Genomic DNA, 243,793 nt, shown 5'->3' on the forward strand with positions numbered 1-243,793 from the left:
AAGAGATTTTGGAGATCGAAGTCCAGGCACAGGGCGAGATGCTATCGCTGCCTCTGCTGAACGGCAATCTGCACGGTGAGCTCTGCATCTGAAAAACCCAAAGAGCCAATGCCGAAGGGGAACATGGGGAGAAGTCCCAGCTGCAGGAAAAGCATCAGCTGACACTCATGCTTGCATTAGACATCAAAGAACCCAGCCAGATAAAAATCCATCAAAAACCAGGCTTCAAGAGCTCTGTTTTTCCCAGTAAAACTTTCATTTCTGACTTCCAAAGATTTGAAGTTTTGTGGGAACTGCAGCCTGCTTTATTTTGAAGGTTGGTTTCCAGCAGACTGAATGCATGAACCCTACAGACTCAAAAGCAAGAAAGCAAATTAAAAGCACCAGTTTTGATGTGTTTTTATTAAAAATGATAACATTTTGAAGCCAAATGGGGAGTTTAGGGGATTGACTCATGACTTTTGAAAACTTCAGAAAGGTAACACAAACCATCCAGTAAGGGACCAGAATATTACTGCATTGAGCTGAATAAGTAATGAGTCGCACTGAAGTTGCAAAGGTCTTGCATACCAAGAGCTGCTGCCGAGAAAAATTATGAACAATTTTGAATAACAGATCAATTTGAGAATCTGACAATTTGTAGACAACTGTTCAACAAAAAAAGTTCCAAAAACCAAGTCCAAAGTCTCAGGATCAGCAAGGAATATGTACGAAATTCTCTTTCATGTTATTATTGGACTGGGCCAGACGTCCAGACACATCGAGTTAGTCAAGCTCGCTGTCAGCGACACCATAAATTCACAAGGAATTTCAGTGCTATCTCAGAGGGGCAATATTGGCTGAAGGTGTTTCCATTTCAGAACCTCGTCCCATGGCAGATTGGTATTTCTTTGCCCAGTTTTGCCTAGCGTTGAGCTTCCTGAATGGCTTTAGCCTCACAAATCTTTATTGGCTGCATATTCCCCTCCCAGCCACTCCAGCTCTGCATTATTGCAGCCCAGTTCCTGCCGGTCAGACTTAACACCAGCCTGCTGTCAGTGGATGCTACCGGGCTATTTATAAACCCTCTGCTACATACAGGTATTTATGGCACTGACTAGGGTCAGGAAGAACAAAAATAAAATTAAAAAAAAAGAGGAGGAAAAAAAAGTTTGCTCCCTTTTTATTAGTCAAGTTCACAGCCAACCATATGGCCACAAACTGGAAGCCGCCAGCTCAGACAACTGGAACAACATCGCTCTCTGAATCCTGCAAAAGCCATTATATTATGTTATATTATGTTATGTTATATTATAGTATATTATATATTTGTACATATATATATACGTATATATATACATTTTAAGGAAGGGGTGCCAGATATTTAATAAGTGATGTTTCCTCCCTGAGACCCCTGTGTCACTCCTGTACCTGGCCCCATAATAACAGCAGCCCCTTCGCCTTACTGACGCTCGTGGCTCCCAAGGAGGGGCAGCAGCCCAGCAGCTACTTCACTCCCGTTGGGCTCCTACCCAGAAAGATAGGTTTCTTTGCCGAAATAAATCACCTTAATGAAGAAACAGACACAGTCTTGAGTGAAACAGGAAGAACTTACAGCTGTGCGTGCAAGTGCTAATGAAGGCGATGGAGTCCCCAAAGTCCCCCACGGACCACACAATGTGTTTTGGAGATGACTTCATGCAGTCTTTTGCTCCATTTGTTGTTGTCGTTTGCTTGTTTGTTTGTTTTTCCTGCTGTGCACAGTCCTTGCAGGCAATTTGGGGGAAAAAATAGAATGTTTTCTCTTGAATTTGCAATGACAACAGCTTTAGGCACCCTCACAAAAGGTATTGTGCAAAATCAACAGGAGCTCAGATGTTTCAAGCAGAATATCCTGCATCACATATCAAGCTGCCAGTCTCCTGAGGATATCTCCAAAGCTTTTACATCCTCCAATGGAGCATAACACAGCAATGCCCAGCAAGCACTGATGAAGCATGTTTAGCTTTGCAGACATCCTAGCTCAAGTCCCAAAGGGCTGAGTTGGTGTCATTCTAGCCAGCCAGTTCCTCTTAGCATGTCTCACTAGCTCAGCTGTACCAGGATGCTGATACACACATACAGGTACCAGGACTGCACTTGTCAGCCTTGCTCCTGGGTCTCTGTCTAACCAAGATGTCCCTGGGCAGTCCTGTACTCGAGGGCTGCCACTGACTTTGCCTCTCGTGGTGGCTTTCACAAGGTCACTCCCATTCCTTTTGTATCAGTTTCCCTATCTGTAAGATAAGGGCTCCTACCACCTACCTACCTCAGCGGCTGGTGTGGAGGTTTAATTAATAATCCGCAGCCTCTGTGGGAGTAACAAAGAGGCGGAAGGACGGGGGGAGGGAGAAGCAGGGTAACAGTGGTAGGAAACACATGGTCACCGAGCAGAGCCGCGCGCAGAAATTCCCATAAGGGAACAATGCTGCACCAGCTGGGAGGCTGTGTAGGTGACCTCAGGGCTTCGCCTCTCCAATTTCTGTGAGTCCATTGTTCTATTGTATCCTTTGCAGAGAGTTCAAGGGGATAAACAGCGTTTTCCAACCAAGCTTAGTCTCCAGGATGGCTTTCTTCCTCTCTAGCTTTATTTGAGCAAAGAAACCAATGTACTCCACACCTGTCAAGGAATAGATAAGGCTGAGAGAGCATGTGGTTTTGTGGAGGTTTGCAGAATCTGTCCTGAGGTCCTGGGTATCATTCAAGGCTGAAGGCACCTCTGGAGCTGCTCAGCTGGTGGGAAGGATCCAAGGAGCCGCTGTGGTCCTTCCCCATTCAATCCTTACCCATTCAATCCTTCCCCATGCAGCCCTTCCCCACAGGGTACAGCCCAAGGAAGTGATGATGCTCAGGGCACTGCCCGGTGCTACACCAGAGGCTGGTGCTGCACCATGCAGGCTGCTATAACCGCATGTTCTAAAGCAGGCATAGAAATTAATATTAAATTAGAGACATGCATTATGAGCTTCAACTCCTTAGGTTCCCTAAACTGTGCAGCAAAGTAGGCACTTCAAGAGGTGACTTAGAGTATGTAAATTAAAAGCCTGGCATGAGCAGGTGCAACTGCCATAAGAAACCTCTGCACAGCTCAGCTGACACTTGCAGTGACACTTTCCTTGCTACCCAGGCTTCCACAACACATAAAATGACCTTTCTTCTCATTTCTGATCGTGCATAATTAGCACACCTTTCTGTAAATGTGTCCCAGGTCAGCTGTGCTGCAGGGACGGTTTTTCTGCTGGGATGCCCGAGGTCTCATCCCAGTCTGCAGCTGTGTGAAGTCCCTTTGCCTTCCCCACAGCCAGGGCTTGCAGAAACCCTCCCGTGAATATCTCCACGTTGCTGAAAAGAGGTGGCAGATTGGCAGATCTGAAATTTTGAGGTGAAAAAATAATAATAATAATAATAATTCCAGCTGTTACCATACAATCAGGCTGCCTTGGCACGAGGAGATGTGCTGCGCTCCCCTGGGCCTGTTTGATTTCAGCGTGAAAGTATGCCCCGCTTAAATTAGAAGACACACCTATTGTTATTCAAAGTTCCTTAAATATGCTTAAGCCTTTAATCACCTTGCAGTCTGTTAGTTTAGTACCTCAATTTCTGCTGCCTTTTTGGAACTGTAGAGACTTAAAGCACCACAGGAACGTGATGCAGAGGAGTTCTTCGCAGCCAGGGCGGGAGCAGCCCAGCACCTCTCCCCTGGAAGCCTCCTGTGGTGGGAGGTCTGAGCACAAAGCAGAAGAAAGGAAAGATGTGCTGGCAGAAAAGAGGTCACGAGAGCCACTGGAAGCAGAGATGGCAAGGGCTTGAACCCAGAGCCATCCCACAGGGCTCAGTGGGCTTGTATTAAATGTGGTCCTTATCCAGATGGGAGAATAAGCAGTTTGGCATCTGAGAAAGTTAACGTGGGGTGGGGTGAGAAAATACAGGTGTGGAAAGGACGGTGTCTCCAAAAAGAGAGGCAGCAGAGGAGACAAGAGCACAAAGGGAGTGCATTTGGCAAGGCAGGAGGGCAGAAGGGGGGCCTGGGGCGAGGATGCGAGTGGAAGGGGAAAATGGGAGCTCAGCGGCACGGCTTTGCTCAAGCCTTACTAAGAAAGGGTTCTGCCAGCCAAAACAGCGGCAAGTCTGAAATTGGTTAGGGATTGTTTATTTATTCATACCACGGGACGTAAACTAATATAGTTAAATTCTCCTGGGAAAATAAAGCTGACATTTTTCTTTTTTCTTTTTTTTTTGGGGGGGGAGGGGGATAATTTGAAGAATATATGCATCCTTCTTTCTTCTGTTTCATGAATTTTAAAAGGTTTCATAGCACTCAGAAAGATTTCCTGCTGAATCCTCTGCAGGCATGAGCAGCAGGCGGCTTGTGGAAGAGCGAGGGGTCAGCGTGGTCAGCATCCAGACACCTCCCTACGACACCTCCCAGTTTGCCTTCAGTAGCTATTCTTTGAGGCCAAACTGTGGTGTTTAAAGATTTGCTGGGCCATAGATGTGACTGATATTCATATGAATTTAATCCCCCTGTGCAGGAGGCTCTACACTCCCGGGTGAGTCGCGATGTGTTTTCAGTAGGAGTTAATTGGGGAAGGAGTATTTACTTTTAGCTCGGGTTTTGCTTCTTTGGCTTCAGTTTGGAAGCATTGAAGGTTTCACCTTCCCAATGTAAAAATAAAATGAAAACAACAAGATCCTAAATTGCTCGCTTAGAATAATGTGAATAGAGCTTTATATAATATACAAGTATTCTAGGAGAAAAAACAGAACCTGCAGCTGGAAAACAAGGTCTGCAGGGCTGCGGAGGATAACCGCCCCGCGGGGCCGGGCATTCCTCCGGTGCTGCATTCCCAAGGAAAAGAAAAAGTAAAAAAGAGTCTTAATTGACCGAAGGCCTGATTGTCTTTTCAGACACCCTTCTTGATGTGGTTGGAGATCGGAACCCTTTTGGAAAGCGACCTGACATTTCATAGCTTAGATATTTCCTCCATTGCTTTCGACTTTCAGGCCTCAATTATTTCCACCAGGAGAGCGTTTGCCAAGCTGATGAAATTGGAAACAGAGTGGATGTTATAAAATACAGGTAGCTCGGGCGGCTGTGCGTGAGGCTGCCTCGTGTGTTTTCTTCATCTGCCTTCTCCCGACGCCCCGCGAGGGCAGCAGCACGAGAGCCGGGCGTGCGCGCGGGCGGGCATCCGCCTGCACACGTGGGGCCAGGTATTGATTTCAGCTTGGTTTGTAATCTGGAAAATTTCTTATAGTTTTTGCAGGGATTAATTATTCTTCCCGGTTGTGGAAGGAAAGAAGGGAAACCATTCCTGTCCCTCAACAGGTTTTGATGGAAATTGTATCCCTGTGCCAAATGATCACTGAAAACATTTTTAAAGAACATTTATGGGGAAAATGTTGCAATTCTCTGGCTTTTTGTGCCCTGCTTAACTGTTTTGTGGGGATGGAAACCTGTAAACTTTCAATTTACTGCAGCCATCCTGTTTTACAGCTTAGAAAAACACCTCCAGAAGTGCTCTCTTTCAGGGGCTTTGCTATAATACCTGGGCAAGACAACTGCACTAACACAACCAGAGCTGCTGGTGCTCAGCACACCCAAAAATGTGGCCTGAAAGGTGATGCTTGAATACAGTGGCCTCTAAATTGATAGTCTCAGGGGCTCCTTCTGGGCTGGCTGAGGAATTAATCGTCTGGACACAAGGAAAACCATCCAAATCCTCCGTGCTAGTCCTCCAAACAGGAGGCAACGTAGGACTCACTTGGCAGGGCAGCAGCACATCCCTGTTGTCCCCATCCCATGGCCCCATGTCAGTGCCTTGCCAAACTGGTCCTACAAAGTGGTCTTAATCAAATTAAAGGCTTGACTCTAAACACATTGGAGCTGATTTTCAAAAAGTCAACTGCATTGCACAGGTCCCACCAGAAGCCCATGGGCTGGAGGTGTCCAGGGGCTGAGGCTCCTGCTCCTGCACAAGGCTGCACACCCCATCCCAATGCAATTTAGCATCACAGATGACAGATTTTTTCAGACCTGGAGGAGCCAGTTACTGGTCTGAAGGTGTTACAGAGGAGCAATTTCTGTCCTGTCTTCTGGCAGGCACCAAAAGAGTGAGGAGCAGTGTCTCTGCCAGCACTTGAAGCTTGAGGATGTTTCTGTAGGAAGTACCAGTGGTAAAACATCCTTTGTGGCATGTAAATAATTTTTCCCTATTCAGTATGGTCCAACATAAAAAAGGGAGATGTGTAAACATCTCAGACGTGCCCTTGCTTGTCTCTTACTCCCAAGCCGTGGAGCAGAAAGCTGCATTTGGGAGCCAGCACGTACTGTAACTTCCTTCTGATCTGTGATCCAGCACAAATACAAAACCAAATCATATTTCCACATAATCAATCCATGTTCTTAGAGAGGAAAAGAGTCCTTAACAGCTGACTGGGAGACCTTGGAGGATAACAGCGATCTTGAAATGCACAGGTGTGCCAAAATACTTCACCAACAACGTGTGAGAAAGTATTCATATTGTTCCCAAACCATGGGAAAAACATATCCTGTTCCCATCTCTGAAATGTGCCATTTATAAGTCTATATTCTGCTCAGTGCAGGAACGTGCGTTGTCTCCTTGTGGCCATCCCTGCTTCAGGGGCTGGTGATAAACTTTCGCTAGCTTCCGTGCATTGTGCTTTGCTAAAACAAGCCGGAGCAGCCGTGCTCGTGGCCTTGCCCGCACCTGCTCAGGCAGGGAATTAACCCAGCCAAACCATGCCGACTTCAGCACTATGCTCCTGCCTTTCAGCTCCCTTCTATCAGGAAAAATATTAGAGGAAGAGGATTTTGGGATGCTGTTGAATTCTTCTCGCTCTCTGCTTCCCACTTGCGTGCTTTGCTGCATGGTGTTTCCTCCGGCGGCTCTGAGCGGCCAAAGAGTTATAAAATAAATGAAGATCACTCAATGATGAGAGAGGGAAATGAGAAAGACCAGAATAAACTCTGATGATAGGAAACTTGGATGTTGTGGTCGCATTTAAATGAGCAACATAATAAGGGAAACAGAGAAGTGACTGCAGAGAAGAATGACAGATGCTTATTGCTTAATCGTAGTGAAATGCTTTTAGATTTTTGGCTAACATGAGAGTGTATCTACAATTTCCACTTGAAGAACTTGGGAGATATAAGAAGCTTTCCTTTTAATCAAGAAAAGTTCCATGCAATTTTTTCATTAAAAGTACCTTTAAATATAACAACAACTGAGAAGCAAAACATGTTTTTGCTTTCAGATTTTCTGTTAAAAATCTCTTAATTCTGACATTTCAACCACACCATGGGTTCGGCAGCTGATGGCCATCTCTCCTTCCTCTGTGTCAGAGACAGAAGAACTGCAGTTCTACTTCTGAGTCATTCCTAAGTGCCCAGAACTTTTCTGATAGTCCAAGATGTGCCATTTTGAATAAGAATAACCTGCTTAGAGCAAAGAAATTTAACTTGGCATTTGAATAAGAATGTACAGGTTACCCCCAACATGTCCTCTTCCTCATTTAAAGGAGTTTTATGACTTCAGCTCAAATCATTGACAGCTTCCAGCTCCCAAACTTTCCATAAAGGAAGAGAGGATACACTAGAAAGGAAAAAATAAAAATAAAAAATAATTTTCAGGATCTAGCTCACGAATTGCTGATGTGGCATCCGTGCATCAGCAGCCCACCCAGCAGTGGTGCAGACAGACCCAGCCCAGAATCGGAGCCAGCGCAGGAGGACGTTGCAGGCACTGCGCAGTGTCATGGCCTCAGCAGGGTTTTGATCTACTGCTGCGAGTTTTCACAGCAGATTTATTGTAACTCGAGCCCCAGGTGAAGCCCTCAGAAAGTGGCTCTCACTTCCTGGATGAGGAAAGGCATCTCTGAACACTTAGCAGCCCAAATTTAATCATTCAGATATTGCAGCCGCAATGAGTTCCAGCCCATGCAGGGTTCATCGGAGGTTCAGGGCGCTCAAGTCATGAATTAATCCCCGCCAACACCCAAACTTCCTTAATTTTACAGAGATTGGAAAAATATTGTAGTAAATAAAACCTGCGTATGAATAAGAGTCTATTTTGTGGTACCAGTGGGCGTGTTCAGCTGCCGGCGCGGTTAGTGGCACTGCCTGCAGCCGATGGAAGCTGTGTTTTTATATTTCAGCAGTGTTTTCCAGACACTGGGTTTTCCATTCCAAAACAGCAATTATTTTACTATTGATCATTCATTTCCAGTGATCTAATTGGAAACATATAATGATACAGCAGCCTATGTTTTCAAACAGAAATCACCAGTTTTGGTTGCCTGCTTTCGGATGATGGTAAAAGCCTGCAGAGGAGCCCCCCATTTCCAGGGGCCCACCTGTCTGCCCCTGAGGACGAGGTGATTCTGGCAGTCACCATCCCAAGGACAGTTTTACAATCTGGCCTGATGTGGTGGTATTTAGATATTTAGATATGTGGTACCTTTAGATATTATCTGGGGCATGTGGCAGGAATGGCTAATTGGGGTCAGGGAGGTTGCACCAACCTCTCCTTAGTTTTCCAGCACCTTAGCCCCATTATTCTCAAGCTTAGTTTAGCAAATGCTTTTTTTCTTGGAAGATAAACTGGTGTAAAAGCTAGGGACAGACCCTGCAGAGCACAGTTCTCGTTCATCCATCCCGCACTGCCTGGAGCCCTCAGCTGGCGTTCACCGCCTGTGGGCTACAGTGGGGGTGGCACATGGTGTTTTTTAAAAATAATTTAAAAAATACTTTTTTTTCTTTTTTCAACACAAGGAGAGGGTAAGTGAAAGCAGTGACTTTTGTGTTTTGTTTTGTTTTAAACCAATGAAAGTTAATGTTTATAGCAGTCTAGGAGCTGGAAACCTAACTTAAGAAACACTTAATGTTTAGATCTACTTAGTGGTTGGAAAAAACAACTTTTTTAATGCTCCGTCAAGTGGAAACAGCCACCCCTTGTAAACAAACCTTTAGCATTAAGATATTTCTTAACAGCGGAAAACCTTAACTGCATGGAGACATATTTCTGAGACATTTTGGAGTGATCATAGGCTGCCGGCATAACCACGCTCTGTCAGCAGATACGTCAATGATCAATGAAGATGAAAGAAGAAAGAGTTTCCATACAGGATACTTGCTGAATGTTTGTTTCACAATAATTTACTGTATTACACACATAATTCATATCCATATCTGGATCCGATTCAACACTGCGTTACTCTACTTCTGCGTTTTAGGGTCAGTGAAGTTAAACCAACACAAACAGCAAAGAGCTGGGCTCCAGAATAAAAAATATTGGTTGTTTTCTGCAAGAACAGTAAAATTTCCCAGCCGGGGGATAAGCCTGCCAGAAATTTTAGTGGTGACCTTGAAAAAATAATATATCAACCTGCTCAGTCGGTGTTTTGCCTCCAAAACCTCATCCCAACCCTGGCCACGTGCTATGCAGCGGCTTGCCCTGACCGTGGGGTGAAGCGTCCCGGAGGCGAGCCGCGGATGGGAACTTTGTTCCCAAAGAAACAGTGGAAGTCCCATCACTTGAGACAATGAAATGCATCCGACTGGCTGTTGGCAGGGAAGTGACAGGGATGAACTAATAGGTCTTTTCCATCCTTTGTGCTTCAAATCCAGTGCCTGTAGCGGTCCTTACACATACCCTCTGCTGCCAGTTGCTGAGTCGTGTTGCATTTCCCTTCCCTTAAATCTTAAATACATTGCTTTATCCGTGCAGTTTCACTCACTGGGGACACTGGAGGTGGTTGATTAATCTGGAACCCCCCCAGTGACCTGCTGGGATGTTTGACCATAGCTAGTGCTGCCCTTCTACTGTCCCTCTGTGCCACCACACCAAAGCTGTGCGTCCCCTCTTCCCTCTACAGAGAGAAAGGAAAGCATCCCAGGGAGCATCCCAGGGAAAGCATCCCATTCTGCTCACAAAGGGGATGAGCAGTGGGGCCACCAGTGCAGAACACCCATGTGCCCCTCGCCCGAATCCATCCCCCCTTGGTGCCATGGGGAGCGGCCACCTCGTGCTCGCGGAGGCTGGGAGCGAGCGGCAGCGCCTGCCACGCTCCTCCTGCTGTGTCATTTCCTTCGAAACAATTGGGAGCTTTGATCCCGTTATGTGAGCGAAAATCTGCCGCTGTTCTCACTGGGTGCCTTCGGTGGGGCTAAAAAAAAACCCAGCACTGCAACCAACAATGCACACGGCAGAGCCGCGCTGCCTCTGACTAAGCCTCTGTCCTGAGGTTAGGTAATTTCCTCGCATAAATCTCTTTTCAAGAAGGATTTTAAACAGACTTTAACTAGTACCAGACTTCTCTCCTCTGGATTTGATCCTGAGGAAATACCTGATAATAAACAAATACCTTGCTGGGATCCTCAGCCTTGCCAGAAGTGACAGTTGATTTAAAAATCACTTTTTTTCCCCCCCGCCTCTGTTTTCTCACTTTACCCTTTTTTTAGGTTAAAAAAACGCATGCTAAATTATAACCATACAGGGCTCGGAAGGTGTTGCAGAACAAACAAGCCCAAGCAAGTTTAGCATGCGCGGAGGGATAGTGTTTCACTGACACATGTCCACACTTCCAAAACACCTAAGCCATATTCTCTCCCTAATTTAAGATTTCCAGTTGGGTTCAGACCAGCATCTATACATTTCCAGTGATCTTATTAAAGACAGTAAGGTTCATCCGGCTTCAGCATCACTGTGCCGTGAGAAGCTCAGGTAACCAAAAAGTGCAGTACAAGCCTTGGGCTGTGCAGAAAGTTTTCCCTTGTCCTCTTCAGCCTGATTTTCTAAGGAAATAGGCTGAAAATAACACTCAAGAGATGCAACATTTTTACATTAGCTGGACATGAGAGCGACCTGTATAGAATCCTCCGCATGCAGTTACTGTTTGTCCCCCCTAAATTCCCATGGAAGAAGTTGAATTCCCCTCTGCAACGCACAGTCCCAGCTTACTCCCACACTGGCCCCATCTGAGAGATGGTTGAGTTGTTATCAGTGCTGTTGTTTGTGCTGCTTTTATGGATTATAAACTCCCAGAATACGGCAGTAAATAAAGTTAGGATTATTACCTTAGGAGCCCAATTCAAGGGAAGTCTGGTTGTATCTGGCAGCCAGCAAACAACTGAGGAAAGGAAAAATTCAATGTGCAGCGGATTTGCCCCATGTTGCCACCCTTATCCATCTCCCTGCAGTTGATGGCCCTCAAGCAGGCAATGAGAGACATTGCCATAGGTGAAAATCAGCCATGCCCACCCGGTGGATGCATGTCCCTGTTTTTTCTCATCTTCTCTTCCTTTTCTTTCAGTGCTTTCTCTTTCCATGCTCAGCCACAAGCTCTCGCTATATGGGATGCACAAACAATATTCCTACAAAATGTCTTCTGGTTGCTGCTGGCTTCTGGGGGCTTTTTTGGTCCCTTTGTTTGGGGGAAACAGAGTTTCTATTTTTTTTTTATATATATATATATTTTTAGTATCCCAGGCTTTTTCTCAGTGGAAGGGGATTGTTTTCCAGAGCTCATGTTAGTGTCTCCAAGGTTCATGACCAGACACCCTTGTGGGGAAGCAGAGCCTGGTAAAACAGCCTATGCTGGGGATTAGCCAAATGCTTCAGGGTCATAAACTCATTCTGGGCTACCTGAAATGTTTCATCTGCACTTGTGTCGATCAGCAAAGTAGGACCTCCATCACTTGGCAGTAACTCAGCCTTCATCTGCAGATCAGAAAAATGTCTAAATCTGTGATTTAACAGTCGAAGTTTTCGTCTGACTTCCTCCGCATAATCCAATATCACTTCGGGCATTTCATGTCAGGGACGTGTCTGTCGATGTCTAAAAGATAAAGTTTCTTCCAACAAGTGATTTATTATTCTCCAGCAGGGATTAACAAAAGTGTTTAAAACATTGTGGTTGTATTTACTTTGAGGATTAAGGGGATTTCGGTACAGTGATATTGATAGGTTTCAATGCAATTTATATGGTGTTAAAAATACGGGAGGCTGAATGGAAGGTGTCAGCACAGTGGCTGTGACGAGCAGAGGTGTTGGATCTGGTCAAACGGTGTGTAGCAGTGATCCCCTATGCACGTGTTTGCAGCCCCAAAGTCCTTGACAAAGATGAGGAATTTAGACCCAGTTTTGGTTTAAGTCAAGTTTCTGTTCCACACATCTATGCCAGTGCCTTTGTTTAAGTGGGAATGCTTTCTTTGCAGGTGAACGTTATTACATGTATGTTCCCTTCATAGACAAGGCCATTATCATTTGATTTGCCTCTGTTAGGAAAAAAAGAAAGGATTTTTTTCATAACAAGTTAACCTCCAGCAGTATTTATTTATCCAAGAGATTTTCCTGACAGTATGTAAAAGAAGGATCATTTAGAAAAAAAAAGGATCAGAAATGTAAGCCCTCATTTGGGACTGTGTCTCAAATTATATCTGTTTGATTCTGACTTTCTGCCCAGGTTCCAGTGGAAACTTTTTTTTCCATTTAAAAAGCAAATTTCTTTCTTTGAAGGCAACCAAACTAGCAGTGTTTTTTTCTCCCTCTCTCTCTTTTTATTCAGCTATGTCCACCATCTCCATTACTAATTGCCTTTCTCTCTTACTCTAGTTTTATATATTTTTTCAAAACTCAGGTAATATACATGTAAAGCAGAAAGTGGAGCTTTGGGAAAGAATACAGTAGCTCTGTATCAGCTGTACTTTCAGAGGCATATTCTTTTGTCTTAAAGGATGTTTAGCTACTCACAAGTAAGTCCTTCTGACTTGCTGGAAAATGCAGCTAAAGCCAAACTCACTGCAGAAATGACGGTGTGAGCTGCAGAGTGAAACCCTCATGGAAATGGGGCAGATCCCTGGAAGTGATGCTGGCCCATGGTTTCAGGCTGGAAGCAGAGGTGTTCCAGCTGGGTGAAGGTGGGCTCGGTGGCATGGTGAGCTGCTCAAGGCAGATCCCAGCCATGGGCTTTTTTCCCTTCTGTGTGCACTGAAGCTGCAGCCTCAAGCATGTCATTTTGGGAGCTGTTTGCAGGCATGGCCATATCTTTCCTCCTGAGTTAATGATGGGCTCATAGGGAAGCTGGTGCTTCTGAGCTTTGCTGCATAGATGTGAGCACGACCAAAACAACTGTTTTGATCCACAGGTCCAAGCAAACACAGAGCTTTGTGAGACTTACATTTACACTCCTTCCTTAATGCTTAAAAAAAAAAAAAAAAAAAAAAAAAAAGTCACACTTAGACTGCTTACAGTGGGTGTCTCACATAATCATTAAAGTGGTTCCAAAGGCCAAGAGAGTAATTGCTGCAGTGCTGCCAGATCTCATAGGCACTGAGTGAGAGGTGAGGAGTGCTTGGGGTGTCTGTGCTGGGCGATGTGAGCCACACTCAGAGGTGCTGCAAGGAAAGGCTTGGCCACTCCCGGCCATCCCATCCAAGAAAAATAATAAAGAAGGAAGAAATGAATATCTTTGCTATTGCTTTTCATTGTGTCTTTTTGAAGATGTGATATACTAAGATTTCCTGTAATTACATGTAATAGCTAGGGGGGAAAGAAGGGATGACAGCAAACGAAAGCCATAGAAAAATTAATTCGTTTAAATCTGTCACTAAGACTTTTATGAGCCAACCTGTAAATAACTCCATAGCTGAAGTATCTTTGTTTGCATAGCTCAGCTCAAACCCCTCGAAGATGAGGGACCCAGTGTTTTTCCCCTCACTTCTTGCACATGAAGTGCTATTTGAGACACTAATAGTCTGTAAATCTGACTCTGTGGCAGTGCACCAGATTTGAGTGGATGAAACAAGCTCGCCGTGCCAGCATACATGCCTAAAATTAGCACCAAAGATATTGGATTCTCAAGTGCTTTATTCCTTTTTTCCTCTCACAACAGGGCTGGATTTTTGGCGTGCTGCTGAACACCAGTTAATAATATTAGCCTGTGGTTACTGAGCCATTGAAACAAACCCGAGTCAAGCACCTTTCGTTCACGGGATGAATAACACCAGTGCTCCCCCACCCTCCCCAGCACACACCGCATCGAATTAGCCTACTGGGATAACTGGACCATGCTGTTCAGGAGCCAGTGGACTCTGAGCTTTGCAATAATCATCTGCAGATGGCAGGAGAATATGAGCCTGAGAAACTTAAAGTGCCTGAGTGGCACCCGTCCAGAAGTCATCATGGGCTCCGGGACCCCGTTCACATTTGGTAGCCCTGGAGGTGGCTGTGCTAGAGGGGATGGACTGTGAAGTTCTGGTGAGCCATGTCCCACCAGTGCTTCTCCTGGCCTTGGGGGTCACTCCCTGAGATGCTGCAGGGTGTGAGTGCTCCCTGAACCAGCCGATGGTGGGACTGAGTAAAAAGAGCTCAATAATCAAAGAGCTCACTTTGAAGCCAAATTTCTATTTAAAACTTTTGCTGGGTGGAAGAAGAAGGTTGTACGTGCTCATACCCAAGCCCCCAGCAATGCACAAGCATCACCCGACGGGGTATTGGTTAGAGCAAGGGAGGGCTGAGCAGAGAGGTAACAGTTGGGTCAAGGAAAATGGGATCCAGAGAATGGAATAAACTGAAGAGTGGCAAAGTGCCACTCATTTTTCATAACCCAGTTTGAAGGGCTCCAACAGCAAATGCTGTTTCATACCAAGATTTCAAAAAAAAATCATTGTCGGCAGCACAGGTATTGGAGGAACACCCAGAACAAATTTTCTGTTGTACTTAGCCCATGGAAAATATTACTAACGCCTCGTGCCCTGAGAGACTGAACTGACCCTGACTGGCCCAGCTTGTCTGGAGCCATTTCTGCAAGCCTGACCTATTAAATATTCTCTTTTTGTTATTTCACAACAAATACTTCCCTTCCCCCTTTCTAATGAGACGTTTGGCTGGGCAGCGCTTAGGGAACAGAGAAATTCCATGACATCATTTGCAGGTGGGCCAGGCAGAGGTATCTTCACTGTCAGGTTTTCATTGTATTAGATATTACCAGAAAAAATAACTTTCAAAAAAAAAAAAAAATCTAACTGAACTCCAGCCCAACAGCAGCAAAATTTTGCATGGCCATCTCCTCCAGTAGATTAGCAGCCTTTAGAAGAGGAAGCCAAAGGACCTGTTTTCTTTAGAGAACATTTTTTAAATCTCTAAATCTCTTGGATTTTTTCAATCCCAGAATAACTTCTGAAGTACAAGGCTGCTTTTCTTTTTTAATGTTGTCAACAATTCCAAGTAGAGATTTGTTCTGCAGAAATCTGAGACGCTGCCTTAGGTTCCGATAAGCGTAGAAGAGTTGGCATCTTCGTCCTGCAAAAATAACCCTCCGAACTCAGCTCAACCATGGACACCCCATAAACTTCAATCAGACTGATGAGAAACCTGCACCTCGGGAGGAGGCATTCTGACACCCATGTTTCCACTTCTGGTCAGCCATAGCAACATCACAACACAAGAACAGTCTTAAAATTTTCCATCATTTATGCCACGATGCTTTTAAGAATTGTGCCAGTTCTGTTCAAAAAAGGGTGAATATTTTAAGGTTTTTCCTGTGTCCTGAGGAAGTTTGACTCCCCCAAAATATTTTAGTAACAGCAATGCATTACCAGGTGATTCTGCTGATAAATTGTGATAAACTGATCTTAGTATAAAACCTGATTCTGGGGGTTGGCTTTCCATGGAAAGGAAATTACCATATGCCTGAATTTATTAAGAGGTTCCTAAGACTCATACTGGCTCTCATCAGGGTTAAAGGTTGATCAATATTTTAGAAAATTTAAAGTTCATTTCAGCTTAGAAGTGTGTTTGGAATGGCGAGTTCCTGAGTTAATGTAGGGCAAGAATACAGACTAGAAAGCTTCTAGGCAGATTCAAATTATTATGAGAGGGCTGAAAATATATGGAGGGAAAATCTATCATCTTCGTTTTCCACATGATTTCAAAGAAAAAAGAAACTACTTTGAGGTAAAGCTCTGAAAAAAAGATCACCTCTAATTCCATAAGTTATGGCTCTATAAATCAGTCAAATAATATAGAGCTGGCCACAAGGAAATATATCTTCTAGTACCAATAAGGAGAAGGGAGATTCTCTTATTCAGGTTGTTCATAATTCACTGTAATTGGTGGGAAAGTGAGGGCTGAGACAATTTAATTCATTCACAATTGGCAAAGTTATTATTTCGGGACAAAAATATGAAGTTATATGAAAACCATCTGGTGTCAACAGAAACCATCACTGTGGTCAAGCAGCAGATTGGTACGAGGGGATGTTGTTTGAAAAGCCCCAGAAACGAAAGGTGGGCTGCTTCCAGCCCAACCCTGCTGAATCAGGCACAAAAGCTTCCTTCACAAAAACAAATATGCCACCCACGTGTGAAGGGCCCTGGTTGTCTTATATTAAGATGACTGTAGCTTTTTTTGTTTTCCAAGAGTTTGGAGAACTTGGTTGTTTGCAGACCCTGGAGGCTGGCAAACACAGGGATGGGCACAGGGTTCCTGAAGCTCTTGGGGTCAAAAATCCTCCTGGTTTAAGTCACTTTAGGTGGACAACAACTGTTAGAGCAGGATTTCCAGCAGCACTGAGGAGTGCGGCACCCTGCTAACCACCAGGATGTTTCTAAGCATGGAGTGACAGCAAACCCCACAGCCACAGCAGCCCCGAGCACCAGGTAAAGACAAAAGCAAGAGCTTTCTTCTCAGAGCTTTGAACGTTGCTGTAGGTGGCCGTGATATTTCCTGGGAGTGGCTGCAAGCCTGCTCTGGAGATCACAAGGCTGTGTTAAAGTCCCTGCATGCTCCTGGGCATTTTTGCTCACCTGAATTTCTACAAAGGTTCATATAAATTCCCTGGAAACCCAGCCTTTCCCCAGGCATCCCCCATGCCTCGGGGAGGGACTCTGCTTAGCTCCTCAATGCCATTTGCTCTAATCTCCAGCCAGAAGAGGAACCAGAGGGGAAAAAAATGAGGAATTGCACAGGGGCTGCTGCAGCAGCGGCTCAGAGCAGGTGCCTGCGGGACCCTGCTCCTGCGAGGCCCAAGGCTTTGGGATTTGCAGACTCAGGCAATTCCGGGCGCTTGGACGCCCTTGCGGAGAAGTATGCGAACGTGGGAGTGTTTGTGTGAACTCAAACCCTCCCTCGGAGCCTTCCGAGGCCTGTCTGTCAGTAACGCTGGCATCAAATGTGCATCCCCACATCAAAGCCCTGCTGACTTCCTACCAAGGGAAACAAGGGAAAACAGATTCTCGGTGCGTGTTGTTTATTTTAACATGTTTTTAGTGTTTGATTGATTTTTTTTTTTTTCTAGCAGCAAGCCTGAGGGGGATGGTTTGCTCTATCAGGAAATGAGAATAAACTTAGCTAAGTTAGCTCAGGCTGTGCGGGCAGGTGCTGTCGCCGTGCTGCTGCACTCAGGATGCTGCAGTGAGTGGCCCTGAGCACAGGCTGAGACCTGGGCTGGGGTAAGGCTGTTGCTCTGCTCCACCCTGCAGGGATGGAGGGACTTGCAAAGGGGCTTCTGCTCCTAGAAGTTGTGTGTTTGGGGAGAATACGAAGGAACATGTCCCCAAATCGAGATGCCCAAAATCAAAGCCCAAACTTTAAAATTTACAGCCTATACACCTGGCTTTTTGGAGATGTAAGGCAGACCTGTTTGCCCTGTGTGTTTGAAACTGGACTTTTCCCAAAGGGCTTGCAGACCACCTGGAGATCTCCGTGCCGTTATGGCTCCTCTTTGCTCATGAACCATTTACAAATCATTTCTGATTCCCATAGACATTAACAGCCATTGATTCCAATATTGAATAATCAGCTTTAGTGATCTGATGATGGGGCCATCCTATACAATACAGGCTATAAACTGAAACACGACAGCATTACGGCAATGCCAGCCCTTCCTAAGTATCGGGAGGAAAACCACTGAATTCCCTATCCCAATTTCTCTTCTTTTGGGCTTGGGTGTGCAGATCCTCTGTGTCTCAGCACTGCAGCAATGTTACTGACTGCTCCTAATGATATCACACACAGTGGAAAACAGTGGCTCCTCCACCACTTGTCACTCAGCTGCCTCTGAGACTCACCGGTGCGGGTAAGCACAAAGCCTCCAATTAGTCATCGAAAGTGAAACAGCCTCTCAGAAAAATTAAGTTTGGTGTGAAGGGGTGAATCACAGTAGAGATAATATCCAGAGCAATTTTAGCTGGGAGAGACTTGGAAGAACAAGAATTGCTATCTGTGAGCACAGCCTGGATGAAAGAGAGCGCGGTTTGCTGTATGTTGCAGGGATGGCAGTGAGAAATATTCCCCTGCATCCTCAGGCCCGTGCTTTGTGCCTGTCGAGCTTTTTTTTTGCCTGTGCAGGAGACCAGCAAGGTGTCCTTCCACCCTGGGAGGACCCTGCTTCTTGTATCTCCATTTTACAAGGGCCTCATTCACAGGGGACATTAGCCCTGGGACTTGGCAATCCTCCTGACCTGCGCATTTGTTCTAGTAAGTACTGAGGAAAAAGGCTCTTCAGCCAGTGATAAAGCTGGAGGTGTTTTTTTGGGTGTGTACATCCATAAAACCCTGATGCTGGCATCAGTTATTTAACTTACAGCATAATGGTGGCTGGAATTCAAAAGAAGCCAACTCCGTCCCACTTTGTTTTCTTTTTTTCCTCGTGGACTGCAGTGATAAGGACAGTGATAAGTGATGAAGAGCCTGACATCTCAGTTTGCATAGAGCCTTTCCTCAATGAGTCAAAGGTGATAGAAAGAGAAAAAAGCCAGAACTGGCTGGGGGATGAAGAGTTAAGGAACCTGTAGCTGAGCTGCTCTCGAGGGAGACAGGAAAGCCATGGAGATTTGGCACTACGTGCAGATCCCAAAAATTAGATCATAGCACATAATTATCCTCCAAACCGGTCCCAGTGCCAAAATCTTAATATCTGGGATTGTTATAATTTGAAGTCATGTAGGAAATCCAGAGCTCCAATCAATTAAATTCCCATGCCCAGTCGCTCCCTGTCCTTGCCCGTTCCACAATACAACATACCTGGCATTGTGTGCGGAATGAGTAACGATTCCTGTGCCGAAAGGGAAGAGGGAGAAACACGGAGAACTCTCTCAGGCGCTGAAGTCAGCGGCGCGGGCAGTGCTGGCACGGCGCGTGGCCATGACTCAGCCCTACAGCTCCTCTGCCAGCAGCCCTCGGCCTCGTCCACCCCATCCCTGCTCCTTTCACACCACCGTTTCCTTCCAGACACCCTCATGAAGCTGGTGGGATGGGGAGAAGAGGGTCTGTAACTGTGTGGTGAAATGCATCCTGCCCCATCCCCACCTGATTCTCCGGCTCAATGCTTGATCCCATCCAATGGTGCCATTGGTGGGGGGCATTTGCAAAAAAAAAAAAAAAAAGAGCAACTTGTGCAAAATCTGCTAGAAAACTTATTACCCTGGCTTTCACTTTTCTGTCACGATGCCCCCAAATCTACTAAAATTACAGCCCTCACGCAGGACTGAATTCAATGCATTTGTTCCTAAAAAAGATTACTGCACAAAATCTCTCAAAATCCCAGCAATCCAAACCCAGCAATCCAACCAGAAGAGAGTTTGAGCAGCCATTGCCTTGCACTACAGTGCCAGAGCCCAACAAAAAGCTTTCTTTGGGCGCTATATGGAAGGGGTCCGTCCCCCTGCGATGGCACAAGCAGCAAGCACCCACCTTCCTGCAACCACCACGATGACCATCCCTGAAGCATGATGGCACAAAACCAACTCCTCTACAGCACCGAGCTGGAAACTGGAAATGCTCTGCAGGCAGAGATGCTGCTGCTGATGCAGATACCTGCAAGTCAGCCTGCTCATGGGGGGCAAAGGCTCGGCCAAGGACAAGCCACCAAAACCCTCGCTGTCTCCAATAGGTAGAGCACAGGGGCATGGGGGCAGCTGAGCGCATGGTGATTAAGGGCAGGACATGCCTTGGGAGCTGGGCTTTTTTTTTTCCTTTCCTGTTTATGGGTTGACTGCATTTCCCCCGCGTTTGAACTTCTCTGTCACACCGTTTCTCCGCTGCTACTGACACTGAGTGAGAATTAATAAGCTTCCTCTGAGCAAATATCTTTATTTAAACAAGCTGCTGCCCTGCCCCACAGCCAGGAGCCCCCCCAGTAAAGGGCATTCGCAGCAGCAGGATGTGGGCAGAGCTCCCCAGCAGCACCAGCGAAGGTCCTGGGAGATCTCCCTGCTGCAACGATAAAGGGCCTGTGCTGAACAAGTGTTTGGAGGGTTGAATTATTTTTTTTATATTTTTTTTCCCATAAGTGAGCAAGAGAAGGAGGCTAAGCATGACTGAGGATCTGGCTCCAGTCTCTGGTAGTACACACTTGACCTCAAGCCTGTTGAATTCTTCCAAAAACCTGGCCTGCCTGCTTTCCCTCCCCCCCAGCCCTCAAACTGTTGTTGTGAGTGGTGGAGCAAGGAGGTGGCAGCTGTGTTTTTGGCTTTCCCTGCATTTAATTATGCTGCAGCAATCTCCAAACAAGACATTTTTTGATCAGACGTGAAATGTTTATTTTCCCGGTCAAAAAATTAACCTGCTGCCTGCGGTATGCATGGCATCTCACATATTTCTTTCTCTACTCACTGTCAAGTGACTTGATATTCCAGCAGATACCGCCACAAGAGCGGGAAGTCAGATGGTTTGCAAGCTAATTAATCAATTGGTTTACTATATTAGCAACCTTAAAGGAATTCTGATGCAGACGCAATGCTTAAATCTGCTGCGACATCTGCAGTCAATCATGCTTACATTACCCCATTAACAAGTTACACATGTGCTAAGCAAGATATCCCGTGGTTCTAGCATGCAGAGAGCTCCTCGCCTTGTCCTGGAGCACCACGGGCACTCGAATAAGCAGGGCACAACAGAGCAAGGCTCCAACACAAGGTTTATTCCACGCTTGTTCCAGTTGTCGTGCAGACTTGGCATGGTCTGAAGGAGGTCAGATCAGCTCAGGAAGCAGGGGAGGTTTGGCAGCCCTGTGATGGAATTGTAAGGGCTGTTTGAGCAGACGCAGCTTTTCCAAAACCTTCTGCTATAAGGGCTGGCATGTTTGCCCCGTGCTGAGCACAGGACTGGCTCAAGTGCTGTGCTGCTGCCTCCTTAAAGGGAAGCAACTTGGGTGAAGTTGGGGCAATTTGGGGCAGCTTGGTAGCAAGGAGAGACTCGCTTTGCTCTGCTCCATGTGCTCACAGCATTGTCCCATCCTAGACAAGAAGCCACCAGCCCCTTGCAGCACTGCCAATTGCCAATGAGATGTTTCTCCTCGGGAGAGCTTTCTACCGAGCACATGTAAAAAAAAAAAAAAAAAAAAAAATTTAGAGCGCATTTTGGTGAAAGCCCAGCACTAAGGCAGTGCTTTCAGTAGCTGTGCTTTGCCCTCGTGGCACGTGGCCACATGCAGCGTGTCCCTGCACCCAGCACCCGTCCTAGGGTCAAGCAGGACACAGCCCTGCTATTGCCATGAGCAACATCCTGCAGACGTACAGAGTGAGGTGGTAACGCCATCGCTGCTGTCATAAAGCCTGGGGTCTAAATGCTCTCCTCTTGAAAAGCCTCCCTGCTATGTACCATGCAAATGAACAGGTGCTTTATTTTCCTCCATTCACTTCCAAGAACCGCTTCTCTCCAGCGGAGAGCTGAGTGGTACTCCAGCTTATTTTTACTGAGTGGCTTCTAACCCTGGAGTGGCTCGAGCCTGTTTTGTCTTTGTCCTTCCTCAATCCTTGCAGCACCATCAGTGCGGCAGAAGCTTTGCGAATAGCTTTGAAGGCAGATCCGGTGCCACCGAAGATTGAACGCTGCAGAAGGACAGCAGGGCTCACAGCACATCGTGTACCATCACACTGCGCATGCCCCTCCCGCTCTTATCTTTTGCTAGGATTCATCTTTAAGCATATAGTTTCCCCCCTACAAGTGGTTTCAAACCTTTTCTGCTGAACAGGATGCCGGGTACAGTGGTGGACAAGCAGGCAGGGCTGGATTGTTCCCATCCAACCATTAGCAAGCATCAGCACCATTGGAGCACCAGCACCCTGCACCACCACAAGGTGTTTCCTCCTTGATTTCCACCTCCTGCCCTGCATGTTCACCTCATCCAGCCCTTTCCCTCCCAATTATTTGCCGCTTGATGACTTCACAGCAGAGGCACAGATGAGGTTTATTCGGTGTTCCATGGCACTTGCCATCAGCAGGGCCAGTAGTTTAACGAACCCCACCAGTCAGCAGGGGCTTGGCATAGCCAAAATACCCTGTTATTAAGCAAATAACCCTGTTATCTGGACACATGGAAGTGCCACAGATCAACCCCTGCTTGTCCTGCTAGAGCCCCATGAGCAGGTTGGTGCCAGCAGTCTGTGTCGTGGAGCACATCCTAATTCGGCATCCAAAAGGCTTAATTCCTGTGCATGTGCCTTGAACAGGCCATGAGGAGCCTTTAGGAGAAACAAAAACAAAAGCAAAGAATGGGAAAAAATAAAAATGAATAAAAAATATAGAAAAGGAAGGTGACTAAATAGGATTCAAGCTTGGTTTAGTCCCCAGGGAGTCAGGGAGCCTTGGGCAAGCAGCTCTCACACAGCCCCAGCATGCAAAAGTCTTTTTCTGCTAAAGGGGACAGGAAAAGCCTGATTTCTGACTGACAGAATCCTCTTATGAGGATTAAATTTTTAAATGTTGTCTCCTAAGACATACTGTGCACTTTGCTTGTAATGCAGGTAATTAGGCACAACCCTGTGCCGTGCACTGCAGCAGTCAGCTCGGTCTTCTGTCAGCACGAGGAGCAGATAGAGGCAAATTGGGTGAATTTGCTGCAATTTGGATTCAGTCTTTCATACGTGGCTGCAGATTAAGTTGTGTTTTCGTGATAGGATTATCAGTTTAGCCCTTTATTCTCCTATCATGCAATCTTTCCGAATCTGCTCAGCTCCTGATCCTGTGCATTACTTCTCTGGTCAGCACAGAATATGCTTTTGACTAGAGGCCAGTGACTTTCCCATTGACATGGAGGAAATTTGGACTTCACCTCGATTGCAGAATCTTTTTCATTTGTCTGCTTTATTGCATTATAGAGATTTGATCCTCCTCTGGAGTCAGCTGGGAGATTTCCAAGGGATACAGTTGGATTCCCCACCACTGTGCTTCTCCTTCCAAGATGGAATGGACTTTTATGGGGAGTATAAAATCAAACAACAAGCTATCACTCACATTTGCTACACAACTCTTTCTGTGCATGGGAGGGAGCAGCCTCTGAGGGTTTTGAAGCTTGTTATAGCATGTGTGGAATAGGAAAACGATGGTGAAAGAGGGGCTGGTGAGACTGAGATAGAGCACATGAGTGTGCTGCAAGGAGGTGATGTACCCACTCTGAACACCCTGAAAAACAAAGGTGGGAGCCCTGGCAGGGTGTTGTGTCACCCATATCCTATCCCTCCCTGCAGCCCACTTGGGACACCCAGCCCACATCTTCCAAGGCAACACATGTCCCTCCCAAGGCATGTGTGACAAGGGCATCCCTCCTCCATGAGGATAAGGAGGATGTGGTGCTGCTGGCATTCCCCAGTGCAAATGGCATTCTGCACTAATTTATCTCAATGTATCCACAATGCTTCCACTTCTCCTTCCCAGCCATAAATGGTGCAGGGGGGATATGCTCGAGTCAGGCTGTGGAAATGACTCAAGGGGCAGAGAGACATGCCACCCCTGCTGAGCACAATCGCGTGCCGAGGTCTTTCCCTCCCATGCCAACCTCCGTCCTCTGTAGCCTGAGCTGCAAAGCAGCCACTTGGAAGCAGAAATCCAACTTTGAGAAGCGCGAGTTGCATCTGGAAAATAAAGAAGCTTCTTTTTAAAGAGCTGTGCCTGAGACGAGGTATCGCTGCCTGGCCAAGGGATGTGTTCTTAGTTCATAAATAACTCAGGGAGAGCACACCTTATTATATACCTGGCCTGTTGATACAAAACTTTGCGGTGAAGCCAGGGCTGGGTGCAAGCCAAGCAAAGCGGTATAACACACAGCGTAGCTTAGAGTTAGGAGTAAGCGCCAGGGAGAAAACTCATCGGAGAAAACCAAAGTCCATCAAGCACTTAATGGGCAAGTCAGTACAACACCGGGTGCCAGAGCTTCCTTGTAACCTCCCTGCCAGAATTCCCTGCACACCCAGCCCTTTCGCAGAGGTTGGCATCCCATGAGCACCAGGAGGAGCTGAGCAGATGTTGAAGACACACAAATGATAGCAGCAGACCCACAAAACATCTTTGATCCCTAGGCTGTGTTTAGCCCAGGGAGGTTATTCCATTGCTCAGCAGAGTTCTGGTGGCATCACTCGTGCTGGTGGTTCACAAAGTAGCGGTGAGCAAGCAGCCTGTCCCAAGGACGTTTGGGAAATAATGAGCAACAGTGCAGAAAACATTTCCTGCCTCAGCTCGGTGCTCCCAAACCAGTGAAGTTACTGACGGAGAATAACTCAGAGGAACTCTACCAGCAAGTGTGAAATGAATGTAAATGTGCAGCTCCTTTAGACTTAATTGCAGGGGAGCATCTGTTTACATTTCAGTACCCAAAAGGCACCCTCCTCTATTGGGAAGTTTGCTGCCTGCAAGGATGGCATGTTACTGAGTGAGGCTTTGAAAAGGCTCTACCGTCATGCACCAGGTTCGTGCTGTTACCTCTATTCAGCCTCTTGCCAGAACCACCCCATCAAAACCACAACTGTGGCTGTAAGCACCTCTAAGAGCTGTCATTGAACTCTCCATCACAATCTTTAAAGCAATCACTTTGATTACTCTCAGCTTAGCAATTATGGCTGAGTGACACATTTTCAGCTTTGGAAAATGATATGCCTAGCCCAGTTTCCTTATGCATAAGTGTCTCATATACATATATACATACATATATACATATTTACCAGCTTTCATGTGCTAAATGGTTTCTAAACTCCTGCCTGCCAAGGAGCTGGCTGATCTGAGAGCAGGATTCCTGTTTGATGGCTGCGTGATGTGTGCCAACAGCTCCCTCTGGGTTTTTTGTCTGAGATTTACTTCAGTTGCAGAAAAATCAGGGAGCGTCTTTGTTCCCAGAAGTAATTTTGGCAACCGACCGTACGGAGCATGACCATCCTCGCAGCCCGGTTGCACAGTCTCTAGACAGCAGCTCCTCGGGGCCAGCACAACCTGGGGTGATGAGACGAGCTCTGTAATGGAAACGATTGTGCCTTTGTGTCTGGGAAGCCAGAAAGTGTCATTCTTTGAAACACGGAGTCTTTTTCGGAAAGAGCATCTCTCGCAGAGATGGGCTGCAGCGTTCCAGGGCACCATGGAGACATTCAGTTGCATAACCCTGACAGTCACTGGGAGACGGTCTGCTGGCGAGCACTACTGATTCCCCCTCTCCTGCTAAACACAAAGCCCCAGTGACCTCAGCCCTTGGCCGTCCCATCCATCCCCAATAGAAAATGTTAGAGAGAACAACATCTCATGAGCCCCTCCCAGCAGCTCTGAACTAACACAGCTAATTTTACAGCTACTAAAATATACCAGAGTTCACAACAATAGCTTTTCAAGTTGACTAACTGGTAAATGGGAGCCAAAAGCTGGAGGCACGTGGATTTATTATCTCGTTAAAGGGAACTGGGGTGAGCGGTAGGCAGAGGAGGAACTGGAGTCTGTGAGTCCAGCTCTGAAAGCAACAGATTTATGCTGAATTTCGCCAGCTGAAAGTCTGGTGCTGTGTTTTGCAGCAACCAAGTGTTGATCTAATCAGATCTCCGATAAGAAGCAGGCTGCTTTGTTTTCTCTGTTGATCAAAAAGGGAAGAAATAGCTGACCATTTTGGAAAAATCCTGGAGAACGTGGTAAAAATGGAATTGAATGTTCTTAGGAAATTTAATGAAGAATCCGATGCAGAAATTACTGTAAATACTTGGAGAATTTAATAAGTGCTTTTATGCTTCCTGTTGGGTTATTTTTAACACTCTCATAGAATTCCATAGTAGGATATGATTTTGTATTAAATTTTAATAGCGTTTTTTTGCTGTTGTTTTGTTTTTAATAAATAAATAAGCTGTTGAACACAAGCATTTTCTGTTTGGTTGTGCAGGTTGCCTCCATGAGGAGTGTTTTTCTGCTTCCAAACAAAGCCTGAACAGATTTGAACATGGGTCGTGAGCAAAATAATCCCAGTTTGGGGAAGATATTAATAAAATCCGGGCTGCAAAATGTTCAGGAAGCTGCTGCAGTGTTTCTATTTCTGATTTCAGTTCACACAGGTGAATTCAAGAGCAAACCACAGCTCGCCACATCCTAATTGTATTTGGGGGCACTGCCGAAACCCTGAACTTTGAGATTTTCCTGAAGGAAATCTCTTTGATTCATATCTTCTTTTGTGATCAAGGAAAAGTTTCCCTGCAATTTGAAGAGCCTGTATACATTTCATGCCTTTTCTAATCTAACCCCATGTGGCACAGATCAAAGGCCTTCGTGAAGTTCAGCTCACAAAGCCCAGTAATCTTGCGTCCTGAATGAATTATCTGCCAGGAAGACATTTGAGTCTCATGTGAGGGCGTCGTTGGCTTCTATCATTATGTACACTCGTTTGGCTGTATGATTAATCGCTCTGATTTCTGTAGGACTAACATGGTCATGTCTCATTAGCTGCTTTTGGCCACCACACATTCATTAGTCAGGCATCATCAGAAGATCTTTGGTTTTTAAGACCGTACTAGGTTTTCACAGATCATGCCCAATTTTTACCAGAGTCCTTGGGAATTCTGGTTGAACTCAAACCCCGTTGGGCATGGGGTGAATTGTTCTCTGCAAGCTCATACATTGAGTAGGCCAAGATGAAGACAGATTTGGGAGGATGTGGTCAGCTGCAAATATCATGTGAGTGTTCCCAGTGTTTGGGGTGGTTAACTTCTTTTTGGCAGCATTTTGGTAGAGGAAATTTGCGAATGAAAGAGGAAAAATAAAGAGAAGATCATCAGACGAGGGTGCCACCACACTGTCCTTGGGACTTGGTACATGAGGATACATCTCCCCTGTGGGGGCTTCTGAATTTTTGGCAGGTGGACTTCTGAGAAGGCCCCTTGCAGATGCATTTTGTGGGTTGTGCTCGCATACTGCGGCCAGACTGGTTCATCTTGCACCTTGGCATCAAGGCAGAGGCCATGTCCTGAAGGTGCCGTGTCCCAAAAGCACAGGGCTGTGCACCACCTCCAGCCCCAGACCATTGGGATAGGGCATCCCACAAGAAGAGGGACAAGCACAGGGAGCTGAATGCAGATATTTGCAGTGTTTGACTCACGCTGGGCTGCTCCAGTGCTGTGGCAATGCCCATGTCTGCAAGGAACAGATGCTTTTTCCACCGCGGACTGTGTCTCCTTTTATTTCTCATGTAGGCTGTATTCATTCTGACTCCATGTACTTATCTAAATACGTTTTGTGCTTACTAATACAGACAGTGTGTTCTTTTTTTTTTTTAGCTTGAGAAGTTGAGAAGGAAAGTCTCATGAAATACGTTGCCAGCCTAAATTATTCCACGACTTGCCTACATTTCAAATTAACTGGTGGAATATCAACAAACATAATGGCAATTCTTTTCCAATCCCATCTCATTTAGTCAGTCTTTAACCCACTTATCAGACACTTGTTATTACAAAAATAATCAGGAGAAGAAAATACAGCAGTGCTGAATCAACACTACCGTGCTTCTTCTTTTTTCTTTTTTTTTTCGTACTTGTCTAACTTTGTTGGTTTCTGTTGGACATACACCAGCCTGAAATTGTAGAAACACAGCTGGCTAAATCCATCACATCTTATTACAGGTTATCAATTCTTCCCTGTGATAAACACATCTGACAATTAGCAGGGAATTGATGAGTGAGTAACTTTTGTTGCTGCCATTTACAGCAGGCTATTTCTTTACTGCTTTGTATTTAATAGAAAAGTTCACAATACAAACTTAATTTGCAGAAAATGCAAAGGGCTGGTAAAGCCATTAACGTTTCTTATAACCAAAATGACAAATGGTCTTTACATTAATCTCAAATCACGTCTTTAAGGCAAGGATCAGGAAAGAATTTTCCTCAAAAGGATATTGCTGCCTAGCTGGGGAGGTGCTCTCGTGGGGCTTTCTCACCTTCTGTGGGATCGATAGGTGTGTGAGACTGCCAGGCTTGCCTTTCTGGGCTCGAGAAAGACATCGGCTTCATCTGTTTTGATGAATCTGCTTCCACACATACACACAAAAATAATAATAATAATAATAAAAAAGTTGCAAACTCTGCATGACAAAAGACCAAACCACACCATGACTCACGCCGTACAGTAAAACTTTTAGGATTTTAGGAGTAATACAGCAGTAATTCAGATTTAACTCATTCCATCCCATATCTCATCGCAATTAAACTGTAATATTTGGCCAGCTGGCCTTTTTCAATTTCAGATTTTTGTTTGAAAAAAAAAAAACAAAAAACACACCTCTGCAAATGCCAATCACCATATCAAAACTCCACTAAGATCTAAAAGCAAGGACTGAAAGAGGCTCTGAGGAGGAACCTGTTCCTTCCCTCTGCCCAAGACAAGAGCTCACCTCCTCACTCCTCAGGAGCCTTCCCACGTAGCTGGGACAGGTGCCAGCTCACCACAGCTTTTGTCCCACCAGGTCTTTTCAGGGAGAGGCATCAGCCTCAAATGGACACTCATCAGGAAAAACACAAGCTACCTTCAGCCTGGTCTCTGAATACCAGGCACCAGCTTTGATCTTTTCAATGTGCAAATAAAATGAGGCTGGTGAGAGAATGAAATCTCCTTCCTTTTCATTTGCTAAGCACATTAATGTGTTCTTGATCCCTAAATGATTCTCATTTACTCACTGTAATCATGGTACTTTAGTTCTTCTCTTTGTGTTTATGGTTTTTGCTGTTGGTTTTCTTTTGTAATCAAGAGGTTTTTTTCTGTTCTTGCAAGCTGAATTTTCCTACAGGCAAATTTGCTTTAATTCTGCTTTATAAGTTCATTTTTCCTTCATCTCATTTTCCCCCACCCCTGGGCTGGGACAGAGATTTGCTCTAGCAGCAGAAATGAAGGGTGCAGATAAAGCTGAGGAAAGCAAAGACCTCACTGAGTAGCAATATTCTAAGTAGCAGCAAGAAAATGCCCCATGCACATCCAACAATAAGAGAAAGAGGGGTTTTTTTTTGCAAAACTCCCAGTCCAGCAATCAGGTTGGTTGGGGTTGTTTTGTTGTGTGGTGGTGTGAGGTTTTTTTATTCTTTTTTTTTTTTTTTTCCTAACTATTTGGAAGAAGAGCAGCCTGGGCATTCTGGTGACTTGCTGATCACTGATATAGATAAAGAAATATTTAAATAGAGTGAGGGGTCAGGCTAGAAACACTTCACAAGGCCTCGGTGGTCACCGGGTGATGTCTGATCACAAGGTACAAGCTGGTGTTTTAGGATATTACGTTTAGGGTGAATGAGAAGTCACTGCATCTGCTAATAAAGCATCAATGCAATAAGAGAAACAATGTGCTGATTCTTCCTGAGACTTCAAAATATGTCTCAAGCCAAACATAAGATGCTCAGCCTCGTGTTTCTGTGGTTAATGAGTTACTATCTGCTAGTTATACATGTGTGTAAGCAAGGTCTGTGGTTAGTGCATGGCAGCTTTGCTCAGCACTCAGTTGGAGAAGTTTGGAGCTAGATGCCTTGATTTGCGTTTTTCAGAGATGTAGGGGGAAAAAAAAAAAAAAAAAAAGGCACCTATGGAGATTTCCTACCGCTCAGCTGATGCATGATAACTTGTTAAAACTCAGTAACTTGAAAACTCTTCCTGGCAATTGAAATACAGCTCTCCCTGGGCTGGCAGTGCTTGAACAGAACACAATGGCACTTAGTGATGTTTCACAAAAAAATAAGTCCAAATTATATCATACAGGAAGTACGTAGGATGTAACAAAGAGTAGTGGGTGAAAAGCAGAGGTTCCCAAATCGATTTGTGTTGGGAAAATCATCTGCAGGTTCCAATAACTGTGTCAGCTGAATTGCTTGGGCTGCTTTTGTGTGCAGAATCATGCAGGAAATCCCAACAAAGCAGAATTTCTCGTAAGACTCCTGGTGCATCAGCCTGTAGTCCGAGCCAGAAAGAAACCACAAAAACAATTGCTCTCCTTGCTGTGCGGCTACTACAAGTCCCAGGTGGAACCTGAAAATGAAATGTGTGTGTGCGTCAAAACATCACAGGGCTTTCCAAACCCCTCTCTTTGGATGCAGTTACAGAAACGAGCACATGATGAGGGTCAGAGGGTCGTTCTGTATTTTATACATTGTTCTCTCATCAGCTTTGCTGGAACCGACCCAGCGACTTCATTTATTTAAGAACACTTTTAAAAGTTTCTTATACGTCGCAGATTTGAGCACCCAAGATCATGTATCACTTTGGAACATCTTTAAGGAAATGTTAGAGCTTTTATATACTTTCCCGAACAATGGACCTGTTTCTTCATTGTTGTTCTGAGATGGATATCTGCTGAACCAGAAATGTATAAACAGTGAGGAAAATTGGCTCCAAAAGGTCTTTAAAGCTCTCTTATATTAAGGCTCGGTTAAGGACCTGGATTATCCTACTCTCACCTTTCAGAGGACCCAAAAAAGGAAGGTAGAAGACTGACAAGGGTAATGTGAGAGCCCCATGTACACCAAGTGGAAATATCACTGGTGCTTTCTGACTGCTTGATGGATGCTAGAGGCTTGCCCTCTGTTACGGGGCTGTGTCAGAACCACACAGCCCTCTTCTCCTGAGCAATTTCTGTGCAGACATGAGTGAGGTCTTCCTCACCACCTCAGAGGGAAGCCCCACCAAGCAGTGAGCCCTGGGGCTCTCTGAAGCCCTGGTGCCTGGGCTCTGGGGTGAGGCTGAGGGTGCTGAGCACAAACCCCACACCTCCCACTGCTGAGTCTCTGTCGAGTCTTTTTGCAAAGGAGCACAACACCCTGGATGTGAATTTGGCAACCAAAATAACATTAGAGCAGAATTAATTTTCTTAAAAGGCAAATAAAGTGAGGGACGTGGCAATTTCTCCACTAGCACTTTAGGTGGGGGAAGCTTCCAGCTAGGAAATGTTCTCCATAGAGACTGAACTTTTTTAATTATTGTTATTTCCTAAAATCATATTGGGAAATAATTTTATCAGGTTTCTTCAGTAATTTTCATTATCCTATTTTCCTGGGATTTAAGAAAAGAGAGATTCTGCAATTTCTTTTTATTATTTTTTTTCTTTAAGAGGAAATTGTTTCTCTTTTGCAAAGTTTAGGAACTACCCGAGTCCTTTTTAAATCCTCTACTACTTTTAAGAAAATCTAATAGTTTTCATGTTGCAGCAAAATTTCTTGGAGAGCAAAAATAAGAATGCTGAAACACAAGAGGAAAAATTCACAAGAGAAGAGAGCGCTTTGGGTTTGTCAGGAAGATATTATTGGATGAAAGGTTGGGAAGTAGCACAAAAATTCTATAGGGTAAAAAAAATTCTTTATGCCAAGGATCTTGTCTTGTTGTCTTCATCTGTAAAATATCCAGAAATCTGCTGGCACGACATGAAACAGCGAGACTGAGGCTGAAAGCACTAAGGCTACATTGAAATTTAAGTCTTGTTAAATTCATTTTTTCCAGGGTTTGTGAGAGCTATTTCCCTTCCACCTGCTGACCAAACAGGATAGCAGTAAAATACTTCCTCTTACTGACTCACAAATCTGTCGGACGTGATGAGGCCCAATGGGAGTTGGATGATGTCTTAAATAGCGATTTGCTTTTCGCCTCTTGGCAAACCACGTTCTCGAGACTGGTAACACTGGCTGCACTTCCAGGCTTTGGTTCGCAGAGCTATCCAAATGAACCAGGCAATGGCTTGGTCTCTCCTCTGCTGCATGAAGTGAGGTCTTATTATAGCTTTGTTTGCTCAGAAGTGATTTTGTGCAGGGATTTTTCCATTTCAGGGTATTGACCGACAAGGGGAGCAGGATAGCCACTTCTCCTCCAGATGGTCTGACGCTGACCTGAAGCTATAGAAATAACATGCCCGAGCCTTTCCCAGAGGGCAAATCAAGGGTTTGTGTGGCCCAGAACAGCTCGTGCAGAGCTGTCCTGGAGTTCGCTCTGTCCCTACAGTAATTGCTGCTCGGAGAACATTGCTCCTCCAGCTGACAGCCAGCAAACCAAGAGGCAGCTTGCTCTAGTAAATCTCAATCGAAGTTTTTTGGTTTTATTTCCCTGCCGTAGAGGCAAGACAACAACGGAACATTAAAGTGAATTATTATATGCTATGGGTTTCGGAAACATCCCTTTGCTTCCTTCCTAGGTCATGTACAGCCCTGTGGTTTCTGACTGTGGGCTCTGCTCCTGCTTCCAGCCCGCCTGCCTCGGATGCCGGTAGCTTTCCATTCCCATCGCCTCGAGCTGCTTCTCCAAAGTCTGACTAACTGTGTCCCCCCGTGTGTGTGGAAGGGGAAATGATTAACTCAAGCCATCTATAGAATGAAATACTTCCTATTTAAAGATACTCCTGACAAAGCCGAGTGGGAAAAATTGCTGTGGTGGTTTCAAGTAAAGTATGCAGCACGTTTTCCAAAAATTTTTTGGTGCTTTCCGTGAAAAAAAAAAAAAAAAAAAGCAGTTTCTGAAAAGGAATATTTGCCATCTTGCTGCAAATAATTGCTCTTAAAACAACAACAACAAAGCACATATCCACAGTTTCCCCCCTTGAAATAAAATCCTATGCAACAAATGAAAATACTGATTTGTAAATATTCCTGAATCAGAGCTCTAAGAGGTGCAGCTGACCAAGCTCCACCAGTGTAAGAAAAGCACAAATTGAAGAAGCAGAAAATTAAAGGAACTGGTTATTTGGCTACACAAACATTTGAACTTGCTTTTAACTGACAGCCTGAAAACAAGGCGACACCCATGAGCAGCCAGGCTCAAAATGCTGTTTTTATTTTCTTTTGTTTCAGAAAGGTATTCAGGATTGAGACATTTATGTAAAATGTCCTCCGAGCTCTCCACCTCCTCCAGAGATTTTAAACAAATGCTGAAGAAGGAAAGGAATAGCATAAGCAAATTTCAAGGGATGAGATTAATTATGAGGTATCTGTAGGTTTTTCCCATTCTGCTAACAATCTACACTGAATTCTTTCTGCATTGTCTTCGCTGTGCAGAAATGTGCCAGCGGACTCATGCTGAAGTTACCCGTAGACATCTCAGCACTCCTTAAAGCACCGCTGGCACTAAGTTAGAGACTGCCTCTACAGCCAGAGGAAACCAGCGGGGTCACAGTTGTTAGCAAACTTTAAAACTGCTGGTTTTTCCTTTTCCTGAGTCATTTCTGTGCCCATGCCATAACCCTGCCAGGATCAGGGAGCTTTCTGCCTGGGGGACGTTCAAGGGAAGGGCTGAATACCCATGGCAGGAGGTTTCCAAGCTGCATCCCGATGGAGGCACTGGCAAGTCACCCCAATACATACAGCAGTGCCATTCCCAGGCATATGCAGAGCTGTCTCTTCCTCCCTACAAACAGAAATAAATGTTTTCAGCTTACATCTTTCCAGTTTACATTGCATGGCAGGCTTATGTAAGTAACAGGGGAAAAGAGAGAAATGTCGTGAATCCATAACAGCCCAGCAAGGCACGGTGTCCAAACCTAAACCTGTCAGGATCTGGCCCGAGGAGGATGTTCGTTGGGAGAGCTGACAAATGAGACTGCAGAACTACAAAGATTTATCGTATACTAAAATAATTCCTGTGCTTGCTGAGCAAAGTTGCTGCCACAGAGTAACTTCTTTCAAAAGTATTTTCCATCATGACTTCCAAGTCCCTTTCCTTGCCCAGATTCCATCACAACAAACAGCCCGAGGATTTACGTGCCTCTTGCTTACCTTGTGAGGACTGCTCGAGGTACAGGTTTTATGGAGGAAAGAGCAAAGGCATGCAGCCCCTCTTGGTGTCTGGGGCAGCTGAGGACTGATGTGTCCTGACAAGTGCTTGGTGGGTCTGGTGCAAGTGCAGAGAAAAGCTAAAAGTGACCAACCTCAAACTCTTTAGATTTTTCCAGACACCATAAGAGGGATTTTCAGGAGTGTTACATCACCTCCATGTAGTCAGTGGTGACCTACTGCACTGCAGAAAGAGCAGATGTAGGATAATGTTGGGGCTGTTTGAGATTCTCTTTTTTTTTTTCATATGCAGGTGCCCAAAGTGGAAAAAATGTCACCTTCAGAAAGGATGTGTGTTTGTGTTTGTGCTGTCTGGGCAGCTCCTGATCTGCTGCTCAGAAGCTGGAACCGGCTTACCCAGAGGTCATCCCTGCCCTGTTGGTGGGCATGCTTACAGACAAGGGTGACATTCCTCTTACCTGACTTCAGGGTGTCTGCACATTAAATGATGAATCCTGGGCTCATGTTTGGCCTTTACATTCCCCAAAGAAAAAAAAGACACCTCTACAGTTTCACCCTGGCCGGCTGTGCAGATGCTGCTGAGACCAATGTGCACCTTGTCATGGGCTGCGAGGGGCCATCAGATAACGGATCAGGCTGAGGTGTCAGTGCCCTATCTGTAGGAGTGCAATAATAAAGCAAGAAATTTGTGTTGTCACAGCAATAGAAATCCCCAAATAGCATCTCTGTACCACAGCCCATCCATATATCTCCTTCTTCTGATAAAGACAGCATGGAAATGAGACGAGGGACAAGCAGCAAAAGCGTCTGTGATAAGAAAAGCTCAAAAATTGAAAATGCAAAAGGAAGAGAAAGATGTGGCTGTATTAAAGATCTCAGGATAAAGGAGCCACCGTACTAACAAGAGCTGGAGATCATGGCAGATACAAGGAAGGTGATTTTGGGGTAGAGAAGGAAAGGCCCTACCTTGGGCCAGGACTGGCCTGGATCCAGCCATGGCTCAGCTCACCCCACTCCACCGAGGAGCAGGTGCAGAGGAAGATGTGGGACAAATAGGGTGGTGGAGGAGAAACTAAAATAGCTTTGTTTAGGCTAGGAAAAGGAGGGAAAGGCTAGGAAAAGGATCGCTTTCTATAAATAGCCCAGGTAACCCCCCAGGGAAGGGAGACAGTTATTTAAGCTAAAGGACAATGTTGGCCCTAAATCAAACTGGTTGTGAGTAAATAGAGGGTGGAAACATGAAGCAGGTTTCTGAGCATCACAGGAAAGATGTTCTGAAACAACTTTCCAGGCGCAGCAGGAACCTGAGCACTTCTAAATCCGTCAGAGCAGGAAATTGATCTCAGTGCCAAGATATCTTCCAGATCTACATACACATTACTCATGCTTTATTTCATCTTTATTTTGCCAATGGCAGATTTTACCCTGCCTTAGAAAATAGGACTGGATGAAATCCCGAGAGGCTGTATAGCTGAGAGGCTGACCGAAGGCAGGCTTGTTCATCCTGATGGGAGCTGGGCTGCCCCCTTCTGAGTATCCATGAGCGATGTCCTGCTTCTTCCCTGTCCTTCACTGCCCTTATTATTGCCATATTTTGTTGTTGGGTTTGTTTTTTTCCCCTTCACCTTCCTTTTATCTCCCTCCCTGCAGTCTGAGTCCATCATGAGGCTGATAGCAGCTGACGGACCACTGCGAGGAGGGTGGGATTCCTTGGCCTGGGAAACAAGCACCGAGAAATCGCCTTGAGAGAAGCCTCGGTCAACAAAGACTATGGAAACCAAACACAAACAATGCTGGTGGCACTGTTTTGAATGTTGCTGTTTAGCAAACGTGGAAACTGAGGAAATGGGGTTCGATTTTCCTTTCCTTTAACTAGCCTTTTTACATAGCCATCTACAGAGAAATGTGATAGTGATACAGGAAAAACCAATTTTCCCACAAAAACTCCAGTGCACGTGTTCCAGCTGCAGTGCATGAGGATGACCCAGGGAGGTCTCTTGCTCTGAGATCTGGAGGATATCATTAGCAATCTTTTGGCTTGGCTTTAAAACTAGTAAAAAATAAGATATTCTAGCCATGTTTGCACAGAGCTGCACTCCCAGTGTTACGGTTTCACCCAACTTATTTTTTTTCTCTATATCTGAGGTATGTTGTGCAAGACAGGCACTAACATTGTAAGTAGATATTACATTGGTTGAAAGATTTTGCTTCTTGTATAGAAGATATTTCTACCACTTGGCCCTAAAGCAAATGAACAAATTTATACAAACTAATTCAATTTACATAGGAATTCTTAGTGTGGAAGTAGACAGAAATAAATAAATTCCTTTTTTTGCCTTCTTCAGCTTCTAAAAAAAAATCAGCTTCACTGTACCTTGGATTTCTAATTTAATCAGGCTACTGTAATCTTGAGTCATTCACCGCCAGATTGACCAAAGTGCAGCAAAGCAAGTAGATATCTTCTTCACAGCTGAAAATGAGTCACGCTGTCTCAGCCCTTGGAGGCAAGAAAAGTTGAGGCTTGCAGCCTGCTAGTTGGAGCAAGACATGAGGTTTTGTTAGTGCATGCAGGCTGTGGTCCCCTCTCACCCTGCTGGGCAGTAACAGTCCTGTCCTCCCAAAGAAGAGGGTAAACATAACCTCTGCCAAGTACATCCCCATCCACTCCTATCTTATCAGGGCCGTGTCCGTTTGTGGTATTTCATACCCCAATCACACATCAGTGACCAGCTGGATGTGTGCTCAATGCAACATCAGAGAAAAAGCTGCTTTAAAGAGGCCACCTTATCAAGGGCTGATAAAAAACCTTCTTGCTTGGAAATTCTCAATTTAACAGATGCTCGTGCCATGCCCCAGCAGTTGCTCTAGGAGCCCTGTCCATCTCTCATGTCCTAAAAAAAGTCATCCGTGAAAGCAGGCGAGCACAAGAGCTGAGTAAACTTGGACACAGCTCCCAGCCAAATTATGAGCATGTTGCCAAACATGGAGAAAAGTGCCTCTGATTCTTCTGTTAAGGCGTCCAAGGAGGGCCACAAAATTATAGTTCAAACTATAAACAGAATGAGTACATTTTGTTCATTTTCCTGTTCTCTTTATAATCGATGCAATATGAAGAGCTGCTATCAGTGGAGAGTTATACAATCAGATGGCAGCAATAAAAAGAACGTTAGCAAGTCTAGGATATCATGGGAGGTTGACTTGGAGGAAGCAGTTATAAAACAAGACCATTTATGTCTATTTAGATGAGAACATCAGATTCGTGACAAAGTCATTTTGATATCTGACTGTCCACTTAATACTCAACTAATGGGCATCTGCATCCTGGTTTACAGTGGTTGCCTGGAGAAGGACCAGTACTGAGGATTATGTTTGCACAGACATAGCTCTGTGAGCACCTTGAATAAGCTGTCTGCTATGTACAGTAACAATACATCCTTATATAGTTAATCTTGTGTACACAATATATTCACATCCAGAATTTCTTAATTATTGTCTGCTGCACTGCTTCCTGGTTTCATTAGACTCATGGAAGGTTTTTATTTTTGTTATTGCTATTTTAACACAAATTTGACCACAGGTTCCTATTCTTACAATTCTGTGGTGTGGGGAATACAATAAGTACAAGATGGGCGTCTCCAGCAGCTGTCAGCAAGGAGCCTTTACTGTAGCATCTTTTGTTCTTTGGCATCTGAAAAGGTCCTGCTTCTCAGATGGCCTTCAGACTTGTTTTCTTCTCTTACAGCCATCTCTCCTCTGATATCTGCAGAATGCACATGGAAAATCCAGGGACTATCGAAATGAGAGCTGTAAAGCTTTAAAAACAAACAGACATTTCACCTGTCTCTAATCAGCCCCATCCCATGGTTTGGCTTTGATTTCCCCTGTGCAGAAAAGAAACGTATAGGATTTTAATTTCCTTGGCTCCCAAGAGCAGTATGAATGAGACTGCAGCATTGCATTCGGCTTGTGTTATTAATGGGCTCCATGCTTGCAAATGTCTCATTCAATATATTTGCTCAAAGTGCTTCCAAAAAGGGGGAAAAAAGAAGAAAGAAAACATCAGCTCTCTAGGTCTAATGTATGTGACCTGACAGCATGAATACATTAGATCTTCTACAGAAACATACAATTCCAGCACTGTGCATTGGATCTTTAGCCTTTTTGTCTTCATCTGGCCTCTAATCAACGTGCTAGCGTACTGCCTGGAAATAAGCAGCATTTTCCTGCCATTCTGGCTCCTACTTTCTATCCTTTTGAAAGGGTACGACATGCCTTCTTATAAAGTCACTGTAAGCTGGCTATGTTTCTGAGCTCTCTGTTCAGGCAACCTGAGCATCTTCCAATACAAGTCTCTTCTTTTTTGCTGTGCTGCTTGCCCACCCCGATTTCAGGGCTCCCTCAGACCCTCTGCAGGCAGAAGGCTCTGCTGAAGGCCAAATGCTGCTTTCTCACTGCTGAGGATCTCATACATCATTTTCCAGTCATAAAGAGGGTACGGTCCAGTAATCCCGTAGTGAGACCTAAGAGATCTCAGTTGTCTTCTACAGCTTCAGGCAGGTCGTGGCACTTCCCCACTTCGTGTCTGGTTTTCCCTTCCCATGCTCTGGCTTATCTGCAAGCCTTGAAGTCCTTAAAGGAAGAGCTGTTTTATATTATGCATCTGGACAGTGTCTAACACAAGAGGGCCCCGGTTTGATTAGGGTCTCTTGTGACTACCGTAATACAAATACTGCTAATAAAATGCATTTGAGTCAGAAAGAAGCAGTGATGCTGCTTTTCCAGTTAGCTCTCACCTTGAGAAAGTCTGGCTGAGAGGGGCTTGTTGCCCAGAGGCAAGGTGGCCCAGGCTGACCCAGCCTGGCCCAGCCTGGCCATTGTTTTGCTGGCCTTCAGCGCCCCAAAGCAACCCCATGCCTTCCTGGCTTTACGTGCTTCACGCATCCAAATGTGCCACGAATTTGTCTTGCAAAGCAGGGCCTGCTTCTGTTAACAGCAATTAATCACTTTATGTCTATTCTTTTATTATTACGAACACAGCAGATGTGTTTCCATTAATAGGTCCCCGAGTGAGCCTTATCCAACATCTCAGATACTTAATGAAGGAGATTATGTGGCCTAAATAAAGCTTTCATTTTCATCATCCTCTTTCTATCTGCACTACCAAGTAAGCAAACAACATGAAGTGGGAATCTTGTCACGGGCTCCGTTACAGTACATAGGACAAACTGCCTGCCAAATAATAACATGCATCCACTACTTTAATGTGATTAGTAATCACAAAAACTTGTGCTGGTATTTTTACAAGGGTCTGAAACAAAACATTAAAAACAAGCACGTAGATGTCTTTATACTCTAGCGGTAATTCAAAGCTCTCCGCTTCCCCAATTAACCTCAATATTTGAGCAATGAGAGGGAGGGCAGCTGGCTCCCCAGGGAAATGTCTGCCTCCAGAACATTGTTTAATCTCAGGGAATTTTTCAAGCGTGCTGGTTGCCATTAAAAAGTCATCACTTCCAACAGTGGCTACAACCTAGCAAGTCTTTGGGTGCTTATAAAATAGCGTCTAACTAATGACAGCGATTGGGAGGGCTGCTCAGCAGTGGCACATGCAGCTTCTTCACAGGAGTCGACACGGCCACGTGCTGGGGGAGCTGGGCTTGGGTGTGCAGGATCAGACCCACGAGGGTAGGATCCTAATGCGGTGCACAGCGTCCCCCTGGGCTGGGCTGAGCATCCCTGCACCCAGAGCTGCTGTTTGCAGGCAAAGTGAAGATCTCTGCACCTGGTCTTGAGCCTGATGCACAGCCCTGGTGCTGCTCTCCACCTGCATCAACCTCCCCTGAAATAATCAGCAGGATCCTCTGTGCTGACACGGAGACCCTGAAGGCAAGGACCAATGTCTACAGAGAGCACAGGGCATGACTGCTCTCCCAGAGCACAAGAGGTTTTGGGGAGCGGATGGTTTCCAAAGCATTTCCTTCAGCAGATCAAACTCTACATTCACTTTTGCTCCCCTAAATTATTTCTACAATATTCTTTCTACCCAAATGGCTTTCTCACCATTTTTCTGCTTTGCATTGTCTGAGGCTTACTGAAATTTCGTCTGTAACTTACTTGGATCCCAAAAGCAGATAGTCAAGAGGAGATATGTACCCCTTATTCCCAGCACAGTAAATAGAGGAGGCAGCTTCTGGTGTAATACAGACAGAAAAAGCCCTGTGCATGTCAGACAAGTCCTGTGGGGTTCATAAGGAGCACCTCCACTGTATAAACATATCGTATAATTTTAAAACCCAGAAGGATCATCTAATAAATTCTCTAGATCTGTCTTCCACTGGTCTGTGCAATGAAGGGTATTAAAATATGTAGTGTCTGCAGCATGGAGCCACTGGGGAGGGAGCTCAGCCACTCAGGCTGGAGCATTAAGCCATTAGACAGTGACAAACTGTCCCCATTCTTGTGCACAAGGTGGGAGCATGGTCAGGTCTAAAATCACTGGGCATTGTTCTGCAGACCACGGTAATTCATGAGCGTGTTTTCAGGCCCCTCATGAAATGCTTGAGGCATGACAGCATGGAAAAACGATGAACTTTCTTTCTCACACACACCAAAACAGCTTTACCGTGAAAAATGCAGATAACTAACAAATGATCTCCCTTAACCCTATCTCTTTAAAGCAAAACAAAACAAAGTGCTGCGTTTTTAATTAAAGCCCAATTAATTTGAATAAAGTGAGGAAATCACATCTGGGCTGTTGCTGCTATACAGCTTCTAACCACAGCATGCGTGAGGTTACGTCAAGGACTTGCTTGTCAATTTTGCTTTAACTCACATATGGCACCGGGTTTGAAAGAAAACCCAAGAGTTTTTACTTTCTGCAGTAAAAGCCAAACTAACATAAAATGAGATTAATGGCAACAGCAGTGACTGCTTTCATTTCCCAATGAACTTTCTCAATAGTACCAGTAATCAAGATCAGGTTGGTTGTTCTTTTTTTTTTTTTTTTTTTTTTTCAGAAAAAACAACTTTTCATCAGAGAAAAGAAAAAGAGATACTTAAAATACATAGACACATCTGTTCTCCCATATTAACAACATTACGTCTTTCTCCATGTGATGCATAATGAATCATCTCAGTGTGTTTTGCTTTATAGTTTTGTACAAATCCAATTCCTTATGACTATTACTGTAATAATAATATTTTCCAATTCAACAATACCTTTTGAGTTTTCCAGTTCATGAAACTGTAACTAGAAGTGAGGCATGTTAAACATATCGAAACAGATTAAAAAAAAAAAAAAAAAAAAAAAAGACACAGCTATAATTACCAAATTTAGAATTTGTCTCATAATGGGGAGAAGATAGTGGTGCATGTAATATTAATTTATGGAGATATATAATTTTCACAACAGTTTGGTTAAAGAAGACAGTGTTGTCATCTTCCTTTTTAATGTTTGGAAAAGCAAGATCTATAGCACCTTACACATACATTCATCTTTTTTCATCTCTTTAAAAAAATAAAAATAAATAATAATTTAAAATAAAAATAAAAATCAAGGCAGAGTCCTGCAGCCCATTGGTCTTTTGGAGAGCTGGTGCTGAAACTTCAACTGAGCAGGGAGCTGAGCATCCAGCATGCTGTGCTCTTCAGAAGCCCATGGGCAAAGCTTGCCTTTGTGGGCTTGACTCTGTTAGTACTGTCCTTGTGGGCTAAAATTATATCTATTTTTCTTTTCCTTCCCCATGGGAAAGGTAATCTGAACTAACTTTTTCCAATGAATTACTTAAAATGCATTAAGCCCCTGTGCAGACACCGGATTAGTGAGGATTAATTCTTGTAAACAGGTACCAAAGCCATATCTACATGCTCCCAGTCAGTGGAAAACCAGAAAACCTGGACACCTACAGCAGTTGTAGGGGAACTGTTAATCTGATTTGGCAGCACTAATTAACAGTTCCTCGAAAGATATAGATCCTGATTCACTTGACCATGTGTCTTAAATGCTACATGAGGACAAAAGTCTTGTTTGTGTCTGCTACCAACATCCACCGGGAGCGGAGGAATGTTTTCTGCTGCATGGAATGATAATGTCAGTTCTTCATTTATTTATTTATTTTTGGAGAGGGAAGAAAAAGCAAGAATCCTTGATTCAATTAAGTCTTAGTCATGTAAATAGTTGGGAGTTTCCAGAAAGCAATGTCTTTCAAGCAGGATGCCAACGTAGTGTATAATTAAAATGTAAAAAATGTAGGAAGGTCGCCAAGCCTTTGATTATAAACAAGATTTTCCTAACCCACCCATGATTTGGCATTTTGATCCTGAAATTTATCAACAGGAAAAGGTGATGATTTCTTTTTTTGGACTGGAATGGAAAATAAGTTGGTTTGTAGAGAAATAAATCTTATTCACAAACTTTATTTGCTCATTACAAAGGCTTTTAGTATTTGATCGCAGTTTAAAAGAGAAGGATTTTCTGGAAGGGATTTTTGTTTTGTTTGATTAGTTGCTTTATATAATAACTGCTTTCTATTGTATAATATGAAAAGCAATGCAAAGTAATCAGCTTTTACATAACAACAATTTAATTATAATAATTTAATTCAGCTTTACTGTGCTGTACCAAAATGATAACAAGACTAAGCCTGACATTGGCAGCAAATATCAGTGTTTAACACAGAGAAATCCCAAAACATCCTTGAACACTTTCTCTGGTTCCTCAACCAGCACTGCTAAGCAACTTCATTATCAAACCCAACACGGTTTTGTTATTTACACTCTCCTCTGATTTGGAAATCAGACAGAGCCACTGGCATAAGGGGGCTGAATGGATCATCAGCTGTGTTACTGTATAGAAGCAATATCAGCAAGCAGGGTCAAACAATGGAAACCTGATAATGTCCTACCCAAAGCCTCTAAGTTCAGGGACATTTTTTCCATGAACTTCAAGTGCTGAATGAGGTGGAATTTTAAAACGCAATATTGTCTTCTACTTTGCTACACTTATCCTTGCATAAAAGTAGTCTTTAAATGGAATATTGTAAGCAATAAATCTTCTTACACTAAATAGAAAGGAGGAAGAGAAAGGAAAAGCTTTTCAAACTCTAACTTTTACTTATTATAAATTTTCTTCTGGTATGGTCAAGTCTTTAAGAAATGACAGAAAGCTGAATCTGTTTCTGGTAGGACTTTTCCATCCAAGCTCTTTAGCGGTCTTTTCGTCATGAACGTCCATAAATGCCTTTTGCCAGCACTGGCTGCTCAGCCCAGCCAGTGAAACAAACCCTGTCCAGTGGGGAGCTACTTGGTCCGCTGTGAAGTTCAGCCTCCCAGTGGGTTACCTCTGGTGTCCCAGCTGGGTACTACCACATGAAGGAACACAAAACCCTACGAATAAAAAACCCTGGACACATGGGCTGCACCCCGCTGACCTGGGGTTCAGCCCCCAGGTGTCTCACTTGTGTAGGAAGGAGTCTCCAAATAGCTGTGATCTCCAGAATAAAATCTTTAGACTCCTTGTCCTGTTGAACATTTACTTTTCCTCATAGCACTGCATGAAGTCCAGGCTTTACACTGTAAAGCACAAACAACTAAGATCAGTAAAAGATCACAGAGCATCTACGCTCCGTGATTAGCCATTCGTGAACAGTTGGGCCAACACATTTACTTGTGGCTTTGGTGTCAGGCACAGCCCTTCCTATCTTTTTTTTGACAGGATCATTGTAATCATAAAGCTTGAACTTTCACAAAACACAAGCTGTGGGATTCCATCAGAATTTATTTGTTATCAGGCAGATAAAAAACACCACTATGCCTAGAAAATGCAAGAAAAAAAATATATATATATATATATATATAATTCACATATATAATTCAGCTACATTTTTCAAAGTGCATTTGTGTGTTTTAATATAGCACCAAGCATGTTCACATTTTTTTATTACAGAATATAACATTCAGCAGCCTGCTATACAACAGTTCAGGCTGTTGGCAGCAACGAGCCAGTTTCCATTTCTTTGAGTGCAAGATTCAGGGTGTGGAAACTTTCTACTTCCTTGGAAACTCTTCTGAAAACGGGTTTTCACTCAATTCAGCCTCTAAGTGTTTAAGAGGTGACTGAAATTCTGAAAGTGGACTGACTGCTTTAGTGCCGTTGGCAACCTTGGGAAGTTTCTCACTATGTGAAGGAAAAGGGGGGGATAACAGTAGGGGGAAAAAAACGACATTATTAAAAATCTAACTCAGGATTTTCAATGAGCACCTTCTCTCTCTCTTCTCCTACTCCTTTGAAAAGCAGGAGGTGAAAATAGCATGATACTTTTCACTTCAAAATATTATTCACCCTCTGCATCAAAAATTCTACCCATGCAGTTGTAGCTTCACGTTCTGCTATGGCTCAGCACCACTGATTCAGTGTGGTTGGCTAAAGGCTTGATTTAACCAAAAAAAAATAAAAATAAACCACTTCAGAAAATTCCCATCATTGTCCCTGTAGCATACAAGACTTTGCCTGACTTTATGTATGTCATGACTAGAAGAATATTCCAAAAAAAAAACTAGTAATAGAACTCTGCTAGCTGACCTGAGGTAGCAAAACCCATAGGATGGGATTCATTTCCCCTAAGTTTACTGATCTAAAGTCAGGCATCTATTTAAAGACGGATGTCTACAGTTCCTCCCGAGTCCCCCAGGGCAGACGGCTGCTTTCAGCGGGTGATTCACCCCGTCCAGGATGGGTGGATGAATCACCCTCTGGATGCTCCTGCCACGGGCTGCTGACAATGGCAGAAAGCAGAGGATGGTCTCCAGCCATGTGCCACTCCGAAATGGCTGCTGTGGGGTGGGATGAGTGTTGGGCACACATTTCTGTCCCCTTTGAGGCTGTTGATGGCATGCAGGCTTGATGGAGGATGGGGAAGGCTTGTCCCTGCAGCCATGTTCATACTGATGCTCTGTCTGCCAGGTCAAGAGCCAGCATTTTGTTGCCTCAGATCTACAAAACCAGCAGCAGCCTCCACAAAGCTGAAGGTGAGCATGTAGGCACTGTCCAGCATCATTAAGAGGTCACTGGTGAAGAAATGGGAAGTTCTGTGGCTCCTGTGTAGTCAGGGAGTCCTCCAGAGCTGGGCTAGAAAAATACATTCCTTAAAAATGCATTGTGATCTTGGTCCATCTACCAGATGTTGGCACCTTAGGAGAAAGGACAAAACTACTAAAAAATTCAAAAGCAGGAATAAAAACAGCATTTCTCAGAACTTATTCCAAAAGAGATGTCTTACCTTCCTGAAGCTGTATCTCATCTCACTGCCTCTGATTTCACAACAATACCACCAGTTCGGGGTCAGTGAGCCAACAGTCCGATGAAGATGGACACGTGGACAGGGAGCTGTTTTGCTGGGCAGCACATGAGTAGAAAGTATGACCTGCCAGTATCAGCAGGTATAAAGAAAAGGCAATATGTAACCCGTTTTAAAGCCTGCTTTCCCCCAAATGAGTGCACCAAATGGCCCCCGATTTGCAAAATGCTTTGGAATAATTCAGGTTCTGGCATCTGCAATAGAACCTGGTAACAATGCTCTCAGTAATCTCACAGGTTTATTGATACCTTAGTATGTATCTCAGATATTGGGCAGCTGCAAGACTGCCACACAATACAGAAAACTTCAGAAACTTGTGCTAATAGCTTGCTCCGTTGCACTATTTACAACACATATAACGGGCTGGAGAAGTGTCCCATAGCCAGAGATTTGATATATTTTTGTGCAGTATTTAACAAGACAGTCATAAGCTTTTATGAACTTTCTGCCTAGCTGGAATAGTCTGCTTTGTGTCTCCACTTAACTTTGTTCTCTTAATCTTGTCCTAATCTCACTTCTTTACTTTTTTTTTACTTTTTTTTTTTTTTTTCACTCCACATTTAGATCTTGACATTCCTTACCTTTGGGCAACCCTCATTATGCAAGAAAAAAATAATACTAAACAAACTAACCTTGGGACGGTTAAAGAAATAACTCTTTTCCCAATGGAAATATCTGAAATTCCTCAGCAATACCATGAGAAACTAATCTTGAATTTGATCTGATTTTACAGGATGATTCATGGTTTCTGACTCAAGGAAAGTAAACTTGTTGATTATAATTTAGGTATTTCATCTTTAGCAAAGAGATGCTATTTATTTTGTTACATTCTCTCTAACCAAAAAGAAGCACTTTTTTTTTTTTTTATGAGTTGCCAATATGTTATGAATACTAATGGTTGACATCCCGTGCAGACAGAGTAAGACGTGGAAACTTCACTTCTTTTTCTGACCAAGCGCAGCAGGCAAGGCAGGACCTGGCACAGCTGGTGGAGCATGCAGTGCTGCTCTCGTGTCATTCTGCAGCGAGGGGATGAAGGGACAACAAAGCATCCTCTCAGCTGCACTCCCCTGACCTCTGCTTTGGGTTGGCGCTGTCATTTTTTGTTGTTGTTGCTGCTTCAATGGAACTTCTTGGAACAGGCTGTGCATTTCTCTGGGTGAGGCTAAAGCACATGCCGTAACACAGCATTTCCAGTTTCCATGGAAGCAACGGGGCTGCTTTGATATCCTGGGTGAGGTCTTCTTGGTACTCTGTGGGATTTAATCACCCCACTGGCAGCTCTCCAGGGGAGCGAAATGCTCCGTCCAGTGACTGTCAGTCATTCCTCAGCCCATGCAGTGTTTGTGCTACTACACCCAGATGTCCATCATCTCACAGATTTACAGGACATTTTTTGCTTGTGTGGTAACTGGAGCTACTTTCCATATCTCCCTTCCCTCCAGGTGCAGGTGTGACAGTGTGACTCCTGTTTTCAGGGGGAACGTGGCACAGCAAAACCACACAACCCCATAAGCTTCGGCCTCAAGAAAAGGAATGTGAAGTGGCCTCTGAATTACCCTAGTTTTGCATTTGTATATCTGACCTGCCCAATTCCAGTACACCCACTGACATCAGTGGCTTCACCTGTTTCAGGAACCACGAGGGCAATGTCTAGTACCTGTGAGCCAGCCCTGGGGGCACACCTCTGGCACACACCAGCTGTCAGCTGAATTCAGGCACCCGGAGCCATGGGGACGCTGCCCAGGCCTCTGCAGGAGCTGAGTTTTAAAGCAGCTGCCATCTAGGAGGGGGGCTGGCTGGGGTGCTGGGAGAGAACAAGAATATTAAATTAGGAATATTTTGTTATTGTTATCTACAGCGAAACAGCTATGCTCGCTGTTGTCATGCTGTAGCAGAAAGAGTATTGAATTATTAAATTCTGAAGACTAATTAATAGCAAGGATGCTAGAAAAGTCTGCAGCTAAAGCTTCAAAGCCTGCATGCCTGGAGTTGTGAACCACTGTCACCTGGCCTGGGCTCTCCATCATCCAGTTACACTGTTTGGCATCATATGCACATCCAAACAACACCTAAAATAATTACACAAACACACTAACCAGGCAGCAGAGAGCCTTTGCTAGCAGCAAAACACATCTGAAAGAATTTGATTTAAAATTGATTAGCAAAAAAATATAAAAATAAAACAAAAGCCTCTTGCCAGCTGTTCCTTTTAACCAAGCCAATTCAGCACATGATGCAAAGCAGATCGCCCAAAGTGACACAGTCTGAATTTCTGATCTCTAGACTTGTCTTCTTCTTGACAAGTGCGACTGAAATCTAATTTAAAATGTTGTTATTCCTGCAAGGTAAAGATCTTGCTGTAATTAAACTGCTGCTGTTGTAACTGTTAACTTTCTTAACTTGCTGATTCACTGCCATGCCTTCTTCTGTAAGCAAGGTCCAGAGAAATGATGAGATTGCAAAACAGCATGTGCTACAAGAATGGAATTTGCCTTTTCTGCTCAACCAGTGCTGCTTCAGCCAGAGCTTTGGGTTGTGCTGGCTGCAGCTCCCCGCGTCCTGTAGGTACAAGATCCGGAGGGATCAGGAGCTGAGAGCGGTGGGAGGAGGCAACAGGAGGTCCTCAAAACCGAGGCTGCTGCTTGCAGCCATCCACTCTTCCTCCTTCCCTGTGGGTATTTGCAACCTGTGGCCGCTCTGCAGCAGCAGCAGCCTGTCTGGCACAGTGGATCAGCTTCAGGATGGATAAAACAAGCATCCCTGCTTGCTTGCAGCCCAGTCCCCATGGAAAGTTGACAGGCAGTGTGGTTTATGCCCCAGCAGCTGGTTCTGAGCTGTGCTGGAAGGAAGCAGGCTTACCAAGCACAGGGTGACAGCTTCCCTGCTTCCCGCTGTCCTGCCCAGCACAGCTTCCACTCTAAAGCCATGTGCATTCCTGGGAGCATTTCAAGGGTTCAAGGAATTCAGAGGAGCTCTTCATAGGGGTGAATATTGCTCTTTTTCATTCAGATCTATTATCAAGCATTCACGCACAGCTGATGATAATAAGAAGTCTGCATCAAGATCCATCAAGGACAGAAAAACATTACCAAGGACCAAAAAGTCACTTAGAGTCAAAGAATAAATGCTTCTTACCAGAATTAATAAAATTCTAAGGAAGGTGAGGAAATAGGCAACTATAAAGCACAAACTGGAATTTTATCAGAATATACTCAAATCACCATTTCTCACCTTGCTGCTGCCTTTTGGGGTGATCTTGTAAAACACCATCTCTGGCTTTGATGGAAGGAGGCATAGAGCTGAGATGAGACAAAGCTATGAAAACTAAGGCTTGTGGGGGGGGGGGTTGCCTTTTGGATAAACATACACTTAGCATTAAAAGAATGAAACAAACTTCTTGTGTGGCAAGAAGGCATTAACATCCCTTACTGTTGAAAATTGTAGCCTGTGGCTCAGGAACACCATGCGCCTGGGACTGCAGTACAGAACCAGAGCCCTATTCTGGACTCAAAGATGCTAACATTCAGCAGGTTATTCTCTTGAGAACTTCAAAAATACACAGCCCAATAACCGTGGGGAGCTACACGTACCTTGTGCCTGATTATCCTGGGTTCCCATAACTATGACACAGAAGTGTGCAGGGAAGCCAGCCCTGGCCGTGAGCTGGAGCACTTTCCTGTGACTCCAGTTCCCCTTACAGATGTGCCGTATCATGTGTTCACACCTGCAGGTATCAAATCAATTTAAGAAGGAACCTAATCCATCCCTATCAAAACTGTGTAAGCAGTGGCAGCATCCGCAGTTAGAGCAGTTTAGTTTACATTTATTTTACATTGAGGAAATTTAAGACAGTAAAAGAACATATTTTGGCTAGCCTTAATCCTTAGCAACCTCCTAATGATTTACACAGCTGCTCATTTCTGAAGGACGAATGCATCTCTCAGAGTAATGGTTAATATCTGTGAGAGAAACCCCTTTTTTTTTCCTTAACAATATTTTCTTTGCCAGATTTTTTTTCCAGATGGAGACTGTTTGCTTGTTTGTTTGTTTGTTGTAAGTTGTACCCAATGAAGAGGTTAAGAAGGTTCTTGATTTTTTTATTTTATTTTTTTTAAGGAGGAGGGGAACTAACAAATCTAAACCGAGGAAATCCAGGCAGCCAGAGATGTCTGGACTATCCTAAAATATGTCGTCCTGATTTCTGCAAAAACTATAAATTTCAAAAAGCTGCATTTGGTTGACAGAACATATCCAAGGGATAGAAATTTCTTTATCTTGGGTTCAAGGATGCTTCAGCCAAAGGACTTGTTTGAGATTTATTCCAAACTCTGCTTGAATATAATCTACTTCACCACATATCATCTGATAACATAGAGGCTCAATAGAATTGTTAGATAGTGGTGATTTTTGGTTCTTTCTGCACCTTCTTGCTAAGTTTTTGATGCCCGATGGCTGGAGAGTTCAAACGCACGAGGCACCTACCTGTCTTGCCTTGATTTCAGTCTGTGATATAGGATGAAAACAGTCTGAATGCTCCTGATGGAAGCTCCATGCATTTGGACCAGCCCTCCTCTCCTTCTCCAGGACTCAGGAGCCAGGTTCCACACCAGAAAATCTGTCACCCCTCTCCTTGGCGCTGTGACAAGGGCATTGCTCAATGGCTGTCACTGGCTGCTGCTGTTCTGGCTGCTTTTCTGTACAGAAGTTGCTGCTGCAGTATAGGCAGGACGAAGCCAGGAGCCCTCCCCACCTCGCTTCACTCACACCCCCTGCCCGAGCTGCAGCCCAGCCTGTTGGGATTCCCTTTTGTAATGCCCACAAGGCACTACATGGTCACTCACCAGTTTTCCCCTTCCCCTCCTTCCTTCTGGCTCCTTTCCCAACCCCATCAGAGGTCTCTGTGCTATCTCACAAGTGAAGGTGATGGAGAACTGGCACCTCCACCCCATCAAGCACCACTCAGGAAAACCACGGCCACAATGCAAAAGTCCACAGATGAAGCAGCTCCTTGTAAGGTCAGACTTTCACTCATCCAGTGGCAAAAAATTATGGAATTTAGGCTGAAATTCAAGTGGTGTAGTCAAGAAAGTACAGGATACAGGTTGGGAAATAGAAATGGATAAAGAAGATTTCCTTTGAAGTGAAAATTACAGCTTTGCTTTACAGTTATGCTAAAATAAAAACAGAAGATCACCAAGGTGAAGGATCTTGCCTACTTGTTTGCACTGAATGAAAATGCGCTCCAAAAAACACAAGCTTTCTCAAAGCTAAAAAGCATTAGCAAGAGGCTGCCAGCACAAGTTTTGTAAATGCTGTATGAGCAACATTTGAAAAAATATCATGCAAAAAGGTACAAGAGGTGGAGGTGAGGCAAGCCTCTTTCCTATCACTGGGAAGGCAAGCTGTATTTTCAAAGAGAAAATGGAAAATGTCCGAATGGGTATAAAAATTTCCTTTTGTCAGGAATATTAGCAACTCGAATAATCTTGGACATGCTGAGCTGATCTTTTCTCTCGGTGTTACTCCAGATAAATCTCTGGATGGATCTGAGGGGTTTTCACCACCAAAAAGCAGAGCGTGGTCTAGCCCTCCAGCTCTAAGTCACCACTGCTACTGAATCCAAAAAGAAGGGGGATGAAATGCCAGCAGAGCAGACCCTGCTTTGGATTGCAAGCTGCTGTTATCTCACGGATGGAAAACAGCACAGTGCACATTGGCCTGAGGACGTCAGCCTTCAGAAATTTCAACAAGGAAAGAGACAAATTTGAGAGGAGAAAGGGGACCTTGAAAAAAAATATTACAACTTGGAAATAAATTAAAAAAAAAAAAAAAAAAAGATAAAATTGATCTATGGATCCATCTGATCAATGGAAATAAGGAAAAAAGTGAGATAATCAGGCATGTGATGGAAGAGGAGACAGGTTGCTTGATAACTCATCTGAGGAAGATCTTCTTGTATGTTATGCTCCGTTCTGGCAGCATGACGAGGGGGGATTGCTGCCAAAGAGGAGGATAGCTGGAGTAGAAAAACAAACAGAAAGGATAGGAAGCGTGTCAGGTTTGACTTGTGCAGCCTCATCCTGGAAAAAACCCCACACTAACACAGAGGTCCTAGCGTAAGGCAAGGTGATTGTCTGGATGCAAACCAGCGAGGGCTCCAGTAGGACCACAAGAGGGAAAAACGGCCAGTATTTGGGACCGAAAGCAGGGCAGAGACATGGGACTGGGCCACCAGGCTCCTCCCAGCACGGCCCTCACCCTGCTGCGTGCGCTGCCGCCTGCCTCGCTGGTGGACGCGCTGATGGGATCCCCATTCCCACACTTTCCAACATACATCTGCAAATCCTGAGAGGGACAAATGCAGACCAGCTGCCAATTGGCCTTGCAGATTTGAGGGCTAACATCCAGTTGGCGGCCCGCGGGTTATTCGCGCTGGAACAGGAAGCAAACTTCTTGCTGCAATTACCCTCCAATTTCTACTGTTTACCCCAGGAATAAACTAATTGCTGCTGTAAAACACCCCTCCCACCAGGTCCACGAGGAGAGCATGGAAGAAACGAATGTCAGCCAGTTGGTCAGTGGCCAAACGACTGGCCAGCAGCCAACTGGCATCCCATGGCTTGTTTGCAATGGAGGAGGGCTCGAGTGCCTCGCTGCCGATAACCTGCTGGGCATTTTCTCCTGCATGCACTGAACGTCACATGCTAAATCAGTGTTTCCCTGGCAGCTTGGCAGAAGCACAGAAACCAGTTCAGGTCTTCATTCTCCCACTGAACGAGGTGAATTCATGCGATAGCTATGCAGGGCGTCCAAAAGGGATGTGCAAGCGAGCTGGGAAAGGCTTAAATAATCCCCATGGAGATGTACAGTGGGCACCGCTCAGTGCTTCAGCCCTAAATGTCAGCTCCCACTGCATCCATCAAGTCTCTTTTCTTCTTCTAGCAGCTTCGCAGAGTGCCCCTGCCAGCGAGGTGGCTGGCAGGAGAGCTGGCTGGCACGATGCTGTGTGCCCGGCTGAAACCCCTTTTACAGGGCTGCCTCCTAATTGCCGTGCATGCCATAATCACTCCTCTATTTCTGGCTTTCTAAATTCTGCTTGCAGTGGCAAAGCCAAATTTGGACAGCGGGAGTAAATATCACTTGTTTTTCCCTTCAGTGTTGTTATCCCAGCAAAGCGGAACAACAAAAGTGAGTGAGTCACCATGGCGCTTTGCAAAATATCCCAGGAAAAGTGTTTGTCTGAAAAAGTGAGAAATCCAGACCCAGGGGAGGCAACAGGATCCTCTGGGGCCTCTCAGAAATTATAGGGATGGAATATTCCAGAGCGGGTGGGCAGTGATAAGCAATAAAAAGCAGCGAAGGCCAGAGCTGAGCTTTGCCTGGTGGATATTAGCGGTTGTATGGGATTGCAGGCCTGGCTGTTCCTCAGTTTCCACAGGTCCCTGCACCAGCCCCTGCTGCGGGCTGAGATGCTCTGAGCACCCACACCCTGCCAGGAGAGGTGCTGGGGCTGCCCCGGTACCTCTTGAGTAGGGGCACAGAAACCCTGCAGGTGCAAAAAGGCTGCTAGAAAATAAAAAAAGAAATAATAAATAAATCCAAAGGAGGATATGGGTAAAAAATTACCCAACCCAGTTAACCCTAAAGCCAACCTTGCGTCCTTCAAATGGTGACTTGTGTCACTTGTTCTTAACACTGCAAGCACCTTAGCCTGGGGTTTTTTCTTCATCAGATGTATAAGTTCCCTTAAAACAAAAAAGAAAAACCCACAATAGAACCTATGTACATTGCTGCAAGACTGTAAAATTTAATAGCAAACAGATTACATACTTAGCAATAGACTAAGCACAATTAGGCCTCACATTCCTCTCACTCCTATAAATAACTCTCAGTTTCCTCTCCATGTCTGCAAATTTCATTAGTATGATGGAAAGAAAAGAAAAATACACACACACACACACACACAAAAGCCCCAAGCTCCCTTTTCTTGCAAAGTCCAGAGCCGATCTCTCAATCCAGGGCTTTGTTCAGCCTGGGGGAGGGAGCGGGGGAGTTAAACGCCCACCCCACCACCCTCAGGCCATGTGTTCCTGGCCACGAAGGGAAAATTTTCTGCAGATGGCTTAGGAATTCACCTGCAAGAAACAACAAAAAGAAATCCCCCTGCCTTGCCAGTCCATGCATGCAACCTGCAGCTCAGGCTCTGTGGATGGGGCAGTCCCTGAGGGGATGCTGCCTTGGGAGCATCCTCACCACTGACTGTCCTCGAAACCCTGGGGACTCACAGCATCAAGGACGAGGGATGACATTCCTACATCAAATCCATCCCCCAAAATCCTGTGCTGTATACATGCCCTCTTTGCAGTCTGTGCCTAGGATTCAGTGGGAAGGGAAATTTTCCTGCAGTCCAGATTCAGGTGTGAATTTCATACCCGATAATGGAAACAACTCTGCAACTGTTCACTGATTATTCAAAGCCCAAAATTTGGTACAATCCTGCGCACATCTTCTACATCTGTATCTTATCCTCCCTGAGCTGAGAGCCACCAAACAGCCTGTGCACTTGGTGAAAGTAACTATGGGCTGTAGGAGTGTGGGGTGTGAGTGTGTAGTGCTGGCCTCTTCTTTCCATCCACTGGCCTGAAATGACAGCAGCTTAGTTATTAAGAGAATAAATATCTAAAGGGTTCTTCTTAACTGGAGGGAAAAATTGGGAAAAGTAAATTATTACATAATTATACAATGATTATATACTAATGATTAATAATAATAATTATTATTATTATTATTAATTAATGATAATAATTAATAATAATAGTAGTAGTAATAATAATAATAAAGATCCAGCCTAGACAGGACTGTACAAAGCTTTGGAAGCTCGATGTAGTCAGCACCATGACTTAGCTGACAGAAATTGGAGGTGTTTCCTCAGGTCCTCATGTTTCCAGTGCTGTTGTGTTGCACTGGCTGGCAATTTTCATCTAGGGTCATTTCACATAGGTCAAAATAAGAGTGGCTGAGGGGCAGGGTAGCCAGGACTAATGGGTTTATGCCATGAAGAAATGGTGGCAGTGGCATCCCAACATCCACATGATAATGTGGGGAACATGAGACAATTTGTCCCATTGTAGGGTATCTGAAACTCTGTACCAGGGTAAATGTTAATTGTTAAAGCTCCTATCATGTTTTGCAGGAGAGAGATTTGGAGAGTTACACCTATGGAAAGCTCTCAAAGCCAAAGTCGGTGTTTGTGCAGTGCAGGACTCACATTGTACAAGGCTGAGCTGCTGGGACACGGGGCTGAAGGATCCCAGACAGACAGACAGCCTCGGCCCTGAGTCATTTCAGCACAAAGCTCCTCTCCACAGTGTTTGCAGTGCTGTTTGTGTGTTGCATCCTGAGCTGGCCCTGGGAGCTGGGACCATGGCTGCTGCCACCTTTACACCACCCATGTGGCAGTGGCAGGATGCCCAGCTGATGCTACCACCCCTTCAGCCTGTGTTCAGCTAACTGGGCTCTGTTCCTCTGGGCATCCTTCTTGCTCCTTCATAAACCACGTCAGAGGTAGGGGGAGAGAAACAGGGTGCTGAGAGGTTTTCTCCCTTGATAGCAGAGATGTCTTTATTTTCCTTCCTATATGTTCTCAGCCCACACGTTAATACCTCGAAGTATGTTGCACAAATAATAAAACCCATGCAGTTGAATGAATTATTTGCTCTTTCTGTAAGAAAAAAAGCAAGATTTCTTTCCCTTCCCTTTCCTTCCCACACCCTTCTCCTTTCATCTTTTGAAGAAAAATCCATATAAGAAATGATGGGCAGCAGTCCAGGAATAATGAGACAAAGATGATAATGTAAACCTCAGAAGAGAAAGAGCTGGCTATTGCAGTCAGACTTTCTGCATTTGCAGTGCTATATACAGCCAACAGAAAGAAACACGGCCTGTCAAGCATGTAAAGCAATCCAAGATACATTAAAAGAGCATGTATCAGCTGAATGTAAGGCAAAGACACGCACCTAAGTCTCCACCTAAGTGCTAAAATGTAAGCACCCCAATGTACTCAGCTCTCAGAAGAGCTAAGCTGAGCATCTATAGGTAGGTCTAAAGTCAACAGGTAGACTCTCCCAAAATTTTTGCTGTTTGTCTTTAGGATTTCTCATCAAAATCATCGCCAGCCTCAAAAGGGGAGCACTTACCAGCTTGTATTTTGCCACTTTCCTCTTTTTTTATGTCAGAACCTCAGCAACACCAATTTAAGCCTCGCACTGTTATCTTGCTCAGACTTTATGAATCCCATTAACTTTTTACCAAAGTGAAATAATTGCCTAGCTTTTTCCTGCCTTCAGTCCATTGTTGTTTTAGTCTCCGGTGGCTAGAGGATGCTGAGATTGAAAGATCCAGATGAATCTAAGGAGTTAAGGGCTGTAAAAGCCTATTGTTCTGCCTCAGCCTTTAATGAGTTCTTACCCAATCTATTACTTTGCCTCATCTCTCCACTCCTATCAGCCGAAGAGCAACGCTGTGTGTCTGCAAATAATCAGGTCCCGGTCCTAAAGCCCATAATGAGTTCATCCCAATGCAAAAGACACGTTATCTCTAATGTGCTAAAAAGCCAAATTGCTGCGTACCTTTGAAGCAGTGTACAGTTCCAATCAGCGGTATTGAGGAAATGAATCACTTGCGGAGCCACACGTTGGACGCCACGTCGTTATTATTAGAATGGGGAAGCAGAGCTGAAGATAAAGTTTGATTCAACACAATGGAAAAATACTGTACGGCGGGAGAGGCCTGCCTGCGAAATAGATAATGCTAAGTTTGATGAGAAAATGCTTTATATTTCCTCTCCCTTGAAATCCGAGTGTACATTTTCCAGGTCGATTGGAAAGAAGCAGGTTGTAGGATGTCACTCAACACTTGAGGACAGGAGACCTCCCTTTTCCAGATGCACTCACACAGAGGCAGCATGCAGGGCTCACCAATATTGTTTTACACGGTACTAAATGGTTCCATCTCTGGACTACCTGAAAAGTGAGGCTAACCAGGCAGGCTGGCATGGTTCTGACCCGTGTTTCAGTCACGTAGCTTTCGATGATTTCTCCCTCCGAGGGGCCCTCTAGAAGAAGGACTTCATTCTGATTTCATTGTATGCTCTCTTCCCTTGTTAGGTAAAGGAAGCAAAGTGGCCCTGACTTTCCATGCCATCCTCAGGAGTGAGTGAGCCCTGAGTTTTGGGGAACCCATGAATTACTCTGAACCAGACACGGAGGCAGGCTGCGGTTTGCAAAGGTGTGATTTCTGCAGAGCAAATCACCTTTGTTATACAGCAAGGAAAGCACAGTGGGCTTCTCTCCTTGCACTCAGTGAGCACGGAGCAGTGGCAGACAGGGGACAGAGCTCAGCAAAGTCCCATTTACACTCATTTCCCTGCCCTGGAAACAATCACTTTTTTTTACTTTTTTTTTTTTTTTTAATGCACAGTTCTCAAACTGAACCTCCTTCCATAGCTTTGAAAGGATAATTTTGCACTTGATGTATAAAACATAACACACAAAATACTGTAGACAAATCTTTCCATTAAATAAATGACTCCTTCTGAATAGGTTGTAAAACTCGGTTTCCTTCATTCTGGACTCAGTTCTCCTCACCTTCTTGCCGCCCGTGGCAGCAGCTGCCGAGGGAGCAGAGCTAAGCAGAGATGTGCAAAGTGTTTTCCCACTTTCTGGTCTTCTTACAAACGTAATGCTGACACCACCTTCACGGATACACTGGCTGAGATCAGGGACACCTCTCAAACAACCTGACTGAGAGCCTGGATTTGCCACAAAGCACAGGAATTTTGACCAAATTCCCATGACCCAAGTCAAAGAGAACTGGTGAGAACTGACCACTGAGCAATGCCAAGTAGCAGAAGAAGCCATCTCAGGGGCTATTCACTAATTGCACTGCTCTTCATCACAGGTTTTAGGAGGTGCTGGTGGGGTCTGTGAGCACAGCCCCCTGTTACAAGCAGAGTGAAACAGTGGTGCCTGTACATCAGCTTGGACCTCGTCCTTGCAGTCCCAACCTTTATATCAGAAGGAACTCCTGATTCCTACAGCCAGCTCCTCCATGGCTACAATGCCAGCTCTGTTGTTTTTGACTGGTTGAACATCTGCTTTTCTTGATGTATCAGCAAATGAACATTTGTTTCATAGATCTCCAAACACTGCTGTCTTTTAGACAGGAAGGCATAGCACATAGGTACAGTCTCTCCTGTGGCTAAAATATAGCCTTGTTTCTTCACCTGGCTTCTTCTCTGGCAGGACAAAGCTGGGTTTTTTGTTTTGTTTTTGAACAGTCTCTTTTCACTCATGTGCTAAGTAATGTTCATGTCTTTTTCAACCAAGGGTAATTGAATCTCCAAAGCACATCACCAGTATCAACGTTAAATCTCCCCTGACATATATCCACTTAATTGAATTTTATTAAAGTACATTGGTGCTTCACTAAAACCACAAAAAAACATCTCCTTGGAAAACTAAATCTTTCCCATGAAACCAAAAGTCTGTTTTGAGGAGCCCAGAGCAAATGGTGGCAAAGTCTCATTTTGCAGGATATAGGTGAAAAGATATTTCCCCTATTCTGGGAAGATGCACGAGAAATGGAAATTTAATTTTCTCTATAGTGATTGTGGGCCCACATGGACAGTTAGAAAGAAAAAGAAGAAGAAATTCATAACCAAATTAGGACCACAAAGGCCTTCTGGGCCACCCAGTCCATGTTGACCCTGTGCCCCATAGCTGCGGGTGGGTGTTCCCCAGGATGGGCTCTGGAGTTTCCAAGTGGCAAACGATTGCTCTGGTCTTTGGCACAACCTTTGGGCTCCTCCTCACACACATATGGCTTTCCCATAACTTACACCCCATGTTTAGCATGGTATAAATAATGCAGAAGAGCGTTCCTTCTGATCCCTAAAACATATTGTCAGAGAGGCCAAGAGAAGAAACAGCTTCAGCCATGGCTGTCAGCCTCTAATTAGAAGCAAGCAATCCGGCTGAAGCAACAAATGACTGGCATTTAAGTTCCTCTGCAATTAATAAAGTTTTAAAGGCATTGACCTCCCTAATGGGTTTCTTTACTCACTCTTTATGCACAGGGCTGGAAGGAGGCCATGCCAAGTGTCTATTGCATGTGAGCTTAATCAGCAGTGATGTAATGTGATTACACTGCTAGACGGGTGCATATTATATGAGGCAGAATGTGCTCAGTAACAGCAGACTGAAACCACAAAAAAAAAAAAAAAAAAAAGAGCCTTGACAAAGCCTCTAGATTTGGGGTCTGAGACTTAATTCTTACCCTTTTCTGCATGGCACCTAACAGTGTGAAGTCACCAAAAAACTATTTTATAGAGGAAGGAAATATGCCCATTGTTATTTGGATTTGTCCTAGACGATCTCAGTAAAACCTGCTCTTTCCGATATTACACAATGGAACTTATTCTTAAATTTGTATTTTTCTTTCTGTGAAGTTGCCTTAAAGATACAGTAAGTTCTGTAAAAAATAATAATAATGAATAAATAAATGAAACAGAAAAAAAAAATCCCTTTAGAAAGCCATAAACGGCAATATGTAATAAAGTGCTGACCTTAACAATGTGCCCATTTTATAGAAACGAAGACCAAGGAGAAGAAAAGTATAAATGATCTGAATCAGTCACTGAGTTTTGGTGACTACACCAGCTCCATACTTAAATGGGGCAAGAGGGCTTTTCAAAGGCCTCCTGCACTCCCTATCAGTCTCTGGGAGCACTTTTCCTCTCACCTGTTTCTGCAAATCTCAGAGATAGGTATCTAGCCAAGGGTCTCTCTGCAAGCCATGGAGAGAAACAGGAAATTAGGGCTGCTTCTTCTAGAAGAGGATGAATTGCTCCTTTGAAGAGTAAGAGGCAGATCACCTAACAGCCAGCATCATCATTGCCCATGTCCTGGAGTATCCCAAAGGCAATAGCTGAGAGTGTGACACACAGTGCAGCTGTCACCTCCAGCGAGGATGCTGTGACATCTCTGAGCACACAGATACTTTATGAATGCAAAATACTTGCTTGTGAAGTATTAATCTGCTTTCGCCTCAAGCTCTGCGATCAAAACAAAAGAAAATATTACTTTTGCTTCACTAATCTTCTGTAGACTTGGTAAAATATATAATACATTCCATTAAGCTCAAGTTAGCTAATTACTAGTTAGGAAATCCAATATATTCTCAGGGTTATTTTCCAGTTGTCATTTTGCAAGAGAATTTTGCTTTGACGTCACTGAGAGACAAAAAACACTCTGTGGACAAAAGAAACCACAAATAGAGGAAAATGCATCAATATTGTTTTTCTTATAGCCTGCCACTCATTGGGTGGATTTTTTTTAATATTGTGAGCCTGCCTCTGGCAAAGCTCTGTTTTCAACCCTAATGTGTGCAATAATAGGAGACAGCTTATGGAGCCATTCCTGGAAAAGTTTTGTGGATCATGCAAGTCCTCTAAGGGCTATCTTCAGGCTATTGACCTATATACTGAGGAAGAAACCCCACTGGAGAAAATACATATACATATATAAATGTGTGTTGAAAGTTAAGACTATCAATTAATTTTGTTTTTCTTAAATTCTATTGTGTTCCCATTGAGGTGTAAATCTGTTCCATGACCTTCATCAGCAAACAGGAATATTTGCATTACCAAGATGCCATACTTTAGAAACAGATAATTGTGCTCATTAATATTAATCTGATCATTCACTGAATCTATTAGTCCTGCTTCAACATCAGACAAGTTGTTGTTTTTTTTTATTAAAAAAAAATAAAGTTCATTATCAATTACAGATTGACTCTACCAAGGTTTCTAACCTAATTAATTACTATCTGGTTTATTTACGTACAAAGTCATAAAAGCATCTGTCAGGTCAAAACATATGGCCATTTGTTCTGTACACGATGCATGTTTGTGTACAGAAGTGCTGACTGTAAAAGTTGCTACAAAAAAAAAAACATATTCCTTTGGATTCTGCAAGGCTGAAGTGGAAGTTAGATAGAAATACACCAAAAAAAAAAAAAAAAAAAAAAAAAGATTTTTTTTCCTCTGGAATTTTGTTTTGGAAGAGAACCTGAGGGAAAAAATTCTGACAATGTCAAAATATTCTGTTTTGACTATTTCAGAACAAAATGTTTAGAGTTTCTTTTTTGCAATGTCTTTTGTTTTGGATTTTTTTGGTTTTGTTATATCTTTTCTAATATTTTTATATATTAAATATATTATATTATAGAAATAAAAGTTAGAAAGCTAAAATGAAAATAATTATTTTTATCTACAGAAAACATTTTCTGGATTCCTCCTTTGGAAAATTTTACTTGGGAGCTTTGCACACTCTCTGGATGGTAACAAAGGACTAAACACTGCCTTGGCCTTGAGGGATGCAGCGAGGAACAGCCACAACACTTTTATTAATCCTGTCGTAGAACCTAGCAGACATACATACCTTTCCTAGTGTACCTCCAGTTTGGGTTAAAAACACCGGGTGCTGTTTTTATGAAGGGTAAATTGAGGGAGACTGGTGCATGTGAACCTCATCCCTGGTGCCCTTTGCTTCCCTGCTACCCACCAGTAGATGTCTCCAGCCTTATCTGCAGCACTGCCAAATGATGAGTTGAATAAGTGATGAAATTATAAAGAAAGTCTGTGGACTGTTCTACAGCTTGATATGAATGTGATACTTTACCACCCCGTTATTCTGATGGCATGGTCCCAGGAGGTATTTCCCTCCAAAGGCTGCACCCAAGCTCTGTGCGTCCATCCGAGCAGGCAGCAAGCAGAACAACCCTTTGAGGAGTCTAAGCTTAATCCTCTTTTCTCTTGGTTTCTTGTTGCTCATTATTTTAAGGGTTCAGTGCCTGTTTTGGACATGCAGAGTTGAAGGCCTGGGACTTGGGTGACAGAGCCCTGTCAATGTTCATTCCCTAAGGAGTTAGCAGGGATGAAGTTAAAGGACAAGTTGATGGTGAGCTGCTTGATCTAAGCCCAAATGAGCTGCACGTTTACTCTACACAAACAGGAGCTTTTGTTTTTAATGAGCCTTTAAAAGAAGAAAAAAGGTGTACTTCTCTTTTGCAGGTTGAAATGCAGGTATGTCTTCCAGGAAATAAATACACATTGCTTAAACTACTTCCTTGCATGATCCTCACAGTGCAGGGCTTCCTGGGACTCCTTCTGCTACTGGACAAACAAAATGCTAGCACTCTTTGTACCAAAATAAAATAAAATAAAACAAAAATGTACTGCATTAATAAAATTATGTTCCTGATCACATTTAAGGGAGAGGGGGAGAGAAGAAAAAAAGGAAAAGCAGGGTTGGTTCATGGAGAGGGAATTTCATTTGTTATCATCTGCTGCTCTTACATCACTTTGTGAAACATCTGGAAGGTTGCAGGGAGGCTCCCCCTCTGAAAATTTACAGCATAAAGGCCTGCAGGAGGTGGTAGCTCAATTTTTAAGCTCCTACCAGGTACTGAAGAGCAAGCACAGCATGACTGTACCCTGGCTCCCACCTCACAGCAGAAGAGGTCTCAGCAGCCCTGGGTTGATGCCCTAGGAGCCCTGCAGGGCTCCAAGGACCCTTCCCTGTGGGGTCCCGGTGGGGGCTGGCCGTGCCCAGGGCTGAGCAGAGAGCAGCCACGCAGGGAGCAGCACCCTTGGCCAGAGCATGGAAATTTGGAAGCTCCTTGCTATAATCTGTGGTTACGATTTTCAGCCCTGCCAGCAGTGCCGGGAATCAAACCACAGTCTCCTGAGTGCAAAGAGCCTTTATTGTAATCCGATAAAACCTTAACAGCCAGTCGTCTTCTTTTTATGGTAAATTAAGGGCCTCATTTACTCTGCAGTGGCCTCCTTGCCCTTTTGTTTCAGCCTCAGTACAAGTGAGGCCGGGGAGCACGGGGAGGGAAAATGGATCCCAGATTCCCCCATTCAGCTTTGCGGCTTTGAGGAATACAAACAAAATGCTGTTTTCTCAACATATCTGATTTCCAAATGGCACTTTGGCACCTCGCTGGAGCACCTAGACACCGTAAACACGGCCGGCCGCGAGGTGGCTCGGTGTGAACTCCAGTGCACCTACGGCACCGCCGTGGCCAAGTTTCCCTGTTTTGCTTCTTGGAAATGCAATCAGCTCTGAATCTTAGATTTCTCCCATACTGGCAACTGCGAGCTTTTGCCTCAAACGTCTTGACTGGAAGGCTTCCAGTGAAGCTGTGCTTTCAACTGTCTTGGTTATTTCCATATTAAACGCTCCCACTCGCAGAGCACTGTCCGCGCAGATGGAGACGTATGAGCGCCGCGCGCATTTGTGATAAGTCATGGCACTAATTACAGGTATCCGCTGCTTTATGGGATACAGATGGGCTACCCAGGGACGCTGCTGCTCCCCTGGTCCCTCCACAAAAAGGATCTGTTTCCATAACTCTGGGGTAATTTATGAACTTCCTTCAGTTTTTTGGCAGACTGTCGTACTCAAGCTGATCAACTGCAACCCACACTTCCAACGTAATGCAGTCATCTAGCTGCAGTGAGGGATGCAGGTTCATCCATCAACCCTGCATCCATTTAAACACTCAACCTGTTCAAAGTCATCTCCTGACCCCTGGGGACAGACTTTTCTTCTGAATTAGCTCGTGGTTGGGTTTTGCCTTCGCAGCAGTCTCTGTGCTCTCCCGTTAACTCCTCGGTTTCAGCCTGGCTGTAGCCGGAGTTTGCTGTCCATCACTGTGCTACCGTGATGAGACTGAAAGCTGTGAGCAAAATATTTGGGAATGGTTATTTCTGGCTGCTTTATTTAGCAGTCACAATGAGGCACGTGAATGTTAATGGACACTGGTTGCACACCAAGACCCTGATCAGAGTGATGCTGCCTGCTGGGTGATCCCCCCTTATGTGCCCACCCCCTTATGTGCTTTAGAAGTAAAGGAGAAACATGTTCCAACAACATTTTTTTCTTCATTATCAATTATGTCAAAAAAGGGGGAAGAAAAAAAAAAAAAAAAAAAGCAGTAGCTAACAATACTTTATGACACAAAATAAGATTATCAGTGCACAAAATTAGATTACCAGTTCATTCAGGGCAGTAAAAAAAGACAGAGGGAATCAAAATTTGAATTTTGTGCCCAACAAGATAAATTTGGGTCTGTTTTTAGGAGTGCCTTCAGCTTGCAAGGAATTCAAGCACTGTCAAGCGCTTCTGACAATCAAGCCCGAGAGAGTTCAGTCCGGATTTCCAAAAGGGAAGAGGCATGTCAGGCACCACAAGCTGGTGGCCTTGAGCCCTGTCCTCAGCTCCTCACCCAGTCACCTCCTCTGCTTGCCCTGTGCACTGGTTAGGTTGGAGCTCGGGGTCCATAATGTGTTTCCAGTGCAAAAGCTGAGCAGGGTTGGAGCAGAAGGGGGCAATCACACCGAGCATCCTCTGGTGCTGGCTGCGCCCACGGGATGAGCCAGCCCCAGGGTCTCAGACAGGAGAGGGATGCAGGAGAATGCGAACCTCAGAGACTTCATAATAAAGCAAGAAACAAAATAACCTCCGGCTAAGAGAACTATTGGACTAAACTGGGATTGCCTAACAAATATCTCTGCAAATAGCTGCTTTTCGTCAGGTTTTTTCACTGCAGCAAGTAGATCTTTCTCACTTCATGATTGGCTTCCAGGACAGCTTCAAAAGGCAGAAACAACAAACAAAAGAAGTTGGAATGGACAAGACTTCAGGCATCATAAAATGCTGAAAGCACCGATGGTTTTCAATAAAGCCATCTTGATTTACGATTTCTTTTTAAAGAACTGCAGATCTTGATTATTCCTAGGATAGATTTTTTAAAAAAATAAATAAAAAACTTGAAGGTATTTTTGTCAGATATTTTCATTCCTTTTCCAGAGGAAATAGTTGATTTTATAACTGCAGATGCTTCTTCGTGAGCTGTTCAAGAAAAATCCCATGATTTTCCATTCATTAGCCAATCCAGGCTCACTTGTGCATCTACAGGAGACAAAAGGTGTTGCCATGTTAAATCTGGAACACAGTGTTTACATTTTTATGGTGTGCTCATAATTAGCAACTTTCTTCGATGTCCCTCTGGTTACTAATTAAGGAGCAGCTGACACTTGATGGAAACTTTGAGAACATTCTGTTTTGAGGTTATTTTGCTGGTATGTTGCTTATTTTCTGCCTTTTCTTAAGGTTAGAGGTAATCCAACAAAAATAAGCTCATTATTGCTGGGGATGAGCTTTGCTGCTTCCGTATACATCCCAGTTGAAGTTGTTACCTTGCTGCCTGATGCCATAATGCTACCTACAGCAACAGCTCTGATGACAAAGTCATGGAGATGTGATCTGGGGTGGGAAACAAACAGCTTCAGCAAATGAAATCTGAAATTCAGTGCAGCTAATAAATGAACCCCTGAATATGCACACATGCACACATACCTGAAGGGAAGAAGCAAATAAACACCAAGCAAAAAAAAAAAAAAAAAAAAAGTTTTCTGCTAGAAAGTCACAAGGGCATGAATTTAGAGGTCAGTTTTTCATTGGTCAGATTTTCCTGTGAACTTTCTCAGATGCAAAAGCTTCTCTGTGCTCTTGCCATGCACTTGTTTCCACGCTGCTCCCACCGTGCATGCACGAGCAGCTTGACTGTGGTTATTTCTGCACTCAGGGCATCTTCATGCACAAGAAAGCAAGGCAAACTGTTTCCAGGAGAGGAAAACACATCTCTGAAAACACCATGCACCTGTCATGCTAAAATTACATCAGCTATTTTTCATATACCTTCATAAATGGAAATTCATCTGAGGCAAGGAGAGTATTTCCTGTATTTCTCTCACACTGGTGCTTCTTGTTTTCCTTCCAGATCAAGCCTGTGACTCCAGCAGAGGCCCTGATCCTGCAAAGTACTAAGAACCCCAAATCTCATGGGTTTCTACAGCGTCAGGTCCAGCCTGCTCCTCACCATGATTCCGGTCACCATCAGCAAAGAAGACCCTCTTGGCTCTTGTAGACCTCTGCAGCACCCTGTGGGCCTCAGTGGGTACTGGGGTTGGAGACCCTCGGTGGGTCTCTCAAGAAGCCTTTCTGATACCAGCAATTTGTCATTTATGCCTCCAACTCCAGGTCAGCCAGGCAAACCTGATGAAATTTGTCTACCCCAAGATTTCGCGTCTGCAGAGAGGATCCCTGTTTGGCTAGAAACTAGTGAAATTTGTCATAAAGTTGGATCCCTTCCACATAAACACTCGCACGTGAAGAAGAGGAGGGCTGTTAAATCCATTTGCCTGTAGCATGGGGAATTTTGCTTTATGTGCTGTGCTCGGGCTTCATCGCTCCACTGCCTGCCAAAACAAAAACCAAGCCACCCCCAAAGAAGTCGTGTGATCACTCCAGGGTCCCTGGTCCAGAACATAATTCAGAAGTAAATGATGAACCTTTCATTTACCAAAGGCTGGCAGTTGCTGCATCACAGCCTTTTGTCTTTTCTCTCCTGATGGATTATTCACTTCTAGCACGCTGATCTTGTTTCCAGGCTACACATGAAACAAAATTGCTCCAACATAGTATTAATGTCACCTTTTACCTTAGCAGTTTTCTTGGAAATTCTCTCTTTTAAGTTGGTTTACTCGACTGTCTGCCAGACATCAGAGGTAGGGACAAAGCAAGGCGTAGGCAGAGAGTTGCTTTTTTTTTTTTTTCCACTAGTTGACAAACTGCAAGCCTCAGAAGGGCTCACGATGGGCACAAACTCAACTCTCTGTACGATTCAGAGTATAGAGCCTCCCTTCTCCTCAAGCTCATTCGAAGGGGTTGGAGGTAGGGCCACCTTCCAGGTGGCATCTCAGCTTGACAGAACGATATTGAAGGAATTTCAAAAGGCTCCACCACTTCTCTTTCCTTTTTGCTCCCTCCTGCAGCTATTTTTGGCTTCACGGGTGTTGCTGTTACTGATTCTGGCCAGGGCTGCCTTGCAGGAGACTGTTTCCCTACGTATTTGCCGAGTGTAAACACAGTCTTGCAAAACAGAGTGCGTGCTTCCAGGAGGGCTGAGGAATAGCAGAGAAAAGGAGAGTTGCTCAGAGCGTGTCTGATGAGATCTCATATTAAAAACAAAGTTTCTCCAGTAAGAAATCTGGCTGCAAGACTGAAGTGTCTCTGGCTACCGGAGCAGTTAATGAGTGAGGAAATAAATAATGGATGGAGCGAATACGCCTTGCAAAACTTAACTACTGCATTTAGCATCCTGTTATTATGCTTCCCGTCTTGCAGGTAAATTAAACATGAGTACCCTCTTGTACCGGCACATCAGGGAGCTGTATCCCAAATTCACACGCTTGGGTTGCTGCTGAACAAGGAGAACCCAGACAAGCCTCCAAGAAGCTGGTCAGTCCAGAGCAAACACAGTCCTGCCCTGTGGCCTGCTTGAATTTTCTGAATGGTCCATCCAGGCTGTACAACACCAGAGCTACCTTTTGCTCAGCAAACATCTCCCCTTCCCTTTGTGAGGGCAAAGTTTATTCTTTTTTTTTTTTGCCTTTGCAAGCACTTTCAGCGACTGCCTAAAATTTAAAAATAAAGCACAGGTTCTGCAAAGAAAACAGGTGTCCGCTCATTAATTCCTTATCACATGGATTTTGCAGCAAGTAAAGGGACAATGAACACATGGGAAAATATACGACTCTGATGGTGCATTGTTTCTTATATTTTTATATCGATAAACACTGACTCACCTTCAAAAACATAATCCAAAGACAATAAAGGGAAGTACATAGGGATCTCATGGTCTTTGCTGACTTTGTTTTGTTTATGACCCCAAAACACTTTAAAAGAAATATCCATAAGTGTCCCCTATGTCTGCAAAGTTCGGGCTGTGGTGCTGAGTAAGAACTGAAAAATCATCTCCAGCCCCTGGTGCCTGGCGCAGAGAGCTGCAAACATTGCAGTGTGATGGCTAATCGCTTCGATTTCGCACATACAGGGAATTTTTTCTAGCTATAACTTCTTTCAGAGAACAAAAAAGTACCATATTTTTCTCATTTGTCTTTTTCTTTCCCACCAAACGCTGCATTTCATAACATTTGAAATGTTGGTAAAATGTATTTCCGATTCTTAAAGGGGACCATGCATGAAATCAGCTCCAAATGGGGCCAGCAATGCTCACAACTAATAAACATCAAAGGGAAACATTCTTCTTCTTGCACTGCTTGCTGTAAAAGCACCAAAATTCCCACTTCAAAGTGGCTTTGCCGTGCTGCAGTGGAGCACATTGGGAACACGTCCTGAACACGCCGTACCAGAGTTTCATAAAAGACAATGGAGAAGTGACCCTAAAAACACTGCGTAACTGCGTGGAGAGACAAAGGTGAGCAGGTCTCGAGCTCTGAGCCCTGATCTCTTTCTCTGGGAATGGGAAAGGGTGCCCAGGCCTGCGGCACCAGGAGAGGGTTTGGAGCTCACCTTCTCACAGCACTGGTGCTTGGCAGCAGCATGAAGCCAGGCATCTGGATGCAGCAATGCTCTGCTTTGCTATGGCAAAGCTTTCCATGACCGAGTATTATTTGATGGGAAAATTGTTCTGCACCCCAAAAAGTCAGTGGGAATTTCTTGTTATTCCCACTGGGACCAGGGCTGCCCTAAATCTTACCAAAAACCATCAGAAGCTTTCTTGTTACAAAGACAGGAATGAAAAGGCAAATCTTTTCCTATGGGTGTTATTGGCTTGTGGCACGACAAACCCATGCTGCTGGGATTTAAACATTCCCATTTAACAGCCTTTCTTGGAGCTCCTATTCCCACAGTCCCAGTATAAGCATGCAGCTCCAAGGGGGCTTGGTGCCACCACAGATGCTGGGGACAGTGGGAGCAGGTCCCCCACCAGCCCATTCCTCTAGGTGTCTGGGCAAGGAAGCCAGACAACTGGCTAGCAAAAGCTTGAGGGATGCTGGGCTGAGACAGCAGGGCTTGGGGCTGTGCCCTCACAAAATAACCCAGCGGGGCAGCTGAGCCCCTCAGCCCCCCCTCAGTAGTTGTCCATCTGTTGTTGCATTTACCTGTTGTTAAAAAAAAGCAGCTACTTTCTTTTCCTTGATTTTCCTTTTATCAAGCATAAACATCCCGCCCCAGTTTCTCTACATTTCTCTCTGTCTCTCTCTTTTTTTTTTTTTTCTTTTTTTTTTTTTTTTTTTTCCTGGTTACCACATAACAAAAATGTTTCTCTTATATTAATTCTGTTACTCAGGCAAAGTAAACCATCGCTCCTCAGCATGCCGTACAAAAGCCAGAAACGGAGTGACTCAGTCATGCAGGATTTTATTTAAACCATTTGTCCTGTGGTCGGAGTAGATTAAAGGCAGATCAGGTTGCCCTCGGAGCAAGGCTGGGACAGTGAGAGTGAGAGATGTTGGCACTTGCTCCTGAAACCACATGCAGCTCGCGTGACTGCGGCTTCCTCCGGCCTCTTCTCGCCTTCTGGAAACTGGTCCCAGTGTGGGAGCACCTGCATGTGTGCGGGCAGGGGACTGGGACATCCCTGGCCACCAGGGCACCACGGCACGGGGACACCCAGCAGGGTTCTGGTGGGATTAGGGTGGAGGAGATGGGGATGGAGGTGGTGGGAAGGTTCGGTCGGTGCCCATCGTCTCACTGAGGGACCTGTTATTATTGTGTCCTGAACCATCAGAGCTCAGGGACAGGGATGCAAAACCTCACAGAACATCTGAAATAAAACAGAGTCTGGTCCCTGCAGTGACATCCCCACCAGACCTACCACAAAAGGATCCAGGCTCGCTTCAAATGTTATTGCAGTGTCACATCCATGTTCTCGGAGCAGACTTGGGATGAGGTGAGAAATGGTAAAAAACAAATCCATTGAGGTGCCTCCAGCTGCCAAGTGGCCGGGGATGATTTCGGATCCTCTCCTCCCCGTGGCAGCATCCGCCCACCCTCCCGCCACCCCACGCAAGGCTCTGCCCTGTGCCAACACAGCTGGCTGCGTGGACCCAACCAGGAATTGGTCTGGCTTTAAAATAATCCAAAATAACTACAGCAAAATAACATTTGGTTTAATTTTAAGGAGCATCATTTCCCTGATCTGGTTCGCAGAACATGCCAGCGCTAGAGGAGCTGGAGCTGTGGGATGGGGAGGGAACCAACAAGGGATCCCCAAGCTCCAGTAATATTAACAATTTAGTTAGAAATTTAATTTAGGGCTTTATTAGCTCTAAACAAAGCGTTTACAAACCTGAGCCTTTCTCCTTTCTCCATCACATAGTGACTTGAATAGCAGATGGCAAAGGGCTGTGTGTCTGAGGGCGTACCGTAACAAGAGAGAATAAAACCAAACATGCAGTGCGGGGTGTTGCAGACTGCCCTTGTCATGACCAGAGAGCCAGATTTCTATACGTAAATGTATATACATACACCTGCATACATAAATAGCTGGATAGCTTAATCCAGGCAGTGCCCATGCCATGCACTGTAGATTTTAGCAAACCTTTTCTCCCAAATGCATCAGTCCAGCCATTAGCATAAACAATAACAATCATCCATATTAAAAAAATATGTCAAGGGCTTTGATCAAGTGTCTGTCTTTCTGAATCCAGGTAACAGGGCTGCAGTCTGGGATGACTTCTGCTAATGCCAAGTCGGCTCGTTACCCTAATCCTCTGAGAAACAAAGCCTGGAAACCTTGTGTTCATTTTTTTTTTTTAATTTTTTCTTACAGATTACAACTCTTGTGATCGGTTAATCCAAGAAATTACTCAGTTCTTCCAGTTTACTAAGTCAAAATATGATTGCTTTTCAAAGAATGCAAACTTGTATGAATTAATCTCTTTGTCTAGGGATATAATGGATTTTTTTACTAACTTTATTCAAAAATATTGCCATGTGTGGGCTCCATAAATCTGTCTCACCCTGTTCCTAGTTACTTTCCCCAGATGCTTTGAACTTTTGCAAAAAGTTGCTTAACCAAAAAAACACAGCTGCCACATGTTGTAATTTCCTCTTTGGGGGCATCTGTTACCATCTTTACAAAGGTATTGCCAACTTTCCTGAGGATTTCTCTCTATTCCTTGTATGTCTCAGTATCTGTTTAATTTTGCCACAGAAAACAAAGCTGTTTTCTATGTGTTTTCAGCACCTTGCATATAGCCTGGAGGATGCAGTGGCAAAAACTGTTATATTTACCGCTCAAAAAGTAAAATAATTACACTCCCCAGCCCTTCGAACTCTATCAGCAAGCTTTCCACTGCTCGTTGAGTGTCTGACTTTTCATTTGACCAACGTTGGTGTCGAATTCAGGGGCAGGGAGGAAGAAGGAAGGAAAACCTTCCCTAAGGCAATAATTCAAAAAATAAAAAGGAAAAAAAAAAATAAAAGAAATGGATAAAGGTCACGGTGTGAAATTTACCTTTATGTTCTACTACCAAATGCTTCCCCTTGTGGCCGTGAGTGCTTCTCCTGACTTCGGAGGGGTTATTTTTGGAGGAGAGCAGTAAGGCTTGCCCAACTCGTGGTAACAAACGCTGGTATTCCTCAGGTGGCTACTCAGTCCACCACTTCAAACGATCTGCTTGAGCTGCACCTACAGAATCTATCTGCAGAGGCTTAAACGGCTTCTCTATTGTAAAGCCAACAGGCAGGTGCCAAAGTATATAGAACCAGAGAATCTTATAAATCACAGAAAGCAACAAGCAGAAGGCCATGAAGGTCTCTGCTCTCTCAAGAGTGGATTTTTTAGGTGGGAATAAATGAACCAGAGGTGGGGCAATGTGTGCCATGAATCATCTTCATAGAATCAGCACAGAAAGGCTTGGGTTGGGAGGGACCTTGCAGACCACCTAGCGCCAAGCCCCTGCAGGGATGCTGCCCGCTGGATCAGGTTGCCCAGGACTTTGTCCAACCTGGTCAAAGCGGTGTGGGAGCAGCCATCTGGAAGGTGTCTGATCATGGCCAGGTGGTGGTGACATAGTCCTGATGCTCTTAGGGTCTCTGCAGGATACTAGGGGTGCTGGGGGAGGCAGGGGATGGATGCACTATGGGGATGCTCTCCTCTCCAGCAAAACAGTGGTTGAGAATGCTCCTCAGATCATCACCACTCCTGCTTTTTCCAGCCCAGAAATTTGCCCGGTATGAGAAAACTAACCAAAGTTTGGCAGGCAGGGCACCGGCTGTGTTTCGGTAACCACCACGTGCTGCTCAGCCTTCCTGCTAGGTTTGCTCCTGCTCTTCCACCACCGCCACGTGCGGAGGTGAGTCACGGTGGGTTTCCAAACCCCACCGCGGCACAGAGCTTTGACAAAAACAACCACACACCCACACACCAAATTGGCTCAATTACCCCATCCCTTCTGCAGTTCCCATTAACTTAAAGGGGCTAAATAACTGTGTCTGTTTCCGGACCTCGGGGGCATGGATGCTGCTCTGCAGCAACGTGCTGATTCCCAAGAAAACACAGAGCAGTTCGAGGAGCTCCAGCGTGGAGCTTGACTCACTGTTTTCTAACTATACTCATTGATTTGTTTGACTGTATGGCCTTCTAAAAGTTTGTTTCTCTCCTGACTAATATGAGGAGTAAGTGAATGATTTTATTTGGCAAATATTGCTCATTTCTCCAATTGTTTTTTTTTTTTTTGCTGGGTTGTTTTTTTTTGTTCTTTTTTTTTTTTTCTTGTTTCTTTTTTAAACCACAGATAAAATTAGCTGAGCTTGAGTTTTGTTTTGCCTTTTGCAGCTTAATTTTAAACGGAAACCTTGTCATCATTGCCCTCTCCTGAAGACGTGGAGCAGAGAGGAGTGTGAGTAAGCCAGTGCTGATCTCCTCCTGCCGTGGAGATGTGCCCTGGGTTGTCAGAGCACCGGGAACTCAGATAAAACACCGGCCAGAAAGTAAATGTTTGACTTTTCCTTTTGGCTTGCTCTCAAAAAAAAACTACCTTTTTCATCGTGGTTAAAGTGAATTTGATGTACAAGCTGGCATATTCAAGTATAATTGCCCGTAACACAGAAGTGAGGGTGCTGAGCCAGAGCGATGCAGGAGGAGCCTTCCCAGCCATGGGGTCCCCAGCGTCCTGCCTGTGCCCCTGTCAAAGATTATGGGCATGATTTGTATTGTGTCTGGTATTGCTCTTTAGAGCTTGAGTGGTAGTTCCCAATAAGTACAAAAGGAATTGTTAGACATCTCCTTATCCCACACAACTGGCCATTCATCATCATCCTAGGTTTATCACCTGTGCTAGCTCTGCTCTTGGAGAAATGCAATATACTGTCAGAATTGCAGCAGGATGCCTTTCCAAACATATTTTCTGGAAAACCATCATGAAAAGGAAGGGAAAACAAGGAAAGGGGGACAGAAATGTCACTCTAAGCTCTAGGAACTCAGCACCTCAACGAGTTTGGCCCTTCAGAAGCAACATGCTCACAGTGATCACTGTTATCCTTTTTTCATGATCCATTTGACTACAATTTACAGAAGCAGACTCTGTAACACAATTAATCTTTCACGGTGACATACCTGCTGGGCTGTAGTAAGGTTGAGAAAAATATGCCTTCTGGAAAGTGCTTTGCCTTACAAAATGCTGCTCTCCTAATATGTATTCTAATAATACTGCAAAGGGGAAAACCATTTGGAAGGCTATGTTATTTCTTGGTACTTCGTGTTGGAATCCATGTCACTGTAGAAGTTATTATTGTAATAAAAAGTAGAAATGAGTTCTCAAAATACACTATAGCATATTATTCAGGACAGCCTGTAAGCACAGCCTTAATGTTAAGCACATGCACGGATCACTCTGAAGTCAAACCAAAGACTTCTGCTGTGCGCAGGGATGAATTTAAGTTAGCTGTTTTCCTGACTCAGGACTCCGCACAGACCCTCAGATAATACAAAGAGACAGACACAAACTCTTGGGGGAAAAAAATCCTAATCATATTAAATCAGTGGTAAATTCGCCTTCACCGTATGGCAGCCCAGACTTCATCGCTGGTTTAGGACAGGGTGAATTACTGCATTTGATTGTAGGAATATTTCTGTGTGAGCTGCGATGCCAGGCATGCATGTGGCACATTTGTCTGCTCCTAGCCTTTGCACCTGATAGAGCCACCTATTAGAGCTTCTCTGAATCCATTCTCATTTAAAATAATTACTCTTCAACTGAGTTGTCAGAACTGCACAGTTTTTGGAGATGTCTTTATCTAGACTTTGTGCAGTGACAGGAGTGATCCTTTATCTCTCTTGGAAATAAACAGATGGACACAACTAGAATTGAATTTGCTCTTTTCATCAGTGCATCATGCCACAGACTCATGCCACAAAACTGTAATATTTCATCTCCTTTCCTATGGTTTCTAGTAGATGAAACTGCTTCTTAACCTTACGTGTGTGGTTTTTCTCTGCTTGCACCTTACCTTGCTCCTGCACCAGCTTACCAAGCCAGCACAACAGTCCCCAGCATCTCCCTGTGCAACAGGAGCCTGCACAAGGTCACTCCAAAATAATCTGGATTTTAGATTGTAGTGCACAGTTTGAGAATGATGCTCTCAGAATTTGCAGGAGGAGATGCTGAGCTCTTGGCGAGGTGTCCCGCTGTTCTCATCAGCGTCTCTCTTTGTTATCAGATTCACACTGGGAACCTCTGAATGCAGAAAGCAAGGTCGCACACTGTGTTGGGCTTGCTTGAGGTGCTTCACGCTGTCGTTATTCAGATCTTAACAAGAGGGAAGGAAAAACTTAGCCTGGAGTGATGTGATGCTGCATCTTGTGCTGCCTGCTGCTACCCCGACAGCAAAACATGTGGCTCAGATACAGAGAGCTGCAAATGGGACAGGGCTTTTAAATAAGACAGCATTGCAAGGGTGTTCATTTCATACAGCATCTCAGATGCATAGGCATGAAATTAGGGTCTCTTGAGGTCTTGGTTTATCAGAACAGGAAAAGGGTTTGTTTGGGTGTTGTAACGCAGCTCTCACCTCTGCTTTACACGTACTCCTGCAGTAGGCTTCCTGGAGATTCCTCTGTTTTATTAAAGATTTATTGTGTTATTTTCATGCACAGAAAAACAGGATGCCTAGCACTGCGGAGAGGCTAAGAAGATCACAAAAGCAGCCCCAGCAGCAGGATCCCGTCCCTGGGAGGCAGCTGCAGAGGGAGGGCAGGGACCTGGTGGCCTGCGGGGACATCGCCAGCTTTCCCTGCTGCTCCCTGATAAGGAGCAGTGAAGCATGGCCTCATTGTGGCCACCAACAAAAATGCAGGTACCCTCAGAGAGAGAAAAAACTGTCTAAAACAGAAGGAGACTGCAAGTGTGGCTCAGGGTCAGGTCATTCAGAGGGCTCACAAAGTCGAATAGTAGCTGATGCAAAACATTTTAAGAAACACTGTGTGTGGAGTTTCTCATCCAAAATCCCCACATATTGGAGTCAGCACAATGTATTTGATCTTTCAGCTGGTTCAGCTTCCATCATCCTGAATTCAGGGGAAAAAAATGTAGCTCTTTGGAAAGATTTCCCAGCACCGCAGCCTTTTGAAGAGCATCACCTGGCATATAGTGATCCTTAGCAGGGACAGCTGGTGCCACCTAGGCCAGGACAGCTGCCCTGGTGGACCTAGCAGTCAGCAGACAAACTTTTTAAATAAATATTGAAAAGAAAATAACATCCACAGGTACATCTCTGCAAAGTTATTTGTGGCTTTGACACCATATATGAATTAAAGCTTCCCTTTGCCAAAGACTTTTAACTTGGACCATGAAATAGGGCTGCAAAGTAGATAGAAAACATGCCAGCAGTACATCACCTGCTTTTTGCTTTTTATTTTTAAACATAGTTGGTTTTGTAATACTTCCCCCAGAGGTGATGCAAGCCACAACTGACCCATAGCCCCGCATCTGCTGAAATCTGCCAAAATCACAGCTCTGTAAAATTCATAACAGGTCTCTGCTTTATCAGGAAATATATTGTGCAATAATGCAAGCTATTAATTAACATGAACAGAGATGCGTTTCTCATCCTTTCCATCTCTTCAAGACAGTCGCTCATTACAAGGACTTATTCAGGCAAATGTCAAACATGAAGTGGCCTTCCTTCCTTTCATGCAACTTGCCGAGATACTTGAAGGAATTTTAGGAAAGCAAACCCGCGCTGAGCATCAGGCTGACGGAGGCTGAGAGCTGCCAAGTTATTATTACAGCATTTTGCTATTATTTAATAGGAAGCATCCCAGACATCTTAACAAATAGGAGTCCCTTGCGGCTATTTTGCACAATATTTCTTGGATCGTGTGACTCAGCACTTTATCGGCACAGCAAAGATATAAAAAATAAGGCTCGAATTGGCAGTGAGCAGCACTTGCAGCAGGTGGGAGGTGCTGGGTTTGCTCCTCAGGACAGTGCCACAGGAACCCCAACCCTTGGGGCTGATTCTTCACAACACGAAATTTCCCATCCCACTGCCCAGGCAGAATATGCCCCGCCGGGGCTGGGTAAAGGAGATAACTTCTCTCTCAAGGACTTCTCCAGGCGTGCTAATGCGCTTCCCAACCTCCTCGTGGTGGCCATATGAGGGATGAAAACTGGTTTCACACCAGCATTTGCTGACAGCAAAATATAATGAAAAACATTTATATGAAACAATGTAGACCACATACTAATTGGCATTTTATGTAACCACCCCGAAGATCATAAGATTTCAATTTAGCATAGCTAATCACGGCATCGATCGCGCTCCCCTGGAGCCAGGCATTACTGGGACGGCTGCACTGCTGCCCCGCGCCTCCAGATCACGTCCCTGGATCTGTCTTCTCCTCTCGTCAAACCCATCAAAGCAAGAGGAATGCTGGGCACAGGAAGCCCGGCGGTGCTGGCCATGAAGCGGGTCATTTAGAGGAATCCATAGAAAAGGAAAAAAGAATTGAATTTCAGCCCCATGTGCTGAGCTGGGCACCGGTGTGTCGGTAGCTGATGGGAAGCCTGAAAGTGTTTTTAATGTTCTTTGTGGGTTCACAGGCCCAGGACCTTTGAACTTTATATCTTAGGTAAAGACACATGTAAAGAAAGGTAAATTTAAGAGGAGAGGAGCCATGTGGTGGACAGAGGACACCCTGGCAGCATCTCCACCTGCTCTTTCTGAGGTTCTGCATGTGACAATGTCCCAGTCATCAAGCCAAGCTCACCAATGATGCTTCTCAAGCACTGCAGTGAGCAGACGTCCCGAAATAAGAGCTGAGCTGCTCATTTTCCACTGTTGAACCCCCTCTTTTCAAACACACAGGTGTTTGAAAAGAAAAAACATCAAAGCACCTTCAGGCTGGCTGGCAGAAGGGTGAGCTGTGAGCTCTGGGTGCTGCCGGAGCCATGCTCTCAGCACAGCTCCTGGCATTGCCTCGGGACCTGAAAATGGGACGGATCCTGAGCGTCTTGCTTCAAAGCTGCAGCTCATCCCGGTTGTGTCCACGAGCCTAGCGAAAGTGCGCCATGGCCCTCTTCTAGCACTCTCTTCTTTCTACCAAATATTTGCTTGGAACCATGTGCCAGTGCTGGACTGAATGAAATAACTTCGTGTGCTGGTCGTGACCTGCCACTGCCCTTGTGTGTAAATAAACCCAGTTGCATCACACTTCAGTTTTTAAACTTCTGAGTCATTTCTGTCTAAAACGTCATTTTTGGCATAGTACCTCTGGCTTTTTCTACCTTTAAAGGTGGTGTGGTGTTTTTCTTTGTAGTGTTCAGGAAGAACAGCTACTGTAAACCCTCACTTCTCATGCAGTCACGGGGTGGCAGAAGCAGCAGGGGCACTTCTGCTGCTTGGTGCAGGAGGGGAAGGCGATGCAGCAACCTGCTCCCTCTCGGAGACCCCCAAGTCTTCCCCAAGCACCATCCTGCTTTGCTCTGCTTCCCCAGAGCCAGAGGCTAAAATGATGCTTTGGGAGGTGCCGGTGGATTTTCCCAGAGCCCTACCACTGACTGCATCGCCCTGCCCCAAGGGACCAGAGCATCTGCGGTGCCTCCCCAAAACCCCTCCACAGCTGAAACCTCCCCGGCTGCCTTTCACTTCCCTCCTCTCCTCCCCCTGCTCGGGCCCAGCCCAGGATGCTCAGGCATAAAAACACCACCAGTCACGCAAGAGAAACATTAAAACCCCACAAAAGCCTCGGCAGCAGCGCGGGGGAGAGGGTGCCGGTGTTTGTGGGCGGCCGCGAGCACCAGGAGAAGTAGGTCCAAGGTAACCAGAGTTAAAAACAAACCCGCCACGTCCCGTCCCGTCCCGCACCCGGGGTTGTTGTTTTCTGGGCTGAGGTTACTCAGGAAGTTTGCAGCAGGATACGCCGATGACCTCTGCTCGCAGCAATCGTGTTAACGCTTCGCTTACCTTTTCTCCCACAATAAGCTGCATGTTTCCTCCCCGGGAGCACGGCTTCCTGTGCTGGGGACCTGCTGGGGCTGTGACCCCCGGGGACATCCCATGCCCTGAGCCCCCCCATGGTGAGCACAGGCACCCCGAGAGCTGGTGGGGTCGAGGGGAGGTGGCGGTGGGGTCCAGCGCCAGGGCAAGGAGGGATGGGGGGCGATGGGGACATGGCGGGGAGATTTGGGCAAGGGAAAGGGTGTGAAGGAAAAAATTGGAAGAAAACAGGGAATGGCTTCTTTGGGTGATGTTTGCAGGTGGAAAACAAGTGAGGTCTCAGCTGGGGATGGAGAGAGGTGGGCAGTTCTCAGCCAGTTCTCATCCAGACGACTGCAAAATAAATGTGGGAACAGGTTGTATCGTGATCTGCTGGGTTATCCGTGCTTTAGGGGAGGAAAGGACGGAATAAATAATGAAAAGCACATTAACAAGTATTTTATTTGAATTTGAAAGCAAAATTAAGATCGTTCTCAGTTGGAAAAAAAAAAAAAAAAAAAGCCAAAATTCAGGGTCTACATGTATGCAGGGTGTGCTGCTTAAGTCCATGGCCACAGAGGCCAGAATACAGGAGGGTCTGATCCAGAAACATGCAGAGCCTTTCCCACCTGGATGCAAAATAGAAGTCCGGTAGCCAGAAACCCCATCTTCATCTTCCAAAGAGGAGCCTCTCTGGAGGAAGCATGAGCGACTCCTTGGGGAGCGACTCCTTTGGACTAAATACTCAGGACCTGGGGAGAGGCAAAATATCACCTCCTTCCCATGCATTTCGGCCACTTTGAGGCAAGACACAGCCTGGAACAGAGCAGGGAAATATCCTCACCCTGTGCTGCTGCAGTACCTGCACCTTGGGGGGCAAGGAGCAGGGCAGCCCCAGCGCTCGGGCTCGGAGGGCTCCTCTACCTTGTTTGAATTGCATTTTGTGGCGGGTGGGGGCTGGATGGGGCTGCAACAATGGCTCAAAAACAGGCTCTGGAAAGAGCGACTCACTTGCTGAGCCATTGAGGATGTTGTTTATATGTTAGATCCTGTTTTCTTCCTCAAGCAAAGTGCCTCTCCTCCCAGGTGCATCTCCCGCAGCTCCCCACCACGCGGGGCCATGCAGCATCCTGCCCGTGGCTCCTCTCCCACCCTCGCACCCCAAACCACCTTTGTGGGGCTGCAACCCCAGGAGGGAACTCCAGGGTGAGATACAGCACGAAAAACAACCCCATCACCCCCACCCCAGGTCTGTGGGGTGACCCAGGTTCAAGACCCAGGTTCAGCACGATGCAGGCTGCTCCCCCGTGGGTGGGTGCTTTGGATGGGTGCAGGCAGTGCTGTGGGTGCTCCTGGCATCCTTTGACCTCACCTGGGACTTATAGGGCAGCAAACCCAAATGTCAGCAGAAGGGAAGATGTCCCCAAAGAGATGGGAAAATGCCAGCACCATGAGACCCTCCAAGGATGGGCAATGGCGAGGACCCAGACACAACTGTGGGGACACTGACTCAGGGGGAATGGGCCAAAATTATTGATATTTTTTAATTTTACCCCAAAGCAGAGTTTGGGGAAGCTGCAGGGATGACACAGCCATCCCACACATGAGGGAGTCACCAGCCCGAGCTCTTTCTCCAGCTGGTGGAGCCAGGGGGGACCCTTGGAGACCCCCACCTCCCACCCTGCCCCTTCAGCATCCTCCAGCGAGGACGCTGCCCGGGCTGACACGTCCCCTCGCCTGGGGACGGGGGAACGGGAACCAGGACATGGGCCGGGGCGCAGCAGCTGCCAACATGGGAATGTTTGAACAAGGAGCGAAACCTCATTTAAACAAATAAATAAACAAGCTGACATCCTCCGGGCCCGGGTTTATGATAATAAAAACAGAGCGCGCAGCTTGTGGGAGGAAAATACATCGTGTATTTTCACATCTCCCATTTCCTCCTAGACCGTCGCAAGAATTTCCTCCGAGTCCATCGCTTCCTTCTGACATTTTCGAGCCCAGAAACCCGTATCAGGTCCCAGTGCCCTCTCCTTGATGAGTGACGCAGGAAGAAGAGGCTTTGAAGGATGCCTCTCGGCCAGATTTTTGTGCCTGGTTGTCTGAAGTGTTGGATGCAGGGCAGGGACCATGCAGAGCAAGCGTTGGGAGCCCACTGTGGCCCAGCCTGGTGCTTTCCCAATGTTCCAGCCTTGTAACATCCTCAGAGAGCTGTGCAGAGCGGGGCTGTGGGTTCTGCTTTGCTGATTAAACACCTCCTTTGAGGCTTGTACTTGCAGATCAGGCAAGGAAACCCTCTCACACCGGTGCTGTGCTCCCCTGTCCTGCCCAGGAGGCAGTGGACATGCTCACCCCGATGCTCAGCAGCCACTAGCTCAGAGCAAATTGATTTGCAAACAGGTAAACTGAGGTACCGAGCAAGCAGTCTCCTCAACCAGCCCCCAGCTCCACAGCCACCAGGAGCCTTTATAATTATTTTCACGTGAGGGTGCTTAAAATCACCCGTGCTTTCCCAAAGCGGCTGCCAGGGTGTCCTCGTTTGCCACACTCTTGTGTAAGTGTTAACATAAGCCACGGGGCACGAGTGTCCCCAGTCCCTGCAGCAGGGACCACGCTGGAGTTTTCCTGGTGTCCCAGCGCCTCCGTGCTCAAGCAGCCTGAAGTTCCGTGCCTCTGGCTGTGAATGAGGCTGAGAAGCTCACGCTAATTCAGAGATCACAGTAAACAAGTTGTGGGGATGTGAGCTGGGATATCCTGGAAAACCTCAGCTGCCCTGAAAAGGAAAAATAATAATAATAATAATAATTAAAAAAAAAAAAAAGTCACAAGTGCATGCCAGAGGGCTTTAAATCGAGGTGAGGTTGTCCTAACTCTGGCTCCAGCCAGGGCAATATTTGTTTTTTCCCAGGTTGGGGATAATTCAGGCACCTTTGCCCTAAAGCAGCGACCTGCAGCTGTCACCTCGGGGCCGTGTCCCCAGGGCAGCGCCATGCATGTCCCCGAGCCTGAGAGAAACCCAGCAGCCCTATCACAGGGGAAAAAAATAAAGTCACCTTGGGAAGAGAATGCTTCCCATTTTTTGGCTCTCAGAGGTGTCAAAGGAAGCAATCTGACGTCGAAGGGCCGGAAAAAAACAGCTTCTTGGCTGATGTTGGTCATGTACCGCGAGGTCACTTCGAAAGCTATCAGTGGCTTAAAAATAAATGCAGCGTGGAGGTTGCCATTCAGCGATATCCTGTATCCGAAAGCTGCAGGGGTGTAAGCAGGAAGAAACTGGAATGACCTTCCCCCCCCTCCCCCAGTCCCACATTTTTTTTATTTTTTTTTTCCTTTTTCACAGTCCTGGTAGTAAATCACCGACATTTCTGCATTCAACTGACCGTGCTTTGTTGCAAACCATCCAGCGGACGCTGTGCTGGGTGCTGCATTTGGACAGGGCAGGGTAGCCACCAAGCCCCCTCTGCTCAGGTCGTGCTGAGAATGGAGATGATGGCCATTATCAGCTCGAGGTGGTCAGCAGTTTGCAGGCAGGCACGGGGAAGAAAAGAAAATCCTCTGTGTGATTGATTTGCTTTTCCACAAGTGCTTCTGCAGCACAAACCCATCAATTCCTGCCTTGCATAGCTTGCGGGGATGTTTGAGGGCGAGCATCCCTGCAGGTTGCGGGGATGTTGAGGGCCTGCTGAGTTGTGGGATGCTGAGAGCGAGCAGCAGGGTGATGAACAAGATGCTCATTTCTGCACATCATGGTTCAGTGCTAGGAAGCACTCTGATATTTTCAGATCCAGCCCTGCTCACTCTTGGCTCTTTGTACTTCACCTTTCCATCACCTTCCGACCTCCTCCTGCTTCCTCCTGCCTCCATGGTGAAGGCAGCTCTGAACGAGACACCTGGGCCATGTAGGGGATTGAGTAAACCCTTCGGGATGGGAGCACCCAGCCCAGGTGGAGATCTTGGCCCTTCATACCCTGTGGTGCCACAGCAGAGCTCCCCATGCACCCCAGGGATGCCCACAGAGTCTTGGGGTGGGTTTCCTGAACCAGGACCCTTGCTGGACATAGAGGGTCCTTTCCAAATGCCACAAAGCTAAGAGTAGTGATACGGATCACCTGGGTGCAAGGCTGTGGACAGAAAATCAGCCAATAAGCCCGTTTACGTTTTCTCCTGAGAAACTTCCGACCACAGGAAGGGATTGACACCCAAACAGAGAAAGAAAGAGGAAGAAGATTTATGTCTGCTGGGCTTAGAGGATCAAAAAACTGCCGTGATGCAAAACACGATCGAGGCTACAATCCCCTTTTGATGTCTGCAGGAAGGAAAGAAGATGCTGAGAACTTTCTCAGCTCTGTGGATGCCAGCCCCTTATTTCCACGTCCAGGGTCAAGAGGTGGTGGAAAGAAAAATAAAGTCCAACTGGGAAATAAGTTGAAAAGAGCCCTTTCCTTGCCCAGGGTTCCAGGGTAGGGCGGGAGGGAGCCACAGCCTCACAAGTTGCATCCCCACAAATTGCATCCCCGTGCATCACAGCCCCGTACATCACATCCCTGTGCGTCCCACCCCCATCTATCACATCCCCATGCATCACATCCCTGCACCATTACGTCCCTGCAGCATCACCGTGCCCAATGCACCCCCAGCAGCGTGACACCCACTCTGGATGGAGAATACAAGTGGCCAGGAACATTCCTGAAGTCACTTTGGAGAGTCAATGCCATCCATCCCTGCAACAGATTGACCTGAGTGTCCCCACCACGGCCACGTCCCCTCAGACAATAGTGCATGCTGCTGGGACACTGTCCACAGCGGGTGAAATCCCTAAATTTAGATATACCAGCTGTGAGCGGTATGCAAGGTATTTAAGGGCCTATAATTTTAGACTAAGACGTATTTAATCATGTTATATCTGGGGCTGAGCAACGCAAAATATTTTCCACGGTTATTCATGTGGATCTTTACATGAATTAACAGTAGCCATAATCATCCCTCTTCGGAGTCCTTGCACTAGGGAGGGCAGACGAAGCTGGACTTTCCCTTTGCACCGGTTGGTGTTTGCGAGAAAAGCACTCGAGCATCCACCAGACCAAGGAAAAGAAAAATCCCCGGGTTGCCTGGGACCGGTCACGGGTGGGCAGCAACCCTGGGACTGGAGCAGTTTCAGCCCATCCCCACATAAACAGAGATAAATCCATCAGCGAAGGGGGTTTACGGAACAAGCCGAGAAATTTAGGGAAATTTTAATCCGCTTACAGATTTTCCACAAACAAAACGCGGGCTGCTGGGGCCAGGTCGGTGACTGGGGTGAGTCGGCAGAGCGCCCTTGATGTCGGTGTGCTAATTTTTAACAGCTGGGGAAATCTGGCGCGGGGTCCTCACAAGTCGCACTCCTCCCTCCCATTGCTACGAGCAGCTGGGTGGGCGACGGCGCTGGTGGCCCAGGAGCATCTCAGAAGCATCCTCCCAACACCACCTGTGAGCAGCAGCTGGGCAAAAAGGTTTTGTTCTCTTCCAGCACAGCCATTCCTGCTGGAAGCCGCTGGAAAGGGAGCCGCGACCTTCCTTCTGCAGGGATGGATAACACAGGCGTTCATTTTTATGCCATTTTCTGGGCAGCCTGGGAGGACTTGGGGTGCCTGTATTGTGAACAAAATAAATCTGGCTTGTCTTCAGATGTATCTTCAGGTGGTTTCACTTCAAGTGTTTTGGAGATGAGCAGTGGGCTGCAGGCAAAACAGAGAGTTTTGGATATTTATAAAACCACGGAATCTTTTTATTTTCAGTTGCTGGGTTTTGATATTTGCTGTTTGCTTTAAATAAAGCCTACTTTGTTGGTTTCTTTTGTTTATTTGTTTGTTCTTGTGATTCAGGATGACTGGGAGCACCCAGCATCTGGGAAGCTGTGTGCGCATGTGGTTTAAACCTGCCTCAGAGTAGTCGCAAGTGTGTTTTGCATATTTATCATGGACAGAGGGATTATAATATAATTATTCACTACCAGTCAATAAAAAAGGAATTATCGTAACAGCTTCCATGTCACACATGGGATCACACTGCAATTAAGAAGGAAAAGCCCACAGTTAATCACTGGAAATGCATTCTTCGTGTTCTACAAGGCACAGGAGGGAGCATTTACGTGGAGATGATGCTGCAGCGAAGGGAAGGTGCCTGGAGCAAATGCACGCTGCAGCAGCGATGTCTGCTGGGCTGGTGTCTGCAAAGCAATCCCAACAACCTCACCCTGCCATGGGAATCACAACCAAGAGACACAGCAAAGAGGATTTAGGAGCTGAGCGACTTCTGCAGGTCTGGGCAACTCCCAACTCCCCTTGCATGAAACCCAGTATGGGGAAAGATTGCTCCCCATTGCTCTTCTGCTGGAATATGAAGGACTGCAATGCTCAGTCCCTCTGTTAAATGGCAGGTTCCCCCTCCCTGGCGTTCAGGAGATGACAGCAGTGCCCATCAGAAAGGGCAGCAGTTCCTAAAACAGCTGTAGCTTGACCCAGCACGGCGCCAATGAAGATGCTGCAAATGCTGCTGACAACTGATGGAGTCGATGAAGGATTCAGGACCCATTTTTCTCTGGTAGCTGCTCAGGTGGTTGCAAGAGAAGTCACTCTGTCGTCACCCAGGTCATGTCCCTGTGCCCCGAGGGAACGTGTGCTCCTTTTATAAGCACGCGCTCCTCCCGTCGTGAAGCACATCGAGCCGTGGATGTGATAACTGTCATAACTGCTGCTGGCTCCGCGTTGCCTCGCTGCTGCTATAATAGAAGGGCAGACCCCTTCCAAGCACAATAAATATTGCAACCACCAGGCCCTGAAGTCTCCCGTCTAATTAAAGGCTTTGGGTATGGATATTCCAAGAGCTGCTGAGATCCGGTGGAAGCGGGACAACGTAAACACCTTGGAGAATGCCTCAGTTTCCAGATGAGCTCCCCACATAAAACCACGCAGCCTCTGCTCTCCCCGAGCAGAGCAGCAAAGCCCCTGCCTTGGCCCTCGCCGTGCTAAGCCATCGGGGAGATGGAAAAATACAGCGTATGCACTCATTCCTGATCATTACTGATCAGCAGTGGTCCAGAAACTTGGTAACTGATAGCTATTATTTTTATCCCGGCTTTTGTGTATGAGTGTCTGTTACTGCTCTTGATTCTTGTCCTCCTGCACAGTTTCATGCTCTATAATAGTTTACAGGGCCTAAAAAGCAAAAATTTTCCTTGCTCTGGGGACTGTGGGGTTTGGAAATGTCCAACCCACCTTTTCAGTGTCCTCTGCGGATTTGAGCATCTCTTCTGTGTCACACAGCCAGCACCTTACTACGGAGCCTGCCTTCGCCTCTCGGGGAGGCTGTGAGCTGGGTATTTGCGACAGGGAGCACCAGAAGCCGTCCTGCACGCTTTGACATTATCTTCCACCAAAAAAAAAAACACATTCATTTATTAAACCTCACACAGAGATAGATACAGGTTACCCACTTTAATTTGCACAGACAAAGGTTAACTGGCCCACCAGAGCTCACTGGGCAGGCCAGCAGGTGCCCTCCCATCCCTGCCAGCTTCCAAAATACCTGGGAGCCAGGAACCTCGTACTGGTGCCTCTTTATCCTGAATCCCCTCACAGACCACACAGGGGAATCAAGTGAGCAATACCCCAAACCCCCTCCTGCCTTTAGCCATTGCCTTCTTCCCGTCTTGCTTTTCTTAGTATCCAGAAGACAGAAAGAAAAAAAAAAAATTTAAAGGCAACATGAAACCATTCCACACTCCCAATGAGAAAATAAAAATGGATGTTGCAGGCTCATGTGTTCTATATGTTTCCAAATATTTCCATCTGCTCCTGAAATTTCCATTAGGAGTTGCCAAAAAGTCTTACAGAATTGTTAACACGATGGTAAATTTAGATTCTTTTTATGGAGAGACGTTTCCCCACCCTCCTAAAAGTCTGGTATCAATTTGTCCTGTCACTGATAAGCCAAAGGTATTGCTGCATTTGCCCTTTTGCCCTGCTTGTGGCGGAGCTGCTGGCTGCGATGGGACAGGAGGGGATGGAAGGGGACAGGAGGGGATGGATGGGACAGGGCAGGAGGCAGGGAGGTAGCACAAGCAGCCACGTATGTGGCACGGTAATCACAGTGCCACAGCACCTCCAGACTGTCTGGGACACAGACAGCCCCAGCACAGCTTTTTTGATGCTTTTTCATTAAAACAGGGTTTTCTTTCCTGCTGGGAGGTGTCTTGCCAGGTTGGCTCTCGCATGTGCTCCGTTGGATCAGCAGTGGCATCACTCAGGACTATCAGATCTATCTGCTGTTACCGGAGCTGAGAGGAGCACAGCGAGCACTCTGCAATATTGTTTTAAAGCAGTCACTCTCTGTGACTTAATAATAGTCCTGTCCATGCAGCATAGCAAATAAGGGCCGTTTTCCAGACGAGGAACTTAACAGACATTGAAGATTCCTGCCCAGAACACACCACTCCTGCATCCTGCAGCGGGGCTGGTGCTGACAGGGAGGGCAGCCCGTGGTCCTGAGCCTGGAGATGTGAACCTGTGTCCCTGCACCTCAGGGCAGCAAACTCCTTGCCACCATCCCAGCAATGGTATCTGTTCTGCCAGGCTGCCTCTTCCAGTGACCGTCCATCTCCCCATATTAAATGCACTGCAAAAAAAATAAATAAATACCCACACAGAAAAGCAACTTTAAAATGCTTTTAGTTACCATCAAGCCTAGCTACAACACCTAGAGAAGTGAATTGCTAGATAGACACTGTAGGGACGCCACAGTGACTCCCTGCAGTGACTCTTCTAGGGCATTGGAATGCACTTAGGGATGCTATAGATCAGAAATTAATCTTCCTTAAGGAAGAAAGGAGAGCTGCAAGTCTGCGTTCTTGCTCCCGGGAGAATGGCACAACTACGAGCCCAGGGAAGGAGAATTACAGACGCCTCATTTCATCCTTTCTACCCCTATGATGTTCCCTGACGTGCCGCTGAGCTTTGCCCACCTCGGGGAATGCTGCACCATGAGGAGCAGCTGTGCACAGGCTGGGGGGGAAGCAAGGAACTCGCAGCAGCCGCCTTCAGAAACGAGCCCTTCCCACCGAAAGGAAACCTGTCTGATCTTCTAAACCCTTCCCTGCAATTACGCTTATCGTATTTCCCTCCTGATGTATTTCTTCTTCGAGAGCAACAGCCTCCACTCTGAGCTCTGGGCGAGCTCTGGGGCTCACACATCCGCGCATTGCCACCTGCAGCCTGCTTGGGAAAGAGCCGCGCTCGGCAGCGAGCCCCAGAGCTCGCTTCTGTGCTCGCCTCAGGTCACCCAGATGTCCCGGAGTGAATGGCATCAGCTTGTCTGGCCTCATACTGTATAATTATTCCACTTGGTTTCGAATTTTAGAGCACGACCTTCATCCTGCTGAGAGCTGGAAAGAGATGGGAGCTCTCGGAGGAAACAGGGGAGCTCCTGTCTGCTTGGGCAGTATGAATTATTAACTTCTGCGGGCACTGTTGTTCAGACTTCAGTGTTAAAAAGACGTGGTTAACGTCTTCCCTAATTTTCTTGTCAATTTTCAGAGTGAAACTTCCTCTCTTCTCGCACGCAGCAGTGTGAAAGCCAGGGGAACCCACAGAGAGTGCAAGTTTGTGCTACCAGGCGGCTGAAGTCGTTTTATCTTAAACTGTTAATTTTTCATAACGTTGCATTTTTTATGTATTAGTGACTGAGCTCTCAGCCAGATATTTTATTTTTTTAATATTTGCATTTTTGTAGGAATAAAAAAAAATAAATAAATTATATTTGCTTGAAGAAAACATCAAAATTCAAGCAGATGGGAGTTTTTACCAAAAGAAGACTGTTTTGCTCAGAATTCATTCTATTTCCAAAACCTCAAATAAAGTTTCATATCTTTCAGCAAATCTTGGACCGGGATTATAAATTCAAAATAAAAATACAGAAATTTCCTACGTTGAGCTTATAAATGCTAGTTTACGACATATTCTGGTGTCTTAATGAGAGCCATGTGACCAAAGTTACACATTATAGGAAACAGCCAAAAGGCACATATTATTTTACAGGTATATTTTTAACTGTAGAGGATTGCTTTTTAAAAGTTTAACACAAGATGTTGTTATCCTTTTTTAATTAAAAAATTACTGCGGTATTTTTCCATTTTTAACATGCTCTGCTCTGCACCTCAGCAGTGCGCAGGGGAACCACGTCGTGTCCCCAGAGTCCTCTGTGCACTACAGATGTTGGCACCAATGCTATTTATTGTCACCTTGCAGCTCCCAAAAGCTCTGTCTTGCTGATTTTCTTCACCGCAAGCCCTCACAGCATCATTTCAGAAAAGTTTTGGGCGTACAGAACTGCTGATGTTGGATAGCAACAGCATCACTAAAACACTTTTATTTTACTTAAGCCCAGCAAACTAAGACAGTGATGATAATGGCATGTGACAGTATTGGAGAGGAAAGTCTCAGGCCTTGCTACACCTCACCTGTTAAATATTATTGGGTTTAGTGCCGTAGGAGGTCTGAGCTCTCTGGACCTCACAACACAGCCTTAGTAATTATCCCCATTTCCAGCCCCATCTCCACTGTTTGTCCCTATTGACAGTGCTGCTATTGAATACCCAGTAATGGGTTGCAGCCTCCAGCAATCGTCCCTCTCATTTTCCAGCTCAGGGGAAACACAACAGATGAGCCCATACGTGAAAAGGAGGGGAGGCCAGGCTGTGGTTCTCTGTGAGGGCATCAGTGGCACTCACTCAGGTCCTGGGCACAGGGGACACACACCACTGATGGCCCAGCGGTGGTTTCTGTCTATATGTGTGGTACTAAACAAGGCTCAGTCTGCAGCCAAATCCACCAGGTCTCAGTGCTGGAGGGCAGCTTGAGGCTGACTTGGGGAGGAATTGCATTGAGTCAGCCTGGCCAGCTTCCCCCCCAGGAAGGAACCATGGCCAAAAACTGTCCTGGCACCTCAGGTCTCTGTATGCTACCCTGAGACCAACAAGCATCCCTCCGGCAGTCCATACAAGCCTTCAGTGGCACCAATTTCACTGTAAAATATTTGCATGTTTTCAATTACAGTGTAGGCCAGGCAGACCCACAAGGCTCTTCGCAGTGCCGAGCCCGTACAATGGATGCATTAGATCGTTCTCTTAAGCATTGCCTGGTGGGCCAGAAGAATCCTGGGTTTACAAGAGTTAAGGACGGGGGGCTGGGAATTAATTGACATCTTCCATCTTCATATGATCTCAGGTGGATACTTTATTTTTTGTCTGAGGAGGTTTATTTTCCTCCAGCTTGATTGGGTGAATTGTGTTCCCAGAGATCAGAGAGTTCAGATGGCAGAGGATCCTCTTACCAGAAGATGAAAGCCAATATAATCAACTGCACAACTTCAAAACATGCAGCTTGTTCTTGTTGGCTGCGCCTAAGTTTTCCCTGCAGAGAAGCTGTCGACAATGATTTGATATCAATCCAGTAACAATCCCTGGTTTCTAATAATAATTTGCACTTCAGTAGAAATGTTCATGTGAGGCTCTGAGAACATTTAGCAGATGGTCATTAGCGAAGCTCCCCAGTTCTCCTGCAAGGAAGAGATAACAATTATTAGCCTTGTTTTACAGATGGTGACACCGAGGTGAGGCACTGAAAGGTGAAATAACTCTCCTAATTTTCCATAACGAGCCGGTGGCAACAGATCTATGAATGAAACCCAGGCATCCTGCTGCGATTACTCCACAAACCCCATATCCTTATCTCTTACAGGAAAACATGGTCAAAGAGGTGAGCCTGGAAAGCAAAAAGTGAGTGACTCAAAGGCAGGCTTCATGACACATTTCTGGAAATAAGGAATTAGGTCTGGGTCAATAAATAACTGGAAAACCAGGGGGACGCAATCTGAGAGGCATGTGAAATGAGGATGGATGGAAAAGCAAGAAGATAATGGAAGGGAGGGGAAGGAAAACAGAGAGCGGGACTGACTTTTTCTTTCCACTCTTGGTTTCAATCAGCGTTGTAAAACGAAAGGTTAAGGCCCAGAAGGAACGGAGAAAGCGAGCGGCGTCTGCCCCCGCGGGGCTGAGCCTCATGAGGGAGGCTCCCCAGGGGCTGTGCTCACCGGGCCCATGGCCCACGGCCCTCAAGCCTCAACCCACGGCCCACAGCCCTCGGCCCACAGCCCAGGGCCCTCAGCCCATGGCCCATAGCCCTCAGCCCTCAGCACAGGGCCCTCAGCCCTCAGCCCTCGGCACGGAGAAGCCCTGGCAGCGGGGGTGCCCCTGGCAGCCACCACCCCCCGGCCTGGCGAGCGTCAGCCCTGCTCCCTGCAGCCGGCAGCGGTGGGAGGGCAGGCTGGAGGTGTGTGGACAGGCGCTTTGGGGACTAATTTTAGCTTTCTGTTGTCCTGCCTTTCCCTTTCTCACCCAGGACGTCTGGACTGCTGACACCGATTGACTGGCTGATGCTCCAAACCGCTGCGCTAACATCACACATACGCGACGAGGGGAACGCGGCCCAGCTAGCTGGCCCAGCAGTGGAGTTTATAAAACAGCCAAATGGAAGCCAAAAGACTCGAGTTTAATCCCTCCAGTTAAGTCATCTAGATTCCTTCTCGCCACCAGCCATCTGATCTCAATCAACAAATCTTGGCCTTCGTTTCCTAACCTAACCGAGTCCCAGTGCTGAAGCCTGAAGTGATCTGCATGCAAACTGCTTTAGTAACAATACCTTCAAGAGGGATTTTATTTTTATTTTTATTATTATTATTATTATTATTATTATTATTATTGCTATTGCTATTAATATTACTATTATTTCCCAAAAGCACTCTAATGTGAAAGTGGTATGCAAACAAGAAAGGTGTCAGTAAGGTTTGCTGTCAGTAATTTGTAAGCACTGTAATTTTCTTCCATTCATTTTTAACATCTATAGCTATTAGGAGTATATTGAAATAGATGTACTAACGTGAATATATTGTATTACAAATATATAATACCCAATCATTGAGTATTAAAATGGCATGCTTTTTATGACTAGAAATACTTCCAATTTGTCTGTTCCTCTCATAACATTACCAGGATTTTGTAAGCAGATCAAACTTGGACTGCTCTGTCCACATCTTTAACATCAGTAAGCAGCATCACCTCTAGCTGCAAGATACACTTATGAAACTCTGCAATACTTTGTTTTCAGCATCGTCCAGCACCAGAGAGCCAGAGCACCAGACCTGTAACCAGAAATGTGCTGGAGTGTTAAAATATTGGCTTTATAGCAGGGAACACCAGGGCAATTCCAGAGAGCAGAGCCGACGGCTGCATCGGCCAGCTCAGAGACAGCTCATGGTCAAGAATACGGACACTGCTGCTGCTGCAGGAGCTCCTGGGGGGCTCAAAGCAAAGGGCTTCATTCAGCATATTTGTATTTTGGAAGTAAATACTGCTGCATGCCCAGAAGGAATCCCAAATGTGGGGAGAAAAGAGAAGAAGGAGGAGGCAGGAACACTGCGCTGCTCTGCCTGTGCCAGCTATGAGCACGTTTTTCATGATGCAGAGAAGATGGCAGAGCAGCTCATGCCAAGAACAAGTGTGTGTCACCTCAAATACTCTTTTTTCCGTGCCCCTTTCATTAAACCCGATCGCCAAATTTCCCATGCCTTGTCATAGCCCCAAAGAAATGAAGTGGCAGAGGAGTCAACCTGCACAGAAAGACCTGTGTTTGAAGGGCACCGTGTACGGAAAAAATCCTGCAGGTTCTCCTGATCTTTGGTCCGCAGTCCTGCATGGTGCTTACTGTAGAGGAATATTAGGGAGATGCCATTTGTCAGGCCAAAGTGCTTCCCAGCAAAAGTCAGGATTCACGACTGGATTCCAGATACTCAAGGCTATCTTTAGCAAGCGGAGTTGTGAAACATCTCTTCAATTTTGCCATCTCTCATGACTCCAAACTGTTTATACCTCAACATTATTTTTTTCCTTATCGTCTCTGTCCACTTCCAGCAAGCACCAAGCACAACCCAAATGAGGGAGCAGCCAGGGGCCAAGGTACTTTCCACAGGGACAGGGATGTGACTCCCCGAGAGCCACTTGCTATGCCGGAGGATGGGTCACTCTTGTGCCACTTGAAGAGAAATATATCCACAAAACTGTACAGACATTCACCTGCAACTGCTGAGAACCCAGTGCCAGCCCTACAAGTGCTTACAATTGACCTACAAGTCATGTGCAGTGTGAGCGAATCAGTTTCCTCCTTTCAGGAAAGCAGACCAAAGAGGGACCATTTCAAGGCATGTTTCAGTGTGGACATACAGTTAAGTAACATCTTGTCCAGGGCTGGAGCTCCTGTTCAGCTGCAGACCCTCAGCTTTCACTCCTCCTCATTTCAGTGTGACATTACCTGTGATAATGCAGGAGCTTATTTCACAATTTCTTTTTCTGAACATGCACGAGATACTATGTAGTAGCAAGGGACACAGAGGGAACAAGATATGCCATTTTGCCAACTAAAATAATTGTATTACAAAGCTCAGTCCGGCTTACATTATTGTGCTGTGCTCAATCAAACACTATCCCAAAGGTGCACACGTATCTCCAGACTATTTTAGGGGCTGGCAGCTGCTTCAGTACACTTACTCTTTTTTATTTTTTTATTTCTTCATCTTGGGGCTTTTAAAATTGATGGGAGGCTGAAGGCAAGAGCTGATGCATTGTAGATGACAACAAAAGAGGCTCCATAAAATTGCTTTTGGCATCTCGTGTGCGTTCCGTCTACATCTTATAAATTACCGCTGCATTTCAGCGATAAAAATAGTTTTGTATTTGGAATTGATTACAGTGAGATAAAGTTCTAATAAAAAAAAAAGTACTGATGCATAAATATTCTGAACATACAAGGGTAATTTGATTTGATAAAATAGAAGTAGGGCTCTTAATTTCTTTTAAACGGAACACGCATCCACACACGCATACCACAGCGCAGATGAAACTTCAGCAGCTGTTTTACTTAGGATTCCCAGAAATGGTTATGTGCCTCTTGTAGCTCTTCTCTCCAGACGTTTTTATGGCGATCTCCATGTCACCGGCATTCTCATCCCCGATGCCGGGTAACGTTCCCCTGCAATCTGAACATGTTCAGCCCAGGACACTGCGCTTTCTGCTATGCAATAAACATCGATCCCTTTCCTGTGCCCTTAAGGGTGATCATATTAGGTAGGCTATTTTTATTTAGTTCGTTCCTTAGCGCATCAGCTCTGCAACCAGTGCTTTTGCCTTAACTGGGACTGCAGGATCAGCAGAGGGAGCTGATATATTGTTTTCAGCAATTCTTATATAAATGGAAGCATCACTTTATTTACATGAAAAAGAGGGAAATAGCTGTTCATATTTCAGTACGACCCAGACCAGCATGCTTTACTCAAGCAAAATGCTATTTGACTTCGACTAATAAATTAAGGGTGAAAATTGGCTCTGCATCATGACAAATGCATAGTTAACCTTTAAAGAAACATGAGGCTTAATTGCAGATAATAGGGCTGGATGAAGGACCTGGTGAAGCCAGAGCAAAGCACCAGGGCTGATTTGCTGAGCCCCCCACCCACTCCAGCACTGGTGCCCTCAGGCATAAGCAAGCCTCCAAGTCCCCAGCCCCTGCAGCTCACGCTGGTGTCAGCCCAACCCCGAGACCTGCACCCGCAGAGGCCGTGTCCGCTCGCAGCCCTCTGCACCCCCCATCCAGGCTGGAAAGAGGCTTTTTGGGGGGGCAGGAAGCCATCTCCTCTGGTCCCACCAGCGCCCTGCCAGAGCCGCGGCGGGGGCCGGGGCTCGCGCCTTTGATGTGGGCTGGACGGGATGTGGATGCGTCTGCTCGCGCCAGCCGCGCTAGCCGAAGCGCAGAAAGAAAAACCGACGGCAGAAAGGCGATTGTTTCTGTAGAGCAGCTTGAGCATTCCTCAGTTCTCAGTAATGTACGATAAGCTGTTACGAGTGCCTTAAAAATCTTCCATATGAATAGTAAAAGCTGTACAAAATGTGTTCCTAGCAACTATTTCATGGTCCCGGGTCGTGCTTCCACAGGGTAAATGCAGGTAGACTGACAGCACGTTATTTTTAAATTTCATTTATTTATTTTTGTGTACATTTTTCTTAATTTGACTGACATAGCATTGCTATAAAGATGCCCTGCTCTTTGAATATTTAATCCAAGACCACTAGTTCAAGTGTGGTTATGAAAAGTCACGGCAAACATATGACTGGAAAGAGGTGGTTGGTTTTGACTTCCAGGCAGTTGTTTGAAGCATTTCTTAGATGCACACAATATTCAGCAGAACACACGCACACACAGTGCTGAGTTTAACACACACACACGCGCACACACACATCTGGAAAACGGTTACAGTGGTTGAAGTTTCAAAAGGTGTACTGTCCCCTTCTCTCAGCAGCAGTGATAAACCTTTGGATATCCTGAGAAATAAAATTGAAGCGTAGTAAAGAAGATTAACTTATTCCACCAGCAGGGTACTTTTTTTTTTTCAAGTTAAATATATTCTCCCAATCTTTTTTTTTTTTTTTTTTTTTTTAAATGAAGAGGGCAGAGGGAAAGGTCCTGGGGCAGCCAGGGTTAAAGAATACCAGTTCAATTGTTCCACCAATGTCCTTAATCCAGTACAACACGGATCCTAAAAGCATCTCATTAAAACAACATCATTAAATAAAAGCCTATCTAATGTTACGCACATGGTCCTACTGTCAGTTTCCTACTATTTATCATCTTCATAGTACGAGGAACGGCTTTGAGATGAATGAAGACAACACAGGTTAGGAGAAGTGCTTCAGAGAGCACGGATGTGAAGCCATAGGGCCAGCAGCCGGAGGACCACCGATGTGCTCTGGAGCACGAGGGCACTCAGGGGCTCTGCAGTGCCTGCCTGCCTCCTGTGGGAATTTTGCCTGCCTCCAACGTGCAGTTTTGCCTGGCTGCAAACCTCATTTGGCACTGGGGAGAACCCAGGCGGCATCTCATGAAGACGACAGCACCTGCTTTCTGCTCAGTAAACCCCCAGCATGTGTTCACCAGTGCTGGCCAAGCCAGGGCGAGAAGTGCGGGGACTCAGAGCTTCCCATCCCCATCCAACCTCACCCAAAGCTACAATTTGGGGTCTGGCATTAGGATGTGGACACTTTTGATTCTCATGAGCTCCGGCGAGCTGCCCTGTGCCACACACTCCCTTGCAGCCAGAGGGGTTGTGTGAGGTGACGGGCTGCCGAGCAGCAGCGAGCGCTGCGGAGGAAGCAGGCCAGCAAAGACTTAGACAACAAAAACAAACACGAAGCAATTAAAAGAAGGATGGGAGATGTGGTCTGATGCGCTTTTGCCAAGAAATAAATATTTTACATTGCCCTTTTTGAAAACACTCGCTTTGTGTTTTTTAAATCTCCAAAATGGCAGCTGCTCGCGGCACCCACCCCTGCACACACACACACCCCAACACACGCACGCTTCCAGCCTTGGAGAGCTACCGGATTTACTTCGAGACGAGTTCCTGGTGCATTTTGACAATTTACTTTGAGGCAAGTTATTCTCAAGAAGGCAAAGTTCATGCGTGGCTTTGACAGCTCCACTTTCTCACAAATGGTATTTGAAAAGCAGAAAGCAAATGAAGGCCAAAGCTCCATTTAAAGTTCACCTCAGATGCCTGAAAAGCATTTATACCCACATCCTTCTGAGGTCCCTGCTTTATGAACTTCTAATGAATTCCACATTCTGCTACCCAACGTTTCTTATACATAGGGGGAAGAAAAAAACAAACCAGAAAACCAATGCAAGCTGTTAGGAAACAGATGCACCACAGCAACGCCGGGGAGGCTTCGGAAGCAGCAGAGCAGCAAGGCACCTTTGCGAAGAGGGGGAACGGGAGGAAAAGAACAAAAAGCATGTATTTGTGAGATGCCAGTCCTTACAGACTCACGCAGGGCACACATAGAGGATTTTGTCTCCTACAGAGCAAGCACAGCCTCTCGTGGGCAGGACTCACAGCCTCCTCACCAGGGCAGGTGTTTAGCCAGAGGCAGGCCTCAGCACCTCATTGCCCCGAGGGCTGACACAAAACTCCAGGCTTTTTTCTGACGAGGCTCAGACAAACCCAGGCCATCATGAGCCAGGTGTTATTCCTCAGGTGGAAAACGATCCTTTTCTTGGAATTCCAGTGCACTGCTGGTTAACAAAGCCGCGGCACTGAGCGTTCATGGCAGCTAAACTGACCCTGGTGCAAGTCAATGCCCTCCTGAAGGAACAACTACAACCCGACCGGTGCTTTTCCTATTAAAAACGACAGTAAAAAAGTGAATAGGCTTATTCAGAATACTCCAAGACATTGAAAGAAAAAGTGAAAAATACTTTTGTATTAAAAAAAAAAAAAAAAAAAAAAAAAAAAAGCTTGCTTATCTCCATCTCCAATTCCAGAGCAAACCAGGTCACTAAAAGAAAAACTGAGATGCTCTATATATAATTTAAAATAATAATTAACCACCTACTGACACTTGCTGTCCCAGCTGTCAGGAGATACTAAAGTGATTCCATATAGCTTGAGGGCAGGCTGGGAGACACCTTCAGCACATCTTGGGTAGTACCAGGAATGGATAAATAATAAATAATACGAACATGAGAAAGAATAATCAGCTTTCCACATGTGAGGAAAAGCATAGACTTTCACAGTTATGAAATAAATGATGGTACTGGGGAAAAAAATAAAATAAAAAACACCCCAAAAATAAAATAAAATGAAATATAAAATAAAACAAAATAAAACAAAATAAAACAAAATAAAACAAAATAAAACAAAATAAAACAAAATAAAACAAAATAAAATAAAATAAAATAAAATAAAATAAAATAAAATAAAATAAAATAAAATAAAATAAAATAAAATAAAATAAAATAAAATAAAATAAAATAAGGACTTGCATTACAGTAGGTTGGAAGTCTTCCCTTTTTAATGTGTTCAAAACACAGTTGCTTTGCCTGTGTCTTCTTCAACACCAGCAGACCACTGGGAAGTGGTTGCTTTTCCATTCAGCTCAGTTATTTTTTATTTTTTTAGTGAAAGTACATAGAAATATCCTTGTTACATACTTCCCACCATTGCAAAAAAGCACATTTCACACGCAAAGTGACAGAAATGCTAGAAATTTCATATATTTTGATGCCAAACATGGATCTTCACGAATAAAACTGTCATTCCTTAAATTGAAGATTTTGGACATTTTTAGACAGCTTTTTTTTTTTTTTTTTTTCTGTGAGAAATGACAAGTTTTACTCCAGCATATCCCCAGTTTGCAAGACGCTACATGTAGCAGCTTCCCCCCGGTGTATTGCTGTTGAAAAACAAACGCCAAATTCCCACCGTTTTGCATGTTGTGACGATTTCCAGCAGCCCCGCTGGCACGGTGACAGCCATCACCAAACACAAGCCCTCGATTCACTGTTATGGAGAAAGAGAAATGGTGGCAGAGCTCTGGAAATGCACTACATACCTAGATTTATGGGGAATTTCGGAGCCACATCCTGGGTTTGGTGATGTTGTACTTTGTACCGGGCTATTTTTTGTCTGTAGAGCCCCGATCTGAGTTAAGACCACCATGCAGCATGGACTATGTTATCAGATATTTATGGAAGACTCATGACTAACTCTGGGCAAAATGTGGATGGGGAGCTCTGCAGCTGCACCTGTAGATGTGAAAATTCGATCCTGACTTAACAGCCACAGTGCAGGCTGTAATTTATCTTTAAACACACCTTTTTGGCTCTTACAAGGCACTTAATCTACATCTCCTCTTCCCTCTGGCTGCCTAAATCAAGGACACCTGGTCCTTTCTGACTCTTCACTGTACCCTTCCTGGAAAAAAAAAAAAAAAAAAAAGAAAAAAAAACAGCAGACAACTGTGTTGAGAAATACCAAAGACTTTCAGCTATTGTTCCTGGACACCCCAAGACGGCTGAAAGCTCTTAACTAGAGGAACAGACAGCAAAAGGAGATGTGGCAGACCCCAATACCTCCATCACACGCAACCCTGGGGAAAATCTATCTCCCTACATTTTGGGGGGCTGTGGGCACACCTGCTGCCAGACTGCTTTCCATCTCTCAGAGTTGGCCGCCTCTTGCCATAGCGCTTATCTCCATCCGCGTTTGGCACAACTTGGTTCGTAGCCTTGCATGAAGGGTCAAGGCATTTTAGAAAGACCACGGACTGATCTCCTATTTTCTCAAAAAGAATAAAAATCTGGGGCAAAATCAGAATGAATTAGGATAAACCCTGAGCTGGCCTGAATTCTCCCTGTATGAGAAACCAAACACAAACCTTCCTGATCGGTTCAGCAATACTTGGGGCGGGTGTGCTTATCCTTTATTTTGAAATTACACTATTCTGAGCTTCCTGGATTTAACTGGGCCCAAAAGCGAAAGTAACATACCAAAACACCCTGAAATAAACTTCTAGGAAGGGTTTTCAGGTCTGGCTAAAACCACACAGCTTTGGAAATTGCCGAAAGCTGTCTGATCTTTTGAGATTTCCATCTCTATTTCCAGCGCACATAAGACGTTTCCAAGCATTTCCCAGCTTATCCTCGCGGCGCTTCGCAGCCACTGGAGTCGTGCCCCATCGTTTAGAGAAACCCAAGAGCCTTTCGAGGAAGGAAACACCGCCCGGCCCGCAGCCTGGCTGCCGGCAAGGGCAAGCCGCCGTGCCGCGAGGCTGCTGCAACCCTGGAGCTGCTCCGCTTCCAGGAAGGGATTTTTAATGGGATGGCAGCGAAGCATGAGAGCGTGTCAGAGAGCAATCCAACAGCCCAGGGAAGCTCTCGCTTGGGCTGGATACCCGCAGGATAGCGAGGCCTTGGCTGTGGCTTCCCGTGGGCAGGCGCTGGATAAGAGGCAGGCAGCGCCGTCCTCTCCCAAAGCGCTCTGCAGAGAGCTGGCCGGAGGCCCCTATCCCTTGCCTTCACTCCGCCCAACCGCCTAGAAAAAAGGCTGCTAGTAAAATCCCAGACAGTAAAACGCAAAATGTAACAGTGACCAAGATGTAAGGGGTCGATGGAGGCTAAGAGCTTTCTAGCAACCCAGGAGTGCACTAAAGGAGGCCGTGTAATAAATGTCACGAGCCACAGTCGTTCCTGGGAACAGCACTGCCCGCAGCATGGCTCTCTGCAGAATTCACTTGCCCCTGTGGCCAGTAAATTAGATATTCCCATTTTTCAGTTAGTTATAAGCCACCTGAAAATGTTTATCCTCTTCTTTCTCAGCTACAGAAGCATTCCCAAGCTTTTCCCATCATCTATGCCCAAGGAATCTCACCGACAAGCTTGAGAGGGGAAGCAGCAAAGCACGAGGCCATGCAGCAGGCAACAAGCACTGGTTCACTTGCAGTTTTTCCCAGTCATTTTATTTTGAGTTTTAAATTTTGTTTCCCTTGCAAGAAGTGGGGACGCAGTGGCAATCTGGGACACGTGACAAAACACATGCCCTAAATCCATTCCTCTCTGTCTGCTTCACTCTTCTCCACCACCTCCAGACCTTCCTTGGCAGAGGGGACCAAGACCAGCTGCCTAGCAGAGGACTTATTTGTCCCTATGCCATTAAAACCACCCTTGCAGTTTACTACACTCTCTTTAGAGTCCTCTTCATTTCTACAGCACACAAACCTTTGTGTCCAGACCACCGGCGCCACCACCTCCTAGCTGTGCTTATGCTCACCTACAAATAAATAAAGGCTGTGATTAAAATGAGCTTTTTTTCTTGCCCTCCTTAACAACAAAATCAACTGCTGTTGTGGCGTGGGGTTACACGAAGGAGCTGCATTCTTTCAACCTGCAACAGAGATAAGTACAGTGCATAAAGCATCTCTTCCAGCCACGGTCCGGGAGTGAATGTCAGTATGCTGCAGAGCTCTGGCCTGCCAGAGCACACGTCAAATTTCATAGTATCCATCTGCTCCAGTAAAGGCTGAGCTGAAATATTAATTAGGAGATCTGATCCCTTCTCACCAGAAACAATCTGGATTTTATAGCTCAGCCAGAGGCCAGAGAAGCAGACAAAGCTCTGCGATACATCCTTTGCTGCTGGTTAAAGGCTTTCAAGGAAACAACCAACTTGGGGGAGAGGACACAGGCTGTAAAACACATGGACATCTGGTCTGTTATGTCCACCCTTCGTCTGCCCCAAGCTCAGCCCCCTCCTCCTAAGTGCATGTTCAGAACAGAGAGAGATGACTCCTCTAACATAAACAGCTATAATATGGCAATAAAGATTAATGAGTAAAACTTGCCATTTTATGTATAATCCGCGGGGATTTACAATCATTAATCTTTATTAGTGTGTAATAACTGTTTAGACAGTAAGGACAGATTCTCAGCTGGACAAAACTGGCCTTTTTCCAGCAAAGCCAATGGAGCAATGCCAGTTTACACCCTCCATGACCCTAGCTCTAAATGAGACCCATCCCCATCTGCAGGAATCATATCGCTAGCAGTATTTCCCCAACAGCGGGAGCAGACCAGTGAAGGCAACTATTTGTCTTTCTCTGTATCTGAAAAAGAGAGCCGCATGAGTCCAGGAAGCTCAACAATAGACATGTCAATAAACATGAGGAAATTCAATGAAAAAGCAACAGCAACAAAAGGAACCCCAAGGAGCAGGGAAGTGGATGATTTTTGAGGCAAGACTATAAGATCTGGTTTGGCAGGAGCGTAACTAAGAGGGATGTAGCAATCTTTGGCATGTGAAAGAGTGAAAGCACCAAGACAGGCTCCCAGAGTTCCTCTAAGAGGAACAAGATGGAAGAGAGAAAAAAAAGAGCATCTTGGCTGGCTTTTCTGAGAGAGGAGTTTGGGTTTTGTTTTTAATAAAAAAGAGGTCTATTAAACAAGGGAGCTGGTGGGAACCTTGTCTGAACTACATCAGACCAGCCACTAAAGCAATGCTGCGTTGGCCGAGCAGGATTTCCTCTTCCAAAATGTCTAGGAAAGAAGGGAACATGCAGGTACATACTTAGCTTCCTGCAAACACAGAGAAATCCTGGCTAAGGGTGGCAGTGCCGGTGTTCTTGCCCTTGGAACTGGGCACGGCACTGCCACAAGGTGCACCTAACACTGACCCAACAGGCACACAACCACCTCCTTACACGGCTGTTAAAGAACTGGGAGCTCAACTTAATATTTTAAGATCCACTTCTGACCTACCAAGTGCCTTCCCCGCCGCACAGGGGAGGCCGGCTGCCCCCAGAACTGATGGTCCCTCCTCTGCAACAAGTCGGAGATGCCTCCTTCCTTGCCAGGAAGCCCAACAAAAGGCAGGAAAAATGCAGAAATACAGTACGTGGATATCTGTGTAGTTCTGTACACCTGGAAAATCTCCAGAGAAGATGGGCCTTGCACCCACTGCAGCAGCAGGAACCTGGCATTTAAAAACAGTAACCAGCAAATGCCCTCCGATATCTCCATTAAATTTAAGGGACCAGCAGGGTCCCAAAAAGTAGCTTTCAGGCTTGCCACAGTTCAAGGCAACATGCAGGAGGTTCCAGGCACATCAGGAGCTGTAAGGAATTTGCATGTCAGAGGAAAAAAGCGGAACATCATGCCCCTGTGGTCTCCCTCTTCCTGCCATGAGGATGGGCCGTGCATGTCTCCTGCAGCCCCACAGCCACTGCTGTGGCTGAGCAGAGAGGAGCAGAGAGGAACAGAGATTAGCAGAGAGGAGCAGAGAGGCCCTCGCTGCTCTGCAAATGCTGGAATTAATTCCCACTGCTGGTCCAGGCCACGGCTCAGTGCTGAGCTCCGGGCAGCTTTCCTCTCCTCTTTGCTCCCTGGTGTGTTTTGGTTTGTTTCAGGTCCATGGCATAAGACCTACTTCTTTCGCACTTTAAATATCCTGACTCAGGACAATCTAACACCCTGCGTGCTGCCCACAGTGCTGTCGGAAACAAAAAAAGCCTTTTGGAAAACTGCTTCAGCTCAGCAGCATGACTGGTCGGGGGGCACGGTGGTTAGGAATGGCTTGATGTCCCTGAATTCATGCCTGCCACAGGCCAACCTATGCTCATGTTATAGTCTAACAAGATTTTGAGTATTGACCAAAGCCCTTTCATCTTTACAGAGCTCACAATCAAAGGAAAGAGAAAAGAGACTGATTTTTTGTCTTGCAACCCAGCATGTTTTCAGCTTTTAAGCACGCAGGAGTCCCTGGCTCTCCTCCCTGCACTGAGGCCACCGGCTCAGGCTTCTCTCTAAGAAAACCCTGGATCAGGCCAAGCTTTGTGTCCACACATGCTACAAGAGATGCAGAGGCAGAGCCTCCACAGGGCTCTCCTGCCGTGAGTACCTTCCGCAGCGGTGATCACGCGGATCGCTGCTTTTACTCACGCTGGTCACAAGGATTCACACTTGCTCTGGGCTGACGTAAATGACTTTTAAAGGAACAAAGTGATGGAGAATCAAGAGGGAAGTGAAGTGATTTGTTGCATGTTCTATTGTAATGTCATTAAAACAAAGGGATTAGACGGCCCAAGCACTGCAAGAGCAAAAAGCATAAAAGAAAGCACTCAGCATGTAGTGTTGAGGCATGCAGGAATCGTTTTAGAGGGTTACTAGCTGCAGACAACACTGACATTAATTTTCTATTGGAAAACGCTGGTGACATTAATATCTGCTATTAATACTGAACTTTGACAGTATCTCATAAATTCAACCTGTCAATTACAATGGCACTGAAATAAAGGTGCTGTGAGGTCAAGGAGATGCGGTGTCCAAACGAGACTTATATTCCAGGAGAAAAGCAGCAAAAACAATCTTTAACAAAAGCATCAGATCCATATGTAGGAAAACCAAAGGGTGGTTTTAAATGTCATGTTTTTCAAAGCGAGAATTGATGCTGGAACCAACTCTATAAACTGGCTGGCCGGACTTTCAGCTGCAGCTGAGGACAATCAATCAAAACAGCTCTGTGACTCTGAGAAAGTGAGAGAGAGAAAACACACACACACACCATGGAATATGAGAGGGCAGATTATGAGCCATGCGAGGCCTTTTAAAATTACACTGTGAAGTAAAACATCTTTTGTGTTTCATCCGCAACGAAATGTGACCTGAAAGGTTCTCCTTGACACGAAGTGGAATACGGAGCCCATCGTTACTGAGGCTTGGGCAGGCTCACGAAGCACAGGCTGAGGAAGGGGAATCTCCACCCCAAAGCCTGCTCGATCCGTGAGCTCTTTGCAGCAAGGAAACTCCTGCACCTTGACCCCTGCGAGCCCGCCTCAATCCACCCCGCTCCGCAGCAGAGGGGCACAAGGATCAATGAATCCTCAGGAGCAATTCACCCCGTCCCCTTTGATGCTGGCTGCAGGGCAGAGCAGCACAGGTTTAGGGTTCACAGCCACCTCTGTGGGCACCACCAGCCACGGCCGTGACGGTGACAGCGGCAGCCCAGGCACTGGCGGTGTCTGCACCTCTTCGAAGTGGTCGGCACGTCCCTAGTGCTAGCGGTACCGCTGCTCGGGGATCCCTGCTCCAAACACTGCCCTCCTCGTTGGCCTTTCCAAGGGGTCGCTTCCCAGGTGGATGCTCAGGCTAGTCCAGAAGCCCAACCTACTCCAACGGAGACCAAAGCCACTAAAATGGGAGAGAAAGGGCAGGATCCCAGGCTGAATTACACCCCGTGCAACTGAGATGTTGCAGGGCAAGGCATGCTTCCAGTTGGGATTTGGCTCCAAGAGCCTGTGCAGAAGTGATGGGTGGGGAAGGGAAGCACACAGAGGGGCACAAGGCACGCACGCTGCAGCTCAGCCGCACACAGGCACTCCCCTTTGCAGGGCTGTGGGAAGGAGCCACAGGCAAAGGCAAAGGCCTGAGAGCCGAGCAAGGCAGCTGTGCAGGTTTGGCTCAGTCAAACCAGCATCAATCTGGAGCAAGTGGCCTTGCTCCAGACCCATGGCAATGTCTTGCAGCTCCCCCCTTCTCTAGAAAGTAACCGCCTTACCTAAAAGCAGCGTGATACACTGTCTTCCCCAACCACCCAGCCAGCCCCCGTGCTCCTGCCCTTGGCTCGCAGCTTTTCTCGGAGGACCTGGCCAACAGCAACAAGCTCCTGGTACGGGTGGGCTGTGGTTTCCCTGCGTGGTTTTCCCAGCGGCTGCTCTCACGGGAGACACCTGCAGCCTGTGCCGGAGCCCAGCACTCCCAGCTGCCTTCGGCATCCCGACCAGTGCTGGACACAACCCAAACCGCACGCCGGCACAGGCTCCAGGGGAGCTCGCTAGCATTCCCAAAAGTCTACGGGCAAGCACGGAGGGATTGCTGCCGAGGCAGCGCCTGGAAACGCGCGCCGAGATATCCCTGCTATGCAGACTGTTGGCCTTTCCCATCTGGAGAAGGAGAGAGGAACACCCTTTTAGACCCAAAGCAGCACATCCCCAGCCCAGGTGACCCCAGACACTGCAACGCTGCTGGGCGCAAGGGCAGGCGGGGACCAGCCACTGCAGCCTCCTCCTGAACTCTGTGCAACTTACTGGACAGGCCTTTTCCCTCTGGGGCTTCGATCCCAGCCAGTCTCCCACAATATCTTCCCACCCCGGACCTCATCACCTGCCCGATAAAGCAGAGTAAGTGTGTGGGACGCAGGGCAGGGGCTTTCCCCAGGCAGGAGGCTGGCAGAGCACCGCAGGCACCAGGCTGGTCGGGCCATGCTGCCTGGCTCGGAGCACGGTCTCCGGAGGAGAGGAGACCTCGCGGGACGCCGGGGCCTCCCTGCCTTACAGTGACGCTGCCTCGCACCCCGTGAAGGCAGCTCGAGTAGCTGAGCTGAGATCCTTGTTTATAAATTCTTTTAAAGATGCATGTTAAATATCTTCCACGACACAGACACTTCTCGTCTTTCTCTTCTCCTTTGACACCTTTACCCCAGCAAAGCCCTAGGACTATCGCTTGCTGTGGCCTCATTTAGCATCATCATCGTCACCACACATTCATCCTCATATAAAACAGAAATCTATTCCATCAAGCACTTAACATAAATATTAAAATAATGGAAGGGACAAAATATAAATCTACATACAACTTCATGACTACCATAGCACCTATTACCATGACAAAGCAAATTCTGGTTCGGGAGGAAGGGAAGGGGAATAAGGAGAAAGTTAGGAAGAGGGATTTTGACTGTCATTAAATATGTAAATCACTCTTTCAATTTTTTTTTTGTTGTTTTGTTTTTGTTTTAAGGTTACCAACCTTATTAAAATTCATTTCACTAACCAGCTCGTTCTATGTCACTATGGATACCAAAGAACCCTTTTAAAAACTTCGGCGAGGCGGGGGTTTCTCAGAATAAAAACAAAACAAAACAAAACACGGCGACTTTCTGTTGGTGCTTTCATGACAAGTCCTGCCACGCGCCCCTCCCCTGCACCCACCAGTCCACAGAAGGGCAATTCATATACAAGTCCAGTTCTCAGTCTCCCAGGATGAGTTTGACAAAAGAGGCGACGTCTGTCTCTTTGGATTCGTGCAGGGTGAAGAAAGGATGTTGCTAGGAAAGAAGAGAAGAGAGAGAAAAAAAAAAGTTTATTATTCACAACACTGAGGACCAAACCTAACCCCTTTTCAGCCGGTCTTCCAGACAGTGAAAAACACTTTGTCGCTAGCATCATAATATTGGGCTTTCCATGTTTCACAGCTGCAGGGAGTCTAGGAAGCCCAAGGGGCCACTTCATGGAGGCCGTGGATTCCCTCTAAACCCTGCCCTGGCTGGGAGGGCTGACCTGGGCTGCTCTTGAGGCAACAGAAGGTATTAAAAACACTGCCTCTATCCCTGCTATGTCATGCCCTTCAGCCCAAGCTGGCTCACAGCTCTGCAGTGCCCTGGGACGAGAAGCGCTGCTCCTGAGACGGCGGTTACCCACCCCACCGCGCACCAGCTCCAACGGGAGCAAGGGAAAAAACCTTGCAGGAAGGCTGACTGCAGTGGGTTTTCCCTCAGCTTCCTGCTTTATCTGTGTATTTACCCTCTGGTGACTTCTGAGTCTCATTTCTTCCCTGCAATTGCTCCCGCTCGCAGCAGGAGATGGCTACTTTACCCCGAACCGCCGCAGAGAGGAAAGCCATCCCGGCTGGAAAGCCATCCGCAGCTGTATGTTTAACTACTTAATCGTGACCAGCATGGGAAGACATCCTGCCAGAAAATCTTGCCTACATTTCAGCGCAAATGGAAAAATACGTGTAAGGAGAAAAAAGCCCACAGCCGAATGTCTCCCCCCCCCCCAAAAAAAAAAAACAAAAAACTCCTCTCTGCCGGCACCGGTGGCTCGGTTTGCTCTCGGGGGCCTGCAACGTATCAGCTGAGATCAGCCACCTTCCACCTGAAATCACCAAAACACACTTTCCCACACACTGTTTTGGCAGTTAATTACATTTATTTGTATTGAGGGTGTCGGAAAGGGCCAAAAGGTAGCTGGGGCCCTGTGGGGCTCATAGGCAAAGCTCTGCTGTGTGTAAAATGCTGTTGTACTTCCCATGTGCGGGCCGGGGGAGCTCACTTCGGTTCCTGACCCTCTCAATTCAAGCCAGATTTTTAAAGATATGTTGTAGTTTAGAGGGTTTTTCAAAGCTGCCACCCCCCGTCGCTGAGAGTTGGCTATCTCAAAGGTCATTTCTAGTAGTGGCCACACGGAGGGAGGAGAAGGGCAAAGAAAAGAGACTTTCCAAGGTGGGCTCGAGCAGAAAGTTATCCGGTGAAGAGAGGCAGCTCTGAGCAGCCGGGAAGCAACCCAAAGACACAGCAGCAAGGAAAAGGAAGCACAATTATGTGGGAAATCGAGTTGAAATGGGTTGAGGCAAGGATCCAGACATAATTTAAGGTCTCCCTGGGTCAAACAGTCACGGGAATTGGAGTGTCCTGAATAACTCTCAGAGAGACAGCCCAAGTGGCCTGCTGTATCATTACCCCAGCGAGGTGCCACCGCCTTCACACCCGGCGAATTCACACCCAAAGCAGAGCTACCGCAGCCTGGAGGCACCCGCAGGCGTGCCACGAGTGGCAGCGGTGGCCTCCAGCCCTGTCTCAGTGAACCCAAGCCCTTTGCAACGCCTGAGGCTGGTGATGGCACAAAATACCCCGTGCTGGGTGGGCACTGCTTGCTCCTGCAACGTGCAGACCACCGGGGAGGAGCCCTGCAGTAGTTTCGTGCTCCACTTCACCTGGGGAAGTGGGTTTTTAAATGAAATTAAGCACCGGTATCAGTTTTCCTGATGCTCAAGATAGCATAGCGTCATATTTTCCATGAGAAACCTCAATTCCACAGGAAAGCAAGGGAGCAGCCTTGGTCTAAATGACAAGTCCAATCCAGTACCGCAACTTAATGCCATAAGAGAGAGAGGAGGAGAAAAAAAAATAACACACAACAAAACAGCAACCCTCAACCACAGGACCTCACAACATTCATGTCAGCCATAAAATACCACAGCATTGAGATACTCTGGAGAGGTGATCCAAGAACCTAATTCAATAGAAATGCGCTCGCTTGCCAGTGGGTATTAATGCTGCAACAGACAGAGCTGCTCCGGTGAACCTTTTTGATAAAAGGCCATTTGGCAAACTTCAGAAATATGCTTAAAATATTATGTATTTATTCAATAATAATAATAATAATAATAAAATAAATAAATAAAAAAGGGAAAAAAAAGCCATAAACCTCAGGCCTCCCTTTGTCTGAAACCAGTATTTGGGCAAACTGTGTATAAATCAGATCTATATATAGATTAATTGCATGACAGGGCCCAGCAAGAAATGCCACAGGAATCATTTACTGCTTACAACTCACTTTTGAAAGGTGTGTGGATTTCTAGCATGTCTTGCAGCCAGAGAACACCTCAAATCCTGGTGCTTTCACACTACAGAGGTCCCAGCACCTCCAAGCACACGGTCTGAGGCAGTGATGAGGCTGACCCCATGGTCAGCATCACACACATCCTACAATTATGGGGTAGAAGACACCGATGCCTGGGGATATTCTGCAGCAGTTTCCACCCCTTAACCAGAAGACTCCCTTTAGCAAGCTGTCAAGCAGGTGACAGTAAAAAAGGGACCAGATACTTAGGAGCACCAGCTGTTAGGAGCATCAGGATCAACACCAGAAAGTCAGGAGTCCAGCCACAAAGCTGTGGGTATCTGGCAGAAAAATCTCATCTTAATCCCTTCTTCTTGCCAGCTCCAGCCTAGAGCTGTGTCTGAGTTTGTGCCAGTGCCTGCACTGCTGGAAGTTCATCAGCAGTTAAGTGCATCTGACCTCAACCCCCTGCACTGCTTTGCATTTCCCCAGCCATGAGTCTTTATCAGCATTTTCTTCCTCAGTTATTCCTCTGTCCTAGGCGTGCTCACAGCAAACAGTCTCTAAGCAGCAGACAAAATTCAATAACCGGAATTATTAGTCACAGACTTGTCTCTGTCCCTAACATCCAGGAATCACCCTGTCCAAAAAGTCTCCTCCGTGGCAATGAAGCTTAGCAGACCACTCAGCTCCTGCAGCCCATGTGGAGCATCCGTGCTGCAAGCATTTGGCTTCAGTGTTTGAAGCCATCACACAAACTCCAGAGGAGGATTTTACCCTTGCTAAGTGATCTCTGCAGACTCATTCTTATCCCTTAGCAAATATGTTCACTGCTTTTACATTTTTTTTTCCCTTGATCTGACTGGTATAGCACTTGATTGACTTGATCCCCAAGAGCACTCGACTTGACTTGATCTCCGTTTTGCAGCACCTTCCCGAGACACTGAAGTGCCAGGATTCTCATATCTGTTATGAAAATTCAGATGCTGAGTATCCCAAATCACCACTTCCTATTGGAAACCCTGTCTTCAGCACCTCATTATAACCCATCTCAATTTTGAACCAGTACATTGCATAATCCAGGCACACTCACCATAAGCTCTGGGTATGTTGGCCGTTCTTTGGAATTCTTCTTCAAGCTTTAATGAAAAAAAAAAATAATAATAAAAATTAAAAGTTACATTCTTTACGAAATTTAAGCAAAGCTATAAAATTGTACCATGACAAAAGCAAGGTTTGAAGTCCTTGTAGAGTGAGTTAAATTGCTCATCCATGTTAAGCAAACAGCTTAGGTCTTGAGGACGCCCCCAGCCACCACAGCCTGCACACAGGCCCCAGCTGGCACACAGCGCTGGGTACACCAGTGCTGTGAGCACAAGGCCACAGATCCGGGGACACCCTATATACTAGTGTATACACCCTATATACCACTGCCTGTTGCTGGGGACCAGGCACCATCGGTCTTTTGGGTATTATCAGGTAGGTCAGCGACTAAGGGAATGGATACAGCCTCCATGCTTCTGGCTGGGCATGGTGACCAGGCGGCTCCAAAGCATGTGTACACCGATTTGTTTATCACCATGCTGTTATCAGTGGGGACGGTTCCATGGGACATCCTTTTTTTCTCCTCTCCTACAACAGATGGCTCTGGAGGGTTGTAGCTGGAAGTTATTTTGGTTTCCCTCCAGCAGAAAATAGTTTTTAAAAGACAGGACGTAATCTCTACTCACTTCCTGACAGTGTATTTAGGGGAAAGACGCTTGGAGCAACTTGAAAAGATCTTCACACACGTACACGTCGGTGGCGGGGAAAAGGTGTCACACTGAGCAAAACAAAAGTGAGAACCTCGGTGATGATAAGTCGCTCCTCTGCTGGGATTTGCCGGAGCCCAGAGGAAGCGGAGGACACACACTGAATAGATATTTCCTGCTTGCTGTGTGTAGCGGGCTCGTGTTTAGTGTCATGTTGTGAATGAACAGAGGAACCTAGTAACGATACGTGCCAATATTGCCGAACTGGAGGTACGGGATGTGTCACATCCTCTGAGCTCAAAAGTAGCCCAAGCTGAGATGCTAAGGTGAATTTCAAGCTTGGGCATGTCCAGAAGCACAATTTGGATATAATCCTCTTAATTTAGAAGCTCTACAAACAAAACCTTTTTTTCCGAGGTTATTAATACCAGGAAATTTGGTGACAAATTACTGAAATCCATGTAAATTTTCAGGAACAAAGCGCCGTTATTAGATCTGATGCTAGCTCAGACAGGTCACTGCAGCTTCACTGCCCCAGACAGAGGATGATGTATTCACCCTGCGACCTCCTGCATTGCAGCTAGCCTTCATACACTGACTTGTCGTGACCTGGTTTGGTGTCAGAAGAAATCCTCAGACTCTGACACCACAAAACCAGTGCAACACGCAGCCAAAGCTCGCTCCTCTGATTCCATGCAACTCCATTGGTGTTTAGGGGTCCTCAGTGATCCTAGATGACAGGTTTTGCACAGAGAGAAACTGCCATGTACCCTCCAAAGCATAAGGTTTCAAGGTACGAGTGCTGCTCAGTAGGGTCATGCTTCTCACTGCAACTACCACGAACAGCTGTGGCTATCTTAATCCTAAATCAGCCCAAGGCAATAGCTGCAAGACACCGTGTCTGCAAAAGAAAACTATGCCTCTGTTCAGTGGGGAACAACAGCCTGCCTGGCACAAACAGGCAAGTCTGCAATAACAAGCAGTGAGCCAGCAGCACAGGAGAAAGGCAGCTGGTCCAAAATCCCAGCGTGGGCCTTGCAAAAACGGTGGGCATTATGCGAGAGGGTTTTTCCAAGCCAGCTCCCACCTCTGACAGACACAGAGCGGTGTGGGCATGTGCAGGTATTCCCCAGCACAAAGCAGGAGAGAGGCGTGCGGCTGAATCCAGGGACCTCGAAAACATGTTTGGACAAGACTGAAGAATTTGAGCGTCAGTACTTAAAGTCCCCGGGCAGGAGTGGCTGATAATCCCCTTCCTGGGTCACAGCAGAGCCGGCCGGACTCCAGGCCCTGACACTGGCAGCTCGGGAACAGTCTCACATTTCTGTATTTGTCGATCTGCCGTCCTTTCTTGGCTACCCTGCAAACCACCAGCCACCTGCCAACTTGGCAAGCCGCGGATGGCACTGCAGCGCCTGGAAAATAAAAACGCCTCCCAGGCGGTTTCCAGGGAAGCTGGAGGGAGAAGCAGTCAGGAGCCGCGGGGCCACTGCCAGCTCTCTTTGAACCATATGATGAGGGCAGCTGCGAGTCTCCTCGGGTGCTGGGAGAGCCTGCGCTTTCATGCAGCACTCCCAGCCTCCAGACAGCGCGCATCTGCTCCAACCCTTTTCCTACGACGCAGCCAAATCCTCCCGCTGCTTCCAGCTCCGAGTCCCAGAGAGAGCGGAGCAGCAGCCGCAGGGCCCGGCAGCGGGACAGCCACAGTCGGGGCCATCGCGGGGCGAGCTCAGCACCGGGCCTGCCCTCAGAGCTGCGTCCCCCAGGAGCAGGGTGGCACGAGGGGCTGCTCAGGGCAAGGTTGCTGGAGGATGTGGCCATTCCTGGACCCTGCTCAGCTTCCCCACCCTGCCACAAACAGTACATGATATTCATATGGGGGGACTGGCTGAGATATCCTTCTTAATCCCTTCTTCCTGTACGTCCCCAAAATCACCGGGTCTGGGTCTCAAGCAGAGAAAGCCAGCCATAGCTGACCACCCCATCTATTGCCCTTGAGGGGTGGTTACTACACAAATACCATGTCCCTGAGGGACAACGGTGGGGATGGGGACAGTGATATGGGAGGCCACCAGCACCTGTCCTCCTCATCCTCAGTTGGCCAAGGCCAGAAGGGCCAGGTCCAGCAGGGCTGGGGCAGCAGGGACGGGGGGAGGTTTACCATTGCGAGGTAAAATCAACGAACTCCGACGAAAACTTGTCTGCTGGCAGCTGCGGCGACGGCTCCTCCACCACCTGCTTGAGCTGCTGGAAGGGTGTCCCCCAGGAGTCGTAGGGAAAGCGCAGGATGGCCAGCTCGATCTGGGGAGACAGCACCCATGCCTCAGTCCCGGGGCACAGACACCCTGGGGCTCATCCTGCCACCCCACAGGATTTTGGCAGCCTGTTTAACCACCCACACATGTGTTTTTTTGGGCCCTGCACAAACACATGGAATATCCTCACCCCACCAGGCCACAGTGTCTTGCAGGAAACCTTTTGTGTTTAACCTCCCCCAGCAAATGGGGCGGGCCTGAGGACACCCAGCAGCCTCCATATCCAATCCTCCCTCCTGCCCTCCTGTTGGACATCACTGGGGAGAGGCCAGAAGTTTAAAAAACACGTATTGCATAGGGTCACTGTGCTATAAAATGGCAAGGAGATGGATTCCCCCTGAACACTGCTTCTCCTGGTGTGCAGGAGATGCCGCCGATGCCCCCTCCTCTGATGGGGACTGTGCTAAGTGTGATTTGCCGGGATGTTTTTTCAGGTTTGAAATCCAACCTGCTCCACAGACAGACATAGTGCCGGACGCCTTCGCCTTAGCCCATGCTGCCATCTCCCGGCAGCCTGTGGCCACCACAGCAGGGCTGTCCCCAGCAGGGTGGCAGTCCCCAGGACAGCCGCAGACAGAGCCTCAGGGGTGTCCCAAGGGTGGGACATCCTTGGAGACCTGCCCTGCCACGCCAACACATCAAACCCAGCAAATCAGCTCCGTCTGCCTTCTCCTTGACCCCACAATGTGCTCACTGGTACCTTGTGGATTCGCCGTGTGCCCCTTCCAGCCCTGACACCTTCCCAGGGAACCAGTGCCACCAGTGCCAGGGGGCTACGGGGAGGAAAACGAATCCACAAACCACACCCAACACCCCAACCACACTGCCAGCCCCCAGATTGCCCTACCATCGTGATCCCCAGGCTCCAGATATCAGATTTGACGCTGTACCCCTTCTGGTTCAGCTCCGGGTTAATTCTTTCAGGCTGTGAAGAGACACAAGGGCAGTTAAGGACCAGGGATGGACTCAGCGTGATGCCTGCACCCAGGGCTCACCAACCTCTGAGGGGTTTTTCACTGGTCAGAGCCACTTAGCCCACGCTGCCAGCTCCTTCGCTTGATCATCTTGGCATCAGAGCAAGCCTACATCCTTGCCAGTAAGGGCAGAGTGAAATGGGTCACCAGAAGGAGATGGCACCTGCATCAGGTTTGGGGTGGTGCAGCTGACCCAGCACATCAGACACGAAGGGAGGTGACAAGCCTCAACTCTCCAGGACCGCATTCACCCCATGCGACTACTTCACAAAAAGAAAATCCAAAGGAGTGTTTTTCTCCCAAAAGAAAAGCACTGGTGTCCCCACAGGGCAAACAGCAAAAGTTCAACACGGAGTAATTACAAAGCCTTTCCCAAGGTCACGGGGAGGAGATAAGGCAGCAGAAAGCCATGCTCACAAGACCTGATTTGACCCGTGAGATCCTTCTCCTCCCTCTACCCCTTTACAAGTAACTTCAGGGATACGTCTTACAAAATGAGGCCCCGGGACATGCTGGTGGCTGATCCTTCCCCCTTTAGGATGACCCGACACCCAGGCTCATGTTCCTCTGGCTGCCCTGCAGCAGCTTTCACAAGCAGCTTCTCGGCGGCTCAACTTACAGCCATGTAGGGTTTGCATCCTGCATCCATGGTTTTAGCAACCGAGTCAACGAGGTAACCGCTAATTCCAAAATCGCACATTTTCACCTGCCCCTGTGTATTGATCAACACGTTAGAGGGCTTTACATCTGCAAGAAGGAACACATACCACAGTCACTGTCATGCATGGGCCAAGCCAAAAAAAGCCAAAGAGCTTCCTATCAGCAGAGGGCACCAAAGATGCCCGTGCAAACCCTGGTGCTTCATATAGGACAGAATCTCAGCTGGTTGTGGCTATTGCAAGTTCAGGTGACTGCCTCGTGGGCCTGTCCTATGTCCTGCAAGTGTCCCTTCACTTCCAGGTTCCCCTCGTTGATTTGGGGGGTAGGAGGGAGCCCTGCATGTAGCCACCATGTCCTAGCGTGCTGGGGATGGCCATGGCAATCACAAGGGCACAGCTTGGAAGAGCTGGGGCCAACTCCAGGGGACGTCTGTGAGAGCCTGAAGCACCAGTGAGTCCCCAGCTGAAGCTGCTCTCTTGCCAACACAAGGGAAAAAACATGGGGAAAAGGATAAGAGGTGGGCAGGAAAGGGTGAAGAGCAGTGAGGATTGCAGTGGAAGGAGGGAGCAGGAAACTGAGACAAGGATCAAGATTTCAGAAGTGGCCTCTAATTTTAAGGATACCGAGCTTGAAGGCAATGAGAGCAGCAGCAGGCGTGTGGGTGCTCCACACCTTATGGAAATCAGTCCAGTGTCTCATCTATTTATTACTGCCAGATTTATCTGCTTCCCATCACGGCCTTATAATCCCTGGTGCATTCGCATTTGCATCATTCTCATGAAGGCGGTTATAATCACCATCAGCAAGGGAAATTAAGGTACAGAAAGAAGTCAAAAGTGATAGCTGCCAGAGCATGCAGGGGCTTCCTGGCTAGGCTACTCCCAGATGAAATGTCAGCACAAAGCCCATTTGCTGAGCTATTTAAATGCCCGACACAGGCTACCCTTCTCTCATCTGAGGACTGAGCCTCAAAAGGGAGCAATCCTTCCCCTGTTGACACCCAGAAATAAGAGGTCACTTCTGCAAGAAGGCCATCTACCTACGTGTGATAAAAGATTAATTATAAGCGCTGAAACACTGTCTGAGGGAGACCAGAAGCTGTTTTTGAGTCTTGCTCTTTAGCGCTGGGTGGTTTACAGCTCATTAACATCTACTCTTTAATCAGCGCTTTGCAATCAAGTGCTTCAGGTATCTGAGATCCTCACCCATCTGTTATTATCTTGAAATAAGACAATTTTCAGTGGAAATCAAAGAAGCAAACAGAAATTCAGAAGCTGAGCAGCATTTTCCACCCACTGCAAATGACACAGAAGGCAGGAACTCAGTCCCCAGCCACGTGCAGGACCTACAGCACATGACCGCCTGCTGGAGCTGAACTCCGTTCCCTTCGGACACTCCTTCCCCCTGCAGCAACACCCTGGAGAGGGCTTTTTCCTCCTCTTAAAAAATTGAAAACGACCCTTTAGAAATAAAGGTACTAAGCAGCAACACTGCAATTTGTTTTTCCAAGTGTGTTCATGGCATATTTGAGATGCAAAAAGGGAAAAATGCCGGAGCATGGGACGGACAGACACCGGCACGGCCACGGCTGCGTGCCTGGCTCTTACCTCTGTGGATGACGGAGAGCTTACTGTGTAGATGTTCTAGTGCTTTTACGATCTGAAAGAACAAAACTAGAGTGAATCACAGCTGGCAGCACTGCAACGGGGAGGGAACGCTATCTGGCTTCACCCCCCATCCTCATGGACCTGCTCAGAGGGAAGAAACTACGTGCATCCTGCACCCTGAGGTGACAGAGGGTCCCCAGGGATCTCCAAGGGTACCAGGACCCAATTGAGAAGGCAAAGGAGCTGCAGGGACCTCCCCACATCTAAGAAGGTGCCACCTCTCCATTACAGGGTGTACAGGCACATCTGGGGGTATTTATGGCTTATAAATAACATCACCCCAAACCTAAAAGCCACCTAGGGATGTCCACATGGGCTGGCCTGTGGACCATGCTCTTCCTCGCACAAATACTGCTGGGAGGCTGGGTCACACAGGAATTGGCTTAAAAAAAAAAAAACTTTTCCTTCCCCCCTCACCCCACTAATACTCACAGAGACGGCTATTTTCCCTAAGATGTCCTCGGGAATTGTCAGGCCTTTGTCAATAACGTGTTTGTAGAATTTGTCCAGTGAGGTATCCATCAGCTCCATGCAGATCCACACGTCTCCCTGGAGGATACAAAAAGCAAACATCTGCCCACTGGAACGGACCATCCTTGCCTTTCATGTACAAACGCCTTCTTTGGCACTTGCCCTTTGCTGGCCGGTTTGCTTCTTCCCTGTCTCGTAAAAGTTATTCAGCAAAACTCTGCTGGGCTTTCTCTTTCTCTCCTCCCCAGCCGGAGTGTTGTTCACCTTCCCTACCACTTAGAGTGTATTTTCTGCTGTCTCATCCCAAAGCAAAGTCCCAGTGACTTAGAAGTCCTGAAAGTTATCAGGACGGAGGTTCCTACGTGCTCAGGTCCCTCAGCAAACGCTCAGCCAGGAAAAATTCAGCTCTGCAGGCTGTGTTTAAACATTTTCAATAAACCTTGCTCTCCAAAGCTTTCCACACCTTTCCTCTGTGTGGCTTTCTCATTGCAAGTCAGGACAATATTAACACAAAGGGACCAGGCTGTGAGTTGGTGTCCTCGGCACGCAGCCACCCCCATCACCACCAAGCCCCAGCATCCCAGCACAGGGGCTCGGATGCTCTCAGCTCTTCCTCACCTGGCAGCGTGCCACTCCTCCCTCACCACAAAATAACTGCACATGGCAGCCCCTTAGGCCAGGATTGAGCAAATTCGAATTCTACTGTGTCTCATATCTAGATTAAACCCTTGGATTCAGAGGGAGGCCGGGGAATACGGAGCCTGGGAGGGGATCCAGCCCCCCAGGGCAGTGCAGCCGGTCTCTGGGATGCCGTACCTCTCGGAAAAGTGCCCCGTAAAAGGTGACGGTGAAGGGGCAATCTACCGTCCTCATGGAGATATCCAGGTCCATCAGTAACCTTTTCTGCTCCTGGCTGTTGACTGTGGCTCGGATGCGCTGGAACACAAAGCAGTTTAGCGTTGGCTGTCAGCACAGCTGTCGGCATGCTGCTGATACAGGGACCCATCACAGTGGTGCCGTGCTGCCCAGCATGTCCTGAAATCGTGCCTTTATCTTTTTTCACACTCCCTGAGTTACCTTTTCTCACCCCTATTTGTGATGGGCGCATCCCAAGCGCAGGCACCCCAGTGCCACAGAAGGCCACGGTGGATGAAGAGGTTTTTTGACCTCAGCCCGAACTGCAGGGGATTTTGCTTGGCAAATGCCACTTTTTTTTTTACAACAGCCAAAAGTCACTGGGGCTGGGGAGAGCAGAAAGGAGCTGGGAACCAAATTCTAGGCTGGTGAGAACCCACGGCTTCTGGAGCTGCAGCATCCATCTATGCACATCAGCAGCTTTGGTCAGGAGAGAAGGCTCCATCCCTGCAGCCTGACACCACGTGCACCTCATGGCTTTGGAAAGTGCACATTTCCCAGTCTACCAAGGAAGAGATGTCATTTATGTGACATACCTGCAGCCCCTCAGCTGGGAAGCCCAACAAACAGGCAAAGCACAACCCCAGATGGGGCACGCACATATCCAGGCTCTTTGGCCAAAGACACCCGAGGTCAGTAAGTGATGGAGTTACACCGTTCAGCGCTGCAGATGCAAGTAAAAGCCCGAATGTGCCTGCTGCACCCCCTTCACATCATATTCAGAGAGGTCTTTTGCAGTTTGGCAAACAAGAAGACAAAATGCAGAGCGTGGAGGCCCTGAGACACATCCCAGCATCCACAGCAAGGTCCAGCCATAACAGAGGAGCTAAGAATTTCCCTTCAGTTTGCTCTTGGCTTCCAGCTCTGCATGTTTTTTTTTGTTGTTTTTTTTTTTTGTCTTTTTCTTATTCTGAAAGGAAATTTGAGCTAAAATTCAGCCCTGTAAAAATTGGCCTTTCCCAAGGTACAAATTTTCCCATGACTATTTCCTTAAGCTGCAAGCTTATGAGTCAAAGCTGCTGTTATGAAAACTTTTCATAATAGCATCTACAAACCTGTCGTGAATCAAGACCCCACTGCAGCAGACAAAATGTGAAAAAAAAAATAAATCTGTGTTCCAAAGAGATTTAAAAAGTCCAAGTTGAAGAAAACGATCTTATGCAATTGAATTTACAGTGCAGTCCTCTTTATAATTACAGTTACTGTGCAGAGCCCTGAATGGAGGATAGATCAATGCTAGAAAAAAAAAATGTATATTTAAAAAATTATGGCATATAACCCTTAAAATGCTAGAAAAACCAGGCATGTCGCAGACATAGAAGAACAATATGCTTGTATACACCACGATGCAGGAAACACACTGAGCATCCCACTAACAAATCCCTTCTCTTTGTTCAACAGGGCCCAAATCCTCTTCAGCATTCCTTGCCCCTGTGCAGAAAGAGGATTCCACTTGGAAAGAAGCGGATCTCAGCAAAGGCATGCGTGAGAACAAGCAAGATTAGAGATGCGCAGGGACGAGGGCGCAGAGGGCGTCCACACACAACGAACACACAGAAAGCAGCTCGGGAGGCTCACTCTACCTTCACTGCCATGATCTGCCCGCTAGGCATGTGCCGCATCTTCTCCACCACCCCGTACGCACCTCGTCCCAGCTCGGAGATGGGCTCCAGGTCATCGGCTTTCACCTCAAAGTTCTGCAGGGAGGAACCCATCAGGAAAAAGGTAGATGCAAGGTGTAAAACACACTCCAAATCTAACCCACATCCAACCCCACTGAGCACACGAATTCTTCCCCCTGAGAGCACCCCGAGCAGGATGGGTGCAGGGAGGGTGCTCCTTGGCAGGGTGCTACAGCCACCTACACCCAGCCACCCCTCAGCCTCACCACGAGATGGGATGGAGAGCACCCCAGCAGCCTCTCCCCAGGGAATCACCTTCAGTTTCCCTTCTTTCTTTTTTTTTTTGTTTGTTTCCTTTCGTCCTTCTCCTTCCCCAATCATGGAAGTACCACCAATTTTTCTTTAGGCCCATAAAATCTGATTTCTGCATCCCTGCAGATCGGCCAAATGCTGAGTGCACCCCATTTTTAAGCCACGAAGGATTTATTTCGTCTAGCACTGGAGATCTCTTTCTCCTGGCCTTACACAAAGGATTACTTTGTTTGCAGCCCTGCATTTTAACCTGCCCCTTCTCCCTTCATGCCGCGATATTGTGCAGCAGCTCTATTTTTTGCTTATTATTATTTTTGGATCTTTAAAACATGCCTTTGCTACTAAAACCGGCCATTCTGTTTGCTGAACGCGCAACCACATCAGTCAATCATCCTCCAGAAAGAAGCGGCTTATAATGAACTGATTCACGGCGCATAATCCCACACCGTTTTTTTGCCTGCACAGCAGAAAAATCCTGCAGCCTGGCCCGTGCCGGCCGGGGGGGCTGCAAGGCACGGGGGCCATACACTGCGTTACTGTGCGCCCAGGCTCCGCTGCCTGCTAAAGGAGCCCTCACGAACATTTTTTTGCATGATTTAAGCATCTCTGACACTGCTGCTACTGTTCCGCGGGACCCTCTCCAAGGAGGCACTTCGGCTCTCTCAGGGCAACCCATAAAATTAGCAGCGAAGTTTAAAGGGAGAAGGGGAAAGTGGCATTCTCCAGGGATTGGGATGAGCGGAGGAAGGTGGAAAAGGGGAGCGCATCCTAAAGGAACTTGGCTGGACAAGTAAGCAATGGGCCCACGGGACATTCAAGCCCTGACACATCAGTCTCTCCGAGATAGCCACATCCATAAAAAAGACCAAGCTCTGTGTTTTACAAGAGTGCCTCTCTGCACCATCCAACACGGGCTCTCTGCCTCCGTGCACGGAGCTGTTTTGGAGCACCTGGACTTTCCTCGCCCCTGGAACTGCAGGGGAGAAGTGATTTTCTTGGATTTGCTCTAGCAGCAGGCGGTGGCTCTGCCTTGGTGCTGCACCATTTTGCTCCAGAGGCATCTCGCACTCTTTCCACCTTCCAGCCCCTGCTCCATGCCAGGGAAAATACAAAATCCCAAATGAAAGAAAAGCATCCAAAGATAGACAGCATAAAACGCCACTGCATTAGTATTTCACTTCATAAATTAACTTGCTGACACCGAGGTCTATCTTTTGCACCTAATAAATTTATTACCCAGCTTTAAAGTGTTTTTTATGAATGCTGCTGTGCTGTTTTCTCCTATCAAAATAGCTGCCCTCGGTTTTGTTTTTCTCCTGCTATGTTTTTATAGCATCAGGTGGACCGGTTTCCATGCTGTCAGAAGGATTTGCTTCCAGGACAGGAAGATCTACCCTGAGTCAGGCTCTTGAGAAGGCCTTCGGTATTAGCGAAGGGAAATACTTTGGATGAAGGCTTTAAATCAGCAGAGCAACTGCAAAGGAGAGTAAAATCTCATGCTAGTAATCCCCTCGCTTTGTAACGGATATTTCCAGGGGATTAGTTGCACCTCAGGCAGGGCAGGGCTCTCCGAAGTGGAACACTTGAAGGAGCCCCCGGTGTGATGGGAAGCAAAGGGCAAGCCCCTGGGGGTGCACTGGAGAGGGTGGGGACAAGCAGCAGGTCACAGCCAGCTGCCCACCGGTGCTCTGGGGACAACCCTTGCTGGAGGAGCACCACCAGCAGCCAGCACTTGGCTCCCCAGGGCTGGAGGTGGCTCGCAGGGCTCGCAAAAACCAGGAGAAGCAAAATCCCAGCCTGGATCTTCTCAGCCTCCATGCATCCAGCATCTACCCCCAGTTTCATGTGAAATGGGCCGTGCTTTTTAAATAGCTGGTGTTTGTCGACCTCCCCGTTTTTGGCTGCAATTAAGAAGGAAGCGATCCCAAGAGCAGCCTGCGTGGAGAAGCAGCCAGCACAGGACAGGCACCTGGCCCCAAAGGTCTTCTTCTCATCGTCACTCCCAGTCTTACCTCCTCACCAATAGAGATGCAGGCTTTGGAATCTAGATCCCTGGGTGGCCTGCAGGAGAGAAGAGGGAAGAGATGTGAAATGTTCCCTGAAAGGTCAATTTTTCCCTCAACAAGTATTCACAACCCCCAAGGACCCCTGTCCATCCCCTTGCACCAGCAAGCTGGCAGCCCTTGCAGCCTAATGGTCTCCTAGCTTTGCAGGATCAATAAATACAACCAAGAGCCACAAAGTCAACCCAAAAAGGGGTCAGGAAGGCAGCTGCTGGAGCTGGCATTTCTCACATCCAAACCCCTGTGCAGGAACCCAGAGATCTGTTCCTTCAGCAGCTTGGTGTTGGGCAAGGCAAGCGAGGTGACAAGCACCAAATCTCTGTCAGCCCGTATGAAATATGGACTAAGTGGGCATAAAGGTCAAAAGCAAAACCTGGTTTCCGTTAATCCTTTCCAGAAATAGCTAAGACAAGATGGGGAGGGCTCAGCCTCTCACCACATCCTCCCCCTTTCTCCCCGGGCAGGGAAGGTGTCAGCTTGGGGTTGCCCAGGGATGGGGCTCTCAGGGAGCCCCTCATTTCCAGCACTGCAGAATCGGTTGTTTTTACCAAAAACCATTGCCCGTACCATGTTCTTCTGCTGGACACAAGGTATGGGGTCGCTGACCTGCCCCATTAAACCCCGAAAGGGAGATTTGGGCATCAGCACGGTGTGAACCCAACAACTGCTGCTCCGAAATACTCAAGGGCAGCAGGATGGAGCTGGGGCTGTGGGGAGCAGGAGGGAGGGAGGAGAACAGCTGGGGGTTTGCTAATTCCTTTCTGGAACGGGGTGATCAGCCTGAAATTATTCCCATGTGAGGGCCACATGGGTTAAAACGGGGTGTCCACCCTGATTTTTTTTCCTTTTCCTGGGCACATCACAAAGCAGCAAAGACACGGACCACGGGTAGAGCATGATGGCCAGAGACCCCCGAGGTGCAGCAGGGGAAGAAATACAAGGGCTGTCAACTCTGATCCTTCCCAATGGTGCCCAAATGCTGCCATTCTCCTCATGAAGGGTTCCCGTTATCCTGCCCTGCAAGGACAAGCCCTGGCTGCTGGCTGTGACCGGCCCAGCCCCAGCAGCACAGGCACTGGAAGGCAGCCGGGGCTCGTGGTTTTCTTTTTCTTCTCCCTCAGTGTTTGGCGACTTACGTGGAGCTTGTCTGTGGTTGCTCAAATGCTTCTTTAGGAATTTTCAGCCCAGGGTTTCTCTTCTTGCCTGCGAAACGAGAAAGGGGCAGAATTAAAGAAAGGCCTTTTTTTTTTTTTTTTGGTTTTAATTTGCAAAATGCAGCTTGTCTATATTTGTTGACCTTACTTAACATAAATGCCAGGCCAGGCTGGTGGTGTAGACTCAGGGCACAGAGTTCAAAACATAAAGTGCCTTTGTTCAGTAATGCTTCATTTAGACCTGCAGGGTCTGGCTGCCAACTTGGTACAGAAAACAGGCAAGAGTCCTAGCATGCGAAAAGGCCATGTGAAAATGCAAAAAGAAAGGTATTTCTCCTTCGTCAGCCCTTCCCATGTAGGATCCCTTAAAATGTTTCTTAGACAGATTTTAACCATTCCAGCTACACTACTGCAAACCCTGGCGGGATTAAAAATCCTTTTCAGGTTGAATCCAAAAGTCCCGAACTAGATTCCGATTTTGTTTTAAACTGACGTTTTACCTCCTGGCCATTAAAGTTGTGCAAACCCAGCAAAAAATACAGCAGAATGAAGTCTGCAGGCTTCAAAGCCATTTGTTTCTGTTCACACTGACCAGCCAAGCCTTGCTGAGCTGGATGCAGCTCAAGCTCTGAAGCAGTTCAAATGCAGGCTCTCCTGTAAAGGGGGTCCAAGCCGGCAGACGTAAGAGCCAGGCAGACTAGAGAAATACAAGAACCTTTTTATGACTAAACATATACAGCCACATTTCAGCACGGGGTTTTGGATTCATGGATAAAATAACCTGGAAACATAAGTCATGTCACCAAAACCCCAAGGTAAACATCTGGCTGGTTGAGCGTGTAATAAAATCCCTGGTCCCCCAAAAAAGGCACAGGCGTCTAATTTAGGCTTTAAACATTTTCAGCCTAACAATTTATATCAATTACTGTCTTTCTTTTAAGCCTGAGCTCTACTCTTTATTCCCAGCACTCTCCTTCAAACTTCACCTATACATGTTTGGGTTTGTTTTTCCCCTTGACACAAACCCAGGTCGATGGATGTCTGCGCATCCCAGTGCCGGAGGGCTGCTAGATCAAAGCACAAGCACCCAGAACTGAAAATGACCTTTTTGAAGCAATTAGTCAACTCAGATTGCCAACCTTTCTTTTTTTTTTCCCTTTTTTTTTTTTTTTAACATTTGCTCCAAAAGACAAGATCGTGCTCGCTCCGTTTGGCAAAGAGCAATTCCAGGGGATGGGACAGGCTGCTGCAACCCAGCTGATGACACCTCGTGGGAAAAGCATTTACTGGAAACCACTGTGCACGCTCGCTATTGTCATTAGAAATTTGCAGAGCTGTAAACTTACAAAGCAAAAAAAAACAAAACAAAACAAAACAAAAAAGCCAGTTCTCTGCTCCAAAGAGCTTCCAGTCTAACACAGAAGAGGCAAAATAAAAGAAGTGGGGCCACTCAGAAGCATGAGGAACAACTCTCAGATTTTCCAAGAGGTAGAAGCTGGTTTGTACGGAAGTACAAATAATTGTAAAAACAAGTGCAGTAATTTCTGCAGCTAGTGGAGCTGTTCTTTGACCCTTTTACTGCTTTTCGTAGTTGCACACAGAGGTCTCCAGAAGGCCCAGCTGAGAAGCAGCCCCTCCTGTACCTCTTCTTGCCCAAACCGCCTCAAGTGCATTTCGTATCCAACAGGATGCTAAATCGGTAGCGGTGTTCTCGATGTTGTCATCTTTTAGCTAAAAAAAGCATCTCCAAAACACAGGTCCTGCAGCACGAGCAAACAACCCCCTGTTTCCCTGGCAGCCTCTAAGTCTGCCGTCCCCGCGGCCTCTCTGCCTCCAAAAACCTGTCTGCATCCTCTCGCAGTTTAGGCAAACAAGGCAATCACAAGCATGCAAAAATCTGCATTTTCATCCTTCTTTTGCACATGGGAATGAAGACAGAAATTTGCTGAACTGCCCACGGAGGCAGGACCTGCCTCTTTAACTCTAGAGCTGAACTTTTCCTACTAACCCTCACCAGCCATCCCTTGGCACGCTGCTACTTCTGCACATTGAGCATCCGTCCAGCCACACAGCTGCAACAATACGCACGCAACCACCAAAATAAAAGGGACACAAGCAGATATTTACTCTTTTTTTTTTTTTTTCCACTCTATTTTTTTCCTTTGTGGATTTGCTTGCACAGTCCCGGGTGCTGTACCTGTACCTCAGGAACCCAAGAGCTCTGGGAGGGTGTAAAGGAACCAACTGGAAGTGACCCTGCCTTGAACATGAACCAGAATAGATTATGAGGCATTTAATCTTCCCATGGTTCACAAGTGGTGTCAGCACAAGAACTAGGTAGCAAAACACCAAACCCAAATAAATATTAAAAGCCTTCCGCCTCCTGGTGAAATAAAATCTGCACTTTGGGGAGTTTATTTTCCTTGTCTCTTCTTCACAGAATACAATATTTTGAAACTTTGCCATTTTTTTGAAGCACAATCTGCTCTCATATTCGAGCTGCCAAGACACAGACGCAGTTTAACGTTCTTTGGGATTTTCTTTTCAAGACAGAAGAAAGCAGCAGAGGCAGCACAAAGCACACACGGCTCGGGAGAGCACGGGGAAGGACGTGAGTGGGAATCACCACGGGGGAGATGCGCCCACAGCACCCGCACCTCCTGAGGACCCGCTCCCCATGCCAGGGTGTGATGGGTCACCTCTGCACTGCTACCCCCCTGCTGCTTGTGTAATGAATGTCAGGCTGCAAGCACATGTTTTCAGGCCTCTCCACCAGATCAAAGGGGCTCGGCTCCTTTTGTTTTGAGGGATGCAAACTGCTTGTCCCTCCAAGCCTCCTGAGGCCGGGGGCTGCAAGCGCCTCGTGGGCAGCATCAGCCATCCTGCCCACACAGCCAGGTAGCATCAGCCATCCTGAGCATGAAGCGTTAGCCATCCTGAGCATTTGAGCATGAAGTATTAGCCATCCTGGCCACAAAGCAGTAGCCATCCTGAGCATGAAGAGCATGCAGCTCTTGCTCAGCTCCCAGCTGCATGAGGGATCTCAGCTGAGGCTCTGCAGCTGCTCCAAGACACAAGCCCCATTAAATAAAATGTCCTGCAAAGACAGGGAGGGACCACGGCGGGTGAGCAGTGGGGATGGCAATAAAACACCCGGTGCCCAAGCTGCTCCTTGCATGCGGGTTTGCAAAAGAAAATTAAAAAATCCTATTTAAACTAACCCTGATCCCTTTGAGCATGCACATCGGGGAGGGTGCAAGCAAGCAGTGTGGCCTAGGCAAGACCTGCTCCCAAACAAACAATACGTGAGAAAGTCACAGCAAGGGACCCAGGGAAGGGGGACAGCACCGGGTACCCCGCGCATCTGCGGCCACACGGCTCCAGCAGCCGTGCCAGGGGCAGCATCCAGGTGCTTGGGGTAGTTTGTCCCCAGAGGCAGGGCTCTTTTTTTTAAAAAAGAAATGAAAAATGTTAGTTCCAAGATCAGTACTCTGCAACAACAGCTGCCAAGCAAGCATCTCGCTGTCAAAATAACAGCCTCCACTTCACCACAGCAGACGTCGCTTTCAAAAGACGACGCCGTGCGGAACTGCAGTCTGCAGAAAGTCATCCGTGCAGGAGCTCAAAACGTGGAGGCAGCTGAACAGCACACAGAATTGGTTGTTACCTGCTCCATCCACTAGAAGGATGGTGTTTTTCAGAGCGTTTTCGTGAATCATTATTATTTTTAGCTTTGTTTCCTGAAGAAAATCACCGCACATGTATTTATCCGACTGTCTGCGTCCCTGGTGGTAAGCGTAAACCCACAGGCTGACCTCAGCTGTGTCTGACAGAGAAACTGAGCTCTTGGAGACTGCAGATCTGGTAGAAGCAGGTGACTGAGGAAGTCCCTGACTCAGAGGAAGGCTGAAGCACCAAAGCCCGTGGGGACGCCAGCCATTCAGCTGCAGCCCGGCAAATTCAGCTGCAGCACCCAGAAATCAGGAGTTGTGTCCTGTGGAAGCAGCCCCAGGTGGCTGGCTGGTCTCAGAGCCTGCATGCTAAAGCTCATTTGAAAACTCTTCCCTGCAATTTTCCACGCAGAGACTTTCACAAACACTTGACTCAAAAGCCAGGTTTTAAGAAAAAATGTGAAAAAAAAAATAGGCTGGTTTTTAGCAGGGCATGGAGATCTCCCAGCCCTGAGTTCTGATTCGGAAAAACATCCGGGGCTCTCTGCAATGCTAAGCACAAACTTACATCCACCTTCTTTAGCACAGCAGTTGCTAAATGCTGCCCTCACCCCTTTTGGGAGCCCTCGGTGCTGGCACAGCATGAGCCCCCCTGCCCCAGCACCCACCCCATGCCCGTGGGAGCGAAGTCCGAAAGCAAACCTGCAGCAGGAAGAAGAAAAACTTAATGAAAACACATTAAATACTTCCCTGTGAAGGTCTTAAACCCAATTCCTGAGGGAGGGGAGGAAAATACAGCTTCCAGTGGGCCTGTTAACCTCTTCCCACCGCCGCTGCCCGAGCACGCAGAATTACTGTCGCTGGCCCCTTCCAATTAGAGCGACATTAAATAGCAATATCGGAAAGTGAGACCTCAAAGTTTCACAACAGAAGGGTAAGAAACAGCAGAAAATAATAAAGAAAGGGAAGACAGAGGAATTCGCTGCCCACATACACCGTAACAGAAAATAACCCTTCTCTTCTGAAGGCAAATCCCATTCCCCAGTCTCCAGACTTCTCATTGCAGTCAAAAACTTTTTATGATATAATCCAAAGTAAATGGTTCCTTGCCACAAAAAGCTCCTATTTCCGCGAAAGGATATTAACCAGTTCTGTCTTCACCACAATTTATTATTAAAGCCGTGTTTAATAGCCGTGTAGCAACACTTTCTTTCAAATAACTCTCCTTAGCACGCAGTCCGCTGGTAAGATTTCACAGGAGGGAAATGTCTCTTTCTGCCCCTTTTCTGAGAGATAAAAGTGGCTCATTACTATTCCCGGCTTTCTCAAGGATTTGGGGTCTGATGTTCCTGAAAGTTTTTGAAAGCCAACCAAGCCAAAAAGGAGCACCCAGTAGCACAAAGCCACGGTGAGATGCCTGGAGCAGGGAGACACGGGCAGGGTGAGGGGCTCCCACCCCCCGTCTGTAGATGCACAGCTTTAGCCAAGCCCCGGTTTCTGGAGAAAAACAAAAGCTAGGTGATCACATAAGCACCGGTGACATGGAAGTGGGCTGGAAAAGCTGTTTTCCAACCCCTCATTGAGCCACAAAAAAGGAATTTAGCATGCAAGAGGCTCTTAAAGGCTGTTAAAGTTTCAATCAAAAGCCAAGGGAAGGGCTGAAGTGGATGCTGCGCTTTCTTTGCCTCCTCAAAATATAATTCAGCTGCTCTCTCCTTAGCCCTGGCAATAAATAGGCTCGGCCAAGTGCCACTGGCTGCTCCTCCATGGCTCCATCAGCACCTGGATGGGCCGGAGGCAGCCAGACAGCACGATGGGGAGCGTGGTGCTGCTCCGTGCCCAGCGGGAACAGCTCCTGCACCTCTCCCATCTGCATCTTCCCTCGTGGCCGCTTGCAGTAACGCCTTGGAAACGGCAAACTTGGGATCTGTTTCCTTAACAACTCAGCACGGGGCTGCTGGGGGAAGGGGCTGAGCTCACAGGGCTACAGCAGCTCCTGGCTCACAGATCCCAGATCCCTGATCCCAGATCCCAGCTCCATCCTCTTCCTTGCATTTGGTGCCTTGGAGCTCCCAGCTCCTTCGGGGGCCCTCGGCACATCCAGGTCTGGACACATCATCACCACTGCCAGCCCCACTCCTGAAGCATTCTTATTTTTTTATTTATTTTTTTTCCGCACAAACTGTATTTTGGGACAGGAAGCAGGAAAAGCAGGGGTGCTTTTACGACTGTCATGGATACAGAAAGATCCAGCACCAGGATATGCCCGAAACACGGCACAGAGATACCACGGGATAGCCCCAGCTTCCTCTGACGTCCCAACCTTCTGCTTTTCCTCTTGTGATTTTTTCCAAAAAAAAAAAAAAATCAATCAATCAATTAGTCTTATCTAACATAGCAACGCTGGAAATGCCAGCGGGCTGAAGGGAGTGCTCGAGTCCTTTTCCCTTGCTCTTTTCCTCTGCCTCTCCTTTCTGGCTCTGACCGTGCAGGGTGTCTGGCTCCTACACCCCACGGACCCAGCCGCAGCCAACCCATCACCCAAATTCCCCTTGGCGAGGAGATAACCTCAGAACGGCAGCCCAGAGGTGGTTAATTCCCTCTTCCCAAAGTCAGCCCGAGCAGTAAAAATACGGAGACAGAGAGCCCTGCACCCTGCGTCCCCACTGGGAAAAGCAACACCTGGAAACCTGGAAGCGAGCAGACGATGCTGCAGTCACCTCCTGGGTTAATTCCTGAGGATCCCAAAGCCCAGAGGGGCACACCATGCCATGGGGTGGGCACGGCAGTCCCCCCAACCCTATGCAGGGACACCGTTAGCACCGTGCAGCACCGCTGGGACCGGAGCACAGCGGCCACCCCATCCCGTCCCGTCCCATCCCGCTGCGCCCTGCCCCGGGGCCGCCTTGTCGCAAGGCTCCGCTCGCTCCCGTGACTCAGCCCCGCAACCTGCAATGAACCCAGCGCAGGAGAGGCCCCAAACCAAAATAGCAGGGCTGTCGCAAGGAGGTGCACCGCCTGAACTGGGCGGCGGAGGTTGCGCAAAGCCGTGCCCTGCTCGTGCCGGGGTTAGCTGCGGCTCGGGGCCCGTCCCCGCTGCAAAGGGGCTGCGTGCCCAATTTGTGGTGACTGCCAGACGTCAGCTCTGCCGAGCTACACAGACAAAGATCTTCGGTTCTGCTGCGAGGTGCATTCACCACCAGGTCAGCCCTTTGAGCCTGCGTCCAGCAGGGGACGGTTTGCGGCGAGCGAAGCGCTGGCAGAAGGCGCAGCAGCACGGCTGGCAACGAGGGCTCCAGCAGGGTAAATCTGCTTGTCCCGCAGCGCAGAAACATGCAGACACGTCACCCAACTGTGCCAATATCAGAGCCCATTTCCCTGCCTTTCAATAAGCTCTGCGTTTCGGTAATTCAATTTTGAGGGCAATTTCCTGACTCGGGCTGATCTCCCCTGCTCTGCCCATTTTTCTCTTCACGCAGCCTGCAAACGGGCTGCAGTCTGCAGCGTTTATCCAGGCCGATGAAGAAGCCAGAGGGATGCGATTTCTCCTTATCTGCCAGCATATTTTGGTTACGAGAGGCTGTTTGTCCCTCTGATAAGAGCTCCTCTGCATTTTAGAGGAGTTCAGACCTGAGCGCGGCAGGGAAGAGACACTTTGATCGGGACCAGGCCACACGGGGAGAGGCTGTGATGCTTTAGGATGATCTTTCCTGCCCCACAGCGGGTGCTGCAACCTCGCTGAGCTGTTTTATGGGCTTCAGCACCATCCTGGACTCTCCATTGCTGGCACCTTGGAGTTCCCTTCCCAACCTGTCTCTGCCTCGATGCTTTCCTAGCACCTCGCTGCAGTGCCTGCTTGCAGGAATACCCCCGTGGGAGGAAAGGAGACCTGCAGCACCCGCTGTCACGCTCGCAGACCGTCAGAGAGCAGCCACGTGCTCTTTTCTGAGGCTGACAATTCAGAGGAAATCGGGCGGTGACAACAGACAGCTCTGCCAGCTGTACCAGCCGCAGCGAGGGAACTGCAGGCAGCGCCGGGCGCAGCGCGGGGCCACCCCAATCTTCCTGCTGAGCTGCTGCCAGGGCTGGGCTGGGACCTGCAGGCATGACGAGGCAAGGCAGAGTCCTCCCCTGACGTCCTGCTTTTCTTTAGAAAACAGATGCGATGCAAAACCAGACCGAAATTCATCATGCTTTAGGTGCTAATGCAAGCAGGAGATGGGAGATAGGAGGGGTTTGCTTGCCTACGGCTTTCAGAGTAGGGCACAAGAGGCTTTAATATATATAAATAAATAAAAAAAAAAAAAGCTGTTACAACACTTTGGCTGAACCCATCCCACGTGTGCATCTAGCTGCATGAACTTCGGTGGCCTGGGGGAAAGGGCACGGCTCCTTGCAACCTCTGTGCAGGCGGAGGCAACGTCACCAAGCAGGAGAGAGACACACCGGGAGCAGGAGCTGGGGACATCTCCTGGTGGGCAATCCCACCCCGACTGCCCCAAGCGGCCCCCAGCATGAGCTCTGCCCCTGCCCAGCTCTCCTCAGAGCAGGGATGGCCCAGGGGGGTGCAAGGAGGAAGCACGAGGTGCTCCAGCGATGCCCTCCAGCAGCCTCCTGAGCCTCCACGGAGAAAGAGGAGGAGGTGGTGGGCGGCAGGGACCCGGCACAGGGATGTGCACGCTCCGCTCGTGTCCCCAATGACCCCGTCCGTGGCCGTGGGCAGGTTGCACAAGCCTTGTTTGTGTGCGTGTGCCTCCCCGCCTGGCGCTCGGCTGTGCTGCAATAACGAACGGAGGCAAAAACACGCCTGGTGCTCGGGGCTCTGAGTCACCCCCGGGACCAGGAGGCTGGCAGCCAGTGGAGGAGGCTGCCCGCGTGGCACAGGGCAGCAGGGGCACGGGCAGCAGGTCCATTCCCCCTGGTGCCCATGAGCCCACCTGCAAGGGCTGGAGAGACATAAAAACGCTGCACAAAAACCCAAAATGCAAGATTTGACTTGGTGCCTGCACACGCCCCATCTCCAGCAGTCTGATGGAAATGCCAAAGGGGCCAAACCCTCTTCTTCCTTTTCATCTTTCTTTGCCTATTTTTCCACCCATCGATTTGATTTGCTTTGGTGCTGACGCAGTGCTCCGGCTCCGCATGCAGCCCACGCGCAGGAGAAATCCTCTGCCACCAGCCTGCTCCCACCCCAAATGGCCTCAAACCCCACAATGCTGCTGTACAAGTGGTAACGGCTTGGAGAAACCTCATTAGTGCCCGAGTGATGGCCAAGAGGATTTTGCTTCCCGCGTCCCCACTGCATCCTCCCCTGTTGACCTGGGAAGGATGCGGTGGTGATGGAGAGCCTGGGGAGCAGCAGAGGCCATCGGGAGCCCGCCTGGGAGCCTCGGGGCCTCTCCTCTCACCCGGTTATCATGAGAAATCACAGCGTGGAGCTCCAGGGAGCCGAGCAGCAGAGGGAGTCGCTCCCTCGAGTCACCGCTACGCCGTAAATCACACCGGTATCGTCCCCCTGCCAAGGGCCACTGGCTTTGCTGCCTTCCCATCGCAGAGCCCGCGTGCTCCACTGCTTATCTCCAGTTAGGAAATCCACAGGAACTGCTGGCCGGGGAGGCTGTTCATCAAGAGCCTCCAGCCCTCGTGGGGATTTTGCCGAGGGACTTTTGGTTTAGTCGCTGCTTTGTTTTCAAAACCTCGGCCGCCTGCTTCCAGTGGGAGTTTGCTGGACTCGAAAGGGGAGAAAAGCTCTTGGAATCCACCCGCGGAACAAAAGGCCTTTTGTGCAGGAGGGTCTGGAGGACACGGCTGCTTTCGGGGCTGCTACCTTCGCTTCTCTTTTCTCCCTGCCGAGGAGCACCTGCCGGCGGAGCAGGGGGCACGGGCTGCAGCGCACGTCAGGGACACACGGACACGCGGACAGACGCCTCCCACTGTGTCTTGGGAAACAAGTGCTTCCCAAAAATGCATCATGGCATGCAATCACATACGGGTGCCGGGTGACCTCACCCACGCCTGCAACCCTTGGCTGCACTCACGCATTTCCCCTAAATGACTGAGGTTTCACCCCAAAACCCCACCAGGGGTGACCACGCGCAGCCTCATCGTTTAGCAGCAAGCCTCTTACACGCAGCATAAAAGCAGATGTCCTCGTGGCCAGGGTGGGAGCAGGATGCATTAAACCACCACCCCCAGCCCAGCCACCAACACCTCTATTCTTCCTAACCCCGGAAAACTCAGCAGAGGAACAAAACTTTCCCATTGCTCTGTACAAACCCCAGAAAACAATTTCCTAAAGTCCGGCAAGGGTCCGCTCCCCACCAGCCCATGAACACCACTTTGCTGAAGGTCTCACTCCAGTTCCAGTTTTAGTTTTCAGGCTTTTTGAACACACTTGGTGTAGCTGGGTTTCTCTCCCAGCGGGTCCTGTGAGGGCTTTTTGAGGTGTGCTCATCGGGGGCAGCTGCTCCCCAAGGAAAACAGGGACACACGGGCTGCTCTGGAAGATGAAGATGAAGGAGATGAAGGTGAAGGTTTGTACCCACTGATTTCAGCTGTGCTGGGGATGTAAAAGCTCAGTTTTGGTGTGTGGCTCCTGCTGTGACGGTTCCCACACTGCAATGGTGCTTAAATGTTAGCACGTGCTTAGCGTGAGCACATCCTTGTTCATGCTGCGTGGATGCTGAGCAGGAACAAGCACCAAAAGACCCCACAGCCTCCCCTCCCCGAGCTACCCTTAGTGGTGGGAGATTTTGTGAGTGTTCAGAGAAATGTCCTTGTCAGGATTGCCACCAACCTGCCTTTGTGCTTCCCCATTAGACACCCCTCTTTTGCTATTTATTTTTTTTTCTCATTTATGAGCACGTTTGCTTATTTCTGTACCAAAATAATCGAAGGTGATACTCAACAGCTCTGGACAGCGCAGCTGGCAGGACCTCCCTCATGCTCCCTCTGCTGGCAATGCCTCCAGGCACCCAGAGCTTCCTCCGACTGCCTGCAAACACGCGGGCACCCACGAGGGGTGAGGGGTGACCACGGGCAAACCCTGCAGCACCTTTGGGTGCTGCCAGCGCCGGAGCAGCTCCGTGCAACCCAAACCACAACATCTTGACCCTGCCATCCTTCAGTGATGTGTCTGAGTGTGCAAGAAGCTCAGGAAGCTCCGAGCCGTGCAGGTGGAGGTGTGCAGGACACGGAGCAGCTCCTGGGCACCCAGGGGAGCTGGGAGCCTCGGAGGGGTTTGTGCCAGAAGTCAGAGGGCACGGACTTGCAGCTCATCCTCCAGCCACCTGCTGAGAGCGCACACATGCTCACACCTCACCTAACAAAGCAAAGCAAAGAACAAAAGCCTTTCTGCAGCTCTTATTTCAGTCCGGAAAGCATTATGGCCCTCCTGATGGCATGGCACCGTGGCAGAAGATGGCACTTCTTGCCCTTTTTTTTTTTCTTTTTCCAGTCAAGTGTCCCTGACACAACCGGGCAGATTTTTCTCTACCCACATACGTCCACATGGATCAAACCCTGTTAGGCTGCATCTCTCCACCCAGCCTTCTAAATCAGGAGCTGTAAGTACAAACCTCCCTTTATAAGCCCTTCTGTCAAAGCCTCTACACAAGTCCCTGTGCGAGGTTCCAGGCTGCAGTTTCACTTATATACAGAAACGCTGCCGAATCCGATACCGCTTTCTAAGTTGCAAGAACAGACAAGCAGAAAGGGGAAAAAAGGAACCAAGGGAGAGGAAGGCAGTGTAAATCATCCAGGCAGATCCCTGATGTCCACCCCGCTTGGCAGCAGGACAGAATACACCCCCAGCATTGTAAATCCTCACGCTCAACTGCAAGCACACCCAGTCCCAGTGACTCCTGCAAAAAAAAAAAAAAAGCTCTTCCGATCCAAGTTTAACACATGCATGAGGAGTTTCAATATCAGAATATGAAAAAAAAATAAAATAAAATAAATCAGCTTCTACTGTAAGGTGGAAAAAAATAAATCTCCAGACCCGTCTCCCACCCAACCTCCCAGACCGCCGCCTGCGTTGAGCTGCAGCGAGGCCTCCTGAAAGCAGAAGGAGGCGCTGCCTGGGGAGATGCTTGCACAGGATGGGCCCGAAATGCCGTGCTGGGAGGCGAAGGGAACGCTCGCTGGTGCTGGGAGCGCTGGCATTGTTCTGAGGGACGCACAGGAAGAGTGAGAGGAGGAATGCTCGCCGACTGCAGGAAGCTGTTCCAGCCTCTTATCTGACAGAAAGCTTCTGATTTCATTGCGGGGGAAGTACCAAATGTTTTTGAGGGGGAAAAAAATAAATAAATAAATAAATCACATGGTTAGCTCTAAAGGAAGCTGCCTGATGGCATGAATGAAGCTGAAGCCGGGCTGGGTGGAAGCGCCTGCCCAGGTACCCACACCACCACATCCCGCAGGTCCTGCTGGCTGCCGAGGAGGGACCCGCTGTGAATTTGGGTGCTCTTATCTTCAGCGAGCAATTTACCAGCAATAATCTTTGAACGCTGCATCTGTGTCGCCTTCCCCAGCTGCCAGGGGGTTATTTTGGGCTGTTCCTGCAGCTCAGATGCTGGTGCCAGGGGCTGTCGTGCGACGTCCCCCCGTGCCGGGCACGGCCCCGAGCTGCTCGTTGAGTTAATTTGTAAAAACCGATTCCTTGGCAGGAGCTCAAGTCCTCCGTCGAGATGTTCCAGGTTTTATTAGCATTGAGCAAATTACTGGCGTCCTTGGGAAAGGTAAGGAAGTCAGTCTGTTAATTGCCTTTATTTTTTATTGTTTTTCTAGAGGGTATCTCCCAGAGGACAGCTCCACAGCACACAGAGGAGCGCTCTGGTTACTGAAGTGCCCCTACAGATAATGGCTGCTGGGGCTTCTTGCACAGGTACGTGAGGAAACTTCGGGTTTAGGTGTGCTAACTGCTTTATCAGGCTTTGTGCTCTGAGCTAAGCACCCGTCATCTCCAGCCTGGTTGCTCCTGGTAGGTTATTAGGGGATTATGGCTTCCAACCCGGAGCTGAAAAAGCAAAAAAAAAACCTTCAGAAGGGGTTGGAAAACAACAGTATCTAGAGCACTGCCTTTCTTCTCCTTTAATAGGTTACTCTGTCAACCCCGTGCTTGTTAAATAAGAGAAAAATCTGTGGGCACGCAGTGAAGGTCAATCTTGTGGTTTCTGAAAACATTTAATTAGTACGGTTAAGTACCGAGGTCCTCCTGGGAGCGAGCTTCTGCGTTAACCACCAGCACGGCGCTGAGCAGAGGCAAACCTGCAGGAGGGGCTGCAGGTGAGGTCTGTGTCCATCCCCAAAATTTTAGTGGTGGCCCAGCTTGTGATGAGAGTTGTCACAGTGTCTCTGTCCTGCTTCTAGCTCCAAAATCCTCATGGGGTTTGGAAATCCAGCTCGGATCCTGCTTGTGCAGGAGCTTGGTGCCCCCGTCGCTCCTCCAGGGACCCATCAGGGCTGCCCAAAGCCCCGTGCTCCTTCAGAGTCATTTCTGCCAAGTGCTGGGGCCCCGTGCTCAAACAAATTGACTCAAGACATAGTTTTGCCCAGAGGGATTTTGGCATCCTGATGACAGCACGTCAAGTCCCTGCTTTTTCCTTCACGGTGCACCCAACTGGAAGAAGGGGGACGGCTGCTCTCGGGTCCTACAGGTGTTCAGCTCCTCGGATAAAGCCACAATAAACGTCGTGCATCTGCTTTAATTAACCCGCGGGCAGTAGCGTGCAGGAGTGCTAGGATCACAGCCTGGCATCTCCTTTACAAGAGGCCACGGCATCAGCTGCCTGAGAGGAGAAATCAATTCCAGTCCTCGCGAAGCCGAACTTGGCTTTAATTCCCGGTGTTTCTGCAGCGCCGGAGACCCCTAATTGTAGGCAATTAAAGCAGCACTAGAAAGAAAGGGCTGTGTTGAAATCAAAGCTGGAAAGCGTGCCTCGAAATGGCTTCCAGTTGCGGGCACTGGAAAAGTGCCTGGGGAGCAAGAGGCCGGTGCCAAGGGCAGCGCTAGGTGCTGCACGGACCCTGCCTGGAGCCACTGCCAGCGGGACCTTCTCAGCCCAGGCACCCTTCTGCAGGGAAGGCTTCTCCTGCACGCAGGTACCTGCGTGGGCACGCAGGGCTGCTTGTGGGGCTCCCGTGTTCCTTGGAAAGAAATGGGATGGGATCTGCTGGGAGCCTGTGAGGAATCAAGGCCGGGGAGAGGCAGCTATCAACGCTGATTGAACCCTTCTCACCCTCTTTGCTCTGAGCAGGGCTGTCCGTGCCGGATGGGGACTTTTTGTTGCTCCAACAGCTCCAAAATAATGATTTTTTTTTTTTTTTTGAGTCATTCTCCATCTGACCTTGAACTACCAGAGAAGCAAGAAACGTCCGTAAGAGGAAGGATAACGCGGCGCGAAGCTGTGATGTTCACAAAGCAACTTGCTGCTCGAGTGTCAAACAACCCCGGCGAAATTGTGTGAGTGAGAAGCATCAGGCCCGGACCCCACCGCAGGAGGAAAATAAGCACAAAAACATGTTGCTTGAGACGTCCGCGGCAGAGCCGGCACACGATGCTCTGAGGCCATTTGGCACCGGCGAGCGTTGTTTTATTGAGTGCAATTACATATTTTTGTTTAGAAAAAGATTCTCCTTCAAAAGCAGCTCCGGAGCCTTTGCTTATTCAGCCTTCATAAAAAGCCTCTCGCTGCAGACACAGTCAAGTGTTGACTCCTGTACTCATTTTCTATTGCTGCCTTATCTTTGGCATCTCATCTGCAACTTTTACTGTTTTTTTCCACTGGTTTCATCAGAGCGCAGTAAAAGTGGATGTTTTTTGGGCTTCAATTCTGCTAATGATTTTTGATCTGCTCGGTGCAGGCTAGGAAAATCTAGCCGTGATTATAAAATTGCAAGCTAAGTAGGCTAACAAAACAGCAACAGCAAGAAACTGGATCAGCTCTGCTCAGCGGAGTTTTCCTGCTTGAACGGGGGAAAAAAATAAATGCTTTCTCTCTGAAATCTTTCTTACAAATATGAAACTGCCTCAGTCATAGAGGCTGCTCCCTCCGGCTGCTTGCACAATGCTCCTTGGGCTTCGCTGCACTCAGCTTTTTGCAGCAGCCTAATAAGCAATGGCCAAAGCTCCTGGGATGATTAATGGGGAGCAAGAGCAGCCCGAGCAGCTCCCACCCCGAGATGCCCTCCCGATGTGGTCAGATGCTGCTCTCACCATGCTCAGCCTTTGTGTGTGGCTACAGGGTGCAGATCCCCAGCGGTGCTGAGCCAAGGCTTTGCCAGCACCAGCAGACGGAGATGTGCGAGCGGCTGCCTGGAGCTTCAACGAAGGATGTTGAGCATCTGTTTGCAACATCTCCAAAGTCAAGATGACTCAGAAGTGCTTTAGCACCCCAGAGACTTTAATGATGGGATGAACTCTCTGAGACGTCAACCAAGTGTTTGGGATTTCCTGCTCGAAGGGAAGGATAGCTTTAATTTTGGCTTTGAGGCAGAAAGAAAAAAAAAACAAAAAAAAAACCTACAAACAAGAGTGTCGGGCTTCCCCCCTCCAAATTGCTTTTTACTGAGCCAGGGTTACTGTGCGAGGACGCTTTTCCATTTGTACTTGTCAACATGCAAAATAACACGGACTTGGAAGACAAAAGAAAAAAACAAATAATAATAATAATAAAAAAAACTTTTTGCACAATGAGCAGGTCTGGAAATCATACAGAATGCCCTTCACCACTATGCCACCACAGACCCTAATACCTGGTGTGGTGCAGCTCCGGGTCCTCGACCTGCTTTGGTGCTAGCATTGCTCCAGCTGATAATGGTAATTTCCTACACTAGTCCCAGGCAGGCCCTATGGAAGGGAGCTATGCAACTCTACAGATAATAAAACTGTGATTATTTGTAGCTCTGGCCATGGCTAAAATGAAAAGAGCAGTCCTGGGGTTTCTCCTGCCACCAGTGACCCCACACAGTCACACCGTGACCCCATTGCACCCACCGGTGCTGCCGTGTCCCCTGCAGCTCCCCAGGCTGGGAGCAGGGACACGGAGCAGGCAGCAGCAGGACGAGCACTGGGCTGCAGGCTCATGGGGTGACAGCAGGTCACCTTGGAAAGGGTTTGGGAGCACTGTGCCCAGCCTTTGGGGTAACAGGTCCTGTCCTCCAAGCGCACCCACAGAGGTATGCAGGCGTGCTCCTGCTCCTGTGCTATTTACCTCTGTGTTATTCCTCATTTTCCACCTTTAAGCTCACTTTAGATGTGATCCCTCTCCAAGAGCCTTCTACAGATGATGTTACAGTTCTTTTCAGCAAGAGAAAACAGACAACTGACCCCAAATGCACGTTTAAAAAAAAAAAAAAAAAAGCTAAACAAGCAAACAAAAACAACTCTGTAGTCATCTTATGTATTTGCAACCACAGCACACAACTGACAAGTCTGCCTTGTGACTTGCAAGGTAATTGTGCTCCATTAATGCCAATGCTCCTGGAAGAATGAAGTGTCTCAGCCCTCTAAATTACGCCTGTGGTTTTAATTGAGTATCATTTGCTTCACCTTAGCAGCTTGCGTATGTGTCACGGGAGGGAATTCACCCCAGAGGAAGATCCTTTTTTTTTTTTTTTTGGCGACTAAACGAAACAAACGAGCACCACTTCGTGTGGCAGTGAGAAACCCAAACTTTTTTCAGCTGGGAGGAGAAAGCACGTCTTTACTCCTTTTCCTCTGCGACTTATCACTTTTATGGCTATAATTACTTCTATAGCTTGAGCTTTTAAATGTTTATATATTTTCCTAGCCCTGCTGAGCAGCATGCTCAGCTCCAGGGAGCTGCTGCCCTGGCCACGTTGCCAGCTCTCGTGCCACTTCGGTGCCAGGACACGGGACAGGGCACCCCAAAATACACTTGGTTTCGGCACCCCAGCACTGCTGCCTGCAGCAGAGGGTTGCCAGCACCTCCAGCAGCACTGCAAGCAAATCCTTCCCTGCGCAATGCACGGATCAAGACAGTGACTGGAGGCGCTCAGCTGGGTGCCTTGGTCCCCCCTCACTCAGCTGCACCATGCAGCAATTTGGTTCATGTCAGACAACATTTCCAGCCTAGCACTTTCCACCCAGGCCATCTGCTTTGCTTTCACCCCATGCTACTCAATTCCTCCAGCGCTGCATTGCACGAGACTTTTAAACTCCTCTGTGTGCATCTGCCCACGCCAAACACGGGCAGACCCCACCACCGACGCAGACGGGACATGCAACAGGGTGAGAGAGCGACTCAGCAGAGTCTCTTTTAAAAAAAATAAAGATAAAAAAGCATGCAATTTGCACCGAACTGGGTTGCATTTGCTACTAGGCCAAGCCTTGCTAGGCTGGCACCTCCCTGGCCATGCCGCGGCGGAGCCTGCCCTTGCCAAGCGCCGCTCAGCGCGGTCATGGCGAGGCGCTGAGGTGGTGCTGACGAGGCACGTTGCACAACCTCCAGCAGCCTCGCAGTGCTCATAGGTTAATTTGACACTAGCAAAAACCTGCCACCTGCCCGGGACAGCGATTGTTTTTTTTTACAAGAGCTACCATTGCAGATTTGCGTTTTGTTCCACAGCAATTTCTAGCTGGAAAAAAACAAAGAAACAAAAAAAAGAGCATTTTGCACGAAATGTGTTATTCTGCAGAGGTGCAGGGCCTTTGGTCAAAGTCCATAGGGTACACGCTCAGCCAGCATCACGTGGGACGTGGTTCTCAGGAGTGCAGGATCCCTTTGCAGCCACAGCACACAAAAATTGTCTTCGAAGCAATAAATTGTGAGAATTGGGAAAGAGATCAATGAGCGGCAATACCCGGTAGCTGCACGTACCTCACTTCCATGAGCCATTTATGAATTACTGCTCTAATGGCAACTGTTTCCCCTTCTTTTCTCTTACTTTGGCGGAGAAGTTTGCATATTTGCAGGTTGCTCCTCTGATGTGGGTTCCGCAGGTGGGCAATTCCCCCGTTACGATGAATTTGGAAGGCTCCCGAACGTATCTGCTGTCACCAGAGTTCAGATTTATAGCCTCAAACTGCGTCTAGCTTGTAATTAATATGGACTTCCGCTTTTTTTTTTTCTTCCAAAATAATATCCTATTAGTCATGACAGCCAAATGCTCCACGTTTGGGCAAGGATCCAGCCCCCGAGCCACCGCCACGGCCCAGCCCCATGCTCCAGAGTGGGCTGAGGGACCCTCGGTGCTCGGAGAAGTCTTGTTTTCCATGGGCTACTCCATCCAACTAAAAACACTATTTTGTAGCTGACAAGAGGAATGGAAGTGGAAAAGAGCAGGCGTCAAAACATGAGAGCTTGCACCCGGTCGCGTGCTGTGGATTTGATCCATACTTTGTCAACCACGAAGCCTTGAAGTCCATCCGAGCGCAGGTGGCACAGCTGAATATTGCAAGCACGATGCTGAAAGCATCTTCTGCTTTCTGCTGTGGCCAGGGCCGAAGGGAAGTGCAGTTTCCACGCTCCAGGCAGAGTTTTGTCTCCTCCAGCAGCGCCGTGGCCGTGCAAGAAGCCGCTCTCCGTGTGGCACAGGTAGGGGCTGCGGAGAGGGGCTGCGCTCAGCCTGGCGAGGCTCTTTGCAGGGAAGAAGCCCTCTCATCAGAGAGCAGCCCTCTCGATTACCGTCCCCCCCCTGACAGGCAGCACTAAAAAATTAATCTCTGCCAAATTCTCAGAACAACTTTGGAACCAGTTCAAAGGCAGGGAGAGGGCTCCGCAGCTCGGCAGCTGGCTGGAGCCCTGCACAGTATTTTAGAAAGCTGACGAGCAACCTCCCCTGCAACACGTGAAAGCTGATCCCGAAATGCAGATTGTGGCTCATTTAATTCATCTCGGGGAGCGATACCTCGGGTGCGAGCCCCTGAGCCTGCAGCCCCTTCCCCAGCAGGACCTGAGCCCGGACAGCTGAGCGCGGTGAGTTTATCTGCGCCAGGAATTCCGGCCCCGGCGCTCGCGTTGCAGGGCAGGAGATGGACGGAAAACGGATTCAAGAATGATGCCATTCATTGGGATCGTGTTCTGTGGGTTGGCTACTCGCGTTTGCCCATTTTCCTGGTACTGAGGACGGACAAGGCCAGCGCTGGCGTGCGTGGGGGCTGCATGGTGCCCCAGGGGTGGGCTGTGGGGGCACCCCACGGGTCCCTGCCCATCCCTGGCTCCTTGTGGCCATGCTCTCCCACCCCAGGCTTTGCAGGGCCCCAAAGCAAGCAGCTGCTCCCCACGCAGCTCCTGTCCCCATGGGTCCTGCAGGGACCCTCCTGCGAGCAGCAGCGAGCTCCGGGTATCATTGCGTTCAAATTTTGCATTATCAAACTTCCTTGGCTCTTTCCATTGGAAACTTTTACAATTCCCTGCTTGGCTGGAAAAGATGACTGCAGCAAACCCAAATTAGGAATAAATTATACAACAACTTTACATTTTTCTTACAAAGGAAAACTGTGTGGCAAGAGCTGCGAAAGCACCTCCTTCCTATGTCCTCCCAGCGAGGCTGGCAGTGGATGGCCACCGACTTTGCAGACGTCTCAGGAAAACAACACAAAACAAGCCCAAAGCCAGCCCCAGTCCCAGGCTGGGGGCTGCTGTCCCCCCCCCAGGGCATGCATTCCCTCGCCCCCTGCTCCCCACTCCGCGTGACGGCCGCAAGATGCAGGAGCAGGCAGCTGCAAGAGCAAATCCACGCGTTCAGAGGAGCTCAGAAAGCTGCATCTGTGTGGCCGGGCGCTGACATATGTGCATCTATTTTCACAATGAATGGCCGGAGCAGCAACTCCTGAACCATCTCCGCCTGCTCCTGCAGGGACTGTTGCATTCCCACAGCAGTTTTTGCAATATTCAACTCCCCAGCTCCCACCCCCCCCCTCCCCGACACGCAAGCCCTTGCAGGACACAAGGCAGAGCGAGTCCGGAACAACCACCGAGTTTAAAAGCAAGCTCCAGCCTTTCCCACGCTGCTGGCAAAAAAATCACTGCTGTCCCCTACCCAGCCCGGCCCCTCCCGCTGCATCCCAAGCACCGAGCCCCATGCTCCAAAATGCCAAATAAAGCCCCCCCTGCACGCTCTCAGCGATCCGGTGCTGCAAAGCACACCGCTGCCTCCGACCAAAAGTTACAAAATATTACCGGGGAGGGTGCGAGTGGGGGGGGAGATCGCTGGAAAATGATCTCAGCCCTGGCACAAGAACAATACTTTCCCATGGAAACATAGGTATATATTTAATTCCTGGTAACTCCACTCAAGTTTCACCTTTCATCTCGTCCACGGACTTCTGTAAAAGTTTCATTTAATTTTGCACTTGCAATTAGCTCTAATTCTCATGCACCGTGCCCCTTTTGCATGCACACATCCAGCAGCAAACGCAGCTGTTCTTCAACACCCTTTATCTGTCCTGACTGTGCAAAAGGCAAGAAAAAAAAAAAAAAAAAAAAAAAAAAAAAAGGGCTCAGCAATCCCCGCAGAAGAATTCAAATAACGTCAATGCACAGCTGAACTGCGAGCCCTGCCTTACAGGAACTGTGTGTGTGAGTGCGTGTGTGGCTGCAAAAAGGCACACGCTAAACAGGAAATGCAACTGAGAGCCACTGAAAAGCCTCAAACTTCAAAATGCAATTGCATCCCGACAAAATGCATGCATGCACTGCGAAATGCATGCACGCCTTCTTGCACGTTTTGCAACGAAACGGAAGCAGGAGCCTTACCTCTCGCCTGAGACATTTTCCCCTTTGCTTTGCTGGGGGGGAGGGGAAGCACAAAAGACTTTGCCTTGCCTCTCCTCTGGAGCTAGTTTTGCAACAAAGATGCGGACTGCAAGCGCCCAAAAAAAAAATAAAATAAATAAAATAAAATAAAAAAAATCTTCGTGCAACGAGGGGGGGGGAAACTCCTCCCGCCCGCCTGCTGCAGCAGCACCACCAGCAGCACCAGCAGCAGCAGCAGCAGCTCTCCTTGCAGCTGGGAAAGGGGGGGGGGGGGGGGGGGGGGGAAGAGAGGAAAGCCGTGCAATTGCACGCTTTGCAGGAGCAGCTTCGGGGGCGGGGGGGGGCGGCCTCCCCCCCCTTTGCTTGCACGGCGAGGGCAAGGCTGCGCTGCACCTACATGATGGGCCAGGGCTGGCAGCTCGCAGCTCCAAACTTGGGAGCCGGGGGGGGGGGGGGAAAGCAGAACGCGGAGGGGGGGGGGCGCGCATTGCGCTCGCGCGCCGCCGGCGGCCGCCGCGCAGCCTGCTGGGAGTTGTAGTTTTTTTTTGGTAGTGCCCCCCTCCCCCCCCCCGGTGTTTCGTTGCCTGCAGGGGGCGGCGCTGCGCTGCTGCGCGCACCCGCGGAGGCTGCGCGCGGAGATGGGGGGGGAAAGGGAAGGAAATGGGGGGAAATGGGGGGGATGTGGTGCTAAAGGGGGAAGGGGGGGTTGGGGGAGGCGGTCGGGGGTGGAGTGGTGCGGTGGTAGGGCTGTGCTGGGGGTGGGTTTGTCTGAATTGAGATGGGAGTGGGAGTGGGGAGGGGGTTGTGTGCGCTGCTCTGGTAGCGTCCCTGCTTGCACACCTGCGTGCATCCCTGCCTGAATGCCCGTCTGCACCCCTGTCTGCAGCTCTGCTTGCAGCTCTGCATGCAGCTCTGCATGCATTCCTGCCTGCACCCCCACGTGCATCCCTGTCTGCACCTGCCTGCATCCCTGCATGCATCCCTGCCTTCATCCCTGCTTGCATCTCTCTGCACCTGCCTGCATCCCTGCCTAAATCCCTGTTTTCATCCCTGCATGCACCCCTGCATGCACCCCTGCGTGCATCCCTGCTTTTATCCCTGCCTGTATCCATGTATGCACGCTTGCCTTCCCCCCGCGTGCATCCCTGGTTGCATTCCTGCTTGCATCCCTGCTTGCCCCTTGCATGCTTGCCTGCCCCACCTTCACCCCTTGCATGCATCCCTGCTTTCATCCCTGAATGCACCCTGAATGCATCCCTGCGTGCACACTTGCCTTCAGCCCCACATGCATCCCTGATTGCATCCCTGCATGCATTCCTGGCCTTCATCCCTGCCTGTACCCCTGCCTGCACCCTGCCTGGATCCCGGCCTGCACCCTGCCTGCGTGCCCTGCCATTATTTGGTGCTCCCAGCCCAGTGCTGGCTGCAGGACGCAGTTGCTGCTGGCACAATTTTGCCCTGGGAGTTACCTGGTGCAGGGAGAAGGCGGTGGCTGCTTAGCACAGGCACTTCCCAGGTGGATTCTTGGGCTGCTGTGGGACTGGGGAAATGCTCGGGGGTGAATGCAGTGGGGTGGCCAGAATGCAGGCAATGGGGGGTGAGGAGGTGGCACCAGCAGGGCCCTTGTAGGCAGCCCCATTGCCCCCTCCACATGCTGGGGTCAGGAGGGTGTTGCTGACCCCCTGCAGAACAGGGGATCCCATCATGGTGTCCTGCTCACCACAATGAACACGAGAAATTGTGGTGGAAAAAATGCCCTGGAAAGAGCAAAAAATATGTGTTCCACTTTGTCCCCGTTGCTTTTAGATTTTAAGGCACCACCAGAGACAAACCTCTCGTCCCTGCGTTCGTACGGTGCCAGGGGCTCTGCACCGTTGTGCACAGCACGGTGGTGGCAGCGCAGCTGCTCTGAGGCACATCAGAAAGCATTAAGGATTTGTAGCCTTTTTGTCTTCTCCCCTTGCAGGCAAAGCAGATGCAGCAAGCGTGTCCCAAACCTACGGTGTTGTGGGTTTTTTTTTTCAGGGCTCTAAGCCACGTGGGCCAGCTCAGGCCCTGTAGGCTCACAGGGAGGGGGGGATACCCCACTGTGCAACGAGGAACCCCACTTGGAGAGACCCTAGGGAAATAAAAGCTCTTGGCCTTCCTAAAGCAGCCCTTAACAATAAATATTTCATTATGGGAACACTGGAATGGCAACAACAACATAAAACAACACCTAAGTGATAAGAAATGTGTACTTTAAAAATGTTTCCAGCTGAATTAGTGGCAAAGATGCTCGGTTATACCCAGCAAAATGCAGGTGGCAGAGGGGAGCCCCGAGGTGGGAAGCAGCACTGCCCCTTCTCCTGGGGGTTTTCCTAGGGCTGGGCAATGGGAATTGTTGCAGAGCTGTGTAGAGCTTTTCAAACTCCTAAATCCTACAGGCTGTGCCCGAATTCCCCTTGTCCCAAGCAGGATTCACCCTGCTCCTCTCCAGCAACAGGCCCAGGACCCCCCAGCTCTTCTGTTCACACCATCTCCTCCGGTGTGCAGCGCTTCCGAGCTGCGGGTAGAGAAGAAGGCCTTTTGCCTTTTGAGGACTCGTTAAGTAATTTTTTAAGCACCACGGGAGCTGCTGGCTGCAGGTTTTGTTTACAGCAGGACGCCTCGATTTGCTGCGGAGCAATTAGTCCGGCGGAGCAGACGCCGAAGCAGAGCAGAGCAATCTGTTCTCCAGCGGCTGCAGACCCAGGAGCCACGGGGAGGTGACCGGAGAAGCCTTGTGCAAGCCTGCGCCTCCCAATACACCTAATTGCCTTCCCCAGGAGCATCGCTTTAATCATCCTGTTGTGGCAATAAGCAGTGTCCTGCCGCCTGCATACCTGGGCAGTGACTTTTTGGAGAGCAGCTCGCCAGCTGGGCTGCAGGACGCATGCAGGAGGTGGGGCGTTGCATTTATCAGGGTGACGAAGCCCCTGCAGCACCCGCTGCTGCTTCCCTGCCCGTGCTCCGCTGATGTAAAATGCCCATCCCTGGGATGCTCGTGCATCAAAGCAATGGTAGCAAAAAGCCACGAAATCAAAGCTCCTGGAGAGAGATCAGCTCTCAGAGAAGTTTGTTGTATGATGGATCCACGAGGCTGCACGAAGAGATGTGATTTCCAAGCCTGGCCATAACTTCTCCTCCAGCACTGACGGTCTCTACGTCACCCTTTCAATTTTATGCATGGTTATGGCTTGTTTATTCCTCCTTCAGCTTGCTCCCTCATTGCTAAGAGATGAATTTGCTGCAGAAAAAGAAAAAAAAAATGACAAACACGCCATGGTTTCAGGACACAACTGAAAATTCTCATCTCTGCACTTGTAAAGAGCCACTTTGCACTGAGGTATGGATTTGTTTTAGGCTTCCCAGCCCACGCTTTGATCAGGGTGATGGAAGGCACGCTGTGCCATGGGGTGTTTTGTCCAGGAAAAATACAATTAGAGGTTTTGTTTTCAGTGTTTGCAGGAATGATTGCTTGCAAATAATCTACAGGCCAAAAATGAATCTCAGCGCTGCGTCCACAAACAATGCAGGCTCGAGGAGCGTTGCTTCTTGGAGCCCTCCTGCTTTGCTCCTCCAGCATTTCTTTATCACCACGTTTCCATCTCAGCCACCTGGCTGTTTGGGATGTGTTCCTCCCTGTGCCACAATCCTTCACTGCAGGTTGCTGCACCGAGCTCAGCAGGTGCAGATCCCGGCGCTGTGTGTGCTTTGTAACCACCGAGGCGCACACAATGCAGCACAGAGAGAAGCAACGTGGTGCCTGCAGCCCTGCTGAGCTCCTCATGCCAGGGCTTTTGGGCTCCAAATCATGCTCTGTACAGTGCCTCAGGGTGCAGAGGCACTGCTGCTATTACCTAAACCCGGTGTGTATTTTGGGTGATGACCTATGCATGGCAGGATAGAAGTCACAGTGCCTGGGAAGTGAGATCTTCCTAAACCAATACACTTTGTGTATGAAGGAATTGGGCAGGAGGAGCATGGCCAGGCAGCACCCACAGCAGGGAGATGTTGTGCTATCCTGCCCTAGGCAATCCTCTCCCCTAGGCAGGATCTTGAGGAATTTGCAGTCATTTTTTGGCTGAGATCAACCCCAGCAGAGGTGATGGCACGAAGACAGGCGGACACCAGCTGGTTCCCTCCTGCTGCTGGGGCGCAGCACGCACACCTCACCTCTCCTCCAGAGCACAGAAAGCATCGGTGCTGAGCAGGATGAGCACTCTGCTAGCCACAAGGCAGGCAGACGGGGCTGGGCTCACCTCCAGCAGGTGAATTTGCCCCAGGAGTTTCTCCAGGATGAGAGGGGCCAGCTAGGCAGAGGGGGGCTCTGCGGGGACGGCTGGGGATGGAGCTCAAGGAAAAGCCAAGGCAAACAGCGGGTGCAGATGCTGAGGAGGAGAAAAATGCTTTACAAGCGAGGAGGTGAGAAACAATGAGGCGTCCTAAACACGGCTGCTTCTGGGAGCAGAGACCATCTGCTCCTCGTCCTGAATGGTGCTGGGCGATCGCCCCCGTTCTTTTGTTCCCCGATTTAAAGGGGATTGCAGGCTGGGAGTGCTGTGAAAGCCCAGCAGAGTTCCTGAGAGTTCAGCTCCGCCAGGGCTTTTGTTCTGCCTTGCCTCTGCTACTTTTTTCCTTGGTGTTTTCCCTTGCAGCCGCTTGCATGCCACGTGTTTTCCCACTTCGGATGGGTAGAAATGCAGGGGGACACCGCAGCCAGCAGCGTGCTGCCCCCGGGCAGGTGGGGAGCTCGGGGGGACACTGACCAGAGGGGCAATGACCAGAGGCTGAGGGCTTCACAGCTCATAAACGTGGCAGAGGCCGATATACAAAACCTGCTTACAGCTTAGGAACCGAAGAAATAATGAAGTTTTAGAGGTATAACCCCTGCTGGATAAAAGCGAGGGGCTGAGCACGCTTCTCCAGGCAAAGCGAGGGCAGTGCTGGTCTCTTTTAGGCTAAAGAAGAGGGGTAGAGATTAAAATGCTCTATCTCAGACCACTAAGAGCCATGCCATGTGAGCTAGGTCAGATGTTTTACCATTATTTTTGAAAAAAGGGAGGCTGATGACAAATTAAGCAGCCTCATACCGCTGGAAATCAGTCAGCTGCGAGCTGCTTTTCCTTTGCATGCCGGTGTGGGTTTGGATGCTGCGAGTATTGCCTGTTTGTTTCCTCTTTGGACTCCCTCCTATCTGCACTCCATTTGTATGCATAATTTACATATATACAATTTATATACACATTAAATATACACATGTGTGTATGTAAAATAGCTCCTCCAATTACTTTGGTGAAGCAATTGACCAAAACGCATCCTTCGGGCACCTCGGAAGCACTCAGGGCAGCCCACAGCCCGTGCTTTGCTGGATTTGCAGGGCTGGCGCTGCTCCTGTGGGCACATTGGGCACTGCCAGCTCTGCCAGGGGTCTTTAAATGTCTTTTGGGGTCGTGCACAGCACCTTCAGGCTCAGTATCAGTAAGATTTTGCAGGCATCGTTTGGAGACCCAGCAGTGCGGGTGGGACAGGAGCAAGAAGCAAATCCAGACTTCCCTAAATTCTGCCTGGGCATGAACATCCAAACCTTTTGGTAAGGTTTAAGCCAGCACCGCACACCCTGCACCCAGAGCAAGGAGGGAGCATTCAAAACGACCCCATTAAGGTTGCTGCAAGACCAGGGTGCCCTGAGCTACCCCAGAGGAGCCCCAGGGGCTGGCATTTGCCCCCATCCATCCTGGGCAGAGCCTCCAGGAGCTCACAGCAGCGGCTGTGTCACCGCCTGCAGATGTGGCTGTGACCTTCGGCCTGGCGGTGGCTGTCCCCGTGTGTCACCTGCCTCGCTAACGCCCGGCTCGCTGACTTATCCGTGGCGTTTGTGGGGTTTTTCACCTTGTGGCACCGCTCTGCACTTTGGACTTTGTTTCTCGCTGCTTGTCCCTGATTCCTTCTTTCCGCCAGTCATGGAGGATGGCAAGAACTGAATTCTCAGGACTAATGTTTAAAACCTTACCCCAAACTTTTTTTTCTCCTTTTTTTTTTTTTTTCTTTCTTTTTCTTTCATTTTTTCTTTTTTTTTTCTTTTTTTCTTTTCCTTTTTTTTTTTTTTTTCCAGCAAAAAACAAACCACAAAGCCATGGCTCATTTTTCTGGGCCACTTGGGAGCCAAGGGGCACTCAGAAGAATATGCAACACTGAGAGCATCTCGGGGTGCCTGTACGCTCTCAGGGTGGAGATGCTCCCATTGCTTGGTGTGTGCAGCCCCCGCCATGCCAGGGTTTGGTGAGGTATTTTGTTAAACCTTTATTATATTTACGTAGCTCCCAGGGTAACATGGTCTGGAGGTAATTACTGGAGAGGGCTTTCCTCGTGAATATATCTGAGTAGCCTGTCAAAACCTGTGGTGGTGTTCTGTGCTCCTGTTTAACGTGGTACAGATTTGGATGTCTCACTGAACAGCTCACTGGGGGCTTGCACAGGCACTGGTAGCCCTGGTGGCCACCAGCCCCATGCTGTTTGCAGGGGCTTTGCCCTTAGGAAGCATTTCAGTGCCCCAGTCCCATCTGCATGATGTTTCTGTCCACAGAAGCCAGCCTTGCCCATGGTCTGGCCTCAAATGTGGTCATCCATTTATTTTTTGGTTGCAGATTGTCCCACCTAGCTGGGGTTTGGTAGGAAACCACCTGGAAACTCCCCGTGCTGAGGGTGCAAGGGAAGGAGAAGCCCAAATCCTCAGAGCCAGCAGCTCACGGCTCACTGGCAGCCAGGGAGAGGAAGGAGGAGGAGGCAAAAAAATGCCCTCCAAAAAACAAATAATGCAAAAAAAATGTCCTCCAGCACGGTTGGATGAGGTTGAGCAGCTCCAAATGAAAGCAGTGCTAAACAAGGACAGGTAGAGACCTCTGTGTGAAGGGATGTTTTTACTGGGCTGGCAGCAGGAAGCATAATTTTATTTAAACAACATAAAGAGAGAGTATGTTTTAATACAAAGTCAGCCAATGCTGTGCTTCCTAAAACAGGAAATTACATTTTATAACCTATGTGGCAAAAGTGACAGGAAGGGAACACACCTGGTGGTGGGCAGGCGTGGGCTGGCCACGGGCTGCCACACACCACAGCAGAGTTTGCCCTTGGGCATCCTCTGGAGGAGAACTTACCATAACTCTGCTTGTTTGCAAAACTGATTTAAAAAAGACATTTTAGTTCTTTTTTTTCTACAAACATGAGGTATCGTTCCTGACCAGAGTGAACAGCTTGTTTTTTTTCAGAGGACTTCCCTTAAAAGTCTTTTCTGGGCTGAATGTCTCTGTGCCAAAACTTTGGCCAAGATTGCCACTTCTTTCATGAAATTTAATTTTGAACCAGTTTGAATGTAGTTTAAAAAAAAAATGGATAAGGGCATTGAAATAAGATTTGTTTCGTATGTGGATGTCTTGCCTGCCATAAGCAAAACTGACTCAAAAAGAGTCAAAGCCATTTAATGAGCTGCAAAATGCTGCCATTCTCAACAGCATTTTATCCCTTTTCTTTTCATGGGGATGAGCTGCTGCTGATACTGGCCTAGGCTTCACAACCGTGCCCTGCTGGTGAATATCGGGAAGGGCTTTGGTGGCCAAGAGCTGGAGGCTTTGGCAGTGGCAGAGCATCCTTCTCAGCTGTGTGCAGGTACAGCAGCTGCAGACGTGTAACAGGGAGTGCTGACGGAGGCTGGTGTTTGCACAGTTCAATTTTAGTCTCCTTACAGCTCACAGAACGAGGCAGCCCACTAAATTAGGTGCTCTGATTTACTGCTGAAGGGCTTCCCAGGCAGACAATCTGGGCTCTAGCACTAGATGATGCAAATGCATCATCTTTATGCTTATATGCAGGCTTATTGATGCAAGCACATCATTTCCAGTAAATATGGAGTGTATTTTCTGTCCTACAAGCAATTGCCTCTGCTCTGGGGGCTGGAACAACTGCTTACAGAAAAAACTATCTGACTGCTGAGGATGTGCTCTGAGTTTAACCATTTACAGCAACCTGCCTGATTAATTAAACCCCCAGAATTCCAGCCAGGCTGCTTTTTTAACAGCTTTGCTTTGTTTCTGTCCAGATGAAACAGAGCTGGGAGGCAGTTTCTGCATGCTGCCCTGCGGTCCCCAAAAAGCACGTGTGGAGCACGGAGGCTTTGTCCTCCCCAGCAGCACCAGGCACATGGGATGTGCTGGCTCCAAACAGAAGTGGGACACGATGGGGATCTCAGGTTTTGCACGCAATTTGGTTCTAGCTGGCACAGTCTGTAGCAGAAATCCTTTGAGGAATTAGAAGAGCAGTTCTTCCAGCTTGCAGTGCGGGAGGAGCCTTTTGTTGGTCGGGAGCATCTGTGCCTTCTTTTTGCATGAGAAAACCAACCATGATCTACAGTATAATTTTATTTTTATTTTTATTAGTGCTTTCTGGAAAGTGAAGGCACTCTCAGCACAGCAAGGCCTCCCAGCAGCCGAGGTCCCAGTCCCCAAGTCCCTGCCGCAGGGGACAGGCACAAGCGTACCCGGTGCATGAGCCAGCTCTGCGCAGGAGAAAATCAGCCTAAACATTAACAGGCAACGGGCAAGGAGCAGGACTCGAGTCAGCTCATGAGCAGGTGGTGAGTCCAAAGGAAAATGCAAACCAGAGCTCGGGTTTATCTGGGTTTGAATCTGAGCAGTTTCTGTGGTAGGCCTCTGCTTCTCAAAGGGCTCTGCAAAGCTTTGATAAAAAGAGAAGCGGTGAGAGAGCAGCTGCTCACCTGACGATTCTGCATCGCTGCACAAAATCATTTGAGCATTCCAGGTTGTTTTTTTTTTTGCAAACTCTGCTGGCTGTGCAGAGCACTCAGGGCAGGCATGCTCCCTCCAGCCGTGACATAAACGCCACCGGGCACAGAAGGGACACGTCCACCAAGCTGAAACAAGAATGAGCTTCCAGCTCGGGCCATTTGTCTCAGATGCTGAACTCGTTCTTTTCTCTGAAAGCAGCACAGGAAGGGCTGGGTACAACTCCCCGCTGATTGCCAGCAATAAAACCTGCTCTGACGTGGGCACCTGCCTCCAGCCCTGCTCCGTGTCCAGGTGCAGCAGGCACCGTGCAGCCCTTCTGCTGGCAGGCTGAGCAGGGACACGACCCGAGTATTTACAAATGGTCCTTTGCAGTTTTAACTCTTTTTTTTTTTTTTTCTTTTTTTTCTTTTTCAATTACAGGCTGAGGCACTGCCTACTCAAAGAAAGGAAATTCGGTTACTTCGTGCTTCCTTTCCAAAACGCATTGTGCGCATTAGGACTGCAGAGCACTGCACGGCCGTTTCCGTAACATCCCGTGCACTCAATTCCCTGGGCGAGGGCCCAGTGGCCGTGCACGGCTTTCTGCAATGCACAAGATCCTCCAAAAAGAAAGCAGAAGAGGTGTCTTTTGTGCCTGGCAGGGCAGTGGTGCCATTTGGTGTGCGCTGCATCAGCCTCGGAGCTCCCCGCATACGGGAGCCACGAGGATGGGAAAAAATTCCCACTGCTTCAGCACAAGCCAGCATGCATTTGTGTACAGAAAATAAAGAGGGGACAGTGGAAACACAGCCAAAATACTGAGTTCAGGTGGTCAACGTGCCTTTAAAGATTGGAATTCTGCATTCCAAACTCAAATTCTGCTTATGCCATGCAGGAACAGTGCAGGAGGAGCACCAGCAATCATGCTGCCGTTATCCTCAGCGGGGCTGTGCTGGCCCCAGGTAGTGGCTTCTTTCTGCAGCACCCCGCTCAGCCTGTCCCCTCTGAACCTTCTGCTTCCCCAGGGACAGATACTGGAGGCTGAGGACAGACAGGCCAGAGGTGCAAAGACACGGTGGTGGAGCTGCCCCGCAGCCGAGGGCAGCAGTGAAGCGCACAGCAAGCGTGGCCTCGGCACGCCCCTGCTCATCTCCCCACCTTTTAGAGAAGCTCAGCTCAGGCTCACGTCTGAATTATTTGTTGTTTTGCCTTTCATCATCAAACTCGTGTAATTTATTGTAAGCAACAACTCTTTCAACTGCAGCGTGTTTGCACTGAGCAGCAGGAAGAAACGTCCCAAGGTCTGAAACAAACCCATAAATGTTTCTGTCTGCTCCCTAACTCTTGTGTCTCCAGGTGTGAACTCACCTCTTGTTTGTCACAGACTGTTTTGTACTGATGGAGCGAGGCTGCTGCAGAGGTAGAGCCTCACAGTTTGAAGTAAGCAGAAACTAATTTCCCTGTAAGAAAACAGAATTTGCACTGCCAAGCCTTTGCCCAGCCATTCGCGTGGTTTTGTTGCATGGTGCCACTACCTGGGTTTGGCTGCTTAGATCTTTCCCCCAGTCAAACAGATGGAAGTGCTTTCTTTTGTCTTCAAAGTTCTTTTGCTAAGAAGTAAAAGCTGGAGAGGTTGCTGGCGAGTGCTGTTCGCACTGAACAGTGCCCGCCCCCACCTCAGATGCGGGCTCCTTTTGGTTTCGAACAAATTACATCACCCCTGCCTTTCTGCACCTATAAACGGAGATCGTATTTGGGGCATTCGAAGGTACAGGGCTGTTGGAAAAATTAATTCGGTAATGGTTTTAATGTGCTTTGAAGATGAAAAGCATTGCCCTACATCAGGTGGTAACTGCTCTCCACAGGCTCTCTCCCCACTGTGCTTTGACTCCCTGGCATGGACATGGTCCTGGCTCCGGGGCTGTCCGGCTGCAGCAGCACCTTGTGCAATGCTTGGTGCAAGTGGTGTCCCCTCTCTGAACACAAAATATATTGCAGGGGATTATCTTCATGTGTGTTAGAGCCCAGGAGCTCCAAATTCTGCACCTAGAACATAAATATGAGCAGTTAAAACTCTTCAAGCATAAAAAGAGACCACAACAAACATCAAAGTGACCAGAAGAATTCAGCCCCAGCCGGGCTTCTTTGCTATTTAATGCTAGTTGGATGACGATAAGAAGTTTGCTTATGTTTTTATTTTTTTTTTATTGAAGCTCCAGTTATGCCAGTGCATTTACTCAGTATTCATTAAGCAAAACGAAAGGGCATTTTTAAAATTAGATTGCTTGTATCTACTGCTCTTGTTAAGGTGGAAAGAAGAAGAAAAAATGTTTGCAATGTTTGCAGGTAAAACAAGCCTTTCTGATAGCTACTTTTTTTTTTTTTTTTTTTTTTTTTTTTTTTTTTTTCCCTTAGGGATTGCTAGCATAGAGATCAGGTAAAATTTGATTATTTTGTATGTGTGAGGTATCCCAAAAAGCCTGGACCCAGTGCTGCCCAGCCCAGAGCCACACTGCTCTCAGAGGACACCTGGTGGAAGCAGCCTCCTCCTCCCCCTAAAACCAGTTCCCCAAAACCAGCTCCCCAAAACCGGCCCATCCCCAGCCCATAGGATTTCTGCTGCTCTGGGGCTGGCAGCAGCAGGGAGCGGAGGTGGGGAGAGGTGCCAGGGGTCCAGGGGGAATGCAACAGGGAGTAAAATCTGCAGAAGGCACACGATGAGTTGTGAATATTCCCAGACAGAGCAGGTAAAAATGTGAATGCAAAGGATTCTGCATGGCCATGCTAGCCACACCTGTAAACTGAGGTTTCCGGTTAAATATGGCACTTTGAGACCTTTTTTCTTCTTGCAGACACAGATGCAGACTCCAGATCTGTTTTCCAAGTAGAAATGTTGAGCCCATGCTGTCATTACACTGCTGCACTTCAGTGCAGCCATGCATGATGCTCGTGCAGCTCCTCAGGTGCACAAACCCAGCTCAGGCAGAGGCTTCCAAGTGCTGGCTCCAAACATCACCCACCCAATGCCGTGCTCTCCCGGGGGAGAGGCTGCTGCCTGCAGCCGGTGAGTGCTGGAGCACCGGGAGCTGCATGCACACAGCATCCCTGCTGCAGCCCTCCGCGACACCTCTGCCTTCCCTTTTTCAGCAGATCTGGGAACTAGGCGGCAGATCGCTCTCGCCATGCTTGGATCGTTCAGATCTCAGCATTTTGGATCTCCGAGCATCCCGTTGGGCAGCACACGGCCGGGCATGGGCTAAGGCCTGGCCCGAGACTGACGAGAGCGCTCACTGCAGAGGGAAGGACTCGGTGGGAGCCATCACGCGCCAGCGAGCCGCGACGGGCGACGACACCCAGCCAGAACTCAGCGTTTGCATCCAGGGCAGCGCTCCCAACGCTTTAATTCCATTTTTAATAAGGCGAGCAAGCAGCGGAGATCCCCCCAAGCAGGTAGGCAGCAGCAGCATGGAATCAATCACGGCGGCTCCCTCTCGCCCCTAAACCCCCGGGGCACGCTGAGGACCGCCCGACACCTTCCAGCACCCCATTTTTTTTGGCTCTTCCCCGCCTAGGGCGGCTGCTGGAGGGGCTCCCCTGGGACCCCCCGGGGATGCGCGGCCGGGAGGCTCCGCTCCGCCCCGCTCCGCCCCGGGGCGGTGGCTACGGCACGGCACGGACCGGCCCCGAGCTGCGGCCCCGCTGCAAACGCGGCGTTCCCGAGCCGATCCGGGTCGAGCCGAGCCGGGTCGAACCGGGCCGAGGCGGTGAGTGCCGGGGGGAGCGGGCACCCCCGCTGCGGGTGGAGATGGGGGCTGCACCGGGGGAGCGACCCCCGAGGTGGGGAGGGGGTATAACAAGGGGAGGGAGGGAGGGGAAAAAAGGAAAAAGCGAAAAAAAAATAAAAGGGAAAGGGAAAAAGGGAGAAAAAAAAAAGAAAAAAAAAGAAAGAAAGAAAAAGAAAAAAAAAAAAAAGAAAAGGAGAAAAAAAAAAAAGAAAAAAGGAAAAAAAAAAAGAAAAAAAAAAGGAAGGAAGAGGAGGAGTTTTGCTGCACCTGTGCGCGTCATCGCTGTCTAGTAAATGCTTCGGCGTGTTTATTTCACTATGCATTTTTTCGTTGTGCCTTGTGTATTTCATGGCACGCCGTGTATTGCGTTCTGCATTTGGTCGTGACACGAGGGACCCGCTCTGCAAGGGGCCGGGGGGGGCCGGACCCCCGCAGGCAGCGCCCCCCGAGCGGGGCCGTGCGCTGCGGTGTAGGGTGGGGGGGGTGTTTGGGGTCTAACCCGAGAAACAGCTGCTTCCTTTGGGCTTCGGGTGAGGAAGGAAATTCAGCCTTTTTTTATTATTATTTTTAATAAGCATAAATTTAGCATTTAGCTGAAATAACGTTAAGACCAGTAAAGAGCACATCTGGAGTTTTTCTTAAGTATCATTTAAGGTATTGTCTTCTTTCAACAAGATCTGTAATCTTATGCTCTTGTCTTTCTGCAGGTATTGTTGTTCAGGGATAGATTTTGTTTTCCTGGAGCCACAGTTCAGTTGACTGAGGCTCCTATGTTTTTATTTAAAAAAAATACAGGTGTGCCATGCAGCAGTAAAGCATATATAGGCTGACCCTTAAAACCTTAAAGAGAATTATGAGGTTGATGTCCAGGGAAGAGAGGGAATCCTTCCTAACTATTAGCTGATCGTCCTTTTTCCCCTGTAAGAAGCACAAGCATCTGCAGTGTGGAATTAAAGTATGGATGCAGTAATTTCCTTGAGATGCCCACGAGTTGTGTTTCAGCCGCTGCTCCTATCAGCGCAAGGCCACAGGGAAGTGGATAAATTGATGGGGACATTTGCAGGTTAAGAATCTTTTCATTTTGTCTATTGCACTTACTCAAATAAATGTCTTGGCAGCCTTTCTCTTTTCCTATTCAGCCGATGTGTTCGTTTTCCTGGCCTGGACTTTTTGGGGAGGCTTTATCACCCAGCTGTGGTTCTTCACTGTTCAAGTGCTAGTTCCTCGGTGCTCTCAATAGCGTGCTACGTAGCCTCACCAGCTTCTTTGGAGATGGCAGATGTAGTACCAAGAAATGAATTAGCATTTTTAAAACGACTCTCTCTCTAACCTAAGCGATGTAAATTGAAGGATGGAAACGTTCCAATGAAGATGTGGAATTGCTGTTGTTGGTTGTGTTTTTTTTTTATTGGTTGGGGTTCTCTTTTTTTTTATTGATGGATAGAAAATAATTAAAGAAGCAGCAAATGGCCTCAGTGATTGAATTTGATTAAATCAGCCCTGTCAGTTTTCTGTATTTCATTATAAATAGTGAAGTGGGACCGAGGGAAGGGTTCGCTGCTTTAATGCAGCCGCATAGCATTGAGTAAGGACCTCAGTGGAGCTTCTCCTCTTGTAAGTGCTCTTGAAATCTGCTCCTGAGAGCAAACAGTGGAAGTCCAGGCACTTAACAAAGAGTGTTGCGAGCAGAGGGAAGAAGCACTTTGGTTTTTATGACCTATATGCGACAGCTGCTCTTCTGGATTGTTTCTACATGTCTCCGCCGCCATTTTGCATCGTTTTTTGGTTGAAGGTATCTAGAGATGTTGTATGCAATCTCCCACAAGAATTAGTTATTAGCATAAGTTGGTATTTAAGCATTTCATTTTTTTAAAAAATCAAAGAAACATTAATTTTTAAAGTAGGTTCCCTGGGCTTTTACTGGAAGCACTTGAGGCAGTAGCGGGCTCCCTTCCAAGGCATCGGTTTCAGCGCTGTGCCGGCGGCTCTCCTGTGGGTCCTTGAGCCTCTGGTGCCTGCTACAGCCACGGCCCAAACCCCACTGCTGCAGCCCACCTGCACCGAGCCCAAGGAGGGGGCACACAGTGACTTTAGTGGCAACAGCTGGCTTTACCCCTCTTTTCTTATCGGATATACGTGCCCCAATACTGCTGTCCGTGTATGTGCAGTTTGCTCGGAGTGTTTCAAGCTGAGCTGATGGCAGCGGTGCTGACATCTGAGCAACCTCATGTGTTTCTTCAGTTAGATGAGGCCAGCACTCCAAAAATAGATTTCCATATTAATATGCTGCTGAGGGAGGAAGCTTAAACTGTGTGTTGTCTAAAAGATAACAGAGAAAGTATGTCCTGCTACGGAGCTCCCAGCGTGCAGTCACCAAAAACAGGAGTCTGCTTGTTGGAGAAGCATTGGTAACTAAAAAGCCTGGAATGCAGATAAATTCTTAAAATTTAAGACTGTGTTTTGGGCGAAATGTTGAGAAAAGATGTAGTCACTCCCCTGTGGCTTGTAGGCATTGCAGCAGGTGGGACACATGGAGCTGGAAGTGGTGGTGACAGCTCAGTCATCAGGCCCGGTGGAACCCTGCACCCATCCTGCTGTCGGTGCCGAGCAGCTCACGATTGTATTTCCACCTGCAGGTGAGGAGATGGAGAGGGACGTGCACGGAACCGTGACCCCGAGCCGCTGACAGCAGCCTGCTGGGGGTAAAGGCAGCTGCTCACCAGCTACGTTGTGGTGGAAGGGGAAGAGCAACTTCAGTTGTCTTCAGTTTTTCCAAAAGCTCCCGTTCAGCACCAGTGCAGCGTGCAGCTGGCCTAATGAAAAGGTAAATCAGGAGAATAAGTAGTGCTGGATCCGCTCCAGAAGTAAAAGGGGTTGCTCGTGGTAAATTGAACAGTTATCCTGGGGTGAGGTGTCTTGTTTTTTGATGCGTCGGTCTGGCTGGCTGCCCTCAGCTCTTGGACACGAGAATTATGTTCCGAGATAAGTACTTTTGTTTTTAATTTGTATGTAATAAAACAAAAATAAGCCCGGGTTGGCTTGGATCCCATCAGCTTGTGTAGAGCTGACCCTGCCTTTGGGTGGGGATTGCTCAGATGGCACCCCGACGTCTCCCCCAGCCAATGTGCCCAGCTCTCTTGTTGGAAATGAATACTATCAATTTCTTGACGCAGCAGGCATCTAACAGACACACAAGTGGACGTTTTTAGAGATACTAAATGATGCAGCTGCCTAGCTTTTGCTTTTTAAATTATCTTGTTAATTCATGTTTGTTTTTTTTAATTTTATTTTTTTTTTAAGACTTGAAAAATGGCGCCAGATGCTCCGAGAGAAGCAGGGGTATGGAGGCAAACCAGAGCTCTCTTGTTCAAGAACTGGCTTGTTAAATGTAGGACAAAGAAAAGCAGCGTTCAGGTGAGCGGGGTGCTGGCTGGCTGCTGGCTGCCTGTCTGTGGTTATTCGGCACTGAAGTGGTTCCTGTGTTGAGGGCAACACTCACTTTTATTACAATACTTCTGAAGCTTCGTGGTTTGCTCTGAGTTTTGGCTGAAATAGGCTTTTTCATAAAAAAATTCATGATCCTTTGGCTGGTTATTTGTCCCAAAAATATAAGGCATTATGCAGAATATGTCCTTGTATTAATAATGCAATCTCACTGCATTTTCAAAAACATGTTCACCCTTCCTAGAGATCAAAACTGGCCAGGATAGCAGGACTAGGCCTCTCCAGAAAATTTTTCTGTTGTAACTGTTTAGCCATATGCACAGGTGATGTGTACGAGTTTTGAGGTGAACAAGAGTCAGTCGAATGCTTGACTAATTGTTTAATGGATTGTGGGTTGTTTTGTTTCTTTCCAAAGAGCATAAGCCTGCTGATATTTGAGGCATGCAGAATTATCCCTTTGTATCATAAAATGGTTTCTCAAGTTACCAATGCATGCGATTAAAATCCTGCTTCAGTGCCAGAGAAGGATTTGGCATTGAAATCACTGTTACACTGAGGACATTCAGGGAACTTTTCGAGAACGTTCAGGAAACTTTACAGTCAAGTAATTAAGCTCACAGTCTGTTGTCTAAGCTTTGTGTAACTCGGACAAATTATTGGTGATTCTTGTTTCTACGCCTGCTCTTGGAAGTTTTAATTCGTCTCTTCCTTCTTGGTGCAGGAGATCCTTTTCCCACTCTTCTTCTTGTTTTGGCTCATTCTGATGAGCATGATGCATCCGCACAGGAAGTATGGCGAGATCTCCAACACCAACCTTGGTACTCTGGACACCTCCATGCTGGTGAATTTTGTCGTTGGATACACGCCACCCACCAGAATGGCACGAGAAATCATGAAGAAGGTGGCTTTTGATAACTTCGAAGATGGTACTCGGAACTAAGCAGTTGTTTTTAGTTGTTTTTTTCTGAATATATCTCATGCTATGGCTTGTGTTTAGAGAGGGAGCTTGCTCTTGCTGCTTGCTAATGATAAGATAAAAAGTGTTGCTTTTCCATCACAGAAAGAGAACAGACTGTGAAGGCAGTTTTTGCTTGGTTGGCAAATGTTTTGGCACTGCCTCCTGGAAGTGGTTCCCATCCTCCTGTTGCAGACAATGAGTGTTTTATAGCTACAAAAAAGGGTTTCAGAGGGCCCAAATGCAGGGCGCAAAAAGCCCTTGAACCACCCTAGGGCTGGTGACACCTGCCTGTGCCATCCCAGTGCAAATTCAGGAGTTAATGCTCTTCTGCAGATATTTTAGGTTGAGTTTTCTATCCCGTAGCTATCAAAACAACTTTTTTTTTTTTTTTAATGACAATTCCAATTAACACTCTCACCTTTTCTTTTGAAAAGTACAGATTTATATGTGTATATATATATATATATTTAAAGTGCTTTGTACAGCTGGCACATCTAGTCGGAACTGATACATCCCAAACCATTCTGATGTATTTTTAGTTTGGTATCTTTCAATCTCTTCCTGGTGGTATTCGCACTTCAAAGGTACCGCTGAGAAGCTGCACAGCCTGATGCCTGTGTTTCATTACGGGTATCCTCGTCTGCTTTCTGCCTTTGCAGTCCATCTCCCTTAAAAACTGTGGCTGTGCTTGGCATGCAGAGAGCTGCAGTTCTCTGCTGAAGGTGGTGGCAGAATACCCTCTTGTCTTGCACATAACCCTATGTCCCAATTAATCTGCCCTTCTTGAAACACGGTGGTACCTGAGGACAAAAAAGGATAGGGGGGAAAACTCGGGAACCTTCAAAAGTGGAATTCGTATTTTCCTTTGAATTGCCTACCCCACTACTGAGCTACAGTCTTGCATATTCCTGTTCAGGAAAATTCTTCCTTTACTAGGACAAAAATACAGTTCTATATATATCCCAAACCAAATAAATCATTAATGATTAGCGTGGCTTTTTTTTTTTAAATAAACAGCGTCGCACAGTTTTTCTTCCTGTTGCACCGTTACCTAAGTCAACACGATAATTTCTTCCACCTCACAGGCATCATCACGGAGGAATATTTAAGCGAAGAGGAGCTGCAGGAGGCCAGTGCTTTCAAACCCTCGAACTTTGTGGGCATCGTGTTCAACGATGCCATGTCCTACCAGCTGAGGTTCCCCGATACAGTGGCTATGACTTCTGTGTACACGGAATCGAGAGGTAAACATGCCGCCCTTACATGTAGGCCATAAGGGGATGAACTGGAAAATCAGACTCTCTGTTTCTCTGTTGTCTTGATGGTGTGTGCATGTGTATGTCGTGTTTTTGGAAGTTGTTCCCACCTCTTACAAGGTGTGGCCTCAAGCTGCACCATCTTTATGTTGGGGCTGGGGCTTGCTCTTCAAAACACCTTGCTTATTCTGCAGCCAGTTGCTCCAACCTGCGGAAGGGTTGTGAATCGGTGACGTACTGGAGCTCAGGATTTACAGCTCTGCAAGCCTGCATCGATGCAGCCATTATACAGGTCAGTCCGAACAAATAAAGCAACGAAACCGCTGAGGTTCGGCTCCATGAGCTGCCAGGTTCTGGGTGGTTTTGTGACGTTGTATATTAACTGTACAATGCCATACCAAAAATCAGCTTGAATCCAATGAGCTGGCAGACTGCTTCACGTGTTTTGCCATATTTTATACAGAAATGTTCTTGCCCAACTGAATCACACCGACATTCGTCCTTGTGTCCAGATGAGCCCAATGCATCAGGGCAGGCATTAACTGCAGGGCTCGGCAGCAGGCACCCGTGAGTGCCTCAGAGCAGGGCTGTGAAACCAGCCACAGCATTAAAACAGCTTTTCCTTTTCCTCGCAGTTGAGGACCAATCAATCCGTTTGGGAACAGCTCGAACTGACGAGAGCAACGGTTATGGGAGAGGCGGCGGTGGTGGAAATCGACAACTTCCCTCGTGCCATCATTTTAATTTACCTAGTAATTGCTTTCTCGCCATTTGGATATTATTTGGCAATTCATATTGTGGCAGAAAAGGAGAGGAAGCTAAAGGAATTCTTAAAAATATTGGGACTTCACGATACTGCTTTTTGGTACGTGAGTGTTTGGTATAGCCCATTCTTTAGAGAAGAATTATAAAATAAAATAACACTTTACAGTAAAGCTCTGCTATCCTATCCTCAGTTTACCAATTATATTCACTTAATCAAATTAATATTGCAGCAGCCTAAAGGTGAGGTGCTCTGCAAAGTCTAACATAGAGATACGGTATCATAAAAACAGGAATGTTTCAGTCAATAAATACCAGAGTAATGCTGCTGCATTTATCCATACCAAGTAGTGCCAGATTTGGAGGGATTAAAGGAGTTGCAGCATGGTGTTTTTGTGTAGTTTGCTTTTATCGTTGTCAGCACTTTGGCTCAGTAACTCCTTTCCTGGAGGATCAACAGGTAACACACAGTCTTTCTTCAGAGCCTATCAGCAGCGTTTCCCCAACACATAATTAAGCCAATCTAACTCTATAATTTTAACGTGCCACGAAGAGCAGTCTAAACAACAAGTTTTAATTTGCTTTCTTACTGTGAGGAAAATTGTCCTACGCAGCACAAAGCAGTTGGCTTTGTGTATTTTTTTTCCAAATAAGAGGACGTACTAATTCAAACACATTGATAATTGTAGGGATAAAAAGGGGTTCGCTTTCTGTTTCCTGCAATTGCCCAGAGTGGTTTAGCATTGTGCCCTGCTGCACCATAACAGCCAGCTGCGGCTGTCTTTTTTTTCCTCCTGGTTGTTTTCATTGTGTTTCTGTACCAGAGCCCTTTCCTGATGTTCGGCTCTGTTTTTCTGCGGTGCCTCCTTGGTGACAAACCTCATTTCCCACGGGTCTGATCCCTTGTGGCCGTGCTGGTCGGCCGCGGTAGCAGGCTGCACGTGTCCCTCCTGAGCATTGCAGATGTTGAGAAAATTGTTCTACCTTTCTGCTTCAGGGACTCCCTGGGTGAAATGGGTGTGATCTGGTAATGCAGCTTCTGCACTGGAAAAAAAAATCAGAAGCATGTGTTGGAGGAAATGCGTTATTTTTACTACCTGCGTACAAACTGCATCTGTTTGCTGAGGCCAGAGTTGCTCACAGTCTTGCAACACCGCTGTCAAAAAGGGAAGGATTTTATTACCTGGCGCAGCTACCGGAATGACTAGTGTGTTAAATTTTAAATAGAATTTCTTTAATTATTGAAACCTACTGCTCAGTTACCCTCTTCTGGTTAAACTGGGAAATTAATTATGCAAGTTCAAAAAAAAAACACAAAAAAAACTAGAAATCATGAATTGTGTAATTGTTCATCTTTTGGAAGCAGCGGGTGCTGATGTCTGTGCCCTGATGCTCAGAACAGTCCCAGGGACGTTTACAAGAGCCCTTTTCATTTAGGGGCTCTTGTTTTCTCGCAAGCCTGGCCTGTGGTGCAGCTGCCCGGAATGTGAAAGAATTGTAGTTCTAGCTGGTTTTGCATGTGAGTAGTTCAGGATGTGAATTCATTCACTGCTTTCTGTTCCTTTTTTTTTCCCCTTTTGCTCGTAGGCTTTCTTGGGTGCTTCTGTACACAAGTCTGATCTTCGTTATGTCCATTCTCATGGCGGTGATTGCGACGGCCTCCTCACTCTTTCCCCAGAGCAGTGCCTTTGTGATATTTCTCCTTTTTTTCCTGTATGGCATCTCTTCAGTAAGTATGCCTTGGCCATCCCATCCACAGGTTTTATCCCCTCTGATCTTGTTCTCTCTACTAAACAGTCTGGAACAAACGTCACTTTCTTAGGGCAAGTGTAATGTTAAAGCCCTAATTAATAAGGAATTAATTTACACAACAAATTGCATGTGTGAGTTCATAAACAAATATTTTTGCATTGGTTGCTTATGATCTGTCACTTAAAAAAAAAAAAGGGGGGGGATTACTAACTGGAATGTACACACACACTCAGCAGTGTGGCTCCTTATTTCTCTTACTTCAGTTTCTTTTCTGTGCCATCACCTGGCATCTTTGGGAAATCTGTTGCTCATGATGGTCTGTTTTTAAAGGAACTTGGGTTCATGTTGTAGTGACTGTACCAGGAAAATTATTTGATTAGCAGAAGCTATAGTCTTTCTAATTTTATTTTCTATACCTTGTACTAACATTTTTTAACATATTGCTCCTTTCTTTTTTAATCTGTTCTTAGGTATTCTTTGCACTTATGTTGACACCTCTATTTAAAAAGTCAAAGCACGTGGGTATAGTTGAGTTTTTGGCCACCCTGGCTTTTGGATTTGTGGGCCTGAATATCGTCCTGCTGGAAGATTTCCCCAAGTCTTTCGTGTGGGTTCTCAGCCCCCTGTGCCAGTGCAGCTTCTTGATTGGTGTTGCACAGGTAAAGAACCTTCTGCTTGGACTGCAGCTTCGTAGCAGTCATTTGTCTTGCAACATTTCTGATAGGTAGTCATAGAGATATTCTTAAATAGTTTGATTTATTTATTTATTTAATAAGCAGATGGTGGGGAAAAATGCACGTCTTAATAGCTTCCCATGGCAATTCTAATATCAAGTAAAACCCAGTGCACCATCAAGCAACTTTATGTTGTTTCTGTGATCTTAGTCACTTTTTGACTATTTTTTTTTTCTGTTGCTACATTCTGCACCCTTCTTGTCATGCCTTGCCAAGCTGGTACGATGTGGGTGTGTAACATCTTGGTCCATGCATGTTTGTTGGCAGGTCATGCATCTGGAAGATTATGAAGATGGTGCAACATTTTCAAATCTAAGTCATGGTCCTTACCCACTCTTTATCTCACTTATCTTACTGGTGCTGGATAGCATATTTTATCTGCTTGTAGCTGTCTACCTTGATCAGGTCATTCCAGGTATGTTCATGAGAGAAATCGAACTGAACTGTGCTAATGTCATGAATTCCCAAAGTACTGAGCCCTCTGGTTGAAATCTCTGGTGGAGCTGGGTGGCATTTCTGAACTCCTGGGTCCTTTCCTCCTGCCCACTGGGTTCCACAGTGTTGGCATGCAGTGTTTGGCTTGATTCTAGTTGTGGAGAAAGGAGATGGTGCTGTTCTTTGCAAGTAAAGTTTAAACAGTGACTCGGGATACTTTCAGCTGAAATAATTTATATTCTGTGAAAGCTGGGATATGGGAGGAAGGAGAATTAGCGTGCTTAGAATTTATGGTCTTTAAGTATGTCAGCTAAACCTTGTCTCCATCTTTCTAAAAGGCTTCCTTACTAGGCTAGCTTGGGTCTCAGCTTATGCAATTTGTTCTTACGGGATAAAAAAAAGTAAAGACCACTTTGCCTGTTCCAGACCTTTCCTTGTGCCAGCTGTAATTGAACATGAAACGTAGAATGAAGTTGTTCCTCATGTGACTAATGCCTGTGTTAAGCCCTTCCACTGCCTTTGCCTGTGATCTCCATTGCTTTCTAGTGCATGTAGTTAAGTTACCGTACCTTCAGCACTGGAGATTTTTCTCAGATAAAAAGAGATTTGCACATCTATTTAAATACTTAACAAATCCAGGACCTGCTAGCAGCACTGATGGAAACCATGGCTTAAAAACAGATAATGTAAACTTGGCTGGTGAAGCCCCTCCAGAATTTGGATGTGGGCTGGCTCCTAAACTTTGAGCAGGATAGCTCATGGCTTTTATAGCCAAATCCCAAAAGCTGCAGCATATTTACAGTTAAGAAGTTTTCTTTTTTCCTGTATTACCTAGGGGAGTTTGGACTACGCCGATCATCATTTTTCTTTATGAAGCCCTCGTTCTGGTCAAAGCACAGAAAAAATTACAAGGAACTGTACGAGAGCAGCATCAATGGCAATTTAAATTGCAGTGAGATGGTTGAACCTGTGCCTTCCGAATTTCAGGGAAAGGAAGCCATCAGGTATGATTCCTGCCTGGCCCCATATGCAGTTTAGCAGATCACCTGAGTCTCCGATGTTTCATTTGTAATTTGGAAACTACTTCTGTTCCTCTAATCTGCTGATTCAAATAGCACATGGTATGCATTGCGGAGAGTTCTCCGCACACGCAGCACAGCGTGTTTCCATATTCAGTGAAGCCCCACCATCAGCTACATGGATGCTCTCCAAGGGTAAATCACTGGGCTTAAAGAAAGGGTTTGTTTGTGTATTGTATTCCTTCAGCTGGAGTCCTCTCAAAAACGGCCGGTTTTCCATTCCTTCAGCCTCACTGAGGCCGCGAGAGGCGTAAGTGATTGCAGATGCTGAAACGCCTACTCTGCTGGGAGAGTTTATTTTCTGGTAATGCACATTTGAGGAGAGGGAGCTGAATTCTGGGTTTCTGCAAAGGCTGTTATGTTCTCCATAGACAAGAGGGGAACTTCATGGTGGTTTTACCTAGCAGTCATAGGCAAGAGGGTAAAACAAAACTGCAAAATAGATAAGCTTGGTGTCATAATTCACTCTTCATTTTGCTTTGCCTGTTGTCTTGCACCCGGATTGTCTTGTGTTTTTAGTGTTTCTTAGATATTGTTTTGAGAATTTTTCCTTTAGTTTTTGTTTTCATCACTGTCCAAATGCATAGCCTCATGTGAGCTGAGAAACTCTGTTTTCACTCCTCTTTTATGGCTTCACTAGTCTCAAATGAGTTTTTGAGCTTAGTGACCAGAATGAGTGTTGTGCTGTCTGTGCTCTCCATGTCTCTTTGGGTGTCTGCCATAGGTTGAAGTTTTAATGGAAATGTTCATGAGGATGCTGTAGTTACTTTTTGCCTTATTCATCTTTCCTGGACTCTTTCCATAGTGTGTCTCCACCAGCTTGCCATCATTCTGCCATTGTCTTTGAACATACAGGTTTTGTAGTCTTTTGTATCCCTTTCCTCATCCCATTCTTCATACTTGTAATTTCCTCTCTGACCTCATTTGCAAGGTGGTCAGGCTTCCAAAACCCATCCTTTACGTTGTGCCTTCAGGTAAACTGGTGGTTGGTTTTGGTGGTGTTGCTTTTTTGTTTTGAAATGCAGTAGGGCTGGAAGGAAGGCTTTTACCTCTCAGAGAGAAAATACCTGCTTTCTTTTGCTTAATTTTGATGGAGAACTGCCAGTAATCATGTCTTCGGAGTCTTGTTGTACTAATATGTCTCTTCCACATTGTGTCTGTTGAATCTTCTGTCAGATTGTGAATTTACTGGGGAGTAGCCATGCCCTTCTCTAACTTGGGAAGCCTCTAGTGCATTATTCTACTGTGTGAAAGAAACACAGACATGAAATAATTCATCCTGTCATCATGGGAAATGCCTAAGAAGGCAACAAGAAAAAGTTTTCTGATACCAAGGTGGAGATGATTAAGTTCTGTGACAGAACGTCCTGTCTCTTGCATTGCCTCTATGGCTCGTAGATGTGTTTTGTGCCACTTTAGCAAAGTCATCTTGCTGTGACTGTTGCTGCGTGTTGAACGTTCAAAATGACATATAAAGATCCTAAAATAGCTTATAAAATGACATGTCTTCTTTCAGAATCAGCTGTGTTCAGAAAACATTCAGGAAAAAGGGGGAAACTGTGGAGGCTCTCAGAAGTAAGAACATTTTAGCTTTTAAGCTGCTTATCAGATGCAGAGGAGCAGTAGCTGGATTGTTGAGTGATCTTTTTGTGTTTCAGTTTGGGCTTTTGGGTTTCTTTTACTGGGGTGGGACTTGAAGCGTGAATGCCAGATGTGCTTGTGTGCGCCTTCTCTCACCACTTTGGCAATGATCTCCTCTAAACCAGTGCCCCAGTAGAGGAGCCCTTCCCTCACTAAAGAAAGCCTGATGACACCGTCTCAGTCACTTCTCCTCCTCCCCTGTCATCAGGAGGCACAACCTGCCTGCCCCATCTCCCCAGCCCTCTCCTTGCCCCATGGCACGAAGCCCCGTGCCACTCATGGCCATGGCCACCCCGCTGGTAGGCCGCAACATGGCATGGAGGCTGGGCCTTCCTCCTAGCAGAACGCGAGGCTTACCCCATATGTCATTTTTTGATTTCATCTCTCTGGCATAAACCCACTCAGGGTGCCACAAGCTCATCACCAACCTCTCCTCTCTCTCCTGTCCACCTTGTTGGGTAGACTTGTCCTTCGACATCTACGAAGGCCAGATCACGGCACTACTTGGGCACAGCGGGACCGGGAAGACGACGCTGATGAACATCCTCTGTGGGCTGTGTCCACCGACAGATGGTGAGGCTTCCCGCTGCCAGGAGCTTTGGCCACCCTGCTTTTGAAAACCATTATCCCTTCTTATTATCTCAAGATGCACCATTTTTTTCTCTGGATAATATCTGAAAGAGTCCACCTGAATTTCGTGCCCCTCTTTAACTACCCAGGCCAGCCTGCTTTCTGGCTGCCTGTAAAAAAAAGAAGAAAAAAAAAATAAGTTGATTGTTTTGGGCTTTTTTCAGGGTTTGTCTCTGTCTATGGTCACCGAGTCTCTGAAATTGATGAAATGCTTGAAGTGCGGCGAATAGCAGGCGTGTGCCCTCAGTCTGATATCCACTTTGACATATTAACCGTGGAGGAGAATCTCTCCCTGTTTGCCGCAATTAAGGGAATACCTCAGAATGACTTGATACAAGAGGTAAGTTGCTTGGACACAAGTACAGTCTTATATGTTCATTTTTAACCTACACAGCACTATAACCCTACGTGGCCCAGATGCTTCGTGAAGGCAGGTGTGGAGGGGAATATTACTTTACAGTACAGCAGACAGAGGCAGAGTACAGGCAGACATTTTTGCAAGGATGATCTATTTGTTTTTTCCTAGGAAACTAAAATGCATATGAAATGTTTAAATTTAACATTAATTTGAATGCTAAAAATTGCGATCTGGTTTAAAAAATAGCTTTTTTTTAACAATAAATCTGTTTCTTACGTTTAAAGGTTCAGAAGGTGTTGTTGGATCTGGATATGCAGCCTATCAAAGACAATCAAGCTAAGAAGTTAAGTGGGGGGCAGAAGAGGCGGCTGTCGGTTGGAGTTGCTGTCCTTGGGAACCCAAAGGTGAGGGTGGCAGAAGCGCTCCCAGCTTTGTGTTACTAACACACCTAAGTGATGATGTTTCTTGTCAAAACCAATTAATGCATTTAACATTTAAGATGCATAAGTTGATACTGTGCGCAACTGTTACTTTTTTTTCCCCCTTATTTTAGTTTTAAACAATTTAGTCCAACCTCCATGCTTGAAGGTGTTAATTCCTTAGGTGATGGTAGTAGCTGTGGATTTGATGTCTTTATGAAATAAAGAACTGAGAAGCTTTATATTGTTCCTGGCAGGTAATATTTAGCCCCTAACAGTGAATCTGAGCAAGACTTTCCTTGCAAGCAGCGTGAGCCCTTGGCTTGGGAGCAGAGCCACAGAGCTCTCTTGTGTTACAGGTCTGTTATTTCTTCCCTGTAGGAACTGGGGCTGCTTTTAGATAGGCATTAAAAAAGGATACATCTGACAGTTCACTGGGATTTTAAAAGCATATATTTAAGCATTCCTCAATAGACAGTCAATGCATAGCTAAATGTAATTGCACTTGAAATAGAATAAAACAGATTATGGCATTAACTTACTGAATGATTTTTCAATTTTTCACAACAGGAGATGTGTTTATTCAAAACGAAGGGAAGATAGGATGTCTCCTGTGTTTTGAGCAAATAACTAGCAGGCTTCAAACCGAAAACCTGTGTCTGTCATTTAGATAGGATTTCTGAGGCTGCACCTTGCACACGGATATGGCCTTACAAATGCTTCTACTTTTGCACAAAGGTTTTGCTGCTGGATGAGCCGACTGCAGGCATGGATCCGTGTTCACGTCACATTGTCTGGAACCTCCTGAAAAACAGAAAACCAAATCGTGTGACGGTTTTCAGCACTCACTTCATGGACGAGGCAGATATCCTTGCTGGTGAGCCTTGCTGTGGCCCTGTCCATAAACGACAGTTGTGTTACTGAGCCTCAGGTGGTGCTTCTGCAGCCAGGGAGGCACCGTTACGTAAAGGGCTTACCTGGGTTCTGGAGCCTGTTGGCAGTCCTCTTGCTCAAAAGGCCTTCTTGATTTTTGTTTCCAGATCGTAAAGCTGTGATTTCTCAAGGGATGTTAAAATGCCTTGGATCTTCTCTCTTTCTGAAAACCAAATGGGGAATTGGCTACCGCTTGAGGTATTCTTTATGTGTGACTTCATCTATCTGTGTTTTCTTTGTAAATCAGTAAGACAGCACCCCTACCCCAAGAAGGACCCTTTTATCATCTTCTGATTGCTTGGTGCTCTGCAGGCTAATCTTTCTGATCTGGGCATCAGGACAAAAGCCACCTTTTTAAAACCAGTTTCTTGTGTGTTTTCATAGCATGCACATTGATGCCTATTGCAACACAGAAGCTACAACCTCGCTGATCAGACAGCACGTACCCACAGCCAGCCTGCTCCAAGAGACCGACCAGCAGCTCGTGTACACCCTGCCGCTCAAGGACATGGACAAGTTTGCAGGTATTGGTGTAGGGTGGGATGGCCATCAAAGGGAAATCCATCAAGCCTGGCTGTAGCCTGCAGTACTTGTCAAACTGTCATTTCTGCATTTGTGCATTTATACAAGCTTTTTGGGGGGCTATGGTTTGGCTCAAGATCAGTCAGTGAGGTCTTTGCTTTAGCTCTCATCAGTTTCTCAGGCAGGCAAAGACCTCATTGCGTTCCTCAGGGGGCTGTGGTACAGATGCTGGTGAGATGCCTGTAGCAGAAACATGAAAAGACCCTGTTGTCCAAGAGTCCTGTTGTCTGGCACAAGCATCTTCTTACTGCAGAACATTTCAGTGACCAGGGCTGGCCTCCAGCAGGAAGCCAGTAAGTCCTACAATAATCCCCCTTGTTGTGAGCCACAAAGAGCATCGTGGCCCTGCACTGAAATTCACTGTTGAGAGAGAGAGTGTGGAACAAATGTGTTAGTTTCACTAGATGGCAGCAATTATCTGATTTTAATTGTACACAGCACTCCTTGTTTGTTTCCCGGAAGAAAATGGAAGAAACAGTGTGTCCTTTTCACTGTTGGAAAAGCTAAGGGGGAATCAATATGGATGTGATTGCAGCTCATATTTCATAAATGCCCTTTTCCCGTTACATTTAACTAGTAAATAATTTATTAGCTTTACCTTTAGCAGTCACTGTTCGTACTTTTCAAAAAGAAACATCTTTATGCAAGACTGATTCAGTTCCCCCAAACTGTTTTAAGGAGAAGTCGAAGCTAGGATGTGCCTCAGCAATGGAGGCAGGAGCAACTGGGGAGACCTGGCGAGTGTTGTTGGGTGTCCAGCAACTCTTCCCATTTTATGAGTCTGTTTTCCTTCAGTGAGGCATTGGCTCTGAAGTTCCTCATTTTGTCAAGTGCTTCGCTTCATAGGACTGGCAAGAGCCTGGTAGTGGTTTTTGCCCTGAGGCACTAATAAGTGCTCTCTCTGTGAACATAATTTTGGTCTCCAAGCTATGCATGTCATCCAGGATCCCCTGCCTAATTAAGTTGGCTTTGCAGAACTGGGTGACTTTTTTTTTTTTTTTTTTTTTTTTGAATGTGCAATTATTCAGTTGTTTCGGGTTTTTGGTAAAATCTCTTTGTACCTGAGCACAGATCTAGGTGGGATGAGCTCTCCTGCTGTGCTGTGCCCAGGAGAAGGGGCTCTTGGAGCCAGCCAGGAGGCAGTGCTGAACTCGAGAGAATGCTGATGTGGTTTTCTTACACCACACACCACGTTTTCTGTACCTGACCACATAGGATGAAAAGTGTTGTGCTAAAATGAGCCTATCCCCACCTTGGCTCTTGTGCCATGACCTGTGTCTTCAAGATGAAGTAGCCACATTTACACGCTATGGTCTTGAAGGCTTAGAGATGCAGAGCACTTCTGGCTTGCTTGAAGATCTCTCGGGAGGACAATGTTATCCTGTCCCAGAGCAACCAGTGTGCTTCACTTCTGTCTGCAGGCTTGTTTTCTGACCTCGACACCCACTCCCATTTGGGCGTTATTACTTACGGTGTTTCCATGACGACTCTGGAGGATGTCTACCTGAAGCTGGAAGTTGAGGCAGAAATCGATCAAGCAGGTGGGACGGCCCATGGTATTTTCCTGTTCTCCCTTGTATTTGGTTTAGTACAAGGTAGTGTAGATGTTGCTGTGCCGCGTCGCTGCTAGGAGGCTTGCTATGAAGGTAGGAATTAAAAATGCCTGGTGGCACAGGGCACCTCAGGCCTTGCATTATCTCAGGTTTTTGAAATATTTATCAGGAAAAACACACACAAGCTGTGAGCTGGGTGGAGAGAAATTCTGGGAGGATGAAGAGAAAAGGCTTTTTGGTGCTGTCTCTGCAACGATTTAATTTTCATACAGTGAACTTACATCTCACTTCTTTGCTTCACAGCTGCACTTCTTATGTCTATCTTTTTATAATGTGCTCTATTTACCTCATGGAGCTTACTTTGAATAAATTCATGATATAAAATTCATTTCCAGCCTTCTAGGTGAGCAGTAATATTGGTAGCCTGCACGTAAGGCTGAAGCTGAGCTTGTCTTTCTCCCCTTCCTTTAAATTTCATCCAGATGAAAAGCTGGGACCGCTGACTGTTACTGCAGAGCTGATCAGATCTTCTGATGTCAGCTGTGAAGTGTTGAAGCTGCTTTTATCTTTTTAGAGCTTTTTGCAATGCAGAGTAGTAAACTATCCACACTGCAAAGTTTTTGAGTGGGTGTAAGGGGCTTTAACAGCTGAGTGTGCTGATGCTGAGTAATGCAGGTATGTACCTGGGCTGATGTAGTGGAGCTAAAGCAAGGCTGCACCGTCTGAGTGTTTGTAGGCTATCAGTTTTGCTCTCCCCAGGGCAGAAATCTGTATCATCTGCCTTCAGTGTCTGATCTGTGTGCTTTGGGGTACATTAGTATCATTGGCCTTGGGGCTAAATTGAGAGCCCAGGGAGGGATGAGGTGATTTCTCAATAGCAGCGGTCAAGAATTGACTTCAGCAAAGCTTCCTCCAGACCTACGATCTCAAACCATGTAGCCCTGTCAGAGCAGCCCAGTCCATACCCTTTTACTCTCTTCTGTTCCAGATTACAGCGTGTTTAATTCCCAGCAAGTGCAGGAGGAGGCAGACACAAAGTCACTCGATGACATGGAGCAGAGCCTCCTGATGCTCTCAGAGACCAGGTCGCCCCCAATGAGCCACGCAGCCCTGTGGAAGAAGCAGGTTTCCACCATAGCAAAAGTTCACTTCCTTAGTCTCAGGCGAGAAAATAAGTGTGTCAGAGTGATGTAAGTATTGAGGCTTTTTGGTCCGTACACAAAAATCTCAAAACCTGTTTGAATGACAACAGGGAAGAGGCAGGATGCAATTTAATTATTGTTTGTAGTCACATTTAAACATAACCAAGTGTGAGGCTGTTCATTGCTGTTGAATAGCTGCATTTTGGGGTGAGGGAGATGTTGTTTTAATAGACGTGCACATCAACTGGGCCTGCATTTGCTGAATTTTAATAAAACCAAACCTTTTCTTTTTTGCTTTCAGGTTGTTGCTTTTTCTGATTTTCCTTGTCGTTCAGATCTTGTTGTTTCTCACGCACCACTACATCAAAAATTCAATAGCTCCTGTCAGACTCTCCCCGGATTTGTACTTGCTGAAGCCTGGGGAGGAATATCACAAGTACAGGAGTCGGCTGCTGCTGCAGAACTCCACAGGTAGGGGAGGGAAGGGGCTCTGCAGGGCTGGCTGCTGGCTGCTGCATCCCCTGGGGTGAGGAAGGGAAGGTGCAGGATGGGGGGAAAGGTGGCGGTTGCAACCTTCTGGGTTCAAAACAACTTTCCTTGAAGTGAATCCAAATCAAGCATTTCCAAGTGGCCAGACACGGTAGAGAGTGAGAATCCTCTGTGTTGTGTGGTTCACTTCAGAGATCTCCCACCTTCTCCTGTGTGTGGTGGTGCTGTGCTCCCTGCACAAAGATGATCTGTGTGAAGGAGCTGGGCACAGAGACACTTGGATACATCGGCATTAAAATCCTGCTACAAAGCGCTTTGTAAAATTCCTTTCTGTTTCAAATGGAGATGTTTTAAAAATGGCTAGCAGCAATCTGGGCAGTAGAAATAAACATCTTATTGAGCTCTCGGGAATTTGTACATAATACGCTTTCAGTCCTCCAGATACTGCATCAAAGCGCCTCTGATTTCTGTCTGTTAGCTAATTCTCTGTGCAGCTGAAACGCTGGGTAACCTGATGATGCTCCTTGGCACCTCTGCTTCCAACTGTTGCATTTGGCCTGTGCGACTTAATTGTGTAAAATAACCGAGTGTTTCCTGAGCTCTGGGGAGGCTGCGGAGGGGGAAGCAGAGACAAAAACATCTGCGGTGCTCAGAACAGCAGAGGACTCTCTTTAGCGGGCACGTGTAATGAAAGGGTGGTTGCTATCATATGGTTAGATCAGGGAGAAGACTGCAGCACTGCTGACTTGAAAACACATCAATAATTTTGTGTAAAACACTGCAAGCTGGTGATGTCTTTTTCTGTCTCTTACCAGACTCGGATATTGATGACATTGTCCACTCTCTCGGGAGCCTGAACGTCCTGGTGGAGATGTTCAATGACAGCGACTACGTTTCAGCTGCACCTCACAGTGCAGGTTTAAATGTGTTCGACCTTGAATCCAGACAGGTGAGACAGACAGACAGACAGATCTGCTCGGTCATATCCCAGAGCAGCTGGCCAGGGGCTGGTTTTGTTGCTCTGTCCTGAAAGGCAGGCTCGGGGTGAGCCTGATGAGGTTGATGCTGATTGTTCACTTGAGGTGGTAGGGTTGAAATTTCATCTCTGCTGTTTGTGTGAACATTTGGGGACCACTCTGTGTATTGAGGATCTGGGTTGTTTTCAATAAGGAGATCAAATTTTTAAACGTCCAAAGTATTGAATTATATAATCAAATAATGTCATATAATATTGCTTATGCAAGAAGCCTGCAAAGAGGACTTGTAGAGGACTGGAAATATGCTCAAAATAAATTCATTCTTTCATAATGATAATTATGGTAGGTTAATAAAACTTCCATTCCTCTTCTTTCCTCACAAACACACAAAAAGCCAAGAGAAATATTTTACTTCACAAGAGACCTGGCATATGAACTTATTCCTTACTTGCACTGGCTGAATTACACAATTTGACAGAAGTATAATTCCATGGTGCTCTCATGTGTAAAGAAGAATGAGTATCTTGGACTGGAATTATTCATTTCACAATGGTCACTGAAGGAGTGTCAGGATGATTTGAATATCAGGGTTGTATTTAATTTCCAACAAAGGAAATGCTTTGCAGTATGCCAGCTCTATCTCTTGTTCCCTTTTTTGTTTTGTTGTTGTTGCAACTACTAATAGCAGTGTGACAGTGCAGTCCTTAGCTAACATAAATTTTTGTCTGTTTTTAAAATGCATTAGCAAGAACTTATGAGTGCAGATCCTTGTGTATTTTGTTTTTCAGGCTGTAATTGGCTGGAGCATCATTTGTCAGAGTGTAACAGTTGCATAAAACATTTTGAGGATTTATTCCAAATAATTTGTTCTCTATGAACATGACTGTATTATTGAATTAGGTTTTGTGTTCTAACCACTCTGAGCAGCACAGAGCTTCCTGCAAAGCATGAAAGCATGTCATGCAGAGATTTTTTTTTTATCATTGTTCAGGTTTAATTAAGCCCACAGGAGAGCCTTTTCAGGGCGTTACCCTTCAGGCAGACTAATTAATGTAACAAATACTTCTCTTTCCAGAACTATGTTTTCACAATCGTATTCAACAGTACCATGGTGCATGCCGTGCCAGTTTTGATGAATATTGTCAGCAACCTACTGCTGCGCACTCTGAACGTAAGCGAGAGCATTCAGATATGGAGCAACCCCTTCATCCAGGTGAGCAGGGCTGGGGACAGCTCGCAGCAGGCAGCAGAGCTGGTGCTGAGGTGGGCTCAAGAACTCATGCTTTTGCACTCCCAGTCGTGTTCCAATCATAAGTGCATTTTTTTCCCCACACGCGCTCTATTATTGAAGAAATCTGATGTATATTTCAGGATCTTCCAGATACTGTTTTCAAACTGGAGATCTATTTCGAAGCTGTGCTGCTGGGAATCATTGTCACGGGCATGCCACCCTATTTTGCCATGGAGAATGCAGAAAACCATAAGGTAAACTTCTGGGTGTGGATTTGTAGACACACAGGATCTTAAAAATCTTGGGATTTTTTGGAAAGATCTTCAGAGGTGTTTTAAGTAGTATCCTTTGCCTTGCGAGGCACAGGGCAGCCAGAGCAGAGCAGGAGTGACTCCGGTGTTGGTGGCATTGGGTAGAGCAGGTTTCAGAAAAGCCCTTTGGCTTTCTGTGGAAATGTTACATGCTTTGGCAGCTAGGATCAGCAACAAGTGGGCGATGTGCTTCTACATGTATACAATGTCCATGTAAAAGTGGTGAGTCAGATCAAGAAATGAGAGCCCACCCATGTACCAATACAGATGACCATCGTGGGCATTTTCTTTTCCTGTTGCAGATCAAAGCATACACACAGCTGAAAATAGCAGGGCTTTATCCATCCGCTTACTGGGTGGGCCAAGCTGTCGTTGACCTCCCGCTGTTCTTCTCCATCCTTGTCCTGATGATAGGCAGTCTCTTTGCCTTCCACTATGGCATCTATTTCTACGTTGGCAAGTTCATGGCTGTGGTGAGTGTGGTGGGGACCTGAGGACACACAGGGGTGCAGGGGCTTGGTTCTGTTACTTTCCACAAGCATTTATTTTTATTAGATGGTTCAGCAGGGTTTTCCAAAACAATGTATACAGAAAATGCCTGATCAGGGTTCCTGGTGCAGAGGCACCAGCCTGAACGTACCAAAGGCAAAACCTCTTCTTCCCCTGAGGGGGGAGGGGGGAAGTATTTAGGGTTTAACTGAGAACCAGAATAAAACAGAGCTTTAAATTACCAGAACCTTCCAAGGAAGTGCACTGTCATTCTTTGCTCAATTTGCTCTGCGCTGTTGCTGCCATTTGATAATTGCGCCGCTTGCATCAACACTCTGCTAATGACAAGGTTGCGGTGACTTTGAACACAGACCAGCTCCGCAATGAATTGCAGCATATGCATAAACTAAGGAGGCTACAAGCCATCATATCTTTTATAGTCGGAGCTGGCTTTTCTGAAATCTTAGCTGTAATTGAGAAGAATTGGATTTTCCCAGTTTCTTTCCCAGAATTGGTAGCTCTGCGCTAATCAGGTTTGGGGTGTGACCGTTGTGCTGCAGGGCTGGTCTGTTACTGCTGCATCCATCCCTTGTTCTGATTGTTGCAAAAATGCTAACGTTGATGGAGGGCTTGGTAATATTTCTTAAAATCATCAGGTTGATATGTATGGGAGCCTGTGTTTTTTGTTTTGTTTTAAATAAAAGCAAGAGGAAATACAGAAAACATGGAACTACATTCAAGGGCGTTCCTACCTATGCATCTATTTCTGTATTTAATGACACATGCTGTACCCAGAATCATGTACAACCCTAAAATAACATCGGCTGATAAACATACAAAAATAAAATGGGTTCATACTGCACGCTTCCTGAGAAACCTTTCTTGTCTCTGCAGCTTTTTTGCCTGATCGGCTACGTCCCGTCAGTCGTGCTGTTCACTTACGTCGTCTCCTTCACATTTAAAAAAGTCCAAAATACAAAAGAATTTTGGTCATTTATATTCTCAGTGGTGAGTAACTTTCCCTCAGCTTTGGTTAACTGGGAGGCCTGATTCTCTCCAAAGCCACGCCAGCCTTTCCAGCCTGGTCATTTCATTGTGTCCTTACTGCACAAGAAATCGAGTATTTCCCAATGTTTCTTTATTACTGACATATACTAAATGATAAAAGCTTTAGAAATATGCCTCAAATTAAGTAACGTACTCTTTTAGAGCCAGAATTGAATGAAAATGGAATTTTTTTTCTTTGTTTTGTATAGGCAGCTTTGCTGTGTACGGTTGTCACCGAAGTGGCCTTTTTTCTGGATTTTTACACAGTGACCACCACCCTGCATTATGTCTTCTCCATCTTCATTCCCATCTATTCCCTTATCGGCTGTCTGATCTGTTTCATAAAGGTAAGGACACAAAGCAGATGCTCTCCAGAGTGCTTACAAATGGCTGGAATCGGGTGGGCACCTTTAAATATGTGACTGGGACCTGCATAGTGCCATCAGTAGCCAGTTACTGCATGAAGAAGGGCAGCTGCTGGCAAAAAGTCACCTTTTTCCTGCAAGCAGAGTGTTGAAAGACACAAGTCTACCATTAAATATCAAAAGGAAAACCATGTGCTGCTCAGCCTGTGGGGCTGGGCTGGTTTGGCACATTGATCCGGATCTGCACAGAGCTCACAGGGTAAAGCGCAATGCAGAATACACGGTCTCTGGTAGGTAATTATTTTCTTAAACAGGGTTTTTGTTGCATTGTTAGGTCTCGTGGACAGACAAACAGAAGAATGGAGAATACCATGACCCATGGGACAGGCTCCTGGTGGCAGTTATAGCAGTAAGCATCATTATTTGCCATAGAGAATTGGTAACTCCAGCTGGGAGACCCCTTTTTTTTGGGCATCTGCATTAGTAAAAAATTGATCTAATGCTCAGCATCTGTGGGGTCTGCTGCTTTGCAGGCTATTGCAGCAGAACAGTATCAGTAAAACTTGCTGTACTTACGAACTCAATATCTCCTGCTTCAGTAGAGTTACTAACAGTGCTGTTATTAATTCTGGTTATTATGGGAGTCCATACCAATGGAGGACAGAGCAGGGGACAGTCTGTCTCTCTCCTAGAAGCCAAGCAATTGCCATTAAATCAAAGCAGACTTTCTCTTTACTGCCAGCTCTTTGTGGCTAAAGCAGGGACATAAGAATATATTTCATCTTCTCAGAGCCATCAGCATTTCTGTGGTGAAGATCTGGTGCTTCTCGTCACACCGGTGGGGCTGCCTATAGGGCCACCTGTAGGATCTCCATCCCCGGAGGGCTAGCAGTGCTCTGACAAATGACTTCTATTTGTTTTAGCCCTATTTGCAGTGTGTTGTGTGGCTCTTCCTGCTGCGATGTTTTGAGGTGAAGAACGGAGGGAGGACAATTCGGGAGGATCCGTTTTTCAGGTGTGTTTCTCTATTGAGTAGACTTTTAAAAAGGAGTAAGTCCAAGGAAGCAGTTCTTAAAAATCATGCAGGTGGTTGAACTGCAATACGTAGCATACAGTTATGGGGGATAGTGCAGCTTTTGCTTCCTTTTGAGTTATCTTTATACAGAATTACAAATTTTGAGGGCAATCCTACTTAAAAATAAGGTTAATAAGGGGATTTCAATGCCTCCTCTGATAATGTATAACCAGGGTCACAGCTGTGAGTGCCCACCAGCAGGAGGGTGAGCAGCACTGCAGGGGCAGCAGTGACTTGCTTCCAGCGAAGCAGAGCTGCTGCTTGCTTTGCAGCCATGAACTTCCCTTCCCACTGCATCATCAGAGATGGATGTTCTAACAAAGAGCTCAGCGTTAAAATGGCATAATTGCACACACTGACAGCTCCTTCAACTCTTTTGGGGCTTCTCGGATGCGCAGCATAAACACATTACTCCGAGGTTTGGCAAGCGCAAAAGCTTTCTGTATCAACCGGAGAGCAAATCTGGATTGATTTCTCAGAAAGCTTTGCTCCACCGGAATGCTGAGCGCAGGCCTCGTGCTGTTTTCTTCCCCTTAGAAAATGCTTCACAAAAGTCAAAACCTGGAAGCTGCCGGATGCCCCGCGTGATGAGAACGAAGATGAAGATGTGAAGGCGGAGAGGCTGCGGGTGAAGGAAGCGCTGAGCAACCCCAATAGCGAGGAGGTAACGCTGCAGCCCCAAACCCCAAATTCAGTGGCTGCTGGGGGCTGCAGCCACCACGGGTCATGGGGACATGGTTTCCGTGCAGAGCGTGCCAGAGCATCACTGTTCCTTCCTCTCTCCTTTCTTAGATGCCAGCGATTGTGGTCAGCAGCCTGCACAAGGAGTATGATGAGAGGAAGGAGTTCCGTCTAGGGAGGAGAATAAAGAAAGTGGCAACAAAACACGTCTCTCTCTGCGTGAGGAAAGGTTCGAGTTGGATCGTTTGCTGTTGAGCTGCCTCAGTTACAAAACCGACTCTTGGTTTTGTGAATTAATTTGTCTGACCTCACAGGCAGTGTTTTGTGTGTTGTCCTGCCCTTAGGAGAAATACTGGGATTATTAGGACCCAACGGAGCTGGGAAGAGCACGTTAATTAACATGCTTGTTGGAGAGGTTGAGCCGACCAGCGGGCAGGTATATCCTTCCTACAAACCAAACAGAAAGTGAATCCATGCTTAACATTTGTCATTACTGCTGCCCTTCCTGAGTGTCTTTTGCTAAGTCTTCAACAAAACCAGCTCTAAAACTGACAATATTATCGACTGAAGCTGTTGTACTTCTGCAGGTTCTGATGGGAGATTATTCTTCCGGAGTGAACAGCGACGATGACTCGGTTAAATTCGTGGGGTACTGTCCTCAAACTAATCCACTGTGGCCAGATATTACACTGCAGGAACATTTTGAAATTTATGGCGCTATCAAAGGCATGAGTCAGACTGATGTTAAGGAAGTTGTAAAACGGTAAGTAGTTTATTATAGAAACATTTGAGGTTTTAACTGTTTTGGTGTTTTTTTTTCACTTTTCCTAACGCAGTATTTTTTTTATTTGAGTTTATATTCAGATCATTTTAGCAAATTCATCAAGTTTTAGTTTGTAGCTTAGGAGATAAAGATTAAACCGCACAAAATTCAATTGTTTTTTGTATTTTATTATTTCTAAAAAACTGTGAAATGCCAGTGACAGCCTTGGCAGGGGCTGCGAGGATGGGGAGGCCAAAGCTTGGAGCCATGTCTGGGTTGTCAACACATGGTTCCACTGGGACACAGGGCCTGTGACAGGCAGAAGCGCCCAGCTCTGATGCTGCTAATTGCTTTGCTTTTTCTCTACAAATATTTGTAATTGAGTTCTTAAATGGGACTGATTGCTTCCAGTGTGATGAGAGGAAAGCTGAACCATCACACCCTGTGTTACCTGGGCTTTTCATGTCTGCTTCTCCTTCCACAGCATCTCAAGTGCCCTGGATTTAAAAGACCACCTGCAGAAGACAACGAAGAAGCTGGGAGTCGGGCTGAAACGCAAGGTATGGAATTGCTTCCAAAGCTGCCGTGGTGCCTGCTTGCAGGAGGCATCATGGCAATTACCCTGCTCCTTTGCCCTCCTTTCAGCTCTGCTTTGCCCTGAGCATGCTGGGCAGCCCGCGGGTGACGCTGCTGGACGAGCCTTCCACTGGCATGGACCCCAAAGCCAAGCAGCACATGTGGTGAGTGCCGTGCTGGCAGGGGGCTCCTGTCCGCTTGGGAATTGGTCCTGGGGAGCAGCCCCATCACTGCTGATGCTACCAGCTGGGGGGCAAGATGCACACCCCCTGTGTCCTCTCCTGGAACTGCCCCGGGGTGAAAAGCATGGAAGTCAGGAGAAAGAGATCTTCAAAGTAAAGGAATACAAGGAGTATGAGATTTGAGTCATCTTTCTTAAAAAAAAAAAAAAAAAAAAAAACCCTCAGTGGGACACCTTGCTCTGCCATTAGTCCACAAACCAACCCCAGGGCTGCAGGGAGTCACTGCACACCTAACGGGAGAGGAGAAATGTAATATGCAGAGCATGGACACTTGGTGTTGGGACAGTCTGCCTGTGCACCTCTCCGCAAAACACTGACATTCAGCTGTCTTTGACCAGGACAGTTGAAAAACCTCAGCAACCAGAAGGAAACAAAGACTGAATTTGTTTTTCTATAACAGCAGCGTTATTTGATGATTCCCCTCCCAGTATCTTCCTAGCATTTTATGCCCAGTGTTGTTTTTTGCTGTTGCTTCAGTAGTGTCCTGGTTGGGAATTCCTTTTTTTCCTGTTTTGTAGGCGGGCAATTCGAGCAGCCTTTAAAAACAAGGAGCGAGCAGCTATTCTGACCACGCACTACATGGAGGAGGCAGATGCTGTGTGCGACCGCGTGGCCATCCTGGTGGCCGGGCAGCTCAGGTACTGCTGGCGGTGGGAAATGGGGCAGCTGCTGGCCATGGAGCCTTGTTCTAAAAATTAGGCAACAATTGTCCCAACCTGGAACAAAATTAAGTGTGTGGAAAGGGGCTGTTAGATGTTAGTCTGCTTTTTTGAGCGTGGTGTAAAGCATGTACCACCTTTTCTCTCTCTGCCATTGGTAGGTGTATAGGCACTGTTCAACACCTGAAGAGTAAATTTGGCAGAGGATACTTCTTGGAAATGAAATTAAGGGAAACACCTGATGTACAGCAGCTGGAGTATCTGCAGAGGCAGATTCTGCACATCTTCCCCAATGCAAATCGCCAGGAAAGGTAATGTTTAACAAATAAGCAGAGAACATTGAGCTTAATACAAGTCTCTGATTTCTCAGCAGCTCATCAGTAATGAGTAAGGAATGCCATAATGCTAACATTGACAAAAAAATTCCCATACAGCTTAAAAAATGTTTTGCAAGTCAGCAAACCCAAAGTGTTTGTGCCACTGACTAGGGCCAAGCATCTGAATCATGTGTGCAAAAGTGGCATAGCAGAAGCAAAACCAGATTTCTGCATAACTGTTGCGTGATGGCTTCCTTCTCTGTCATCCTGGAAATGGGATGAATTCTGAGGCACAGAATCCCTGCCCATAGCTGGAAACACTTGGTTGAACTGTGGGGACCTGGGGTTGAGGGTGGGTTGGTTGGCTTTCCCCCAGCAGCTTTGAATTCCTGGTGACTGCTGCTGAGGATGTCGGAAAGAGCACTGCAGGCATTGCACAAGGCACATCCTTCCCATGGGGGAGATTTGAAGGAGAGTTTGGTTTTCACAAGCCATTGTGCAGGGTAAAGCAGGTCCCTCTTCTGGAGCACTGGGTGCAGCGTGACCCCTGTCAGAGCTGGTGTGAAAGGCAAAACTTCATCGTTTAAGCCCTGGCAGGAGTTTTTGTGTGTCACTTTATAGGTAGAATATAAATGGCTGACTCTCAGCTGAAGGGCATAAAAAGCACCAAGCAGGCCCTGGTGAGTTTCAGCTGAAGCATCCCAACCAGGGTGCTCTCAAACGGGTTATAACCCCGCTGCTCTCCTGGAGCTGGGCCATCCCTCTTTTCTTGTGTGTGGACAACTCGTCAAAATGCCTCGAGTAGTCTTTAGTAAATGATTTAAATTTGTTCACTTGGATATTTGTATTTTTGCTTTTTACCTGAAGCTAATTTTATTTTGTTTGATTGTTTCAGTTTTGCTTCTATCTTGGCGTATAAAATCCCTAGAGAAGATGTACAGTCGCTTTCACATTGTTTTTCCAAGCTGGAAGAAGGTAACTAAGCACTTGCCACCCATCGTGTTTGGAAATCTTTCTGTCTCCCACAGCTGATGTGTTTCCCTTCATTCCACGTGCAGAGGCACGTTTGCATTTATGTTGAAAATCCATTTAATTTCCTTTTTTCTATTGCTGTTGCCATCCCTGTTTCTTGTGAAGCCAACAGTAAGCACATGTACCAGCTTAAATGCTTTAAATCCAGTTGTCTCAGATAGTGAAGTATGCTTAAATACGCTTTCTTTTGAATTCTTTTAACAGTAAAACACACCTTTAACATCGAGGAGTACAGCTTTTCTCAGGCAACACTGGAACAGGTATGTTGAAGCAAATGTTATTCCATGAAAGTAATCCATGCCAGGCTTAGGCATTAAAGTTTTCAGGATGGGGTTTCTATAGGGGTCTGGGGCAGATTAACTTCACGTCTACGGGCCCTAAGCCATGCATCCTTGTGGGCATCCCTGTACCCACAGCTGGAGCTCGGTGCCCAGCTCCAAGGGGCTGAGGCTGCTCCACTGGTGACTTCTCTGGTATTGGGAAAGTGGGGCTGTACTTCCCCAGAACATGAATTGGGACTTTCAGTTCCCCTTATTCCCGTTTTCCCCTTACATTTTAAAATAAGTCCGGCCAGATGTGCTGGCTAGAACAAAGAAAAAAATAATTGTGGCATTAGTGGAACTATCACTGTGATTTCTTAGAAAGATAGACATTGCTATTTTTTTATGAAAAGGGGGTAAAACTGAAGGTTATTATTGCTTAATCTGGATTAGTTACCACTGATGACAAATGCTTTCAGCTCGTATTTGGTGCAGCTTCCTTCCCAGTGTTTTGAGGTGGGAGGGTAGGAGCAAAGAGGAAAAAATCCAAAATACGAAAAACTTCCAAGTCGGATCTGCAGCAATATGTTCTGTATTTGTAAGGCTTTTACCGTAAATTGTCTTGTGACTGAGCGAGTTCCTCCAAGGAACCTGGCACATTCATCTCCCTTATGTCCCTTCAAGGTCTTTGTGGAGCTTGCTAGGGAGCAGGAGGAGGAGGACAGCAGCTTCGGCACCCTGAACAGCACGCTGTGGTGGGAGAGGACACAGGAGGACAGGGTCGTTTTCTGAGCCCCTCGCCATCCCGACGGCTCGCCGGGTTGCTGGTGCTTTGTGCAAGTGATGATCCCCTGCACCGTGTCGTGCTGGGGGAGCTGAGCTGCCAGGGCAGTATGTGGAAAGCATCTGGGGCAGGGAAGGAGAACGGCATTTGGGAACGCTGAGCATCCCGGCCCAAGCGGTACTGGTGGAAGCAGTGAGGATCCCCACCATTACTCTGCCTGTTGTGACATTCCTCCTCTGCTGCTTGGTTCCTGGTTCACACAGAGTGAGCAGACGCTGCCGGGACACTTGGGCATCTCCTGGCGTTGGTGCCTGCCCTGGTGGTACCGCTGCTAGCTGTGCTCTGACAACGCCGAGGTTGGGCTGCCCTCGCTGCAAGCTGGGCATTTGGGCAACGCCAGCTCCCCTGGAGCATCCTTCCCCTGCAGGCATCGCTGTCTGCCCAGCGAGGCTCCGTGCGTGTCCCCACGAGGTCCTATCCCCGTGGCTAATCCATCCCTGCTCACGCTTAGAAGATGCACCTGCTTTGGAGAGGGGGAAAATCGCTCCGGTGTAACCGTATTCACTGCAAGCAGGGTCCTGAAGGGTCCACAGGCTTAGCTTGGTGTCCAGCCAGCCTGGAACTGCTCACTTACAGCTGCAACCCAGCCCTTGTCAGCACTCGTGGTCCTTTCTGCTGCAGACTGGCAGGTGTGGCAGCACTGCTGTGTGTAATGCATGCACTGTAGGGTTAAACAAGGTACACAGAAGTGGATGCTCCCCCCCCCCTCCCCAGCTTGGTAAAAGTACAAAGACATAGCTGTGTAGTTATGGGATTTGCAGAAATGTGTTTCTAGTCCGTGTCAGAAACAGTCCAATTCTGTTGTGGGGTGCGACGTATCCTGCCGGCTGGGCTGGAGGCAGTCCCTTTAGCTGTTTCCATTCTTGGCGGTGAATCCATAAGCACATGCAACACGATATCCTAGTCCTTCCTTGTAGTGATCGCAGTAAGTAATGCCGTAGTGTGCTCAGCATAGCGTGCTTCATCCCAGCGTGGCAGTTTTCCATTCGCCTTCATAAACCCAAAAGAATAAGATCCCACTTCACAACCTCACACGTAGGAATCGTGCCTTTACTTTGCATAGAAGCACTACGAAGAGAAGAATACATAGTTCTTTATCCTAAGATCCAACAGATGTACGTTTAAAATATATTATTTTCTACACAAAGCTATCATCACTTTTTTTAGTTTTATATGTGAAATTGAAGATTAACTGTTCATTGTGTTCTGCAATGAACAAATTTAGTGATGCATTTTTATCAAAACACTGGCTTCATAAGTCATATCGATTGTGCGTCTTCACGTTAAAGTTAGAAAATACCTTTGCTTTTCTTGAGGAAATTCAGAAACCAAGGGTTAATGAGGACTTCTGTGGCCCAGCTGTTTGTACATAGTCTGTGTAATACTGGTTTTTCATCACGTTGACAGCCCAGATCTGTTTTCCTTTGTCATCATGCAAACGTTTCTCACCCCAGCACAGGGAGATGTGCAACTCTCACTTCTTCCTCCGTACCCTCAGGCTGCAGCTCAGGGTACAGATTTTGTTTTGCGGTGAAGCTTTGAGCCCTGGAGTTGTGGTAGCACCAGGACCATGACCTGAATTCGTCCTTTCTGCACATGCAGCCCCATTGCTGCCCTTTTCTAATTTTAGTCCTTTTCACCTAATAGGCTGTAAGGTAATTCTGTACAATGAGATTTCTGTCTGGGTAACATCATCCTATTTCACATAGTTTCTTATGTCTAACATTTCAAACAGACCCTATGAAAACTTTGTTAGCACCTGGAGTTCCTCAGCTTGGTTTTCCTGTTCCTCACCCCGGTGTAACCCAGGTGATGTGGCACTGTAGTTGTGCAACCTCCTGTATAAAGGATCTGGCACGTTGAGTTAACTTCATATGTGGGTGGGATCTTTTTGCTGTTGTGGCTTTGGCTTTCAATGTAGCATAAGGTGCCACCCCAAGACATCTCCGGAATTACAGTATACTGTAGAAAAAGTCTTCCAAAGTGTTAGATGATGTCTATAATTGCCAGAACAGGGAAAAAACATGCATAATTAAACTCTAGAATAACACGAGAAGTCTAAGATTTAATCCTGCAGATTAAGTCCCTTTGTTCAGCTGTTGTCAGTGATGTACCAAGTGCTGGCCATACGACCTGAGCCCCACTCTGTGCTGTAGGAAGTACAACACCTGGAAGAGGATGCAGCGTGGGGTTTGGGCTTGCTGTGGCCCTTGGGGCAAACCATCTTTCTTCGTGCTGCCTTTCCCAGGCATAATGATCCTTAGCTGCTTTGCAGGGATGTTGCGATGAGTAATTAGCCAGTGTATCCAGAAATCTGAAGATGCCTTTACTCTGTGGTCTTATTATAAGGATGTATTTTTATATGGAGGAATTTAATGTGTCTGATTTCGTTCACATTACCAAGAAAACCCGTATTTAAAAACATCTGTGCAGTGAGTAAACCCTAATCTAGCAGACATACAGTGTTCTGGTAGCAGGAAACAGCAGGTTGTGGGTCTAAACATGTTTGTAACACTCCTGATGTCACAGTCAGGCACTTTGAATCATTTGCAGTTGATTTACTACTTTTATTTTTTTTCCTATTTTACCATTCTGCTCTATTTGTAAAGTTGAGGTTTTCCATTTTCCAGCAGAAAGAACTACCAAAATAAAGATGGATTGGATTGTTAAGTGCTTGTCTTTCTATTATGCATGTGTTTTTCTGCCCTAGAAGTAGGGGCACTGGCTCAAAAAACCCAGAGCGCAGCGCACCGTGCAGGTGAGTGCGCGGCATTCAGCACGGCTGAAGCCTTCAGGGTTATTTTATTGCAGGGACTAAGATCATGTTTTTAATTGAATTCAGGGAATTGTGGTGTTGCAACACTTGGGATTCAACAGCGCGAAGTTGTCGTGTTTCACAGCCAGATCGATTCGGCCCCGATCCGGGCTGTTGCTAAAAGTGACCCCGCAGCAGCTGCGCGCTGCTGGCACGCGGAGCTGCGCATCTGCGGCGATGAATCATCTTCATCCACTTAAAATGCACCCCACCAAGAAAAGTAATTCATTTTTCCGGCTGGATCCGTGCCCAAGACAGGCTCACTGGGTGGCTGGATGGGTGCTCGCTGCAGGCGAGGAGCAGCGAAGGGCTGAGGGTGATGGGTTGGGAGGAGGAGGAGGAGGGGAAGGTCATCCACCTCCAGCCCTGCGGGTCAGTTAAGGACATAATGAAATGAAAAGCGGGGTGTGCCTGTGGCAGGGAGGAAAACAACCCCAAAGAAATTTAATCTCAATTTAGTCAAAGTTCCCAGGTTTTCATACTAGTTTGTGTTTAATGGTGTCCTAAGGGCAGCATGCCTTTTTTCTTTATTTTTTTTAAGTGTCTTCTTTAAAGCTGAAAAATGAATTAATTTCCCTGTAATGTTTCCTTAAAAGATCTTCAGAAAGTCCCTAATTCAGTATGTTGATTTTTCTCCTTAGTGAAAAGTTTCTTGGAGCTTTCAGTTCTCTTTTTCTTCCCCAAAACAAGTTGCTTCAAGCATCATCTTCGCAGCACCCGTCCCCAGCATCTCTCCTGCCCTGGTAGACACGGGCGGGCTGATGCCAGCCTGGCTTTGAGCCTTCCCCCCTAAGGAATCCTGTGCAGCAAGTGCCTGGAGACCTTGTGAGCAGCCCTTTGAGGTTCTTTGGGCTCCCTTGTTCCTCTCCAGTGGCACCATGAAGGGCTGCCTTGAGCAGGAGGCCAGCAGCAGCACCCATGCGGGATGGGAAACCCAAAAGCACGCTCACAGCAGGCATCCCCTCTGTATTAAAATGTGTTTTCTGTACATAACCTGCAAGCATGCTAGGGGTCTGCTTTGTGCTGGGTACAAGTGCACTATAGCACAGAGGATGTGCTTATAATTTTTATTTTTTTTTCGGTGAATTTACTGAAAATGAGCTGTGCATCCCTGCTGTGCCTTCCGCTGCTCCTCTCCTAAGTGGGCTCATTCCATGAAATTAAATGAATTGGCAGCCACAGAAGAGCTACAGCCCCTTGTTAAGCAACAACCAGGCTGTTTCTGTGTTTTCACTCAATTTTGCAAAGCAGATGCAGTCTCCTCAAGCTGCTGAAGTTCTAGGATAGTGAAATTACTTTCTCTTAACTATTTGAGTGGTTGCACTATTTCCCTTCCAACTCACTTGGATTTCCTGGCTTATTTGGCTTCCTCACCTCCCTATTTGGAATGCAAATCCATTGGAAATCTATTTTTAAAAATAAAAATAAAGATAAATCCCCATCTTGATTCCAGCTGCGTGGCAGCTGCTGGGAAAGCAATTAAAAGGAGTGGAAACAAAAAAAAAAAAAGTAAAAAAAAAAAATATTAAAAACAAAAGGGAGATTGAAAACACGAAATAAAAGTCCCTTTGGTGCTAGGACAGAAGATTTGCCCTGGCAGAGGAAGAAGTTCTTGCTGACTCAGGCTCTGGGCGCGATGGGGAGCAGGCAGCGAAGCTTTCCCTGCAGAGGAGCTTGGCAGGGTCGAGGTTTCTTTGCCATGCGACTGAGATCTTGAGCTCACCCATCCCAGTCCCCACAGCTCTGCATTTCTCCCTGGCACCTGCAGCAGCACTTGGGAACCCCGGGCAAAGGTAAATGTGTGAGCAGATGCTGAGCTGGTCAGCAGTCTTCTCTCAGAGCTGCTTTGCTGGAAAGTGTCCTTTTGTTGTTAATGTGGCAAAATCAAGTGAACTTTTTTAAAAATCAAGTAACTTCCTTAAACCTTAAAAACGATGTTAAACCAGCTGGTATTTAGTTTAGGTTCTGACTTTGGTTTTGCTCACCCTAATACTGCCTAATGAGTGCACACGTGGAAAGCCTGGCGGAAACATGCTATTATATCTTCCACGCGATGCACGCGTCCTGTTAACACAACGTAGTGCGAAATGCAAGGTTCGTAGCTCCCAGCCCAGGCCAGCTGCCTGCAGGCATCGCTCACCGGGGTCATCACCTCCTCCCTGCAGCGCTGGGAGCGCCGACACCGCCAGGACCGGACTCTGACGTCAGGCTGGAGAGGGGCATGGCCACCGGCTGCCTCTCAGCATTGAACCCTCTCCAGGACTGCAACGAGACGACGAGCCCAGACATCTCTGAGCTGCTGGAGATGCACTTCTAATGGAAAACACATCACCAGGTAAGGGGGTCCCTGTTTCTGTTCTGGAAGTGAAAAACTATACCTGGGGTGTCTTCGTAGAGGGGTTCTTTTTTCCTGGTTATTTTAATAGTGTTATGCTAAAAGTATCACAGCTCTACTTTCCAGCTCTGTTCTCTGGCAAACACTGAGTTTTACATCAAAAAGTTAAAGGGGCTTTTCTGGGTGCTCATGGATTTTGATTCTTGCCACGGATGCCCTGAGCACCACAGGTTGAGCACCCGGCGACCCTGCCTCCCTTCCCTCCCCTCCAGCGGTCCTGCGTTGCTACTGAAGGCTTTGAAAGATGGGAACCCTCACTTCTCTGGGAAAAGATGGGAAGTTCACTTCTCTGGGGAAATTAAAGAGTTGAACTTTGATATGGGACAGGCTTAGCACTCTTTTTCTAGAGTGCAAAGTTGGGGAAAAAAATTATTTGAAGAACTGTGTTAGAGCAGAATCTGTGCAAGCCCGCCCTCTATTTATCAGGTAGTAAATACAAGGCTGTGCAGGGGCCAGCTGCAAGTTTTTGTTTGCAGACACTCACAAAAAGGAGGGCACCGAGAGAGCACGTTCTCCACGTGGGGATTCAGCTTTGTTGTGCGGAGAGTCTGCAGCTCCTCATGGCAGCACGGGGTGCAGCTCACCTTTATCCCTCCCCAGCCAGCATCAAGGGTTTCCTGCCAGTAATGCTGAGGAGCAGCTTGCTTTTAGGAGTCAGTTGTGATATGCTCTGTTCATTTTACATTAGAGGGAAAAAAATCTGAGGAGGTTCCAAGTAGGAAATCCCTGCGATGGTAAGTGAAGGGATGAGGTGCATGTACGGGACGTGCCTTCCCGGGACTACCTCTAGCATAGCAAGACACAGAACCACAGCAGAAGTTTTTGCCATGCCTAGGAAGTGTGTTCCTGGAGAACATGAAGTTTGGGTTCATTTACTGAGCACTCAAAAAGGAAATATTTCCAGAGATACTCAGTTTTACAGGCGATGCTCTTACTGGTTTAAGGCTTCTCAGCACTGCTGTCCCCAAAACATCTCTGCTTTCTTCTGAATCTGAAGCTTTGAATCCCAGATCCTTCAGAAGCATCTCTCCTGCTTACATTTTGTGTCTTTGGGTATCTGCTTTAATCTGAAGTTCTTCCTGATGAAGTTCATGCAACATTTGTAGACATCACCATTTGTCTGCTTCTAGCTTCATGTTTCAGCTTCCAAGGGGTATTTGTTTCTTGTTCCAGAAGCAAAAATAAAATTAAAACCAGTAGAAATTTAATTGGATATTTATTTTTTTGGGTTTCCTATTTGATCCCTTTTTGTAACAGCTTGTTAACATCAGTAGAGAGTCAGCGTAGTTTTTAAAGGACCATTGTATTTTCCTTGTTATCCGAATGCCCCCATGTGGATCTCTGTCTAGTGTCCCAGCCTCAGCTGAGCTGCTGCTTTCGGTTCACGAGTGAAATCCAGGCTTGGCCAAAAGCAAGTAGCACTTCCTCGAAATCACCTCCCAGTTGCTGTTAGCCTGCGATGTGGAAGCGCGAGAGAAAGCCTCGGGCAGGGCAAACAGCAGGAAAATATCTTTGTGCTAATAATCAGAGGGTAAACAGGGATCCATCGCCCCTGGAGTATACAAATGTTTAGTCCTTCCAAAAACAAACAATGAAGGGAATGGAGTAGTGGAATCATTTATTAACTCCAGCTGCCCGATCCATGAATCCAGGAAGCGATGTCTGAGGGGAACGGAGCACAATGCTTTTGAGGTTGCTTTGATTTTGGTTTCATCCCTTCTAAAGGGCTAAAATGCAAAAACGTGTTTTGAGGTTCCCTGCCCAGCTCTCGTTCTGGGAAGGTCGTGCAGGCAGTCACCACGAAGCTGCCGCTGTTCCTGCACGGGATGTTGGCTGCTGGGCTGTGTGGTTGAAGCTAGAGCTGGGATAAATATTCCCCAACTCCAGTATTTCCCTGTCCAGTATTTAGGAGGAGATAAAAAAACAGGTTGTATTTTCTTAGCGATACCCTCCTCCAGCTATATTAGACTTATGATTTTATAACATAGCATTTGAGTAGAAATGAATTATTTTTGAGAGGGGAGAGGTGGGGTAAAAAAAAAAAAAAAAAAAAAAAAAAATCAGCCTCTTGCCAGCACACTTAAAGGAGATGGTGTCAGCATCTCATTTGGGTTATTTCTGGCATCTAAGCAGTGTTTCTGATTTGGCCTCCTGTATGTAGTACGTGTTTCATTGTCTGGTTATGCCATCTAGAGCAAAGGGGCGGTGGCTTACCAATGCATGGCTAAGGCATGGCACAAATTCCCTGCAAGAAATGCATGATCAGAGGCTCAGCTGCATGCACAGCACGTGCCAGAACTGCTGCACTCAGCAGCTGGCCTTCGTGCTGTGGTGGCAAATCCAGAATCTTAAGCATTTGGAGAAATTGCATTAAAAGCAAACAAAAAATATGTATATTCTTCCATTAACCACTCAATCTTTTCATGATAGCTTTTCTCTGTTAACTTCACATAGGTGAAGAATCAAACTACAGCCAGTTAAAAGCCTCTTCCTACAAACCTCTTGAGGAAGACACGGGCTGAATCTGGAAATGAGCACGAGGCAGCTGGGGCTGACCCCCAGCCCTGTGTTCACGTGTGATCCCACACCATTTCCTTTGAACTTCTCCTTGGTGTCTGAACTGTAACATGTGGAAAAGCTCTGGACCTTTGGCGTGCTATTAGATTTCTCTAAAGAGGAGCTTACCCAAGTAAATATATTACCTTTCAATGACCTAAATGCTTTTTTGTTTGTTTGTTTCATCCTAGGTGGGAAAATGCAGAGAATATTCAAGAAAGCCTCAAAAATAAGCCAGCAAACCTGGGCTCTTTTATGGAAAAACATTCTGCTGGTGTGGAGGAAGAAAACAGAAACTTTCCAGGCAAGTGTCTGTCCTTCCAAAGGGAAGTTAGGATTTCCACTACCAACTGTTTTTGCACTGCATTGTTTTTGTTCTAGGTGATACATGAGAAGCCTCAGCTGGTTATGTGGCTCTCTGGAAAACGTCCACAGTTGCGGTTCTTCCCGTGACACTACAATATTGTAGCATAATAAGGGTTGAGACAAAGCCAGCTTGTTGCTGTGTGTTGTTGATCCCATCTCCACGCTGACCAGAAGAACACAATGTCCAACTCGTGATGTCCACCTATTGGCTCCCATACTAAAAAAACATGGTTTTTCACTCAGAGCAGTCCTCATACTTTAAAATTACTCCACCTGTGAAATAGCTCATTTTCAGGAAGAAAGCATTCGTGGCTGGATGAGCCGGACCATGCAGGCAGATCAGTCCTTGAAGCAGCTCCAACCTCTTCCCACAGCACCCAATTTCCAAACCACTGTGCTGCCACTCACCTTTATTTCTTTTCCATCTCCTAGGAATGGATTACATGTGCGATTTTTCTCTTAATAATACAAATATCGTCAAGTATGATAGACCACTCTGTGCGGCAAGAAATCCCTTATAAATTCCTTGGGCGATTAGATGATCCTGCCTTTAATGCAACAGGAGTGACGCTGATGTATACACCTGTAACAAACACCACCAGGCAGATAATGAGCAAAGTGGCTTCAGACTCCGTGATGACAGGTAACTAGCTAAAAGGGCTTGGACATCCCAAATCCCAATTCACAAGAGCACACGATGTGGCTGCTGCTTCGTGTGGGTGCATTGCTAATCAGAGTTTCTGCTGTGGTGGTGTTTGTTCTCAGGTGTATTAGTAGAAGAGGTGGAAAACGAGGAGATCCTGGACACAAGAGAAAATTTTGGTGATGACATTATCGGTGTGGTTTTTAAGGATGACTTCTCCTACCATCTCAGATTTCAGAGTTACAGTGTGGTGTCTCCGAACGAAGCCTTTGAACACATTGGTAAGAAAAATAAATGAAACCAGAGAACTTGATTTTACACTAGAAAATGTATAGATGGATCTCTGTGCTGCCATGCCACTCAGAAGGGCTCAAGGCTGTATATGCTAAATGCTTCTAGAAAGATTTTATTTAGACTTTGAGGTTTTGTTCACTTAGGAGGAAACCAGGGAGCCACAGCCTTTGACTCCCCATGTCACATTATTCTGGGAGAAAAACGGCTGCTCCGGGCTCAGTAGTACTAAATCTTGATTTCTTGACTCTTGGGTCAAATACATTTTCAACACACATATATACATATCTGTGTGTGTGTACATATATGTATGTATATAAATATGTACCCATATATATATATGAAAATATGTAGATAAAATGCTTCATTTTCTTTCTTTCCCACAGATACCTGCAGCAATTATTCATTAAACTTCTGCAAGGTCCCTTCATACTGGTATGTGGGCTTCCTATCATTGCAGTCCAGCATTGATGCGGCAGTCATAGAAGTAAGTGTGATCATGATAGAAAATATTCTTTCTAGAGCTATCCAGAAACTTTACTAGGAAAAAAAAAAAAAAAAGTCCCATGGCTGTTAACTTCTTAAATATCTAGTGTCATTCAAAAGTGAAAAGAATGATGGATCATTGTGGCAAGTTGCATATTTCTTCTGGGTGCAAGAGATTTCCTGAGTTATGTTGAAAATTAACCTACTCGTGGAATAACTGGGCTGATGCTGATTTAGAGGGTGACAGTCCATTTGTGGAGTTAAAAAGCATGGAACTTTTTTTGTTGCCAAACTCTTTTTTTTTTCTTCTTCTTTTTTCTTTTCTTTCTTCTTCTTTTTTTTTTTTTATTATTATTATTTTCAGGACTACAGGAAAACTCAAAGTAAAACAAATGGAAACAATATTGCTGGAATTTTTATCTTTCAGGTTTTATTTTTATCAGATTGACCCATTTCGAAAAGAAGTGTGAAATGTTCAGTATGGACCAAACTGTATTTTTCAGTGATAAATTCTTCCGTCATGAAAAATTAATCAACTCCAAATACAGTATTTACAGAGCAGTAAAGCTCCTGCCCTTTAGCTATACTATAATTGCTTCACTACTTCTGTTATATTTCTGTTCCATCTGTTTGGTAGGCAATGCTTGCTCTTATAGCTCAAAGGCAACATTAGTGTTTATTACATGGCAGTACAAAAAGATATTAAATTTTGAGGCTAATTTGCCCCTATTAAACTTAACATTGCTCTTGAAAAACTGGTAAGTTTAATGCCTACGAAAGGCTATTTTTTCCAAATTTGGCTGTTTAGAAAATAAAGAAAATAAAATTAATGGCTCACTTCTGTCCTTCAGATGAAAACCAACCGTTCTGTCTGGGAAGAGATGAAATCAATTAGCGGCGTGCGTCTGCAATCCCCCTCCATCAAGCCTGTCTACAAGTTGGATTATATTTGGTTCATCATTTATGCCGTGCTGTGTTTCTCCCCGTATATGTACTTTCTCTCAGTGAAAGTTATCAGGGAGAAAAAGAAGCTGAAGGTGTTGATGAAAGCCATGGGTTTGCAAGACCTTGCCTTCTGGTAAGCCTGATGGGAGCAGGCAGGGGAAAGGACAAGCGGGCAGGGGGCTTCTGTACGTCGTTGAAGCCTTTGCTTCAAACCTTTGCTGCTTTTATTGTCAGCTGGAGGAGCTCAGATTCCAAGGACGTTGCTCTGATGCAGGATTTGGTTGTTCGTTGTTTTGAGCTCTCAAAAAATAAATAAATAAATAAATAAAAAGAGGCAGTGAAAGAGCACTCTTCGTGTAGCAAAGCTCTTGGTGCCCAGGTGTTACACGCCTCCAGGAACAGGCTGATACATGCAGAGAGCAGCAACAACAACAAAAGTGAAGAAATGGGAAATTTTGGAGACGATGAAGCTTGTGGGGGTGTAGGGTCTACCAAAACAGGAAGGCTCTACTTCCGAAGCCTTCTGAGCATGGGTATTTCCAGTCGTTCGGAAAGCACCGGGATGAGTAACATTGGCTGCAGAGCTCAGCAGCAATTTGCTGGTGTTGCTGCATCTGCAGAGGCTTGGGTGGCTGCGAGGCACCTCCTCACTCCCCTCCTTGGTGGTGCAGGGACCACAAAGCATCTCCTCCTGCAAGGAAGGCTCCTTGGCTCCTTTCTGGTGGGGCAGCTTCAGGTGGAGCCATGGTTGGGAATTACTTTGGGTCCGAATTAAGAAGGGCGCACCTTGAACTGGCTGTGTCTTGGCAGGTGCTGACACCTACAGAAGCAACAGTAGCTGTGCCTTCCTTTGCAGGTTGTCCTGGAGCCTCCTGTACACCATTTATATTTCAATCATGGCCAGTCTGATGACTGCGATCACGATTAACGGAGTCACCCTCGATCGCAACTTTTTGGAAATGTACTTCTTTTATTTCTTTTATGGCATAGCATCTGTAAGTCTGCCTTCTTTTTTCTCTTTTTCTTTTCTTTTTTTTTTTTTTTAATGATGTACAAATTTTTTTCCATTTCCTAACTAAAGCATCTAAAACAGAGTACAGAGTACTCCCTGGCTGGGAGAAAGAAACAAAAACCTCTCCATTACTGCACTTTCTTGCTACAGTTTGTAGGCCAATATACCACTCCTGTTCTTTGATTTAGGGAGATCTAGACTTAAAATCAGAGCAAGGAGTGGTGGTAACATGAGTGGGCATGAGAAAGCTGGTGCTGTGTGGGGCTGAGGCTGCATCATGGGGAGGAAGAGCTGGGTCTGGTCTGCCCATCCCTATAGACCTGCCCTGAATATCCAAGCTGACTGCTAAATGAAATAATCCTTGTGAGAAGCTGTGTGCATCTCTAAGTGACAACTGGAACCCAGCTGGGTCTCTTAATGTTGCTTGTTGGATTTTTATATGTTTCTTTTTTTTCCTTAATCACAAGCAGAAATGCATCCTGCTAACACCTGTTTTTCCCTGCTGCAGATTCACTTCTGTTTCATGCTCAGCTCCTTGCTAAAGCAGCCTAATATTGCCAGTTTCGTGGGATTTGTCCTTCACGTCATCTTTGGATTACTGGGCTTTATGACAATATTTGAAAAAGTGCCCCCATCTTTGGAGTGGATTTTTAGCCTCTTCAGTCCTTTCACCTTTATAGCTGGCATCTCAAAGGTATGCTCAAAATAAAGCCATCAGGGGAGCTCAGCTCACAGCAATCCTGCTGCAGGCTTCTGCCAGCTGGAGGAGTACCTGCCATGTGTAATTTGCATTGCCATAGAGACACAATTGCCCCTCCACCCTAAATATTTAGTACAACCAAAATTCGTCTTTAAAAAGTGCATGCTAGTTCCTAACAAACATAGTTAGAACCTGAACTGCACAAGGAACTTTGCCAGCTCTGTGTGTATATGTACATTATATATATAAATATATATAAATATATATATATATATAAAGTTTCCAGCTCTGGAAAATGATTACAGCAGAGATCCCAGATGGGCATGAGTTTCTTGTGGAGAACATGCCACGATGACACAGCTGTAGCTTGCATGCAGTGTCTCTGTCTAAAGAGTGTTGCATCTGATTTGTGCTTTTTATTTTTTCCCTCCTAGGTTATAAAATTAGAAAAATATGAACCAGAATTGTACCCTCTCCTTAACCCATGCATCATACTGGCCCTAGACAGTGTTTTGTATTTGCTGCTGGCCATCTATTTTGATAAGGTTTTGCCTGGTAAGTAGAAACATAAGGAAAAAAAGTTAAATTCTTCTATTTTTCTTCTATAACCCCCAGCCCCCTCATGGGGAAGAGGTGCAGGATGGCATTGCAGTAGCAAAGGCTGTGCCTCGTTGCATGAAGGGCAGTAAATTGGATTTACTACATTGCTTGTGAAGAAACTTTGGGAAGAATCCCGTTTCCCAGCAGCTGGCTGCGTGTAGCTACCCAGTTTGGCTTCAAAAGCAGGCTCCAAAAGGAACCTTAAATCCTTTGGCAAGGCACTGAGACCATCTAGGTCTACTCCAGCAGCCCTAACCACTAGGTTTAGAAGGATGTTCTAATTTTTGTATGCATTTTGGGCCGAGGTGACTACTGAGGTCTTTGCTGTGACTGTTGCCTGCCTGCATTGGAGATAGGGATGAGCGAGCAGAAACTGCAAAAATCACCCCTCCCTCCACACCGCCCAGGGGCTCTGTTCTGCAGCTGTAGATGGACAAAGCTGAGCTGCCACACAGCAGTTTGGGCCTTCTATTTCACCTTGTTTGCTTCTGATTTAGGCAAGTACGGGGTGCCATACCCTCCTGCCTTCTTCCTGAGGCCGTCGTACTGGCTTCAGCATGGGAGCCAGGGTGCGGGGCTGCGAGCTGGCAGCGTGGGCAGCCACCAGCCTGTCCCCAGCTGTGACACCGAGCCGATGCCACCAGGCTTCGAGGGGAAGGATGCCATCAGGTAACAGCTCTGCAGGCATGAAAAACATCTGCTGCCTTCTGGGTTTGGCTGGAGGGCATGGCCGGGTTGCCTGGTGAAGGGTGTACTGAGCTGGTTGAGCAGGACAGATAAGGGGAATGGCTCGTAGCTTCCCAAACAAATCATACCAGGTCATCCCTTCAGATGGAATTACCCTACCCCCTGACGGTGACGAGAAGGACCAGCCCGGGGAGGAGGTTGAGAAATGTTTTTTTTTTCGCCTAGTTTTCAAAGTTTATTTTGAGGCAGAGGGAGCGTGCCAAAATTGTGGGATTCAGTAGTAACAGCTTGCTTAACTTTCCTTTAGACTAAACAATATAAAAAAAGTATACAAGAAGAAGGACAAGAAAACTGAAGCTTTAAGAGGTAAGAGAGGTTTTGCAATTGCTTTAATTTCATTTTTCACTAGATATGAACCCAAGCTGTTTTGAAACACACTGGATGTACTTACTGCATTTTAACAATGCTGGAGGCATAATTATGCAATGGTTATTTCTGCCAGGGTAAATTACTGGCAAATTTCTATAAGGTTATCATCTTTGCCTTTTCACTCCAGGAAAATTATTATTTATTACTTCTGTAATAGCAGAAGCCTCCTTAAAATCCATGGGTTTTTCAGCCAGGAGCCGCTGTGAAAAATCGCCTCTCAGCTCTCCCTCATAATGTGTAAATTGATTTGGGAAAAAAAAAAACTGGCTTTGGGTCCCTGGCTGGAGCTACATCTGCTGTCATGGGCTGAGCCCTGCACTCTAAGCATTTGCTCATTTGCCAGCCACAGGTGTGCAGATGGTTGGCATCATCATAGCACAGCCCCGAGAAGTTTGTTAAATGCCTTTGTTTAACAAGAACACCATGTGACAGTGAAAATATCAGTGTGGTCTCAAAGGTTTACATAGGGTGAAAAAAATATCCAAAATGAGCCCTTTTTTTAAGGAATGTGGATAGCAAAGTCTGTATCTCCTGCTTTAAAATAATTCCTGAACACTCATATCTTGGAAAGGCTATGGGCTCTTCTTTTTGTGGGGGCTCTCTTTTGAGTCATGCCAAAAGAAAAGGCTATGAACCTTGTAGAAAATAAAATCAATGTTTTGTGTTTAAATATTAACACGCAACACACATTTTCAGATCTGTGTCAAAAGATAAAATGTTCCTCCAGCAGACTTGGCAACAAGCTACATGCACAAGTCTGCTGGCCTCACAAACTTCCATCCTAATATTGCCATATTTCTCTTCTAGGTTTGTCCTTCAGCATTTATGAAGGCCAAATCACTGCATTACTTGGGCACAGCGGATCTGGAAAAACGGCTCTCTTAAACCTGCTCAGTGGATTTTCCAAGCCTTCAGCAGGTAGGACCTGAATGCAGAAGAGGAGAAGCTGTCTGGTTTGCAAGCTTAAGGGGGTAAAGAAGCAAAAAGCCAAGTTTTATCTCGGTCGCTCAGTCTGGCTCATTGTCAGTGCTCCTTCAGCATCAGCTTCAGCACTAGCACATCCCTCGTGTGTGCAAGCATATGCAGATGGTTATGGCTCCATCTGGATGGCCTGATGTTTTCCATGAGCTGCTAATCAATAGGAAATATAATTTAGTTCTTAAGGGAGAGACTTGAAGTATTTTGGAACAGCATTACTTTTTGAGAGAAACACCCTCAATGCTGGAATTAATAGCAAAGGTGTGAACACTGTGTGCTTTCCCCTTACAACTGGGAAGGATTGTGCAATATGAAATCTGTTTCATTTATTCCCGTGTGCAGGTTCTGCAACGATATACAACTACAAGGTATCTGAAGTGCAGGATATGGAAGGAATTCAAGCAATGGTTGGGATTTGCCCGCAATTTAATTTGCATTTTGAAACCTTAACGGTGAAGGAAAACTTGAGACTTTTTGCTCACATCAAAGGGATTCAATGGAAGGAAACAGAGCAAGAGGTTGGTATGTGCTTCTTGGTCACTGACCTGTCCTACAGCATTTGGACAGTTTAGTGAGATATATTCTAGATTATCACCGGTATCTTGTTCTGCAGAAATTAGAGCATCACTGATTTAGGGGAGTATTTTTTTAAATTTCTTATCCTTATGTGATGAGAGTCAGAATTCAGGTTTGCAGAACTTACCTCACAGCAAATCCACTTAAAGCAGGGAAGTTTTAAATCCTCAAGTCATACCCTTCTGTATTGTGTGTAGCCATGCATGAATCAAAATATGACCAATGTTGCATGTTTTATTTTAATTCGTTCTCAAGGTACAGAAAGTCTTGGTGCAGTTGGACCTCACTGGCCTTCAGGACATCCACGCTGATGCTCTGAGTGGGAGACAAAAAAGAAAACTGTCTCTTGCAATTGCAATTTTAGGGAATCCCCAGGTAAGCACCGGTCATACTTGCACACACACAATGGGTATTGTTTTAGCACATAGCTTTGCATTTTGGTTCGGACGACAGACATGTACTTTGCCCTTGGCACTCAGAGAGCCTGTTGACCTAGTGACTCACTTGGCTGCCAGAAGGATCAAGGAATCCAGGTCAGTGAGAACCTTGTAAATGAAAAATGTATTAACAGTGAAATAGAAAAAAAGAGCAATAAGAATGGCTGCCATTGAGGATGCATTTTATCCTTTGAGTGATACCACAAAAAGCACGAAACAAGGATAAGTGGCAATGGAAATGGCAATTTGGACACATGGCAGCCTGATCTCACTCCTCTTTGCAGGTGTTGCTTTTGGATGAGCCGACGGCCGGGTTGGACCCGTGCTCCCGGCACCACGTGTGGAGCCTCCTGAAGGAGCGGCAGGCCGGCCGTGTCATCCTCTTCACCACCCAGTCCATGGATGAGGCCGACACACATGCTGGTGAGCCCAGGCATCCACCCTGAGAGCAGCTGCAGTGTAGGACTAGGGGGTCCCCACCAGCCCCCGTGGGGTCTGGGCTTGCTGGGTGCATCATGTCTGAGAGCGAGATGTGCTTCAGAGACCCATCCTGTGCCCAGCTCCATTAAATCAGGGCTTACCACGAGCTGCACGCAGAGCAATTGGGGATGTTGTTCCAATTAATATCTTTCCTATGTCTTTATTTGTCTTGGGCTGCCTGGGGAATTTTCTATAAGCCAGTAAGAATAAATAAGTAAAAGACTAATCTTGGTGCTTAGGTGAAAGGCAGCACTTTTGGTGTTTTGTTTTTATTAAAAAAAAAAAAAAAAAAAAAAAAAACAACACTTCCAGTCCTGGCCTGACTTTACTCCTCTTGACTTCATTATAAAAATATCTGTTGAGTTCAGAAGGAGCAGAATAAGGTCAATCTACTGCGCTGCTGTAAATCCCCCCTAAATCTTTCGTATTCATACCTCCTTAGATCGGAAGGCTCTCCTCTCAAATGGGAGATTAGAGTGTGTTGGCTCATCTCTGTACTTGAAGAGAAAATGGGGAATTGGCTATCACTTAAGGTAAATTCATTTCTTTTTGGTCATCACTGTTTTTATGAAAAGCTTCTAGGCAACGTGTGTATTTTATCATAGAGGCTGTGTCTCCAAGGAGTTTCTGTATAGAGTATTAGAAATCTTGACAATTCATGTTAGGAGATTTTTGAGGCTGCCAAAAATATCTTGCTTTGGATAGCAAGCTGCTTTTCTTTGGACCCAATCCTGAAAGCTCGGAGCATGTAGCTAACATGACTTTACAACCTCCCTTGCAGCCAAAAGGGGACCAGAGTAAGAAGAATTGCAGTTTCCACATACTCTGTGGTGCCAGAGTGACGTACAGCGGCATTAATGTAAAGTTGCTTTTCTCCGGATTTTAATTTCTGTGTTCTTGGTTTAGCAGTGCTGGCCAGGATTAATATTCTTAACCTCAGCTATTTCTTGCTTGCATGGTAAAACCAGGGGCACTGCAGCCGTCTATTAAAAAATTCCCACTGAAACACTGCCTAGTTTTGGAGGTTTGCCTATGGCTTGAAGAATGACTGCTGGCTTTGTCTTTTATAGGGATGAAGCAAGCATTGTTTTTCTTATTTAATATTATAGCAATTGCTTTTTTAATACAAACAGGATGCGTATAAATGATGCGTGTGACCCTGAGGTTGCATCCTCCCTGGTCAGGCAGTACATCCCCGATGCCGTGTTCAAAGGACGGAGTGGGGATGAGCTGTGTTACTTGCTACCTCTGGAAAACACTGACAGCTTCCCAGGTAACAACAGCCTGCCATTGCATGAGGGTTGTAATGGGAAATGAAGTGGTGGGAGAAGCTGAATGCAAAATTGCTGTGAAGGTCATAATTATGTTCCCTTGCCTGTGCTGCGTAGGATTAGGGAGCCCAGAGCTGCATGAGCATCAGCCTTAAAGAAAGCCTCTGATGAACATGCTAATATTAACTCTGCAGGTGAACAAAAGAAAATCCACCAATTAATCCACAGACTAAAAACTACTGAGTCTTCTCTGGTTTCAGGATGAGGTTTCGCCCACCAGGAAGGCTGGTGGTAATCGAGAACTCTGAATTTTGTACTACCTACCTCTAAAGAGTATGGTTGTTTTGCAGTGGCTTTTACATTATGGAGCTTAGTGATATGAATACTAGAAAGTATTAATCATGCTAATTATGCCAGTCTGAGCTTCTGCTAAAGAAGGCTTGGCTGTTGGGCTGAGCCTGGCTCTCTCTGTCACGCAGATCTGTTCAGCCACCTCGACAGCGGTTTCTTGCAGGGGGTTGTGAATTACGAGGTCAGCAGGATGACCCTGGCAGATGCTTTCCTGAAGCTGGAGGGCAAGGAAGCCGTTAATCACGAAGGTAAAATATTGATTCCGCTTTGCAAGTTTGGCATGATTAAGGTTCTGCATTGGGTGTTCAGTTTAAAAAATATATATGTAAGTTTCTGTTGAATGTGACTTGTCATAGCTTTTGTCAGGTCAAGAATTGCAGTTGTGTAAAAATTCAGATTTCCTTTAGTGACAATTATCTTCCCAGAGAAGTCTAGGTGATTCAGTCTCAACTTACCACAGGCTTTTAAACACAAGAATTGAAGAGTGATGTTGTAAAGGATTTGAAGGGTATACTGCCCAGCCCAGGAGGTGGGAAGAGAGAAAAAAGTCAGAAGGCAGTTCCCAAGGCCAGTGAAGACATTGCATGTGTAGACACATGAGTCTAGGTCCAACCGCTTTCAATTCACTTATATAAATCAGTTCTGGGTAAATTATGGCCCTTTTTCTCTGCCATTGTTTCTTTTCTGACTAAGACAAAAGCATTCCTCTATTCAGAACAGAGGACCCTTGATGGTTGTTTGCACTTACAAACGTGTCCTTTGAAAGCTCTTTTTGGATAATGTTGTTTCTCGTGTTGAACATGCAGCAGACGGAGACCTGGAGGAGAGGGACCAGAGCCTCGAGGTGCATCCTGAAGTGATGAGCCCCGCCACAAGTGGCATGGCGCTCTGGAGGCAGCAAGTCTGCGCTGTGATGAGAATTCGCTTCCTGAAACTAAAGCATGAAGGAAAGCTTCTGAGGGCCTTGTAAGTACAGGGCCCAGCCTGCACCCCTCATGCTGGCCTGGGGCTTCCCAAAGGGTTTGATTCTTCCCTGGGGTGACTGAGGGAAAAGTATTTGGAAGCTAAGAGTTAGGTGGCAATTGCTTGAATGTTGCAGTAATAAGGACAGTTAGAACTTCTGGTAGAGCTGTGAATTGCTTAAGTTTTCCCCAGTTTTAAATTTCTCCCTGTCCTTTGCCACATGAGTCACTCCGTTGGTTAAAGGTGGAGTTCCCCTGGACCCACTCATGGTCTGTTTTTCCCTCTAGATTGCTGATGTTTGGAGTATTTATCCTTCCGATGCTTATGCTTGTCATTGGATTTCATTTATGGGACAGCTCCAGAATGTCAGAGCTGACTGCCAGATTCTATTTTCATCCCACTGGAGACAAAATTCAAAGCAAGGCGACAAATCTTCTCATCTTCAATGATACAGGTGAAGAAGGACATGTGATGTTGGTTCACTTTCTGGACCACTCTGAGTCCCCTTAGAGCTGATAGACCAGCCTTGTTTTCCTCTTTCTGTACGTTCCTTTATGCATCTGTGGCTTTGGGAGGTGTTTTCTTGTGAGCAAAAACAAATCCAGTTTTAGTGGTGATATCTGAGTAGCTGATACTTAAAAAAAAATAATGAACCAAGTATTAAAAAAAAATCATATAACTGCAGAAACATTCACTGTCTTTAAAAAGTTTAGTTCATACAGGAAAAAATACAGAAAATATAAATTGGCTCAGATTCTAAATGAGTTTTTTAACATAAATCTGGTTTGCAAGTGGGAGCTTGTTTATAAGAGACTGTATTAAAAATCTAATTATTCTAATTTCTGTTCTTGACTTGATTTTAGGATCAGAAATTGAGGATTTCATTGCTGCTTTGAAGTTTCAAAGCATAATGCCAGAAATAGCTCTTGAGAAAAACATCACAAGCCTGCAACTACATAATGGAGCTATAAAAATATCCCTGGAAGGCAAGGTGAATGATACTTTTTCTTCTTTCTTCCTGTACGTCAACAGGAACGTCTCAAATACGTCTAAGTGGGGTACAGGGAAATACACAGAACAACAAAGGGGAGAATATTTATTTGACACATTAAATACTGTCAGTAATCTTGTTAATGGGAATTCAGGATTATAGTGATCTTTAGAGAAAAGTATTAATGCAAGTCATCCTACTTTTCTCCAGAAATTTTTGCTTTTTTAAGTCATTTTGCTTGCAATACCTATTAGCACACAGCCAGGTCTCTGAGTTCCCACTCTTTAATAAAACTGACTGCATTTGCCATCACTTTTCTCTAAAATCTTCACTATTATCCGTGCCTCCTCACACCTCTTACAGACATGAAGGTGACATCCTTTCCTCCTGTGCTTTCAGAGCTACCGATACACGCTCATGTGTGGCGCAGAACCCATCAACTGCTTCCCTGTGCTCGTGAACATCCTCAGCAACACCTTCCTCAGGCTCTTCAACTCCACTGCACGCATCCGCATCTGGAGCAACTCCTTATCCTTTGTGAGCATCCTGCATCTTTTGCTGAAAATGACTCTAGATAGCCAAGCTGGAGTGATGAGGGCTGGGCGGGTGGAAGCCAGTCCAGCTGGCCAGTCATTAGGGTCATTCTCAGCAGTCAATACCAGGCCTATTTAATGAGAATTTCTTCTGCAGTGTCTTTTTTTTTTTTTTTAATAGGGCTTAAATACCATAAGAAATCCCAGCTTGTGCTATGTGGCAATAAGGGAGGAATACAGCAGCAATATTTGCAGGTTCCCCCTTGCTTCTGCATCCATTTGACAAGCATCAGTATCAAAAAGATGGTGCCTATTCTCAGTGATTTACAGTAATCCCAATATTTCTTGCAAATTTTAAGATGCTAAATGATTTTGTTTATTGTTTCGTGTTCTTAAGCACAAATGAATTACCGTAACTACCCTTGCAAACATGCTTTGAGCATTGAGCTAGCTAGGCTTTCCCCAGACAGCTGTTGATCATTGATGATTTCGGAATTTCTTTCTCGTAGAGAAACAGCCCAGAAATGAAGCGTGATGTTTTTTTCATCTCTCTCAGCCACATGCTGATTTTGGCTTCTGGTTTGCCTCCTCACTTCGCAGTGAGCAGTATGGAGGATTACAAGGTAAAAAGCATGTCCTGAAAATGGTCTTGCATAAGGGGAAGGGAATGCAAATGCAACGGCTCTGGACAGCAGCTCGTGTGCTGACTTCTAAGGAGGGTACTGGAAGAAATGCAGCTACTCAAACACAGCGTTGTACCAAAATATGTTAGCCTGCATCTCCGGGAGCCAGCGTGTGCTCAGAACAACTTGGGTGTTAATTAACAAAGATTTTGGAGGTGGAAGATTTTTATTTTTTTTTCTTATTAAGAGCGATGTGTTTTTTAACAGCAGTTGAGCTAAGAATTGAAAGTGCCTGGAAGGGAGAGGGAGACTCCGCTGGGGCAGGGATGAGTGAGGGCGATGGAGGAGGAGGAGGAGGAGCAGGAACAGTGTCTGGGGCCCTGCCAAGCTCCCTTCCTTCTCTCCTTTGCCATCACAGGTAAAGGCTCGCGCCCAGCTGCGGCTCGCAGGGCTCTTCCCCTCAGCATACTGGTGTGGGCAGGCACTGGTGGATGTCCCATTCTTCTGGGCCCTGCTCTGCATCCTGTTTGGCATCATACTGCTCTTCAGCCACTCCTGCCCCTTGCATTCCAGCACCATCCTGCCCATGGTGAGCTCTCACTGGGTGGGCACCCACAAATCCCCCTCCCTCCTCTCACCGCGAGCATGCCCAGGTGGAACGTGGGCACCCAGAGGCATTCAGTATTTTAACCAAAATGGGCTGCTGTAAGCAGGACTTGGTGCATCCGCATCCATCTCCTTGCTGGTGACATCAGCCTCTCTCTCTAGATCGTTTGCACCGCCGGTTATGGATTTTCTCTCATCCTCCTCATCTATTTAATCGCCTTTAAGTTTCGCAAGGGTCGGAGCAATCGCTACCTTTGGTCTTTCATCTTCATTCTGGTAAGAAAAGTGAATCTGCACTCTGAAATGTTTGATTTCCACACCTTGCCTCTTGAGGTTTCACTTCAAACATACTGATATTCAGCGGAATAACCCCAGAATAATCAGTGGCAAATAGCCCAGTTTTTAGAAATACTTGAATACTGGAAATACTTTTTTGACTTTATTCCAGGTGAACTTCATTCTCTTCATGATCAGTTATTCGGATGAAGTTTTCTGCATCACCTTCTCCACTTTGATTCCTTTGTTTCCATTGCTGGGCTCGCTGAGCTACTCATTAAGGGTACATATCCTACTAGACTCAATAATGGTCCTTGTGGTGCTAACCAGAACAGTGTGCTGGGATCCTCACTTCCACATTGCTTTCCAAATTTCCTCTCCCAAAGCAACAACTGCCAAAAAGATTGAGAAAAATTTGAGAAAAAAAAAAAATCTCAAAAAAAGATTTGAGAAAAGATTGAGAAAAAAGAGTGAGAAAAGACAATGGGAGAAGAAAAGGTCCAGGCTGGGGAAGGAGGGAAGGGATTTGTTGATCCTTCACTTGAATGGTTTTCGTTTGTTTGTTTAGATGCAAAAAGCTGTGCCAATGGCTGCCTTTTGGCAGCCAGGCTAGAATGGGAGGGGCAGGCAGTAGAATGGGAGACCTGGAGGGATGGAGATTGGTGGGAAGAGAGACAAAATGATGGAAAAGGTCAGTCTAAATTAGCCGGTTTGAGGCACCTCTGAATTAGCTGTAGCAATGGAAGTCACAGCTTTTTGAGGAAGTATGAAACCAGAAAAATAAATAGAAATCAAAGCTCCTTTCTCCCAGCTGGCAGAAAAGCCATGCACCCCTACATCCCACACCTGCTCCAGTCCTGCGCTGTGGCACACTGTGCTAAGGAGTTTTTGTAATTGACTGATTTAATTCTTTTTTTTTTTCTTTTCCTTGTAGCACACCCTGATGTTTCACAGTATGAATATTCCTGATCCATTGAATAACATCTTCATAGCTGTCTTTGCAGTAAGGAGCAATTTGATGATAACTATTTTGGAACAGTTGCCTGTTCTAATGTGATGGACTTGCACTGGGCTCTCATAAATCTTCCCAAAGTAAAGCATGTGTTTTGTGCAGAAAGTTTCATCTTAAATGTCGGTGGGGGAGGCACAGCCAAGTAATCATGGGCTTGTCTCGTGACCCCAAGACGCCAAATCATATGTGGAAAATGGTAGGGGGATGAAGCGGAGGTGATATAGAAGGCAGAGCTTAGACTTCAACCAACTTGTGAGAAGCTGTTATGAACTAACCAGTCTGATGCTGCTTCTTCAAAAGAAAGATGTGAGATCTGATCTTGTAGGATGCCTTAGAGAGTCTGCTAGGGTGCTGGTTAACTGAGCTAAAACTGCAGCGTGAAGTCAAGGCTTCTCAAACGATCTGCATATGAGATGGAAATGTACATAATGTTTTAATTAACTTCTTTGCCTTTTGGACCTGCATGATTATCTTTCCAATAGGTGAAGTAAATTATGGGTCCATGCATCTCTTTATAAGTAAAATTAATTGAGTGTGTTGTTATCTTTCTCCATGCAAACCTAATTTGTTATTGTTTTTCAGCCTTACATCCATTGCCTGATTTTTGTGTTTCTCCTGCGCTGTTTGGAGATGAAATATGGAGACACAGTTACAGGACACGATCCCATCTTCAGGTGTGTCCTGGGTGCCTTGGAGCAGTGGGCATCCCTGATGGCCCCCCCAGTCACCCATGATGGCAGTGGGAGAGCACAAGTGAGCTCAAAAGTATTTTGCAAAGTTTGAGCAAAGCCCACCATTTTAGTTCAAACCAGTTTACCCAAAAAGGAGGAGATTGAGAAAGGAGGGAGGAATTGTTTTATTCCTTTGGGTCATTGCAGTTTCAGATTTAATTTGCTGGAGTTTCCCTGAGTGTGTCTGCGGGCACAGTCCCACCCAGCGTGTTGCAACAGAACATCAGTTAAACTGCAATGTCCTAGTGAGAATAGTAAATGTGACCTGAGCTTTTTAAATTACGCTCTGTTGCTGAAATTTCAGGACATTTCGCTATAGCTGGCAAAATTAATAGTTACAAGTTGAAGTCCAGCATTTTGCCTCCTTTCCAAATGCACCAAGTATTGCTCTCTGCAGGACAGAGTTTTCCTGAAGCTCCACCAGGCTGGGGTCATCTGCTAACCTCTCTGCTCCTCTGCCACCAGCAGTGTGTGACCAACGTAAAACATATTTGTAGAAGTATTCAGATGTCAAACATTAACAGGCAGGACTGAACTATCAGTCAGATGCCGAAACATCTCCCTGGTGTACGTTATATGACCAGGTCATTGGCACTTGTTGAGCAGGGAACTAGTCAATAGTAGTAATGTAAAACAAGCTGAAGTTGGCCTTTATTTTCTCATACATATCAGTGGTCTCCCCCCCACACACCATGAATGAATATTTGAACTGCCATCTGTGGGATGGACTCAAAGATGTGCTGGGCACTGCACCAATGCTGCCCAGGGAACAATCCTGTAAAGCCACCCGCTAACCCCGAGTGTTTTTGGACCTCCCCATCCTCTCCTGCAGGATCCGGCGGCAGCGAGCCGTGGTGCAGCAGAACAAGGACCCTCCAGGGCAGGAGGCCCCCGAAGTGCAGGAGGAGAGGGAGAGGGTGAGGAGTGCCATGGGCTCCCTGCAGTCCCAGGTGAGCTGAGCACCACCCTCGCTGTCTTCCTGCTCCCCAGCTTCGTGCCTGCCTGCTCTGAGCTCACACACCTCCACGGACAGACTGTCCATGTCCTGGAGCACTCCTCATCATCCAGACCATCGACCCTTGGTGGCAGAGAGAAATCAGTGCAGGAATTACTGGCACAAAGCTTTTATTCACATTCTGCTTTTGCTTTTTTATTTTATTTTTTGTTGCCTTGTTTCTCGGATGTATAATTTAGAGATTTTAAAGAGCCATGCTTGATGGCAAGAGCAGCTGAGCTGTCTCATGGGACAGGAGGAGGAGAGCTTTTATTCTCGCTCCATCTCTTTGCAGGAGGCGGTTATCATTGTCAACAGTCTGCGCAAGGAGTACGAAGACAAGAAGGCCTGTTCCATGTTTAAGAAAAAGAAGAAAGTTGCTGTCAGAAATCTCTCTTTCAGTGTTAAAAAAGGTTCTAATACATTGCTGCCCTGCTCTCTTTCCCCTCTCCCAATGTCCATCTGGTGTGAAGGTCGTATTTGGAGACCTTATATTCATTAGACCTTCCTTGTGTGCAACCAGACCCAGTGCAAGCAGCATCTTCTCTGCCTGGGCTCCTGTACTCTGGGCTTCATTTTGCTGGGATAAGTCAATGAATATCCCTTCCTCCTACTGGACTTGTAGGCATTGCTTGGCACACAGGAGACAAGGGCTTATGAATATTTATCATCATTAACTGTTCTTGCATATTTGTTCCAGGAGAAGTACTAGGTCTGTTAGGACCCAATGGATCTGGAAAGAGCACTGTTATGCACATGATTTCTGGAGACACGGCACTGACTGCTGGGGAGGTAGGTGGTTCCTCTGGAGTGACTGGGGTAACCCTGATGCCTTCATTAATGAAGGATGTCATAAGAAAAGCTGGTAACACAGCCCTTAAATCAGGGGATTTATGTGCACACAACCCTGGATACAGACAGAAGAAAAAGGGAAGTGTCAATACACATAAAGCATATTCTAGTTTTCATCAGTGTTAGAGACTAATGGATTGGAGCTACACAAAATCTTCAGTCTGGATTTGAAACCCTACTTGATATTTCACAAGCACTGTAAGAAATGTTCACATCTTTAAAAGAAATAACACTCTATAAAAAGCCTTGCAAAACCAGGAAATTGAAAACGAATGTGAACAGGGTTGGGTCAGTAACCATCCATCACTTAATTATGTGCACGATGATTAACGACATGTGCTTGGGGGGGGGGGGGGGGGGAGGAATACCATTGCTATTACAGATTTGGGACCGAATGTCTGAAATAGAAAAGTATTATTAGGAGATGAGAGTCTCACGCTGGTACTCTCACCCGCGGTGTGATGGCAGCAAACACCATTTGGTTTTGCACAAACACGGATCCAGATGAGGAGAAGCTGCAGCAGCTGGAGATGATCTTGAGTGATGCTGGGCTTCCTCCTCCATCAGGACCACATTGCGTCCCCGTAGCGCAGGAGAAAACATTACCCCCTTTCCAAAGGGCTCGTTATTCACCCCAAAACAACCCCCCATGACTGCAGAGGTGTGTGTCTTGTGCAGGTGCTGCTGCAGGGCTGCGAGGCCTCTTCCCCCCCGGGGCAGGGATGGCTGGGGCATTGCCCGCAGGAGGACGCGCTCTGGCCGGAGCTCTCCGTGCGCCAGCATCTGGAGGCCCACGCTGCCGTGAGAGGGATGAGGAAAGAGGATGCAGCTGTTCTCATCAGCCGGTACACAGCCAGATGATTCCAGTTCACCGTCCTTCCTCTCTCCGGAGATTTAAGACAGGAAAAGGGTTTTCTGCTGACAAATTTGGCTAGGGCGAACGAGAGGCGGTGCCTTCAGGGCCTCTTTGCCTTGGGGAGATGGGCTCTCTTCTGCTGTTACCTGCTGCTTTGTACTGTTCTCAATCCCTTGTCTGTGAAGACTTTCACCCTAGTTTATCTAGAAAATCTTCAGAAAACATTTCAACTTGCTTCTCCTTTGGTCCAGTTGCATTAGTAACTGACTTATCCCATTAGCTGCACTCACAGCCTTGAATTTCAGTATTTTTCCTTCCCACCCTCACAGTTTGGCAAAGGACCTGGATCTCCAGAAGCATCTAAACACCCCAGCTAGGAGGTTGCCTGTTGGGGAAGCCAGAAAGGTATGTGCTAGACTGGGCTTTGGCTCTGGAGCAAGGCTCAAAGCTTGCCTTGTCTTCCTTGAGCGTGGTGCACAGAAAGCCTCCGTCATGGCTGGGTTCCTGGCACGGGTGTCAGGGAGAGCAGAATGCACTCCTTGGTGTTGTAAAAGCTTTTCATCTTGGATTGAAGGCTAAAATGCAGTGTTAATTTAAAATTTCTGTAAATTCAATGTACTGGTGGAAGGTCCTTAGGCTTTTTGAAGGCAGTCACTTCCCTCTAAGCCAGAAGCGCAAACAGAGAGCGGCTTCCTGGCATGCTTTGGTTTTGTCAGTAGCTTTTGAATCCAGCCTGGCAGGATCTTACGCTTCCCCCCCTCCCAACGTTGTGTGTTTAATAAATACTAGCACAAATTGGATTTACAAGGTAATCTCCTCCTCGCGCCCTGTGGTGTGCATCTGCCTGCAAACGGGATGGAAAACCACTCTCAGATCATCGGCACGCTTGGGTGCCTGGAGAAAGCTGTTTTGAGGAGATGTTAAAATGTTAACCAAGAACACCTGAGGAGGGTTTACTTCATAGTTCCTCCTTTTTTTTGCAATCAAAAGTTTCAGCTTCTAAGAGATTTACGGGGATTAAGACATCCCAGGCAGCTCCCCAGTTTCAGTGCATTTGTACCGACAGACTGAGCACCAGCCTGACCTCACATCTTTCCCATTCCAGCTGTGTTTTGCACTGAGCATCCTGGGGAACCCGACCGTAATGCTGTGGGACGAGCCATCTGTGGGCATGGATGTGAAAGGGCAGCGCTGTCTGTGGTGAGCAGCAGGACTGGGATGGGAACGTAGCAGCTCGGATCTGACCCTCATGGTTCTGGGACTGCTAGGCAGGCACAGGGCTCTGCCTCGGTGGCAGAGGACAGACATTTGTTCCCTTTTTCCTCCTGATGCACAGGAGGTTGGGTACCACTCACTGGGCTCCTTACTCAGCAGGCAGCAAGCCTTTTGCCAACCATCAGATTTAATCTTAATGGTAGTGCACCAAGAAAACCTGAGTAGACTCCAGCTGAAACAATGCATTTGGTAGAAAAGACAAAAACTCCTGTTTCTTCAGAGCATGAGAAAAAAGTTATAGGTAGTTCTTACTCTCCATCATACAGCCTTAGTGCTTGCTGTCATTCTTCAACAACAGATTTACCTGAATCTGCAAAATCTGGAGGGATGCATGACAAAGTGCCATGTAGCACTGGCAGCCACGTGTCATCTTCAAGCAGGATAACTGAAACCTTTTAAATAATTCTGTTCTTTCTGGCTGTGCTGGGAGGTAAACGTCATCCCTCTGTCCCCAGGAAAGCGATGCAGACCGCCGTGAGAAGCAAGGCACGGGCAGCCATCCTCAGCACGCGCTCCCTGGAGGAAGCGGCGCTGTGTGACCGGGTGGCCGTGTTGGTGGCAGGGCAGCTTCGGTGAGTATCCGTTTAGCCTCATTTTAGTCTATAATCTGTTTTGTATTATTATTATTTTTATGTAATTTGATAGAAAATGTTAGTTTGGTTTGTCCCTGGTATGTAATGAACATAATTTTGTAAAGAGACAGAGTGTTTGGGCAGCGCAAACAAATATAAGTATATATAATATATAAATAATACATATAATAAATATAAAAATATAATAGATATAAATAAATATAATAATAAATGTAATATAAATACATATATATTATATATATATACACACATATTTAGCTGATGAATTAGAGGAAGTACTTATCCTGCTTATATACAGTGGATGCTTTATTTGCCGCTTAAGCTGGTTTAAGCACCGTTTTCCCTCCTCTGCAGGTACATCGGTTCCCTTGAGGAGCTGAGAAGGAGGTTTGGCACAAGTTACCACCTGGAAGTCAAACTGAAGGATGCGGGGCAAAGCGATGCTATCCACGCCGAAATTCTGCGCCTCTTCCCCCACGCAGCTCGGCAAGAAAGGTCGCTACCCAGCAGGCTGCACACCAGCCTGGACACATGCTGGGATTTTCTGTTGCTCCTACTGACCCTGCTCAGTCATTTACCCAAGAGCACCCAACCCTACAAGCACCCCTAAACCTTGGTGCTGAGTTACACTGTGATGGGTTCATTTTTTTTCTTCTTTTTCAGGATTTATTCTTTGCTCAGCTACAAGATACCAATGGAAGATGCACTACCTCTGTCCCAGTCTTTCTCCAAGCTAGAAGCGGGTATAAGGAAACAAACAATTTAGTATGAAGATTATTTTCAAAATGCTCATACGGATTTGGTTTTTAAAGATTCCTTCTCCATCCCTCTGCAGCTAAACAGAATTTCAGGCTTGAGGAGTACAGCTTGTCTTTGCACACTTTGCAACAGGTATGTTGACTGAGAAAGAAAATGTCAGGAATGCTCCAGAGAGATGGTGCTAAATGGCTGGAAAGCTATTAAAAAAAAAAAAATCAGGTTTGTTGATTTCTAAATAAGTTCCAGAAATAACAACCTGGTACTGATCTTTCAGAGGAAAAATAATAAATAAAATAAAAAATCAGCCCTTAACAGTTTTGATTCAAATCTTTCTATATGAGAAAGCTGAACATAAAGGAAACATATTTCATATAAGATATGAGAAATGATATAATATAGGCAAGATCAGAAACTGCATGTATTAAGAATAAAACCAGGCCACAAGGAACATTGGTACCAGCAGTCCTTAGCCATAACTGGGTTGTTTCCACTGTGGTGCCTTGCAGGTATTCCTGGACCTCACCAGCGACCTGGAGGAGCCCGACCTGGAGGCAGCACCCGAGGGGGCTGTGGAGAAGAGGCTGCTCCAGCCCTGAGCCCTTGCAGCCACAAAGGAAAGCTGTCAGCATGCTCAGCCAGTGCTACGGGGGTGTTGGGTCAGATACAGCCCTGGGACTGGTTACCTGCCTCGCATCACGTAGAGCTTAGCAGGTGCTCTGCAAAGAAAATAAAAAAATATATATTTTAATAAATAAAGCCTTTATCCTTTGACAATTGATGCCTGCAGTCCATCCACACACTCAGACCGACTCTCCTGATGTGCTGAGGGATAACCTTGCCAGGATGTTTCTGGTCAGCCTGGACATATACCCCCAGGGGCTGTGCAGGGGCTCATCTTTGGAGGAATTCATCTGCAAACTTGGAGAGGGCTCTTAAACCTCCATTCTTAAACCCGGATTCACCCACAGCACAAGGACACCAAAGATTTGGCTCACTCAAGCCCAAGCAGCATCCTCCTGGTTGGTGTTGTGAGGCAGAGGGTGGTGCTTTCTATGAAGGTGCTGAGTTTTGACACAAAAAGTGTGTTCCAGCCACCTCAACCCATCTCTGGTCCACACCACTGGGGACATGGAGAGAGGAAGGAGGAAAGGATGTCAGGGCCTGGCTGTTTCTGCATGCTTCTGGTGCTTGGGCTGAATTGGCTCTAAATAATAAATGAGAAAATAATAAGCATAACAGAAACTGCCCCTTCATTCAGACAGCCATGAGCAGGACCTGGCATATCCAACCCTCTGCTTAATTCCACCACCCCCATTTGCAAGGAAGGGGGAGGTGTGCACACCCAGCAGATGCGCTGGGATGCTCCGTGTCCTGCCTCACTCCACCTCTCAGTCCGCCTGGATCTGGCTCTAAAGCATCCAAAAGGCACTTAAATGTCAGAGGGTTTTGCAGGGCAGAGCAAAGGCAGCAGCTCCAACCCCTCCTCATGTCCAGCCTCTCCTTCTCACCCCGCTTCTCCAAGGGTCCCCCAGGGCTCCGCGGCCACATCCCCAGCCTGGGCACAAAATCAAAACCGTGCCCTTTAGAAGCAGGCTGTCAGTCAAAAAAAAGAAAAAAAAAAAAAAAGTTTATTTTGATGTTGGCGAGAGGCTTTGTAGTCCGAAGGGCTGTTCCCATCCAGGTGGCAGCACTTCACTGCTCTTCCCACAGCAGGGCTCGTGGCGCTGAGTTTGCAAACAAAACCGGTGTCAGCAGAGATAAGCAACAGGCAGCGGTCGCTCCTCCACCTCCAGCAGTGTGCCGAAACACTGCTGCTGACTTCAGTCTCCATTGCTGCGCTGAAAGGCGTAAGAGTTTGCCAGATGAAGGATTTTTCTATGGCTTATTGTTGGGCTTATTTTTCCTCTCTTGGCCAGGACTCAAGAATTTCCTGAGTAACTTTTTTTTTCAGAGAATCGGCTTCGGCGACTCCGCAACAATATGCTCAGTTTGCTTTTTATAACATAAATAAATCTGAAAATCTGCCAAGGAGGAAGGCGGGGGGGGGGAAAGCTGAGGAGAAGCGCGGGTCCGTGTGAGGAATGCCTTTTGGCAGAAATGCCCGAATGAAGAAACGAGTGCGTGAGCAGAGGAGCTCCGAGCACCACTGCAGCAACTGGCCAGCGTCTCCCAGGGAGCCTCAGCATCCCTGCGTCCACGGGCACGTTGCAACGAGCCATCTTTGGATTCCTTTCAGACCTTCCCACTAAGGTAAGGCTTAACTATTCTTAAAACAAACAAAAATCAGTATTTAAAAGAGATGGAAAAAATCAGTTATTAGGAACAGCATAAATAATGATGCGAGAGACACAAATGCATAGGTGGGTCCCTGGGTGTCTTTCTAACAGGCTGAGTTAAGCTTGTGCTTAAGCTTGTTGTCACTTTTAAATGTGACAGAGACTTTTCAGCCCTGCTTTGGTATGGGATAACACTGAAATGGAGCTTGGTTTGCAGCAGAGGTGTATTTCTGGCAGTTCTTGGTGCTGGGAGGATATGGTGCACTTCAGCTGAGTTCAGTACTTTTGGTCCTCCAGCACACAGAGGAGCAGATTTCTGTCCTACATGCAGAGTAAGCTAAAGATGGATCCTAAAAAAAAAAATCTTCTGTCTGTCTTTCACTGCTAAAAATTCCCACTGGGACCGGCTGGGGTCAGGCAGAGGTGGGGGTGATGGGAGGGACACGTGGGACATCCGCGATGGGACCTGGTGGCCAGCTCTGTCCCACCCGGGATTTCCTGGCTGTGAAGCTTAAATCCAGCCATGGGTCAGCTTGTCCGAGTTCAGGTCAACTCCACAATTTCAGGGAAGTCTGGAAGTGGTTACCAAAGGCTGAATTCATATTTTTATATGCCTGGACAAGGGCATCTGTAAGAGAAGAACGCATTTGGAGCGTGATGGCGAAATAGCAGATTCTTGTTACCGAGCCAACATGCTCATCCCTCTCCTCCCGACGTGTCCCACAGGGGAACACCACTTCTTGCAGCAGTTTGTGGAGTGCTTGGTTCCCCCCACGTCTCTCCGGCAGAGCCTGGCCGTTCCTCAGGCACTTGTGCTGATGCTCTGGCTGCCAGTGAGGCCAGGAGCTCAGGATTAATGTTCATTCATGCCTAAGGTAACCCTGCTGCTGTGGTCCAGACCCCGTTGAAAGCCAGAGCATCTCCAGGTGCTGCATGGGGTGCACACTTCTTGCATGGAGGAGAAAATAAAAATATGGCCCCAGCGTCCATGAAATCGTACAATGTCGGATATTCAAGTGGATGGCGTGGAGAGTAATAAGGGAGGGGAAAAATGTTAATATAAACACTTGAAGAAGATAAACAGTTTGTTTATGTGAGCGTAGTCCCTTTGCATCTGGTACTGTGTCCTTTCACTCATTAAAGTTACTCATGACTGTTTTCCTGATGGTTAACATAGACATACTTCATCCGCAGTGTTACTCCAGCTCGCTTTTTGCCTCCGTGCCAGCATTAGTCATTATCCAGGCAATGAATCCCTGTTTTCCTTTGACCACAGATCGTAAGGATGCTGCCAGCTCTTTGGGAGCAACCCACCAATGCACACTCGTGGCTGTTTGTTTCTCTCTCATTTCCCGTGAAAAACCCCGACAATGGCAGCTCTCTGAATGCACTTCCAAGAATTTGTTCTCTCGTAGCTCCCAGTTGCCTTCAATTGACTCTGGTTTCTGCATGAGCTCAGCTTGTACCATGGCCAGGCATTGCTCAACTTGGTGTTGAGCCTATAGCACATGAAAACTACATGCGAGTAGAGTTTGGCAATTTTACTTGACCATGTAGTTGTCATTCCTTGGATATTAAGGCCAACCAAGCCAATTATGTCATGCACTCTGATTTCAACTTCAGTTAACTCCTCCCAGCCCTCTTAAAGCATGGACGCATGGAAATTGGGTCAAAATTGGTGTCTTAATGCCGAGCTGCAAGGATGGGGAACGCACTGAGGGTGATGAGGGTCTGTGGCAGTGGGATCTGCAGAGCAGGGTGCCCTGGCACACACGCAGAGGTGGTGCAAATAAAAGCAGTTGCTGCAGTTCCAGCTTTGGTTGTATCCAAGAGTAATGTTTTATTATTATTTTTTTTAGTACACTCAAAGATGAGGAGACTTCAGAGAAATCTGAGTGTGTTCCAGCAAACTAAAATTCTCTTGTGGAAAAATGTACTTATCAAATGGAGGATGAAAATGCAGAGCTTTCAGGTAGTTTTATTTCATTTAATAATGATAATGATAATGATAATGATAATGATAATGATAATGATAATAATAATAATAATAATAATAATAATAATAATAAAGTGACCACTGAAGATTGTCTAACCCCTGCATTCCCTTATACTTCAATTTCTTTTTATGATGTTAACAGCTAAATTACGCTTCAGAAGCCTTTGCTGGTAATGAATGCCTTATGAGGCTATGCATTTTTAACTGATATCTGTATTTTTTGATGCATACAAGAGCACGAATGGGTTCCCTGGATGAGGTGATGTGCACAACCCAAAGACCTTGTTATTTAATTGATGTCTAAGAAACTGGTGTGACCGAGTGCCTCGTGTTTGTATTTTGATCCTGCAGAGAAGATGCTCCTATCCTGCTATACTACTAAACTCCCTTCTCCATTCTCCCCTTACCTAGGAGTGGATGCTGTCTCTGCTCTTCCTGCCACTGATGTTCATTGTGGGCAACTTCATGCTGCACATCCCCTACCCTGAGGTGCCACACAGCTACCTCGGGCAGCTGGATGACCCTGCCTATGATGCTGCTGGCGTCACCATCGCCTTTACACCCATCACCCCAACCACAAGGCAGATAATGAATGCAGTGGCCTTGAAGTCTGTAATGACAGGTATAACTTTGTCTTTTAAATATTTAGCTTTGTCTTTGTTTAATCTGTTATGTTTTGTGTTACTTATTTTCAAGTATGTTTGGTCAGTAGAGAAAATTCATCCCAAATGCCCTATTCTCACAAATATTTCTTCACAAATATTCTTCAAAACTAATTCTGGTAATTTAAACTACTAGAAAGGTTGGTGTGTGTTTCTGCAATGTAAAGCTTTGCCTAAAATCTTTGCCACTTTGTAAAGTGAGCAGAACTGCAGAAGGGGAGCTGCAACCCTGACAAAAGCGGGATCTATCCCCAAAGCCTGTGCTCCCATTTCCAGAACCGCAGAAACTCATTGCAGTGTTTCTTCCTACAAACCACAGGTATAAAGCTAGAGGCAATGGACAGTGAGAGAGCCCTGGAGGAAGCCTGGATTTCGAATAATGAAATTATAGGGGTTGTATTTAAAAACAACTTCTCCTATTACCTCCGGTTTCCTACTGGGAATGTGGCTATTCCAAATGACAACCTTGGATACATAGGTAGGTACCCAGCTGTTTTCTTGTGCTCTTTGATGCCTTTATTAAACTGTCATTTTTTTTAAGTTATTGGTTCCTGTAGAGCATCTGAATCTTCAATTTTCCTCTTCTATTAAATCAACAGTGGTGTATGAGTGATGCCCTTTTCCTTCCACCCTCCAGATACCTGTTACAATTTCTCAGTACGATACTGTGACAGCCCCAAGTATTGGTACAAAGGTTTCCTGTCCCTGCAGTCCAGCATCGATGCTGCTATCATAGAGGTAAATCAGATTTATGAACTGCAGTAGGTCTCCTTGTATTTTAAACTCTGTCTAGGAAAGACAAATTGTTCTGGGACAATAACAAGGGACAGGCTTGTCTGAAAACTCTCCAGAAAAAAAATAACATGAAATACTCAGCTGCTGGAGTGTTATTGACAGCGACAGTGGAAACTTGGATGGAATCAGCAGTTTCCTGCAGAAGAGGACTGCTTTCGATTTCATTACGAAGATTTGTACTAACTTCTGTTTATCTTCAAAATTGCAATCAGCCCTGAAGGCTGGGAACCAAACGTAACGCCACGATTTGGTCTAGAGATTTCCCAGATGTCAAGGAAAAGGCAATTCTTGCAGGAGAGCGGGGTAGTATGAACAGCTGCTGGATGATTTGGTTTCAAAGTAGGCATGTCTGTCATTTCTCCTTCCCAAATTGTCCTTCAAAAATAGATCAGAAGAGGGGCCCTTGCACCTGGCTGTGCACCCCCAGCTGTCCAGGCTGCTCTCATCCCCAGGGTGAGAGTCAGGGCCCTGGGGGGTGTAAGGCACTGGTGTATCTAGATCCTCAGCACTGGGTGAGGGAAGGATTCTTCTCTCTGTAGACAAGGGAGAGAATCCAGCTGACGTGCAGACATGCAAGTGAGCAGCCCCTTGCTACTGGGATTTATTGCATTGCTTCCTGATGTTGTTTACAAAGCTGCATATAAAATAAAATAAAATAAAATAAAATAAAATAAAATAAAATAAAATAAAATAAAATAAAATAAAATAAAATAAAAATATAAAAAATCTAGGGCTGATGAATCAGGAGGTTCATTATACAGTTCCATCTCACTGTAGAAAATAAATTAAATGTTAAGATTTTGACCTTGAACTCCTTTAGGTGGTGGCAAATCATTCTGTCTGGGAAGAAATGAAGTCAATTGCCGGTGTCCGTATGAAGTCCCGGAGTGTCATCTACTCGATTACACTAGAGTACAGTTATTTCATGATTACTATAGTGATGTGTTTCTCTTCATTCATGTATTTCTTATCAATGAATGTCGTAAGGGAAAGGAAAAAGCTCAAAGTACTCATGAAGACAATGGGGCTGCAAGACATTGCATTTTGGTGAGTTCCATCGTAATTAAAATGCCTGTTTGCCAAAAAACAATATACTTTGGGCACTTGCACACCATGTTAATTAGTTAAATGGGTTTCTAAGTTTTCTCCAGTACTCTAAGAACAAGCCAGAAGGGTTGAGTATGGCAGCTGAGTATTGTTTTTCTTTGGGAATTTCCTAAGGTGGGCTATGCTGTCTGCTTTGCATAGGATACAAATGGGTTCACCCTAGAAAATAGTTAATGTTTTAATTTAAAATGGTCCTGGTGTGAAATTGTAACAACAGTTCCTCATTAAACAGCAAAGTAATGGCAGGCTTCCATCTCCAGGCTCTCCTGGAGCCTGCTCTACGCCGTTTACGTGCTGATCCTGTCCTGCCTGCTGACGGCCCTCGTGGTGCAGGAGGCTTTCTACGTCAGCAGCTTCCCTGCTGTCCTGCTGCTGTTTTTCCTTTATGGCCTCGCATGTGTAAGTCGGGTTTGAGAACCAAATTTCCCCACTGCATGGTTTATTAAGGTTTTGATGAGCCAAAACACTGCTCCAGAGCCACGCGCACCGTGGCCAGGACTGTAAATTTTACTTGGTCACGCTAAGAGAAATAAATGAGTGTTTTTTCTGGTTCAGTGCTGGGATCTGACTCGCAGCCTGGAGGTCTGACAGGCTGGATGGATGTGGCCTAGAAAGACCTGAGTTGAAACTCAGGTCTACCCACTGAGAAAGGATGTTAGCATATTTTATTACAGACCCAACCCCCCTGAGATCTCTTTGCAAGTAGGAATGTCACTGGTTATGGATATTTCTCTCCTTCAGAGCCTGAAGGCAGCCTCTGTTCTTACAGATCCACATGGTTTTCATGCTCTGCTCCCTCTTACGGACATCCAAACTCGCTGGCTCCATGGGGTTCCTCATCACCTTTCTCTTCGGCTGCCTGAGCCTCGCAGTGCTGATAGAAAATCTTCCAGAGCCTTTGAAGTGGTTTCTGGGTCTCTTTTGTCCTTTTGCATTTAATGCTGGCATTGCCAAGGTATGGGGCATTATCTCTGCCAATGAACCATCCCAGCTACTTGCTGCCCTGGGCCCCCTCAGAGCAATTTTGTGAAAAAATCCCAAATCCCCTCTCTTCAATTTTGTCCTTTATTTCAGGTTTTCCATTTGGAAAAATATGGAATAGGTTTCTCTTTTTCTAACCTTATGGAGGAATCATACTTTTTATTTTCAACTTACATTATGCTGATCTTCGACTCAGTCCTGTACATGCTGTTAGCCATGTACTTCGACAAAGTTCTGCCGGGTAAGAGCAATTTATATTTATGACCATACTTTCCTCTTTTATAGTTTTGATTTATATGGATTGCATGTAATAGCTCCTCAAGGAGCTGATGGGCTGCTCCATTGTCTAAGTCAAACAAAATAGGATTTGGATTGAAAAAAAAGGTATTACCCTGCTCAGGGACTTCTTTATGTCTACCATATTCTTGTAATTCCCAAATCAAAGATAACAGAGTATTTAGGGTTTTGTTTTCCTTTCTACTTATACTTGTACTGCTGTTGAGCTGTTTCTGAGAAAATAGTCTTACTATGTTTTGGACAATATTTTAATTCATTATATAAACATTGGAATTTATTAGAAATAGCTCTGAAGCCACCTTTCTTGTTCTGCTTAACCCAGCTCCTATGCACACTGATGAAAATCCCCAACCTTTTCTTAACAGGACAAAGCACCAATCTGGGGGTAGACAGGTATTTTTCAGAAACTCCAGCATGTTTGCAGTAGGAGGACACTTTGAATGTGTATTTGGGTAACCACGGATCATTTTCTGTGCTTCTCAGGGAAATATGGCATCCCACACCCAGCTTTTTTCTGCCTGAAGCCCTCGTACTGGATGCGGAGCAGGAGGGGCTGCCCTGGGGAGGGACCCCACAGTGCAAGGAGCCCTGAGGAGCCCCCAGGAGATGATGTGGAGCCGGTGCCTGCCGAGTTCATGGGGAAGGAGGCCATCAGGTCGAGAGAGGAGGCACTGCTAATCGTGCCCTTTGGTATCTTGGGGCAATGCTCCCAGTACTCCACCACTCCTGTCATCAGCTCTGTTTCCATCCATCCAGGCAGTTTCTATGTCCATGAGGGCTTTGCAAACCTGTTTCACATAGAAAAATTAGGGTGAAAATGGTAAAATAGGGTATAGTTAAATAGGTCATTCATGCTGGTCACTAGTGGTGAAATTCAGGTAAATTGCTGGGTTTGTTTTCGTTTTGTTTTGTTTGTTTTGTTTTGCAATACACTTGGTTAAACATCTATTATAGACAGCGAGGGGAACCCGGAGGGCAGCCTGTAGTAAAAAGCCACCCCTGGCAGTGGGCCTGACCTTGTCTTTTCAAGGTTTGGTGCTGTCAGTGCATGCCAGGTAGCGATGTCCACATCTGCAGATGGAGCATGCCCAACCCTGCCGGACCCTAGTGTCACTTTGCCACGACCTCATGCTTCTCATGCCATTGCTGTCATTTCAAATCAAGACCCACAGAAATGAGAAGGGGCAACAGGGAAGTGTGTTTATGGGAATCCTGAAATAATATCTGCCTTACCTTCCTTTTAGACTCAACAATATTAAAAAGGCATATAAAAAGAAAGACAAGAAAACAGAAGCCTTAAGAGGTAGGAAAGTTGTGATATTAATTCCTGTTAAAGGTGAGGAAAAGAAGTTGTGCAAATATTTCAGATGGCCAAAGAAATAAAACAATATTTGGATTGCTTGAAAAATTATCTAAGATACAGATGCAACTGATTACGATTTTATTCAGTTTTTCTTGACTGATTTTCCATTCCCAGTAAGAGTAAAGAGAAGAAGAAAGCTTTTTTTCAGTTGTCATGTTGCTTTCTCTTTGTTAATTACAAATTAAAGGCAGAAGAATCTGTTCTAGGTTTGCAGAACATTTCCTCAGTTTGCTTAATGCACTTCTGACTGAATATTGCTACTCAGTTCTTATATTCCTGGACTTGTCTTGCCTTTGACAATGAGTAGAGGCAAGTAAAACTTCTTTCTTTTTTTCCCAAACTTGGTGTTGCTTTTATTCTAGGTTTGTCTTTAAATATTTATGAGGGTCAGATCACTGCCTTACTCGGTCACAGTGGGGCTGGAAAGACAACGTTGTTAAATGTCCTCAGCGGACTGACTCTGCCTTCTGAAGGTAGGACTGCAAAGGGTAGGGTAGGATGGGGGGGTTGATTTAGGACCTCTAAAGACCAATTCTTTCCCACCCCTTGTGCTTATTTGTATAAACAGGCTCTGCAACCATCTACGACTACAAGCTCTCTGAAATAGGAGACAGGGAAGAGATCAGAGAGATGATCGGCATTTGCCCACAGTTCAATGTACAGTTCGAAGTCCTGACGGTGAAAGAAAACCTGCGAACTTTTGCAGAGATCAAGGGCATCAAGTCCAGAGAGGTAGAGCGAGAGGTAAGGGGGTGTTCCCCTGAAGGGCATCACTGCCTGGCAAGGGCAGGCAAACCCCTCATTTTAACGAAGGTTTGCTGGGCAGTGCAAAGCTCAGAGGGCTGGCTGTTTCCCCTGAAAATTGAAGCTGGTGTAGAGCTTCTGCCAGGCAGATCTGGGGGCTCAGTGCAACCAAAACTACTCAACTCTTTGCCTTAAAGAGGGCAGGGGGCGTTCTTGGGGGGCAGGCAGGAGCCAGGCACTGGGAAGCACCCTTGGGAGCTGCTCCCAAGGCAGCCAGATCTCCTCTGTGGCTCCCAAAGTACAGAAGGGCAGCTGGTGCTGGGAGCGGACTTTCTTGTGCTTTTCTAGGTGCAAACCATTTTGGAGCTGCTGGACATCAGTAATGTTCAGGACACTCAAGCTGAGAAACTCAGCGGTGGGCAAAAAAGGAAGTTATCCATTGGGATAGCCATGCTTGGGAGCCCCCAGGTAAATTACCTATGGCTTTAAATTTTAGGTTTTTTGTTTGTTTTTTTTTTTTTTGTTTGTTTGTTTGTTTTTGTTTTTGTTTTTGTTTTTTTTTATTAAAATTTAATTTTAAATTACCAGGTATATTGCCTATGGCTCTGTCATGTAGGGAACATTTGGGTCCATTTGATAATTTTAATGTGGTCATCGTTATGTTGGAACAATGGTAAATTCTTAATCTTAATTTTGCTGATCTAGTTTAAAGCAGAGAGCTGCCTGAGCTCTGTGCAGCTCCTGGAATGATTGCTCCTGCAAACCAGGTGGCCTGGCTCTGCTGGTGCCAGGACCTGGCCTCTCAGGGACCACCAAATCCACAAAGTGGGCAAGTGTTCCTGCAGTGAAGTGCCTGAGTGCATCCCTCGTGCAGGTGCTGCTGCTGGATGAGCCGACGGCTGGGCTGGATCCTCTTTCCCGGCACCAGGTGTGGAGCCTGCTGAAGGAGCAGAGAGCTGGGCGGGTGATCCTGTTCAGCACCCAGTTCATGGACGAGGCCGACATCCTCGCCGGTGAGCACAGGCTCAGCCTCTGCAGGGATGCAGAACATCCCTGGCACAGGAATGCCTTCCCCAGGCCAACCTGCTTGGGATGAAAACCTGGGTCAAAGGGATCTGCCCCCTGAAAAGCAAAGAACATCGTTGATCTGCCTTTGGGGAAAAAAAAAAGAAAAAAAAAAAAAAAAAGAATAATATGTGTGTATATATATACACAAAACACCACTATACATTTTAAATTCCTTTGATGTTTTGTTTCTTTAGACCGCAAGGCTTTTATCTCGCATGGGAGGCTGAAGTGTGTTGGCTCTTCCCTGTTCTTGAAGAAAAAATGGGGGATCGGCTATCATTTAAGGTATCTGCTTCAGCCCTATACTTGTGTCTGGGAATATGCATGTACAGGAATCTGCCAGAAGGACTGTAAGAAGGAAACTGTTAAAGCAGCAAAATGAGCTGAATTCATATTCAGTTAAATTAACTGAAGCAGTACTATGCTCGAGAGAATTAATGAAGTTTGCTGGAATTTTTATTTTATCCATCCTAGCAAATACAGTGCTTTTTCATTTTTGTTTTGTTTTTATAAAAATTAACCATCTGTCTTGTGTTTTGTTTTGCTTTTTTTCATCTGAACAGGATCCATGTCAGTGAATCCTGTAACGTAGAGAGCGTGACATCTCTGGTTAAGCAGCACATCCCCAACGTCATATTCTCGGGACACGGCCAATATGAGCTGAGATATAAACTGCCATTAGAAAACGTGAATAAATTCCCAGGTAATGTACATGAAAATAATTGAGAATTGTCCATAGTGGGATAAAAATAATCAGAAATGTATGTGAGGAAAGAGAAATGAAGACTCTCAGAAGACTCAGCAGGGGTCACATGAGGACTTCAGAACTGTTGTATTTTTTTTTCTCCCTACAATTCGGGCATCCATACAGTTCAGATCAAACAGTGTGATGAAAGCTCTTCTGCTGCTTGTAATGAAACATGTGACAGGCAACCTGGGCCACATGTGTTACTGTGGGTTATTTTTTCTTGATGGTAAAAGAAATAACAGTGATAAGAGGAAACTCCATGTAACTGGTACCATACCCCGTACCTGCAGCAGCAGCAGGCAGGTGCTCACTCACCCACGTGTGCCACGCTCAGTCTGGCAGCCCCATGGCCCTGCTGCTGCCCCGGAGGCATAGTCTGAAACATGATTTATGTGTATGGCAGCTTTGGGTTCCCTCCAAATGCTTTGCATCCTGGCAGTTAACGTTTTACCCCTTTCCCTGCTGACTTCGGCTGCACCAAGGTCTGGTCCCTCGAGACGTGCTCGTGCAGGAAACCTGAAGGCACTGACGGTCTCTGTGTCACACAGATCTGTTCCGTGGCCTCGACAGCTGCTCCGACCAGGGAATTATCAATTATGGAGTTAGCATGACAACCCTGGAGGATGTTTTCCTGAGGCTGGAAGAAGAAGCCACATTGGGACAAGAAGGTACAAGTGTGACCGCAAACACACAACCCCCAGCCAAAGAGCCCGGCTGCTTTACAACCCCAGCAGCCGATCACCAGGGGGCTCGTACTTTTCCCCACATTGTAATGTAAAAGCTGGTTTCAGACATAACTGAGTGTGCTCTACAGATGATCACATCCCTGGGGAGGAGTGGGCAGAAGCAGGACCGCGGTGCCCTGAGGAGATGGAGCCAGGCTCCCTGCTGCTCTCGGGCACCAGCAAGGCGATGGTGAGCGGCGCAGCGCTCTGGAGGCAGCAGGTCTCTGCCATGGCCTGGGTGCACTTCCTAAAGCTCAAGGGTTCAGTGAAAAACCTCCGGTCCATGTGAGTACCAAAGGGATGCTCTCAAGCAGAGCTGGAGCTCAATGCGGTCACAGCAGGGGGGATGATTTTCACACTCGTGTTCTGATGAGCATCTGGAGTAATTGATGTCATGTCTTGGCTATGGATGGTTTTGGCAATCTGCACTTAGAGATGAGGAAAGCTGTTTCCTTTCCAGTGCCAGTAATATAAAACCTGCCTCAAACACACACGTGCCTCTCCCATCTCTCTCTTTCCCTCTCTCTTTAAAGTTTTAATACTTGGTATCCTTTGTGCAGCTTCTTTCCTACACTGAGTGATTTATGCAAGGGAAACCAATTTTCTCTCTGAATAAAATGATAATTTAGGAACAGTTTTATTTCAGGTAGGGAAGAGAATTTTAAAATAAACTAATGTGTACAAACAGCAAGGAAGATATTGCTTTCAGACTTCCTTTTTAATTTTATATTTTTTTAAAACTTCTCTCATGTTGTCAGTGCCTGAGCTCATTTGGCCCCATCAGTCTTCAGTCTGGCACACGAGAAGGGAGATGCGGGGGTACCATATCCTTCCCAATACACACACAGTCTGCAAAATACCCGCTTTCCGAGTGTTTATTCACTTCTCTCTTAATGTAGTTTGCTGCTCTATGTGGTTTTTCTGCTTCCTCTGGTTTTGCAACTGGCCCTGGTTGCTGCCTGGCAGAGCATGAGCGCCTGGGAGCTCTCCTCGGCGCGGTACTTCATGCCCCTGGGGAAGAGGGCTCCAGCGGAGACCACCAGCCTGCTGGTCCACAACAGCACGGGTGAGGGGAAGGGGCAGGGAGGCTCCTTGTCATCCTGTCCTGTTCGGTGCTGTTCTCTCCCATTAAGGAAAAGAAGGGAAAGGGATGATGGTTGTAGGATGAAGGGGGTGTAAAGGGTGGTGAAAGTTTTGGTGAGAGAAGAGCAGGGTAATCACCATTTTAGAGGGTTGTGGATGAAGCCTACTTTTGCTTCAGCAGCTGGTGAGGTCCTGATGCAGACATGAAAAGGGATATCCCAGCAGATGGGATTAGAAGGGAGGCTGTTCTTTCCCTGCCCCAAATTCTGCTTTTTCAGAGTGTGCGTCTTACTGGGCACCACGCTCCAGCAAGGGCACACTAATCCTTGATCATCCTGCTTCCAGAGTTTTACCTTTGACATTCCTCTTAGTGGATGTTATTTAAATAAAAAAAAAAAAAAAAAAAGGGCAAAAATTCAGTCTGTGAGTGTGTAATCCATTAACTTCACAAAAACGACGTGCTGTCTGGCGTCCCTGGTCATTAGATTTTGTCTGGTTTTGTTTGGTGGTCATGGATTCAAAAAAGAAACCATCAAAGCCTCTTTTGTTGCTCAGTATTATGATTCCTCTGCTTTTGGCTTTCACACCAGGCTCAGGCATTGAAGACTTTATCCACACTCTCGAGAGCCAAGATCTCACAGTGGAAATCACAAGCCAGGAAAATATCACAGAGGAGCTGAAACACAATGGGGCTATAAAAGTGTCTCGTGAAGGCCAGGTGAGGATTTTTCCTCTTGCCCTACTATTTCTTCCTAACAATTTAAGAATTAAGCAATTGACACACAAGGCATAAGCAGAATTAGCTATTTCAGGCTTGGATTCTCTTGGCCAAGAGTTTTCACCTTGGTTTCTTGCTCTTTGAAGAGCTACAGGTTCACCATCTTGTGCCACATGGAGGCCGTCAACTGCTTCCCAGTGCTCGTGAACATCATCAGCAACGCTCTGCTGAGAGCTCTCAACTCCACCACGCACATTCGGATCTGGAGTCACCCTTTTTTCTCTGTAAGTGTCAGGGTCTGATAGCTGGGTGTCAAAGCACTGTCCTTAAAAAGGCTTCAGGTCTCAGTGAGCCATCAGATTGCAGCAGGGAGGCACGTGGAGCCTCTCCTCTCCAGTGAAAGCACTTTGCTGTGGTTGTGAGGAAAACCTTCCTCCTGCCAAAATTTGGCTAAAGGCCCGCCTTGTTCTCATTGTCTTGTACTCCTCGAGAAATGCAGCGAAATGAACTGTGGCATCCAGCCACTGCGCTGCACATGTTCTCTACAAACCTTTTGTTCTTCTCTTTTCAGATAGATAATCCACGATTCTGGGATTACTTTGTTTCTTTCTACCTCATTTACATGCTGTTGCTGTTCCCTGGTTTTCCTCCTCACTTTGCGATGGGCTACTTGCAGGATTACAAGGTAAATTCACTGAAATGGAGCAGGTTGGGGTTCATAACTGTATTGCCATGAAGATGCTTGAATACGATGGGCATCTCAAGGGATTTTTTCACTATGTGGCCATGAGCCAGCACAGAATGCTAGAAGATGATAAATAAGTAAATAAATTTGGCATTTAACCAGCCAGATGGCAGCTGGCCAACATGTGCCTTCCCAGACAGGAGCTCGTGCCCAGCTGCGGGTCTCGGGGCTCTTCCCCTCGGCGTACTGGTGTGGCCAGGCGCTGGTGGACATCCCTCTCTGCTGGCTCCTTCTCTTCTCCATGTTCGGCCTTCAGTTCGCCATGAGCAACAAGATTTCTGGGAGCATCGGCAACATCTTCTTGCTGGTACGTCCTCTCCTGGTGGTTGTTGGTTCATTAGTGCGGGATTTGGGTAATGATTTGAGCAAGAGTAAGGGTAGCTGAGACAGCAGCCACGTCTAGGGAGGCAGCTTTTTTCAGGAAATCTCCATAAAACAATGCAGGACCATGGCAGGATTTAGCAGTTCATTTTCAGCAGGCAGGACTAAAATGCATGAGTGTAGCCAACACTGGCACACCTACAGGTTCCCAAATCCTTACTGCCCTTCTCCTCGTTTCACCTCCTATGAGGATTTCCCCAGCTGGAAATGAAAGGCAATAAATCTTGTCTCAATACGTTCCTTCACACTCAGCAGTCAATTTGTGGTAATTTCTGAATGCCCTGATCTTAATTTATGACTATGTAAACTGAACCACACTGCTGCATACAGGTTTCTGGTTGTTGACACATTTCCATTTTCTCTAATGAAAACACTTTTCTCTGCAGGTCATGGGTGCTTTGGGCTACGGAGTTTCCATTGTTCTCTTCATCTATTTAATCTCCTTCATCTTTCGCAAAGGATGGAACTGTGATTTTTGGTCTTTTATCCTGATCGTGGTAAGCATATGGCTAGATAATGTGATGTAGGGTTTACAGAAAAGTATTCTGAGCTCTTAAAGATGAACTAGAGATCAAAATATCAAGTATAGGTCCAAGACATAGGTAAGGACATATGTTTTATAGTAGGCAGTTCTATGTACATTAGCATCACTCTGTTCTGCTCAGTGACAGTCCCTCCCATTTCCCCCAGCCCTTTGCTCTCACATTTCTGGAAATAAGGATTCATTTCACATTTTGGACAATTGCAAATCTTGCTCAAAGGTCTTTCTCAAGGTAAAGTTTCAAAAGCAAACTAATAGGGAGCTTGTATTCCGTTCCCTTATTCTGGGAAGCTCAGGTGGGTATTTGGCACGGACTGGGATGGGAACAGGATGGGATGCCATACTGTTTTATTCTGCCCAAAGCAGCCCTGTTTCTGGACTTTCCCCAGCTGGCCCAAGCCAGCAGCCTTCCCTTAGGCAGAGACAGCTGAGTGCCTTCTGCATCCTTACCCTTCTGCATCCTTACCCTTTTTTCTCTGTATGTTTCTTGTCCATTTTGAGCAATTCGACAGGGAACTGAAAATGTACATCTATGTAATTTTCATGACCAGTGAGGAGTGTAACCCTTTGTATCAGCTGAGTAACTCTCTTGTTTCATTTTTAGGTATGCCTCGTGTCTTTTATCATCAGCCGAGTCATGGATTACACACTTGATATGAGTGTCTCCCTCTACCTCATGTCTCTCTTGATTCCCCTGTACCCACTGCTGGGCGTTACGATCAACAGCGAGCAGGTAGGCAGGGGCACTGGGTGGCGAGAGACCCACAGCTCTATACGAATGCTGCACAACAAAAGCTTTTGTTCTGGCAAGCAAAGTCTGGTGCTGATCGCATGCTGCGTCCTGGGAAGACTCATTAGTTTCTTCGTGTGGGTAGGATTTTCCAAACCATCAGAGCGCATTGTTGGATAACCATGTCAGATCAGATGTAATTTATCCAGCTGCTCGTTACTGCTAGGGGCTACTTCTCGTGCAGTTGAGCCATGCCTGTAGATTAGGTAAGCAATCTTAATTCTTTCCATGCAAAGTCAAATAACTTGGCCTAAACAACCATAAGAGAAAATTTGAGGTTATACATCTGACTTTGCATGGAAAGCGTGTGAGCGTTATGAAAACCCACGAGGCACTTTACTTCTTCTCAGCTAGGGGTGATCGTGGAAAGGCAGCTCAGAATTTAACAAAACCCTCCAGCTAAGTGCAAGACTTTTTATGTGATATAAGTGACTCAGGAGTGAAGTCCAAACAGAAGAGAGTCCTGCTTTATCCTGTCCCCCTCTGTTGGGCCCCCAAGGAGGAGGAGACCAGATGTTTTCCTCTAATAGACCATTATCCCCCCCAAAAAGTCTGATGCACCTCCTGAGTTCTGGGCCATTTTCTGGAACTGGGGTGCCCAAGTCCAAGGGTCTGTATGGTAAACATTTTGGGTAAATTGGAAACTTTTATATGTTGTTGTATTTTCTGTTTGTATTTAAGCCTTCCAACACTAGCCAGCTTTATATTAAAAATCTGCAGGTCTTCACTACATATATATATTTTTATTCTTGCAGATTTTTGTAGAGGACGCTGACTTAATTGCTGCTAGTCCCAGGAACCATGTGCTAATAGCCGTCTTTGCAGTAAGAAAACATTTAAGATTAATTTGATTTAGAAATGTGTGTCTCCCAAACCCTGTCCTCAGCTAAGAGGAAGCTCGTTTCATGTAGAAGGTGGATGTCAGGGGGTCTGGATGACAGATTGCCCACCTGTGCAAAAATAGCTTTGCTCCTTTGAAACAGGTAAGGGAAAATGAAATGAGCCTAGCTCGCTTAATGCTTCTGCCATTGATGTTTCGTGCATTGATAAATGATAGCAGAGTTCACCGCCTTCAGGATTACCCCGAGTTAGATGGTAATGGGCTTTTCCACACACTGGGTTTCCCCCTCACCTATTTTATAACACTGCCTCCATCTTTTCAGCTTCAGCCACAGTAGAAAGGAAGGCAAGGCTGTTAATGTGCCAACCTCTATTTTTCAGCCTTATATCCATTCTGTGGGTTTCATTTTTCTTCTTCGGTATTTGGAGATAAAATATGGAAGAACAGTTCTGAGAAAGGACCCGGTATTTAGGTTTGTATAAACACACATGCACCCCAGGCACATGCGAGATCTAATCTCTTGGCACACTGCTTTTCCTTGAAGACATTTAGATCAAATGTCAGGATTTTCATGTCCCTATTTCTATTTTCTTTATTTTTACTACTGGTGGTTTTTTTATAACTAAAATCCCTTCTTAAATCCTGCAATGTTATGATAGCATAAAACAGCCCTCAAGCTTTTTAGTGCCTCCGCATGGTGCTGCCTGTGCTGTGAGGAGGTACTAGCCTGCTTCTCCATACAACGCAGAAAGCCCTGCAGAAAATAATGATAAAAAAGAAAAAAAAAAAAAAAAAAAAGAAATGTTGAACCAGTCTTGGCCTATCCAAAATGTGTTGGTGGAAAACAAGGGTAAAGACTAAACTGCTAAGATGAACCTGTTGGGTTTGTAGAATTTCCCCGAGAAATGAGAGCAGCCACCAGCATCCTGAGGAGCAAGAAGAGGAGGATGAAGATGTTAAAGCTGAAAGAGCAGCAGTGAGAAATGCCATCATAGCTCCGAGTCAGGAGGAGGTAAGACTGAGTGTGGTCCTTCCCTCTTTATTTGATATCAGTAATAGGACTTCTGGTTAAAATAAATAAATAAATAACAAGATTAATAAGGGCAAGTCAATGCTCTGGCTGTATTACTCCTCACTGGGAAAATCCAGCCCTCAAAGGGACTGGATGGGTCCCATCAGGATAGGGAAAAAAGCTTTTAAGAGCACTCCTCAGACTCTCAGAGAACTACAAATCAAATTCAAAGATCTTTATAAGTTGTTTTGCTTTTTTTTTTTTTTTAATGGAAAAATATTACTGAAGTATTAATGCTCCCCAATATAATAGACTAATCTTTCTTCCTCCTGCTTGCTTTCAGAAATCAGTTATTATTGTCAGCAATCTGTGCAAGGAATATAAAACAAAGAAAGCGGGTTCTGTTTTTAAGAAGAAGAAGAAAATGGCCACCAAAAATATCTCCTTTTGTGTTAATAAAGGTGAGAAGTGGAACTGTTTTACTCACCCTGTTTTGGATGCTGCTCATACCCAAAGAGATAATCCTCTGAAGAGTCTCAGTCATCTGAGCTACGACATAAAGGCAGAATCTGTTTGCTCCATGGTTAAGGCATGTCTGTGCTATGGCCGATGTGGTAATGAATAAGGTGGATGCATCCAATTAGTCTCTGATCCAATTAGACCTCTGATTTAAAATGCCATAACCCCCTCTGCAGCAGTCACTGCAATTCCTGGGTGACCTGGGAGTAGTGTTCAGACTCACATTGGCTATAGAGTTGAAATGTAATTTATGGACTCTCAGAGTATATATTTATACAGCTGTTTAATTTTATTTGATCTTTGCTATTAATACATTCTCTTTTAAGCTTTTTTTTTTTTTTTTTCTTTTCTTTTAATAGGACTCTGCCTGATATATTTGTTAAATGGTGATTATTACTAATAAGTGTTTTGTCCTGATTTCAGGGGAAGTATTGGGACTTTTGGGGCCAAACGGAGCTGGAAAAAGCACAGCTATCAAGATGATTGCTGGAGAGACAACACCGACTGCGGGGCAGGTAGGAGGCACCTGGAGTCTGGAGAGAAGGGATAAATGTCCACAAAAAGTGCACGTGCAAAGCTTGCACCTAGCTATTGAATGATTTTCTTCAAAGCAGTATGAGGGACCAAGGTTTTAAGCAAATCCTTTGTGCCATTAAATTAAATGGTGTATTAATAAAAATGATTGTGAATCACTTTTAGCTTTACCAATCACTTGCATCTCCCTGGATTCACCGTGACTATATTTAGGAGCCATGCAGCCAAGGGCTGCAAAATCAGCCCTTTGCTTCTTGGGTTTCCCTCCCCGTTGAATCCCGCTGAAACCCCCTGGCCTTCCTCTGAGCCCTATGCCTGGGTCTGCGCAAGGTTGGGAGAGGTGAAACATCGGCGTGGTTGTACAGGTGCTGCTGCAGAGGCGAGAAGGAGCAACATGCTGCCTGCAGGACCACCTGGGGCACTGCCCACAGGACGACCCGCTCTGGCCGGACCTCACCGTGCACCAGCACCTCCAGGTCTACGCGGCTGTGAAAGGAGTGCGCAAGGAGGATACGGCTGCTGCTGTCAACCGGTACGGGGCAGGGTGGTGCCAGGTCTTGGGCAAGGTTTTATTCCTCTTCCTAAGGCACAGGGAGGAGACCAGAAGGTCAAAGTCCTCTGTGAGCCAGGGGGCACCTTGGAAGGAACTCGGGAAATGAATCTGCAAAAGTGATTTTGTGCTGAATGCTGCGATTAAGTGAGTGGGCTGAGAAAATCTCCAATTTACCTAAGTGTGTTTGGTGGGGATAGATTTACCACTGACGTCCCTTTTAAGTACGTTATCTGCAGGAAGCATTTCTAAAATCTCGGGTTTTATTGTTTGGCACTACAAGAAGGGTGCTTAAGTGCTGCCTGCTGAGCTGACACCGGCAAGGTGGAGTGGATTTATAATGCTGTTGACACGAGTGATTGTTCTTAGAAAAGAGTTTGTGGCCTATTCAGTGCACTCTGCTTCAAATATTCATTCACATTTTTACAACACAATAAATGTTTAATGAAAACAAACAGGAGCCAAGAACCAGGGGAAGAAAGTTCTGTTTTCTTATTGTTTTGGAAACCTCTGATTAGAGTATTCAATTGGGAATAACAAAAATGTCGGTTTTTATGTGTTGTTTTTTTTTTTTTTTTCCTTTGTTCCCTTCCCCCACAGAATAGTGAATGCTCTGGAGCTTCAGGACTACTTAAAAAAATCAGCGAGAAAATTATCTGCTGGGATAACCAGAAAGGTGCATTTTTTGATCCTATGCTGAGCGTTGCAAAATGCCCTCTGTGAGCAGTGGGACCTGTGTGTGCTCCCAGCCCCCAGGAGAGCATCTCATTGCACCCCACGGTGGGCTGAGCTCACCCAGCATCTTCTAAGTTTGTGTCTCCTAAAACCAGAGGCTCAGTTCCCATAAGCAATGTGATGCTGCCCACAGCTCTTTGCAGACAGGGTGCTGGGGGCTGCAGCAGACCTGACCCCAGCCCCTTTCCCTTCTGCAGCTCTGCTTCGCCATGTGCGTGCTGGGCAACCCCGCGGTGCTGCTCCTGGATGAGCCATCGACCGGCATGGACCCCAAGGGGCAGCGCTGTGTCTGGTGAGCAGGACCCGGGCACCGAGCAGTAAATGTGTAGGGTTAGGTAAAGGGCATTTTACCTCATCTGCAGTTAGTGCTGCTCACGTTGGGCCAGTGGTTTTATCAGAATCGCTGTTTTCCTGGTTCTCCCCAACTAATGCATGAGCGAGAAGAGAGAAGCCCTTTTTCTTTTGATTCCATCCTTGTTGTAGATTTTAGGATGGTTGTATATGGATTTAAAAGTCCATAATTGGACTTGAGTCAAAAATAAGAAAAATTCTCATTATTTCCAAGTGCCACCAGTCTAAAGTTTTTATATCCTTTTATGTTAGTTTTAGGGGTAGGCGTATTTGGAGGGGCAAAAAGGTTTAAGAAAACATGTCTGGCATTTCTAGGGAGTGTTGGCTTTTCTTTTTTTTTCTTTTTTTCTGTGTCCTCAGGAAAATGATCCGTGCTGCCCTGAAAACCAAGGAGACGGGGGCCATTCTGACCACACACTACATGGAGGAGGCAGAGGCAGTGTGTGACCGCGTGGCCATCCTGGTGGCCGGGCAGCTACGGTGGGCAGCAATGTGGCTGGGACAGGAAATATTTTTTAGCCCCCCTGGGTCCAATGGGGTCTTCCCCTCCAGCCTCAGCCTCTTGAGCCCCCCACCATGGGCGTTATGAAGTGCTCCCCATTGCAGGACGATTTGGGCAGGAGCAGACAGCTGGGGATCAGTGGTTTCACACTGACTTCATGCTTTACCCCTCCTCTGCAGGTGCATTGGCTCCATTCAGTACCTGAAGAGCAAGTTTGGCAAAGGCTACCTGCTGGAAATTAAAGTCAAGGACCCAGAGAGCACGGATCTCCTCCACACTGAGGTTTTGAGGATTTTCCCGAGTGCAGCCCGTCAGGAGCGGTGAGTATAAATACAGGATGAACAGAGGCTCCAGGATTACCTCTTCCCCAAAAGTGTGCCCAGTGCAGTGGGCAAATGCAGGATTCAGGTGAAGAGAGGCAGAGGGGTCAGAGTCCCTCTGTGGGGATCTGGTCCCATAATGTCACCAAGTCCAGCCCTGCTGCCATCCCCACAATAAAACACCCACAGGTCCAGCTCATAGTGTGACATGAAAAAAGGCATTTTTCATGGTAAAAAACAGTATTGACAATGATCAATACCAAGCAGGAATCACCTCTTCTTTTCCTCTCAGGTTCCCCTCTTTGCTCGTCTACAAGGTCCCAATGGAAGACGCGCTGCCCCTGTCCCAGTCTTTCGCCAAGCTAGAGGAAGGTAAGAGCAAGGGAAGATGGCTTTTTGAAAAGGTGGAGCACCGACTGGTAATTTTCAGCTCTATTTCCATTTCTCCACAGCCAAGCAGAACTTCAGCCTCGAGGAGTACAGCTTCTCCTTGAACACTTTGGCTCAGGTAGGTGACAGACGTGCTGCAAAGGCGTGAGCAGGAACAGAAGCCAGGTCTGGGCAGGAGGCAAGAAACTGCAGGAGCTGCGCCACCTGCAAAGGTGCATCAGAGGGTTAGGGAGGGTCTGAGAAGTGATCCGAACTTCACGTTGCCCATTTCAGGTGTTTTTGGAACTCTCCCGAGAGCAAGAGAAGGATAATTTCGATCTGGCTTTGGATGGGGCTTTCGAATGGAAACAGCTGCAGCAGGAGGACAGTTAGAGACCCACGATGCTCATTTACACATTACTCCGTATTAACCTAAGTGGTGTGATATTGCACATATTTACTGTCATTATCGGTGTACCAGGAGGAGGAGGAGGAGCTCTGCCAAGGGCATTTCTTACAGCATTTCACCTGGACTCTGGGGGTGTCTGCACCGAGCCCTGCCCCAGGCTGAGTTTCTGAGGGCTGGTTGATGAAATGCTGCCCGCTGCAAGAGCTCTTGTCGAAGGGAGCAGCTCAGAGCAGAGGCTGAGGGAGCAGAGGGACCAGAAGGGTGTGAGAAGGGTCCTGGCTCATCTCTAGGGACCAAGGTTATGCTTTGCTCGGTGGGTCTGGGTGCAGCAGGGAGTCCGGACACACTGCCAATCTCCTGGGCTCGTCTCCTGCCAACATGTGGGACTGTGCCTGAGACACGTTTAAATACATCTTATTAAAATTTACACTGTATTTTTATATCCTTCCAATAAATGTCTCTATAGAAACCGCAGCAACACCCTCATGTGTCATTACTGCTGCGGACCCCCAGCAGTAGCTCAGCACGCTCACCCTCCTCCCCCTGGGGATGGAGGTGGCTGCAGTGGGGCTGAGGGGTTTTGGCAGGGCAGGGGATGAAGAAGCTGCGTGCTGCAGGAGCTGCTGGTGAGCCTGGGCAGGCCTCAGGGCTGCCAGAATTTGGGGTCAGCTCACAGCGTTGGAGCTGCATTTTCTGAATTCATGGAAACGACCTCCAGCCAGAAAGTCCCGGATCAGCAAACAGATGGCCAGTAAGAGAGCGACGGGGAAATATCTGCTCCATCTGCCCTGGTGCCCACGAGGCACCATCACACACCCAGCTCAGCGGCCGGATCCCCCCAAAAGGCTGTCACCACTTGGGCAGGGGTCCTGAGCCTGCAAGCAGCCACCCCCCAGGGCACGGCTCGCCTTGGCTGTTTTGCAGTCGAGGTCGGAGTGCTCCTCGCACCCCCGGAGCAGCAGCCTCCTGTCAGCAGCTTGTTACGGCCCGCACTGTGAGTTTGTGCTAGCCGAGGGGAAGCTGAAGAGCTGCCAGCTGCAAAGCCTTTGGAGGGCAGGGCAGGAGCAGCGTGTGAAAACGAGAGTAGTAACGGGGGACGTGCTCCTCTGGCGCAGCCTCTGGCAGGGAAGCATTTAGGGCTCGCAACCCACCGAGGGTCATGGCAGCAGCACAGAAATATTTTCTGTGGAAAGTGGAAGTCCTGGTACATTTGCAGAGTTTCTGGAAAGGGAAGGGATGGGAGCTGCTGTTAATCTTTCTGGAAAGCAAAGCTGCTGCTAGTTCTGCTCGTCTCTATATATCCATCAGTCCCTTCTAGAGTTGCTCTGCACTTGAAAATTAACCTCGTACCTGCTCAGGGCTTTATCTTTTTGCTGCAATGGCCAGTGAATATGCCACAAGTCAAAACCAGGACACGGCCTTCCCTGGGTGTCCTGGGTGTTTCCAGGTGTCCCAGAAGGGCAATGGTGTATGGCCATGGTCAGGAGCCGGGCAGACCTTGCAGGAGCAGTGGTGCCAACCCTAATTTGTGCTCTGAAACCCATCAGATCTGGTTTGTTGTGGGCAAGCAAAGTGCAGGGCCCCAAACCCTGCCATGGGAAGTGTCTCAGTGGCATGACATGGGAAATGATGTGGTGCTCTATGCCAGCCCTGAGAAGAGTTTGAATTTATATCACCTACAATTCTTACATGCAACATCCCCATGCCTGATCCAACAAACCCTTCCTGCTCTTCATATCAGCAATTCCATGAGTCAGCTCTTTGGAAGGATTCGTTTCCTCTGGTGTAAAGATTAATGAGAGGATTTTCCTCCTGAAAAAAAAAAAAAAAAAAAAAACAGGCACGCGTTATGCCTGCACTCAGCTCGTTTGCTGGAGCTAAAACCCTCACAGAAGATATGAATCCAGATTTCTTTACATAACCTGGTGGCTGTGTCGCAATCTCTGCCTGTGTAGGTTGCACACCCAGCCCCAAACCCCGCCTGGTGCTCGGGGCGCTCGCTCAGAGGGCTCCTTGTTCCCTCCCGCTTGCACAACAGCTCCTCTTTTACTCCCCGCCCCTGGGAAATGGGGTATGTGAAATCCCCAAGCATTTCGGTCACCTTCTCCTGCACTGGGCTGCAGAAAATGCAAACTCGGTGAAAGGGAAGGGGTCTCTGCGGCTGTGGGGAACTCAGGGCTGTGCAAGCCACCACCCTCTCCATATCACAGCAGTTTATATCATATTTTGCTGTTCCCCTCCATATCTCTGTCCCTACATGCAGACCTCACTCCTTTCACCAGGAAATCTCTTTTCTATCACAGCCAGGTGACAGGGTCCATTTGGAGGCCTTTGAATGATGCAAAGAATAACAAAATCCCAGCGAACTTCCCCCAGTCCTGTCCCAGAGTGACAGGGGATGGCGAGGGGAAGCCGGGTGCATGGGGGGGTGAGGGAAGCAGAGGGAAGGACGAGGTGTGACATCTCCCTGGGGCAATTGCACTGCTGAGGCTGGACTGGGTTTTTCCTTTCCTTGGAACATCTCCAGCCGTGGCTGCTCCTTCCAAAAGCACTTGTACCGTGTTTTTTTAAGTAACTGCCCCCGACCTGCCTGCTAGCACGGGGCTGGCGGGTTGTTCTGGGTGCTCTTTGGTGCTTCCCATGCCAGGGGAAGGCCAGGCAGCTGGAGCTGGCTCCATCCTCTCCTGCACAAGGAGGAGAAGGGCAGAGCCCCCCACAGAGCCCCCACGGGGAGCTGGTTGGGACTGAGGCTTCGTGTGGGCCCCCAGGGAAGGAGGACGGGGCTGGTGCCATCGCCAGCACCACATCAGGACTTCCAGGAGCTGGGCCGTGGCCAGCACTTGGAGAAAAGGGGTCTGTCCCCAGCACAAAGCCGGGCTCAGCTGGCAGCGGGGAGCGAACAAAAGTGCTCGAAAAGTTCATGAGCACTTAACATTTTCATCAGGAAAAAAAAAAAAAAAAAAAAAAAGGACAAGAGGACAAGAGTGTGATTTCCTAGAAGCAAGCAGGCTTCCTGAACGTTCCCTTCAGAGGTCACCCCCGCCTCCCTCCCTCCCCTGCCCTGAGCTGAGGGGCTGGGGGACAAACCTCAAACCTCCCCCTGCAGCTGCCACTGAGGCACCCCCGAGTGACATCAAGGAGCAGCCCACGTCTTCAGGTTAGGTGAGAAAAGTGGTGATGGCCTGGAATTTTCAAATTTCAAGAAACTTCAGGAAAAGCAGCAATGAAAGCTTCAAAATATCAATGAGCCAAACTTGTACGGAGGAGGGTAAGGCTGAGAGATGCTACGCAAAGGGTTGGTGTCCTGCAGGACATCTCAAGACCTCATGGCTCGGCTGAGCATTAAACATCCTTTTCTCAGGGCATCCCTGGTACAAGTAAAAGAAAGTATAAAGAAAACAGGATATGGATAAAATAAAACAAAATATAAATGAAATAAAACAAAGTAAGATCGAAATGAGATGAAATGAAATGCCATGAAATGAATGAAATTAAAATAAAGTAAAATAAAATAAAATAAAATAAAATAAAATAAAATAAAATAAAATAAAATAAAATAAAATAAAATAAAATAAAATAAAATAAAATAAAATAAAATAAAGTAAAGTAAAGTAAAATAAAATAATAAAATAAAATAAAATAATAAAATAAAATAAAATAAAATAAAATAAAATAAAATAAAATAAAATAAAATAAAATAAAATAAAATAAAATAAAAATAAGCCCCGAAGCCCCCAGGAGGCTCCGTCCCAGCGAGCACAGCTGCCCGCAGCTGGCCGCCCCGTGCAGAGCCAGCTGTTCCTGCAGCACAGGGAATGAGGCAAGGCAGATGCTGGCAGCCCCCGCAGCGTGGAGGCCAAGCCGCTTTTTCCATTCACCGGAGACAAAAGAGGAAATGGGGCTTGGATTGCTGCCCCCTGAGCGGGCTGCAGCGGGTCCTCGGCTCAGCCGGCCTGGGTTGTGCTCCCCAACGAGTGCCAGGATGTCCAGTCGAGCATCACTGAGAGTATTTCATTTTTAAGGCATGAATTAGGATGCAGGTGAAAGCCAAGAAGACCGTTCCTTCCCTTGCCTTGGTGCTCCTTAACTCCCCGCAGCATCTCTGCACCCTCCCGAGGCTTCAGGCTGAAGCTGCTCTGCAGCCCTTCAGCACCAGATGGATAAAATATCAGGCAGAAGGCTCTGTGTGGCTGTGACAGCAGCCAAACCCAACAAAATATTTACTTCAAAGCAGGCAGAAGGATAGCTTGTCCAGCTGGAAAAAGCAGGAAACGTTTTTTAAAAAGAGGGAGAGGATTGTGTAAGGCATGATGTTTTAATTAAATCAGGCTTTAATGATAACAGGAGTTCACGAACTTGTGTTCCAGGCAGAATGCAAGTGTCCGTCTGTCCGTGTGCCTCCCCGTGTCCTGCCACAGGAATTGGGCAGTGCTTTGTGGATGGGCGAGGAGGGAACGGGGCTGGGCAGGAGCTGAGCACCTGGGTGTCTGTGGTCACAGGGACTGGATACGTTCCCTCCCGCAGGCCTTTCTGCTTTTCCAAATTAATTTTGGCTATTTGGAATTATCCAGAGTCATCTAGACCTGCAAGTGTTGTGTCCCTGGGCAAGCCTGGGATCAGGTGAGGACAGTCGGATGGATTTCAGCACAGACACCAAAGGCAGATCCTTCCCATGGGCTTGGGGCTTGCAGGAGCAGGTTTTTTCTCTTGGTTCTTCACCCAGGAAGCGTGGATGATGCCATAAGGACAGAGTTAAAAGGGTCTTTTTTAAGGTTTCTTCAGCTATTTAAGTAAGTCCCATGTCCACAGACAGGCTGAAAGGCAAGGTCTGCACTGGGCTGTTGGAAACAACCCTCATGTTGCCAGTCCCAGCATCCATTTATTTAAATGGTTATTTATTTAAAACGATATTTTAACCTCAAAGCAAGGGCTGTGGGACATGAGGAGGACTCGAGGCAGAGCTCTGCTGGGTTTGGCCTCACCTGAGGCAGCTGAGGACATCCACTCGCTGGCGCTGGCTGCTGGCAGGGGCCACAGCTCCTTCCACCCACGCGCCTCGCTTTTCTTTGGCCTCATTGTGAGAAATTCATTTCATGTTCTAAATGCAAATCCTCTGAAGGGCTTTCAGGATGCTAAGTAGGAATTCAGAAAGAAGAACACAAAGAAGCAAGATTTTTTTTTTTTTTTTTTTTTTTTTTTTTTTGCTTTAATCTGAAAAATAACTGGCCTTAAAACCACCACATTTTTCTCCTCTCGGGGTAGGACAGAAAACTCTTGGCAGGGTTTTGCAGCACAGCCATGCTACCCCCAGCTGAGGAACCCGTCCCATCCCTCTGCATCTCACACCAGGATTTGTATTTGCTGGTCACAAGAGACCAAAAAGCAAGAAATGGGCAAAAGCAAGAAGTGGTGCCTGCCCTGTCCTTGTTCTCCTGCCTTCAGAGGACCCATCAAGGGGACAGAGGGTGGTCCTTGGCCTCTAGGGACCCCATTAAGCTGCTGTTGACTGAGTGCTTCATTAATTTTTAACATGAAAATCCAAGAAGGGAAAACCAGGAAAGAATGAATTTCTGGGAAGAAATCTCCCTTTTTTGGTTACAAACTGGGTTTGGGCTAAGTGGCACAGTGGCACAGGATACGGTTTGCCAACGATATCAGCGCCTTTCAAAATCATCCATACGAGTGAAACATGGTCAATAATTTACTAGAAATGCAATGTTTACAGCAGAAGCCCTCCAGCCAGTGCTTGGCTGAAAACAAATCTTTCTTCGGGCCTCCAGATGAGTGATCTCCTGATCATACCTCCCCTGTTCTGCCTTTCCTAGAAAGGGAACAGTGCCAGTGGCTAGGCGAAAACACCGCCCTGCCATTTCCAGCTGCATCTCCTCAGCTGCAGGTGCCTAAAAAGTGCTGCCATAAGCGAGGACGAGCACAACATAGGGAAAACATGTTTGGTCCAGCCTGGGAGTGAGCAAACGCAGAGGTGGGAGGCTCCGAGGCCAGGCACTGTCCTCACTCAGCCCCGACACCCCTGGTCCTGCACCCTGTGGTTTATTAACAGGAGGTGATAAAAGCTGAAGGAGCACAATGCTGGGGGAGCTGTGGGAGCAGGGAACGAGGGCGGCAAATGAGAGGAGCAGGAGCAGGGGTCAGCAGAGGCTCTGCTCACGGGGGAAAGGCTGTTGGGACCACAGCAGTGGATGTCCGGACAGCTGCATGCTTGCAGCAGTGGGAAATGCGCTCAGTTTTTCACTTCTCTCAAAATAAAATAGGTTTTGTTCTTTTTTTTTTTCCTTTTTCTTTTTCTTTTTTTTTTTTTTCATGTAAAAAAAATTTGCACAATGGGGTTCCGAGAAACGAGATGCGGGCCTTTTCTTCCCTTTCCTGGAACTGCCCCCGTGAATCACTTGGCTGCGACCCGGGGGGTGCAGCGGCCCCGGGCTGCTCCCAGCATCTCCATTCGCGCTGTGCCACCTCCTGGGGACACGGCGGCGGTGCAGGGCTGCCGAGCCGCCCCGACACGTTGCCGAGCCCCTTCGGAGCCATTCCTGCTGTCCCAGCCCTGCTCATAGCCCTCCCCGTGCCCCCTGGAGCCCCTCGCCCCTGTGGCCGAGACCCCGGCCGCAGGGCGCAGCAGCCGCCCCCGTCCCGCAGCCGTGGGCAGGGGCGAGGTGCTCGAGATGCTGCAGGGGGATGGAGCTTGGGGAGGGATGCTGGGTTAAATGTGCACCGTGCACGCTGCAAAAGGGATGATTTGGGGTAAGGTCTGGGACTTGGGGCAGAAAAAACGGCTGTTCTGCTATCTTTTAGCAAGAAATGTGAGGGGTTCCTCCGTGCGCATGCAGCACCGCTAAATGTGGAGTTCTGGTGACTGCTCGCTTGCACTGGTGTACAAGCTGGGTGCTGGGACCCATCGGCTTGGGCACGCAGTGTGAGCAGATCCCCTAGGGACAGTTCTCCCCGTGCTCACCATCAGGACATGCTCCAGTGGCCTGCTGCAGTGCGCTGCTCGTTTTGGGATGGCTTTGTCACCCAGACCCTAATGGGATGTGCCACCCGCCACACATCATTTTGATGGCTCCTAGGGAGGCAGAACTAATGAGAAATTATGGCAATGAAGGACTGATTCATGCACAGTCTGCGAAAGATTTAGGACTCTGATACACAACCACCTCCTACCCTAATTTCCCAGCCAGGAGCATCGCCCAGGGTGCCGGCAACACCCTCACCTCATGGCTGCGAGCATCAGCAGAGGGGGAACACTCAGCTCTGCAGGCTGCAGGGGCAGGAGGAGAGGTGGAGAGGATTGTAAGGACTGGGCTGTGTCTGAGGACAACCCGTCGGTAACGCTGCATCACTCAGCTGAAGTGCTGAAGGTGGCACCCCTGCCTCTCCTAGGAGCGAGCAGTCCGTGCTGCACTGCTCTGCTCCCCACCAGTGGCTTTTGGTGGATGTGAGGCTCTGCAGGTGGGAAGGGGGAGCCCCAGGTGCTGGACCAGAGAAGCTGTGGACATGGCCAGCGTCCCCAGAGCTTCAGCAGCCACCAGCAGCAGGGATGTTCACTTCTTCCACACGGCAAACCTTCCCCCAGGGGTTTTGTTTGCTCAGTACGTGCCCAGACCTCACCAGCAGTGCCAGCCCTGATCTGGGGGGGCAGATGGAGCCTGAGACCCCCCTCTGCCAGCAGAGGGAACGAGAAGGGTTCTCCTGCCTCCCCATCGAGCCCTGCCAGCTGTTGTGATGCCAGGAGCTGTGGTGGTCCTGAAGGTCCAATATTTGCAGCCAGAGGCACACACGTGGGGGATAAAGGTGCTTCTGTCATTTTCCTTAAATCCCACCCTCCCAAATGTATGCCCACACCCTCACTGCTTTGCCAGTAGCTGAAGCAAAAAATAAATAAATAAATAAATAAATAGTGTGTTTATTCAAAGGAAACAGGCCAGGGAAGTGCCTTTTTCCATGCACAAGGGCAG

The 243,793-nt window shown here is 46.8% G+C and overlaps 4 protein-coding genes across 5 annotated transcripts; 3 read left to right on the forward strand and 1 right to left on the reverse strand.

The window, feature by feature from the left end:
- Positions 1-105,238: 105,238 nt before the first annotated feature.
- Positions 105,239-142,064, reverse strand: MAP2K6 (mitogen-activated protein kinase kinase 6). The gene is made up of 12 exons (XM_084298633.1): positions 141,955-142,064; positions 121,545-121,611; positions 120,358-120,406; positions 117,995-118,108; positions 116,313-116,432; positions 115,458-115,574; positions 114,966-115,017; positions 113,318-113,445; positions 112,572-112,649; positions 111,571-111,710; positions 108,752-108,797; positions 105,239-105,362 (listed from the first exon to the last, which is right to left on the reverse strand). Exons 1-12 carry the CDS (start codon positions 141,968-141,970, stop codon positions 105,285-105,287), a joined length of 1,005 nt encoding a protein of 334 aa, XP_084154759.1. The 5' UTR covers positions 141,971-142,064; the 3' UTR covers positions 105,239-105,284.
- A 12,346-nt stretch (positions 142,065-154,410) lies between these two features.
- Positions 154,411-186,213, forward strand: ABCA5 (ATP binding cassette subfamily A member 5). Of its 2 annotated transcripts, XM_084298475.1 has the most exons (40): positions 154,411-154,519; positions 157,177-157,364; positions 157,841-157,954; positions 158,706-158,910; positions 160,028-160,186; positions 160,393-160,490; positions 160,834-161,063; positions 162,548-162,689; positions 163,183-163,371; positions 163,714-163,861; positions 164,717-164,885; positions 166,477-166,535; positions 167,064-167,174; positions 167,396-167,571; positions 167,874-167,993; positions 168,747-168,885; positions 169,049-169,139; positions 169,326-169,465; positions 170,945-171,064; positions 172,065-172,266; positions 172,520-172,689; positions 173,523-173,656; positions 174,760-174,897; positions 175,056-175,169; positions 175,529-175,699; positions 176,610-176,723; positions 176,972-177,109; positions 177,462-177,536; positions 178,051-178,142; positions 178,740-178,866; positions 178,995-179,112; positions 179,228-179,319; positions 179,471-179,646; positions 180,131-180,206; positions 180,292-180,386; positions 180,983-181,102; positions 181,285-181,434; positions 182,336-182,415; positions 182,677-182,732; positions 183,417-186,213. In XM_084298475.1, the coding sequence occupies exons 3-40, from the start codon at positions 157,850-157,852 to the stop codon at positions 183,522-183,524; spliced, it is 4,947 nt and encodes a 1,648-aa protein (XP_084154601.1). In that variant the 5' UTR covers positions 154,411-154,519; positions 157,177-157,364; positions 157,841-157,849; the 3' UTR covers positions 183,525-186,213. The 2 variants fall into 2 exon arrangements, 1 of the variants encoding a protein (XP_084154601.1); XR_014618980.1 differs by lacking the exons at positions 180,131-180,206; positions 180,292-180,386; positions 180,983-181,102; ... (2 more) ...; positions 182,677-182,732; positions 183,417-186,213 and having other exon boundaries at positions 178,995-179,102; positions 179,471-179,607.
- A 2,402-nt stretch (positions 186,214-188,615) lies between these two features.
- On the forward strand, positions 188,616-213,318 carry LOC311216881 (ABC-type organic anion transporter ABCA8-like). The gene is made up of 39 exons (XM_084298477.1): positions 188,616-188,726; positions 191,534-191,646; positions 192,141-192,351; positions 192,474-192,632; positions 193,029-193,129; positions 193,980-194,206; positions 194,930-195,068; positions 195,594-195,779; positions 196,220-196,340; positions 196,883-197,054; positions 197,380-197,438; positions 198,309-198,419; positions 198,822-198,997; positions 199,311-199,430; positions 199,777-199,915; positions 200,415-200,505; positions 201,106-201,245; positions 201,723-201,842; positions 202,401-202,560; positions 202,845-203,011; positions 203,421-203,548; positions 203,948-204,085; positions 204,591-204,704; positions 205,123-205,293; positions 205,473-205,586; positions 205,759-205,869; positions 206,521-206,589; positions 207,181-207,272; positions 208,162-208,279; positions 208,619-208,736; positions 209,024-209,115; positions 209,854-210,020; positions 210,361-210,436; positions 211,137-211,231; positions 211,762-211,878; positions 212,254-212,394; positions 212,563-212,642; positions 212,735-212,790; positions 213,165-213,318. The coding sequence occupies exons 1-39, from the start codon at positions 188,708-188,710 to the stop codon at positions 213,252-213,254; spliced, it is 4,818 nt and encodes a 1,605-aa protein (XP_084154603.1). The 5' UTR covers positions 188,616-188,707; the 3' UTR covers positions 213,255-213,318.
- Positions 213,319-214,781: 1,463 nt separating this feature from the next.
- Positions 214,782-236,235, forward strand: LOC311216880 (ATP-binding cassette sub-family A member 10-like). The gene is made up of 39 exons (XM_084298476.1): positions 214,782-214,908; positions 216,794-216,906; positions 217,342-217,552; positions 217,912-218,070; positions 218,230-218,330; positions 219,208-219,434; positions 219,755-219,893; positions 220,264-220,449; positions 220,569-220,716; positions 221,256-221,427; positions 222,017-222,075; positions 222,498-222,608; positions 222,704-222,879; positions 223,228-223,347; positions 223,754-223,892; positions 224,142-224,232; positions 224,511-224,650; positions 225,244-225,363; positions 225,510-225,705; positions 226,320-226,486; positions 227,094-227,221; positions 227,368-227,505; positions 227,793-227,906; positions 228,103-228,273; positions 228,734-228,844; positions 229,493-229,621; positions 230,434-230,502; positions 230,900-230,991; positions 231,411-231,531; positions 231,875-231,992; positions 232,474-232,565; positions 232,950-233,116; positions 233,735-233,810; positions 234,067-234,161; positions 234,581-234,700; positions 234,902-235,042; positions 235,335-235,414; positions 235,495-235,550; positions 235,706-236,235. The coding sequence occupies exons 2-39, from the start codon at positions 216,805-216,807 to the stop codon at positions 235,802-235,804; spliced, it is 4,881 nt and encodes a 1,626-aa protein (XP_084154602.1). The 5' UTR covers positions 214,782-214,908; positions 216,794-216,804; the 3' UTR covers positions 235,805-236,235.
- Positions 236,236-243,793: the final 7,558 nt, after the last annotated feature.

The sequence above is a fragment of the Netta rufina genome (genome assembly GCF_964035555.1).
Source record: "Netta rufina genome assembly, chromosome: 19".
NCBI classification, from domain to species: Eukaryota; Metazoa; Chordata; class Aves; order Anseriformes; family Anatidae; genus Netta; species Netta rufina.

Excerpts from the sequence above, each read along its gene's own strand:
- MAP2K6 (XM_084298633.1), bottom strand. Across the intron at positions 118,109-120,357 it reads GCATCTCTATTGGTGAGGAG|AACTTTGAGGTGAAAGCCGA; the intron begins GTAAGACTGGGA and ends TCCTCCCTGCAG. Across the intron at positions 105,363-108,751 it reads CAACATACCCAGAGCTTATG|CAACATCCTTTCTTCACCCT; the intron begins GTGAGTGTGCCT and ends CTTCTTTCCTAG.
- ABCA5 (XM_084298475.1), top strand. The coding sequence starts at position 157,850 with ATGGCGCCAGATGCTCCGAGAGAAGCAGGGGTATGGAGGCAAACCAGA. Across the intron at positions 163,862-164,716 it reads CCTTGATCAGGTCATTCCAG|GGGAGTTTGGACTACGCCGA; the intron begins GTATGTTCATGA and ends TGTATTACCTAG. Across the intron at positions 171,065-172,064 it reads GGCAGAAATCGATCAAGCAG|ATTACAGCGTGTTTAATTCC; the intron begins GTGGGACGGCCC and ends CTTCTGTTCCAG.
- LOC311216881 (XM_084298477.1), top strand. Across the intron at positions 195,780-196,219 it reads TTATAGCTGGCATCTCAAAG|GTTATAAAATTAGAAAAATA; the intron begins GTATGCTCAAAA and ends TTTCCCTCCTAG. Across the intron at positions 201,843-202,400 it reads GGAAGCCGTTAATCACGAAG|CAGACGGAGACCTGGAGGAG; the intron begins GTAAAATATTGA and ends TTGAACATGCAG.
- LOC311216880 (XM_084298476.1), top strand. The coding sequence starts at position 216,805 with ATGAGGAGACTTCAGAGAAATCTGAGTGTGTTCCAGCAAACTAAAATT. Across the intron at positions 226,487-227,093 it reads GCTGGTCCACAACAGCACGG|GCTCAGGCATTGAAGACTTT; the intron begins GTGAGGGGAAGG and ends CTTTCACACCAG. Across the intron at positions 230,503-230,899 it reads TGCTAATAGCCGTCTTTGCA|CCTTATATCCATTCTGTGGG; the intron begins GTAAGAAAACAT and ends TCTATTTTTCAG.